Below are 288,358 nucleotides of genomic sequence, written 5' to 3'. Positions count from 1 at the left end.
GATCAAGCCATCTGCTCCCTGGTGACGTGCAGACGAGAGGACAGGACTGCCAAGCCGAAGGGCAGGTGGGCTGATGGGCAATCATTCGTTCAGACGTTCATTCTGTCATTCGGCAGATGTCCATCCAGCCCTGCCACTTCCCCAAGCCCAGCCCCGGACCTGGAGGGGCACAGACCCAGACTATGACTTCCTGAGCTGAAAGGGGTCCTCTCAGCCTGCTGAGCATTTTCCTACCCCGGCTCCTCCTCCTGGAGTTCCCTTGACTGGTACGAGTCCATGCTCCACACATGGAGCACTTGATTTGCAGGATCTGAGCATTCATTTCGGGAGCTAGGTGTGTTCCTGTTTAACAGGTGAGTGATGAGTGTAGACACCTAAAGGCACACGGCCAGTTCCGAGTTCTTCATGGAGAGCTCTTACTGCTCACGGCACTGCTTCCGCAACCCAATGTCAGAGACTTTTCAAACCCCATCCCCATGTCCTTCCTCTGTAAAAATTGGCCCCCACTCCTGCCCTGCCCTTCAACAGACAATGAGCTGAGGCCCTGGCCATGCTGCCCAGCCCTCTGGCACTTGCTCTGTGATTGCCACGTCTGAGCAACTTCCCCTCCTCCTCTGATCCCCAGCCTGGCTTGCTCGCAGGACCTGGCACCCTGAAGCTGCCCATGACCCAAGGTAAACGGCAGCAGAGGGCCAGGGAGGTCAAGGATGGTTCCCAGGAGGCAACATTCCTCTGGAAGGGCAGGGACAAGCCAGCATGGCCCAGAGCCTGGCCCCTGAAAGCCCTACCCCTACCTCCCCCCAGTTCCTGCCTTGAGCTCAAACCCAGCCTTGCCTCGTGGGTCTGCATGACCCAGCCTGGTTCTTTCAGCTCTCTGAGTGGGGCTGCCCTTGACCGTGAATGAGAGCAAGGCCAAACTGCCCTCGGAGGTTCAGGAGACTCTGTGCAGCTCACGTGCACAGCCCAGGTGTAGCCAAGGTACCCACTGGAAGATGGAGAAGGGGAGGCAGGTGCAGCTGGTGGCATATGGAAGCCCCCTGGGCCTAAAGCCAACTTGGTGGGCCATGGCTTTGCACTAGGGAAGAGGACAGGGACTGGTCTGAGTCACCAGGAAACTGGGATGTCAGGGATAGCCCAAGCAGTAGGTTGCAACATGACCTTGAGGCTACCATCCCTGGAAGGTCCCTTTGGCCTGGTGGGAGCCTGCCACAGGAAGCAGCCTGATCACAAGGTGGACAGCCTGCTCCTTGGCTACAGACCAAGGCTGAGGTCTGGAGGGGAGTTGGTGTCTCAGTGGACACCCACACCTCCCTCAGCACAAACATGCGGGGTCTGGCTGTGTTAAGTAGCCCCACCCACGTGATTTTTGCTGGATTTACTCAGGGACTCTTTCTGCCCCCACCTTTGAAAATTATCCGCCTGGGCAGCAAGGTTAGAAGCCACAGGGGATGCAGGGGGAGCTGCCTATCCATCAGGCGAGCGCCAACATGCTGTGCAGCAGTCACCAGGAGCTGGGCTTCCCACCAGCCCCTCAGCAGGCTCCAGCCCAACTTCCCTCAGAGTGGGGGGCGAGGGAAGGTGGTCTTAATGTAGAATCTGCCGGCCTGGGCTGGTGCAGCCTGGCCACTGAGTGAACACCAGAGGGGTGAGCTGCTGTGGTTCCTGCTCTCAATCAGTACATTGCAGCTTTAATTATTATTAATTCATATTCCTCAGGGAGGGGGGGGATTCTCATGCTAATAGGAAACTCCCAAGAGATACAGGGAGGCACTGCCAAGCACCTCTCATGTATTACATCACTTCATTCTCGCCAGTACCTGGGTGGTGGTACTGCCTTCCTCACTTCGTAATGGGGAAACCAAGGCCCCAGGAGATTAAGGGAAGTGACTAAGTTCCCAGGCAGCAAGGAGGTGGTAGATGCAGGAGTCCCAGGTTTGCCTGCCTCCAAATTCTGGGTCTTTTCCCCCACTCCTCTGCTCCACCGAAGACCTGAGGGAGATCAAAGCACTCAGCTCCAGTGGCAGGGAGTCAGGCCAGGGGACAGGTGGACAAGGAGGACCTGGGGGAGGGCTTATCTGGGGCTTTTTACCCTCAGCCCCAGGTCCTAGTGGGCACCCAGCTGGCCCCTAGAGACTGGGAAACAAGCAGCTGTGATCCATCCTGGTTCCTCTGAAGGTTATGGATGCTGCTGGGGGTCCCCTCAAGAGCCATGCCAGAGAAGTCCTGGGGCCCAGGCCTGGCCCCTCTCCCTGAGCCTCCTCTCCCCAGGCCCTGAGACAGGGCTGTGATTAATCAGTGACAAAAGCAGAAACAAATAGAAAAATGTAATCAGCTTGGGAAAGGAAGGGCCGGGCAGGGCAACGGCAATCAGCTTTCCTGCTGGGGCCATCGGCTGATTGGTCCAAAAGGGGCAAGGAGGTGATTCCAATGGGGCTCCAGAGACATGGCAAGGCCTATGGTGAGACTGGGGGTCAACCACTGCCCCATAAATATGTATGCACATCTGTGCACACATGCTCACGTCAGTCCCAGCCAGAAGGCCTGTGTACGACCCCCCCATCCACCCACAGGCTCCTGCCCACCAGCCCCTGCCCTCCCCTTCCTTACCAACTCACAACCTTGGCTTACACAGGTATCCACACACTCCCAACACATGTCCACCTCCATGTGGACTCATAAACACACATACATGCTCTGGTGGATAACAGATATATGCATACACAGATATATGCATCCCACCAACACCTGCCCCTTCACTCCTCACACACATGCCCCAGGGCCTGGGCACGCCTTGCACATGCATTAGGTCTAACCTGCAGCCATCTGAACCAACAGACCCTCACACCAGTCCCTGTAGACACCCGGCCACTTCTTTGGCCCTCATTGCCCCCAGGGGCCATGAGATAGACCCTGGCTTCCCTTCTGTAGGCTGAGTGGTGGGGGCTTAGGAAGGAGCCAGCACTGGGCTCCAATGCTGGGGGTAAGGTCAGCTGCGAAGTCTCAGCCACGGCGAGGGGGAGCTGCCCCAGGCCTGTCCCCCGCGGCCCCTGCAACATGACCTTGGTCAATGCCCTTCTTTCTCTGCCTCAGTTTCCCCACCCTGGAGCCTCTCCTGGCGCCAGCACCGTGTGATTCCCCTTGAGGACCCACGTGCCCCGGAGCCAACCTCACCTCGCCTTCACGTCTCTGTGCCTCTGCTCCCTGCTCTCTGCCGGCGGGAGGTGGGGGCGGGCCAAGGGGCAGGCGGGAAGGGCCCCACCCCCACCGTGGTCCTGGCGGCTGCGGCTGGAGGCAGGGGCGGGGTGGTCCTCCGCAGGGGACAGGGGAGGCCGGGGCGAAGGGAGAAAGAGCCCCGGGAGGCTGAGGGCGGCCGCGCAGGGGACGGCGGCGGGAAGGGGGCGGGGTGGGGGGGGCGCGGAGGGGGCGGGCGGGCGGCGGGCGGGGGGGGGCGGGGAGCGCAGCCGGCGCGGCACAGAGCGAGCGGGCGGGCGGGCGAACCGGAGAGGCGGCCAGAGCCGGAGCGGCGGGCCGAGCGGCCGCGCCGGCGAGCGGACTAGCGGGCAGCGAGCAGCGCGGAGCGCGCGGGGCACCGAGGAGCGGGCGCGGTGGGCACAGCGCGCGGCGGCCCGAGCGGTGCCGCTCCCGCCGTTCCTGCGGGGCCCCGGCCGGGGCGGCATGGCCCGGTGGCCCGGGACGTGGGGGCGCTAGGCCCCCGGAGGGGCGCCCCCCGCCTCACCGCTGCTGCCGCCGCCGGGCCGCCCTCCGCAGTCGCGCGCCCCGCCCGCTCCAGCCGCCCCCGGGGCCACCACCGGCCCATGAGCCCCGACCTCAAAGTTTGCGGCGGGCGGGCGGGCGCGGAGCCTCCAAGATGCCGTTCCACCCGGTGACGGCGGCGTTGATGTACCGGGGCATCTACACCGTGCCCAACCTGCTGTCGGAGCAGCGCCCGGTGGACATCCCCGAGGACGAGCTGGAGGGTGAGTGCACGCCGGGACCCCAGCCCGCTCGCCCTCCTACCTGTGCGCCCAGGTGAAGCGCGGGCCGGGGACGCGGGGGGCGGGGGGCTGTCCGTGGGTGCCGGCGGCCAGGGGGGCGCTCCAGCGAGCAGCTGCGCGGGGAGACAGGACCCGCTCGAGCCCCTGGGCGCAGCGGTGGGGGTCGCCAAGGCGCAGGGGCAGCTCAGCCCATGCCCGCGTGGTCCCCCGCGCTGCGGAAACTTGCCGGGCCCCGCAGCGGGGTCACGGGGCCGCGCAGTCCGCGGTGACGGTGCGGCAACGCGGCGGGTTGGGGTGGGGGTCCGAGCTGCGCCCTCCGCGCCGGCCGGACAGGAGCACCCACCTCCGTAACCCCTCCGCGGCGCCCGCCCGCAGCTCAGCTCTGGGATTGACATTCCGCTCGTGTCGCTTTTCAAATCCAACCCGCTCCGGCAGCCGGAGAAGGGGAGAGGGCGACTGCCCTGCTCCTGCCGGCTGCCGGGCTGCCCCCAGCCCCTCCCGCGCTCGGAGACCCTTCCCCACAGCCCTGCGGGGACCCCCGGCCCGGAGTGCCGGGAAGGCGGCCCAGGAGGCGGTGGCGACAACAAGTGGCCAGACTGGGCAGCTTGGTCACGACAACCAAGCCTGGAAAGGAGAGACGGGGAGGCCGGGACCCAAATCTGTACCCAACAGAGTCTCTCCGCCTCTGGACATGAATGGGGACTTCAGGCAGCTGGGCTGAGCAGATCTAAGCATAAGGCAGGGGTTTGGGGTCTCTGGATGGAAGATTCTGGGGAGCAGTGAGCCCCCTGGGGCCTGTGGGCGCTTTCCTGCTGGGCTGGGGGCAGGTGTTCCCATTTCCCCTCCTCCAGGCCTCCTAAGGCCCCACAGGGAGTGGAGTGGGGCTCCAGGCTGAGGGGAGTCTCGGCCCTGTGGGATCTGCTCTCTGCTGTTGGGAGCAGGGTTGAGGTTGCCCGGAGGCTGGGCCTCTCTTCTGCTATCTTGGGTCCTGAGTCTCTGAGATCTGGGGCTCATCAGAGTGGGGTGGCGGGGGGGTGCCGCTGGGATCCCAGGGAGGTCAGGGATGCCAGCGGGAGCACAAGGGGAGGCACGGGGAGAGATCCCCCCTCGTTCCTAAGCCCTGGAAGGGGCAGATCTTGGGCGAGTCAGACTGGGTTGGGGGAAGATCAGAAGGGAGCCGGCAGTTCCTTCCTGCCGCTGCACCACAGAACATGAGCCACCTACTCCTCCCCAAGTCTCCCAAAAGCCGGAGGCAAGGAGAGCCATGGAGATGGGTCTGGCGTCTGATGTGGGCAGTACAGATGGACGGGTGGCACTGCTGGATCTTTGGCCTTGAACCCCACAAGCCCAAATCCCTGCGCAGTCTGGGCCGAAGCCCAGGAGCCAGAGTCTCACCCAGGACCTGGGAAGAGGAGGGGGTATGAGGAGGGGCAGGAGGGAAGCGGATGGAGCACAGGCTGTCTCTTCCTCGCCGCTGCCTCCTCCTGCCCTGGGCTGCCCAGCCCCACACCTCCTGCCACTGTGCCCTCCTTGGGCCCACATCCATCCCTTCCTCTTGGCCACTTGTGCAGGGGGTCGGCATCGTCCTCCCGCACCCTGGGCAGCTTCCGCCTTATCCCCTCCCCTTGTGCTTAGCACCCCACCACGGGCCTAGCAGCACCGCCATGGACCTCACTGGGTCCCTTCTCTCTGGATCTTGCAGGCCTGGGGTGCAGACTGAAGAAGGGGAGAAGCTGAAAAGGAGCTGGGATGCAGGGGCAGGCAGGGCATGGGGCAGGCAGTGCGGGGGCAAGGAGGTGGCAGGCTCCCATGGGCCGTGAGGCGGACACGCTGGCAGAAGCCCAGAAGTGTTAGTCACCAGCCACACAAAACGCACTGCCCGCTTCCCTCCTGTCCCCTTCTCCTGGGCCCTGAGGATGAGCGGGCCCCTGGCCCAGGGGGCATCTGAAGGGCAGGGCCATCCAGGGATGGGCAGGTGGGAGTTGTGGAGCAAGCAGATGCCTGGGCAGCCCTGCCCATCTCACAGCCCACAAGCAACTACGGATGAGGGCAAGAAGCCTCCATGACTGACCCCCTTCCTGGCTGTGCGCACCCTGAAAGCCCTCCTCCTGGGAGACCAAACTCCTGCAGGCCCCACTAGTCCTTGAATCCCAGGGCTGGGTGAAAGGGTGACCATCCCTGGCACAGATCCCCTGCTTTGCCCCTCTTTCCGCCTCCCCAGTGCCCTACATTAGTATTCCTGCCCCTGGGCAGTCTGGGTAAGACCCAGACCCTTTGCTGGGAGGACACCCACCCACTGGGGGGGAGCCACATGTGCCAAGAAGAGGGAGCCTGGCAGCTTGGGATGAAATGCTGCCGACAGTACATGCCGCAGAAATCCAGGGGGCAGTTAGTCCTGGGGGGAGGAGGACCAGAAGGGGAGGTGGAGAGTGCAGGGTTTCCCAGCCACGTAGCACTGGGTTCGGGTCTGTGCACCCTCAACTCATGGAGTGACCTTGGGCAACCACTTGTCCCTCTTGCCTTGCTTTCTCCATCTGTACAAGGGGGTTGGCATTGCCCTTCCCCAACGGCTGCTGGTGACAGAGATGCAGTGGAAGGGCTCAGCGTGGGCCTGGCCTGCAGTGGGGGCCTGGGACGGACGCAGCAGCCTTTGCTGGGAGACAGCTGGGCCAAGTGGGGGTAGAAGCCCGGAGAGCGGAGGCATCGGTGAAGGCTCCTGAGGCAGGGACGCGGGGTGTGCAGGGGCCCAGCCAGAAAGGCAGGGAGGGGAGGGGCTGTGTGGAAGAGGCCACTGGATGTGTGGCAAAGGCCCCTGGGGACCTGTGGCCCTGGGGAGCCCTGGATGTCAGTTGGCAGGGTAGCCATGGCTGGGCAGAGCTGGCCTGGAGCCCGCCTGGCCTCTGTGAGGGGGAGGCCCAGGCTTTCCCAGTTTCTCCCTGTGCCCCTACCCAACAGACACACACAGCCAGGACCCCCGGCCCACAGCAGCACTGAGGCTGGCCTTCCTGCGGGGACGGGGAGCGTCTCTGGCTAGAGAGCGGAGGGAGGAGACAGACAGGCAGGCAGGCAGCAACCATGGCAGGGTTCTGGGGTCAGCGCTTGGCCTGCTCAGTCGGACAGTGGAACTTGCATTGAGAGTGGCCAGATGGGGGCAGGGGAGCCCCTTTTACTGCCCCTCTTCCCTGCAAGCCGAGCAGCCACCTTGAGCAGGCCAGACACTCAGGTAGGCCAAAGTGGTGGGGCGCAGGGCCAATGCCACGGAGGGCAGCTGCGCTGCAGAGGACAGACGGTCCCCACCACCTGAGTGGACTCCAGCCTCTGCGCCCCCTCTCTGGACTCCAACCTCCTGATGGAGCGCTGGAGGCCCCTGGGGCCTGCGGGGGACTCAGGTCCTGACACAGCTGCATGGGCTGGGAGGGGACTGGGGTGTCAGGCGGGATGCGGCAGGTAGGAGAGTGTCGGCCTGGAAACCCAGCGCCCTGCCAACCCTTTCCTAGGCCAGGCGTCCCGTGCCAAGACGAGGTACGGCAGAGCAGGCTGCCCAAGGAGGGCCAAGGGGCAGGGATGGAGCAAGGCTTTCGGAGCGAGGCTGTCACCCGGCTGGGATGTGCCGATGGTGGCAGCAGTGACAGGGAAGTCGTGATGCCCACCCCTCTCAGGGAGCCCTGCTGAGGGAGTCACGTTCTCATCTCACAGCTGAGGCTCTTAGGGCTCAGAGAGGGAAGGCCTTGCCCAGGTCACTCAGCTGCTAAGCAGCAGAGCCCGACTCCACTCCCAGTCCCCTTCCCAGCACCAGCCAACAGGAAGCCAGCCTGGTTTCCCCGGGCACGCTCCGTCCCTTCTTCCTCCCACTCTGCCGTCTGGGGCCCTCAGGTTTACAGCATCGCGCTCTGAGCCAGGCCCAGCTCAGTGAGTACTTACACACTTGATTTTCCTACTTAGTCACCCCCACAGCCCTCTTGAACAGGTGAGCAAACACCAGGTCACCCAGCCAGGATGTGGGGGGGCTGAGATTTGAACCTGGGCCTGTGTGACTTATCTGGCTGAGCAGGTGATCCTTGAACTTGGCCTCAGGAGTCGCCGCAGCTGTGGCAGGGCTCCCAACACGCGCAAAGGCACAGAAGCAAGACCGGGGTGTGAGCTGGGTGTGTGGGAAGGGGTGGCTGAAGGGACATGTGGGCCTGGAGGTGGCAGTCTTCTGGTTTATCTAGTGGTCTTGGAAGGTTAGTTCTGCCTGACAAATGGCCATGGGGCCCATGGGCTGCCTCCATGTTTGTTGCCTGACACATACCCTGCCCTCCACTTGTCCGGTGTGGCCCAGTGTCTCCTCAGGGCTTCCGGAAGGGGGTCAGGGGCTCCAACGGAAGCAGCCCTGGGCTCTGAAAGCCATACCCAGGCCTGCCAGAGTGGGGAAACAGTTTGGACCTCAGCTCATTGTAGGGGAGGGTGGGGGCCAGTGCCCACTGCTGCCCTACTATGTGTTCAGGGTTTTGCCATCCAACCATGAGACTTCCCAAATGGGCCTCTACAGAGGCAGAAACTAAGGACCCAGAAGGATGGGGTGCCTGAGCCTGGGTCCCTCCTTCCAAACCAGCCCCTGACCCAAAGGTCTGAGGATGGTCCCCCCAACCCTGCCCTTGATTCCCCTCTTCTGTGCTTACCTACAGGGTGGGTGGTAGTGGGGTCCTTGGGGGCTAGGCAAGGGGACAAGTGGTGTCCTCAGCTTCTTTTCATGCTTCTTGCCTGCTTGGAGGGTGGAAAGCAAATGCTTACCCTTACTTGGGTTGTTTGTAAACCAAGAGTAAATGGCTCTATGATTTTTCTTATTTGTGGAATCTAAAAAAAACAAAGAAAAACAGAATGATCAAAACAGCAGTAGACTCATACACACTGAGAAATGACTAGTGGTTACTAAGTGGGAGGGGTTGGGGTGGGTCTGGGGGAAGGCAAGGGAGATAAAGGGGAACAAAAATTCTCAATCATAATGTAAGTTGGTCATGGGGATAGCAGTGCAGCATGGAGAATATAGCCAATGATTCTGTAACATTTTTCTATATTGATTGATAGTAACCGCACTAGAGGGGGCGAGGATTTAATAATATGGGTAATTGTTGAACCACTGTTGAGCAATATAAGATTGTTTGAAAACCAATATAAGATTGTATATCAACTATACTTCAGTTAAAAAAATAGCTTTGAGGAAAAACAAACAAACAGAGTAAATGGGCTGAACGATGGCCTCACATCAGGTGTCCATGAACTTTTGCTGAGCTCCTTTCTCAGTATGTTCCAGATGGGTAGGTCCCCAAATCAGTCATTCATTCATTTCATCGTTTATTCAGCAAATGGTTATGCTTGAAAGACAGGCGTTGTTCTAAGTAAAGGGGACTTAGCCCCGAGCAGGACCAACCTGGTCTCTGCTCTCGCGGAACTCCTAGTTCACAGGCCCATGCGGTCAGTGCAAGGATGGGGCAAGAGCTGTGGGAGCCCGAGGAGGGCCACGGGCAGCTGGTGGGCAGGGCGGGCCTCAGGGAGGCGGTGCTGTCCCTGCTCGGATGCATTCGAGCTCGCCATGGTGAGGGGAAGAGCATTCCAGACAAACGTGCATGTTCACAGGCCTGGCTGCTGCCCACCAGGACTGAAAGGGCTCCTAGGGCTGGAATTCAGACCATCTGAGGTGGACAGAGCCTTCGGATGGGTCAGGAGGGCAACAGTGCTGCCCAGAGACCTAAGTGTGTGTGTGGTGGGGGGAGAGGGCAGAGGATGTTCCTGCTTGCATGACCCTGTGCCTTCATCTCAACCCAGAGACTCCCAAGCAACTGGAACTTTCTCAGCAGCCTCCGTGACCCCTGGGCTTCTGCTTACATTCTTCTGGTGATGGGGAGCTCATCACCTTATCAGCAGCCTAGGAAAACTTTACATGGGAGTTGGCTTGGAGTTTCCAGAATCCAGTGTTTACAGAAACCTCTGGGTTTGGCCCAGGTCTCCCATCCCACTGCTCTCCTGACCATGGGACCACTGCGTAGGAGACTATCTGCTCAGGCCCTACCCGGGAGGGTTGGGAGTAGCCCAGTGTCAGGGGTCTAGGGGTGCAGGCAGCTCAGCTACGGCCCACTGTTTCTGTCTTGGCCTGCATGTCAACTGGTCTCACCTCCAGGCCTTGGGTAAAGACACCAGGTAGGAAGAGCCTGATGCAGGTTGGGGCCTCAGCCCAAGCCACCTTGCTGTGTGGCCTGGGATACCCAGCCATCCTCTCTGGGCCACAGCCTCTGTCTGTGTTGGCACCAGTGGGATCAGGGAGTGACCCCATGGTGCAGGATCTCACAATCAGTTTCAGAGATACATAGACCCCTAAGGCCAGGTCCCGACCAGAAAGAGCCCGGACCCCGCACTGATCCCGGGCTGGCTATCTCGCCTCTCTGCCTCGGTTTCTAGGTCTGCAGCATGGAGCATCTCTCCTCTCTCTTCCAAATACACATGCGCACACAGAGGTAGGATTCTCTCTCACTACTGGAGTCCCACCCAGGGGAATAGCTTCGGGAAACGCCAGGAGGCTGGCAGGTAAACTGGAAAAGGAGACCCCCAGTGGCTGGAGCAGAGGGTATGAGTGGATGGAGGTTCCCTCCTCACCAAAGGAAATGTTCTTGGGGGTTCGTCTTGGGCTGAGTAACAATGAAGGGACAGCACGCAGAGAAACAGGTAGAGCAAAGGTGAGCAGGGAGAGAATAGGACCCCTTAGCAGTTCCTGGACATCATGGTTAAAACCCTTGAGTCCCCATAGCATTACTGCCCGCATTACAGGGGATAAAGCCGAAGCTGGCCCAAGGTCACTCACTGGACTGCTCATTCCCTGGCTTCCAGCCCAGGGCATTGCTCCCTGTCCAACTCACCCAGGTCCTCAGGCCTCCGTCTTCCTCTCTGATCCATTGGGGGGACCCCCATACCTGAGCTGACTGGGCTTGCTAGCACCCCTCCATCCAGCCTGTCTTCCTCCAAACCATGGGCTCTGGGAGGCAGTCTGTGCAGGGCTATCTGCCCACTGGCCTGGAGCTGCAGCTGCCACATGCGGCCACCATCAGTGAGTGTTGGCCGGTGTTACCGGGCTGAGCTCTTGGGGGGAATGTGTGATGGCATGGGGGGGTGGGAAGGAGTGGGGTGTGGGCAGGCAGGAAAGTCTTTGGCAGCTCGCAGAGGTGACCGTGGCCCTGGGGAGCCGGTCTCCCCCTCTGCACAGTGGGACTCATGGTGCCCACCACACACGGTCGTTGAGAGCATGCCATGCCCGGAGAGGCTCCGGGAGGTAGCACACCGAGACCAAGACCCTGAAGATGTTCTCATTGCTGCCTCGGCCTCGCTTTGCTGCCCAGTCAGTGGCCCTGGGCTCTGGGAACCTGCCAATGTCTCTGACCAGAGCTGGAGGCCCCCAAGTGGACTCTCAATGCTGTGCTCAGGCTGCAGGTTCAGGGATCCTGGAACCTGGGTGGTTAGGAAGGTGGGTGTTGGGAACAGGGGTGAGGTCCCAACCTCTTCTGCATCCTGCACAGAGATCCGTGAGGCCTTCAAAGTCTTTGACCGTGATGGCAATGGCTTCATCTCCAAGCAGGAGCTGGGCACGGCCATGCGCTCCTTGGGCTACATGCCCAACGAGGTGGAGCTGGAGGTTATCATCCAGCGGCTGGACATGGACGGTGAGCACCACCCCATCGCCTTGTCACCCCTCCCCTCGGGGGGCTCAGGCTGGGGCCTGAGCCCCTGAAAAGGAGCCTGCCCTGGGCCTCTCACTCCCAGCCACCCCCAGTCCATGACAGTTTGCAGCCACGTCTGGCCCCATTTCTCAGCCTGGAGAATTGAGGCCAGAGAGTATGACAACCCCAGCCACACCCAGAAGTCATGGACTCTTCCCCTCTTGCTCTGTATATTGAGAAAATTTTAAAGTACAATTAGAAAGGATATATACTGAATACCTCAGGTCCCATCACCCAAAATAAAAAAATCATTGGTTGAGTTGTATTCGCCACCTGGCATTTTATTAAGGAAAACCCCACAAGGCCCAGTAATGTCCAGTGCCATCCTCTCATCCTACTGGCCTCCTCCCCAGCCTCCTCTCGCCCAGAGAGCTGGTGGCAGCCTGGGCAGCTTGGCCCCACTCTTGAGCTCCGTTTCCTGTCCTTGTGGCGGGGAGAATGTCTGGCCCCCTACCCACCCATGGGTGCTGGGAAGCCTGGGGGATTCTGAGTGAAATGGGACGGTCCTCCACATGCTTGGGGGCCATCTGCTGCACCCCACCCCCACCACCACACCTGGCGGCTTCCGCATCGGCCAAGAGGCTGGCACATTCTGGTGACTCAAGGCTCAGAGAAGGAGGGGAGTGCCTGAGGCCCACAGTGGCCCAGGACCCAGCCCAGCTGCAGGCTGATCCTCTGATTAGACCTGTGCCTGCCCCAGGTGATGGCCAAGTGGACTTTGAGGAGTTTGTGACCCTCCTGGGACCCAAGCTTTCCACTTCAGGAATTCCAGAGAAGTTCCACGGCACTGACTTTGACACCGTCTTCTGGAAGGTATGCCCGGGCTGGTTTGGGACCTAGGGCTATGCACTGTGAAGGGCTGTATGATGCCAGTGAATGGCCAGGCCTACTCTGTAAAGGGGGATGCCCACTCTAGGCTTCTGTCTGCTGGACATCTTGCCTCCCAGAGGGCAGTGGGCTCTGTAGGGGAAGCTGGTGTTGGCTGACTTGAGGAATGGAATGAGTGGTTTCCAGCCCTGCAGAATCTGGAACCCTGTCACTGGGCTTGTGTGGTTGCAGGGTGCTGGGTGGGGATGGTGACAGTGGTGGTGGCCAGAGCATTGTGTCTCCCCCACCACTCAAGTGTGACATGCAGAAGCTGACTGTGGACGAGCTGAAACGGTTGCTCTACGACACCTTCTGCGAACACCTGTCCATGAAGGACATTGAAAACATCATCATGACGGAAGAGGAGAGCCACCTGGGCACGGCCGAGGAGTGCCCTGTGGACGTGGAGAGTGAGTTGCCCCCGGGATCCCTCAGGCGGGGCCAACTGCTTGAGGGGGAGGAGGCAGGGGCTTGCAGAGGGGGCTGGGGGCTTCCTTGCCTGCCCCGAGCTTGTGCACCCCTCGGGACGAGTCCACACGCGGAAGTGCAGGTGGCTCCTGATTCTGATGCTTTGCTGTCCCCTTCTGTCTCTCTCTGGTGCTCCCTCGCGGGCGGCCACAGCTTGCTCCAACCAGCAGATTCGCCAGACATGTGTGCGCAAGAGTCTGATCTGCGCCTTCGCCATCGCCTTCATCATTAGCGTCATGCTCATCGCGGCCAACCAGGTGCTGCGCAGCGGCATGAAATAGGTGCCGCCTGGTGCACGCGGGTGCACAGGGCCCACTCCATATCTACCACCGCCTGCAGTCCTCTCCCTTGGCTGCCTCCCCGGGCCACCACTGCGTGTACTTCAGGGTCTGGACACCCAGCAACTCCACCACACCTGCCCCCTAGGCCTAGCACGGAGCCGTGGCCTGGCTGTGGAGGGGCTGATGGAGGCCCCCAGCCCTGCCTGCACCCTGCCTGTGCCCCACTGGCCTGTATGTAGCACTAACTCTTCCTGCTGTTCAGAGGCCCTGGGAAACTGAGGATGAATTTGTACCGGGCCCAGTAGCTGCTGTGGTCTCTAAGGCAGGAGGGGCAACCTGTGCTCAAGGCCACACAGCCAGCCCGAGCCTGGTCCCTGAGGTTTCCCAGGCCATGACTGAATGTGGGACCTGGGGGCAGAAGACCTCCTCCTGGGTGGGTGAGGCTGGGATCTCCTGGGCCCTATGCCTGGCATGGCCTGAGGGCAACCCCTGGCTTTCTGCAGGGTCCCTTTCTCTAAACGTCCTTAGACTCAAACCCAGCCCTCCTCCATGTACCCACTGGGGGCAGAGAATTTGCCCATTTCACAGATGAGGAGCTTGAGGCTCAGAAGGCCCCCAGATTTGGCCTCAGCAACCCCTTCAACAGGGATTCTTGGTGAGGGCAGAAGTTCATGCGGGAGGGTGCATCTGAGGTGGTCCTGCAGTACCCCACCCACTGGGCCCTGCCACCAGAGGCCCATGGCCCAAGGGCCACCCTGCCCACCGCCAGCCCAGCACAGGATCTAGAACTGGAGTGTAGCTGAGGAAGGAAGCAGAGCTGGGGCCTGCACTGCCTGTGGGGTCTCCCCACTGCCAGGGGCCTCCTCAAGGGCAGAAACCTTGAGGGGTTCTCTGTGCCACCCTGAGCTGAGGGGCTGTCCCAGCCCAGAGCTGTGTGTGCCAGGAAGTGCAGCCAGGCCACCTCCCAAGTGCAAGGCCCATCCTTCTTGGCACCCCTACTTCCCTACACTGTTCAGGCTGCAGACCCAGCCCCGACCCCTGCCCCAGCTGTGCCCTCTCGCGTTCAGGAATCAGCTCAGCACGGCGGGTGCGGGAGCTGGGATGGCAGACCACGTCAGGCTCCTCTCGCCACATCTGGAGCCGCTTCTGGCTGGGGTGGCGGTCACAGCCATGCTGGTGTACCGTCTGCCTGGCCGTGCTTCTGCATCCCCTGGGAGAGGGGCAGCAAACACCATTCACCCTGCCGGGGCCTCATCTCATGCCAGCCCTGCCTGTCCTTGGACCAGGGGCAGAGCTCAGAGCCGAGGGTGCTGGGCACGGGGGAAGTACAGCCACACCACTGTGGTGACAGACTTTCTTTATAAACAACCGGAAGGAAGTTTTCTCACCCTCTTGTCGAGCTGCCCGGTGAGGGAGGGGGTGTGGAGGAAAGGGAGGCTGGAGCTGATCGGCACAGAGCCAGGCCCAGGGCTGGGGGGGACTCCTGGGCCTCTGTGTGCTGATGGCTTCAGAGGCTCTATGGGGTACCAGACATCCCCAGGGTGAGCCCTTACCGTTACTGTGACTAACGCAAAGAGCCGACCAGGTGGGGGTCAGCTGGGGACAAGGGGCTCAGCCCCATTGGACACTGGGCTGCAGGGGCCACCCCCCAGGCGGGGGTGCCCGCAGGGATGGAGGCAGCTCCTGGACTGGTGGCCAGCCCACAGGGTACTGGAAGACAGTGGTTCTGATGGGCTGGACCCTAGAGAGAATGAGAAGAGCAGAGAATTAGAGTGGGGCACAGCCCGGGCCGAAGCTGGGACACCCCAGCTCACCCTCCCTGCCACCCTGGGGAGGGTGAGTGGCCTGCACAGCCTTCTGGAAGGCAAAGGCTCAAAAACATGCAGACCCTCTGAGCCAGCAACCTCACCTCCAAGAATGAGCCCAAGGAGAGAGTGGGGTTGTAGGCAGAGGCTCAGCTACAAGAAATGGAAATAACCTAAGTCTCCACCCGTGGGGGACTGATGACCTATACATGCACGTCCACAGCAGAGAATGCTACGCAGCCTGAGTAAAAATTAAGGCAGACTTATATGCACTGGTGAGGAAAGGCGTCATGCTGTACTGTGTGAGTAGGGAGAAAAAGCTTATAAAATAATGTATATAGCATGATACTATTTTTGTTTAAAGATATATAACATATATAAATGCATAAAAAAAACCTGGAAGACACAGCAAAATGTTAACAGTGGTTCTATCTGAGTGGTGCAGTTATGGGTGATTTTTTTACTTCTTTATACTTTTCAAGAACTTTTACAAGCACGCAAGCCTTTGAAATCAGAAAAAAATATTGTCTAAAATGTTTTTAAAAGCCTCATTTCTCATGCTGCTCACTCTCCTTCCCCTCAAGGTCCACTATCCCCAGAGCCACCTCCTGGGAACCCACCTCCGGGGAACCCAGGGCCTCTTTGAAGCACCCACTTGGGTCCCCAGATGGGCCACCCTGTCCTAAGGGAGCCGACTGCGGTGCAGAGGTGGCCTCCGACCACCAGCTGCTCCTCATTCTGATCCTTCTGGACTTGACCCTCTCAGGCTGCAGAGGGCACTGATCTCACCCGAGAGCTCACGTCTCCCCTAGGGACCGAGCACTCAGAGGATGGAGACCAGGGGGTTGGGGTGCACTCCCGCTGTTTCCCTGGTGCCGAGCCAGGCCTGGCACAGGGAGGTGCCCGGTGAATCCTGACGACAAACAGCAACCCACACACTCTGACTGATTAGGCACTACTCCGGGCCAGACACCACAGCCTAGAGCAAGCTCAAGAAGCCTCCTGCAAGCCCATTTTATAGGTAGGGCAACCGAGGGGCACATTATGGGGCTAGGGGCTGGAACATGACCTATACCGGGGTCTTCACACATGGGTCCCTCCTGCGTCAGCTCCCCCAGCACTGGGCAGGCTCAGGGGCCCAGTGGCCAGCCCCCTGTGGGAAGGGAAAGTCCCGGGCCCTCGATGAGAGGCTTGGAGGGGTCTCAGGCCTCCCAGGTGGAAGTGCGGGCCTGGGCCAGGAGCCCCAGGAGTTCGCCTCGCTGCGCCTGCCCAGCCTGCCCCTGAGGCCGGACCCACTGCGAGGACCTGGGGCGGCCCCAGGTGCAGCCTCCGGGGCTTCCTGCTGCAGGAGGGCAGGGAATTCCCCTGTTCAGCAGCCTGCTGCCTGCTGCGAAGTGCAGAGAGCAGTTCCCAGCATGATTTACGGGGCTGGGGAGACTTCACAAACTCCATCAACCACAGAGAAGGGCGGGAGCGAGGGAGGCTCCACCATTGCTCGAAGGGAGAACCCAGCTGCTAGCCGAGACTGGGCACCCCCCAAGGGACTGGGGTGACCGCGGTTCTCTGCAAAGAGGGTGTGACCCTGGAGAGTCCCTTCCTGTGAGCCTGAGGCCCTTCCTCTAGGAAACGGGGCAGTCCTGGGCAGCTGAGACCAGGGCCCCTGCACACCCTGAGGCAGCGCCCCAGGGGAAGGGCACCCTCTGCGTGTGCTCAGACACTCACTGGTACATGCCCCGGGCCCCAGACACAGAGCACACAGGGACACTGAGGTGCCCCATGCACAAGGACAGGAGCAGCTCTCCTCTGCTTTCCCCAGCCAGTGTCCCAATCAGGAGAGAGACTCGGGGAGGCACATGAGCTGGAACAGGAGTGCCAGCCCAGAGAGGGGCACAGAGGGGCACAGAGGGGGAGATTAAGAGGGACAGAGTCACAGTCTGCAGAGCCACCAGCGGAGAGCGGGGCAGGCGCTGGCCTCACTGGGGGTTGGTTAGTCTGCCTGCCTGAGGTCCGCCCTCCCTCCGGCTGCAGGCTGCCCTCCGCAGGTCCCTCAGGGGCAGTCTGCTGCGGGGACCGCACAGTGTGCCCGCTGGGGCCTCACAGAGCCTTCGTTTCCCCCTTTTACAAGGAGGGTTGGCCTGGCTCACCTTGAGGGCTCTGCTCAGCCTGTGGGGCTGGAGCCCTCGGTCTGGGTGGCTCCAGGTGGGCCAGGCTGCCATCTGCACCCTGTGCCCTGGGGGAGGAAACAGACACCCTGAGGCCAGTGCCCACTAACGCCCAGGGCATAGGCCAGAGAGGGGCACAGAGGGGGAGATTAATAGGGACAGAGTCACAGTATGAGGAGCCACCAGCGGAGAGCGGGGACAAGCGCTGGCCTAGCAGGGGGCTTGGCTGCCCCTCTGAGGTTGCGCCTGCCACCAGACAGGTCCCCTAACACCCAGAGCCCTCCAGGCCAGGGACCTTGCTCTCCAAAATGCCCTCTCATGCAGTCAGCATGTCCTGTGCCCCTGCCAGGCAGACTGACCACAGTGTGAGTTCGGCCCTGAGGAGAGGCCCGGGGCAGGCGGGGGAGATGTCTTAGCTAAACCCTGAAGGATGGGTCTGCCTGTCTGGGCAGAGTCGGGAGGTAGTTCCAGGCGGAGGAAACAGTGTACGTACGCCAGGTGCCCTGGGAGCAGAAATGCCCACCTCTTCTAAGAAGCTGCCAAGCATCCTGTGGGGACTGGGAGGTGGCAGGGAAGTTCCCCTGGGTCCTGCGGGGGAAGAAGCCCGGGCGGGTTTAAGTGGAGGCCAGGGCCAGGGGGTGCTCTAGATGCCGGGCGGGGCTTTGTATGGGAGCAGAGGGGAGGTGGCCGTCTCGGAGGGCTGGGGCGGGATGAGGGGCATAGAGGGCACCGTTTCTGTGGCCTCGAGGATGGCAGGAGTAGAGCATGGCAGCCCTCAGGCTCGAACCCTGTGGACTGGGGCCTTGGGTGCTGAGGTAGAGCCCACAGCCCATGGGCCACAGGACAGGGGTATCAGTTCTCATCTGACCAGCCTGCTGGGGGGGGCCGCGGAAGAGCCAGGAAGCAAGGCAAAAGCAGTAATAAACAGTCACCTCTCTTCCAACAACCTTTTTTCCCAAGGCTGGACAGGCCTGTTCTGCCCAGGGAGGAACTCATTTTGGCCCAAGTGCCCAGGCAGCAGGTGAGCAGGCCCACGAGCACACCCAACAAGTGGCTCCCCAGGAAAGCAGGTCCCTGGAAGGCCTGGGCCGGGTGGCCATGAGGAGAGGAGCCCGGAAGCAGGGTGCAGACTCCCCGGGGCCTAGGGCGCAGCTGCCCGGCTGCAGGCCCTGTTCTGGGGGGTCACTGCCATCCCGGCAGTCAGCTACTGCCACTAGCACTTCAGACCTCTAGCCGCACAGGGCCCCGGGTCAGCCATGAACATGGTGACAGAGATGGCCCAGGCTCAGGGCCCCAAGCAGGGGCTGAAGCTCCCCCTCAAGGGACAGCCGGGTGCTGCTACGGGTAGCAGGTGTGCGGCCAGGACAGTGAGAGCCTCCTGGAGAGGCTGAGATTCCTTAGCTACAAACTGGGGGTGCCCGTCCCCCAAAGTGCTGAGGGTTGAGTGCTGGGCACACCACAGCACCACGCACACCTGATGACCGTGTGGTCGTCGCCTCTGCGACTCTGTGCCCGTCGCTCAGCCTATTTCTCCGTCTCATCCCCAAGGCCTCTGACTCTCCGGGTCACAGGTGCCCTGTGCCGGAGAGGGCTGGGACACGTCTGTCCCAAGGCAGGGCCTCGAGGGCACCCATCTCTGCCCACCCCTCCACTCACTCCGGCCCAGCCAGCTGCAGCTCAGCCCACCCGAGCCCTTCGCACAAGCCCAGGAGGTGCCCAGCTTCCGGTGCTCATTCCCAAACGAGGGGCAACCAAGCCAGAGCAGGGGGTGAGCAACCAGGGGAGGAGGGGGGCGCAGAGCACAGCAGAGGCGAGTAGGAAGCCCCCAGGGCCCCCTGACGCCCCGGCTGAAGGAGCCTGGAGTGCGGGACACGGACCCCTGGACTAGACCCAAGGCCAGCGTGCCCACGAAACCAAAATCACAGCCGCTTCACGGAGGGCCACAAGGGAGGGACGCCACACTCCAACATATGCGTCATGTCTGTATCGTGTATTTTCAAGTGGGGGGACAAAAACCAGGTGCAGACTTAAAACAAAGATACAGAATAATTCAAGTTAGTTTTAAAACAGCGCAACAAGCTCTCCTCCTTGGGGCGCAGGGAAAGCAAGGAGCTTGACTCTCAACACTCCCCTCCTGGGGGAGCCCCAAGGGAAGGCCTCACCCCTCAGGCCATTCCATCAGCCGCCTGGCCCAGGCCAGGCCGCGGTCCCAGGAGACCTCACCAGAGAGCTAATGGAGTCTGAAGCCCAACTGCAAGATGAGGAAGGTGAGGGCAGCCCAGGGTGGACGGCGTTATGGTCAGGAGCAGGTCACCAGCACATCCGGGAGCCCCTCCCTGCCCTCTCCTTCAGGACCTGCTAGAAGAGCCCAGAAGCCCTGGGTCTGGTCTGGCTGCGACCACGAAAAGGGCAGCCTGGGAATGCATGCTCCGCACCCCGAGGGCTCCTGCCCCGGGTGCTCCCCACACAAGAGGTGAAGGGCGCCCTATCACCTCAAAGCTCCTGGGTGTCAGGCCCTCCTCAGGGAGGCAGTGGGACAAAGACGAGCCTGTTGCATCTCCAGGCCACCCCAGCTCTGCCTATTCTTGGCTGCGTGTCCTTGGCCATGTCACACTCCTGTGAGCTTCACATGCCCATCTTGCAGGTGGGTGTAACCATGCCTACCTGGCAGGGCCCTAGAGGGGACGGAGCGGTGACTGGCACACTGAGGCCCCACTAACAATGATCAGGCTGCTCCCTCTGGCAGTGGGCCTGGTGATGTGGAGTCCAGCTGGCTTAGCCACCCGTTTCCCCTTCAGCCCGCACAGACGCCAGTAAGGAAGGAGCCGCTACGGCAGGGGGATGAGCCCAGGTGTGGGGACTTCCACACCTCGGCCTCTGGCCAGGGCCTGGGGACCCAAAAGCCCCGATGGGGCCCTCCCTCTGGGAGCTCTGCTGGGGGTGGTCTGTGTCTGGTTTCTGGGACTGGGCAGTTCACATATACGGCTCAGCTTCAGGTCACGGCAGGCTGGCTACGGTCTTGCTCTCAGAGGGCATGGGAGGAGGGGATCCCCAGGGCCTGTACCTGCTGCTTGGGGCTGAGCTCCGTCGCTTGGCTCTCTTTTCCAGCCAGTCCTCCAGATGGCCTTCAGGAAGCTCGGTGATGTCTAGTGGCCACTCCCTGGCACGCCTCTCCTCTGTGGGGATAGGGGGACAGAGCCAAATGAGGGGCACACTCACCCCACCCGACCCCTACCCTTCCACAAAGCAGCCGGAACCCCCCTGGGCTGGGGTTGGCAGGGCACAAGGTGGGAGGCCAGGAGCCTGCCGTCACCTCCCCAGGCCTGCCCCTCTGGGTTGTACCCAGTTTCCTTGTCAAATGGAAACAGAACACTGGCTGCCTCCAGAGCTTTTTGGAGTTGTACACAGGATAATGCGTGTAGAGACCCTGGTCCTCATTGGGGTCCAAACCTAGGATCGGGGTGGCAACGTGGACCACAGAACGGGGCAAGGCAGGGTTTGCACCTTGGCCCTGCCATGTGCCAGGTCTCTGACCCTGATTTTTCTTCTCATACAGTGTCCTATAAAAACCTTTGCAGAGAAAAACAATCACACTTGGGGGCCCCAGGCACATGTGCATGAATCCCACTCCATCTTCACAAGTGGTCATGTTCCATGAGTTGGACATGGCCTCCAAGAGGCTAAGCCATGTGCCAACCTCACAGGGGATGTGGCAGAGCCAGGACTGTCCAGGTTGCCAGCTGGGGACATGCCTCTGCTCCTAGTACCCTCGGGCCTCTCCCTTCCCTGTGTCCCCAGGCCCCCAGGCTATGCTCTCCCTGCCATGGACCAGCTGTTTCCAGAAGCCAACAACAGTGAAGAGCCAGAGATGCCACCATTGCCACTGGCTGGGCCCATGGGGCCTCATGTCCACCCTGTGGAAGGTCCTGGAAAAGCTGTGTTTGTGCCAGGGCTGTGGCCACACTGCCACAAGCTCCCTAGGGCAGGACACTCCCGGAAGTCTGGCTCATCAGAGGGGAGTGAGGCCCATCAGGGGGGCAGAGGCCACCCCAGAGGCCACCTGGACAGAGGGAAGAATGAGCAGCAGCGCCTTGAAGACAGGGACACAGGAGTCAACCTCTAACCTGCCAGGGCTCAGTGTGCTGCCCAAGTGCTGACCTCAGTTTCTCCATCTGTTCAGTGAGGGGCTAGGTGAGAAGACTGAGAAAGACCTTCTAAGTGGGAACTTCCTTTCCTCTAACTGGAGAAGTAAAACGTGAGCCTCCCAGAGGCAGACGCGCAGTTTCCAAGGGAAGCTGAACTTGCTCCTTGGAATCAGCAGGCCTGGGACTCCGGAGGGCAGGCAGGCCCTCTCTTCATCCCCTTGCCCCCAGGGCCTCAGGGGCTTGCCGGGTCCCAGAGGGGCGTGATACCTGCTGCCTGATGGCCGCAGGGCAGGCAAGCACGACTGGATGCTGGGCCGGCAGCAGGGCCCAGGGAGCGGGGGCACATCCTTGAGGCTCCTGGGCAGGAAGCCCCCCAGGTCCCTTCAAACCCAGCAGGGGACAAGGATGGGGGCTCCTCTGCTCCTGCCTCGTGCCCAGGGCAGCTTGGAGGCAGCTGCTGACACCCACCCCATCATCCGCGGCGGCCACAAAATAGGGGGAGGTGGGGAGGCAGCCTCTCCAGCCTCAGATCCCGCAGCCCCCCAGTAGCCTCCCTCTGCCCAGCGCGGGGCACCTGCCAACACGTACCCTCCACCTGGACACTCAGCTCCTGGAGGTCTCGCTCCGACATGTGGGAAAATCTGCAGTTGGAGCCAAAGTCACACTGGCCTGTAATGGGAAGGTTGTCACGCACACTCGGGATGGGGTCTCACGGCCGAGGGCGGGGCCCCCGGGGGAGGGGCTGCTGGGACTTTAGGGGCGGGGCTTCATAGCCTCAAGAGGAGCAGCCCCACCCCAGGGAAAGCCCGGACTCTTCTCTGGCCCCACCCCACCTGAGTGACCTGTCTGGTCCATCATGCCCTGCTCACAGCCCTTCCCAGGCTGGGATGAAATCCCACTGCAGCCTTCCGTGACTGGGCGGCACAAGCCTCTGCAGGCTTGTTCCCTGTCACCGGTCCCCCAGCCCATTCCCCAGCCTCGACAAGTAACAGGGGGGTCCCTGAAAAGGTCATGTTTCCCCTCTCCACTCCAGGCCACTGCACAGGCTGTGCCCTCCACTGGTACCTGCCTGGTACCTTGTGTCCATTGTCCCAAGCAGTGGACTGCTCCCCAGAAAGGCTTTAATGGCAGCTTTGTCAATGAGGTACCAAAGCCCAGGGTGGCTTTCTGAATCTCAACCAGGGAGACCAAAATGTTTCTCAAAATAATAGGCGACTGCAGGGCTGAAGCCAGCGTAACCTACCAGTGGCATGTTCACATAAAGGTGAGGTCTGTGGAGGGAGGCTCCTGATCTGCAGGCCTGGTGACCACTCTCAGGGAAGCCCTGTCTCCTGACAGGCCATTCACCCAGCTTCCCTAGGCCAAGAGCAGCGCCTCTCCCCAGTGCTGAGCTCCCTTTAAACCCAGCAGGGAACACCATGTTAATCATTGGGGTTTTCCTCTTTGCCTTGGCTGCTAAGAAACTCAGGGTCAAACCCTTAAAGAGTATATAGGACCTTATGGAGGAAACTACTCATTCCCCTGGCTTTGCCTTATTTTCCACCATTATTTTCACCTGTCTTTTTGGATCCTTCGCTTACTGAGGTTTTTATCTCTTTGACCTATATGTGTCTTTATTGGCTGGGTATTAAGCAGTCAAATCAATACCTAGAATCGTTGGTTCTAATTCTGAACCTTCTTGACACCGTCAGACCTGCTAGTGCTTCTAGCCCTGCCTGCTGGGAGGGAGGGCAGAGCAAGGCCGGGCTCCCAGGCTAATTTAATCAGCCAGTCTATTCCCCCATCAGCATCTCTCAGGTTTACCTGCAATCTGGTGCTTGCCTGTTCTGGGTGAGCTGCTAAAATCACATTCCAGGTCTGAAGAGCTAAGGATCAGTCCTGGGAGTCCTAGGGCACAAACCCTGGGAAGGCCCCAGCTGCCCAGCGGGCTGATGTGCCAAGGCCACAGAGCAGGCTCAGGATGGTGGCCAGGGCCAGGGAGGCTCTGCAGAGGGCCAAGCAGGTCACACTGGGCGTGCTGGTCTCTGGCAGGGACCTGAACTGCTCGGAGTACTTTACCTGTCAGCAGAAACTTCCTGCAGGGCCGCTTGTTCTGTTCATCCAGCAAGACGGCGGCTGCATCTGCAGGAGGAGAGGCTGGGTTCAGACTTTAACTGCACACATCTACCTGCCACTAAGATCAGAAAGGAAAGTTCCCCACCCATAGAGGAGTTGAAGAGGGGGCTGCCACGGGTAGGGGGCCTGGGTGGAGGGATCCAAGCTTCAAGTGACCTCACCCCCTCCCACCCCACCCAAACGGAGGCACAGGGAAGAACCAGGTTATAGGTCAGAGGTTCTTGGCTTTGACTGCACAGTGGAGGCAACTGGGAAGTTGTTTTTTCCTTATTTAATCCTGGGACCACAAGATTTCTCTGTACTTACTGCCTTTGCCACTTCCAGTGAATCTAGAATTATTTCAAAATAGAAAGCTAAAAAATTTCCTGGTGCCCAGCGGTAAGGCCCAGGGTGCAGGCATCACCACATAGGCCAAGGCGGTGGCCCACGGCTCTCCGTTCCCTCCTCACGCCGGCTGGGGGCTCTCAGGGCAGGGCCAGCCCTGGCCTGAGCAGGACTCCCTGCCATCTGTCTGGATACAAACCTTAACCCGGGTTTTCCCCACCTTTATTATCATCATATATTTCTGATTTAAATTTTGTGTGCTTCTCGATTGGCAAGGAATTGGTCAAAATTAGTAAGACATAAAAGGGAGGCGACCTGATGTCGCCCTGGAGGAGAGGCCAGGCCAGGCCTGGGCACTTTCCCCACTTGCCCACCAGGTTTTCTGGAGGCTGCTGGGGAGCTATAAGCGCCCCATGGGCTTTGGATTCCAGGTCAGATGGCCGCAGGCAAGCTGCTAATCTCTCCAAGTCTCGGTTTCCCCATATATAAAATGGGAGGAAAATTCTCACTTGGTAGGGCTGCTGTGAAAAGGAGTAAGATAACGAAGAGAGAGCACCTGGCTGAGGAGGCCAGCAGTTCCCAACCCTGATGGCACATTAGAATTGCTAGAAAAACGGGGTTAGGAGCAGCCTCCTCATCGAGTTCCCCAGGTGACACTAATGTGCAGCCAGGGCCGAGAAGCTCTGTAGCAGATGCTCAACAAATTATAACTGTTCTTCTTTTATTTCCTTCCTACAAATCCACATAAAATCCCCATTTGGCAGAATGGGAAACTGGGGTTCAGGGGATAAGACAGGGGGAAGGGCACACAGTCAGGAACTGGCAGGTTTGAACCCTCGTGTATGAATCTAAAGCCCCTGCTGATCTCCTGGTGGCTGGGTGAGTGGCTGACCCTGAAGGGGCTCCACCCTCCCCAGGGCAGGGAAACTGGTGGCTGGGGGCAGGGAAAGGCTGCTGGGGTCAGGAGGTGGTTGTGAGAGGACTCACTCTGAGTGGCCTGGTGGAGCGGGGGGTGGGGGGTGCCTGTCAGCACTGGGCGTGGCACACTCAGACCTTCCCAGGGGAGGTGGGCTAGTGGAGGGCATGTGGGCACTGTGCAGGGGCCCCCTGCGGGCAGGACAGCTGAACTGAAAGGGGGCTGAGCATGAGTCCTAGGCGAGGGGCCCTGGCTGGGTAACTCAGTGTGGGAGAAGAGTTGCAGTCTGCCTGGCACCTGGCTCGTGGTTCTCAACCCCAGCCACATGGCAAAATCACTGAGTGGCTTTTAAACTATGCAGAGGCAAGTGCATCCTTCTCGGGTTCCTCTTTAATTCATCTGCACGGGCATGAGAACTGTCAAAAGCTACTCAGTGACTCTGAGGTGCACCTAGGGTTGAGAACCCCTGGCCTAGGCCCATGCACAAAAAAGGTGTGCTCCACCCGGCGTTCAGGGCTTCTCAGGATCCGACCCCACAGGTCCTTCTCACTTCATCGCCCAGTATTAACAGCTGCCCTGGTGCCCTGTGCTTGTTTGCTCATTCATTTAGACATTCATCTAACAAACATTTACTGAGCACATCCTGTGTGCCAGGCACCACGCCAGGATGAGGATTTAGTGGAGAACAAGTCAGACCTGGTTCTTCCTTCCAGTCCAATAGTCACACTAAGCCATGTGGATTTAAATGGGGTAAACATGCAACCAAATGACCTGCCCTGGCTGAGGGGCTGGGCAGTGTAGCAGGAAGGGCATGCTCACCGACAGGACAGTACCTGCAGTGGTGATGTGGCCAGAGCTTGGAGGGAGGGGTTGGCAGGGCACGGAGGCCTGGGCAGGACAAGGCGTGCGCCCAGAACACACTGCTGTAACTGGGAGCAGGGTTGCTTAGGAGAGGGGCCCTGTTTTATTCACCTTTAAGACTTCGGAGCCTGTCTAACATCCAAAGACAAGCTAAGGGCTTACCAAGTGCTGACTGAATGAATGAACCCATGAGACAAATGACCTGAGGTCAAACCTTTTGTGGGCCTGTAGGCATAGTTACTACTTAGTGAAATCTTATGTGCCATATGGTCATTAGGAGGTTACTTGAGCCCATCACATCCCTGAGAGGTGGGTACCATTGTTACGGCTATTTTATACATGACAAAATTAGGGCCACACTGTGAGTGGTTGACCCAGGCAGCCTAGCTCCAGGGCCCAGGCTTGTCCTGCATGGCAGGTGCATGGTCAGCCCCTCTGAGGGCTTATCCAAGGGCATGAAGCTGGGAGCAAGTGGGTGCTGAGGCCCAGCCCAGGCTGGGATACCACGTGCTTCCCCAGAGTCTGTGCTGTGCAGTTGCTTGGGGAAGCTGGAGCCTTGGGGAAGCTTCTTGAGAAGTGGTAAGAGCTCTTATGCCAGTCTGAAGACACCAGGTGAATAATCCACCACTCTGGATTTTGAAGTCACCACCTGTAAGTGGGGACCCTGGCCTGCCCAGCCTCCCTCGAAGAGCTGTCCTAAGAACGGAATGTGGCTGCGGATGTGGGAGGGCACTAGGAATGCAGGAGCCCTATGGAGGGGCTCAGGGCACCTGCTGTTTGATCTTCTCTGGGAGTAACACAACAGCCTCTGCCAATCATCCTTGGACCCGAGGACCCAGATGTTCTCAGATGGAGGTGATTCCTTGAGGCTCAGCTCTGTGCCTGGTCACAATCCCCACTGGATCTGACAACAGGGCCAGAGGCCTCCCATGTACCTAGGAGACCCCTCTGCCACTTAATTCCCCTCTGCCCCGACTCCTAGCCCCTCACAAACACAGCCAGGCCTGGCCTGGCCACCCTCCCTCACCCAAGCCTCTGAGCCCTCAGCTCCCTCATCAAACAGGGAGAACCTGGGAAAGCTCTGAAAATACCACGCCTAGGTGCCACCCCAAACCTGCCTCTGGGGATGCGGTCAGGTGATCAGCATTTTTACTTCAAGGTCTCTAGATGATCCTAGCTCAAAGGGGTGAGATCTACTGCCTTAGAGATTTGCCGAGAAAAGCAAAGGACAAACTGGGGAAGACAATGGCATGCAGCAGGCACTCAATAAATGCTCACTCCCTTCTTCTGAATTCTGAGTCTCAGACCGGGGAACTCTGTCTTCCCTTCACCTGCCTTCTAGGCAGGTGGGACTCAGCTCCTTCCTTCCGCTCTGGGCCCTGTCCTGGAATCCTTCTCTTCAACTCGTGAGGCGCTGGCCCTGCCCAGGCTAACTCCAGGAGCTCCTGCCCACCCACCTTGTCCTGCCAAACTCCTCTCCTTTGGCCCCAGCTCCTGGCTGGCCTCCCCGGCACCTCCATCGCTATTCCTCAGTGTGTCTGTCTAATGATAGAGGTATGCTCCCCTGTAGTGAGTGCCCCCCAGGGGTCAGGCCCTGGGCTAGGTGCTTATGGCCTTAGCTCATTTGCTCCACTGGCACCTGCTCTAAAAAGTCTTTCCTCGAAGAGCCCTCCCTCGGGCATCTATTATTCACCTGGCCAGCCAGTCATTCAATAGCAATTTACTGCACCCCACGCTAATGCAGCAGGCAGTCATCGCTGTCAAATGTAGCTTCGGGCACATCGGCCGCTGCTTAAAGCCCTTCCAAGGCTGCCCTCTGTCCTCAGGACGGTGCACCCCCTTAACTGTGGACTCCACAGGCCTGCACGATCTGGCCCTGCCGTCGCCAGGTTCAGCCCCAAGCCTCCTCCCATCCCACTGTGTCCTGCTACACCCTCTCTCCTGCACAAAGAGCACCTGGAGATTTGCTCTGGGCTGCCTGCTTCTGCATGCTCTCTGCCCAAAATGTGTGGCTGGCTTTTCTCCATCTTTTAGCTGTTGTACAAACATCACCTCCTTGAAGAGGCCTTCTTTCTGGCCCCAGCATCCCAGAGCCTGAAAGAATAGAGCTCTCGGGTAAGACTGCTGGGGAAAGCAGCTCACATTCCAGCCTGCCCCCTGGAGGGCTATCTGCCCCTGGGCCAGTGGATCAGGCCTTCTTTCTTTTACTCAAGAGCCCGGACCAGGACAGCTGCTGGCCATGGTACTTCCTTGTCTGAAATAAGAAAGACCAGGGAAAAAAAAAAAGACCGGAGAGCAGGGCTCCATCAGTTCAGCCACGGAGCCAGCCAGCACCCACCTCGGAACATGTCATACCAGACCTTCTTGGCCTTGAGGTGCTGCAGCCCATTCAGGTGCTTCTTGCGGTTGTGGAGGTTGTCCTGGAAGGAGCGGTCACAGTAATCGCAGAAGTAGCGCTTCCCCATGGCCACCTCTGCCACATGCCACCACTGCCTGGGAAGCCACAAAGCACTCGGTCAGGGTGTGAAGGCCATGCCACATGCCACCACCGCACACAGCCCATACTGTGTGCTCCCCAGTGTAGGACGGCTCTGCACATGTGCACCACCTCATTTCAACCCCAGGGCTCCCCATGAGGAGCTACATGGGCCGATGATTATGGCCTGAGAGACCTCATTCCAGGGGGATCCTTGAACTGTGATGCCCATCTTCTACCCACGACAGTTAAAGCAGAACTGTAGAGGGTGAGACCTGGGCATCAGGTCTTTACAGCTCCCCCAGGAATTGTCACACATAGCCAGGCTGCAGAAGCACCACCTTCCCCCCAGCACCTCCCTGCTGTCCCCTCTGCCAGAACCCTGCCACGCCTGCTCACTTGACTCCTTCCATCTTTGCTCAGATACTACCTTTGCAATAATGTCTTGTGGCCACCTTATTTAAAACAAGAACCCTCCACTTACTTTCCCCATTTCCTGACTTAATTTTAATCACCTTTGAAGTATCAAGTTACTTGTTATGTTTATCATCTTTCTCCCCAACAGAAATATAGATCCAGGTGGGCTGGGATACTTTCGTTTTGTTTATTGTCGAAGCCCCAGCACCCAAAGTGGTGCGAGATGCAGAATAGGCAACCAAATATTTGTTGAATAAATGAATGAATTCTCCTTTTCCTTGTGGGACAAGGGAGGTTTGGAAGGACGTGATTTGCCCACGTGAGTTACACAGCTGGGAGGCAGAAGGCAAAGCCAGGTGTCCTAAAATCCCACTGCGTATGTCCTCTCTTCCACAGCCAGCTCAGTGCTTGGAGGGGCCAGAGGGCTCAGGCAGAAATGCAAACAGCTTCCCAAAGAGATTAGCTAAACTCTCAGGCGGCAGGTCCCCAGCCAATCACAGAGGGAAATGAGAATGTTTCAGGGTGTTAAAACCCTTAAAACCCCAGTGACCACAGCTGCCACCCCTGACCCAGGGGATCTGCAGCTATAGATGGGCAGATCTATGTCTCTCATGACCAGCCCTTGGGTCTCCCAGTTTGGTGACACAAGACCAGAGGACGAATGGGTCCATTTAGGGCCATCAAATAGGATCTGCAAAGGCCGAGCCCAGACCAACCCCTCACCCTTTATGTTCTATAGTTTGACCCTTTGATTCCCAGATCAGGTGCATAAGGCCTGGAAGAGGAAGGAAAGTGACTTCCCCAAGGTCACAAGGTAGGAGCCTGGGATAGCAGCAAAAGCCCCAGGCTCCCAGGATCTAGCAAATAAAGATAAATCTGGGACCTGACCACAGGGCGGACGGATGGAGGAATGCACCATGGGAGGATGAGAATGGGGAGACAGAGACAAACAAGGCCCCTGGACAGTCCAGACAGCCAGGCAGGACACTGGAGAGAGCCACTCCTGAGGCAGGACAACAGCCATTAAGCCAAGGGCTGCAGTGGGATCAGGAACAGATAGTCATTCAAAATGCAAACGTATAAAGCCTCTCTTCTCCCACTGTTGCTGAGAAATTGCGTCCCAAACACATGGACCCGATATATTAAATTTGGCAGCTCTAATATACCCCGTCTTGCCAATAGAGTTATAGGAATTGGATTGAAATTATAAGAGATGAACGTTTAATGGCTGAGCACTTAACCAAGCCATTCATGAAGCTTGAAGCTCTGAGGAGCTGCTGAATGTGGAGAGTAATGGGGAGAGGAGGGGTGGCTCTCTGGGAGACTTAGCTGGACAAAACCCCACAGGGCACTGAAAAGCCAGCGGTGTGACCCTGGAGGCCTCACCTTTCCCTGTAATGATGTGAGGCAGTGGGTCTGACCGGCGGGCTGACTGCTTGGGAAGCAGTACACAGACGTGCTAATGCAAATGAAACATTAATAAAGGAGTAATAGCAATTCAAACACTCTAGTAATGTCTGGCATTAAGCAAGTACTCAATCAACATTACCTATTATTTGATTCTTGAGCACCTACTATGTGCCAGAACTAGGCTAAAAGCTTTATAATGCATCATCTCATTTAGTCCTCGGGACAACCTGTCAGGTAGGACACATTACACCTGTTCTGGGGGTGGGGGCACTGAGGCTCCAAGAAGTGAAGTCACTTAGCCAAGATCGATGCTAGGAAGCAGAATTGGGCTTACAGTCCAGGCAGGATGGCTCTAGAGCCCACACTCCTAACCGCTTACAAAGTCTCCTTCCAACAAATCATACTGATGGCACCTTTCCTTTATTAATCACTCACTACACCCCCGGGACCATGTGGCCCCTTCAAATGCCGAGAGGCATGTTTTATAATCCCATTTGAGAATGAGGAAACTGAGGCTTAGCGAGGAGCTCTGAGGTGTCCCAGTTAACACATCCAGGAAGGGCAGAGCGGGTCTCAGGGGGCCTGGGCTCGGGGATGCTGGGAAAGCCTCCCACCAACCCACCAGTTAATGAAGACCACACACACCTGCCTCCCCGGCCCAGCAACACTGACTTAAATGACGGGCCCCTCCGGGCTGAGCTGTGTGGGCTGGCGTGTGTTTGCTTTCTCTCTCTCACACGCACAAACCATGGGGGGAGCAGCCCTGGCTGCAAACCATAGCAGCAGTGCCACCCACCCATGCCTTCCTCTGCCCACCTGGCCACCCTCCATCTGGCACAGGGAGGCGCTCAGCTGTCCCTGGCAGGTCAAGGGACCCCGTGCTCTAGTCCCTGCTCTGCTGGGTGAGGCTGTGGCTCCATCACTTGCTCTCTCTGGGCCTCAGTTTCCCCATGTGTGAAGCAGGAAGCAGGCAGCTAGAGCAAGTGATCCTGAGGGCCTCCTCAAACCATTTGGGTTTAAATCCAAGCGCCAATGCTTTCTAACTCTGTGACCTTGGGCAACTGACTTCTGGCCCCAGTTCTGTCTGCGAAAACTGGGATGAGAACAGTACCCTCCTCAGGGGTCGCTGTGAGAAGCAAAACACACACACACACACAAACACACTTCACTTGGTACAGAGGCGTGGCCCACAGGAGGGCCTCAAGAAACACTGGCTGTCATCACCATCATTACTGGCCTCTGAAAAGCCTGTAGTTCAGAAAACCAACACTCAGAGTGAGGAACAGATGTCAGTCACTGCCCAAATGACCGCTGAGGTCGGCTGATCCACATAAAGATGAGGAAAGTGAGGCCAAGAGAGGGAAGTGAGTTGCCCAAAGTACTCAGCACAAGGCAGAGGTGAGCCCAGACCCCTGCCCCATGCAGCAGCTCTGCAGAGATGCCACTGCTCTGGGGGTGTCAGGGGCCAGACCGGCTCCAGGGGGTCAGCGCTTCCCGCCTCTCACAGGCCTGTCCCCCTGGAGGCAGAGGTCCTCTCCATGGGCAGGAGCTGGCCTTCAGCAAGGTGACCTAATTGCCCAACTGTGAACTTCTAGAGCTCCCGATCAACGGCCTCCTGCTCCAGGGCCTTGGCACACATCAGGAAAAGGTGCGGCTGCAGAATCCTCTGGACAGATACAGTGCCCCGCCAGACACAACTTGGCAAGCAGAGCATATTTCACTCCGACTCAGTCCTCAGCCAGGCGTCCTTGCACAAGGCACAGCCTGTACCACTGTGCTTGGCAGCCCCGAGCGGGAGGTCAGGCAGGGGGGCGGGGATGGCTGGACATCTCTGACAGCACCCAGACACCAGCATGGGGTGCTGACTAAGCTGGCCCTTTCTGCCGTGATTCATCCTCATCCTCTGAGCTGGCGCGCTCGGCAGTGTGTGAGTGAGGCCCTGTCCGGAATACAGAACGATCCAGCCCCACTCCCTCGCTGGGAACACAGGAGGTGTCTCCAACCCACACACCAGGTCCACAATTGCAACAGCATCTGCTGGCTCCCTGGAGCTTCCCCAGGTGACAGGGTGGCTCCTCAGGGCCAAGGGACAGCAGGCAAGGCCAGTGGGACAACCCTCTGGGGTCACACAGGTGTGAGTTTGAATCCCAGCTCTGCCACTTATTAGCTGGGTGACCTCTGGAAAGTTATTTCATCTCCCTGAGTCTGTCCTTAGCCGTAGAACAGGGACCCTACTGCTGCTGTGGATGTACCCAGTAGTGTATTAAGATGCCTAGCATACTGCTAGTGCCCCCAGAATGAGGCTGTTACAGTTGACACTACGACCGTCCAGGTGGCTCCCTCCCCCCACCTCCCGGAGAGCACACCCCGACCCAATTTAAAATTGCAACTGAAGTCACGGGGAAGACAGTGTAGGACAGAGTAGACAAGTAGGGACTCTGTGGCATCTTACTACACTGATGGACAGGGGCTGCAATTGGGTATGGCGGTCGAGAGGGACTCGATAATAAGAGTGAATGTAGTAACCACATTGTTTTTCTTGTGAAACCTTCATAAGAGTGTATATCAATGATACCCTAATAAAAAAAATAGAAATATTTTTTAAAAATTGCAACCAAAGCTGCAGCTGTAGGCCCTTGCACCCCCCCCTTACAACCTGCTGCTTTCGACAGTTCGTCTCACCTTCTACATGCTGATTTACATCACACATGTCTGCCTTCCCACTAGAATACAGCTTGTCCTGCCGAACCCAGCACCCCAACAGGGCTTTGCATGCGTGCGTGCTTGGGGAACGAGCAAGGGAGCAGCTGCCTGCGGCATCTGAGGCCTCCCACCCTCTGCTCACGGACAACTCCTAGACCCTCCTCTCAAGCTTGAATCTGGAGACCAGGACGAGGATGGACAGAGAAGAGAGACATGTAAGGCCCTGAAGGCAGGTCTTTCAGTGCCACCACCACCTTCTCCCCTGGACTTCTGTCTCCGGCAGAGCCCAGCTCTACTCTCTTAAACCACCCCTGACCATTCTGTGGCACCTGACCTCAGTCCTTTGAGCTCAAGGAGAAGATTACCAATCAGTAGGGAAGAAAAGAGAATGGGGATGGGTGGGGTGGGGTGAGGAAAGACAGCTTCTTTGATTCTTCTGGCCGGGCATGTGGCGTTCATTCTCTTATATAATCCTCAGAGACCCTCTGAGTAGTTACCAAGGTGTCCATTTCTCAGGTGAGGACACAGGTTTGTAAATATTCACTACTAATGTGCTCAAAGCCAAGGCTAGGAGCGACACAGATAACAGTAATTTCTCATCAGCCTGAGTGCTGCCAGTGGGCCAGCAGCACTGAGGACCCCCACGCACCCTCTCGAGAGCCCTCACCACGACGTTGTGAAGCCATGTGCTCAGACCCCACAGCCAGGGCATGCCCGAGCCAGCACAGACACAGGGGCCTGGCTGACCACACATCCCTTTCTCTCCCCATCCCATGGCTCTGCTATGAGGCTGTTGCGGGGCAGACATTTGTGCCTCATTGATATTCCTGGTTCCATTCATTGTGTCATTGAGTGTGTCTCAGGTACAGAGCTGTCTTTGGCACAAGGCTAAAATAAGCCACCGGCTTGGCTGTGGCCAGGGCTGGGATGTTCACTGTAATTATCCAGGACATGTGCTCACCACAGGCTGCCCTCAAGCTCACCTGTCATTTCTTCTAATTATGGCACTGCCAGACCCTAGGTAAACAGCAGACTGCAGCCGGAGGATGGCTTTATTGCACACACACTAGGAGCATGGCAATGTCCCAGTGCCACATATGCCTGCCGCCTGGAGTTGATGGCATCAGAGATGTCCTGAGGGGGTGGCCTGCAGACTGCCCACTTGGGAACCAAGTCCAACAGAAGATCCAGATGTCTTCCCTGACAGGAGTCACCATTCAGGGCCTCCCTCAGATACGCCGGTGTTTTGTAGCAACCACACAGCTTTCTCATCCTGACCTCGCTCTCATGTCCCACCCCTTGGGGTGAGGCACCCCGTCTTACTCGCAGTATAAGGCAATGGTGGCTCCACCCACAGCAATTCATAACTCAGTAGGTCTGGGCCAGGGCCAGGATCTAAGGAAGCTCTGACGCAGAGTCCACAGACCACACTTGAAGAATTGCTGGTCTAAGGTAGCTGATGATGGACTCCAGAACAGAGAGGGCAAGAGCTTTCTCAAAGTCACACAGACCACCCAAGCCAATCTTTAATCACTCAACCCAGGACTGACTCTCATCCCTGCCACTTTTAGGCTGTGAAACCTCAGCCAACGACTTACCCTCTGAGCCTCCTCTGGAAGATGGGGAAAACAATACTATTTCATATGACTCTTATGAGGATTAAATCATACATGCTAGGTACTTAGCACTGTGCCAGGCATGCCGATGGTGCTCAATACACATTCGTGGAGGGGGCAGCCAGCTGTGGGGCCTCCAGTGGTCTCCCCTCCTGGGGCTGGCACTCTGTGTCCTCCCCTCCCTCACTGTGTCAGGGTTGGTCTGTGTGACTAAGAGAACAAAGTGGAAATCATGTCATGCTATGTTACTTCTAAGATCATGTTATAAGACAATGAGGCTTCCATCCTGGTGTCTCCCCTTCTCTGATCACTTGCTCTGAGGGAAGCAAGCTGCATATATGAGTTAGCCCCGTGGGGAAGCCCATGCAGCAAGGAATCAAGACCTCCTGCTAACAGCCATATACGTAAGCTTAGAAGCAGACCCTCCAAACCCAGTCAAGCCTTCAGATGAATGCAGCCCCAGATGACAGCAGTCATTTTGGGAGACTGAGCCAGAACCAGCTAAGCCATTTTCAGATTCCTGACGCTCAGAAACTGTATGTTAGTTGTGTTAAGTCACTAGGTTTTGGGGTAATCTGTTCTGCAGCAATAGCTAACTAACACAGTGGAATATATGAATGAAAAAACTAAATCACTTCACAATCTGTGACAGCTACAGGTATGAAGTGCCCTGAATCCCAAAAGAAGTCAAAGGAGCACTACCCCTGGCATGCAACCCCTGAGGTTCCAGTGTTCCCTTTCCAGTCATTTATTCCCCACTCAGCACTTCCTCTCTGCCAGAGCGGGGTTTACATCTCATTACACAGTCCCTGCTCCCCCAAGAAGGTGCACATGCAGTGGGTGGCCAACAGATGCCCCCCTCCAGTAACAATACTATGTAATAAGCTCTATGCGGAGGAGCACCAAAGAGGGGCAGCTGAATCTAACAGCGAATTCCTTTAAGGAAATCATCAGAGATGATCTCAGAGATCCAGGTACCAAGACAGTCACTGCAATGCAGCTCGTCCTAAAACTGCAGTCTCAATGTCCAACAGGAAGAGGAGCTGACAGTTATCCATTGCTCACCACATGCCGGGCAGGCTGCTCAGTGTCCCATGTGGGGTGGGAGTGGTGGTTCAATGATATGATGCACAAAGCCCATTATCTTCATCTTGCCTTAAAAAACTGTGGACACAGGGAGCCCACAGCTGGCAAGGAGCAGGAGTGGGGCATAAGCCACCATCTGTTCGTTCAATGGAGTCCACACAGCATTAAAAATCAAGTCACAGGAAACTCCCCTGGACAAATGTTCATTCCATATTGCTGAATGAAACGCGGCTTGTCATCACAACAGTATGTACAGTAGGACAACACTTTTTCAAGGACAAAACCCCCCCCTGCCCAACACACACACACATACACACACACACACACACGCACACAGCAGATACAGAACATTTACTGTGGTTATGTCTCTGGATAATACGATTATGTGCAGGATTTTTTTCATTTTGTGTTTGACTATTTTTCCCAGTTTCTATATATAGCATGTATTCCAGCTAGGCACCTGGCTTTCATTCTCTTATTTAATCCTCAAGAGACCCTCTGAGTAGATATCAAGGTGTCCATTTCTCAGATAAGAATGTTACATTTTTAAAATTTTTCCCCAAAAGTTCCCTTCAAAAAAGTGTTAAATTTGTCAGGCATGGATAAACACTATTCCCTTCCTCTTAGGAGGCTGCCACGGACGGTTCCAGTGACCTGGTTCGCCAGGATGAACCAGCTCGGGGTGGTGCTGATGTTTCTAAAGAGGTCTCTGGTAGACATTACCCCAGTCCCTGGCTGAAGGCTGGAAGGGCGCACCTGATTCCGAGCAGACCCGGCCCAGGGAAGGCTGGCTGAACCGGAACCTGAGCTCCAGGGAGCTGCAAGCTGGAGCCACGGTTCCTCCTCAGATAGTTACAGGTCCCAGGAGGCAGAGTTTCCAAATAGGAAAGGTAAAAATAGCCTGAAGGAGGCTTCTGAACCACATATCTGGACTCAGAACCCCCTCGGCCTCCCCTTCTGCCCCCAGTATGGGCTCCAAATACCATCTGTCCCTCTGTTACCATCGTCACTGCTGCCCAAGGCGGGTCTCATCTCCTTGCACCTGAACCAGCTTCCTCATTCACCCCACCCTGGGCAGCATCGGAACAAGCCTCTAAAACAACTCCTGCTCAAAATTTTCCATGGCTTCTGGTGGAGAGCTTATTAAAAATGAAGTCTCCTGGTCAGATTTAGGAATTCAGACTCAGCAGATCTGGAGGGCCAGAAATCTGCATTTTAAGCAGTGAGTCTAGTATCCCCTAGTAGGTACCCCTTAAGAAATGAAACCTGGGGTAACGACCGTCTCCTACTCACTGAACTCTCCACTCCCTGAATCCCAAAGGCAGCCTCTGCTGGGGACAGGCACTCTGGGTAGGTCCAGCCCCCAGATTTGTGTCTCAGTCAGAAGTTGGTTGATTATGAATAACCTCAGCTCACTGAAATGGTAACCCCAACTTGACTGAAATGCTAATTCATTAGAGTGGATGAAACTGTTTTATCCTGTCACTCCAGGAAAATTTAGGACTGAAAATAGAGGTCGTGAAATAAATCAAATTCATTCTGCATTAATGTTCCTGTCCTAAGTTTAGTAATAATCAGTGTATTTGAACTTGGTATTTATAAGTACCTATGACATTGAAAAGAATTTGACATGCTGAATATATGACAGATAAACATCATGATTCAAAGTTAAAATAGTTAGGTAATTGACAACCTATGTCAGTAATTGATATTAGCCTTATGACCAAGTGAGAGGTTAGTAAAATAGGTGGAAACACTGGCTGCATGTTAGAATCACCTGGGGTGCTGTAAGAGCTACAAAGGGTGACTCCCTACCTTAATTTCATGTCAGATATGGAGTATGTATTTTCTTTTAGCTCTCCAGACCAAGAACGAGTGAGATAAAGAGAATTTGATTGTCTATTAAAAATATTAAACTGTTTATAAGAACTTGAAATTCATTATGTTTGTTAAGTTTCATTTATTACATTTCCTGGTAACTGTTTAAGTATTCTAGGTAAACTATGCTGGCTAGGTTCTATATCTGAAATACTTAAAATCAAATACATTACATTTACAAGTGGAATTAAATATGTAAGAGAATGTAATTAAGAGGTAAATAGGGCTGAATGTTTAAAGGAATTTAGTTTGTTCAATTTGCGTTCAAACATTAATCAGAGGAAAAGTTAACGGTCATTGTTCTTATGTTTCTAGGTTTATGTACAGAATAATTTCTAAATTGAAATCAAAGGCTTAGAGAAAACTGTTTTTAAAAATTGTTTGCCTCTACAGAGAAGACAAGTAGTGATTCTACAACATCTTACTACGTTGATGGGCAGTGACTGTAATGGGGTTTGTGGGGGGGACTTGGTGAAGGGGGGACCCTAGTAAACATAATGTTCTTCATGAAATTGCAGATTAATGATAACAAACAAACAACAAAAAAAATTGTTTGCCTCTGACATCTCCACCTGAAGTCTAAGGGGCAGCTCAAACTTTACACGGCTAAACAGAATTTAAGACTATACCTGTCAATGTCAGTTGTTGAAGTCAAAACTCAGATGTCATCCTTGATTCCTCTTTGCTACACACCCTAAATCTATGCCAGCTTATTCTCTGTCCTACCTCCCAAGAAACATCCCAAATCTGATCACTACTCGAATCCACACCTTAAATTACCATCCTGCCTCAACTGACCCACCACAACTTCCTCTCTTTGGGCTATTCTCCAGAGGGCAGCCAGAATGATGACATTAAAATGTAAATTGGATCATGTCACATCCCAGTTCAAAACACTTCAGCGGCTTCCAGGAGCAATTAGAAAAAAATCACTCCTTACCATGAGTACAAGGCTCAATAGGAACTGACCTGAGCCCACCTCTTCACAATCCACTCCACCTTCCATTCAACATCCCAGCACTGCAGCAATCTCAAGACTGCACCAAAGTTTTCCTGTTTGACCCACTCCTATTTATTTAGGTCTCTGGTTAAGTGTCGCCCTTGGTACCCTGGCAAAAATTGCACCACTACCCCCTCCCTAACATGTGTTCTGCTCTTCACAAACATCCCTTGTCTTCACTGCATCTCCCCATCTTGCCCAACAGTAGATGAGCGCTCCCTGAGAGCAGGGACTTGTTCACCGCTGGGTCCCCGGAGTATGACCCAGATGAAGAGTTCAGAAAATACATGAACGGCCCTAGTACTCCAAAGCCCTCGCTGGTTCTATTCCCAAGAAGAAATGCGTGGTCCCAGGTCTCTCGCCTTCCAGGCCAGGGTTCTCGGCTGCGACGTACATGGATGAGTAAACAGGTGGCACGGACAAAACTGCCTTCCCCAGAAGTCGGGCACAGGAGGCTGGGCCCCCGGGATCCGACTTCTCCACAAGCTCCAACTCTAGGCCTGTAATTGGGGCTGACAGAAAAGAGAGGCGGCGAGACGAGCCGGGAACCCGGGCGCCTAGTCCCCTACACCCCACTAACTACTCCCCAGCCCGCTGAATGTTGCGACCCGCCGCCGGGAGCTATCCTCCGGTGGGAAGAAAGACACTAGGATTAGCTCCTCGATGTCCGCCAAAGTAGGTACCTGGCTCCGCAGGGCCCGACGGCTCCTCCTCCTCCTCCTGCGCCCTCGCGTAGCGAACTGCTTGCTGGGATTCGTAGTCCTTCCTTGGGTATCAGTACACCTTTCCCAGAAGCCTTTGGGAATCAGAGCGGAGATAGCGCGAAGGTGGGAGGGAGGGAAGGAGGGGGAATGGAGGGAGCGCGAGCGCTTGTTGTACTTCAAAATATTCAATCAGCAAGAAATGATTGAGAAAAGTTGAGTAATCTTACCCAACCATTTCGGCTGCTCTGAAGAGAACCTTATGAGACTTTTTCTCCCACGAATCAGTTACTTCCGTGGGTCAAAACCACAAGCGCTGAGATTTAAAAGAACTACAAATCCCATAAAGGCGAAGGCCTTTGGAGAGCAAGGTCAGCAGAGGCGCAGGCGCGGTGGCGTAAATCCGGCAGAGGAGCAACATGGCGGCTTCGTCGCTTGCTGCGAGGTTGTACTCCCTGCTGTTCCGCAGGACCTCCACCTTCGCCCTCACCATCGCTGTGGGCGCCCTGTTTTTCGAGCGCGCCTTCGATCAAGGCGCGGACGCGATCTACGAACACATCAACCAGGGGGTGAGGGCCTGGGCCACCCTGACCTTGGGCCCGCCTGCGGGGTGACAGTGGGAGTGGACGTGGGGCGGGACTCAGTTCTACCCTTATGAGGGGTGTGTTGGGGGGTTAAATCCTGGGCGTCTTCTGTCTGTAGACTGCTGTCTGCCCTTCCCCAGTGTGAATCCTAGTAAGTGAAACGAGGGCAGTAGATCCCACCTTTAAGGGGTTTATAAATATTGCTGTCTCCCACCCCTCAGACCCACTTGTCCATTTGCAGAAGCGAAAACTGAAGCCTAGTGAGAGCAAAGGGCTTGCTTAGGGCCACGCCACCAGGAAGTCAGCGGCAAGTCAGGGTAGGAAACCGGACTGCCCGTACCCAAGGGTTTCCTGGGCAGATTTGAGCGGGCGACGCCCGTGAAAAGGACAACTTAGACACTGTAGCCTTTTTCAGGTAGCACTTCTTCGTGTCTTAGGCTTCCCATGCAGGCAGCGTGGTAATAATTGGTAAAGGTGTGGGGTATGAAATAAGCCCTGGATGGGAATCGTGGGCCTTGCCACACTAATGGTGGTATTAAGTTGGGCGAGTTTCTGAACCTCTCAGCTTCACTTTTATCTGGGAAATGGAGATGATAATAACAATAGCTACCTCGGAGTTCTTGTGAGGATTAAATGAGATACAGACAAGGTGCCTCAGTATTGGGTGTGCCACTTAGCAAGTAACGTGTTACATTCCTTAGGAGAATGTGGGAACATAAGATAGGGAATAACAATGCCTTTTAGACTCCTTGTGTACCAGGCACTGTGCTGAATAGCTGTGTATACTTTGATCATTCAATTGTGGCTCATATTGGGGAAGGTCTTGTACAGAAAGCCCTGTTCCAGTATTCAACTCAAAAATTGAGTTTTTAATTTCAAGCTGTGACTGTACAGCCAGGCAGCTCTGTCCACTAATGATGTATTGTCTGTGATCACGGCAACTTACTGCCCCTGTGAAAATGCTCTGTTGTTCCATCACCAGCAAGCAGTTCACATACCCAATGCAAGTGTGTTGTCATGACCCACCTGTCTTCTGTGCTTTTAGGGGTGAGAATTCAGCTAATTCCTAACCCAAGGATCATAGGTTCTTGGAAATAAAAAATGGCTCAGTGTGAAGTATTTGGAGACTATGCATTTAGGACCTGTTTAATCTGGGAATTAAAGAAATGAGATTATCTAAGCTCTGTTCCTTAATAATTTTGTGCTTTTGGGCAGTTCCCTGAATCTCTGTCTCCATTTCCTATTAAAAAATCATCCCTTTCTACTTACTTCACATGATGCTTAAGAGCATCAAAGCATTTTATGAATGTGCATCAAGCCTAGTGTGGCTTAGTTTGTGCACCACAAACAGGATGTGGTATGTGTTTGTCAAGCTTGTTTAAGAGACTGGGTCAGTGGGCATCATTGTAAAATCAAAAAGGTGAAACCAAAGTTTGTGGCTCTTGTCTTTAAAATGCAGAAGCTGTGGAAACATATCAAGCACAAGTATGAGAACCAGTAGTTCCTTGGAGGCCCCCATCGAGGCCAGAAGGACGAGGCCCACCAACCAGCTGTTTACCCAGAGCCAGGGCCTCTACTTGAAGATGATGCTCAAGTTACTCTTCATCTACCACCTTTAACATTTGGCAAGAAATGGCTTCACCTGACAGACTCTAACTTCTGCTGTGTTTGAAGTATGTTTGGTCAGAGTCATCAACAAATAAATGTAAATTGCCCTTGAGACCTGCTTCTGTATCCAGTGCTTTGTTAACTCAATCTTTACTTGTCAGTTATTTGACACCACTGCATAGTCCTTTGCAAATATCTGAAGGGCGGATTTCATTATTTTGGGTTTTCCTTTGACTTCCAAAGAATTCTGGTTTTCAAAACATGAGCTAGAGTTGGAGATATAACCTTCAACTTTTGCTTCTAAACCAGTAATTCCATTCTTACATCATGCAGAGGGAAGCTGACTGGCTTGGCCATAGGGAAGCACTGTGAATTCAGCTGGGGAGAAAACCCCGGCCTGGGGGTCTTGGGCTACTCCCTGCTCCAGGCCTCCATTCTGCCTTTAACTTGCTGAGTGTCGTTGGGTAAGGTGGCATACCTCTCTGGCCACAGCCCATCTTCTGGTGATGATTAAATTGTACCAGGACTCTGAGCCTCCTGTCAGAGTTTCTCTCCAATGAGTGTGGTTCATCATGGTGTTTACTTGGCAGGTTTGAATCCTCACTCCACCAGTAATAGCTGTGTGAACCAAGGCAAGGTCATTGACCTTGCTGAACTTTGGTTTCCTGGTCTGTAAAATGGGGATGATAAAAGTACCATCTGCGTGGGGTTTTGTGAGTATTAAAGGAGTTTTAAATGCAGTTAACATTATCTAGGTACATGGAGGTACGTGCTGGCAAAAAGACATGAGAGGATGGTTAAGGACCCAGAGAACCAAATGATTCTGTGGAAGGGTGTGGAGCAGTAGGAATGGGACAGTGTGGTTATTCATTCAACAAACATTTGGGTGGTCACTGTGTTGGAGCACTATGCTGGGTGCTAGGCATCTGGTGGTAAACAGAACATGGGACTTGAACTGCAGGAGATCTATAAATGCCCTCCTATATCACATATATGGCATTCATGCACTATTGAGAAGTGGAACCATCTTTTTTGAGGATATTCTATACATAAATATTAAGATCCTTAATGGGATACCTTTGATTCAATAAATCCCACTTCTGGCAAATTTTCCTTAAAGAAATGTGCATGTCCACAGGAGATGTTCATCATGATGATTATAATAGGGAAAAAAATGAAAACAAAATATCCAAACTATTGAGGTAAATATGCAGTCATTTAAAACCATGTTTTAACTGGGAGAAAATATCCAACAAACGGCAAAGCACTAATCTCACTAATATATGAAATAATCTTCTAAATCAAAAACAAGGTAAAAAAAAAAAATAGAAGTTAGGGCAAATGACATGAAGAGGCAATTAAGAAATACAAATGGCCACAAACACTGAAAGATGTCCAGTTTCACTAATAAAATGAATTACTGTTTTTATGCCCACCAGAAAATGAAGATAAGCAACATGACTTTTGATGAAGGAGCAGGCACTGCCCATGGGTATTGGAACAATGGTTTTGCAGGCACTTCGTTAATATCTATTTTAAATATTCATTTTTTTGAAAAAAAATTGTGCATTACAATATACATAACAAAAGTGGCCATCTTAACCACTGTTAAAATTTTATGAAGTATATTCCCATTGTGCAGGCATCACTGCCATCCATTCCCATAGCACTGAAACTGCTGTTAAACAGCTCCCCTCCCCTGCCAGTCCCTGGCAACAGTATTTGTCTTTTTGTGACTGGCTTATTTCACTTCACATAATGTCCTCAAGGTTCATCTGTGTTGTAGCATATTGCAGAATTTCCTTTCTTTTTAAGGCTGAGTAGTAAGCCATTATATGAATATACCCGTGTGCTTATCCATTCAGCCATCAGTGGACTTGGCTCGCTTCCACATTTTAGGTATCCTGTGAACATGGGTGTACAAACATAGCTTTGATATACCCAGAAATGGAATGGCTGGGTCATATGTTAATTCTATTTTTAATTTTTTGAGGAACTTGCATACTGTTTTCCAGTTTCCACAGGAGCGGCACCATTTCACATTCCTACCAATTCTCTGCCTCCTCACTGACACTTGTTATTTTCTAGGGTTTTTTGATAGTAGCCGTCCTACTGGGTGTGAGGTGGTATCTCACTGTAGTTTTGATTTGCATTTCCCTGATGATTAGCGATGTTGAGGATCTCTGCATGTGCTATTGGCCATTCTTATATCTTTGGAGAAATGTCTGTTCAAGTCCTTCACCGAGTTTTAAATCAGGTTGTCTTTTTGTTGTTGAGTTTTAAGAGTTCTTTATATACTCTGGATATTAATTCCTCATCACCTCTGTGATTTGCAAATATGTTCTCCCATTTTGGGTTGCCTTTTTTACTCTGTGGATAATGTCTTTTGATGTACAAAATGTTTAAATTTCAGGAAGCCTAGTTTGGTTTTCTTAAATGTTCATTCCTCTTGACCCTGACATTCTACTTCTGGAGAAATATTTCCAGAATTACATGTGCAGACACACCTCCACACACACACACGCAAAGTCAGGGAGCATGTTTGGAATTAGAAGAAGAAAAATGTCCTTCATTAGGGGAGTGGTTAACTAAAAAGGTAGATTCATACCATAGATCTACGTAGACATTAAAAAGACTGAGGTAACTCTGAGCAGTGGTGAAGAAAGATTAAGTGAAACAAAAATCAAGCTGCAAAATGGGATGTTTAGTTACTTAGCCTCATTCCATTTGTGAGAATATATACACTGATACATGTACACACGAAACACTGAAGGTTGTGCACAAGACTTTTTCATGGTGGTTATCTCTAAGGGGTGGGAATTCAAAGAACTTTAACTTTGTGCAAGACGTATTTACTTTTTCTTACAAGAAGATATATTCTCGTAAAAAATGTTTTATAAAAAAGCAATGAAAGAGTTGTTCAGGATCAGATTAAAGATGGCGGCGTGAGAGGAGAGGCAGAGGCTTCCTCCTAAAACTGGATACAATTAGAAAATTTTTGGTGCAAGTAATCCTGAGAGAGCAACAGGAAAGAGGACGTGTCAGACTGCACACACCTGGAGAAAAGAGCAGACCTCAGCGAACAGGGTAACGTACCAGAGCTGTGGCTCTGTGGGACCTGAGCCACCCCCCCTCCAGCTCACCGGCGGGAGGAAGAGAAACGGAGCACAGAGGGAGTGGAAGGCCTGGGACTGCTGAATACCTAGCTCCGGAGATCTGCTCTGGGAGCACAAACGTACATTTCAAGGTGCTTTCATGAGACTCACCTGACTACTGGGTTGGAAAGTTAATACAGGCAGAGTTCCCGGGGAGACTGGGATCCCGGCTGCTTGTGGAAAGCAGGGATCCATATCTGGCTGCTCTGGGACAAAAACTTATACCTGTGTGCCCAGCCCACTGGCTCAGGCAGTGGAGACAGGCACAGCAAGCAGGAGGCGGGGAACAGCTCTTTCCTACCCCGAGGCACCAGTACCACTCCCCTGCGACCCCCAACATTGCTTCAGGGGCTCAGCAGCTCCAGAATAGAGCTTCTGGACACTAGAGGGCACCATATACAAACATGAAACGCCAAAGGAACCTTGTCCAGAGTAAAATTGTTAATACAACTCCTGAGAGAGATTTAAATGATATGGACCTCGTGACTCTTCCTGAAAGGGGGTTCAAAATAAAAATCATCAACATCCTAATGGAGGTATGGAGAGACATCCAAGAACTCAAGAATGAATTCAGTTCAGAGATCCAATCGTTAAAGAACACGATGGAGGGTATTAAAAGCAGGTTGGATACGGTGGAGGAGATAAATGAAATAGAAACTAGAGAAGAGGAATACAAAGAAGCTGAGGCACAGAGAGAAAAAAGAATCTCTAAGAATGAAAGAATATTGAGAGAACTGTGTGACCAATCCAAGCGGAACAATATTCACATTATAGGGATACCAGAAGATGAAGAGAGAGAGAAAGGGATAGAAAGTGTCTTTGAGGATGTAGTTGCTGAAAACTTCCCCAATCTGGGGAAGGAGATAGTCTCCCAGGCCATGGAGATCCACAGGTCCCCCAACACATGGGGCCCAAGGAAGACAACACCAAGACACATAGTAATTAAAATGGGAAAGATCAAGGATAAGGACAGACTGTTAAAAGCAGCTAGAGGCAGAAATAAGATCACATACAAGGGAGGCCCATCAGGCTAACATCAGAATTCTCAGCAGAAACCTTACAGGCCAGAAGGGAGTGGCATGATGTATTTAATGCCATGAAGCAGAAGGGCCTGGAACCAAGGTTACTTTATCCGGCAAGATTATAATTTAACTTTGAAGGAGGGATTAAACAATTTCCAGATAAGCAAAAGCTGAGAGTGTTTACCTCCCACAAACCATCTCTGCAGTCTATTTTGGAGGGACTGCTATAGATGGAAGTGTTCCTAGGGGTGGATAGCTGTTACCAGAGGTAGTAAAATCAAGGTAGGGAGGGTGGAGGAGCTGATTGCAAGGCAAATGCAAAATTAAATTGACTATCCCCAAAGTCAATCAAGGGATAGACAAAAAGTACAGAATTTGATACCTAATATATAAAGAATGAAGGAGGAAGAAAAAGGAGGAGAAATAGAAAAGAACCATTAGATTGTGTTTGTTACAGCATACTAAGTGAGTTAAGTTAGACTCTTAGATAGTAAGGAAAGTAACCTGGAACCTTTGGTAACCATGAAACTAAAGCCTGAAATGGCAATAAGTACATACCTATCGATAATCACCCTAATTGGGAATGGACTGAATGCACCAATCAAAAGACATAGAGTCACTGAATGGATAAAATAACAAGACCCATCTATATGCTGCTTACAAGAGACCCACCTCAAACCCAAACACATGCACAGACTAAAAGTCAAGGGATAGAAAAAGATATTTCATGCAAACAATAGGGAGAAAAAAGCAGGTGTTGCAGTACTAATATCAGACAAAATAGACTTCAAAACAAAGAAAGTAACAAGAGATAAAGAAGGACATTACATAATGATAAAGGGCTCAGTCCAACAAGAGGATATAACCATTATAAATATATATGCACCCAACACAGGAGCACCAGCATATGTGAAACAAATACTAACAGAATTAAAGGAGGAAATAGATTGCAATGCATTCATTTTAGGAGACTTCAACACACCATTCACTCCAAAGGACAGATCCACCAGACAGAAAATAAGTAAGGACACAGAGGCACTGAACAGCACACTAGAACAATGGACCTAACAGACACCTACAGAACTCTACACCAAAAAGCAGCAGGATACACATTCTCCTCAAGTGCACATGGAACATTCTCCAGAATAGATCCCATACTAGGCGACAAAAAGAGCCTCAGTAAATTCAAAAAGATTGAAATCCTACCAACCAACTTTTCAGACCACAAAGGTATAAAACTAGAAATAAATTGTACCAAGAAAGCAAAAAGGCTCACAAACACATGGAGGCTTAACAACACACTTCTAAATAGTCAATGGATCAAAGACCAAATTAAAATGGAGATCCACCAATATATGGAAATAAATGACAACAACAACACAAAGCCCCAACTTCTGTGAGACGCAGCAAAAGCAGTCTTAAGAGGAAAGTATATAGCAATCCAGGCATATTTAAAGAAGGAAGAACAAAGCCAAATGAATAGTCCAATGTCACAATTATCAAAATTGGAAAAAGAAGAACAAATGAGGCCTAAAGTCAGCAGAAGGAGGGACATAATAAAGATCAGAGAAGAAATAAACAAAATTGAGAAGAATAAAACAATAGAAAAAAATCAATGAAACCAAGAGCTGGTTCTTTGAGAAACTAAACAAAATAGATAAGCCTCTAGCCAGACTTATTAAGAGAAAAAGAGAATCAACACACATCAACAGAATCAGAAATGAGAAAGGAAACATCACGATGGACCCCACAGAAATACGAAGAATTATTAGAGAATACTATGAAAACCTATATGCTAACAAGCTGGGAAACCTAGGAGAAATGGACAACTTCCTAGAAAAATACAACCTTCCAAAACTGACCAAGGAAGAAACACAAAATCTAAACAAACCAATTACCAGCAAAGAAATTGAAGCGGTAATCAAAAAACTACCCAAGAAAAAACCCCTGGGCCAAATGGATTTACCTTGGAATTTTATCAGACATACAGAGAAGATATAATACCCATTCTCCTTAAAGTTTTCCAAAAAATAGAAGAGGAGGGAATACTCCCAAACTCATTCTATGAAGCCAACATCACCCTAATACCAAAACCAGGCAAAGACCCCACCAAAAAAGAAAATTACAGACCAATATCCCTGATGAACATAGATGAAAAAATACTCAATAAAATATTAGCAAACCGAATTCAAAAATATATCAAAAGGATCATACACCATGACCAAGTGGGATTCATCCCAGGGATGCAAGGATGGTACAACATTCGAAAAATCCATCAACATCATCCACCACATAAACAAAAAGAAAGACAAAAAACACATGATCATCTCCACAGATGCTGAAAAAGCATTTGACAAAGTTTAACATCCATTCATGGTAAAAACTCTCAGCAAAATGGAAATAGAGGGCAAGTACCTCAACATAATAAAGGCCATATACGATAAACCCACAGCCAACATCATACTGAACAGTGAGAAGCTGAAAGCTTTTCCTCTGAGATCGGGAACAAGACAGGGATGCCCACTCTCCCTGTTATTTAACATAGTACTGGAGGTCCTAGCCATGGCAATTAGACAAAACAAAGAAATACAAGGAATCCAGATTGGTAAAGAAGAAGTTAAAATCACTATTTGCAGATTACATGATATTGTACATAAAAAACCCTAAAGACTCCACTCCAAAACTACTAGAACTAATATCGGAATACAGCAAAGTTGCAGGATGCAAAATTAACACACAGAAATCTGTGGCTTTCCTATACACTAACAATGAACCAATAGAAAGAGAAGTCAGGAAACAATTCCATTCACAATTGCATCAAAAAGAATAAAATACCTAGGAATAAACCTAACCAAAGAAGTGAAAGACCTATACCCTGAAAACTGTAAGACACTCTTAAGAGAAATTAAAGAGGACACTAACAAATGGAAACTCATCCCATGCTCTTGGCTAGGAAGAATTAATATTGTCAAAATGGCCATCCTGCCCAAAGCAATATACAGATTTGATGCAATCCCTATCAAATTACCAACAACATTCTTCAACAAACTGGAACAAATAGTTCAAAAATTCATATGGAAGCACCAAAGACCCTGAATAGCCAAAGCAATCCTGAGAAAGAAGAATAAAGTGGCGGGGATCTCACTCCCCAACTTCAAGCTCTACTACAAAGCCATAGTAATCAAGACAATTTGGTACTGGCACAAGAACAGAGCCACAGACCAGTGGAACAGATTAGAGACTCCAGACATTAACCCAAACATATATGGTCAATTAATATTCGGTAAAGGAGCCATGGACATACAATGGGGAAATGACAGTCTCTTCAACAGATGGTGCTGGCAAAACTGGACAGCTACATGTAAGAGAATGAAACTGGATCACTGTCTAACCCCATACACAAAAGTAAATTCAAAATGGATCAAATACCTGAATGTAAGTCATGAAACCATAAAACTCCTAGAAAAAAACATACGCAAAAATCTCTTGGACATAAACATTAGTGACGTCTTCATGAACATGTCTCCCCGGGCAAGGAAAACAAAAGCAAAAGTGAACAGGTGGGACTATATCAAGCTGAAAAGCTTCTATACAGCAAAGGACACCATCAATAGAACAAAAAGGTACCCTACAGTATGGGAGAATATATTCATAAATGACAGATCCGATAAAGGCTTGACATCCAAAATATATAAAGAGCTCATGCACCTCAACAAACAAAAAGCAAATAATCCAATTAAAAAATAGGTAGAGGAGCTGAACAGACAGTTCTCCAAAGAAGAAATTCAGATGGCCAACAGACACATGAAAAGATGCTCCACATCGCTAGTTATCAGAGAAATGCAAATTAAAACCACAATGAGATATCACCTTACACCAGTAAGGATGGCTACCATCCAAAAGACAAACAACAACAAATGTTGGCGAGGCTGTGGAGAAAGGGGAACCCTCCTACACTGCTGGTGGGAATGTAAATTAGTTCAACCATTCTGGAAAGCAATATGGAAGTTCCTCAAAATGCTCAAAATAGACTTACCATTTGACCCAGGAATTCCACTCCTAGGAATTTACCCTAAGAATGCAGCACTCCAGTTTGAAAAAGACAGATGCACCCCTATGTTTATCGCAGCACTATTTACAATAGCCAAGAAATGGAAGCAACCTAAGTGTCCATCAGTAGATGAATGGATGAAGAAGAGGTGGTACATATACACAATGGAATATTATTCAGCCATAAGAAGAAAACAAATCCTACAATTTGCAACAACATGAATGGAGCTAGAGGGTATTATGCTCAGTGAAATAAGCCAAGTGGAGAAAGACAAATACCAAATGATTTCACTCATCTGTGGAGTATAAGAACAAAAGAAAAACTGAAGGAACAAAACAGCAGCAGAATCACAGAACCCAAGAATGGACTAACAGTTACCAAAGGGAAAGAGACTGGGGAGAATGGGAGGGTAGGGAGGGATAAGGGCAGGGAAGAAGAAAGGGGGTATTATGATTAGCATGTATAATGTGGGGGATGGGGGAAGGGGAGGGCTTTGCAACACAGAGAAGACAAGTAGTGATTCTACAACATCTTACTATGCTGATGGACAGTGACTGTAATGAGGTTTGTGGGGGGGCTTGTGGTAGGGGAGAGCCTAGTAAACAATGTTCTTCATGTAATTGTAGATTAATGATAACAAACAAAAAAAAAGCAATGAAGTAAAAATGGTTAAGGTGCCCACTCACATAAAACAGTCAACATATAAGCTAAGTAAAAAAAGCAGATCACAAATTCATATAAAGCATGCTGTATTTATTTTTGTCAACATATATAAGAAACAAATGGAAATATTCACACCAATTGTTAACACTGGTTAACTTGGGCTGAGTCATTTTCTTTCCTGTTGTATTTTCCTTTGATTTCTAAGTTTTCTGCATGAAGCAAGTATTATTTTTATAATGAGTGGGGAGTATAATTTAAAAGGGGGTTGCCCAGACAGCTTGAACACAGAGAAGTGCAGAAAGTAAGCCCCTAGCCAGCTCCAGGCCTGGAACCTGGCTGCTTGGTGGCTCAGGGCTCCCTTTCCAAGTCCCATTGAAGACTTGTCCTTGCTGCCAACTGAGAGCTGGGCCTCCCAGAGCTCCCTGGGTGGGTCAGCGTTGCAGGTTGGGGAAACGGATTAGCACCCTTCTCAGACTGGCACTGAGAAGCTGTTAATACTGGAAAAAGTTCTCTTCTCTCCCAAGCTCAGCCTGAGGCATTTCCTGGAGTCAAGAGATGAGACAGTCTTTACAGTTAGAAAGCCCCAAGGACTCCCCACCTGCTCCCCTTCCACAAGTGTCAGGAAAAGCTAAATGCTTTAGTATTTCCTACACCAAATTCCAGAAGGTGTCTGAAATCCTCTTTTGAGAAGCTGGCACCCAGTATGCTTATCCGAGCAAGCAAGACTGCTCTCTTAACTATGAGTATTTGAGATGATGTCAAATTGCCCTAGCCTTTCTTTTGTGTTCAAAAGTCTCTCTCCAAACTGGTAGAGACCATCCATTACATTCATTCATTCATTCATTCAACCAATACATCTTTATTGAGTGCCTACTCTGCCTGGCACTATTGTAGACCCTGGGCATACAGTGGAGAACAAGAAAGATCCCTACCCTCTTTGAACTTACAATCTAGTAAGAGAGACAATGAATAAATAAGTAAATAAGAATTTCAGCTCATGTTAAGGGCTATGAATAAAATAAAACTGTGTTACCTATAGGGAGTGACTCAGGTTTGAATAGCAATGTGAAATGCTCAGGCTGGTGGTCAGGGAAGACTTCTCTATGGAAGTGACATTTGAGCTGAGATTTGAACAGAAATCTCAGCCAGGTGAAGATCAAGAGTAAGGGTGTTCTAGGAAAAGAGAACACCAGGTGCAAAGGTCCTGAGGTGGGCATGAGCTTGGTTTATTCCTGAACTGAAGGAAGTAAGGGAGTGGTAGGCAGGGTCAGGTGCTGTGTGGTCTTGGAGACCATGTTAAAAGAGCTTGGATTTCATTCTAAGAAAGGGAAGGCCCTGGTGTGTTTCTGATCAATAGGTTACATTTATCAGCTACTTACTGTGAGCTAGGCATTGTAGAGAGTGCTTTGCAGTTTATGTATCCCTTAAGCTGAACAATAATCCAAAAGGGTATATTATTATGCACCTAAAATGGCTCTAGTGAAGTGTAAAGAGCACTTATTTTAGAATGCACAGTCCTGGGTTAGAATTCAAACCTCACTGCTCACTGGCTGTGTGAACTTAGGCAAATTATACTCTTCTCCAAGCCAGTTTCCTCATCTGTAAAATACCCACTGTGATATTGCACAATGGCAGCCATGATTCTTATTGTTTCTGGAGATGTTGTCATCTTGGAGGGGTGTCAAGGGGAGTAAGGATGTCTGTGCAGTAAACCCTCACCCAGCTGACTGGTTAATTAATCCAGCCAGGGACTACCCTAGAAGCTTCTAGCACTGTAGAGCTTCTTGCCAAGGTTCAAAACTTTCCAGCTCCAGGTGGAGTCCAAGTTGTCCTGGCAGCTCAAAGAAAAGAAGAAAGGCCTAGTCCTTAGAACATTCTAGGCTTGTCCACAGTGGACATAAGGATGCTACCTAGCATAGGTTGGGTTCCCTGGGACTCTGGGCTGGGGGTTAGGATGCAGGAGGTTTATTTCTCAGGCCCATTTTATACCTGCATCTGCTCCTTGAGGCTCAGCAAGAAAGGATTTGCAAAAGAAAAATAACTAGCTATGCTTTTACTGAGTAAGCTTGTGGAGATTTTTAAAAAGTTATTATAATACCCAGTGTGAGCAAGATGTGAGAAATAATCATCCTCAAATCCTGCTGGTGGGAAGGACCATCCAGACAGTTGAAAAACTAGACCCAACAATTCTATTTCTAAGAATCTACCCTGAGAAAATAACAATAGATGTGGACAAATATTTAGCCTGGAAGTTGTTTATTTAGTTTAATAATAATGAGAAACAACCTAAGTGTACAACTATAGGGAAGTGGTTGACTAAAGCACGGTACAATTGAATAGTATTAAGCTATTAAAAAGGATGTAGGTGAGAAATGGAAAAATGTTCACAATGTCTTACTAACTGGAAAAATAATAGCATGTGTAGTATGAGCCCATTTTTGCAGAGAGCTAATGTGCATATTCCTTTTTGTAAAATAATGCTGGAAGGATAACTAAAATCCTAACCATGATTATTTCCGGATGTTGGGATTATCGGTGGTTTTACTTTCTCTTTGCTTATTTGTGTGAACCACACCGAGCATGTTCCTGCTTTTGTAATAAGGAGGGGGGAAGCAATGTAAGTTATTAAAAAGAAATAGATTCCATCCCAATAACTCAGCCAGCCCTTCCAATAACAAGGAACAAGGACTGTCCTGCAAATGAGTTTGAAGTCTTCTGAGGAAAGGACAAAAATCAATGAATTTAGAATGTCTGAGCGAGGTGCAGAGTTGGAGGGAATACAAATTCCCTGGGTGAAATGGAGGTTATGGCAGCTGCCTGAGTGTTAGCAAAGGACAAACACTGTGTACAAGGGGCATGTAGACAATCACACACACACACACACACACACACACACACACACACACACACACACACACAGCTGCCTTCTCCGGGCACCCCTCCAGGGCCAGGCCTGGGCCAGGTGCCATTAACATGCCCCGTGTCACTGGACCTCAGTGCAAGGTGGGTGGGCACTGCTCTTCACCCCATGTTATAGTAGCAAATGAGGCTCGGAGAGGTTAAGTGTTTTGCCCAGAGTAACACAGCTAGTGAGAGTAGATAAAAGGTTAAATAGAGAACAGTTGGTTCCAGAGACTACACTCATATCCACAGCTCCATGCCATGTTAAAATCATTTTCTCTTTTCACTGGGGCGTTGGCCTGACACGCTTGCATGTATACACAGACTGAATGCCAGGGGCAGACTCCAGCCAGCCTCAAGGACAAGATGATGGAATGCGGAAGAAGTGTCAGCTGGGAGCCACTCAGCCCACAGGCTGTGAGTACAGGGGTGCTGACCGCCTTCCTGCTGCTCCTGGCCTACTCTCCCTTCCAAACTCCTGCACAGAATCTCCCTCAATTGCTCTGGACCCTTGCTTTCCCACTGCACCCTTGTGAGGCGGCCAGGTCAACTGCCCTGCTCACACACCTTCAACGGGTCTCCACTGCCTGCAGATCAAGTTCACATTCCCTAGGTTGACATTTAAGATCCCAACTACCTCAAACCTCGCTTCACAAACTATCCAAATTGGGTCCCCACTGTGGGGCCCCTTTGCTCTTCCATCTTGTGCCTACGCATGCGTTATGGAAACAGTACATGCCTGAGTTTGGATTCTAGCTCTGCTACCCTCCAGCCTGATGTCCTTGGCAGATTGCTTCCCCTCCGTGAGCCTCGGTTTCCTTGTGTGGGAAATGAGATAATGATAATATTGCTTCACAGGGTGCTTGGGAAGATACGTGAGAGAATGCTTGTGATGTGCTTAGCACGTGCCTATTAGGGGTGGTTTTGTTATGTTGCTACAGCATGTAAATGAATGGAGGCGCCCTGCACAGTCTCAGGGACCAGCGCCTAATTAGCATATTCAATCCACAAAATGCTGAAAGCTTTGGGGATGACTGCAGCTGAGTCATCCAAGTGCCCCTACCCCTTGTCCCTGCTGCTTTAAAACCATGTTTCCAACATCCTTTCCATCCCTCTAAGGCCTGATCACTTTCTTGCGTTCCCCTTTGTGTCCCTTGACACTCTTGTTTTCAGTAGCCTTAACACTGCTTTAAGCCCCAGCAGACTGGTGTCTTCCGCAGGCAGCCCTTATCTCTTCCCCACACCTTTCACCACGTAACGGAGTCCTCTCCTTTCTGTCAGTCCTCCTCCCTTCCTGACGTCTGAGCAGACTTGTCTCCCTCCTGTACAGGCCTCCAACACAGAGGCCACTTCCTGCCCTGGGGCTGGAATTGCACGTGATGTTTTACCTCCTCAGCTCACTAAGCTTTCCTAGAGAAACGTCTTCAAATTGGAGCCTCTAAGGCAGACAGGAGAGACTATGGCAAAGTGGAGATTTGAAAAATAAGTTCTGCCCAGCTTCCTGCTCTCCTCTCCTTTCTCCTGCCCCTCTGTCAATGGAATGACTTAACTATAGGTTTTATCAACAGAAATATGGTGTTTAGAATGCAGGAGGTGATAGGCCCTCTTTTTCCATACTGAGCCAACCACATGTGGAATATCTGGCTCCTAATTCAAGTGCCAAGCTCTAAGAAGGTAGGAAAGCCAAGGGGCTGCAAATAAGAACTTTGGAGGCTGGCAAACTTGGGTTTGAACCCTGACTCAGCCACTGCTCAGCCATGAGCAAGTGACTGAACCTCTAAATGAGGCTTAGAACCACAGCTCTCACCAGGCTTTGTTTCAAGGCTTCAGTGAGGACATTACCAGTCCCACAAAGCTGGGCAGGGTACCTCCTCTGGGCTCCCAGGGTACTCATCACACCCTTACCAGGCTAGATTTTGCCTGTCTTCTCTTCTTTGCTCCTGTGTGTCCAGGCCATCCTGAGCCCAGAGGTTTCTGGGAGGACTAACCTGGAGGTGGCAGGGCAGCTATGCTGAGAAAGTGAGAGATGGGGTGCACAGAAAGTTAACTGGAGCACTGTTAGGAGGCACCTGCCACCCCTCTCCTGGGTCCCTGTAAGCAGGGCCCTGTGAGTTCACTAGCCTGCCTCACAGAGGACTGGGACTGTACACACTTCATCCCAGACACCCTGCCAACGTCTGCAATTTATAGACAAGACAACTATGGCTCACCTACAAGGTGAGGCCACCTTGCTCAGAGTCACAGATCCAAGGCGTGGCTGAGGCCAGCTGAGTTCTGACCCCAGAGCCTATCCCCTACTCTGAATGGCAAAAGCAAAACAGGCCCCTGGCCATTCAGAGGGCCCTGATCCCCAGGAAAACATTCTGGCCCAGCCATTGCATGTTACTCTGAGCTAATCCTCTTGGGGAGGGACCAGTGACTTTCTGTTCAGACCCTTCCTGAGTGGGGGAATCTGGTTTTGCGGGTGTGACAGACTGCATGCATCCCTTTTGGCAGGTCAGAGGCCTGGTCCTTATCTGGTGCCCCTCTCCTGTTACAGAGGCTGGCTGGACCTGGGGACTGAGCCCTGCCCACTGGATCTGTCATGTGGCACCTGGTGAGCCCGCAAGAAGGCTGGGGCATCAGCCTCACTCTCTTCCAAACAAGCTTCCTTCCAGGGGGTCTCGGTGCCACAGTTTCCAAGCCCCGCCCGAGGCTGGGGCCTGGGGGAAGGCTGTTTCACGACAGCACTTGACCATGGAGGCAAAGCCTTGGAGTTCAAACCATCCCCTGATTCTGTCCTGATGAGAACTATCAGCAAAAATCCAGCTAGAGGCAGCTCTAAACCTGCGACCCCAGAATTCCACGTTTAAAAATGTACCCCTTGGGGGCTCTCTTGTCCCCTCCTGGTGTGAGCCAGGAGCTCTTCCCTCTCACTTTATTTCTAAATAAAAGCCTGTACCTTGCTCTCCTAGAAAAAAAAAAAATGTACCCTTTGGAAATAGCAGGTCATTTGTGCAGAGAGGTTCCTGGCAGAGTGATTAAAAGAAAGGAGAAGTGGAAACTGCCCCGGGTGCAGAGTAGACAGGGCTGCCCATCAGTTTCTTCTCTTCCATTTGAATGGGGTTCCCTGCTTTCAGAGTATCCCCAGAGTCATGATCTCATCTGACCCTCAGAATTACCTGCGCCCATGAGGTAAGAGGGCTGGAAGAATGATTACCCCCCACTTCTCACACAAAGGAAATCAAGGCCCAGAGAAGCCAAGTGACTGACCCAAAGTCACAGAGCTTGTTGAAATCTAGGGCCTGGACCCTGACTTCCTGACCCTTAATCCAGTGCTCCTTTCCCCATCCCAAGACATCTTTATGAACAAATTAATAGTAATAAGGACAGACTTGTGTGGCCTAGGAATGTGCATGTGAAAGAATGCTGAGTAGATCAGACCCTGAGATGGGAGATGAGGTGGGAGCCTATGTGCAAGCACCATAAATAATATTCCTAAATGTGCAGGAACGATTGGTCCTCATCCCACTGGGGGCTCCCTTTCTGCCAGGCTCTTCTGTGAAAACCACTTTAAGGAGAAAACCATAATTACTCTCTTGGGGATGGCAGAGCACTTAAGGGAATGTCAGGGAATGTCAGGGTGCTCACCATCCTCCCCACTCAGCACTTTTCTGGCTCATGCAGCCAGAAAAGCATATTCAGTGTCATAATTTCATAGTTGGAAAAGTAGAAGAATCAGTTACTCTTGTAATTCAGACCACAGCGAGTAAAGTACATAAAAATAGAACCTCTGTGGTTGGGAGAGACCCACTGAAGCTCAGTGAATTCTTAAGCGGGGCAAACCTCCCCACCCCCAGGGAAGGTGGGGGTATCTGAAAAACCAGGGCCTGAGGTTGGGGCATTTAAATAGGTTTAAATAGGTTGAGAAATTCTGGACTAAATGCCCTTTTCAGGCTCTCTGCGGTCTGCCAATGTGTAAAATTCTCTTGATGATTATCGATTGTTGGAAGAGAATTTCCAGTATGATGTCAAGTTGGAATTTCATGCTCATTTTAAGACGTGGCCTGCTGCCCACCCTAACACACTCGGGGCTGGAGGGAGTAACCTTCAGACTGAAATTTTTACCTTGGTTCGGGCTGCAGAATTGCAACAACAGCCTCTGGCCACAGTCAGGGCCCCTCCCTGCTGTCCCAGTGCCCAGAGAGCTGGACGAGGCCTGATGCTGGCCTGATGTGCGGAGCTCCACGCGGCCCCCGGCCCGTCTTCCCCTTACTGGGGACTAGCCTCCCGCAGGTGGGCCCTTAGGGCTCTGGTGTCCCCTTGGCTCCTAGGCTCCCATCAGGGTGATCTGGGTTCAGACGTTCCTTCTCAACTCTCAACTCCTCTTCAATGCCAAGTTCCTTCCCAGAGAGGCCCAATTTTTTTCCTTCTCTTCCTCATCTTCCCTTCTTTCCACCGGCTGCCTCCCCATCGTGTCCTAGCAAAGCTGCGGCAAAGCCTCCGCCCCGTTGCCTTGGCCTGGTTGACCTTTCAGCTGCTGCCCCACACTGCAAACACCACCCACCGCTGCTGTAAAGTTTCTTTACTCTCAGCTTCTTTCTGTTGACCTTGCCTACTCGTATCTTCATTAACTTATTCATTAGGAGTTAGCATTTTTCCAAGATGTGTTATTTGACAGCCACAACTCTCTTGGACTGCAAACTCCATGAGCATGAGGGCCTGGTCTTTCTCACACAAGCCTGATGCTGTACCTGGCACCTAGCAGACCTTGGTGAACATGTGCTGAGCAGACAAACTTGTCCCCCAGGCTTTGGTCCTCCCAGCTGGGTGGACTGTCCATGTCCTAAACCTTGAGGGCAGGCTGCTGCTCTGGACAAACGTGTAGGCCATCGCTTGGCCTGTGGCCCCAACCCTAGGACTCACTTGCCCTCTTCCTCACTCACCCTGGATCCTTTGACCCCAGCCTCTCGGCCCCCTCCCAGGCCGCAGCAACCCCCAGGCTCTGCTGTCTGCATCTCAGCTGAGAATGCGCTGGGCCAGCCTTTTCTCTCCTTTCCCTGGAGGGATTGGACTCAAAAATGAAAAGCTAATTAATGGGCTTAATGGCAGACTAGACACAAAGAGGAAAGGATAAATGAATTTGAAAACACTAAGTGAAAGAAATAGAACAGAGCATCTGAGCTCTGTGGGCCAGTAACAAATGGTTCAACATACATGTAACTGGAGTCCCGTTGGCTTGGCCTGATGAAATGGAATTTCCCATTCTCTTGTTCTGCAGCTATTTTTCTTGTATTTTCTTTCTTTGTAAGAACAGTAGTAACAAGGATGAGGGTATGGGGAAAAGAGGATGGCAGGTGGCTGAGGGGTTAAGAGCATGGGCTTTAGGAGGCAATCCCAGGGTTGTATCCCTCCTTGGTCACCTGCTAATTGTGTGACCTTAGGCAAGTCCACTACTCTCCCTGACCTTGGACTTCTCATCGGTACCTGCCTGGTGAGGATTAAACAGTATAATGCCATGAAAGAGCCCAGCAGAAGCTCTGGCGGTGGTAAGTGCTCAGTGAGTGCTTTTATTCTCATTACAAGTCATCGTCTCACCATCATTTTCATTTATGCACATTTCCTTCCAGACTTGGTCTGTATGCAAAAATAATTTTTTAAAACATTTTCACAATCATGGTACATTGCCATCATGTATTTAGCTTTCAAATATATTTATCTTTTTAAATCTTATTCTTGAATATTTAGTTTCTCATGATGCTACCAGGTTTTCAATTGACATCATTTTCAAGGGGTGGTTCTACAACACCCCCATGCATTTTTGGTCGGTTTACTTTTGTTTTTTTGTTTGTTTCCCTCCCTGTTGTATTTAACGCAGGCTCCTGGTGTGGCAGGGACAGGTAGGTTCTTGCCAGTCATTTCCTCTTCCAGATGGCACCTGGATGTCAGAGAGGGTCACTCAGGAAGGATCTGCATCCAGGCTCTGCCGCTAACTTGGCACTGGCTTTGGGCAAGTTACCTGCCCTCTCTGGGTTCCCAGGTCCCTTTTATAAACAATGACAAGCTCTGCTCCCCACACTTCACAGAGGCGCAGAACCACTGCTCAAATAGCACATCTGCCATTATTGCCACTCATGGACTAGAAAGATACTCAAGTCCTAACTCCTCTTGAAGGTACAAGCTCCTAAAAGCTTCCTGGGAAATGCCTGTGATAGTCATGCCCTCTGCCAGGGTACAGAGAAGACACTTGAAAATTCCTGCTCAGGAGCCATAATAGGGGTGGTGGGGCCTGGTGACCAAGCGGGCAGGGTTCAGGGCCACCATCCCACTTCACTTATAACACCTCTGCCATTGCCCATCTTAAACCTTGGGGCTTCCTCAGAGGATTTAATTGGCACCAAGTGGAAACCATTGATCTAGTCCAAAATACCCAACATTACAGATGGGAAAACTGAGGCCCTGAGAGGTGGAGGGGTGTGCCTCCCAGCATCATTCTGGATGACCCCTGAGCTGTTTGCAAAACCTCCTTGAAAGGGTGCCTTCAAGATCTGAAATGAGAAAGTACGTAGTTCCTCAAGGGACATTTTGAAAAACTGCCTGTCTTCCCAAATCCTCTAAATCAGGATGCGCATGTGAGGCTTGAACACTGCTCCAGGTGGTCAGGATGCAGCCGACAGGGAAGGTGAGAAGGGCTGTATGAACAGCAACAGGTAAGGCAGGCAAGGCCCAGGAGCTTCGCCTGGTGCCAGGGCCAACAGTTGAGTCCGAGGAGCTCAGTGAGAGAGAACAGGAATGATCCTGCCATTGAGCTCGGTCCCTGGCAAATGCCCCAAGAGAAAAGTCTTCCTGCTGCCTGTCAGGATGGTTGACCCTGAGCCTGACCTCAGCTAATTTGGCACTGTGAGGGGAGGACACCGCCCCATATCTGCTCTGCATCTTAACCAAGAGACTCAGAGGAATTGCTATTGATTTCCACTCGTGCAGCTGGACCTAAGGAGACCAATTTGTCGAGTGCCTGTCTGCCTCACTGCTTCAGATGCTCCTCCTAACCACGTGCAAATAAAGCGTACTAGCCTTTAGGGTGATTTGCCAGGGCCCAGCTGGGTGGGGGTGCTGGCTTCTCCTGACGGACTACAGGCCAGGCTGTGTTTGGATCGGCCCAGCAAAGGACCCACTATTGATCTGCTGCTGATCAGCAGCATTCTGGGGGCCCAGGATCGGGATCTCTGGAAGCTGCTGCCACACCAGGAGCCAGTCGGCCATGCCTGGGTGGGGGCTGAGTCCCACTCACTTCAACAGGGCTTGGCAATTGTTCCTTCCAGTCTCCTACTCTTCGATTTTGGAGGATTTAATGGTGTGTACACACAACCAGGCACTGAGTTCTGGCACTGCCTCTCCTCCTAGCCAGATACCCCCAGGCCAGCTATGAGATGGGAATGACACCACCAACGAGGGCCTAGGACCCTATAAAGACCAGGGGTCAGACTGAGTGTCCTATTCCTGGTCTCCCACTATTTAGCTGTGGCCTGGGCAGGCACTCCTGCTCTCTGTGCCTCACCTTCCTCATCTGCCCTGTGGGGCTGAAAATGGTACCTGCCTCCCAGGGTGGAGGTTGTGGAGACCAAATGAGATCATGGAAAGGTCTGCAGGGCCTCACACCCTCAGCCCTTCCTTCCACAGGCAGAGAGTGGAGGCTCAGAGAGGGGAATGATATGCTTAGGGCCACACAGCAAGGCAGAGCAACATCAGGAGGGGTTAAAATGACAGGCAAGCACGAAAGGCCTATGAAAAGAGCACGGTGTCCATCTTGCTCTCTTCCTCTGCAGATAGCGGCTGTCACTGAAGAACAGGACCCAGGGGGAGCATGTCACGGGCACATCATGGATCATTGCTTGAAAGGGTCAAAACCTTTATTCACAGGCCTTTTTTGTTTTTGAATATACAGGTTTCCAGCCATCCAGGGCAAAAGGGAAGCGGTGTCTTGCTGCACGAGGTTTGGGGGGCCTGTCTCGGAGCTCCGTCCCTGTCCCTTTCACCTGCTTGCTGTCCCCGTGGGTTCCTCTGCTGCAGGATAAGGCACTGTGTGGTCCACAAGAAGGTGCTCGCGCTGGCTGGTGGACAACGTGGCGGCCTTCTCAGGGGCTGCAAAGCTGAGGCTGTTGAGGGGTGATGTTGAACTTGCAGCGGACCAACTAGTAGGGGGGCCCAAGGCTGTGGGAACTCAGTCTGGCGGGTCGGGCGCTGCTGCCTCCCGCTGGCCGAGTGCGGCGGCCTCAGGATGGAATCATGCCTTTGCTTCTCTTGCGGTCGGCCATCGTTCTCCGGCTGTGGTTGGCCCGCGTTGCCTTGCTGGCTTCCTTCTTCCTGCGTTCCTGGGTTGTCTCCCGGCTCTGCCCGTGGCCCCGGGGGCCGCCTGCCACAGCTGTCGAGCTGTCATGCCGGTGTCTGAGGGAGGAAAACACACCCCCAGGAGGACCCATCAGCTGGAAGGGGCTCTAGTGGGAAGAGGTCCCTGGGAAAGGACACCAACGGTCCAACCTCCAGAGGAAGGAGGAAAGGAGCCTGGCAGGGGCAGAGCTGTGGGGACTCTGGCCAGCCCGGGGTGATTTCTCCTTGAGCCCTGCCTCCAGGTGGGCCCCTGGCTAACCTGTGGGGAGGACCAGCTAGTGGCCTGAGCACAGCACACAGCAAGGGGGGGAGGAGGGCCTGGGAATGGGGATGGGCTTCAGTTTCCTCATCTGTAAAATGAGGATAATAATAATAGCAGCTACTTCATGGGGCTACAGTAAGAGCTGAATTAATACACATAAAGCACTTGGAGTTCATGCATGCGCTTCTGAGGTGGCTGGCTGGGCCTTCCCCAGACGGGTGCCCCCCAACCAGAGGCAGGTCCTTCAAATGCTTACCCCTTCCTGGCAAGGAAGGCCATGCGCCTGGCTTCTGCTTTCTCCCTCAGCACCGCAGGGTCCTGCACAAAATGGTCAGGCTGGGGAGGGGAGGGAGAGGAAATCTAGAATCAGGAGCTGTCCCATTTCCCCCAGCTGTGGTGAGGCTGTGCCTGACTGAATCTCACTGATGCCACCATGCAAGGAGATGGGGACAGCCACGGTGGGGCAGGGGGAGGCCCTGGAACGGAGCTGGGCTTGCTCTGGTCCAAGTTTTCCACTAGAAGCCTCTCTTCTCTGCCCCTGCCCCCTCCTCCCCAAGGGGAAGGCAGCTGAAGGGCCTGAGGCTTCCTGGACAGGCATGGCAGCGGGTGGGCCACAGCCGGACTGCGGACTGTTACTGGAGTGTGCTGGTGACACATGGGAGCAATGGGAGGTGGTCGGGCCAGGGCAGCTCCCGTGAGAGGCCACACAGGACCCGGAAAGCCAAGAGCGCTGTGCCTGGAGGCTGACTCATCCTCGCGTAGTGCCACCACTTGCTGTGGGAGTGTCCACTCTTAAAAACCATTTTCTGTGCCACAGGGGCAAGGAGCCTAGGTGAGTGGGGGAAAGAGCTATGACCTGGGGACCACAGGCAGGCCACGGTGGCCCATGCTGTTCAAAATGCACAGCCAGACAAGTGAAAACTGGAAGATTTCACATAAAAATCTGGGCTGACCCCGTGCCTGGGAAGAAGGGAAAGCCCCGGAAGTCTGGGGCCTATACTTGCTCTGAGGAGCCCTCAGACAGGGCGTGCATGCGCGTCCCCACCTGTAGGCGCTGTCTGCAGCGGGCCCGCTGCTTTGGTTGCCTGGTTCCAGACTCATCTGATTTTGTCACCCTGGTGGGAGGGCATGAGGGGATCTGGGGTCCCCAGATGCCACTCCATTCAACCTGAGCAATGCCGCTTTTTTTCTGTTTTATATGCTGAGATTCTCATTTGAAGAAAAAGTTTAGCTGCTAAAAAATAAAATTTTCAAACCCACCAGTTCAGATGACCTCCAAGGGCCCTGGGTTCCAAAGCCTCTCTGACTTTGGGAATTGCCATCCTGGGCACAGTGGCAGACAGCTGCCCCTTTCTTGGTACCCTGGCTCCTGGGCCTAATGAACGCAGTGGCTCAAAGACCTGCCTCTAACCCATCCCTGGGCCCTCACTGGGCAGTGGAGGCAAGTTCTAAGCTAGTAGTTCTCCAAGCAGACCCCTGGGCTCATAGGAGCCCCTCTTCTCTGAGGCAGGGAGGGGTGGTTTGCCCTTCAGGCCTGTACCCTCCCTGTCCCCTGCCACCTGTGAGGGAGGTACCTTGGGGGCCTCATCCTCCACTGCCGCCGCCTCCTCCTCATCCTCCTCCTGCCCTTCTCTGGGCACTCTGTCTCTCAGCACCTGAGGGATGGTGAAGGGCCTGAGGGGTTAGAAAGAAAGTGAGATCAAAGACGGGATTAAACTTGGAAAGAGAGCCTCAGGGAGAAGGGAATTGGGCTGAGTAAGGGGGGGCCACCAGGACGTGAGGGGCTCAGGAGGCCAGGAAAAGCCACAGTGCTTTTCAGAGCAGCTTTGCTCCGGCCCCCAGACTCCTTGAGAGCCCCAGTGTTTGCCGTGGGGGACTCAGGGAGGCTGAGCTGGAGGGCCCCAGGCCTCTCTGGTTAGGAGCTCTGCTTTCATCTGTACTGGGGATTCTCCCTAACATTGCACTGGGAGCAATCAAGTAGCAAACAGTAAGAGTCCTGCATGAAACCCAACAGGCCGCCCCACTCAGGGTGGCCGGACCACCTGGATGGCAGGGGTGGCTGGCGGGGGAGGGAGCTCTGGACAAGGGGTCAGGAGGCCCGGGCTTGGACCCTGGTTCTCCCACTGCCTTTGCTCGCGTGATCGGGGCCTTGGCTTCCCCATCTGTGTACCCCAGAGGCCACAGAAGGGCCACTCTGCCCCAGTGCTCACCCTCGGCCCTGCTGCGGCCTCACCTGCGGCTGATGAGCTCGTCATCCGAGTCGGCGTCGTTGGCGCCCACCTGGTTGCCATCGTATGTGTCATCGTACTCGTCCTCATAGTCGCCACCCAGGGAAGGCAGGCTCTCACCTGGCTGCAGCGGCACCTGAACGGCACAAGCGTGGGTTGGAGGGGCCCAGGGGCTGGCAGTGTCCCCCGCCCAGTACTGGCCCAGGGGCCTTGGGATACCCACCTCCTCCACCACCACGCTGTACTGTTCGTAGCGCTGCCGCTGTGCTGCCACCTCCCGCTTGTCGTTGAGCAGGCTCCGCGTGTTCTCCTCCTTCCTGGCAGCCAGAGGCAACATCGAGAAGAGAGGAAAGAAAACCATCAGGCTTTGAAGGCTGTGGGGTGGGAGGGTCCAGAGAGACCACGGCTCCCTTCTCCCCGACTCAGGCCTGCATGGAGACAACCGATATCAAGCATGGGCTGGGGTGGGGAGGGCGGGACTCACCACTGCTGGGGCCCGAGTGACCAGGCCAGCCACTCTGGAGGGCATCAGGAGCAGCTGTTAAAATGTAAAACATGCCCACCCTTCAGCCAGGAAATTCCCCCTCTAGGCACCCACCCTAGAGAAACGCGGCCATGCACACAAAGATCTGATTGGGGATTTTCTTCTCAGCATTGTTTGTAACAGTGAAAAATGGAAAGCAACTAATGTCCATCAGGATTAAAATGGCCAAATGATGTGCCACATCTGTATTACAGAGAGACATTGATTTATTTGTGCTGACAGAGAAGAATTCCAAGACTTATTCCAGAGGCAAAAAGCAAGCTACAGAAAAATGCCGACAGCATGATCCCATGGGAAGAGAGAGCAGGAAGCAAACCACACCACCTTTCTGCTCCTGTGGGCGCATGCAGATCTAGGTATGTACATGCACGGAGAGGGGGCTAGTGAGCCCCCCACCAAATGGCAATGGTTACTCCTAGGAGGGGCCCGGGCTTATGTGAATCTTTTAAAACAAACACGGATTTAAGAAAGAGTCCTTGGGCTTTCTTACTGAGCCCAGGTGACCTCTAGGGAACCTCTTGGGTATGTAGGGCAAGGAGGGGTCCTGGCTGTTTCCTCTCACCTCTGCTTCACCACAGTGGCCTTCTATCTGTTCTACAACCATCCATGTCAGACTGCATGGGAAAAAAGTCTGAACGGTCAAGGCCCGTCATGACTTGGGTACAGTGGAGGGAAGGGGAGGATGGGCTTAGGATCGCAGTGAGCCGTAGTCCAGCCGCAGTGGGGACTCGGGCCCCTTGACTTATGGCTTTGCAAATCTGTTAGAAAAACGTGACTTGTCAGACACACAGATGACTGTGGAATGTAGTTTCTAGCCCTACAGGGGAAAATCAATATGAGATGCCAGGCAAGAAAATCCAGCTTAACTGTGAAATCAGGTTTCTGGAATGCATCAAGGGTAGGGGAGCAAAAAAAGAAAGATACACAAAGTCATACCCAGCTTCCATAAAAACCTATTAACTGACTTCTGATACAGGGAGGGGCAGGCGCCTGGGTCTGTCAGGCTGTCTGCCTGAGAGCCTGGGGCAGGGCAGGACTGCAGCCCCCAGTGGGGTGGGTTATAGGATTTGGCTTCCTTCAACAGTCTTTACTAAGGGGCTACTATGTGCCGGTAGGGTACTAGGCTGAGGTGGGAAACGATTCAGAAAAGAGTAAGATGGCTCTGTCCTCATGGAACGCACAGTCCAGTAAGGGTGACAGATAGGCAAATGGCAGCCACCATGAAATGTGCTCCCTGGAAACACGGAGAGAGGAGAAATGAACTCTGGCTCAGGGGCTCTAGGATGGGGTCTGGAGAAACGGTAATGCAGGCTCGCGGGTGGGGAAGGAAGGTGGATGTCTGATGTAGACCAGGGAGACTTCTCGGTCCACAGGAATCTTTTATATCATGCCAGGAAAGGAGGCCTGTGCCTGTGGCTTCAGCCCTTACCTGGCTCTCTTCAACAAGTTGGGGGCTAGAGAGGAAAAGAGGCAGAGAGCGAGTGAAAAGGGCCCAAGCTTGTGCAGGTGGCTGGTGCCACTGGAAGGACCACATCCATTCATTCAACATGTTCCCTGAGGGCCTGTCCAGGTGCCAGGGCCTGTGCTGGGCCAAGGGACCAAGGATGAATGAGAGGTGTCCCTGTCCTTTCTGGCCCATCCCACGGCTCCTGGTCCATGCAGCCCTCAGTTCTGGTTGGCAGGGCAGTTCCTTCCCACCGTGTGGCCTTTTGTTATGGGGCTCTCTGGCAGGGCCAGGCAGAGAAGCCTTCAGATGCTGCCCACCCACGCCAGGTAAAGGAGGGGTGGAGAGGACACAGGGACAGTGAGCCTGGCCCCCTGGGCACCCCATCCAAGGAGGTGGGGCTTTGGCTTCTGACATCATTTGGAGCCAGAGAGGAAAAGAAAAACCAGAGGTAAAACCAGCCAGGAGAAGATCCACCTGAAGGCCAGAACATCAGCCATGTCTGGAAATACAGGCAACAGGGGCTTCAGAGACTTCTTTGGAGCAGGCTGTTTCCTCGGCCTCCCATGAGACAAGCAAGCCTGGCACTTCCCTGAAGCCCAGCCACCCTTCCCCTTGCTCTTCCTCTAACCTATGCTTCAAGGCCCAGCTCAAATTGGCCCTTAGGGGGATGACTCCTACCTTCGAACTTCTAAAGGGCTTTCAGAGGCAATAAACCCCTTCTTTTCCAGGTGAGGAATCAGGGAATCCATAGAGGCAGAGCAACCTTCTCACGGTCTGCCAGCTACTTCTTCAATGGTGTGACTACTGGCAAGTCCCTTATCGTTGTCAAGTCTTAGTTCTGCCTCCCAGGGATGATGCGAGGACGAAAGATAATGACTAGAAGTGAACAGGGCACCAGCTGGGCTCAGCGAAGTGAATCCTATTTCTTTTACTGCAGGACTTGTCAGAGCCTTTAGTGCACTAATGTACTCTGTGACATTAGCAGAGGCACAGGCATTTTTGGCCATAGAAACTTTTTTGAGGACAAATACTTATTTTACAGGGTACCACTATTCAGTCCAAAGGAGTTAGAACCTGACCTTCTCCTAGACATCACCTCCATGTAGACAGGCTACACCTCCACACATGAGCCTAGGGTCTGCCCAACAGCCACCCGCCACCTCACCCCCACTCTCACAGATTTTCATTTTGTTCAGGGCTTTCACACTCCCTGCCTTCTCCTGGAGCCCTGGACCTCACCTCTGTGCCTCAGGTCCCCATTAAGATGGGAGGGGAATCTGAAGACTTTTGGGAAAGGTTTCTTGGTCTCTAAGAGAAACACAGGAAGACCCGGTCCAGACTTCCTCTTGGCACTGTCATTTCTGGAGGTCATAGCTGAAACAGCTGCAGCCACCCAGTGGCCTTGAGGGACCCAGCTCCAAGAAATGGAAAAAGGTACCTTGATGATGTGGCCTCAGTACTGGCGAACCAAGCCCAGACCACCTACCCAGCAGCTCCAACATGCGATGGAACACATCACCCTATTACTTGAGCCACTGAGTGTACCCCATCTGATTAAATAACACACACATTTTAACTCAAATGTGACCAGCCTGTGTAATTTTCTATGTGCTCTCTGAGGGAACAGCCCCTCTGTCCTGCCCAGGTTAGGACAGGTGTCCCCGTGGAGGTCCTGTTTGCCCCATCCTAGTACCTCTCATACTGTGTTGCTGCTTGTTTAATGGTCTAAGGCCTTACCATGGGCTCTGTACCATTTGAGGGTGAGGCCTGGGCATCCTGTTTACCTTGTCTCCCTAGTGTCTAGCACAGGATCTGGCACTAGTAAAAAGCTTAATAAATATTTGCTGAATAAATAAATAAATAGTGAACACATGAATGGAGGCTTTGCCTCTTTGCAATCCCCAGTCCCTGGGCTACCCAGCACAATGAGTTCAGTAAACATTTCCCAGCCAGTCTCTGCCTAGCAGCCTGGAGCAGGGCACAGCCCTCCTCATCGGCCCCTCTCCCCACAATAGGAACTGCAGAGGGTCATTCTGGCCTGAAAGAGTGGCTACTGATGCAGGGTAACATCCCTGGCCTGGGACCCGGGGATGTCGCAATGTGTGTGACTAAGCAGTTTACAGTTGCTTCCTGTCCAGCCAGCTACATGGGCTTTATAGCTGCCTTGTGCTCACTCCCCAAGCCCTCAGTCAGCCAAGCTCCCAGCACTGGACAGCCCTGGGGAGCAGCACAAGGCCCTCCCCGAGCAGCAACTGTGCCACTGGGCTGCTTATAAGAACGAGGCAGGCCTGCCTACCTCTGAACCTCACCATCTCCAGCTATATGATGGGGAAAAAAGGCAGGCTGTACTTACCTGGCTGTTCACAGATTTCTGGATTCATGAACCAATACCAACTGGGAGAACTTTGGGGGATGAGCATAATGTTGTCAACGTCGTATTTTGGCATTCTCCAATATGCCGTTCTCTCTACCATTGTTACTGACCCCTGCTCCCTCCAATGCATCTCCATCCTAGAGCCCACTGATCTTTCCAAAACACAAGATGGGTTGGCTCATGGGACCCTCACCATGCTCCCTGCAGCCTCAGGGCCACTGCTGTCCACTCCATTTGGAAAGCTTCCCCTTCCCCTCTTTGCAGAATTGACCCTTCCATTCTTGGTTCCATGTAATTTCCTCAGAGGAGCCTTCCTGCCTGGACTGAAGCCCCTACCGGAGGCTCAGAAGTCCACACACCTTCACCTTATGATGCTTGCTCTATCTGCAACTTGACATTGCTTGTCTGATGAACTGATCAGCACAAACTCCACATGGGCAGGGGCCATGCATGCTTTACTCCCCATTACATCCCCAGCACCTCATAAACCCAGGCCTAGAATGCCATAAGCACTGAGAAATACTTATTGAATGAATGAATTATGAATGGACTTTTCGATGCCATGAAAGTAGGAAGGACATAAACAAGAAATAAGCAAAAAGGCCTTAAAATGCAATGTGTTCGCCTTCTGAAAAGCTCACTCGGTACAATCCTTAATTTTCCCATTTTGTCCTAGAATGGAGAAAATCAGGTCAAGATTCTGGGAAGCACTGCCTAGCTCTACCACCCAGAGACTTGATGACCAAAACATCCAAAGACATGAAAGGAAAGAGGGAGATAGTTTGGACCCCTCTGACCTTTTGCTGTCAACAAGGAGGATTCACTAAAAACCATGCTATGCAGTTAGAACCGAAACAATAGTCATTAAAGAACCTACCCTTGCCTGCTAAGGGCACACAGGCCCTTGGCTGCTTGGGAGAGCCCTGGGCCAAAACTCAGGCCAGTCTCATACAGACAGAGCCCTTCATTTTTCTTGACTTACTTGCTGCACTTGCAGTCAGGGTGCCTGGCACGCCGCAGCCGACTGCACTCACCTCTTGCCCTTGAGCACGCGGCTCATGTCCACTGAGTCTCTGCTGAACACGTCAAACTCATCGTTCTGGAAGATGTTGTGACGAGATGTCAGCAGGGGCGTTGGGTCTGGCTTTATCTGTCTGGGGGCAGCAGAGAAATCAGTGTAAGGGAGACTTGCCAGCTGATGCCTGCCTGAGCCGTTTCCCCCTACCATGTTACATCTATCAGATTCTCCGCTCCCCTTCAACCACCACACCTCAGACACCATCTAATCACCTGCCCTACTGGGCGCCTACCTAGCTGTGCAGCCACACCACACACCAAGCTCCCCCTCAGTCCCATGTGCCATTCATACAGATTTTCTTAAAAGTTCCCTCCCTCATTTAATGCTCACAATAGCCCTATAAGATAGGTCCCCACAGGTCACTCAACCTCTTTGTGCCTCAGACCCCACACCTGTAAAATGGGCTCAAAGAGGCAGAAGAATTTGGCCAAAGGCAGAGCTAACTTTTCATTCATTCATTCGATAGACATCTGTTCGTGGAAGAAACACCCAATCATGCACTCATTCCTGCTGCCCAACAGGCCTGCAGGGAAGCAGGGCCAAACTCAGAAAGGGTAGGTGTGAAGGAAGTGAGCAGCTTTGGCCATCTTCCCTTGGCATCTCCTGGGAAGGTGGCAGTGACGGGGCAAGCCAGCAACCCCTTTGCCACAGCCCACATCTCTAGTCAACCTTCCCACAAGGTGCAGCAGGGATGTGCACAGTCTCTGCCCTGGAGGGGGCATGTGAGAACCTCTTGGGGGCCTAAAGGACATCAATTTAAATGGTTGGGAAACGCTGCTGTGGGGAAGGGAGAGCAAGCTGAGTCCTGGTACACGAGGGAAGGAAGAGTGAGAGTCAGGGGAGCTAAGAAAAGGCCCAGAAAGGGCCCCGAGAGGCAGTGGGGGTGCCATGAGCCCCCTCCCACCTGTCCAGGGTGCGGTCCAGCTGGCTGAGGGTGGGGGCCAGCCGCTCCTCCAGGATGTTGTTGATCACCTGCTCCGGGTCGTAGCTGTAGTGCTCCAGGCAGGCCAGGATGAAGCCCTCACCAAGGTCTGGCAGCAGGTCCTTCACTTGGGAGATGAGCGAGTCCAGCTCCACACCACCCACGGGGGGCCCCAGGGCCGCGGCTGCACCCATGCACTGTGGAGAGAGCTGGTGTAACCGAGGGGAAGGCTAGGCCAGGTGGGTGATAAGGCAACAGGCCCCAAACAGCACGAGGTATTCAGAGGACCTGGTCTGAGTCCTGGCTCTGCTCTCCTGGCTGCAGGACCTCAGCCACGTGACTCAAGTCTGCCCTGTGAAAAGGGAGCTCGACGACTTACTGGATGAGCTCTCTTGGCTATGTGACTAGGCAGGTCGCCTCCCTTCTCTGAACCTCAGGTTTTCCTTACAAAACGGGCATGTTACCACCTACCTTATGGGGTTGTTTTAAATAGTTCAAAGAGCTAATGGATATAAAGCACTGAGCACTGTGCTCGGCATGGACTCGGCACCCTATAAACGGCCATGGCTTCTACGAACCAAGGTCCTTTCCTGGCTCTACCAAGCTGACGGCTGACGTTGGAGGAGAACGACAACCGCCGGGCCTGGACTGTGGAGACGCTCTCCTGTAATTACATTCTTTTCACCAAAGGGGATTCAGTTTATATCCTGCTTGATGTGGCTTAATTTTGTTAGGCTTTTCATTTCAGGAGATTCTCAAATCAAAAAAACAATACAAACCCTCCATGTCTCAGATAAGAAGCCAAATGGGGAACAGGGTGGGACAAGGCAGAGGGGGCTGTAATTCTCCAAGGCCCTGCGACAGTCATGGGGCCTGAGGTCCAACAGGAAGAAGAAAAGTGTCTGTTAAAAGAGCAGGAGGGCTCAGGCTCAGAGCACTCCCCACCGCTGCTCTGGGAATCCCAGCGTCACGGGAGCCGGGACAGGGACCACCCCTCTTACCGATGAGGAACCAAGGCCTGGTGTGAGTGACACGCCTAGGCCACACAGTTGGTGAGTGGCAGAACCAAGACGCATCCCTGAGCTGCCTGACCCCTGAGACTATGTGGTCTTAATCCCCATGTCATGCTGTCTCCAACAGAGCAGGGAAGAGTGCTGGGCGCACTGGCCAGCCAGTACAGGCACAGCCTTGGCGGGTTCTGGGAAAGCCTGCGGAGAGAGCCCCAGATCAGAGGCTTGCCCCCTTGCTTAGCAGAGCCCTGCAGTCCCCTGGAGGGGCTTCCGGAAGGCCCAGCAGTGAGACCAGGCATTGCTCCCGGCTGGAACCAAAGCAGCTGCACGGTGATCTGTGCAGAGGAGAGCTCCAGCAAGGGCTGCACAGGGAACAAGCTCCACGGCCTCAATTCCTAGAGGGCAAACAAGCCTGACAGCTTAAGTGACGTGCTCTTGCCTGGCGCCCAGGCCAGCATGCCCTTCCTAGAGGCAGCAAGGAGCTGACCAGCAGCTCAAGACTGTCAGTTCCAAAAGGAACTTTTTGCTCTGAGAGCAGAAACAAAGAAGGGAGGTTCCCCACTGCCCTGGCCTCTCAGATGGGGGGCAGGGGAAGCAGGGGGAAAGCGCTGTTCCAGACACACACCTCCTCTTGCTCCAAGTTCTCTGGATGTGGTGACAATCCGCTGACTGGCTCTGCCACTGCCAAGACCCCATTTGGATCCTCGGCCACTGATGGGTCTTTTGCATCTGTGGCTTTCTGTCGGCCCACCCCTTCCCATGCACTTTCGACTGCTTGGAGGATGTAGGCTGTCCGTGTCTCGTCCCTGTAAGGACGTGTTAAGGTATCTCTCTCTCAGATGCCACAGCCTTTTCTGCCTCCTCAGCTCTGAAGCAGCCTAATTTCTTGATCCCTCCTCAACATCTGACCATGTGGCTCCTGCCAGGGGCTGTCTGGACTACACCCAGTGGGCATCGTGGGCACCTGGGCTGTAAGCAGAAACAGGTCAGACCACTGCCACACTGGCCTCAAAACCCAGTACCTGCTGGAAATACAGCAGGAAGCAGCTCTGGGTAAAGACAGGGCCAGGGGCTGGCATCAGAGCATCCTGGGACGTAGCATTAGGATGAGCTGGCCGCTGCTAACCTCAGCACTGACCCCTAGGAGGAGGGCCTGACGGGGGCACTGACCCGGGTATCCTCTCCAGCCAGCTGAGGGCTTTCCGCAAAGGCTGGGGGGGCCACAGGGTGTTTCTGAGGCAGGACCAAGCAACCTACCCCAGCCACCAAAATGGTCCACAGGACCTTCTTCCCTGTCCTTCCTCCCTCCATCACCCCGGGCACTGCAAAGCCACACATCCAGAAGTTGCCCTAGATCCCCTCATCCACTTCCAATCCAGACCCTGACAGGCCATGCCCGCATGCCAGTAATGCATTCTCACCAGCCCGTGGCCTCAGGGAGGTCCCAGGCCAGTCCGTTCTCCTTGTGCCAGGTGGGGCTTCTCCAAAGTATAAAACTAACCCCGTTACTCTTCACACTCTTCCATGACACCCCAGTATTTGCAGGACTTTTCAGTTTTGGTCAACCCAGAGCCATGCAGGTCCTCTGGGTCCCGGCTCAGCTGGGAGCCCCTCCACTAGACCCCTTTCCTTCGGCCCCACCCTGCCATCTACATGACCGTGGGCTCCTCAGATGGGCTGTTCTCTGTCCTCTGTCCACTGGGAACACTTAGCTCTGGGCTTGGCCATATCCTGGTCCTTCTGCCCTCAGCTTGGACATCACCTTTCTCTGATAGCTCTGCCCCGAGCTCTGGTGGATCAGGTGCCTCCCTTGGTTTCCCTGCCCTCGGAATCTCTCCCATATGACACTCCAACTGCCTCTTGGCCTGTCCGTTTCCCCTCCCACAGTGTGATCCGTGAGGGCGGGGCTGAGTCCATCGTGGTCACACAGGCCTAGACACTCAGTAAACATCTAGAAAAAGCAGGACTGTACCTAGCTCCTCTAAAAACAGGGGCTGCGGCCTTGGCTGACCAGTGTTTGGGGGCTCACCCTCCTCCCGCCTCTCTGGGCTCTAGCAGCCCATCTCCGGCCTGACCGGGCCGGGCCCCATCCCACTGGCTGCGGTGGAAGGATACAAGACTGATGAGGCCTGCTGCAGCAAGCTGACGTCATCGGCCACAGGGGAGAGTGCGTCATAGTCCCGGAGGAACCTGCTGGGCAGGGAGCAGACAGGAGGCACAAGGCTGGGGCCACAGGGACACCGGTCTGCTGCAGCCCAGTCCCCGTGCCTGCTGCCCAACCAAAATCCCAGAACTGTAGGCCGTGGTGAGCATATGGCAGCAGCTCTGGTACAGAAGGCCTCTGCTGGAGGACAGGCCACCGCTGGTCCCAGCCCAGCCGTACTCACCTCTTCTCCTGCAGCAAGGAACTGAAGATCTGAAGGAACTCTTCGATGAAGCCATGAATGTTGTCACAGCTAGAACAGGACACCAGGGAAGATGACTCACGTGATGCAAATTATTTGCAGCTCCCTTCCCTGCCTGCCTGTCCTGATCCCGTCAGGCCTCCGGCCAGTTGGAGGAGAGAGGCATTGTTCTTGGTTTCTCATCTCTTCTCAGCAACCCCAGAGCAGGGGAGACAGCAGAGGAAGTGAAGGAAATGCCACTGCTGGGATTGGGAAGGTGGCCTCCCACCTGGGCAGGGGCTCCCAGGGCTTACCTGCTTTCTAGGACAGGGAGAAGGCAGATTTGGTTCATGAGGATGTGAAAAATCTCCAGTAGCTTCTTCCTGGAATGGGACAGCCTCTGCCACAGGTCACCTAGCAGCCTTTGAAGGCCCAGAGAGAGAAGAGAAATAGAGATCTGGGAGACAAAAAGACACCAGGGAGCTTATTCCCAGTATTTGCAGGTGTGTCCCCCGGCCCCACGGCCCTCCCCCACAAAAAAGCTTAGAGGGACAGCTGAGAGGAAAAGGCTTAAATGCAGGGGCCAGGAGGCTACTGGGTAGGGACACACAAGCTAAAGCTGCACGGGCCTCGGTCCCACTCCTTGTCTTAGAGATGGGGATGCTGAAGGCCAGGGAAGGCAGGGTCCATGCTCGGGGCCCCTCTCTCCCACAGTAACACCAAGTTTTGTCCTGTCTCACTTGCTGTCTTCAAGCCTCCTCTTCTTAATTGCAGACTCCAGTTCGGGAATTGCTATTTCATAAAAGGAAGCTAGCCTGTGGAGGCACACATGGGTAAAAGGCTGGATTAGTTCATAAATACACACTTCAGCAGAAAAAGCAAAGCAACCCCATGGGAGTGGGAAGGTCCATTTCTTGCTCCTAAATCACCACCACAACAGTTTTCTCCTAGGACCACCCTGGCTCTTCTCCAAGCTCACCCCAGATTGGCCCGTTGCGGCTGGTCCCACAAAGAGCATCACGGGACGTAACCTGTAGCTATGTCCCCCTTTCAGACGGGAAGCCAAGGCCAGACAGGCTCATTCTAACAGAGCAACAAGAGGGCCACCCAGGACTTTCTGAGGTTTGAGAAACAAACACAAGGTCTCCCTTTTTTCTTGCTCCCTACCTCCTGTGACATGAAACCCTAACTGCAGGGACAGCCACCCCTGGCACAGAGCAGCTGACTTGTTTCTCACCTTGGCAACCTCACACCTCACACTCACCCCTTCCCAGCTCAGACTCAGACTCTGCAGCCCGGCCAGCGGCTTCCTGATCATGTCCACCCACGTGATCACTCCTTCCCAGAACTAGACGCACAGCTCTCAGAACATGTTGTCCGTACACCTTGAAATGCAGCTGCCTCTCCTCTGTGGTGGTTCTTCCTCCGGATGTCTTAAGCTTCCTAAAGCCGAACTGTGGCCTAAGTGTTTAGGATGGTGCTGAATTTGTAGCAGGTACTCTGTAAGCACTTGTCTGTCAACTGATGGGCAAATTCTATGCTAGTATAGTGTCATATGTAGCAGAGGTAATTAGGCCAAAAGAGGCAGGCCTTATTAGTCCCATGGCATGGTACCTACAAGGAGTCAGAGAGGGCAGTTTCACCCAGATTCAGGGGTCGCCAGGATGTATTGCTGGTGGAAGAGTAAATTAGAGCAACCCCTATTTGTCCCAATAGGAGGGTGACTTGGTGAGATCTATGAAAACTAAAAATGCACAAGCCATCCATTCTTGCAATTTCGCTTCTAGGAATTTATTCCTCAGATATACTTGCAAAGGTGCAAAATGATGTGTGTGCAAAGTTATTCTTTATAGCATTTTTTTCTGTAATAGCAAATAACTGAAAAAAAAACCTAAAGGTCCATCTATGGGGTCTGGGATCTGTACAATACAATGGAATTCTATCCAGCCATGCCAAAGATTGAGAGTGCTTTATGCACTGCTAATGTATACATTAAGTTTAAAAATAAAATGCAAACAGTACACACAGCACTGAAAATATGCCAGCATTAAACTTAAAAGGGGAAGGGGTGATATGTACATTTTGCTTGTATTGTATTTATTTGTATACACATTTATATGCATCTCTCTGGAAAGTTCCACAAGAACCTAACAAAAATGGTTGTGTGAGGAATAAAACCAGGGGAGTGGGAGAGGGAGAGTTTTCATCATATATTTTAAGCCTTGTAAATGCTGAACCATATGAATGTATTACTCATTCATAAAATTAAAGGACAGGGAGAGAGATACTCAAATATACTTGAGTGTATCTGAGAGGAAGGAGAGGTTATTAAGAGAGGGATTTGTTAAAGAGCTGCTTGGCGACTATAACTCCTTCCAGAGGGTTCTGAAGAAAAACCGAAGTTGCTGCATTTGCTCAGTGGGTGTTCCTGGCCTCTAGCACAGTTTGAACAGGCTGGGCCAGTCCCAGGCTGTTCTTGGGTCAAAGGTAGTGTCACTTAACAGTCAAGTGTTTTCCTTTCTTCCTCCTCACCCTATGATGGGTGGAGCTGTTCCCTGCATCCACTGTCCCTTGTAAGAGAGTCAGTTCTCCCAAAACTTAACTCCTATCTCCAAAGCCCCTTTCAAAAGCAATCTGCCACATTTGGGAAGATGCTTTAGCAAAATGGGACAATGCCTATGATAAGTGAAAATAAGCAGGGTACAAACATCTAAGAGTATTATCTATCATAGTGACTTTAACATCCTACCTTTTGGCATTTTTCCAAGTTTCCTACATGCATTCACATTTACCGTGAGAGAAGATACCTTTTTAAAAAGCAGACAGCTACGGTCCCATCCTGACCCCTTTCTTCTGGGGAATGGTGTTGATCAGCACTTTATTCTAACATCTTCTGGGAGGCTGATCAGTTCTAATGTCGGATTTTCATGAGCTGAGGAGATCCAGAGCACCAGTTGCCATCTCTGGCACATGGCAGCACTAGATAAATGTTTTGTTGAATGGGCAAGTAAGTGACTGAGTGGACGGCTGGCTGGCTGGCTGGACTTGGCAGCTCCCAGAAACTCCTTTGAACAGTGGGGAGAGATGCCTGGCAAGAGCAATGGCCAGAGACCACTGAGAACAGGCACCCCCCACTGTTGCCAGGCAACATGCAAGTTACCAGCCCAGGCCATGTACCACTTTCTCACTGCACAAGGAACAGATAGATACTCATGGTGGTAAGTGGACAGAGGGTCTCCCTCCCTGCCACGTATCCTCCTCCACATCTTCTTCATCCCAACAGGATCTTTCTATGACTTCTTTGGATAAAAGCTTCCAGAGGCCCCTGCCTCCAGAATAAGGACCCCACTCCCTGCCAGTGCATTCAAAGCTCCTCAGCATCTGACTTCTACCACCATCCCCGGAGCTGTCTCTTTCTGTTACCTGTTCCATTTCCTGCTGTCCCGGTCTCCCCCCACCCCCATCTCATGTCCCCCTCCACTTCCTGGCTTTCCCCAGAACACACTGTAGGCCCTCAAACTTTCCCTGTGCCTGCTGCCTGGAATGCCCTTCCCACCACTGCAATCTTTCTGTCTGGAAGGTTCTTGCTCATCCTTCCAGATCTCATTTAAGTGTTACCATGAAACCCTCTCTTATTTTACCAGACAGAAATCTGCCTCCCTCCTGTTCCCAGGGCACTTCATAATGTGTGGCCACAACAGCCAGCCCCGCATGTGAGCACATCTCATCGTTTCTCTGCGTGTGCTCTCCCCTGGGCTGGGTGCTACAGTCCCCAGACCGCTTCTTATGGTCTGTTACTCCCTTGTGCCTGACAGGGGATTTGAAACAAAACAGAACTGAATTGGAACTGCCTTATTCTTGGCTGGTGTTTTTTTCTTCCCTACCCTGTTTTTAGTCAAAGATGAGAATGCTTTTAAAATGCAGGAACCACACAAGCGGAGCCTTATCTGTCTTCTTCATGCTGTAACCCCAGGCTAGAAGAGGGCCTGGCACGTTCTAAGAACCCAGTAAGTATTTGTTGAATGAGGATGTGAACTAGAACTTCTATTTCAACAGCCAGAACTACCACTGTACCTGTAACAGAAGTCATGCTTCTGGAAGGTTTGGCAAGCCAAAGGGAAGATATCCAGAAAGGCCCAGAGCGTTGTGCTGGTATCACAAAGGTAGAGAACAATGTCCTTTAATTCCTGTTGCCAAAAGAAAGCACTGCATTATTCTCCCCCTTCCCCATACACAGCTCTGCAAAGGGTCTGACACAAAGCTGACAAAGCCTGGGGTTCCCCAAAAGGCAGATGCCTCATTGAAAGAAGAGAAAACTGGAGTTTGGGCAACACCTGGTGGTCCATCTCTAGGAGCATAATCTGGGCAAGACACTCAACCTCCCTAAGACTCAGGTCTAGCTACTGTAGTCCAATGGGTGCACACCCAGTAACCTTTAGGGTTACTTCTAGCCCTAGGATAACAAGATTCTCTTCTAAACTAAAGGAGAACCAAGCCCTGAATCTGAAGATGATGCCTATGGTCCCACACAGAAAATACATCCCATTGAGGACGAGAATATCAAGCCCACACTTTTCTTACATTTTGAAGAGGGTGTATATATAACATGGAATGTTATCTGATACACTGTTTCTGATTCTCATGACAACTTTAAAAAGTAGGCTGAGCAGCTGTCAGGATCTCCATCTTGCAGATAAGGAAACTGAGGTTCAGAGGATTAAAATGACTTGTTCCCACAGCTCTTGGGGGGGCCTCTTTCTGAAACATTTGTTTAGTATCTCGAGATCCTCAGCTCCCACGAGATGGCAAGCTCCAGGAAGGCAGCTCACAGCTGCCTCCTTCCTGCTCTGTCTCTGGGGCTTAGCACAAGGCCTGACACACGCCCAGTCCCCTTAAATATTTACCTTCTGCCTGTCATCCCCGTCAGACTCTAAGCACCATGATAGCAGGCATCATGTCTGTTGTGCTTGCTGCCTTACCTCCAAGGCCCAGCATATGCAGGGGCTCCTCACTGCAAACTCATGGAACGAGTGAATGGCTCAATGAATAACACACAGATGATCTTGTAGAGCTGAACCAAGATTAAGCCCCCATCCTCTGAATTCCAGCTCCCTGTTCCTTCTACAACTCCTTAAATGAAGCTCCCAGAGAAAAATGGAAGCCTGCTGAAATGCTGGAAGCTTGTATGGTGGGAACAGCTGCTTACTGAGGTAGGGAATGGGGTTGTGAGCAGGGGAAGAAGCTGCCGGGTCCTCTATTAGCCAGAAAGAGGCGGGGCTAAAGGGCAACCTCACCAGGAGAGGCATGTCGCTGGGGGTCAATCGACCCCTCTCCTCGAGCTTCTGGGGTGTGGTGCTGGCCCCGTCCCCTTGCAAACCACAGTGCTGGAGTATATTGCTGAAAACCTGTGAAACATAAGAGGTGACTCCTACAGTGAGGATGGCTGTCTTGCGACCAGGGATGGGTGATCTGAAAACTGCCCTGGAATCTTTGGAATATACACCAGTGTTCCCAAGATACCAGCTGAGACAATGACCTCAGAGGGTGGGGGTCAGAGTGGAAACTCTCTAAAATGGGGGTGACAGGGTGTTCTTACAGGATCCTGGTGAGGATTAAAAAGACAAAACATATGTAAAGCTCCCAGAATCAACCCTGCAGATATTATCTGACTGGATAGGCTGGGCATGTGTGTGGTAATGTATATTTAAGATACACATTCAGCAATATATAATGTGGTTTTGGATCCCCTGGAGAGAGCAATTATTTTATTTAACTATACAGAATAAAAGACAAATCAGCAGTGGGGGAAAAAAAGAGGCCATCGTAATATCACGTAAATCTTTAACTAATTGTGCCTTCTTTAAGCACGTTAGCTTGTGACTATCCTAAAAGGTACTGTGAATAGTTGAATCTCTTGGTGGTGGAGTTATGGGGGAATATTGATCTTCCTCTTTCTGTTTTTTTATATGTTCTAATTTTTTTTACAATGAACATTATTATTTTGTAAAATCATTTCATCAGATTATAAAGCCCTTATATGAGAAACAGTTCTCATAGAGGGGTATCCTTAGGAGCACATGGCTGCTGGCAAACAGCACAAAATGCAAACTAGGTTCTTTCTGTGTGAGTGCTGACCAGCCCTTAGATTTTAGTTCTCAAGAGGGGAAAGGGGCGAAACTGAAAGGGTATGGTATGGGGTGGAACACAAGAAACATCTGCAGATGGGGCTAGAAATGGGTGGGGAGTGAACATTTCTCCTGGGCTCTTCCAGGAGGTGATGAATGCCATTAGGTTGGGGAAGGGGTCTTCCTCCCAATTTTGCCCTCCCCTGAGCAGGGTGGGGAGCTGGTACCTGAAGGATGGTGGGCATGGTTTCATCAAGGTCATTATAGTAACTTGGCTGCTGGATAAAGATGTTTCCTGAAAAGAGAAGAGAAAGGTAGAATTGAGAAGAGGGTGGGAGTGGAGAGGACACATTACAAATGGTTACCAGAATGTTCTGTGACCTTTTTCCCCTTTTCTAAGCTCATCTGCACTTAGAGCAGTCCTGGCCCCAGGCCCAGCTGGCACAAAGCTTTGGCCCAGCCTAGAAACTTCCCCGGGGTTGGGGAGGGACCTTGTTCAGTAAAATTTAACCTTTTAAGTACCTCTGCCTAACAAATTACATAAAAGACCTGTCCTGGTCAAACGAGCTAGCCCTGACGTCCCCAGGGAGTGATGACACTTGGGCACGGTGCCTTGTATGACAGCATTGGCTTTGGAAGTGGGAGGTACTCATTCAGGAAAATTGGGAGACACGATCTCTTTGCTCAAGAAACCTGATGCTACAGTCCAGGATTCTTGCCAGGAGGCTCTAGGGAAAAATTTCTCTGGAAATTCTCTTACCCTCTGCTTTTGAATATGCTAGCCATACTAATCCATCCTCTTCCAATGTGAGAGGCCTGGGAGACTTGGAGCAGATTTACCATGTACTTGCAGTTGTTCCTAAAAACAAAGCTCCTGAGTGTTTACTACCCTTCAGGCGCCGCTGCTGGCAGTGCATAGGTCCCAGCATACGGTAAATGAACAGAAACCGAGGGTTCCGGCTGCCCCAATGGTGAGGGAGGGAGGGTCACAGCTAGCTGGGCTATGTGACAATGCAAAATGCCAACACCCTTCAGAAGAGGCCAGCGTTCTTCATCCCACGACACTCCTAGCATCTACAGTTGGCTGACTGTCAGGATGATCTGAATTCTAGGTGTCCTTTGTTTGGGGGCAGGTCTGTCCTTGGTTTGATGAAAACCCTGCCATGCTCGCCCTCCCAGATGATCTGAAAATGAATGAAAGCAAAGGCCAGGTGGGGCTAGGTGAGAAGAAAGTCACTCGGTGGCTGGGCTTTCTGAAAACACTTTCCTGGATACAACTTCCTTCCCTGATTCCAGAAAGCTGAGTTTTATCAGCACAAGTTTGCTCAGCGCCTCCCACCTCCAGGTGGGTGCTGATCCTTCAACCTGTGAAGGTGCTCCCTGACCATCTGTGCCCATATTCTTCTTCTCCTTCTCCTGACAGGCAAGGAGTGATGAGCTGCCTCCCCACCAACCTCTGCCCTTCTTCATAAAACCCTCCTACTGGTATCCTCAAGGTCAAATCTGAACTCTTGACAATGGCGCAAAGGGCCCTGTGGGGTCTGGCCCCTGCCAGCACCTCCAGCCACCCTCTCGCCATACCCCATACTGCATTCCTCCCTCACACCATCCTCAGCCTCAGAGAACAAGCCCTGCCTCCTCCCTCTAATTTTGTCAAGTCGGGCCTGGAGTGACCTCCCAGAGCTGAGTCCACCATAAGGCAGGTACCACCTGCTCCAGGCACCTGACCCAGGCACCAGGAACAGGTCTCCTGCCGTCATTCCCAGGGCCATACGGTGTCCCTGCCACACCCCAGCCACCTGGCACAGAGTAAGGGCCTCTCTCGTAAATCTTTCCAGTGCTTAAGCCTAAGTAACAGAGATGCTTTCTGAGCATTAAAATAGATCACATTTCACAATCTACCCTTGGGATCCTTGGAGTCTCTTTCCTTTATCTGATTCCCATGATGGTGAAGATCTGCCTCTTGATCTCTTAAGGAAATAATTTAAAAGTAAGAGACAGCAATGACATCCTTTGAAATATCCCTTCTCGGACTACAGCAGTTCAGAAACCCAGGGTGAGTGGACGTTTTTGCCGGAGACCAGTGCGGTCCTTGAGAAGGCCGAGGCCTGATGCACTCCTGCTTTGGCAAACTGGCTCTAAGAGTCTAACTGAAAGGCCCCGCTTTCACAAGTGCACTTGCCAGTTCACAATACCAGCCTTGAAGTTTAAAAAAAAAGTAGGACAGGGATGTGGAGGCTGGGGCAGCGTAAAGCCTGGGCCTCTGCCACAGGACAACCGGCCAGTCCCCGTGCTCCCTCCTTCTCTTCCTGTTGACCCCCTTACAGCTGACATGCTTTGCTCAAGGGCTTCAGCGGTACAGAAAGTGGAGGCTGCCTCTTGCTGTGCCTTCTAGAACACCTCAGAATCTATAAGGTGGCATGTTTTTCTTGAGACAAGCTTTCATCTGATTTTTAAAGGAGTCAGTGACAGAAGATGAGGAACTCCAGCAGAGGCACAGCTGTGTTGCTCCACCCGCATCCTCCTGGACCCGAGACCAGACATCATCTCCCTCTGGATCTGCACGGCCATCTCCCACCTGGCAGATCTAATGCTGACCTTGCCTCCACTTATATACAACTCATTCCCTCCACCTCCCAAAGGCCCTTTTCTGCAATGACACCACTTTTCTGTCAATGACACCAGATCATTAAGTCTTCTCTGTCCTGCTGACCTCACTAAACCCTGCTTTATTCTGCCTCTGGGATGTCCTTTTCAGCTCCGCAGCCCCACCAGGCTCTTGCCTTCCCACCCACAAGGAAGCACTAGCTTTCTTTGCAGCCTCCTGTTACCACTCCCCCCACCCACGTGCTACCAGATTAACCTTGTTACAGATGGCTCCTTGCCCTGCTCCAAGCTTCCAGAGGCTCCCACAGTCTTATCACAATAAGAGGTCACACTTACCACCTCAGGTGTGATCCCCACAGCCAGCCTGCCAGCTAGGTAGATCACGTCTTCCTATCCTTCAGATGAGAAAACTGAGGCTTACAGTGGCTGACTTGGTCAAAGTGACCGAGCCTAGAACAGAGCTGGGGTGTGAATAGTTGAGCCTGTCTTCTTAGCCACCAAGCAACACCACTTGCCAAGCGCTGACGCCTGGGATGGAGCCCTCCCTGCCCGGGCCCCAGCTTCCCCTCCCCGTCTCCTGCTGCTGCCCTCCTGGAATGCTCCACTCGAGCCAAACCAGCCTATTAATTGTTTCTCTAACAAGAATCATGTCTGCTTTTGCTTACTCACCCCTTCCTCTCAACCTACCATAAAATTATTTCGGGTCTTTCCCTGGGAAAATAAAAGAAATGAACTGATGGCCAGGCAATAATTAGATTTGAATTAGAAACCAGAAGTTGTTCCAATGAAAAGGTTGAATGCAAAATTATACATTATGCTCTAATTTGTTTTTAAAAAATACAGAGAAAAGGCTGGAAGGAAATAATCACCAAATGATTGTCTCTGGCTGCAGGAATTTGATAGCTGCTTCCCAGCTTCTTTATACTTCATATTCTCCTGAAATTTTCTATATTAACATTTTTTACCTTTACTATTAGTGGAAAAAAAGAAAGAAGGTAGGAAACCATTTCAAGGGATAAGTCAGCTCTTTAACTGGGTGACTGGAGACTGTGTCCTACAATCAGGGTGAGGAGGACTGACGGGGGGAAGTACAGGGTGAGCGCCTGTGTGCCGGGCCCAATGCCATGAGCTATGATTCAAAGAGGAACCCGCTGGGGCACTGTTCCCTCCGCAGCACCCTAACAAAGCTTCCGTGTCTGACTGAATCCTCAGCCCACTGCCCCGATGGGATCCAATTGCTGACGTAGGTCCTTTCACAACCGAAGTCCTTTCTGAACTCTGCCCCCATCTGCTCTCAGCAGCGATGCAAATCATGACATTTTTGAGGCCAGCACCATCATCCCTGAGGCAGGGAGGTGCGAAGAGCAAGAGCCTGAGAGTCGGGCCTAAGTGATGTAAATCTCAGCTTGGTCGCCTATTAGTCATGGCCTCTTAGGTAAGTCCCTCATGTGGTAACCTCAGTTTCCTCATCTGTACATGGGGATGATCACAGCACTGTCACAAGGCTGCTGTGAGGATCAATTGAGAAGAAAACATATGAGGAATGTTCACCAGAGTGACAGGCCCCCCAGCGAGCACTCAAACAAAGGCTATCCCTGCCTTTCCTACTCTCATCGCTGAAGCAAGCTTCCCTACTCATTCAGCTGTTTGAGACGTGGCCTAATACTAAGACTCCAAGACATCTGAGGACCTGTGCAGCACACATCCTTGTCTGAATTCCCCCACTGCCCACAAGGCACTTTTTGCAGTTACACACATCTGTTACATCACTTCCAGGGACCAGTCGCTCTGCTGCTCTGAATCCTCCTGAACTCACCTAGGTGGTGTCTTTGGAACCTCTAATTTGGCATGTGAGGGCTGCCTCTGTGCATCTCTCCAGGCCCACACCCTACACACCTATCATCTTCTGGAGCAATGGCGAGTTGCCTTTTCCAAAGAGCACGCAGAGGTCCAGGATCTTCGGGATGTCAAACAGGAAGTTGTCGTAGAGGATTTCTCCAAATGCAGAGGGGGAGATGAAGTGATCCTAAGGAACCATGCAGAAAGAAAGGAGGAGAGGATCTTTAACTTTACAAAGCACCTGCATTGTAAAATAATAGCAAACTCACAAGACACCACCTTCAGGTCCATCCACAGGGGATTGGCTAATGAATGAAGGTCCATCTACACTAGGGACATGGCTGAGCCTCATGCAGAGCAATAACCATTCCTCATTTTAATGTAAAAGGAAGCAAAAGTATACTATCAAACAGTTAATTGGGGATTCATTTAAAAATATTTACAGGTAAATGACTATGATGTTTGGGAATGTTCTAAAATACCCCAAGAGAAAAGAAAACTCAGGAGGGGAGAGAAAATAAGATCAACAAAATAGTGGTAATTGTTGAAGCTGGATGATGAGTACATGCATTCATTATACTTGTGTATATTTGAAAATTTCCATTCAACAGAAGTTAAAAAAAGTTTAAAGTTTAAAAATAAAAACAAAAAAAGCAAGACCCTATTGTAAAAATACACACACACAAACACACGCTGAAAGGAAAATCATTCCCTGAAGATATGCATCACAACGGTGGTTATTCAGGAGGGGATTTTGTGGGTGGTTTTCACTAGCTACAAAACGCTTCTGTAATGTTTGAGCTGTTTAGAGATGTTATTTTTCAAATCGGGGGTGGGGGAATAAAGGTTTTTAGAAGCACATACAAGTTCCTTTTAAAAATCAGAATCAATGTTTTCACCCTCTGACGCACGAGAAAAGGCACAGTCACGCGTCAGCTGGCAAAGGGCCCTCGGCTCCCATTGATGAAAACCCTGGGTGTAATGCAGCCGACCCGGGTGAGTTAAGGGAGAAGGGAGGCAGCAGAGATTTCTTCCCAGCCAGGGGAATAAAGGCCGAGGGGAGACAAAGAAGAAACTTAATACTTCCAGAGCCTTTCTTCCCAGGGGCGGAGAGTCCAGCACAGAGGTGCTGGGTGTCAGGTGGCGACCTGTCATGGGATCAGGGGCTTACTTTGGATTCCTTGTGAGTGGACATGCGGAGGAAGGTGAGAAAAACACTTCGATGGAGGCATCTCTCCATGTCAACAACCTCAGGGGCTGGGGCCACCCACTCATCGAACTTTCGGGGGACATAGCGCAGGTAGGAGTCCAGGCACTTCTGCAGGGTCTCGTCGAAGATAACCTAAGTCAGGCGACAGAGGAGAATAACGTTACCCAGGCGCCAGGGCTTGGGCGTGGACTGCACAGAGGCTCATGGCCCTTCAGCCCTGGTCTATGGCAAACACTCCAACCCCACAGGACGGAGGAGGTATGAATGAGCCGGAGGCTACACACAAGTTTCTAAAACTGACACACTGGAAGTGATGTTGTGTAAACATCACTACGATTGTGACACAAGACAGAGCAATCCAAACCACAATTTGCTGTTAAGGATCCAGTGTAAGAAGTAGAGAGAAAAGCATCTCCAAGGGGGAGAAAAACAACAAAGCAACCAACCAGGGGCATGTCATGTGCTTGTCTTAGCATTAATTTTGACAGAATGTTACCTGGCACCAGAATTTCTCATGAGGCAAGGCCAGGAGCCAGTCGAGGTCATTGGCTACGAAGGTGGCACGTTCCAGGTACTCCTCCACTAGGGCGGGAATGTTGTCTTTAGGGGGCGGTTTGTATAACACAAAATACCGGTCTGCCTTCTGCTCGGGATGCTACGGATCCAAAAACCACGTGTTACCATGGCAGAGGTTAGTCAGCAAGGGCCCATTTGCCAACCCACAGCAATGACAACACTTGGCTGTTCCAACCAGTGACCCTCCAAGGAGCTTTTAAGCATAAAGAACCAAGTGTCTCTAACAAAAGAGTCTTGGTTGCATTCAAGAACAGTAGGCGGGTGTTAAAAACCATGTTTTGGTGGGAATATTTAATGACATGGGGAAAGGTTAAGGAAAGAGAAAGCAGGATACAAATCTCTCTATTTAATATGATCAGCTTTTGGGTTTTTAAAAAACTATATATATTTACCACAGTCACACACTAGTACAGGTTTTAAAAAAAGTGGGGTGGGGAGACATCACCCCAAAGCTAACAGTGGTCTTCTCTGGTGGGGGGATTATGACTTGTTCTCTAATTTTAAAAAATGAACAAGTTTTGCTTTCAAAATTAATTGTTAATCATACAAGTGAGACATGATTATCATTTCTTTCAAAAACTTACAACACAACAGAGAAGGTGAGTCGCCCGGGACCACATTCCCGGTCCCCATGTCCTTCCAGAGGTGACCATTCACCATCGAGTGGGTGTCCTCCAAGACCTTTTCTAAGCATTTATGTTAAAATATACCCCTATAAGGTATTTTAGATCTGATTTCATCTTTCCTACAGACAGCATCATACTGTATGTATTCTGCTATATCCTTTTTTACAATTGAAAAAAAGCCCAGTAATTTTTTTTTAAAGAAAAGATGCTAATCAAGTAACTGCAGGTCTTGGCTTAGCAACACACGTTCTCTCTTCCAGCTCTTACTTTGCCACGAACAAACCTTACTTTGTTCACCATAAAGAAGAGATGATGAGCTCAGTTTTCTCCTCTGACTACATAAGGGCTGCTTTCTCCAGGGTAAGTGGTAATAGAAGGAAGGCCGGGCAACATCTCAGCTGTTATCAACCACAGTCCACCCACTTCCAGGTCTGCTGTCCAGGGGGACAGGAAAATGATGGCTGACTGGTCAGTCGCCTTGAGCACCACCCATGCCTCCCTATTGCCTAATGCGTTTTCAAACTGGAGTCTTTGAGTCCCGCAAGGATTCCACAGGGGGCCTCCTATCAGGTGGGTGTCTTCAGGAACCCTCCCATTTACATCAGAATTTATACAGTGGTGTTCCAGTTCCTAATCTTTTGAAAAAGGAATCTTGCTGACTGAAACAGATCAAAACTACTGTCTGGGGCCTCAATTCATCTTGGTTTCTAAGCTCGACCCCATCCCTTTATTTGTTGACATCTCACCTCTTAGGTCACTTCTTGGGCCAGGCTACTCACTGCTCCCCACTTCCCCAACACCACCCCTTGCCCCAAGATTCTACCTTCCTTGCAATCCTATAAGCATGTACTGGCACCCTACCATGCCAGGTGTGGTGGGGCACATGAAGAACAGCATGTGCTCAGAGTCCATGCTCCAAAGGGAAAAATGCACATCTAAGTCATCAAAAAAAGAGGAAGTGAAGCTCAAACCTGGCAGAGGGACCGTGTCAGTGCAAAAGGTGATTAACTGTGCTGGGAGGACAGACACAGCTTCTCAGAGCAGGCAGCATCTGAGCTGGGTCTTAGAGGATGAGAAGAAACAGTATTTTCATGGAGGCATAAAAAGGGGCCATTAAAAAGAGAAACAGATGGTACTGGGTGGTGGGAAATAGATTTAGAAAGAGCAAAACTGTATGTGGGGGGACTTGGTGATGGGGGGAGTCTAGTAAACATAATGTTCCTCATGTAATTATAGATTAATGATACCAAAATAAAAAAAGAAAGAGCAAAACTAGAATGATAATAAAAGTCACCACTGAATGAGGACCTGCCCTGTGCTGGCTGCTGAGTAGGTGCATCCCACAGCCTGCTGTTCTTTTTTTTTAACCTACAACAGCTATTAAAGGGAGTATTCTCCCCATTTTACAGAGGAGGAAACAAAGACTCAGTAAGGTTCAGGAAGTCTGCCAAGGTCGCAGGACTAAGAGGCAACAGAGGCAGGATCTGAACCAAAGCTTACACGTCTTACAGACCTAGTAAATGGCCTCTAGTCTGCACAGGCCATCCGTCTCACTGACTGTGCTTCTGACCTCATTTTCTCCAGGAGGTCTCCCCAGCTCTCATGCCTGATTAGATTAGAGGGTCACCTGGGCTCCCCCTGCACTCTGCTTCTCCAACTGTAGCACTTGGTGAACTCTAGATCAGTGGTTGCTGTGGATGGAGAGAGAGGAAAGGATGGATTACAGAAGGCATAAGGAAATGTTTGGGAGTGGTGATGTTATCCTGATTGTGGTGATGGTTTCATGGATGTATACAGATGTCAACACCAATCAAACTGAATACCTTAAATATGTGCAGTTTATTGTCCTTCAGTGATACCCCAATAAAGTTATATAAAAAGAGAGACCTGTGTTCTCTGTCTCTCCCACCAGCCTGGAGGTCTCCGGAGGCCGACTGAGCCTTGCTCACCACTGCATTCCCAGTCCCTAGAACAGTGCCTGGTAGCAAGCAGATGCTCCATGCACATTTGCTGGCTGGACAAAGGAATGAATGGAGGTAATCAAGGACCAGATCCTGCCAAGGTCTTTGAAGAACCTTGAGTGCCAAGCTCAGGAGTGGAGATGTTATTTTGTAGGTCATGGGGGCCATGGGAGATTTGGCAGGGAGCAGCAGACCCCAGCTCTATCTTCCACCCTTAAAACCTGGCTTAGATCCCACTTGTTCTGTGATGCTTTCTGAACATTTTCTGCCCATCAAACTTCTGTTGCATTTATCTTCAGAAGAAAACATTTTGCACTATTCTCCAGATGCTCCACTTATAAGAGTTGTCTTCCTCAAGAGCTCACTCACCCATTCTGGCCCAAGACTTTTTTATTTCTCTTGGATTTCTAAGAGCGCTAAGTATGTGCTGTGCGCAGCAGCTACCTAATACATTAGCCTCACCTTCCACTCTGCAAAGGCAGCCTGATGGCTACCCCTTGGCTAGAGATCTTTTTGCCCCATGTTGGCACTAAAAAGACAATTATATGGTGGGTACAGATCTCAGGACGACCTTTCAGGAGCTTCCAGTGGCCTGCGTCTCTTACAGCATGACCAACAAGACTGCTCCTTGATCAGGCAGCTGTCTCCCTCAGCTTGTCCCTCCTCCCACCCTATCCCCGTTCAACTCTGTCACTGTCACTGTTGTCATCACCATCACTATGGAAGGCCTGCTATGCTCTAGGATAGTGCTAACTCACGGATGTCTTATTTAATCCTCAAAACCACCTTACAGAGCTGGTTCTGTTATTATCCTTTTTTGATTGTGAGGCTTAGGGAGGTTAAGGAACTTGTTCAAAGTCATACCACCAAGTACATGTGAGACTTAACACAAAACCCATGCTCTTTTAACTCTTCAACAGTGCTTCCACCCTAAGTGACTAGTGGTTGGTGTAGAAGTCAGGCTCTCTCAATACTCCAGGACAATACATTTGGGTCCTTCTACTAGGTCCACCCCGCTATTGCTCTGCCTGGCTAGAGCTTATTCACTCCTTCAATACCAGTTCAGGATCCCCGTCCTTCAGGAACCCTCCCTGGCTGCATGTGTCTTTCCAATACACTATCCATAAGATCTCCAAGTCCCACAACCTCTTCGTTTATCTGGATCAGCGACCCAGGCTCTGTGCTTACGCAGCAGCCTGGACTTCTATCACAGTTCTGATCACATGGTAGAGAAGCTACTGGTCTGCTTTTCTCTCAGACTGTGGGCCCCTCGAGGGCAGGAACTACATTTTTTTCCTTTGTGGCTTCAGCACCTGGCACAAGCTGGGGTCCTTGACTAATTTACTCAAAGTTTCCTGAAAGAAATGCACCTGGCACTGGGAAGCCAGAGTGGAAAGAAGGGGCCAGGTCCCTGCCGCCATGGAGCCCACAGTCCAGCAACATGGGTGTTAGTACACGGGGAAAGGCGGACAGGGAAATCACTCAGCCTTTCAGGGAGCCAGGCCCCGCCAGCACTCTCCAGCAGAACGTCCTGCAGTCATGGAACTCTTCTGTATCTCACTGGCCAACATAGTAGGACCCACCGCATGGGATATTTTCACTTAAATTAACGAAAATAAAATAAAAAACCCAGCTCCTCAAACTATCCACATTTCAAGTGCACAATTCCTACATGTAGTGAATGGCTACTGTATTGGGCAAAACAGTTCTAGATCTTCTGATAAATATCCTCCTTACATAAAAAAGGTTATGAAAAAGAAGTGGGAGACTCTGTAGCAGAAAGGTTAGGGGCACAGGCTCTAGGGTCAGCCTGCGTAGATTCCCATCCTGGCTCCCCTAATTTCCTAGAATGCTCAGTTTCCTCATCTGTAAAATGGGGACAACCAAAATACCTACTCACAGGGCTGTGGTGTGGCCTAAATGAGCTAATCCTGGCGAAGTATTTAGAAAGGTTTGGCCCCGAGTGAGGGCTCTATAAATGTTAAGTACTATTATTAGAGAAGTTTGGAAGTAACAGGAAGCCATCCAGAAAGCAGAATATAAAACACCAAGTTCTTGTTTCCCATGACTTTACTCAAGCCCCCAGAAAATACTTCCATCTTGTCCAAGTAAACTCATATTCTTGGGAAATGAAGTGCGTCTGGGGACTCCAGTCCCCGCATCTGTCTCCTTCCAGCAGCCTGGCAGGTCTCTGCAGCTCTATTCTCACTGCGCAGCTGGTAATCGGTATGCTCACGGCCTCCTTACTTTTCATTCTCACAAGACCTGCTGAGTCTGTACGTGGCACTTTTTAGCCCATTGAGATAAAAGACAGCCCAACCTCTAAAATCAGTGTTCCCCTGAAAATGTGGATAGCAGCTGAGATAGCTCTGAACAAGGCCTATCTGTAACATAAACACCTTCCACAGGGTCAAACTCGCAACCCGGCTTCAGGCCGGATCCATTTCTAGGCCAGCTCTGGCTGAGTCAGCACTGCCATCAGACTCGGATTCAAAATTAAATGCTTTGGGGGTAGGGTGTGGGGTGGTGACATGAAAATACTACTCAAATTCAAGCTGCTGCTCAGAAAGGAAACTTCTACACTGGGCCTGGAATGTACCCAGTAGTGTCCCAGTTACTGAATTACTGACCGTGGCTCTCGGGTCATTCTTGGAACAGATAAAAAAGGAATTTACTTTTTGCTTCTGAAATTGTAAGAATGATAGAATCAGGCTGAATGGCCTTAAGGCACCGGCTCACCAGCGCTGGTGAAGTCCTCAGCTTTCCTGTCTTCGGGTCCTTGTGGGTGACCTGGAGTTGGTCCAAGGGCAGAGCTGGCATTGTGCTGCGTGACCCTCCTGAAAGGAATATGGATGGGAAGAAGAGGGCAGACACACAGGCTCACGGTGGCAGGGGCCTGCTCTGGGGCTGACTGCAGAGCTGGGAGACAAGCTTCAACCTCTGGCCTCTGAGGGCCTGGTTCCTACACCTACTAGACTAGATTGAATTGACTTTTCTGCTCAAAGCAGGAGTTCTCATCTGAAGAGGAAAAACACTCCCCAGGTGAGGCCTAATATATTCCCACTCCCTTTGAGGAGTACTGGCTAAAAGTACCTAGATTATCTTCACTATGGCTCCAGCTCCATGCCCTCCGTGGCCTGTGCGCCTGGGAAGACAGTGCCCGGGCTCTTCTCTTGCTGCCTTTCCGATGACCAGCACAGGCCTGGTGCAGAGTTGATCACGTCAACTGTTTGATGACTGACTGAATATGAGGACACTCTCCTTATAATTCTACCCAGATTTTTAGTCTTTGGAGGGTTGGAGCTGTGGGCCTTTCTTCACTTGAAGGAGCTGTTAGGATTTTACAATTTTTCTCAGCTTCAGGGAAGAAGGACACAGATGAACAGAAGGACCAGGAACGATGGCAAAATTCACGAAATCTGCCGGTGTGAGTTCCTTTCAACAGATGCCCAAACCAGCCTCGGAATCAGTGAGTGGCAGTCTCACCTTCCAATGCTCTTTTCACAATCACAGTTGGTCTGACCCACAGGAGGAATATGCATATTGGCTGAGTCATGGAACGGAGTGAAACAGGACTCTTAAAAGATATGCCATAAAAGGCCAGAAGCCTCAAAGACAACATGAATACATATCAAGGCTGGGATGAAGAAATGGTCCCCTCCTGAGACCTCAGACCGACTGTGGGACATGATCAGTCATGGGTTATGGGTGTCCCACATCTCAGGTAAAAGGCCCAGTCCTGGTACTGAGAAGACGGATTGGTAAGACAGGGTCTCCACCCCAGGTGAGCTTACAGTCCAGTAATGACGACAATCACAGCAACACACTCACTGTGTGCTGGCGCTCTCCTCAGTGCGTTATACATACTAATGCTCCTAACAACTCTAAGGCTGGTTCTGTTACTATCTTCATGTTATCAGTGAAGAAACAGAGGCTCAGGGAAGACAGGGAACTTACCCAAGATCTCAGCTAGTAGTTGGTGAAGCAGGCGGGCTTTTAACCATTTGCTGTACTGAGTCTAGTATAATTGAACTTGTGGGGGTGTGGCTGTCAGGAAAGCATTTCTAGAAGACAGTCTAAAGGATTAGGAGAGCCTGAGCTGACTCTTGATAGTAGTGATTGGCCAGGGAAGGGTGCCCCAGGCAGAGGAAATAGAAGGAGCAAAGGTGCAGAAGTGGGAAGTAGCTGGTACACAAGGAACCTTGGTTGGTGGGCTCTGGAGAGAACCAGTCTGTCCCATTCTCAATCCTAGTTCTAGGAGCTCAGTGATCAGACAGACACATGGTCCCTGCACACATGAGGTGGCCTGAAAAAATTCATAAGGCAAAGTAATGAAAGGGGCTTGGGTGGGTTTTTATCTTACAGCTTTGCAAAATGTAGATAATACATGTGTTGCATGTACATTATTTCTAATCAAGTTACTATCTGGCCTGTCACCACAACCCAATTAAGGACAACGAGGATTATTATGCTCAGATGGCCAAAGCCGGGCCCTGCCTTCCTCAAGACAAATACATTAGTGGCCAACCTGAAACTGAAGCCCAGTTTATCTGCCTCGGCGCCTGGTCTCTTATACTGAACATGCTAAAAATACTTCTTTCCTAACCCCCGAGTGATGCTGGGAGGGCAGCTGGAAACGTCAGTGGTCTGCTCACCAGTGCAGAAGTCTAAATGACTCACAGGCCCAGTTCTTTCCATGCTCACCTTCCAAAGATGGTAGTGAGAGTGTCCAGTGTGGGGACCTAAGGTGAGGAAAGAGTCATGAGGAGGAGTCGGCTCTCCACCATTTAAATTCTAGGCCCCAGAGTCTAGACCTAGACAGGTAGAGAAAGGACCTGTTTTCAGAAGAAATCTACATCAACAAGCCAGTGCCTGTAAGGACAGTTCAGACCTAGGCCAGTGTGGTGATTGAAAAGAGAGCTTTCTAATTCTGCAGCCTGGATTCAAATCCTAACTCCACCTTTTCCTACCCATGTTGAGACCTTGAGACAGTTCCTTAACCTAAGTCTTGACTTCCTCATCTGTAACATCGGGATGGCAATAGTATGTAATCTCTTAGGGTTGATGTGAGAAATAATTAATGCTAAGTGTTCAACACAGTACTCAGCATGACAAGCATTCAATAAAGTTTACTGTCGTTATTATTCAAGTCCCAGTCATAGGCAGAGCTCTTTGGACTTGCCCATTGACTCAGCAAACACAGACCAAATACACGCTGGGTCCTGGGCACATAAATGACTATTATTCGGTTTTGTTAGAGCTATAACAGGGAAGTTCCAAAACGAGCACAGCAGAGAAAGGGAGGATGCCACAGAGAAGGTGACCTATAACCTGGTTACTGAATGATAGGAAGAAAAGATGGGAAGGAAGGGCATTCCAAGCAAAAAACAAGCATGAACAAAAGCGTGGTCAGGGAGGGAATGACAGAAGTAGAGAGAAGAGGCTGGATAGGAAAGATGGGGTCATTTTTAAAAAAGCCTCAAATGCTATGCTGCAGATTCTAGCCTGTCATCTGAAGGCAGTGAGGAGTCATGTAAATAGGAGACAGACATGACCAGAGAGAGAAGACAATAACCCAGTGGTAGGAGAGACCTCCTGTGAACCATTGGAGGGCAAAACTAAGTTAATCATCTCACTCATCCAAAGATTTTTTTTGAGCATGTGCCAGGCACTGGGGCCCAGAGAATGCTAAGGTGGGCAAATAGTAGACCTGGTCCTGCTCTTCATAGAGTTTACGGTCTTTATGGGAAAGACACACTGGATCAATTAACTATATAAACAAGTAAAACTCAACACTGTGATGTATGCTATGCAGGAAAGGCCTATGGGGCTATGAGAGCATTTAATAGAGAGAACTGACTTAAGGGAGGATGTCAAGGAAGATTTAAATATTTTCATCTAAAGTATGGGTAGAAGTTAACCAGGCAAAGACGACTCTATGCTCCAAATGGATAAGAACAATGACCATGACGTCTGTGCCCACCACTGCATCCTCAGCCTTGCATCTCCAAGAAAGGCAGCAGAAGCCAAAAATTAGGAAAGGGCTTTCCTTAGAAGGTGAGCTCGGTGCAAGCACCAATTACAGTAAGATCTGGGAGCATCCCCAGAGGCTACTGCTGCCTCAGTTTCTCTGTCAACACCCTTCTGGTCTCAATTCAATTACTTTCCTCAGAGACCTTCCCGGACTGCCCTATCTAAAATATTCAATCCCTCAATTACTATCACATCTTTAAATATCTTTTGCGTTTATTTGTGGTCGACTGTCTCCTCACACTAGACTGTATGCTCCAGGAGGGCCGGAGCCTTGTCTGTCTTGCTGTTTCTATCCCCAGTGCCTAGATCTGTGCCTAGTACGTAGGAGGGGCTAAACATACATCTGTTGAAAGAATGAATGAAGTTTAAGAAACTGGAGACCGGGGGTTGGATGGGAGGACCGTGACTCGTCCATGGTCACTCTGGGGCCGAGCCTCGAACCCGAGACTCCCGGCTCCCGCGGCCTGGCCTCAAGGGACGACTCAAGTCTCCTTGGGCAGCTAAGCCTCTGCTGCCCCGTGGAGGCGGGGAAGCCCAAGGCCGCCTGAGCACAGCCGAGGCTCCTCCCAGGCCCGGTGCCCGCCATCCGGCAGGGCCCAGCCACGCACTCACCTCGGCGGCTCCACTACCGGCGCCGAGCCGCCGCCGCAGCCGTCCACGGCAACAGTTCCCAGCGAACCGCACTTCCGGGGCCAAACGGCTATTCCGTAGGCGCAGACAGGAAGCCTAGACCCAGCCCCGCCCATGGCACCAACTGCCGCCTGGAAGCAGGTCTTGGGGCCACGCCCCCATACTTAGGACTCCGCCCCCACGTTGAAAAGCCTGGCTTTTCGCCTCCTTTTAGCCACGCCCCCTGCCCCCAAGGAAGGATGGAAGGTGTTCGGAGGACCGGTTGCGGTTACACCTCTTGGAAAATCCAAGTTTGGTACCCAGCTTCTCAGGCTTCCAGGCTCCTACGTCCGACCTTTTTAACTTCAGTCATCGTTTTTCAAATTTAAACCAGAAGAACAATTTTAACAAAAGCATAAACATGATGTTGAGCCAAGGAAAGCAGATGAAGTAGCACAGACCGCAATTTTGTTTCTAGGAAGCTCTATGACAGGCAAAACTGACGAGTGGTGATGGGGTTAGGGCAGTGGGTACCTCGGGGCTAGTGACTAGGAGGGGCCACATAGGAGGCTGGGGACATTCTCCATCTTCATCTTGGGGTAGTTACATAAATGTGTTCACTTTGGAAAAGTCATCAAATTGTACACCTATGAGCTGTGCACTTTTCTGTATGTATGCAATACAAAAGTTTTGTTTTTGTGGTTTAAAACAGGAAGGCTATGTGTAGCTATCTTAAGAGAAGATGCAATTTTTGCACAGAATGTCTGAGATGGTGTAGGGTTAGTGTTCCCAAGCCTGCCTCTGTATCAGAATCGTCACAGAAAGCTAGTTTAAAATACACAACCCTGGTTTAATCTCAGTGCCTGACACATAGTAAGGATTCAAAGACCACCACCATCATTGTCATGAGGGTGTTATAGAGGCCCCTAATGGAACACACGATACAGACCTGGGGGCCATGGGATATTATCCAGCACCCTCCTAGTGGCAGGCCCTGCTGCCTGCACAGGAGCCACAAGGAATGACAAGCACAGCGCTTGTCCTCAAGAAGCTTACAACATAGGGGCAGCAAGAAAATCAATAGCTGTGAGGCAATGTGATAAATACAGAAGGCTTAGGTGGTAGGGAGATGAGCTCTGACCCAGAAATGGATTGGAAGGGGTTAGGTATAATATTAGTTATGTGTTGCTGCCTAAAAAATTACCCCAAAACTTAGTGGCTTGCAATGATACATTATTTTCCATGATTTTGTGAACTGACCAGGCTCAGTTCTTCTGTTCCATGTGATGTCAGCTAGGGTTGTCATTTGGTTACATTCAGCTGGGGGTCCCATTGAGGGTGAAACATCTAAGACAGCTTCACTCATATGTCTGGCTTCTTAGCTGGAGTGGCTGGAATAGCTTGCAGCTGGCTGGGCCTCTTTCATCACATGGTTTGCTGCGCCTCAGTAGTCTACTCCAGTGGTTCTCAAGCAGGGGTGATATTCCACCACAGGGGACACATGGCAAAGCCTGGAGACATTTTTAGTTGTCACAACTGGAACATCGAGTGAGTAGAGGTAAAGGATGCCCCCCAAAACCCTATAATGTGCCAGATAGTTCACCACCCCAAGTAATTATTTGGTCCAAAATGTCAATAGTGCTCAGTTTTAAAAACCCTAGTTTTAGCCCAGGCTTCTTTATATGGTGGCTGGGTCCCAAGAGGGTAAAAGTGGGAGCTGCCAGAACTTTCCAAACCTAGGCATTGGAACTTATACATCATTTCCTCCACATTCTATTGGCCAAAGCAAGTTACAAGGCAAGCTCTGAACAAACTCTCCTCCCCGATCCATGGGCAACCACTGATCTACTTTCCACCTCGGTAGATTTTTGGTGGCCACTTTTACGGGCCATCTGCTGCAGCTAGGGAGACTACACAATGAGAGAGATTCATGTGGGAGATGATAGTAGTCCGAGCTCAGATGGTAGCAAAATATCCTCATGAGAAAATGAAATAATGGCTGTGAAATCTTTTTTCAGAGTGTTACATAAAAATACTAATTTGATAATCCACACTATCCCTGGCTAGGAACTCCTGTCCCTAGCAGCTTTCTGTGAAGCTGGACTTTCTCTCAATAGCCCTCCACTCTATGGCTGTCCAATTCCCCTGCCCTCTGTTAAGTTCATCAAAGCTTCTGCTGAATTAAGAATCTAGAGAATGATCACTTCAGTGACATCTCAAATCATCCTCCAGGGCCCCTAATAACAAAACATCTGCTTGTCATTCTTCCCTACCCCTCTGGGTTTCTGTGAGAAAATACTGTTAAATGATGGTAATGATAAATAACTTCAAAACTAAGCCTCTTGACTTCCAAGAAGAATGGCATAATTTGAAGGCAGCTAATTATCCACTCATTATAATTTACTAATAGTGGTTGTCTTGCCTTCTGTCTCTAGTCTGGGAACAATAGTTAGAAAGATGGAATAGTTTCCCAGTTAACACATCTTAAAAAGAAGAGGGAAGAGAAAGAATCTTATCAAACATGTAGTCCAAATCTCTCATTTCATGGATGAGAACGCTGAGGCCCAGAGAGGGAATGAGACTTGCCCAGAGTTGCCCAGCAACTGGTAGGTGGCAGAATAGGCACTGGAATTTGGCCTATTCAAGCCCCACCCAGGGAAATGAAAGGGTAGCTCTGTCTGCTGCATGCAGCCTGAAGACTCTGCTCTCAGACTACCCATCAAAGTGGCAATTGGCATGTCCAGGCCTTTCTTTAGTCATCAGTGTGAGACAATGGAGCCACAGAACCAGGCGGTAGAAATAATTCCTCAAAGGCTGGGATGTGGTTTAAATTGGAGAGAGGGCTAGGACAGGAAGAGCTTTGCTTTCCCTCAAGACTAAATGTTTTTTGTTTGGTAGCATCTCTTACATTTAATTTAGGATCTGTGAGGATGGGACTTTCAAAAGACACCTCCAGCAACTCCAGGACTAGGAAAGGTTGGTTTTTAACCATTAAATCTGAAGTTTCAGTGTAATGGAATATTGTCAGCTCTTTCCTTGGGAGGGCATGAAAACAAAGCTACTAGAATATACATGCCTTGACTATCATGAAAAAAGGGGAACCCTAGCCTTTCATGTTCCTGGGATGTACCATCCCCAGAGGACTCCAGAATGCAGCCGCTGGGCCCCCTCACACTTCAGGGCACCATCCCATGCTGCTTCCTCTGGAATGTCCCCCATGCTCCCCTTACTAAGGTGAAGCATCCTCTGCATTTTTTCTTTCCTCAGGTTATAATTGTTCCCCTGATACTCACATTCCTATCTAGCTCCCTGCACTTACCCTGTGTGATCACAGCTCATCCTGTATTTCTTGGGTGATTATTTAGTCGGTGACGCCTCCCTCATTGGATTATGCATTCTAACAAGTTGGGGACCTCATCTATTTTGTACCCCAACCTCATTCCAAGTTCTTAGCTTGGTACCTGGCACCTAATAGGGTGCAAAGAATATTTGCTGAATGAATGATTGAATTAGAGCACTGAGATAATCTAGACCAACTATTCTAATTCCAAGTAAAGAAAATGCAGCCCAGAGATGGCCAATGACTTGCCCAGGGTCACACAGAGGGTATCTGATAGTTCCTTGCTGACTATTCACTTACTTGGTGAGTGACGCCTGGGACAAGGCCATTTCAAGGACGTGCAAGGCTGAGGGGCTGAGCTGTTTTCCATGCCCTGGACAATTGCAGTCCTTCTCTTTACGAGAAGACTCATGACAGGGAAGGAATTCTAAAGACAAGTTCATGCAGGGGCTCTCAGGATCTATGTATCTCCTGAATTTTATGAAGATTTATTGAGGAAATTTTTTCAGTAGTGAGACTACAAGATTTTCATCTGGTCCTCAAAGGAGCAAGATCCCCAAAATACTAAAAACCACTCACTTCAGCTCTCTGATAAACCTTTTCTTCCCTTCTAGCTAGAAAAGCCACCCCACAGCCCAAGAATCCATGGGGACAGACACACAGGTGAATGTGAGGCTGTGGGGCTGGCAGTGGTCAGGGCCAAGTGGCTAACTCATGGATCCAGAGAGAAATGCATTTTCAGCTTCAGTTTAGGGAGATCAGGGAAAGCTTCCTGGAGTAAGTGGCAGTTAACCTGGCTATAATAAATGGTGACGGTTTAAGAGACTAGAAGTGTTGTGGGGAGGGGGAACAGGGTCCCAGATTCCCTCTGGCAGCCCCAATGTCCTCATTAATTTCCCATGCCTAAAAGGAGGGCTTGTTTAAGCTGTCTAGTATTAGAGTCATTTTCATTCAGGTACCAGCCTGCAGAGTCTATTTTACCCTCTCCGTTTAGAGGGCAACATGGGCTATTTTTGTGATGCCAACCATCATTGGCAGCCCTCTGTCCCCTCTGTTGAATTATTCATCCTGCAGGATGAATTATTAATTTCCAATTTTGTACAGCAAATGCCAGGCAAACAGATAGAAATGGAGTTGGGACCCTGGGCGTGGAGCCACAGACGTCCCCAGGTTCCCTGAAGCAGTAGCCATCAGGGCCAAGACTTTATGCAGGAATCTGCAAGGGGCTTGCTCTGGAATGCACTTGACTGAGGGTGAAATTGGCTCAAGTTCATGGTGCTCCTGAAGTGGTTGGGCTCCCCTCTCCTCCAGCTCTCAGGCTGCTTGCCTTCCTGGGTCTTGGCTGTGGCACTCCTAACTGGCTGCGCTGCGTCGCATGTCCAGAGTGGGCTCCGCTACATTGAGTGGAGTGTCTTGGGTTTGATTCTGAGCCTAGAATCCAAGTGTCCCTGGGTTAGTCAGGCAGAATGTCTCAACCTCAGCACTATTGACATTCTGGCCCAGATAATTCTTTGTTGGGGACCGTCCTGTGCACTGTAGGCTGTTGGGCGGCGCTCTGAGCCTCCACCCACTCAATGCCAGTAGCGCACCTCCCCTTTCCCCCAGTGGTGGCAACTAAATATGTCTCTAGACATTGTCAAGTGTCCCCTGAGGACAAAATTGCTCCCACTTGAGAACCAGTATGTTAGTGCTTTCACTGTTTTGAGATTTTTTTTTTTCTTATCTGTTAAGTGGGGATCAGAAGAGAGGCTACCAGGATGTGATGATCAAATGAGATCACAGATGTGAAGTCTCAGCTTGTTTGGAATGTCTCCACCCCAGGACTTTTCTGTTGTGTGAATTGATGGTTCTCTTCTATGTCTGCGTCCAGGTCTTGGTTGTGTTCAGCTGCAGGTAACAGAACATCCACCTTAAACTGATTTATTTAAGCAGCAAAAGAGGGTGATTGGTTCAGATAACAGGAGACCCAGAGGTGTGCTGAGCTTCTGGTTTGGTTGATTTAAAAATTCGATCAGTTCTTTCTGTCTTTTTGCTCCACCATGTACAGTGAGGGCTGCTACTGAAACTGGTTCTCCTCATGATCCTAAGATGATCTCCAGCAGCAATTGGCACTATGGGCCTCCTTATCCGCTTCAGTATCATAAAAAACACACATCTGTTCCTACATTTCAGGCCAGAGTCCTGACAGGTAGCCTAGCTGGGCCACTTAGATTACCCATTCTGAAAACAGGTTCTACATCCAGTGGAATGGGTGTGCTGGTTGGTTTAAGCCCTTCAAGTCCACCCTGGAACTTGGAATGAAATCACCTTCCCTAGTATATGGCAATGTAGATACCCAAACAAAGACCTAAGTACTGAGCCAGTTATTCTAGCTGGAGGTGGGGTGCAGACTATGTAGATCGGCTGGACCCGGGACTTGACAAACCATTGGAGTTGAGGAGGTGGGAAGGTAAGCCTCGCCTAATTGCAGGGACTGAAATTTCAGGAGGCTTGGTTTCCCAGGACCAGGGATGCTGCTCCCAAAAAAGGGGAATGGATGCTGGGCAGGCAAGAATGAAAGGCGTCCATTGCATGAGGTCAGGAGAGGGCTGGGGCATGTTAATGTATCTGTAGAGCAGATCAGACTTCCCTGAGTACCGCCTCAGGCGTTCTTGAGCTCACCTTTCACCTTTTATTCCAACCAGTGACGGGTGCTCTCAGGTGCAACTTGACAGTACCTCATCTCTCTAATTTCATGCCAGGGTGGGAGGGAGGATACTTGTCAGGCTCTGAACATCCTATGTGCAACCTGGAAGTGTGAGACATTAATGCCCCATGAGGCAACCCTTGATCAACAGGAATGGGAGCTGATGCCTAAATGTTTCCCACTTTATTCCTTACAGTGGACACTTCCAAGATATATCTCCTAAGGCATCTCAGCAGATCCTAAGGGACTGAGCCACCTGTCACCCATATTAGGGCCACTCATGGCTCCTCCTTGTTCTGGCTCTTGCTTCTTGCTTGTCTTTCACTCCTGCTCCCTAGGGCTACTTCCAAAATAAACTGTCCATACAGAAGTCTTCATCTCAGACTCTACTTTTGGGGGAACCCAAGATAACTCAAAGATTTTAGTTTGTCTAAGATTTAGATGTAAGCCTTTATACTTTTCTAGACAGCATATGAAAAATAGATAGAAGTAAGTTTTGTGTCTTTAAATTGGACTCCTGCCTGCTGACTGGGGCTGTGCTCAGAGGACACTGCATTCAGAGGATGAAAGTCAAGCGGCTTGAAACACAGCACATCCCAGGCCTTTCCTGGCAGGAGGCAGCGGCCTGCCAGCTGCTGTGCCCTGGGCGGGCAGGCAGGCAGCAGGAGCGTCCCAAGATGAACTGCTACCCAGAGAAGCTGTGAGAGATTGCAGGCCTTGAGAACTTTATCAAGATGTTACCAGCCAAACCGGGAAGGCTGCCCTGCCTCCAGTTGAGCCCCTGTTATTCCGACTGACGTGTCAGGACGCTGACTTGCGCCCAACTCTGCTCAAGCATCAAGTGCTCCCTTGGGGTGGTCTGCTGGCCACATGGCACAAAGCAGCCTTTGCGGAGATGGCGGGAGGGGCCCGGGAAAGGGGTGTCTCTCTTTCCCCCTCACTGGCTATAGACATATGTCACAATACGTCTGCTTTCTGCTCCCCTGGGCTTGCTTTTCTCCACTGACAATCTCTGACACTGTTAGGATGAATGCCTTGTTCTCTCAACCTTCTGGCCCCTGCTCATACACCTACTGTGCACCCTCCTGGTAGGGCTCTTGGCCACCTCTCCTGGGTTCAAACCTTGCTCTTTGCTGCCAATAAAGCCAGCAGGCCCAATTTCTTGCCTTTTGACAATCCCCTAGTTCCCTAACAGAACACCACAGCAGTGTCAGCAGGGCACAAAGGCAGCCCAGTTTATACCTATTTACAATGTCTCCATTTATTGTTAAGCACAGCAGGGCAATTTGGGGCAGAACTGAATAGTTACTGATTAGCCCTGATCTGACTGTATCTCTCTGATGCTTCATATTTTTCAGAGACTCCTTATGGCAGTTCAAGGACCATGTAGGGTATTCAAGCCTCTTTAACCTCACCTCTTCTTGTCCCACAACCTCCCACCACTGAGCCTACTGTCATTCCATGGCAGTCCTGTACTCCCTCTATCTCCCATGCCTATGCCCCAGCTGGTCCCACCGGCATAGGATGTACTCCCCACTCTTGCTCCCCTATTATCTGGCTTACTTTGAATCATTTTTCAGGTCTCAGCTGACTGCCACCTCCTCCAGGAAGCATTCCTTAACTTCCAAACTGAGTGAGGTTCCTCTTGTAAGTCCCCAAGTTGCCTAAGTAATCCTTAGCTCATTGCCTGGTACCTGCCTTTTTTTGTGTTTGTCTCCTGCAGCAGGCAATAAATTCCTAGATAATTCAGGCACATCCCTACTTCACCCATCACTCTCTCAGGGCCAAGCCCTGTGCCTCACACAGAGAAGGCTCTCAGCAAGTGTTTGTTGAATAAATATTAGGATGATGGAGCTAGAAGGTATTATGCTCAGTGAAATAAACCAGGCGGAGAAAGACAAGTACCAAAAGATTTCCCTCATTTGTGGAGTATAACAACAAAGCAAAACTGAAGGAACAAAACAGCAGCTGACTCACAGACCCCAAGAAGGGACTAGTGGTTACCAAAGGGGAGGGGTGAGGGAGGGTGGGGGGGAGAGGGGACTTGGGGGTATTATGATTAATACACATGGTGTGTGTGGGGTCACAGGGAAGACAGTGTAGCACAGAGAAGGCAAGTAGTGACTCTGTGGACCTTACTACACTGATGGACAGTGACTGCAGTGGGGTATGGGGGTGACTTGATATTATGGGTGAATGTAGGAACCACAATGTTTTTCACATAAACCTTCATAAGAGTGTATATCAATGATACCTTAATAAAAAAAAAGAATAAATATTAGGAGACTTCATTCAAAGTGTCTAATAATTTGAGTTAAGGTTTTTTTCGGAGGAAATGGAATCTCAGGTTTTATATAATATGGAAAAGTAGAAAAATTCATTCATGTATTAATGTGAGGTATCACTAATATTATCGTTATGTTCTTATCTCAAATATATTTGACATACCAAAAATATTTGTATAGACAAATATTTCAAAACTCACATAGCCACAAATTTAAGAAAATACTGCTAAAAACAGAATGAAAATAAATATGCAGCAGCCTAACAACATAAGCATTGTGTATTTTCCTCCAGCCCCTGCCTTTGGGCAAGCCCGTTTTCTCCCATTACAGAGAGTGCTATTTCTACCCTCTCACTTAACATTACAGCATCAACAATTTTTCATCTTGGAATCACTGCATTTGGAGTTAAAAGGAACTTTAGAAATAGTCCCATCCATCTGCTTCATTTTCAGGGAGAGAACTGAGGCCCAGAGCAGCGTCTGGCTTAAAGTCACCCAACAAAATGACTCTAGTTTCTAAACTTCCTGACACATAATGTCACCTTCCTGCCCCACAGCCTTTGAGATTTTCTTAGACACTTTCTCCACTTTTGGGTCTGTACAGGAAAATACTTTGAAACATGGATTCTGAAGCACAGATGGATCATAGTTAGACTTGTATGCAATTGCTTTTTTAGAGTTTAACGACATGAAATGTTTTACTTCTGTTGGAACTCCTATAGGTTGCTGGGTGGAGAGGGTAAATTAAATTGGTACAATGACTTTGGAAAACTGGATGGGAGAATTTCCTGAAAGGTCAACATCCACTTACCTTATGACCAGAAATTCTCTCCTATATACTTCCAACAGAAATGAGCCTTTGGGTCTACCACCCAACATGTACAAGGAGGTTCATGACAGCCTTATTCACAATAGCCAAAAATTGGACTCAACCTGAGTGTCTGTCCACCATGGAATGGAGAAATAGTTGCAGTATATTCATACAATAAAACAATACACATTGAAATGAAAAACAATGGATCTCTACTACTTGTCAAATCATGCATGAATCTCATGGACTTAATGTTAAGTGAAAGAAGCCAAACATAAAAGAGAATATGTTGTATGATTATGATTCTGTTTATATGAAGTTCAAAATAGGACAGCTTAATTTATAGTGACAAGAAAATGGTTATGTGGTCATGGTAGTGCGGGGGAATGAGGGAGCTTGGGGGCTGATAATATTCTATATCTTGTAGAGGTGTTAGTTACATGGATGTTTACATACATAAAATTTTAGGCTGGATGCTTGAGATTTGTGGATTTTGTGTGTGAAATAAAATTTTAAACATATATTACGTTCCCCACAGTGGTGTGATCTGAGTAAGGTCTGTACTCTTGTTAATTTCCTGGTTTTGAAAATGCACTACAGTTATACGAGGTGTTACCATTGGGAAAGCTGGGTAATGGGTACACAGAAACTCCCTGTAGTATTTTTGCAACTTCTTGTAAGTCTATCATTATTTCAAAATGTGAAGTTAAGAAAATCATATGCTCTCTACTCTTCACTACAAAATCAGAGAGTTTAAATGTATTACTTTTTCAAGCACACTCCACCCCACCTTCAGCCACATTTATGGATCAAATAAATCTGTTTCCTTTTCTAAGTGCTCTTAGCTCTTCCCTATCTTTCTTCCTTTACTTTCTTCTCTTGAGTATCTTCGAATCTGGCCTGTTCTTCTGCCTCCCATTTGATCACCCGACCTCAGTGAATGCCTGCTAAGAGAGTATCTCCACGAGATCTTACTCCCCACATCTTGGTGAATCCAAGAGCTAGGAAGCCTAGAATTCTGCATTTCCCTCTCCTCCCTGCTCTGGCTCCTGGTGACCTATGGCCAGGCCTCTAATTTGTAAGTCTGGGTTTACCTGTTTGAAAAATGGGTTGAATAATAGATGCCTCCCTCACTGGGGTGTTGAACTTTAATTACTGTTTACAACATTCTTGAGATGTCAAGATGAAAGGCAGTTTTAAAAGTCAGTGTTATTGGCATTAGTAATAAAGTTGAGGAGTTTGTTTGTGAGTTTGTAAGGTTGTCATAACTGGGAAAGAGGGGGGAAAAGGTTGATTTTATATGGAAAAACCTTGCCTAAAAGACAGCCACAGATCCTGGGTGGTATAAATAGCATGAACATGTTGTACTTCAAAGGATTTTGCAAATTTCCCACTCTTCCATAGCCCCTGAAAAGATAGAACCCACACTCCAAAATTGAAAACAAGGGGTTACCTGGGGTTATAGGATAGGAAATCCAAGGGCCAGTTTTTGGCTGAGACCATTGTCAGTTCTCTTCACAATTTACAAGAAAAATAGCAGTTAAAACACAGGGTTTTCTACTTGTACCATCAATACTTTGCTTTTTCTTTTTGCATTCTGATCACATTTCTACCAATACAGCGGTTAACAAGGACTTTTAGAAACCTACCATTTTTGTGAGCACTTTATAAGGGGAGGTTAGGATAAAATAAAAGGCTAAAACTCAGCCCACAGGCCCTCAGAGCACTTACTATCAAGCCAGAAGATGAATAAGAACAAGTGGCCTATATTTAGAATTTATTTCATGATGTCTTGTTATTAATAATAACTGCCCCCTCTGGCGTATCCAGAGCCCTCTAAAATGCATTACATTATTTGATCTTCCAACAATGCTGGGATTACAAGCTTTGATTTGAGGATGAGGAAGCTCAGACAGAAGTGACTTTTCTAAGGCCACACAGTCTGCAAAAGGTGGTGTTGGGACTTAAACTTAGTCTTGGGAATTGGAATGGTCTAGAGGAATCTAGTGGAAGGATCTAGTGTTCTTTCTAATGAGCTGCCACTCCTGAGAGGCTACACAAAAGAGAGCCCTGACCTTTTGTCCCAGGTTCAAGGCCAGCCTGGGCCTAAGACCAATGCCATCAATACCAGTGACATCTAATCAGAGAAGAAGAGCAGCGCTTAAAAGTGTGAGTCGTGGACTCAGAGGCTCTGGTTTTTACCCTGGCTCCTAATCACTAGTATGTGGATTGAGACAAATGACTACTTTGCTGGACCTTAGCTTCCTCATCTAGAAAATGGAGGCAAAATAACAGTGTTTCCTTCTTTCTTAATAACATTCTGTTAAAAGAGATAATCTATAGAGAGCACTTAACCCAGTGCCTGACATAGATAGGCCTTGCCAAAGGTTATCAGGCAAGAGCTTAGGAGGCAAATGAATGGTAAATGCATCTTTACCACTAAAAGGAACCATTTGGGCCAAAATTCAAAGGAATTAAAATAACTTATTTTTGAGATAATTGTAGGTTTACATGCATAAGAAATAATGCCAACAGAGCCCCTATGTCCTTCACCCTTTTTCCCAGTGGCAACATCTTGTGTAAACATAGTACAATACACAATACAAGAAACTGACATTGATAAAATCTACCGAACCTATTCGGATTTCACCACTTTCACATGCACTCATTTGTATGTGTATGTGTGTTCTTAGTTCTAGGCAATGTTATCACATGTGATTTCTTTGACCACAGCCTCCACAGTCAAGGTACAGAACAGTTCCATCTCAAGGGTCCCTCTTATAAACCTTGTATTGTCATAGCCTTTTCCTCCTCTTTCCCATCCCTAACCCCTGGCAGCCACTATTGTATCCTCCATCTCTATAATTTTATTTAAAGAATGGTATACATTTAATCATACTATATGTAGTAGCCTTTTGAGGTCAGCTTTTTTCATTCAGCATAATTCCCTTGAGAACCTGTGAAGCTGTTGCAGGCATCAAAAATCCCTTCCCCTTTCCTGCTAAATAGTATTCCATGGTATGGATGTACGATAGTTCATTTCACATTTACCCACTGAAGGATATTTGGGTTGTTTCTAGTTTGAAGCTATTATGAATAAAGCTATGAACAATCATGCACAGGACTTTATGTGGTCGTAAACTTTCATTTCTCCAGAATAAACGTCCAAGAGTGCAGTTGAGAGGCAATGATAAATGTGTGATCAGTTTTGTAAGAAACTGCCTTTTTTCTAGAGTGACCCCACCAGCAATGTAAAAATGATCTGGTTTCTCTGCATCCTCACCAGCAATTGGTGTTATCACTATTTTTTAATTTTATCTATTAGGTGTGCAGTTATCTCTCATTATGGTTTCAATTTGCATTTCTTTAATGACTAATGATGTGGAACATCTTTTCATGTACTGATTTGCCATCTGCATACCCTCCAGTGAAATGTCTGTTCCTGTCTCTGGCCCCTTTTCTAATTGGATTGTTTGTGGTTTTTATGGTGGGGTCTGAGTTCCTTGTCAGATACATAGTTTACAAATGTTTCCTCCCAATTTGTAGCTTTTCATCTTCTTCACAGGGCCTTTCAAAGAGCCTAAGCTTTTAGTTTTGATGTGGCCCACCTTATCAACTTTTCCTTTCATGGGTTATGTATTTAGCATTAAGGTTAAAAAAATTTTTTTTGCCCAGACCTAGATCTCAAAGATTTTCTCACTTTTTTTTTTTTAAGTTTTATAGTTTTACACTTTAGTCCTTGATCCATTTTGTATGTGCTGTGTGATTTAGGTCAATGTTCTTTTTTTTTTTGCCTGTGGATATCCAATTACTCTAGCACCATTTGTTTAAAAAGCTATATTTCTTCTATTGAATTGCATTTGTACCTTTGTCAAAAATCAGCTGGACATATTTGTGCAGTCCTGTTTGAGGGCCAAGGACCCAAAACAATTTTGACTCAAATATTGAACTTGAGTGAAGAAAACACAAGAAATCAATCCCATACAATGCCTGAATGAACACTAACATGTGAAGCATTTATCAAGCAATCTAATCCTCTATGTAATTAAGTGTGACACTGTAAGAAATTGACTGTGTTGTACCCTGATCATTCAAACACTTAGGGAAACAGTCCAAAGCAGCAGGGTGTATTGAAATAGGCCCTGACTTTGGGGCTAGGAAGACCTGCATTTAGATTGTGATTCCATCACTTACCTGAAAGACATCAGCAGGTAAATGAGTTACTAGCCTCCTGGAGCCTCACCTTCTTCATCTTTCAGTGGCTATCATATTACCTGCCTCATAGGATTAGTTTGTGGATTAATGAGACGGGGACCTGAAAAATAGCTAACAATGAACTTGGTCCACAGTAGTTACAGCAGGACAGATCGTTTGGGGCTTTACTCTCTATTCTGTCAGCCCCCTCCAAAGCATTCAAAGCAAACATATACTCTAAGTAAAAATTGTGCATGTTAGCAAATATATGTGCCTTACAAGTACAGCTTTGAGTGTTTTCTAATCCCTCCCTTCAGCTGAGCCACGGCTCTTTAACCCTTCTCTTACACAAATTGCAGAGATGCTACAGATCCTTCATATAGGTTGGGCTTTTTTTCCCCTAAGCATTAGAACTTCGTGGGTTTGTCCTCACAACCAACATTTCAACCTCATCTGGCCACTGACCCAGCCTGCAAATGAGGTTCACCTTTCTCTGGACATTAGCTTTTCCCTTGAAAGGGGAAGAAATTTGATGCCCACCTTCTAAAGTGACTCAGGAGAACCAACAAATAACAAAATGCAGAATCCCTAGGGATTTCCTCATACCTTCCGTGTGTTAAGCACTGTTGAGCAGGGGTCAGTAAATAAAGCTCAGGTCCAAATCCTCCCCTCTTTCTCCCCACAGTCTGTTTTTGTCTGGCCTGAGAGCTGAGAATGGTTTTTACATTTTAAAAGGTTGTTGAAAGGAAGAAAGAAAGAGAGGCAGGAAGGATGGAAGGAAGGAAGGAAGGAAGAAAGGAAAGAGAAGAATATGTTACAAAGATGTATGTGGCTTGCAAAGCCTAAAGTAGTTACTATCTGGCCCTTTACAAAAGTTTGCTGGCCCCTGCAGTAAAGGATAAAGCTGAGGCTCAAAGAAGGGGAGGATGCCATACACCTGGATCATACATCAAGGAAATAGTTGAGTTATGTTTCCATCCATCTATCCGAAATAGGTAGAAATAAAGGAAATTCATATGCTGGGACCCACAGAATGGAGGCTGCCGCTGTGGCCCAGCCCATGTCACAAATCTAAACCTAAGTTAGCTCACACTTACAGGAAATGCTTCGTTGTCAGGAAACTTAAGACATCAATCACAATACCCCAGCTCAGTTTTAGCTAGCTCACCTTATCCTAGGAAATAGGACTTGCTAGCCTTCCCAGGAAATCCCTGACTTCCAAGGCAATTATGCCCTGTTTCCACGTTGCTGCTTTAATGCTCTACAAAACTCGCTTTTGCCCAAAATCCCTCAGGAAGATTGCACCAATGCTGTGAGGCATTGTGCTCCCCCATCCATGGATTGTTTTCCCTTGAATAAAGGATATCAGACTCATTACCAGATTGTATTATTTTAGTCATTTGACAACCAGTTGGACTCCCTTTATATGTAAGGATAACATGTTACAGAATCCGTCGGATAGTTAGTGTGGAATTTCCCAAAGTGGGTTCCAAGGAGCCCAGATTTCAGGAGTTGCCCAGAAATCACATGTTGTCAGCTCAAATGAGTTCTGGAAACTCTGAAAAACTGTAACCACAACTAAGAAGGTCTTATAAGCGTATCCACATAATAAGGCTCTGAGAGGTCCTGCAGCAAAAAAAATTAACTGGTTATCTTTGTTGAATTCAGCATGCCCCAAATTTATTCAGTTGGGAAAATCTTATTTTGTTCTGTTTATTTTGATGATAGCTATGAAATATTCTCCAGAAACATCTGGGAAATTCTGAAGCTATAGGCCAATCCCTTGGGTTTGAAAGTTGACCAGGCCACTTCTTTGCTGTAGGACCCTGGGAAAGTCACCCAGCTTCTCTGGGTCTCATTGGTGGAAATGAGCTGGAAGATGCATTTCCAGCTACATCTCTGATCCTGTTTCCTGACTTTAGAGCTGCATTTCCCACAGAGACATTTGTTGGCAATCTTCCATGCTGTTAGGCTGGGGGTAGAGGATGTTAGGGCTTTATTATTTTTTTTCTCTGATTGGATATAATTCTGTAATTTCCCAAAAAGACTGAGGCCTTCAGATCACACCAGCTGCCCTTTTATGCCATGTACGTCCTGTTGCAGGAGGATGGAGTGGGTCAAGTTCTAGGAGGCTCAACCTTAAAAAGTCAAGAATGTGGGACTCAGGGAGACAGATGGAATAGGTCCAATAAAGGGATCTGTCAACATCCAGAGACTTGTTGGAACAGGGTTGATTATTTCCTAGAGGTGCTGATGAAGGAATTCGTAATATTAAAAGAATGCAGCCATTATGGAATCCAGCCTGCACTCCATGATTAATACAGCACTAAATCATAGAATTTCAGCAAGATTCCAGTCTTAGAATGGTAAGCCTGTCTCACAGAAAGATGCCCAAATAACCCTATATGTGCTTCAGTTGGTTGATTTAGTGAATAGGTAGGCTCTTTTGGACTCTGGGTTTTTGCATGTGCTCTTCCTGCTCCCTGAGTCATCTTTCTCTTGACTTTTGCTTGATTAACTCCTGTCTTTCCTTCCAGTCTCTGCATCAATGTTACCTAGTGTCCCCTAAGAGTGGGGTCAGTTCCCTATATAACTGCTGCTGTAAATCCTGTCTCTTCTCCATCAGAGCATTTACCTGGCCTTCTGTTGATATTGTCTTGCCAAGTAGACTGTAGGTCCCAGGAGGGCAAGGCCTGGTTTTGTCTTGTTCACTGTTGCATCTGCTGAGCTTGGCATGTTGTTTGACCAAGAGAGTACTCGACAATATTTGCAATAAACAAAGAGATTGACTAAGTGAGTGTTTACGCTCTTTGCACTCCTTGGTTCTGATACATTGGAGAAACCAAGGCAGTTTAGCAGACTCTGTAGAAGAGTGTACAGGGCTGGGAATAGCACTGAGATCCTATGACATCAAGTGCGGCAATCTATTTTATACCCCTTGACCACTTCTTAAAAAACTTAATTCCTCCCTAACAGAGCCTTTTTCTAGTCTTTCTTGTCATCACCAAAAAGGTTGAGACTGTTTCAGAGAATTATTTTATAGCAAATGAGAACTTGGGGTAGAGGGAAATTTATCTAGCTCTCAGGAGCAAGAGAAATGTGAGCCTTTGGACCTTGGATTTAAATGAGCCAGCAAATCCCTGCTAATTCTCTTCCCTTGCTGGGTCCCGTCTGCTTCATATTCAGCAAAGGAGAAAGCCAGTCTGTGTCACCCATGATTTATGGCCTGCTGTTTGCTCTCTTCCCTTAGAACATTAAACACCCTGAGCAGAGGGGGAAGAAGAGGTAATCTCAGGATGCCTGGCTGCCAGATGAGTGTCTGGGGCAGGCTCTCTGCTCTGGTGGGAAACAGGGGGAGGTTGAAATGAGGAAAAAGAAAAAGAAGAAAGAAAAAGACCCATGGGGCTTCCAAATAAAAGGAACAAGGGAGTCTCTGTCTGCATCAACTTCTGCAAAATCCATCGGCCTCTGTGCTGTGAGACTTGGGTGCTTGATTTACCTGCTTACTGAGTGCCTTTGGAAAAGACTTCCCCCTTTCTGGGTCTTAGTTTCCCCAGCTGTCAAAGGAGGGTCTGGATGGCTTGAGCTCTGCACAGCCTTAGGGATCTGCAGCCAGTTGGTGCAGTGGCCTTGCGCGGAGAGAGTAGAGTGCCATGGTTGGCTATGTGGGCTCCAGTTCCACCCTCCACTGGCTGTGTGGCTCAGGGCAAGCTCCTCACCTCTCAGAGCTGCATGGTGGTGTAAATCGCCTGGACCTTCCTCACTGGGTGCTGGAAACTAAAATTCCCAGTGGTGCTAGCACAGAGCTAGTACTTAAGAAGTGTCAACTATTACTGGGGCTGTTGTTCCTGAGATGGTCCCCAACCGTGGCCTTGGTGTCCCCGGACCTGAGTTTTCCACTTGGGGCCTGTCTGATGGGGGCAGGGTGTCCTTGCCTGGATTTGGAAACTCTGGGCAGAAGGCAGGAGGAGCTATTTTCAGTGGATTCTGGTTCTATTTGTGGCTATGAGTTGGCTCGGGCTGCAGGGAAGCTTTGGGTAGAGCAAGCTGGGCGCTGAGAGGGGTGTGTTGTCTTACCAGGGAGGGCGCAGAGAGTGGAGAGGGAGGGAAATAGAGAGAAGAACCCCCTCCTCTACCATAGTCCCTCCCCCATCCTTTTCTTGCCACTTTCTCTGCCTTCCCTGGGGGAATTTAGAGGGGGTGACTGACCTTTCGAAGGTGGATTCAGTTAGCAACATGAAGATCCATCAATGTGGTCAATATTGTTCCCAACCAACAGCATTGATTTTCTCAAGCTGAAGTAGAATTTGTGTCCCCAGTGGAACTGCGGGCTATTTGTTAAGGCACGAGTGGTGTCTAAACCACAAAACACCTAAATCACCTATCAAAGTAGAGAGGAAACACTCTCATTTCCCCACTGGATCCAGGGGGAGCTGTACCTGTCAACACCCCCCTATCCCCCTGCCCCAACCACCACCACCACATGGCTAAGCAGGTTGCTTACTTCTTAACCTCTCTGGGGCTCAGTTTCTCCATTTATAAAATTGGTGGGTGGTATGCAGGGAGAGATATTTGGAGCTCTAGAGTCCTTTCTAGCTGCAATTGTGTGATTCTCTGATGCAGTAATCCAGCAAGGTGAGGCTGGATCCTTTAATCAGAGGATGGTTGGTAGGACTGGGAGGCTCCCAAGAAAGGATGACATCCTACCCTGTCATTTTCTGGAAAAGAAAACTGAGGCCCTGAGGTTGGGATCAGGTCAGGCAGTGAGTCAGTGGCTTAGCTGGGTCAGGAATCCAGGTCTCCTACCTTCCATTGCAATAGGTCTTTCCTGACACTGGACTGTCAGAAACCTCTCCCTGGGAGGAGACTGGGAAGCACATCTCTTGAGCACTACTGTGCACCCATTAACTCGTGTAACTCCCACAATAACTCATTTTCCAGATGAAGTCACCCACTTCATCTGGAGTAAGGTAGGGTGGCAGTCTGCCTAATTCAAAAACACAATCACTATTTGAGTGTTTCACAAAGTCCAGTCATTTGGGTACTATCCTCATGAATTTTTGACATAATCAGCTTTGTACTAATATTTTACTTCATATTTTTCTTCAAATTGTGTCATTTTATATAAATAAATTTAGCCTCATCCTAAGCAAAGATGCTGAATTTAATCTGTTATATTTTTCCAAATATATATTAAACAAAACAAAAATCCATGTTCCAACTAAAAGTGCATTTGTGGTTGAGAAATTCCAACCTGTGGTTCTCAAATTTGTTGGCTTCTTTAAAATTACTGAGGACACTAAATAGCTTTTTTTTTGAGGTAGGTATGTCAATTGCTATTTACCTTGCTAGGAAATAAAACTAGGACAGTATTAAGTTATTTATTAATATATAAAAATAGCATGATTTAAAAAATAATATTGTAAAACCCAATGGGTTAACATGAATAGCATTTTTATTAAAAATAACTGTATTTTCCAAAACAAAATAATTTAGTGAGAAGAATGGCATTGGTTTACACATTTGCAGGTCTCAAAGTTTGACTTACAGAATTCTGCATTCTCACTACTGCTTCTGCATTCAGTCTGTGGCAATTTGTTTCAGTTGATACACATGAAAACAATCCAGCCTCATATAATTCAGATAATTGTGGATGTTCTTTTTAGATACCACACTCAAAGTTGACAAGTGGTAGTTTCTTAAAGTTCAGTTGCATAAATTCATATGAATGAATTTTTTGTACTCAGTTATACTAAAATCCATCTTGCAGTTTGAATGACTCTTTATTCATGCATGCTTTGGTAAGCTCATACACTGGTCATTTGGAAAATATTGATTCACTGGGTTATGCAGATCTTCCAAATGTTGGCCTATTTCATTATACACTATCAAAAAATTCACTTTCGTCACTATTACTACTCAGCTAAGCAGAAAAGAGATTAGGAATTGGGAAGCTGTCAAGTTCATGGTAGGACATTCAAGTTTTTCAAAATTCTAATTAAGCTCAAATTTTATCATTGGCAATAAATAACTATCAGCTATTTTACTTGATGTGTCAGGCTCATTACACACATTTTTGAGAAATGTCTGAATAACTGTAGTATGCATGTTGACCGTTTCTTTAAGTAAAGTAAAAGTAGCTTTTTTAAAGTCCCCTTTCCCCTTAAAAAGGGGGCTAACTCAGCTTGCAATTCAAACAATCACTCAAGTGCTTTTCCTTGAAACAACCACAGCGCTTCTGCACACAGCAGAAGTGCTTTATGTGTGGGGAGTAACTGATGGGCATGGGATTTTATTTTAGACTGATGAAAGTGTTTTGGAACTGGATAGAGGTGGTAGTTGCACAACATAATGAATGTACTAACTGCCACCAAATTATGCACTTTAAAATGTTTACTTTTGTACTTACATGAATTTTACCTCAATAAAAAAAGTGAAAAAAGGCATTTTATACATAAATTTCCATTTCATCATAGAGAATATTAAAAAGACTTGTATTCAAAGTCTAAAAGTAATAAAATCAGATTTTTTACTGCTTTGTCAAGAACATTCTTAAGTCAAGTTGGCATTTTGTTACTACCAAAGCACATTAGTGAAGAACATAATGGCTACTAATACAGATGGTACGTCTACCTTGATTTGCAGCAGCAATTTTACCACCACTGCTTTTGCACCATCCATGCAAATATCAATATGGTAAAAAAAAAGATAAATAATTCCTTAGTAGTATTATTAAAATAATTTTGACCCATATGGACCCCTTAAAAAGTTTCCAGGCTCCCTAGGGACTCATGGACTACACTTTGAGGACAACTGTTGTAGGCTGAACTGAAGTTGAGCTGACCTACCCCAGCAGTAGTGGGGCAGTGTGATGCCTGGAAAAAAAATCCCTGGAGATGTTTAATCACATAAATGAGGGTCGAATTCTACTTTCTATCTGACCCTGGGCAAGTGGTCCTCAAAAATCTGAGAGCCCCAGTTACCCTTGTCTGCCAGCTGGGGTGGGAGGCCAAGGAGGTGCCAAAGGCTGTGAGAGTTTGGGAATAATCCATACAAAGCATTCACTGAAGGGGAAGTGACCTTTTATCATTCAGCAGCAGGCCCCAGTGTTGGGAAGGCCATATCTTGGGGGCTTGGAGGGCTTCTGCCTCCCAGGGTCGCTGTGTGACCTTGGGAAGCCTCCATCAATCAACCTATCCATCTGTCTTAGGCGACTTCAAAGAATCCCTAAGCAGCTTGAAGAACATTTTCAGCTTTGAAGATAGCAGCAGGGAAGGAGGCTGAAAGGGTAACAAGGGAAGGGGAAGGTTAGACGGGTAGATGGGGCCCCTCACGTGAGAAATGGGTCAGTGAGAAGCCCTCACGGAGCCTGGATTGATTTTCCCTCTCCGGACGCACTGCCCAGTTTAGGGTTTTATCTTCAGTCAAAGCCCATGAGGAATGCTATCCATTGATTTGATCTCTCAAAAGGTACGAAACGTTTTCAGACTCATTACTTTAACTCTTATGCACCTCTGTGAGGTGAGCAGAGTAGTGATTTGGACCTTACCGGGCCAATGAAAAAATCGAGACATTAAAAAGGGAAATAAGGAACAACTGTGTGGAAGCACCAAGCTTCAAAGTTAAGTCCTGAGACAGACCAGCTGTCCTTCCATTTGCTTCTTCTTAGGCCCTTCTCCTTGAAGCGAGTTTTCACGGCCACGCAGCAGTTTCTCTTTCTTATTTAGAGACAATTTACTAAAGTCTGCCTGAATAGTGAGCAGGTGAGCAGCAGTGGGGTTGAGGTGTAGTATGAAGTTTAAATGCTTGCTCTTCGAATCGAATCGTCTCGGTTCAAATCCTGACCTTAATCCCTCCTCAAATGTAAAAGGGGGAGAGTAACAATATCTGCTCATAGGGTTATTAAGATCACATTTAGACATACAGGTAAAGCACTCATGCAGCATTAGCTGTTAGGAGAATGAGGAGGTGCCAATAGTGATTTCATGGGCCCAGATTCCTCCCACGTCTTATACAGTAGTTCAGGATTCAGTTAAAAATTCCGTAGCCCAGGTCAAAAGAGAAACGCAGCAATACTCTCCCTACCAGGAGGTCAAATTGAAACGCGCTCACTTTCTCCCATCGGATTCTGGGGCAGCTGTGGGATTGGTTGACCAGATGCTGACAGTCTATTGGTGAATCTTTTCCCAAAGCCATCTCATTGGGAGCTAGCCAGCCTATGGGTGGGCTATTCTGGAGTCAGGTGCTAGCTTCATCCAATCAGAGGCCACCCAGCTATAGAAACCCATCCTTCGGGCTTTGGCTGAGCAGAGATCTGTTCAGGAGAACTTGTACCCTGAGGGTATTGGGAGGCCGATGGGAAGCTTATTTTGTGAGACACTAGGAGGAACAGGTGGAAAAGCCTGTTTTTTGTTTGTCATTCATCTATTCTGTGTAACCTACGATTTCCTCTTTAATTCTATAAAGACTATAATCATATAACATAAAGGGGAAATCAGACAGCAAAATGTAAATAAAGGTCCAGAGTTGAGGCGGGAGGGAAAATCACCGTTAAGGATTTGAAGTGCTAACAGTAGGGCACCACTGGGTTTCAAATTTAGTCCTGGGCTTCTCTGGAAGCCAAAGTGAAAAGACACACAATCATCTGCTTAGTACTAATTATCAGAAAGGAAGCGCACCTGTTTCTGTGAGAGTAGAGCAAAGCCTTTCCTAACTTTGAACTCTAATGTAATTTCTTGGGATTTTATTTCAGGCGATGATGCATAGTTTGTGTTGTCAGTTGGGTTTGTGTTTGAATTTTGTTATAGTGCATCTTATTCTGGGCTGTAGTTTTTTCATCTGTAAAATGGAGATATTAACAGTGTCTACCTATTAAACCTGTGAAAATTCAGTTAGTGACTTGAATAAACATAAGCTGTTTAGTCAGTAAGTCTAGAAATTTGCCCTCTACTTCTCATGCGCCGTTCTAGGCGCTGGGAGTAAAGTGATGAACAAAACGAACAGGATCCTTATCTTCGAATGGTTTTTACACTGGAATGGGATAGAAAGACAATAAACATGAAAAATGGATAGATAAATGCGGAGAATGCTGTGGGGGGAAAAATACAACAAATGCAAGGATAGATTTCGTTCGACTGGTTCTCCTAGCCATTTTCCAGAAAAGTCAAGGGTATATTGTTAAAACACAACTCTGAGGAGGTGACTGTTAGGGTCTAAAGTAATGAGTCCTGGCTTGTAGAGTTCTTCTGCAGGCTAGTGTGGATGGGTTATAGCTTTGTTTGAAAACCCACTTCGTCCAGCTGAGCTTTAGTTGAAGCAGTTTGAAATTGTATTCTGAGTAGCACCTTGCGCATACTATAGTTACATGTTTTCTATTAAGTGAGTTTCATCCTCATCACAGCTACAGGGGAAAGACTACCATGGCTGTATTTCCCCGATTAAGTAGAGTGAGGCGTTGTCTTGCCCAGGGCTTTAGGACTAAGATAAGATACCTCTCCAAAATATGTAGGACCACCTTTGGTTCTCCGCTTCGCCCATTGCCCACCTGTCTCTCCCTCCTCCAGCTGGCCGTCTGCACCAGTCTTTCCCTAGCCCCGAGCACTCCGCGGGTCTGCAACCCCGCCCATCCCCTGGGGCGTGGCCCTCGGCACGGGCCCCACCTCCGTCCGACCGCGACGGCCCACCCCCTTTTCCCCGGCCGCGGACTGAGGGCCCGAGCGTGCGCGCTCCCGCTCGCGGCCTGGCGTCGGTAGCGCGCTCTGTGTGGCCGCTGCCGCCATGTTGTTGTGGTTGTGAGAAGGCGGTGGGAGCGGCGGCGGCGGCGGCGGAGGAGGAGCCCCCAGACCAGACGCTCCAGCGGCCCCGGCGCTGCTCCCCGCCGGCCCTGGCCGGGATCCTCGTGCGAGAGCAGAGGAGGCCGTGCCGTGGCGGGCCTCACCATGTCCTGCCGCCCGGTAAGAAGCCCATCTCCTCCTCCACCAACCCTGCTCCCCCAGGGATGAGGAGGAGCTGGAGGAGGGACCGGCTGCGGCCCCGGCGCTGCGGCTGTCACGCTCTGAGGGGGCGGCGGCCCGGCGGGGGCCTGGGGATAGCGTGCGTGGCCTGGGGAGGGGTGGCCTGGGCGGCCGCCGCCGCCGCCAGGGGGAAGCATGGGGAGTGGGAGCGCAGCGGCCAGGCTCGGCCCGACCCTGGGCGCGGGGGAGGCGGGGTCCCGGGCGGCCTTCCCGGACCTGGCGGGGACAGGCTCGTGGGGATAGGGGTGTGAGCCCGGAGCGTCCGGGGAAATGCTCGCCGACGCCGGAGGTGAGTGTGCGCCCCTTGCCCGCAGCTGGGTCTGTGCGGGTCCGCAGTGGCGAGAGGCGGGAGGTCGGGAACCTGCAGAGCCCCGGGGGTGAGTTGTGCGGGCCCGGGACTTGTGGGAAGGAGGAGTGGCCGCCTGACTCTCCATCGGGGCATCCCCCTGACCTGGTAGGAGTTGGTTCAGAGGCGGTGGAGAGAGCTCAGGGAACCCTGGTCAAACAGCTCCGCAAAAGATCAGTGTTATTTCTCAGATAGAAATCGTGCTCCTTGATATATTATTGTGCTGTTTAGGACTCCTAAGATTATGTTGGTTGTACTGTGGACAAATATTTACCTCAAAGTCATGGGGTGCATTATGGTCATTTTAATAAACTCTTTTGGGGTCTGATAAATCTCACCTGTGAATTTTGCACATGAACTACTCTTGGTGTGGATGTTCAGGTGTCATCTCCAAACCTAAATTCTTGACTGTTAGTATCTTGACTTCCAGTTTATCTATTTTTTTACAAGTAACATGCACATACTCTTGTTGAGATTCAGCTTAGTTTCTCAGAACGTAGACAAAATGCCATCAGAGGCCTGGGTTGAATTACATGAGATGATTTTTATGTAAAATGTTCGTGATTTGTACAGGGAGGGGTGATAGGGACCCTCCCCTTTCAGATTGAAGGCTGTTTCTGTAGGTCAAGGGACATGATGCCTGTTGTTTTTGCTCTGAGACCAAGTGAGGTGTGTTGGTAGCACGCAGATAGTCTCCCCATCCAGAGTCTGTGACTTTGATGGGAAGAAGAGCTTACAGAATGACACTGTTTTGAATAATCCTAGTACAGTATGTGATACTAAAATAAATCTGGATGGTTCTAGAATTTTAGATTGGCTGCTTATGAAGGCCCCTTTTATCTCTAATTACCTTTCTCATTTTCAGGTGACCCAGAGCAGTTAAAGTGACCAGCACAATGGTGCGGCCACACCTGTAGCTAGTTAATGGCAAGCCATAGGAGATCACAAGTATCTGAGCTTGTAGGCCAGGTTCTTTGGTTTAGTGGTTTCCCAGTTAAATACTGGTCATCAAATGGACTACCTGAAATGCTGATTTCTTGACTGCACACAGGACCTACTGAATTAAAATCTCTGAAGCTGGGGTCTGGAAATCCATCCTTACAAAGTGCTCTGATGCTGTTCAGCCAGGCTTGTGAACTTTGGTCACCTGTTGAAGTCCAAAAGATTCCCATTATGACTTCTGAGAGTGCTTTTAATTGTTTATAGATTTTGAAGACTTTCAGAGGTAGGGAAGAAGGGGAAGACTGAGAAACTTAAAACTGACAATTGAGTATCTTTTAAAATTTCAAGGATTTATATAGGGGCATCATTTGTTGCCAAAAGTTACTTGTCCCAAGTCTTCAGGAGCACACTTGATAAAATTGTCTGCTGCTTGATTGGAGGCATATCCAGAGGAGAGAAGCAGAGAGGAGGAGGCAGTCAGTCTACCAAAGGTGCTTCCCAACATCAAGTTGCTCCTAACCCCACTGACTCCGGCAGGTTCTGGTAGTGAGGGTAGGGTGGGTGAGTTAGCAGTCATTTTAGATAAGGGTTGTGAACCAGAAGATTGACTGGTTTGTAAAAGTTCTTGAAACTTGCCTCAGGCCTTGAGGAGGGGTAAAGTTAGCGTTTAAATCTGTTGTAGCTTTGGTTAACACCTTCTGTGGTGAACTGGAGTGTTGAGTTACCCAAGGAAGTATTCATATTGAAGAGGGGGTGTGGTGAGGTTTGTTTATTATAAGTTTGGAAGAGTGGCAGAAATGTTTCAGTTCTGTAGGTTAGTTAGGAAGTGTGGCAAATATCCTGTCAAATCATGGAGTAATGAGTATTTTTAGAGAAGTGCACCCAGTTGTCCACTACAGGAGCCTGAGGTCATGTCTGTTTTGTTCTTTGGAGTCTCTGGTACCTAGCATAGTTCCCAGCGTGTACTGTGCTCCCAGAACTTGTTAAGTAAATGAGTCCTACTGAGATGGGAAAAAGAACAGTTAGGGTGGTTGATTACAATGTTAGTTAAAGCTGCTTGATACCAGGGTTAAAGAGCCAGTTTTTTGGCCATATTGTTTGGAACTTTGAGATTTCTTCAAGAGATTGTTTCTAAAGACTGATACTGTACATTATCCTGTCTCCTAGTTTTTGGGTCTTAAATGTGTTTTAATTTTTTTTTAGGTATTAGTGACTCTTTTAGGCACACAGAAGCATTTAGAATAGTGGAAAGCTGAAGACTGGCCGAGAATTTGTTGTTAATTGACTACGTGACTACTGTTGGGAATGTCACTTCTCTGGGCCTCAGTTTTCTCGTCTGTATAGATAAAGGCCTATACTTGTGGGTCTCAAGTAGTTTCTCCAGCCTGATTCTGCAACTCTTTAAAAATTTGTAGTTATGTTCTTTGGTATTCATCTCATATAGGTAGATGAACCTTAACAAAAAACAAACAACAAACCCAGAGAAACCCCCAAACCAGAAAAGAGCATTCTGTGCTGCCTTGTGCTTTTAGCTTGGATTTTAGGCCTTGTTCGAGAGTGCTCTGGAAATGGAGTGCATGTTGCAAGTATGCAGAAACAACATGCTTATGCTGTTGTAATTCGCTTAGTTTTGAAATAAAAACGGATTTCACATAGGCAACTTCATAATTTAGTGTGAAGCCACAAGATAAGAATGGTTTGAGGGAAGTTTGTGCAGTTTATGTGGCCAGTTGTTTCTTACATACCACCCAATTCTATGGTATAGAATTCCATTTTCCATAGAAAATTCCATTTTCTATGACAAACTTATATGTAGTTTTATAGTCAAAGAAACCTTGATTCCCAGTAATTTTAGAGGCTACCAAAATTGTTAACATCCATTGCTATTCTTAATCCTTATTTCATGATACCAGTATTGGTATCATGTTTTAATCTTCACATTTGTATCTAAAAACTTAACATACTTAAGTTCATGTTTGTATCAGATGTTCAGTGAGAATGTTGTAGCATGAGATTGGATACACCAGTTAAGCTCTGGTGTTGTGCTCAGCGGTATTGTTCTAGTAAGCAATGTAATTCGACATGACTATCAAAGACAGGCATAAAACAAATGAAAAAACAAGGAAATTGTGAAAGGTTAAATTAAAGCTATTCTGTTAAGGGTAAAATACCTCATTGGCCTGTTATAAATTGTTAGGTCTGTTAGTGAAGAGTTAAGACATAAGTTTAGCTAATGTCTTAAGTACTCTTTCCCTTAAATGGAGTACCCCATAACGACAGAAGGATCGTATTGGTGCTACTACAGAACATCATCTGGTATGTCCAGGCTTAGGTCTACTATGTGCCTCTCTGTGTCTTCACATATGTTTATAATGATGTTATAATGAGAGACAGTAAGCTTTCCTGATTTAATTTCTCTGGGCTCTAAATTTAATTTCTTTAGTAGCTAATGCTTTTGTAACTTGCAGAAGAAAAATAGAAAGTCATTTAATTCTCTGAATTATTCATAGATTGATAATCTGGCAAAATATGGTAGCTCCTATTTTCTTGTTCCATGCCTATTTTTCTGTAAGAAAACAAATCTGTAATTGTAAAGTATTTAGATTGATTCTGTAAAACGACGTGGAGCAAAGCAGAATGTTTGTACAAAGTTTTTAGAAGTGCTACAGGGCAAAAATGAGTTTTAACTTAGTCTCACTTTTAAATTCAAAATGAAATTATTTCTGGTTTTGAAAGCTGCAGTACATATTCAGTGTCTGTGGGGGAGCCCGACAAAAAACAAGAATTGAGATAATTTAGGAGAACAAAATAGAGGTGATCCATAATCCCACTTAGATGTTTTTCTTACACATTATCTGTTGAAATATTTAAAAACAACTTCTCATGTCAATTCGATGTTCCCTTAATGGACAGTGTTTTGTGATACAGATCCATCATAGTTTACAGCAATTCCCTGTTAAGGGACATTTAAAGTTTTTCTCAAGACAACACTATGACAAACTTGTTTGGACTTTTTTTTATACAATTGTGCTATTACTTCCTTAGGCTAAATTCCTAAAAGTGGGCTTATCTGGTCAAAAGATATGTGTGTTTTAAATATAAATATACTCAAGGTGACCTATAGATAGGATGTCTATGTTCTTGCTAGTGATTTATTATCTTTTAGTTTGTTGGTGGGAGTTTAAAATAGTTTGGGAATAGTTTTCCTTTTTTTTTCTCTGTATCATGTCTTCTACAGCTTAAATCTGTGAAGTACAGGTAAAAATGAAAATGGAGTAACAGGGAGTACTTCTCTAAACTTTTTGATTGCTCATTACAACAGTAAAAAAATTCTGAGCAGTAATCCTCAATCTGTAAGTATTCAGTTTACAAACAATATGTATAATAACTTGTTATTAAATATATAAACTTTTAAATATTTATATGTAACATGTAAATATTTAAACTTATAAATTATAACCCCCTCCCCTGCAAAAAATTAACAGGGATGATAATTAAAAATAAAGTTAAAATATCTATCTTTTTTACGCCATTAGAGCATCTTGGGTACTCCTTGAGGTGTATTATACTCAGCTTTAGGTATCACAGCTTTAGATTCTTAAGATTTAATGTTGGGCTTTTATGGATGATTATTTCTGGACATTTCCACTAGTTCTGCAGATGGTCCAGCTTAGCTGGATTATGATAGGCTTTGAAGGGTCCCATGCTGTTGAGAGCCATATTTTCAATAAGGGCAAACATAAAACTTGTTCATAAAGCAATTGGATAATCAGTTTGATACTTTTTGTTATTGTTGAGGTGAGTGTATTTGAAAAGGGCAAGTCATAGGGTAAGAAACAGTCTGAATAATAGTCTACTTCTCTTAGATTTGAAGAACTGATATTGTGTAAAGTATACTTTAAAAAGTCTATGCCTTATGGAAAGCAGTTTGGTGATAACATACCCCTATTTTCTAAGAGCTTAGGTCCTAGAGACCCAATGAAGGGATGGTAATTGCTACTTGGTTTCCTTTGCTTGCAAAGTGCCACAATTAACCTGTCACTCTAATTCCATTGGGAAGAGGCTGAGTGTTTAACTTTTAATAATGCTTTCTTGGGCTGAAACTTTCCATGGTGAATTTTAGATTAAAAGGTAGCTTTTTTCCTTTTCTTTGTTTCTTTTTTTTCTTTTGGTATCATTAATGTACAATTACATGAGCAACATTGTGGTTACTAGATTCCCCCTATTATCAAGTCCCCACCACATACCCCATTACAGTCACTGTCCATCAGAGTAGTAAGATGTTATAGAGTCACTACTTGTCTTCTCTGTGCTATACTACCTTCCCCGTACCCTCCCCCACATTATGTGTATTATGTATGCTAATCGTAATGCCCCTTATTCCCCTTATCCCCCCCCAACCCCCTGCCCAGCCCCTTTCCCTTTGGCAACTGTTAGTCCATTCTTGGGTCCTGTCGGTCTACTGCTGTTTTGTTCCTTCAGTTTTTGTTTTGTTTTTATGCTCCACAGAAGAGTGAAATCATTTGGTACTTGTCTTTTTCTGCTTGCCTTATTTGACAGCATGATACCCTCTAGCTCCATCCCTGTTGTTGCAAATGGTAGGATTTGTTCTTATGGCTGAATAATATTCCATTGTGTATGTGTACTACCTCTTCTTTATCCATTCATCTACTGATGGATGCTTAGGTTGCTTCCATTTCTTGGCTACTGTAAATAGTGAAGGTAGCTTTTTTCTTAAGTTTGAATAGGTTGTTTTTGATTTGCAGTTCTCCTTGCTGTAGGTTATGAAATCAGGAAGTGGTGCTTTTGTATTGGAAAAATGAGTCTTCCTTTCTTCTCCCATCATGGGGAACTTGATTTCAGTTATTTCATATGGGTCATTGTCAGAGAAAGGTAAAGATAATATAGAAATTTTAGAGATTGCAAAAAGAGCAATTTGAGTGATTATTTCTTGTTAAAAGAAATGACATAATTTTTATTGCTGATGATTGCTATGTACAGTTCTTTAGAAAAAAGGACAGGTAATCCTTTTTACCTTAGGTAGCATGATTTATAAAATACTTTGACGTACATCCCTGACTTCAGGCTCTACTACAAAGACACAGTAATCAAGACAATTTGGTACTGGCACAAGAACAGACCCATAGACGAATGAAACAGAACAGAGAGCCCAGATATAAACCCAAGGTCAATTAATGTACCATAAAGGAGCCATGGATATACAGTGGGGAAATGACAGCCTCTTCAACAACTGGTGTTGGCAAAATTGGACAGCTACATACAAGAGAGTGAAACTGAGTTATTATCTAACCCCATACACAAAAGTAAACTCAAAATGGGTGAAAGATCTGAATGTAAGTCATGAAACCATAAAACTATTAGAAGAAAACATAGGCAAAAATCTCTTGAATATAAACGTGAGCAACTTCTTCATGAATGCATTCCCTCGAGCAAGGGAAACAAAAGCAAAAGTGAACAAGTGGGACTATGTCAAGCTAAAAAGCTTCTATACGGCAAAGGATACCATCAGCAGAACAAAAAGGCATCCTACAGTATGGGAGAATGTATTTGTAAACAACTTATCTGACAAGGGGTTAATATCCAAAATATATAAAGATCTCACACCCCTCAACACCCAAAAATTAAATAACCTGATGAAAAAATGGGCAAGAGAATATGAACAGACACTTCTCCAAAGAAGAAATTCACATGGCCAACAGGCACATGAAAAGATGCTCCACATCTCTAATTATCAGGGAAATGCAAATTAAAACCATAGTGAGATACCACCTCTCACCAGTTAGGATGGCCAACATTGAAAAGATTAGGAACAACAAATGTTGGTGAGGATATGGAGAAAGGGGAACCCTCCTACACTGCTGGTGGGAATGTAAACTAGTTCAACCATTGTGGAAAACAATATGGAGGTTCCTCAAAAAACTAAAAATAGAAATACCATTTGACCTGGGAATTGCACTAGTAGAAATTTACCCAAAGAATACAAGTTCTCAGATTCAAAAAGACATATGCACCCCTATGTTTATTGCAGCACTGTTTACAATAGCAAAGATATGGAAGCAACCTAAGTGTTCATCAGTAGATGATGAATGGATAAAGAAGAGGTGGTACATATACACAATGGAAAACTATTCAGCCATAAGAAAGAAACAGATCGTACCGTTTGCAACAACATGGATGGAGGTAGAGGGTATTATGCTCAGTGAAATAAATCAGGCAGAGAAAGACAAATACTAAATGATTTCCCTCATTTGTGGAGTATAACAACAAAGCAAAACTGAAGGAACAAAATAGCAGACTCAGAGACTCCAAGAAGGGACTAGCGGTTGCCAAAGGAGATAGGGAGGGGAGGGAGGGTGGGGAGAGAGGGAGAAGGGGATTGAGGGGTATTATGATTAGTTCACATGGTGTGTAGGGGGTCGTGGGGAAGACAGTGTAGCACAGAGAAGACAAGTGGGGGCTCTGTGGCATCTTACTACACTGATGGACAGTGACTGCAGTAGTGTGTGTGGGGGACCTGACAATATGGGTGAATGTAGCAACCACATTGTTTTTCTTGTGAAACCTTCATAAGAGTGTATGTCAATGATACCTTGATAAAAAAAATACTTTGTCATACATCTTTTTACACCCTCATAAGGTTTTGAGACCATCAGTTAATCAGGGGTGTTGTGACTCCTTTGAGGCCATATGCCTCTTGTGTTTGACATCTTATTTAGAGAAGTAGACTGTAAGCCCTGCAGAAATAAGTATTGATGGCTGTTCTTCACTCCCCAGCACTTAATATGCTGCCTGGTGCATATCTGCTTTTGTTCTAGCTCCTCACTACTTTGAAATATGTCTAGGGGTTGAGCATCTTCTGATTTTGTAGATGAGGCTGATGAGGTGTTTATTGTAGTTCTTAAGCTTGAGTAAGAGCCCTGGATTGACCCTGCTCTGAAGCTGGAAGGTGGTGCAGGTGGCTCTTCATTGAAGCTCTTGGCTTGAATGATGGCTGTGGCTGTACCCTGCTCTAGGTGTTGAACTTGATTGAGTAGGCTGACTTGAGTCTGCTCTTGTTCTTAAATTAATGATGGTGTCGGTGCTTGTTCTAGTTTTAGAACTTGAACGAGGGCTCTGACTTTAAAGTGCTTTGTCTGAAGCTGGAAATTGACCCGGTGGTTGTTGTAGCTTGTGAGCTTGATTGAGGGCTGTTGCTTGAGCATGTTCTAGCTCTGGAATTAAAGCTGGCATATATGCTCTTGAACTTGAATAAGATTTGTAGCTTGAACCTGCACTGGCTCTGAATCTGAGGCTGGTGGAATTGTTTGTTCTAGCTGTTGAGTATGAATGAGAGCTGAGGCTTGTGCGCACTGTGACTCTGAAATTGGAGCTGATGTATATACTTGTTCTATGAATTGAGCTTTATAGAGACCTGTGGCTCTGAAGCTCATATAGGTTCTTGTGTAGCACATGATCTGGCTCTGAATGTGAAGCTTCTTTAGTTGCTTGTTCTAGCTCCTGAGCTTGAGTGAAAACTGTGGCTTAAACATGCTCTGGCCGTGAATATGAAGCTGGTGCAGAGGCTTGCATTGCCTTATGGGACCTCCTGGCAAATGGCCACAGGCCTTGGGGGTGAGCGTTGAGGTACCTTGTGTAGCAACTGAAAAGGCTCTCACCCTGGGGTTTCCTGCAGCTAGAGCCCTGGTAAGAGGGCAAGCAGCAGGAGAGTATTTTTCACTATTGAGTGTCTCCAGCCAAGTGAGCTGGGTACGGGGCTGTCACTAGAATGTGGGAGCCTGGTTCCAGGTTCTCTTGGGCTTTTTTCAAGGAAGTGACCTCACTTGGGATCCTCTTACCTGAGTCTCCTCCTGGGATAATCCCTACCAGCAGTCCTCTGGGCTGTTAGCTGCTCACCGCTTCTCCACACAATACACTATCTGTCCACAGTGACACCAGTGCACCCCTCTGCTTCATATTCTTTAGTTTCCCAATTTTCTATAATGAGCATGTGTTATAATTAGGAAAAAAACTGCCATTTTAAAATGCATTTTAATGTCTTCAGTTTTTGTTTCAATGTCTTGTGAAGGTTTAAGTTGTCACCAGTGAGAAAGTGGGTAGTTAACTGGCTTTAATTCTTAAGCAGAGTGGAAGTTGTAGGAATTGGTATGGGAGGAGTGGGGCAGGCAAGTTGATTTGAACTCTCTGATTGTAAACTCTGCTATAACTGAGACTGTGGGCTGTGAGCACAAACACAGGAGGACCACCATCTAATTTTTCTCTTCCTGGGGAACTGTTTGAGAATTATGAATGATGCCTTGAAAAATCAGATTCTGTGAACTCTAAATACAGGACTCAGCCTGGGTTCCCAATTCTGCTGACTTGCGTGTGGATTTGAGCAAGTTCTGTAATCTTGTGTGTGTGTGTTTTAAAAATCTAGAGAGATTATAGCAACTCAGATGTGATAGGGATTTTGTACATGTAATTTGAACTGGAAGACACTTAGATAAATGACTTTTATTATGACACATAGTCTCATTGGAGTTTTGGTGTTAACATACACAGCTGGGAGTTGTGCCACTGTAAGTTGATATACTCATCTGGTGATATTTTAGGAAGATGTATGTAATACAGCTTTTAGAGTTTAAGTGATTAGATAGAGCCTGTCAGCTTTTACTATTAATTTTCTGCACATTATAGTTGTTTAAATGGTTATGTAAATAGCTGATAAATCATTCAGAAAGTTAGATTTCTGGAGCAGGACATTTGTAATTATCTGCCCATTATTCTTTTAAATAATAAAGTTGAAGAACTGTCAAGGTAATAAAGGTAGATACCTGTTTAAGTTTATGGGGTTTTTTAGTTCAAAATTTTATAGTAAGGAATAACAGGCTTGTAAAAAAATAAAATACCCTATAGAAGTCTACAAAGACCATCCTTCTCTGTCCCCAGATTCCACAAGTTCCTTTTTAAAAGTAAAATTTAAATATTAAAAAGAATTTGAAAAGCAATGGAGAATAATTTAACAAACGCTATGTACCTAATTTAATAGATGTTGATTTAGATTTAGTAGATGTTGAAGTCTTGTCAGATTTTCCTCAAAGATATATGTTTTTAAAAATTAAAGCATACTGTTGGAGTCCTTTTTTGCACTTCTCTTTATCCAGAGGTTATCTTTTGTTAGTCAGAGGTTATCTTTCTTAGCCCATGCTCTTATATTCTTCCTACAAATGTCTGTATTTAACATGTAGCATTATGTGTTTAAAGTACATGGTACCTTACTATAAATATTCTGCAATTTGAAAAGCTTGAAATTTATCTGTTGATATGTATGTATTTACTTCATCAGTTTTAATAGTTATATTGTATTCAGTTGTATAAATAGAACATAATTTTAGTCCCCTACTGGTAGTTGTCTTCACTTAATATGTAGATTTTAAAATTTTCCTCTAGTAGGATCAAACTAAACGTGAATATCTACAATTTCCTTTTCTTCTCCCAGTAATAGTACTGTATTTGCAGACATCTTACCCCATGACAGAATGTAGATTTACCTCATTTGTAAGGATTATATAGGTTTTTTTCTTTTAACCTTTTATATACTCTACTATTATTTATCTAGTCATTTAGTGATGGACATCTAGGGATTTTATTTTTCTTGGCATTTTCTTTCCTATCACAAAAGTGCTGTGATAGATATTCCTTAATTTTATACTTTTGAACAACTGTAGGATTATTTCTGCAGAAATCTGCAGAATAAATTCTTAGGGAGTAGAATTGCATGCAATAAATGTTGATGCTTCCTACCACGCTTTTAGAGCTAAACAATATGTATATTTATAACCTATTCCCTGAGATACAGCTTCATAATATAAAGCAACTAATATATTAAAATTGCATAGTGGAGACTAGGAGGAGTGTTAGGGCAATAGTTTCAGTTTTGCTAGCAGAGAATAGAAGAGAATCCAGAGGTAAGTGTGTAAAGTGTGTTTGCTACAGGTTGTTGAAAGCAAATCATGTAAGTATTTGAATTTTCATTTGCTTTCTCTACTGAACCTTTTTAGGCTTTTGAGATCAAAGGCAATTTGGGGGAAGATGTTTCCAGTGGCAGTGTGCATAATTGGTAGGCAAGGAGTGGAAAAGCAGTGAGGAATCCATACTGTACTCAGAATTCAATAGTAAGAACCCGAATTAAGGTGGTGGCAAGGTGGTAATTCAGTTGACTAGGTTAAGGTAGAGAAGATTGTTAGTTGACATGCTAAAGGAAATAACAAACATTGGTGAACCAGTTGAATGGGAGGTAAGCAACAGTGATCAAAACTGATGGGGTTTTGGTCCTTGCAGAGTAGTGATAGAATAGAAATGTGCAATTGGGAGGAGGATCTAGTTTTGGAATAGAACTAAATTGAAATCTTTCACACATTTAACATTGAGACCAGGGGATATACACATAAAAATATCCTGCAGGAGCATGGAGATAGAGAATTTGAGTTGGGAAGAAAGGTAGGCCTCATCTGGATGAGATCTTGAACCTAGAAGAGCCAAGATTGAAGATCACATTTGGGGTGGGTGGGAGAAGAATTTTAAACTGTTAAAATTAGATTAATGAGGTACAGTGGGAGCTGAGGAGAAAGTGAGAATTTCCAGAATAGTTACCAATAATTAAGTTTGAGTGGATTAAGGAAGATGAGGGCTAAGGAAATCATTGGATTTGGTGAGCCATAGTAATCACTGGTTATCATTTTCTTAGGTTAATTTTAGCATAATAAGGGACTAGAGACCAGCGTCTATAGAACCAGTGATGTACAGTAGAACTTCCTCTGATGATTCCTTCTGACTTCTGTTCTCTGTGCTGTCCAGTACATACTGAGCATTTGAAATTTGGCTAGTTCTACCAAGGAACTAAAGTTTAAAATTGTATTTAAATAGCTGCATGTGGCTAATGGCTACCATGTTGGAGAGCAAAGACTATGAAATAGTCATGTAGATTAGCAGTAGGCGGACATCTTAGGATAAAATAGAAGTATTTAGTTATTTAAAAGTTTTGTGGCATTGCTATCAAAATGGTGTTGGAATTATGTTTTCTAGTGCAAACCAGATTTTTACATTTTTATTTTTTGTTTTCAGTGTTGATTGTAATTAATTGACAGTTCTTTTCTATATATAAGAGCTGAATTAAAGCATATAATTTTAAGAGAATCTTCAATTAAGAGAAATCTCTTCATTACTTCCCTACCCTTTTTTCTTGCCTTAAAAAAAAAAGTTACAATTCAAAATTTACTGATGAAAGTATAATAAGATATTGAGATATTTTGTGTCTATTTTCTCCAACTGACAGTAACTGGAAATTTCTTAGTTTCATTGGGAAAAGAGAGAATACCAGCTATACTTTAAATAAATCAGTATTTTAGATATTTTATTGCTTGACAAATGGTTTGCTTTGAGAATGATTTGTGGTTTAAATTTGAATATTTGATAGCATTGAGAGAACCTTTCTTACTCTTTTGCTTAACTGAATGCATTTTATGTGCAAGAAGAAAAATTAAAAGCGTACCTTATGGAGAAAGAATTGTGATTACAGAGGTAAAATGATTTGTCCATGGACACAGCTGGTGCTTATTATCATGCATTTATATTAGCTTAAAATTTTCTGAGATTTACTTCAGTATGCTAGGCACTAATTCTAAGTGATTTACATGTGTTAACTCATTTACTTGTCTAGAATTATTTGTAGAAGTAGGTATTCCAATTTTACAATAAGGAAATTGAGGCAAAATGAGGCTAAATAACTTGCCTAGATAGTCGAATTCTTGAGCCTGAGCTCTTAGCCATTTTGCTACATTGCCTAGTTAAATGAAAGCACTTACAGATTTTAGGCAAATGTTAAGATCTTATAGTTATCTCTTGGAGGTTTGCTGAAGTAACATTTTGGGTTTTTTTTTAATACCAAAATTAGTAGAGGACCCTTTTTTGTTGTGACATGGTTCTGGAAAAGATTGACTGTTAAATATTTATTGGTGAGGGAACTCCTTGACAAAGTTCATTCTCTTCCAGAACAACTAGGATGTAAACACTAGGCAGTCTTCTTTTAAAAATATATTTTTTAGTCCTAAGGGAATTTATGACTACTTTACAAATATTGCTTAGATTTCTAGGCAAAATGTTAAAGAGAGTTTTCAAACTTGGGGCAGATCTAACAATAACAAGGTTTAGTGTTCCTGCTTTGGTTGTTTAAGCAATATCTAGTCCTTGATTTCAGAACAGTAAGAATCTATCACAGCAGAAATTAAATTATAAAGGTATAATTTACATACAGTGAATCTTACCCTTTTTGAGTTCTGTAAGTTTTGAAAACACATATGATCAAGATACAGAATGGTTGTATCACCTCCAAAAATTTCCTTCTGGCCCTTTGTAGTCTTCCACCTCCAGCCTCTGGCAACTACTGTTGTGTCACTATGTTTGTCTTTTCTAGAATTCCATATAAATGGAAGCATGCAGTATGTAGCCTTTTGAGACTGGCTTCTTTTATTTGATATAATGTGCTTGAGACATCCATATTTTTTGTATCAGTAATTACTTTTTATTGTAGCATTCCCTTGTCTGAATGTACCACAGTGTTCATTTTCCAAACTCTTTTGAGTTGTTTCCAGTTTTTGGTAACTACAAATCAGCTGCTATGAAAGCATTCATTCACACGTATGTGTATGTTTTTATGGTTGGAAAAAAATGATACCTAGAACTTTGGTAACATTACTAGGGATCCTGAAAAGCTTATGATTTTCACATAACATTATACATTGCTTAGTAAATCTCACCTCCAAAATCCACTCTGGAATGAGAGTAATTTATCTAAATAATCTTGTAGTAGAAACTGTAGATTAAGGAAGTAGGCACACATACTTATTCAATGGATAAATTTACTTATAAAACTCTTAAGTGCATAATATCATATTTTGTTTTTTTAATAGCCCTTGAATTGTGAATCCTAATCTTTTGTTACTCCAAGTAGCAGACTGGTTATGTAATTGGTTATGAAAAGTCTGTAAGTAAAATATGTTTAGCACTAGAGAGTTTACTTTCTCCTACCATTCCCCAAGATGGCTGGAAGAATTAATATTAATTCTCAGTTTCACAAGATATAAAAATTAATGTTTTGTGGTTTATGGTTGATTAGCTACTTGAATTTATCATGTTCTTATGTAGTGAGCTGCTTTTTCCTCTAGCAGTATAAGGCCAAGAGAAAGAGATGGGGTCTTTTTTACCTTGGAAGGAGATTTTAGGCAGTATTTGCAGGTTAATGTTTTGAGGTTCCAATTCTCACCCTGCAGTCAGAGGGTCAGACTCTGTAGAAGACTACAGACCTAACCACATTGGTTTGACATTTTTGAGAGTAGTGTGTGTTTGTGTTTCTTTTAGTCTAGAATCTTAAGACCTTCAGGTTTAAATGTATCCTTGATTGAAGTACTTGGTATACAGCCACAGAGCTTCCTTCAGCAATGCACATTTTTTTCTGAGCTAAAATATTCAGAAAAAAAAAAAGCTGAATATTGTGTTTAGAACCAAGTGATAATACATGTCAAATATGATAATTTGGTAAGTGGATATCTCATTTGTAGGCCATCAAGTTTCTAGCTATTTCGCATGGAAATACCTACCTGGAGATGCCCACTCTTGGCAGTAATGGGGGTTGAAAATTAACCGTTGGAAAGTGTGGTTGCTTGGTACTGACAAGACTTAGGCTCCTTACTTGTCCTGAGACTACAGCGTTGGTGATCCAAGCCTCAAATTTCAGGATAGGGTCATCGCCAATATTAAAACCATGGGGTTACAGAGGTAACAATTATGGGACCATATTACAGATACAATTTTAGCTGTTTTAGTTGCACACTTAATTTCTACTGCTATCTTGTGAAGTAGGCAGGGCAGACCATATTACTTTCACTTTACAGGTGAATAAATTGTTTCATAGCTGTGAGGACTTACTTATGGTTAAGCTGCTAATGACTAGCTGAACAAGAACTTGAACCCAGGTTGTCATCTCTTATGTTGGTTTCAAATACATAACACAGTGGTTCAACATTTACCCATATTATCAGGTCCTTAACCCCTCCAGTGCAGTCACTGTCCATCAACATAGTAAAATGTTACAGAATCATTAACTGTATTCTCCATGCTGTACTACCATCCCTGTGACTAACCTACATTGTGATTGCGAATTATTGTGCCCCTTAATCCCCCCTCCCAGCCCCTCTACCTTGGTAACCACTAGTCCCTTCTCAGTGTCTGAGTCTATCCCTATTTTGTTCCTTCTGTTTTGCTTTGTTTTTTACTTCACAAATAAGTGAAATCGTTCACTGAGCATAATACCCTCTAGCTTTCTCCATGTTGTTGCAAATAGGATTTCTTTTCTTTTTATGGCTGAATAATATTCCATTGTGTATATGTGCTACATCATCTTTACCCATTCATTATTGGTGGAGACTTAGGTTGCTTCCATATCTTGGCTATTGCAAATAGTGCTGCAGTAAACAGGGGTGCACATGTCTTTCTGAATCAGGGATCTTGTTTTCTTTGGAACCCAGATCTTCTGATAATCAAGCTGGATACTCTTCCCACTGTTGCACTTTAGTGTAGTGAGTTAGAGCTCAGACTTGGATTTGAATCATGGCTCCACCACTAGTACCTCTCTGTAATCTTAGGCAAATTCCTGACCACCTCTATGCCTCAGATTTCTCAGTTTTAAAATGGGGATAATGACATTTAACCTCTTGGGGCATTTGTGAGCATTTAGTAAGTTCTTAACAACAGTAGCCAGCCAATAGCAAGCACTCCATGATGCTTGTTGCATTTGTTGCTACAGTTACTACAGTGATACAACAGCACTGCCTTCTTTCCACGGGAACAAATGCAAGAATATTCAAAGATGACAGGTTTAGAGTCCAGGAGAATAACTAGCAAGGGGAGTCTCTTTTGGTAGAAAGGTGGGGAGTGTTGGGGTCTTTGTGTGTCTGTATCTTTCTTCATACATGGAGACAGTTGGACATCTAAGTACAAATATATTAGGCATTTGGAGCTTCAGGACAGGGTTAAGAAGGAGGAACAGTGCTGGAGGTAAACTTTTTAATCATTATAGATGGTGTGTGGGGAATTGACTTTGTACCAAAATTTTATCACTCCAAGTTGTGCTCTATTATATACCGTTCTGAGAGTTATTTGTTACATAAGCAGTTAAGAAGCTCACCGTACATTTTCCATTTTCATTGGCTACATGGTGAATAATACAGGAACTCAGCACAAATTCTAGTATAAATAACAGGGAAATCCATCTCCTTAAAATTTCATGAATTAGTTAATACTTTTTGAGCCCTTTTCCCATATGTATAGCTCTTAAGGGCTAGGACATTCCAAAGTAGAAGTAGAGAATTGTGTCATTTGATGCTTGGGTCCTTGTGTATGGATAAGGTACTTCCTCTGTATAAGATAATGTTCTTTCAACAAATTAAATGCAGGTTGTTTGAATCTATTTTTCATATAAAATAGGAAATTTCACTTTTCAATAAAATATCAAATATTTTATATGTTAGTGTCTTAGAATTTGAAATTATTATTGTATACTTAAACCTTTCCCCTTTGAATATTGAATAAACTTTTATGGGTTTTTGGTGCATGTTCTAAATTTATACACGAAAAGCCTGCATAAACATATTTTAAGTGATAAATTTCTTAAACCTATTAGTTTTTTTCAGTCATTGTGTTTACTGAAGAACCTGAAACAAGGTTTCAGCATCTCAAAGTCCAGATTTATGCTGAACATTTGATTTGCTTTTTGTCAGTTTTGAGTTTATAGGAGAGAACAATACCATATGTGAATTTTTATTTTTGTATAGGTTGAAAATATTACTGTCTATTCTTGCATCCAGAGCTGGGAGTTTTTCTATTCCTGCTCTGTGGAACTACTCCAATTGCACTACATACACCCCTTTCCCCACTTCCAAAAACATTTTGCCCTCTCAAAACTAAGAATCAAAAAATGTTTATTAATGGGCTCCTTTAAAAAGGTGCGATAGAATAACTTTTTAGCTTCAGAAATATTCGGACCGCAGAGAATTCTCGGGTATTTCAAGGTTTCATTAACTTCAAAATTCTTCAGCTCATTTAACTGATACAGAAGAGATAAGATGACTTTTCCTTCCTCAAGCATAAAAACTTTTAAAAGTTCCTGTTTGCATAAAATCTACTTAATTATCAGGAGATTGTACTTTTGGATACTTGCATCTAAGAGAATTTTTTTAATGTGATACTATTTAACCCTCCCCTCCCCCTGCCTTGGTATTATTCATCCCTTCTCTTACTAAAACATGTGAGTGACTTGCTTGGATCTGTATCTATATCCTTTCTTTGATAAACACTTTGAGGGAGTCTTTTGAAATGCAGTATTCTGGCCACCGTTTCAACTCTGCAGAAATATAGTTTCTTGATAAACTCAACAAAAAAAAGCGCATTGGCAACAGCCCAGAAGCTGACTCACCAAGGAGTAATGATAGACACTTTGAAGGGAATGGCCTATCACGGGGTCCTATTTCAAAGCTTCATGCTATGATTACATCAGTGAAAGGCAGCCAAGAAATCAAGATGAGATCTTGCTTGTTACCTCTTGGGAATAATGGTAGGAAGGACTTCCATAGTAGGATGCAAGTAGGATATTTTTCCTAACAGTCTTGTAAAACTTGGGGAAGGGAAACAAGGTGATGGTTCAAACTGGTGGTGACCTTTGTGTGACTGCAGTGCCATTTCCTTCTTGGGCTTGGATGAGAAGTCTTATAGTGACTAAGGGTTAACTCATGAAGCTCTATGCCATATCAGTTTTCTAGAGCTCAGGGAATATACTTAGCTCTGTAGTAAGCACAAGTATCATGTTCCTGTCAGACACTATAGCTACTGTTTCCTACTTGAACAGGCCCGAAGAAACCAAAGCAAGACCAGAATCATTTCAGTTTTGAGGAACAGACCCTTTGCCTACCAGCTTTGCTCATTTTAAGAGTAAAAAAAGTATGAAAGTGGCCTTAATTCAGAACTGTGAAGTAAATATAACTCTGTTTTTGTGGATTAGAGTGATAGCAGCTCCATATCTAAGTCATTTTCATAGCCTTAAGTTTTTGTAGGTGGCAAATTATTCTATAATCACTACCAAAGATCACATACCTTGACTCTGTGGAAATAGCTATGCCCTTTTCATGTTGTTGGAGGTTGTCTCAGACATAAGAAAACATGTGAATAATCTGAAAATATTTTTCAGAGATAAAGCTAAGTAAATACGGCACAGTGATATAGATTGACCCATTTTTGATTATTATAGTACTTTCTATTTCTCAGTAAAAATTTGGTGAAAAAGATAGTTCTTCCCTATGTAATATTACAGAAGATTTTAGCAATTTGCTATATTCTTTCAAGCAATAAAGAATGAAAAGTTAGCTTTCAGAGGGCTGTCATTTAATTTGAGCTTTCTCCAGAATGTGCCTCCCAGAAGTTAAAGGTGCTTTCTTTAAGAAATATGTTATTTTGTTAGATTTTTATGTAATTTGAGATACAGATTTTTTTTTTTCCCTAGTGAGGTGGGCCTGGTTTCATTGCACTGAGAGGAAAAAAAATTAAGGTTCTCTTAATTTGTGCTGTTCTCCCTTTTTGAAATGGAATGCTTTGACATTGGCCTTCTTGTTTTTGAATTGGCCTTTTGTGCTAGTCATACTTAATTTCTTATATGGTTTGAACTTGGATCTGTAAATTATCTATTAGCTAGCTTTATGACTTGGACAAGTTACCTTATCTCTTTGTGCCTTAGTTTTTTCCCCCTTTGTGAAAGGACTTAATACCATGCAGGGTTATTTTAAAATTTAATAACTATTAAATGGTGACGCACTTAAAAAGTACTCTGTTGCCTATTCCAGTTTAAGCAAGGCCCTTTGCACTCCCTGTACTATTTGAAGCTCATCTTTGTGATTTTTTCACAGGCAGCATGACTCTCAGAATCTAACCAGAACTATGTTAAGAAACAATAAACATTACCTTATATTTGTTATCATGAATAACTATAAATTTGCTAATTGCTAAAAAGTATTTTATTCCATCCGATTGAGTTTGAAGGATAAGAAATTAATAGAAAGTGAACCTTTTTCTGTGTCTTAAGGCACCTAGATGCTACTAAATATAGGTCACTGACTTGAATCCCGAGTGTGCATGCAATTATGTAGAACAAAAATAATTTGCATGGGATTGGGAGTATTAGAAAGGTAAAAACTATAGTTGATAGCAAACTGCTTCAGTTAAACAGTGATGGATCAGCAGAGAATTTGGGCTGGTTAGGTTTTATTTATAACACTCAGTTGTTTTGAAATGATTAGCCCTGAAACAAAGTAATATAAAACTCAGATATGCTAGGAAATTTCACATTCCTTTCCATTTAAAAAATGTCTTTTAAAGAAGGAAGCACTTTTCTAGAAATGTTTGGTTCCCTGAGTGTGCTGTATGAATCTTAGTCATTGCTGTGGTGATTATGTGATCACTAGCAATATGGGTCTCATGTTATACTTTAGTTTCAGCTTTGTGCCATCACTGAGTGGATTTTTAAAATAAGATTGCTGTGTATCTTGTTAAATTATCACACACACACACAAGCCCATTAAATTGATCTTTTCCTTTTTTCTCCGCATAATAGGACTTCTCTGTAATTTTAGGTCAGTGGTTCAGTGCCAGGGGTTAGATTTCCTTATTTTTATATTTTGGATTATATCTGGAAGGTGATTGCCAGCTCCTAAATATTGTCCTCCAGCCAGAATTTTTGAACACTAGGGACTTCTCCATCATTTAACTATACTGGTTAAAAATCCAGTGAATACCCTATTCTTTTGTTTTTGAGATCCTTGCATTTAATTCATGGAATCAAAATAAATTACAGGTATTGGCAGGTCATTGCTCTTAGTTCATTTAGCAAGATTTCTCGTTCCTCTTTTTCTGGTGGTTCAAGGGTTGAACATGTGTAGCAGGCCTGGCCAATTTTGTACCTAACCCACTTGTAGTGCTCATTGGCAAAGGGCCAGTAGGTGTTCTTCACTGGTATTGATACACAGAGGACAGGAGCAAGCTGTCAGTTTTCTTAAGGGCTTGTAAAGCTGGAACAGCCTTTTAGCAGGAGGCAGGAGGTCTGTCTGCAGTGGGAGAGAATGAGGCCAAATGAGTAAAAGGGAGTGTGAGATAAAGAGATCTGGTGGCACTGAGCCTTTGAGGCGCTACTGCCTGAAGTTCATTCTTTGTTTCTCTGCGTCTCATATCCTTCTGTGAGCCAGTCAGTTCTTTTAAGTTAGCTTGTGTTTCTTTCACTTACAATTGAGAGTTCTAATATATCTAATAGTCTAATACTATTTCTGTAGTGACTTTTTAAGTATTTAAAGATAGTTTGGACTTTAATCTCGGCAAACATTTAATATACGTAGGTAAACTCATATATGAATACATATTCAGAATCAGTGGAGTGAAGATAATAAATTATCTTCTATTTTCAGTGACCTTTCCTTAGAGGGAAATGTGTTTTTGATGGATATGCAAGGATCAGTGTTCTTTTCCAACCATTTATACCTGTACATAGAAGTTTCCTTTGAAGAGAATATCATCATAATAAATCGAAAAGCAAAGATAAAAACTCAGATTGTACTGATAACTTCACTGACTAGGCATAAACACCCTCTGCTGTTTTCTCACAAAAAAGCTGTAGTAATCATATAAAAAGGGCAAAAAAGAGGGAGGAGAAAAACTGAGTGAAATGTAGCACAGAGAAGCGGTAAGTTTGCAGGCATTAGTGCACCACTGGTAGTTGCTGCAGGTTCTTTGGATTGCATACTTGTGGATTGGATGCTAGACACCTGTGAAATGAATTGGTGATAGAAATGAAGAAAAGTCTTAATTTTTTCTTTAGGCTGAGGTGAAGGTTGATGTGGTTAATGGGGTATCAAAGCAGCTTTCTTGTCTTGCTTTTTTAATAAGGTGTTGGCATTATGATATCTTGCAAAATCTGGTTCTTTTATTACTTGACTCCTAATTGCTTTAGCGTAACACATTAGATGAGAATGAAAGATAAGTACACAGAACTTGCTTTCAGAATTGTATTTTTGGAAGCTTTCATTAATGGGATTAATGTGGAGGAGCTGCGTTGGACGTGAAGCACTTCAACCAGTCCCAAAATAAACTTGACCATTAGCAAGAGTGTGGCAAGCCAAGTATTTGAGATGTCTGCTGCACTCTCCAACTTTTAGCCTGACCTGTTTTAGCTGACTTGCCCTAGGTAAATTAAAACTATGGGTTAAATGAAGTTCATACAGCTCCGTGGAAAGGGCTTTAGTTACACAGATGCAATAGTCATCTCTGAGGCATATATTCTGTTTAGTTCTATAGTAAAATAGTCTGCATCCTAAACATGGTTCCACCAGTTACTAATGGTATGATTTGGGGCAAGTCATTAACTTCTTAGAGCCCTACTCTGAGATGTAGGAAAGACTTGCCTTACCTGGAGTACATGTGTAAAACTCTGACACTTTTGCTGCCAAAGGGGGAAAAAATCAGCTTTATTGAGGTATAATTTGCACAAAATAAAATTCATTTATTTTTAACTACGTATAAAGTTATACAAACACCCCTATTTCTGTCACCCCAGTGAGTTTCCTTGTGTCTCTTTGTGATATTTCCCTTTTCCCCATCCCTCCTGTGGCCGTTACTGATCCTGTTATTATAGCTGTAGTTTTGCCTTTTTTTGGCGAATGTCATGCTATTTTGTATCTGCTCTCTTTCACTTAGCATAATGCCTTGAGATTCATCCCTCTTATTCAGAATGATAAGTTTGATTAATTACTAAGCGTTCCACTTTATGGATATCTCACAGTGTCTTTATTCACTATTTGATGGATATTTGGGTGTCTAGTTTTTGGCTGTTATGAATAAAGCTGCTGTGAACATATGCACACAGATTTTTGGGCATGTTTTCATTTCTCTTGTTAGATACCAAGGAACAGAAATTGCAGGGTTCTACAGTTCAGTATATGTTTATGATTTTATAAAAAACTGCCGAACTGTTTTCTAAAGTGGATATATTGCTTTGCATTCCCACCAACTATGTATGAGAATTTCAGGAACTCGGCATCTTTGTTAACAGTTGGGATTGTCAATCTTTATTAACTTTAGCCATTTTCGTGGGTCTATAATGATACAGTACTGGGTTTTAGTTTGTGATTTCCATGTGATCATCTTTTCATATGCTTATTTGCCATTCATTTTTCTTCTTTGGTGAAGTCTTCTTTCAAATCTTTCACCTATTTTTAAAAAATTAGTTCATTTTTGTTTACTATTAAGCTGTAAGAGTTCTTTATATATTCTGGATATGAGGTTTCACAAATCACACATTTTGCAGATGCTCTTGTAGTTTGTGGTTTGCCTTTTCATTTTCTCTTTTCCAATTGTCTTATGATTGTGCTAATATATGTATTTTTAAAGTATCATTGATATACAATCTTATGAAGGTTTCACATGAACAACATTGGTTTCAACATTCACCTGTATTATCAAGTCCCCCCCACCCCATTGCAGTCACTGTCCATCAGTGTAGTGAGATGCTGTAGAGTCACTACTTGTCTCTCTCTGCTGCACTGCCTTCCCCATGATTTACCTATATTGTGATTGCAAATTATAGTGCCCCATAATCCTCTTCACCGTCCTCAGCTCCTCCCCTTTGGTAACTACTATTCTCATCTTGGAGTCTGTGGGTCTGCTGCTATTTTGTTCATTCAGTTTTGTTTTGTTTTTATACACCACAGATTGGTATTTGTCTTTCTCTGCCTGGCTTATTTCACTGAACATAATACCCTCTAGCTCCATCCATGTTGTTGCAAGTGATAGGCTTTCTTTTTATAGCTGAATAGTATTCCATTTTGTATATGTACCACATTTTCTTTACCCATCCATTCATCTATTGATGGACACATAGGTTGCATCCATATCTTGATTATTGTAAACAGTGCTGCAATAAACATAGGGGTACATACATCTTTTTGAAACTGAGAAATTATATTCTTTGGGTAAATTCCTAGGAGTGGAATTCCTGGGTCAAATGGTATTTCTGTTTTTAGTGTTTTGAGGAACCTCCATATTGCTTTCCACATTGTTGAACTAGTTTACATTCCCACCAGCAGTGTAGAAGGGTTCCCCTTTCTCCACATCCTCGCCAGCATTTGTTGTTCCTAGTCTTTTCGATGTTGGCCATCCTAACTGGTGTGAGGTGGTATTTCATTGTGGTTTTAATTTGCATTTCCCTGATAATTAGCGATATGGACTATCTTGAAAAACCAAATTTTTATGCAATCCAAGTTACTGATCTATATTTTCCTTTATGGTTAATGCTCTTTTATATCTGTCTAAGGAATCTTTTCTAAACCTTAGTTCCCTAATACCTTCTAAAAACTTCTGGAAGTTTTGTAGTTTTATGTTTTATATTTACTTTTGTAGAACACTTTAAGTTGAAGTCTGTTTGATGAGTGAGGTAAGGGTTGAGGTTCATCTTTTTGTATATTGATATCTAAATTTTCCTCTAAGCAATACTTCAGCTGCATCCCACAATTGACATATAACGTACTACCATTGAGTTTGAAATACTCTAATTTCCCTTGTAATATCTTGTTTAGCTATTGATTACTTAGAATTGTGTTCAATCAACAAATATTCAGGGTTTCAGATATCTTATTGTTACTGATTTCTAATTTAATACCATAGTGATCAGAGAACATACTCTATAGGATTTCAGTATTTTGAATTTGAGATTTGTTTTGTGGTAGAACTTATCATGTGTCCTTTAAAAGAATGGGTGTCTTGCAAGTAAATATCAATTATTGGTTGATAGTATTGTCCTTGAAAGAGTATCCTGCAGGTAGATATCAATTATTAGTTGTAGTATTAGTCTTTTACATCCTTAAAAATTTTTTGTCTGCTTATTCTGTTACTGAAAGAGGAGTGCTAAAATCTCAAACTGTAATTGTGTATTCAGTTTTGTCTTTGCCTTATATATTTTGAAGTTCATATTTTAGGATTACATACATATTTTAGGATTATGTCTTTTCAGTAAATTCACCCTTTTATCATAATGACTTGTCCCACTTTATCTTGGTAATATATGCTGTCCCCAAGAACACTGTCTGACATGAATATAGCTCTTGTAGCTTTTGTATGACTAGTATTTGCATGGTGTATCTTTTTCCATCCTTTTACTTTCAACCTGTGTCTTTATTTTTATGATGTGTATCTTGTAGTTAGCATACAGTTAGATCTTGATTTTTAAATTTAGTCTGACAGTATCTGACTGTTAATTGGTGACTGTTAATTGGTGTCTTTAAAAAGGTACATTAATTAACATTTAAGTATTGATATGGTTAGGTTTAAGTCTACCATCTTGCTATTTTCTGATGTGGGGATCCACTTGCACCTCCAGAACTGACAAAAGATTATTTTAAACTAAAGGTATTTGATGTTCAACAGATGGAGAAAGAAGCCTTTTTGGAGCCTTGTCTTTCTGAAAGTAGTAACTTTTGGAGTGCGGGGTCCCATGAATTCCCCTCTCAGGAAATTTTATGGCCATAAAGACAAAAACTGGACAAGACTACACACACCTACAGAAACAAACATACATTATCATAAACTTCTGTTTATTTCTGTAGGAACCTATTCTTCCAATAAAGCTTTTAAGCTCTTCCTTTTTTTTATTCAATAAGCATATAAGCCCCATCTTTTAGCTGTTTAGAGAATTTTTGTGGAGGCATTAAATTTTTGTATTTTTTACTTAAAAAACTGTGTGGCCAAAGTTATCTCTTATGGTGGGGTTATTTTTTTAGCACTGCAAGCTTCAGTGTTGTTTTCTTTTTCTCCACTCCTTGTCACCCAAGAAAAGATCCTTCATACAGGATTTAAGAAATTGTACTGGGATTTGCATTAAAGTTGCAACACCTACCTAGAACTTTATCGTCATGTGTGGTTTTCATCTTAGTTTCATCTACCAAATTGGGCTGTCTTTGTTCACCTGAACCTTTATTTCACTGGAACAAATCTTTGTGCCAAATTTGACTGTTTAAGGAATAGTATTTAAGTATTGACAAAATACTTAAATTAACTAGCATTTAAGTATTGACAAAAGATGTCAAATAATTTCCCCTCATTTTGTCATCATTACTACTAGGTAAATGGTAGAAGTTTATAAAAATATTGTGTATTTAATACCTGTTTTTTGCTTTTATAGCTTTTATGGCTTTGTAAAAAGTCATTTGTGGGTAAATTGTCCATGATGTGTATGGGTAAGATCTTTGTGTAGTTTGAAGATCTTGTGAGTTAACAGAATATTTGCTAACAGTTAGATGGGATTTAAATACTGGCAAAGGATCATTTGATACAGGGAAGTTGCTTATTTTCTTGAAATTGTAAAATAACTTCTTCCCATGTGAAATCATCACATCTTATGTTGCTAATGCAGAATGTTTAAGTGATTAATTTAGAAAAGATTAGTTGCTGTTGATCATCTTGCATGAAATGAACCTAGAAGGAAAGCGTGATCTGTATTTGTGCTATTTAAAACTGTCTTTAGATATGTATATAGTTCTTTCTTAAACTAATCTCCCAGTGTAGGCCAGAATAAGTTTTACTTCTTGATGTACTGAAAAATAAGTCCTTGATGTTAAGCACCTTTAAATTGGTCATATAACTTAAAATAACTTCCATGTATCCTAATTAATTTTGAACTTCAAAGTTTTTCATTTTGATAGCAGGTACGAGATCTCTGAAGCATTTCCTCTTCCTTGAAACATCTTCCTCTTTAATATCTTTCCCTATTTCCTCCGCAGGATTTGGCTTAGGTCTGTTAATACAGTAAATATTTACCAAGTGCCACCTATTTATTAGGCACTGTTAACAGCACTAGGCTTTGTGGATGCAGTGGTGAACAAGATTGCATGGTCTCTGCCCTCATTAGGTTTGTAGTCTGTAAAGGAAAAGGAATAATCATAAGAGCTGGACATTACTCAGGTATAAGTTGCTTTTTTGAATCAAGTGGATAAAATATGCTGAATGATTAAGATAGTCATCTGCTTTCTTTTGGTACACTGGGGGTTTTACCAGAATCTGTCTGGAAATTCTCAGTCAAGAGTAAAGGGAATTTTTTTTTTTTTTTTGAGAGGGCATCTCTCATATTTATTGATCAAATGGTTGTTAACAACAATAGAATTCTGTATAGGGGAGTCAATGCTCAATGCACAATCATTAATCCACTCCAAGCCTAATTCTGGTCAGTCTCCAATCTTCTGAAGCATAACGAACAAGTTCTTACATGGTGAACAAATTCTTACATAGTGAATAAGTTCTTACATGGTGAACAGTACAAGGGCAGTCATCACAGAAACTTTTGGTTTTGATCACGCATTATGAACTATAAACAATCAGGTCAAATATGAATATTCGTTTGATTTTTATACTTGATTTATATGTGGATCCCACATTTCTCCCTTTATTATTATTATTATTATTATTTTTATTTTTAATAAAATGCTGAAGTGGTAGGTAGATGTAAGATAAAGGTAGAAAACTTAGTTTAGTGTTGTAAGAGAGCAAATGTAGATGATCAGGTGTGTGCCTGTAGACTATATGTTAATCCAAGCTAGACCAGGGCAATAAAACATCCACGTATGCAGAAGATTTCTCTCAGAACGGGGGGGTGAGGTTCTAAGCCTCACCTCTGTTGATCCCCAATTTCTCACCTGATGACCCCCCTGCGACTGTGCCTGTCTTAGGTTGTTCCTCCCTTGAGGAATCTTACCCGTCTCTGGCTAACCAGTCATCTTCCGGGGCAAGAGTAAAGGGAATTTTAGCTAAAGAAAATGATGTTGCTAGTTGTGGATTCTAAAGGGTATCATTTGCCTTAAAGAATACAAAGAAAGGATTGTCTGTCAATTGAATTGTCTTATTTCCTCCCTACAAGAGACAGGTTAAAATCTAAAATTATAGCCCTTAATGTTTTTGGGGAAAATATCATATGACAACATAGTTTTCCTAGTAATCACTAGGTCATTTTTCTTTTTTTATGGGGAGAAAAAAAATTATCTCGAGGCCCCATCTACTCTTAATTCTTCAGCACATCACATTTTTATTCTTAATACCAAATGTGTATCTACTTAAAAGTAAATGACATTCTGTTGTGCCATGGATTTCTCACTGACACAGTTGGTGAAGTGGTTTAAACTGTCCAATTTATATTTTGAAAGCAAAAGCTAGCCAAGGAAGGAGAAAAGGAGTTTTCTTATCAAGAGGTTAATAAATTTTTTGTTGTAAAACAATGATATATGTCCATTAAGATGTTTGGCTCTTGAAATTTAAGCACTTCTGGACTACTAATTTATATTCACCTTTGCCTATGTTCCCATCCTGGTTTTAATCTATAGGAAATATTTTTCTAGGTTAAAAACCCATTATAATTATGTTCACAATGTATTTCAGGTATCTAACTTGATTAGGATTCTGGATGATGACTTTATATGTGCATTTTATGTTACCTATGCATTTTTCATTCTGAAAATTTAGGTAATTTGCTTTGAAAATCAGGTAGCTCAGGAACTCATTAGTTATTCCTTATTAGCTAATAAGGAAGTTAGGAAATGGTTGATATTTAAACTTTTTGAATGGTAGGAGGAAGAATCTTAGAGGCGAAGGAAATCATGTCAAGACCAGTGTTATATACCTATTATGAATAAAGCTTTTTTAACCCTATATATAAGTAATTCCTGAGTAGAAATTGTTCAAGCTTTGCTGTATAGATATAATTTGCATTTGGCCTGAAGACTGACGAAATGTTAAAGCTAAACCTTTTTCTTTTACTAAATTTTATTTTAAAGATAAAACTTACAAATTTAATAGGTCAGAGTTGGGATAACTGCAGGGTTTGTTGTGTTTTGGAGGTAGGTGTGTCCTTCTGTAATACTACAGTATCTTAATGAACGTGCTGTTACAATTTTGGGGAATTTCTTTTCGAGGAGCTTAGGATTTTTTTTTTCTATTTTTTTAATGCACTCATTTTGTGAAACTGATTTCAGTTTACTACTCATTATACATATGCATACATATATAATCCTCTGATAAAATACACACAACATGAAATTTACCATTTTAACCATTTCTAAGTGTACAGTTCTGTGCCATTAAGTACATTCACATTATTGTGCAACTATCACCACCATCCATCTCCAGAACTTTCATCTTCCCAGCTGAACCTCTACCCATTAAACACTAACTCCCTATTGATCCCTCTCCCCAGCCTTAGCAGCTACATTTTCTTTCCTGTCTTTGAATTTGACTACTCTAAATACCTTAGATAACTGGAATCATACAGTATTTGTCCTTTTGTAACTTGCTTATTTCAGTTAGCATAATGTTATTGGTTCATCCATTTTGGAACATGTGTAAGAATTTATTTTCTTTTTAAGATTGAATAATATTTCATTGTATGTATATACCACATTTTGTTTTATCCATTCATCCATTGATGGAAATTTGGGTTGCTTCCATCTTTTGACTATTGCAAATAATGCTGTGAACATGGGTGTAGAAATACCTGTTCAAGTCCTTTCAGTTCTTTTGGGTATGTACCCAGAAGTGGAATTGCTGGATCATATGGTAATTTTATATCTTAATATTTTGAGGAATTGCCATACCATTTCCACAGTGACTGTACCATCTTACATTCCCACCAGCAGTGCACAAGAATGACAGTTTCTCCACATTGTAGCCAACACATTATTATTTTCAACAACAGCCATCCTAGTGGGTGTGAAAGTGTCTCGTGAATTTGATTTGTATTTCCCTAATGACTAGAGATGTTGAGTGTCTTCATGTGCTCACTGGCCCTTTGTATGTCTTCTTTGGAACAATGTCTATTTAATTTAAGTCTGTGTTGGTCTGCTCAGGCTGCCATAAGATACCACAGGCTGGGTAAAGAACAGAAATGTACCTTTTCACAGTTGTGGAGGCTGAAAAGTCCCAAGATCAATCTAGCAGGGTTCAGTTTTTGGTGAGGGCACTTTTTTTTTTTACTTGCAGAAGGCCACTTTGTTCTTACATGGCCTTTTCTCTTTGCAGGGATGGAAAGAACTCTTTACTGTCTCTCCTTGTAAGGATATTAATCATACTGGATCAGAGCACCTCCCTTATGACCTCTTTTTTTTTTTTTAAATAATAATATATATAGTTGACTCTTGAGCAACATGGGTTTGAACTGCACAGGTCCACTTATACATGGATTTTTTTTCAATATATTGGAAAATTTTTGGATAGTTGTGACAATTTGAGATTTTTTCTTTAGCCTCATTTTTTTTTTTTTTTATCATTAATCTACAGTTACATGCAGAATCTTATGACCTCTTTTAACCTTAAATACTTCTCTAAAGATCCTTTCTGTAAATACAGTCACATTGGGGATTAGGCTTCAACATTTTGAATTTTGAGGGACGCAAACATTCAGTTCATGAAGAAGTATTTTACCTATTTTTGAATTGTTTTTGGTTGTTGAATTGTAGGAGTTGTAAAAAAATATATATTGCAGATATTAATCCCTTACCAGATAGGTGATTTGCAAATATTTCTTTCCATTCTGTGGGTTGCCTTAGTACTCTGTTGAGTTTCCACTGATGCACAAAAGATTCTCATTTTGATCAAGTACAGATTTTTTTTTCTTTTGTTGCTTGTACTGTTGGTGTTATTATCTAAGAAATCATTCCTGAATGTAATGTCATAAAGCTTTTCCTCTGTTTTCTTTTAAAAGTTTTATAGTTTTTAGTTCTTTGGTTCATTTGGAGTTAAATTTTGTATGTGGTATAGGGTCCAACTTCATTCTTTTCCATATGAACTTCCAGTTTTACCAGAACCATTTGTTGAGAAGACTTGTCTTTTTCCTACTGAATGGTGTTGGTATCCTTGTAGAAAATGATTTGCCCATATGTGTGAAGTTTTTATTTCTGGGCTCTCTATTTTAGTCTATTGGTTTTTATGCCAATACCACACTATTTTAATTACTGTAGCTTTGTAATAAATTTTGAAGTCAGAAAGTATGAGTCCACCAACATTGTGTTTTTCAAGATTGGGCTGTTCAGAGTTCTTTGAAATTCCATATGAATTTTAGAATGCAAAAAACATTACATCGTTGAGATTTTGATGGAGATTGAATTGGATCTGTATATCACTTGGGTAATATTGACATCTTCACAATATTAAGCATTGCAATCCATGAACATTTATCTTACATTTGTGTTGTCTTTAATTTCTTTTCAATGATGTTTTTGCAGTTTTCAACATACAAGTCTTTTGCTTCCTTGGTTAAGCTTATTCCCAAGTATTTTATTCTATTTGATGCTGTTGTAAATATAATTGTTTTCTTAAATTCCTTTTTGGGTTGTTCATTGTTAGTGTATTTTATTTTTCTTTCTTGGACCAAGAATACAAATTGCTAGCTTTTCTAGGTTGTAAGTAACTTAGTAAGCCATATTGATGTTTATAATTGGTTTGGTAGTTTAAATAACAGTTTTTAAAATGTTTGGTGTGAAATAATTTGGAAAGCATTTTTCTTAATTTTCTGGACACTAGTAGTAATTTGTGTGTCCTGTGTTTTGTCTGGATATTGGGGTAGAAGCCTTGGAGTGGCATGTTTTGGAGGTAAATGAAAATCAAGAATATTTGCAAATACAATTTAAAGGGTTAAACCCTGTGATGGTTAATTTTATATGTCAATTTGACTTGGCCCAGATTTAAACATTTTTCTGGGTTTATGTGTGAAGGTGTTTCTGGATGTGGTTAGCATTTGAACAGGTGGATTGAGTAAAATAGACTGCCCTCCCCAATGTGGGTGGGCATCATCCTCACTTGTGAGGGCCTGAATACAACAAAAAGATGGAGGATGAAGGAATTTGTCTCTATTTACCTGCCTGCTTGCGATGGGACATTGGTCTTCTCCTGCCCTTCCTGGGACTTACCATTATTTTCTCTGGCTCTCAGGCCTTTGGACTTGGACTGGAATTATACCACTGGCTTTCTTATTTTTCATCCACTACAGTTCCTTATTATAAATCTCTTTATGTATAGCCTATTAGTTTTGTATCTGGAAAATTCTAAGTAGTACAAATCCCATTAAAAAAAAAACAAGGAATAAGAAAGAATTATTTTCCTTTTTGTTTTTCTTAAAAAGCTTTGTTTATATAAAATTCACATACCATAAAATTTACTCTTTTCAAGTGTACAGTTCAGTAAATTTTAGTGTATTCATGGAGTTGGGCAGTCATTACCACTAATTTCAGAACATTTTCATTACTCCTAAGAGATACCTATACCCTTTAGCAGTAACTCCCCTTTCCTGCCTCACTTCAGTCTCTGGCAACCACTGATTTACTTTCTGTTTCTATGGATTTGCTTAGTCTGGGTATTTTTTTTTTTTTTTTTTTTTATTATTGAAGGGTAGTTGACAACAGTATTGCATTACATTAGTTTCAGGTGTACAACACAGTGATTCAACATTTATATACATGATAATTCTAGGTACCAGGTATCACCATACCAGGTTGTTACAATATTTTGACTATATTCCTTATGCTATACATTACATCCCGGTTACTTATTTATTTTACAATTGGAAGTGTGTTTATATATATATATATGTATATATATATTTTGTGAGGGCATCTCTCATATTTATTGATCAAATAGTTGTTAACCACAATAAATTTCTGTATAGGGGGGTCAATACTCAATGCACAATCATTAATCCACCCCAAGCCTAATTTTCGTCAGTCTCCAATCTTCTGATGCATAACGAACAAATTCTTACATGGAGCACAAATTCTTACATAGTGAATAAGTTACATGGTGAACAGTGCAAGGGCAGTCATCACAGAAGCTTTCGGTTTTGTTCATGCATTATGAACTATACACAGTCAGTTCAAATATGAATATTCATTTGATTTTTATAATTGATTTATATGTGGATACCACATTTCTCTATTATTATTATTTTTGATAAAATGCTGAAGTAGGTAGATACGAGATAAAGGTAGAAAACAGAGTTTAGTGTTGTAAGAGAGCAAATGTAGATGATCAGGTGTGTGCCTGTAGACTATGTGTTAATCCGAGCTAGACGAGGGCAATAAACATCCATGTATGCAGAAGATTTCTCTCAGAACATGAGGGGGGAGGTTCTAAGCCTCGCCTCTGCTGCTCCCCATTTTCTCACCACATGGCCCCCTGCGACTGTGCCTGTCTTAGGTTGTTCCTCCCTTGAGGAATCTTACCCGTCTCTTCCGGGTAGTCATCTTCCGGGGCCATACAGTCATCTTCCGGGGCCATACAGGGAAATGTGAAGTTGGTAGGTGAGAGAGAAACCTTATTGTTTGAAAAGGTTAGCTTTTTACTTCTTTGCATATTTATGCCCTGTGGCATCTATGCCCTAGTCTGGGTATTTTTTATAAAAGGAGTTGTACAACATGTGGCCTTTCTGTTGGACTTCTTTTGCTTAGCATAGTGTTTTTAATGTTCATGTTGTAGCATGTGTCAGTACTTCATTCCTTTTTATGTCTGAGTAATACTCCATTGTATGGATAATACTACTTTTTGTTCATCCATAAATGGACATTGGTTTCTTTGCGCTTACTTGCTATTACGAATATTGCTATTACGAACATTTATATATAAGGTTTTTGTATGGATACATATCTTTAGTTCTTAAAGGTATATATCTAGGAGTGAAATTGCTGAGTCATATGGTAACTATGTGTTTAAGGAAGCACTGCCAGACTGTTTTCAACAGTGATTGTACCATTTCACATTCCCACCAGCAGTATATTAGGGTTCCAACTTCTCTACATTCTTAACAACACTTGTCTTTTTGGTGTCTAGCTATCCTTAGTGTGTTTGAAGTAGTATATCACTGTGATCATTTCCCTGATGACTAATGGTATTGAGCATCTTTTCATGTGCTTATTGGCCATTTGTGTATCTTCTTTGGAGAAATGTCTGTTTAGTCCCATTTTTAAAGTTATTTTTTAAATTATTGAATTGTAGTGTTCTTCATATATTCTGGATAAAAATCCCTTATCAGATATATAACTTGAAAAATTTCTCCCCATTTCATGGATTGTGTTTCTCCTTCTTGATGGTGTCCTCAAAGCACAAAGCTTAATTTTGATGAAATTCCATTTATTTTGGGGGCATTTATGGTTTGTTATTTAACCTAAAAAACCATTCCATAATCCACATGATGGAGGTTTACTCTTGAGTTTTCTTATAAAACAATTTTAGCTCTTTCCTTTTAGTGATCAATTTTGAGTTATTCTTACATAAGTAAGGTAGGATAACAGCTTAGTTCTTTTGTATGTGGGTACTTAGTTGTCCTACCACTGTTTGTTGAAAAAAATCTTTCCCCATTACCCTGGCATCCTTGTCAAAAATCAGTTGACCTTTTATGTCAGTTTATTTGTGGACTCTTACTTCTATTCCGTTGATCGGTATGTTTATCCTAATGTTAGTATCACTTTGTCTTGATTACTGTAGCTTTGCAATAAGTTTTGAAATTAAGAAGTGTGAGTCCTTCCACTTTGTACTTCTTTTTTTTTTTTTTTTTTAGATAATTATTTTTTATTGAAGGGTAGTTGACGCACAGTATTACATTACATTAGTTTCAAGTGTACAACACAGTGATAAAACATTTATATACATAATTCTAGGTTCCAGCTATCACCCTAACAAGCTGTTACAATATCTTGACTATACTCCTTATGCTATACATTACATCCCGGTTACTTATTTATTTTACCATTGGAAGTCTGTCCTTTTTTTTTTTTCTTTGTGAGGGCATCTCTCATATTTATTGATCAAATGGTTGTTAACGACAATAAAATTCTGTATAGGGGAGTCAATGCTCAATGCACAATCATTAATCCACCCCAAGCCTAATTTTCGTCAGTCTCCAATCTGCTGAGGCATAACAAACAAGTTCTTACATGGAGAACAAATTCTTACATAGTGAATAAGTTACATGGTGAACAGCACAAGGGCAGTCATCACAGAAACTTTCGGTTTTGCTCATGCATTATGAACTATAAACAGTTCAAATATGAATACTCATTTGATTTTTATAGTTGATTTATATGTGGATACCACATTTCTCTCTTTATTATTATTATTTTTAATAAAATGCTGAAGTGGTAGGTAGATACAAGATAAAGGTAGAAAACATAGTTTAGTGTTGTAAGAGAGCAAATGTAGATGATCAGGTGTGTGCCTGTAGACTGTGTGTTAATCCGAGCTAGACAAGGGCAATAAAACATCCACGTATGCAGAAGATTTCTCTCAGAACAGGGGGGGTGAGGTTCTAAGCCTCACCTCTGTTGATCCCCAATTTCTCACCTGATGGCCCCCCTGCGACTGTGCCTGTCTTAGGTTGTTCCTCCCTTGAGGAATCTTACCCGTCTCTGGCTAACCAGTCATCTTCCGGGACCATACAGGGAAATGTAAAGTTGGTAAGTGAGAGAGAAGCCTTATTGTTTGAAATGGTTAGCTTTTTATTTCTTTGCATATTTATGCCCTGTAGCTTCTATGCCCAGCATTTGTCTTGAGGTATCTTTACCACTTGGAAGAATTATGATACTCGGTAAATTTGATATGAGGCACGAATTCTATTTAAGGGTTGTAATTAGGAAGGAAGAAGAAAAGCTATAGAAGTAGCAGGCGGCAGAAAACATGGGAAGATTGATTATTTCTTTGACATATCTTCTTGTAGACTAACTTCAGCATGTATAGGTTTTAAGCTACTACTTAAATTGCGCACACACATTAACATAATAGGAGTATAGTTACATAACCAACGCATATCTGTAATTACCAGCCATCTCCAGTGAAACCAAGAAAACCAGCTAGGCACCTTAGGCATTTGTGAAAACTTATCTATGATATGGTGGATATTGTCCAACTGAACTTGAACAGTCTGAGAGAAATCAGGCAAATTAAAACAACCCATTCCTGGGGAATGTTCACATCCCTTATGTTCTTTTAACAGTAAATAGTCTGTAGTTGTAAGATTTTGGAGCGCTACAATTTGCACTTCTCCTAATTCTTGATTGAGTTCCAACAGTCTAGATCCAGTCAAATTTGTTGTTTTACTGTATGCACAGGCCAGCTTAGATATCTCCTTCATTCCCATGGCAAGTCCAGGAGCTGGTGGGATGAGTGCATCTACAGCTGTAGCAGTGCGTGGATCTTTGCTGGGGTTTTTTGATGATCATCTTCTGGCTTGAGTCTTCCAGAGAGTGCTGATGTTGGAAGTTCTCTTTCATATCGTATCTTAGTTCATTTTCGGGGTAGCCCAATTAGGCTTTGATCTTCTGTATAAATGCAAACAGACCCTTTGCCTATACTTTTATATGCCCTTTATACCCTTGTGTAGAACTCATTGGAGGTTACCACACAGGAACTGCCCTTTTTTTGTTTTGTTTTGTTTTGTTTTGTTTTTGGTATCACTAATCTACATTTACATGACGAATATTATGTTTACTAGGCTCTCCCCTATACCAGGTCTCCCCCATAAACCCCTTTACAGTCACTGTCCATCAGCATAGCAAAATGTTGTAGAATCACTACTTGCCTTCTCTGTGTTGTACAGCCCTCCCTTTTCTCCCACCCCCCCATGCATGTTAATCTTAATACCCCCCCGCTTCTCCCCCCCCTTATCCCTCCCCACCCACCCATCCTCCCCAGTCCCTTTCCCTTTGGTACCTGTTAGTCCATTCTTGAGTTCTGTGATTCTGCTGCTGTTTTGTTCCTTCAGTTTTTCCTTTGTTCTTATACTCCACAGATAAGTGAAATCATTTGGTATTTCTCTTTCTCCGCTTGGCTTGTTTCACTGAGCATAATACCCTCCAGCTCCATCCATGTTGCTGCAAATGGTTGGATTTGCCCTTTTCTTATGGCTGAATAGTATTCCATTGTGTATATGTATCACATCTTCTTTATCCATTCATCTATCGGTGGACATTTAGGTTGCTTCCAATTCTTGGCTATTGTAAATAGTGCTGCGATAAACACAGGGGTGCACTGATCTTTCTCATACTTGATTGCTGCATTCTTAGGGTAAATTCCTAGGAGTGCAATTCCTGGGTCAAATGGTAAGTCTGTTTTGAGCATTTTGATGTACCTCCATACTGCTTTCCACAATGGTTGAACTAACTTACATTCCCACCAGCAGTGTAGGAGGGTTCCCCTTTCTCCACAGCCTCGCCAACATTTGTTGTTGTTTGTCTTTTGGATGGCAGCCATCCTTACTGGTGTGAGGTGATACCTCATTGTAGTTTTAATTTGCATTTCTCTGATAATTAGCGATGTGGAGCATCTTTTCATGTGTCTGTTGGCCATCTGTATTTCTTTTTTGGAGAACTGTCTGTTCAGTTCCTCTGCCCATTTTTTAATTGGGTTATTTGTTTTTTGTTTGTTGAGGCGTGTGAGCTCTTTATATATTCTGGACGTCAAGCCTTTATCGGATGTGTCATTTTCAAATATATTCTCCCATACTGTAGGGATCCTTTTTGTTCTATTGATGGTGTCTTTTGCTGTACGGAAGCTTTTCAGCTTAATATAGTCCCACTTGTTCATTTTTGCTGTTGTTTTCCTTGCCCGGGGAGATATGTTCAAGAAGAGGTCACTCATGTTTATGTCTAAGAGGTTTTTGCCTATGTTTTCTTCCAAGAGTTTAATGGTTTCATGACTTACATTCAGGTCTTTGATCCATTTTGAGTTTACTTTTGTATATGGGGTTAGACAATGGTCCAGTTTCATTCTCCTACATGTAGCTGTCCAGTTTTGCCAGCACCACCTGTTGAAGAGACTGTCATTTCGCCATTGTATGTCCATGGCTCCTTTATCAAATATTAATTGACCATATATGTCTGGGTTAATGTCTGGATTCTCTAGTCTGTTCCATTGGTCTGTGGCTCTGCTCTTGTGCCAGTACCAAATTGTCTTGATTACTATGGCTTTATAGTAGAGCTTGAAGTTGGGGAGTGAGATCCCCCCTACTTTATTCTTCTTTCTCAGGATTGCTTTGGCTATTCGGGGTCTTTGGTGTTTCCATATGAATTTTTGAATTATTTGTTCCAGTTCATTGAAGAATGTTGCTGGTAGTTTCATAGGGATTGCATCAAATCTGTATATTGCTTTGGGCAGGATGGCCATTTTGACGATATTAATTCTTCCTAGCCACGAGCATGGGATGAGTTTCCGTCTGTTAGTGTCCCCTTTAATTTCTCTTAAGAGTGACTTGTAGTTTTCAGAGTATAAGTCTTTCACTTCTTTGGTTAGGTTTATTCCTAGGTATTTTATTTTTTTTGATGTAATTGTGAATGGAGTTGTTTTCCTGATTTCTCTTTCTGTTGGTTCATTGCTAGTGTATAGGAAAGCCACAGATTTCTGTGTGTTGATTTTGTATCCTGCAACTTTGCTGTATTCCGATATCAGTTCTAGTAGTTTTGAGGTGGAGTCTTTAGGGTTTTTTATGTACAGCATCATGTCATCTGCAAATAGTGACAGTTTAACTTCTTCTTTACCAATCTGGATTCCTTGTATTTCTTTGTTTTGTCTGATTGCCGTGGCTAGGACCTCCAGTACTATGTTAAATAACAATGGAGAGAGTGGGCATCCCTGTCTAGTTCCCGATCTCACAGGAAATTCTTTCAGCTTCTCGCTGTTCAATATAATGTTGGCTGTGGGTTTATCCTAGATGGCCTTTATTATGTTGAGGTACTTGCCCTCTATTCCCATTTTGTTGAGAGTTTTTATCATGAATGGATGTTGAACTTTGTCAAATGCTTTTTCAGCATCTATGGAGATGATCATGTGGTTTTTGTCTTTCTTTTTGTTGATGTGGTGGATGATGTTGATGGACTTTCGAATGTTGTATTTGTACTTCTTTTAACAAGATTATTTCAGTTATTCTAGGTCCTTGCATTTTCTTAGGAATGTTAGAATCAGCTTTTAATACATGCATAAAAAAGTCAACTGATACTCTCAGGGATTGCACTTAATGTGTAGATCAGTTTGTGGGTAGTACTGCCATGTAAACAAATAAAATATCTTGATCTGTGTACATGGGATGTCTTCCCATATGTTTAGGTTTTTAATGTTTTTCAACAGAGTGTTATAGTTTTGAAGTTCTTTGTTTTAAACTTTTTCACTTTCTCTTCTTGCTTAAGGTGTGTCCAAGGATAATGTTATTATTCCTTAATGGTAGTAATTAGAAGAGGAAATTTGAGTATTGATGGGCTTTCCAAAGCAGCATGCAGTATGGTGTATGCAATAGAATGTACAGCAACATTTGTGTGGAATGAGTAATATTTCTCAGGTGATACTGTTTAAGGGAGTAAAGTGTAATATGTCAACTTCTTGTTTGCACCAGCACCTTCCAAAATAAAATTTCAATACACAAGTAAGTGAATGAAATCTTGTGAAATATTAAAGCATTAAAGATAAGGCTAAAACTCCTTCAACCATTACTTTCAATCCTGATCTCACTATGTCTGCAGGTAATCACCATAATTAGTTTTGTTTTTTTCCTTGCACGCTTTTTTCCTTATGCCTTGGTGTATATATGTACCCCTAAATAATATATGGCATTCCTTTTTCTTCTTAGTATACTGTACATTTTATTTTTCTTAGTATATGTCTTATAGACATTTGTTTATATATTATGTAACATTCCATAATATGAACATATTCTTTATTCATTTAGCTGTTCCTCTATTGATGAATATTTAGGTTGTTTCCAGTATTTTGTTCTTACTACTTGTACTGAAGATCTTTTTTTACACATACCTCTAATGTACACGTGTGACTACTTCTATATCAAGAGAAATAGAGTTGCTGTCATAGAGCGCATAGCTGTAATTTTAATACATTGCCAAAACTCTCTTCAGAGTAGCTGTAACAACTTTACTTCTACTGAAAGTGTATTCAGGTAGTTGTTTTCCACACTCATTCCAGTATTTGAAATGAATATCTTTCTGTCAATTTAATAGACAGAAAATAGTTGTCTTCATTGTTTTTGTTTTTGTTTTTTAGTTTGTATTTTTCTCGTTATTAGGTTGAGCATATTTTCATATTTATGTTGAACATTTGTGTTTCTTCTGTGATTTCCCATTATCTTTTTGTCTAATTTTCTTTGGGTTTTTTCTCTCTCATGGATTATAGGTGGTTTTTAAAAGAATATGCTCAGTTCCTTTTAGATTATTGTAATACAGCTTTAGGAAAATGTATTTGTTCTGTCATCTGTTTACTCAGATTTGTTATTTTTAAAGGTATTCTTTTAAAGGGAGGGTTTGTATTTTGACTGCAATGCTTATAGCACTGAGAAAGTGGTTGGGGAGTAGGGGGTGCTGTGTGGAGAGCAGGGCAGCTGAGAACTAAGTGACTCTGGGAGGCACCTTGATTGGCTTCTGTACAGACAGCCTTTTAATTCCTTTCAGTTAAATCAGTTACAGTGAATTTTTCTCTTGGCATTTGATTTCCTAATCATTTTTCAAAGCCTAAATTGTGTGGATTTACTTTTTAAGTCAACTTTATTAAGATATATTTGCATAAACAATTCATCTGCTGTACTTTGACAGATGTGTGCACTTAAAATTACCACTCCATTCAAGACAGAGAATATTTCCATTACTGCAAAAGAGGTTCCTAATGCCCTTTTGTATCAGTTTTCCCTCTAGCCCCCGCACAACACTGATCTGAACTTTGTCACTATGTTTTTGAGTGTTACAGAATTTAACAGTCATTTTCAGACCTTTTATTTGGACTTCTGAGCTTATGATTATATTCAGTTTGTTACTAAGAAAATGAACTTTAAGAATGATTAACTTTTAATGGTTGTTGGCTAAAAAATCTTGAATTTCCTTAGAATGGAGAGTGGTTTCTGAATGGTGACTTGGCAACTTCACTGTTTAATTAGAAAAAAATTTGTTTTAAATTCTGCAGTGGAAATACTGACACAATAAGGTTAACAGTACTTGAATCTCTGAAATGAGATACAGCCCAATGGAAGGAAGATAGCAGTAGCTGATCTACCCCTATCTATTTACATACTTGCTTCTTAAATGTTAGTTTTGTGGTACTATTTATCATTAGATACATTGATTTTTGGTTTATATTGTCCTGTACATGCAGACATTATTTTGAATAAAGGACAGCAGCCAAAGTGATAGTGTTTAGTTTTTGCCAAAGCTATTTTTCATAAAACAATTTTCTATTCCCATAGTCTCCTCAAAGTGGAGAAAAGAACTCCATGTTCTTTAACTTTTCAAGCAGTCTAAGACAGTTGAGGGAAATATATTTAACGTGATTTCTAGCCCTTTTGTAAAACAGTTCATACTACAGATTCATTAAGATTTCATGTTATTTGATGAGAACTCCTGACAGCCAGCTCTTCTTTCTTCCTTGCCTGTGCCTTGATCTTTTGCTCACCTTCAGAGTTCTGCAGTGGTTATTATTTAAAAAAAAAAAGAACAAACAAATAAATCCCATCTCGGAGGTATATTCATGTAAACCAGGATTACAGGCTCTGGTGCCAGAGTAGTCAGTCTACTGCATTGTAGTTTTTTGGATTTGAACTGAGAACCTCTCTGTTCTTAACTTTTTTAAAAATTGAAGATACAGTATACATATAACCAAGTGTTGTAACCTTAAACCTTGATAACTTTGTACATATGTATAGATCTATGTGACTGTACCCAGATTAAGATAGAACATTTACAGCTCACCTCCACTAAGACTCCCTCCTACCCTTCCCTTCCCAGTCACTACAAACCCTGAAGAGATAACCACTATTTTGACTTCTTGTTACTATAGTCCCTTTTTGATTTTTAGTTTCATAGTAAAAGTACTTTTTAAATCATTTCTTTTTTTGGTTGTAAATTTAATAGAGCACTGGAGTGGCATACCTGTTAGTTACAAGCAGATTGCTTGGAAGGCATGGAAGTGAGGAAGGTGCATTATGTGAATCAGGTGATTAATAACACTCAAGTGTAGTCTTATGCAGCCTTCCTCATGGTCAGAATATACTTTATCTGGAACTATAGTACAGTCTTCTTTTTAACTTGGATTGTTTTCATTGTAAGGAAAATACAGGATAATAATGTGATGAATCTCTGTGTACCCACAGACTAACAGTATTAATCTTCTATGATTTGTGTCAGATTAAAACAAGATTTTTGTATTGCTATAACTTCAAATTTAATAAAAGCTACAGAAATAATACAAGGAACTTACCAATTTCCTTTACCACTTGTGCACATTTTATTTCATGTTTTATCCTTCTCTCCATTTTTTTTTCTGAGCCTTTTGAGAATAATTTGGAGGTACTGTGTCCCTCCAGAATTTCTTTTGAGTTTATTTCCTAAGAATAAAGTAAAGATATAACCACAGAGCAATCCTTTATGGTTTTTATGGTTTAATTTTGAGAATAATCTTATATTGAAGTTCTTGGATACACCTTGCAATTGACAATATTATGTATTATCTCAGGTTCCTGTATCAACAAGTTTTTAGTATGTTTTTAAGCTTCTTAACTCAATGCAAATATAGCTTGTGTTACTACTGGTCATGACATGTTGAAATTTGAGAATTAAAATACTTCATGCCAACTTCTTGTATTTCATTGGGTTGTTGTTACCAGTATACTATATTCTAGTATCTTCACATAATTTTGAACTGAAAAGTACGCATCAGACTCAATCAGACTTTACTGATGGCAGAGCGTCTTTAGTTGTTCCTTATTATAGGGATGATACTTGTGTGCTTGTTCAAATCATGTTTATTCTCCTACCTGTTCTCCCTTTAAAATAGTACACATTTTTAGGGCAGTTGATTTATAGATAAAGACATTTATATTTATAATATCTATGGAAGGGAGTAAATTTGCTTGTGAAAATTAAATTCAGACACTAAAGGTCTTAGCACACATCTAACCTATCCATATTGGAGTACTTGAAGAAGGTCGTGGTTTTCCTTGTGCCCTGTTTAAATATTCTGGAGTCTAGTTTTTCTCTTGTACATGTACTTCTGGAATTTTTCTCTAGTTATTTTTGCATTTTAATAGAATATTTATAACCTCTTTTCCTTAGTATCTTATTAGTTCCAGTACTTTATTTATAGAACCTGGAAAGTTCTTATCATTGTTATAGGGGAAAACTTCATTTGGGTGATCATGTCACATCATGGTGAGGTGTCCAATACTCTGGTATTTTAGAATCTAGAAATGTACTAGCTCTTTGACCTTGGGCATGTTACTTAATCCTTCGACTTGCAGTCCTCACTGTGAAGTGGGATAAGTAGTACCTACCTCAACAACTATATGAAGATCAAATGAGATGTGTGAAAAGGACACAGCTTAGTGATGGGCACATAGTTCAGTAAATACCATTATCTTCATATTTAAAAGCTAGTATTCAGAGTGTGATTTTGTTTAACAAAATAATATTTAAATATCCCTTTAGACTAGTTTCACTGAGCTTATTTTGTTTTGTGTAGTATTCAAACAGAGCTGTGTGTGCAGTATTTTACCTATAGTTCTCTTGTGAACTGAGTCATGGACACTTACATAGTGAAGACTTTGTAAGAGCTGTTCATAAATGTATATTGGTTTATTTTCCATAATTTTGTGAGGTTGTTTGGTCAGCAGAGATAATTATATTTCGAGAGCTCAAGAAACAGCGTGGTACAACTAGTTACTGATACATAACAGGGCATTGTATGTATGGCTAACATACAAGTATGTGATAATGAAGTGCCAGGTACACTTCTAATTGCATCTGTGTATTAGATCATACAGTTGTTACAGTAGCACTAAGGTATTGCCATCATAACCATCTTAATGAAAAATAACCTTGGTATTATAGAACGAATAAATGCCTGAATTAGTTTTTGAAGCAAGGTCAGGTTGCCTCTAAAGCTGCAAGAACGTCTTAAAAATAACACTTTAAAATGCTACTGCAAGTACATTTTTAATTCTTTTTTTTTTTTTTTTTTGTAGATAATTATTTTTTATTGAAGGGTAGTTGACACACAGTATTATATTATGTTAGTTTCAGGTGTACAACATAGTGATTCAACATTTATATACATGACAATTCTAGGTACCAGCTATCACCATACCAAGCTGTTACAATATCTTGACTATATTCATTACATCCCGGTTACTTATTATTTTACCATTGGAAGTGTGTACTTTTTTTTTCTTCTTTTTTTTCTATATATATATATTTTTCTTTCCTTAGATAATTATTTTTTATTGAAGGGTAGTTGACGCACAGTATTACATTACATTAGTTTCAAGTGTACAACACAGTGATAAAACATTTATATACATAATTCTAGGTTCCAGCTATCACCCTAACAAGCTGCTACAATATCTTGACTATATTCCTTATGCTATACATTACATCCCGGTTACTTATTTATTTTACCATTGGAAGTCTGTCCTTTTTTTTTTTTTTTTGTGAGGGCATCTCTCATATTTATTGATCAAATGGTTGTTAACGACAATAAAATTCTGTATAGGGGAGTCAATGCTCAATGCACAATCATTAATCCACCCCAAGCCTAATTTTCGTCACTCTCCAATCTTCTGAGGCATAACAAACAAGTTCTTACATGGAGAACAAATTCTTACATAGTGAATAAGTTACATAGTGAACAGTACCAGGGCAGTCATCACAGAAGCTTTCGGTTTTGTTCATGCATTATGAACTATAAACAGTCAGTTCAAATATGAATACTCATTTGATTTTTATAGTTGATTTATATGTGGATACCACATTTCTCTCTTTATTATTATTATTTTTAATAAAATGCTGAAGTGGTAGGTAGATACAAGATAAGGTAGAAAACATAGTTTAGTGTTGTAAGAGAGCAAATGTAGATGATCAGGTGTGTGCCTGTAGACTGTGTGTTAATCTGAGCTAGACAAGGGCAATAAAACATCCACGTATGCAGAAGATTTCTCTCAGAACAGGGGGGGTGAGGTTCTAAGCCTCACCTCTGTTGATCCCCAATTTCTCACCTGATGGCCCCCCTGCGACTGTGCCTGTCTTAGGTTGTTCCTCCCTTGAGGAATCTTACCCGTCTCTGGCTAACCAGTCATCTTCCAGGGCCATACAGGGAAATGTAAAGTTGGTAAGTGAGAGAGAAGCCTTATTGTTTGAAATGGTTAGCTTTTTATTTCTTTGCATATTTATGCCCTGTAGCTTCTATGCCCAGCATTTGTCTTGAGGTATCTTTACCACTTGGAAGAATTATGATACTCGGTAAATTTGATATGAGGCACGAATTCTATTTAAGGGTTGTAATTAGGAAGGAAGAAGAAAAGCTATAGAAGTAGCAGGCGGTAGAAAACATGGGAAGATTGATTATTTCTTTGACATATCTTCTTGTAGACTAACTTCAGCATGTATAGGTTTTAAGCTACTACTTAAATTGCGCACACACATTAACATAATAGGAGTATAGTTACATAACCAACGCATATCTGTAATTACCAGCCATCTCCAGTGAAACCAAGAAAACCAGCTAGGCACCTTAGGCATTTGTGAAAACTTATCTATGATATGGTGGATATTGTCCAACTGAACTTGAACAGTCTGAGAGAAATCAGGCAAATTAAAACAACCCATTCCTGGGGAATGTTCACATCCCTTATGTTCTTTTAACAGTAAATAGTCTGTAGTTGTAAGATTTTGGAGCGCTACAATTTGCACTTCTCCTAATTCTTGATTGAGTTCCAACAGTCTAGATCCAGTCAAATTTGTTGTTTTACTGTATGCACAGGCCAGCTTAGATATCTCCTTCATTCCCATGGCAAGTCCAGGAGCTGGTGGGATGAGTGCATCTACAGCTGTAGTAGTGCGTGGATCTTTGTTGGGGTTTTTTGATGATCATCTTCTGGCTTGAGTCTTCCAGAGAGTGCTGATGTTGGAAGTTCTCTTTCATATCGTATCTTAGTTCATTTTCGGGGTAGCCCAATTAGGCTTTGATCTTCTGTATAAATGCAAACAGACCCTTTGCCTATACTTTTATATGCCCTTTATACCCTTGTGTAGAACTCATTGGAGGTTACCACACAGGAACTGCCCTTTTTTGTTTTGTTTTGTTTTGTTTTGTTTTGTTTTGTTTTTGGTATCACTAATCTACATTTACATGACGAATATTATGTTTACTAGGCTCTCCCCTATACCAGGTCTCCCCCATAAACCCCTTTACAGTCACTGTCCATCAGCATAGCAAAATGTTGTAGAATCACTACTTGCCTTCTCTGTGTTGTACAGCCCTCCCTTTTCTCCCACCCCCCCATGCATGTTAATCTTAATACCCCCCCGCTTCTCCCCCCCCTTATCCCTCCCCACCCACCCATCCTCCCCAGTCCCTTTCCCTTTGGTACCTGTTAGTCCATTTTTGGGATCTGTGATTCTGCTGCTGTTTTGTTCCTTCAGTTTTTCCTTTGTTCTTATATTCCACAGATAAGTGAAATCATTTGGTATTTCTCTTTCTCCGCTTGGCTTGTTTCACTGAGCAAAATACCCTCCAGCTCCATCCATGTTGCTGCAAATGATTGGATTTGCCCTTTTCTTATAGCTGAGTAGTATTCCATTGTGTATATGTACCACATCTTCTTTATCCATTCATCTATCGATGGAAATTTAGGTTGCTTCCAATTCTTGGCTATTGTAAATAGTGCTGCGATAAACATAGGGGTGCACTGATCTTTCTCATACTTGATTGCTGCATTCTTAGGGTAAATTCCTAGGAGTGCAATTCCTGGGTCAAATGGTAAGTCTGTTTTGAGCATTTTGATGTACCTCCATACTGCTTTCCACAATGGTTGAACTAACTTACATTCCCACCAGCAGTGTAGGAGGGTTCCCCTTTCTCCACAGCCTCGCCAACATTTGTTGTTGTTTGTCTTTTGGATGGCAGCCATCCTTACTGGTGTGAGGTGATACCTCATTGTAGTTTTAATTTGCATTTCTCTGATAATTAGCGATGTGGAGCATCTTTTCATGTGTCTGTTGGCCATCTGTATTTCTTTTTTGGAGAACTGTCTGTTCAGTTCCTCTGCCCATTTTTTAATTGGGTTATTTGTTTTTTGTTTGTTGAGGCGTGTGAGCTCTTTATATATTCTGGACGTCAAGCCTTTATCGGATGTGTCATTTTCAAATATATTCTCCCATACTGTAGGGATCCTTTTTGTTCTATTGATGGTGTCTTTTGCTGTACGGAAGCTTTTCAGCTTAATATAGTCCCACTTGTTCATTTTTGCTGTTGTTTTCCTTGCCCGGGGAGATATGTTCAAGAAGAGGTCACTCATGTTTATGTCTAAGAGGTTTTTGCCTATGTTTTCTTCCAAGAGTTTAATGGTTTCATGACTTACATTCAGGTCTTTGATCCATTTTGAGTTTACTTTTGTATATGGGGTTAGACAATGGTCCAGTTTCATTCTCCTACATGTAGCTGTCCAGTTTTGCCAGCACCACCTGTTGAAGAGACTGTCATTTCGCCATTGTATGTCCATGGCTCCTTTATCAAATATTAATTGACCATATATGTCTGGGTTAATGTCTGGATTCTCTAGTCTGTTCCATTGGTCTGTGGCTCTGCTCTTGTGCCAGTACCAAATTGTCTTGATTACTATGGCTTTATAGTAGAGCTTGAAGTTGGGGAGTGAGATCCCCCCTACTTTATTCTTCTTTCTCAGGATTGCTTTGGCTATTCGGGGTCTTTGGTGTTTCCATATGAATTTTTGAATTATTTGTTCCAGTTCATTGAAGAATGTTGCTGGTAGTTTCATAGGGATTGCATCAAATCTGTATATTGCTTTGGGCAGGATGGCCATTTTGACGATATTAATTCTTCCTAGCCACGAGCATGGGATGAGTTTCCGTCTGTTAGTGTCCCCTTTAATTTCTCTTAAGAGTGACTTGTAGTTTTCAGAGTATAAGTCTTTCACTTCTTTGGTTAGGTTTATTCCTAGGTATTTTATTTTTTTTGATGTAATTGTGAATGGAGTTGTTTTCCTGATTTCTCTTTCTGTTGGTTCATTGCTAGTGTATAGGAAAGCCACAGATTTCTGTGTGTTGATTTTGTATCCTGCAACTTTGCTGTATTCCGATATCAGTTCTAGTAGTTTTGAGGTGGAGTCTTTAGGGTTTTTTATGTACAGTATCATGTCATCTGCAAATAGTGACAGTTTAACTTCTTCTTTACCAATCTGGATTCCTTGTATTTTTTTGTTTTGTCTGATTGCCGTGGCTAGGACCTCCAGTACTATGTTAAAAAACAGTGGGGAGAGTGGGCATCCCTGTCTAGTTCCCGATCTCACAGGAAATTCTTTCAGCTTCTCGCTGTTCAATATAATGTTGGCTGTGGGTTTATCCTAGATGGCCTTTATTATGTTGAGGTACTTGCCCTCTATTCCCATTTTGCTGAGAGTTTTTATCATGAATGGATGTTGAACTTTGTCAAATGCTTTTTCAGCATCTATGGAGATGATCATGTGGTTTTTGTCTTTCTTTTTGTTGATGTGGTGGATGATGTTGATGGACTTTCGAATGTTGTACCATCCTTGCATCCCTGGGATGAATCCCACTTGGTCATGGTGTATGATCCTTTTGATGTATTTTTGAATTCGGTTTGCTAATATTTTGTTGAGTATTTTTGCATCTACGTTCATCAGGGATATTGGTCTGTAGTTTTCTTCTTTGGTGGGGTCTTTGCCTGGTTTTGGTATTAGGGTGATGTTAGCTTCATAGAATGAGTTTGGGAGTATCCCTTCTTCCTCTATTTTTTGGAAAACTCTAAGGAGAATGGGTATTATGTCTTCCCTGTATGTCTGATAAAATTCCGAGGTAAATCCATCTGGCCCGGGGGTTTTGTTCTTTGGTAGTTTTTTGATTACAGCTTCAATTTCATTGCTGGTAATTGGTCTGTTTAGATTTTCTGTTTCTTTCTGGGTCAGTCTTGGAAGGTTGTATTTTTCTAGGAAGTTGTCCATTTCTAGGTTTCCCAGCTTGTTAGCATATAGGTTTTCATAGTATTCTCTAATAATTATTTGTATTTCTGTGGGGTCCGTCGTGATTTTTTCCTTTCTCGTTTCTGATTCTGTTGATTTGTGTTGACTCTCTTTTCTTCTTAATAAGTCTGGCTAGAGGCTTATCTATTTTGTTTATTTTCTTGAAGAACCAGCTCTTGGTTTCATTGATTTTTGCTATTGTTTTATTCTTCTCAATTTTATTTATTTCTTCTCTGATCTTTATTATGTTCCTCCTTCTTCTGACCTTAGGCCTCATTTGTTCTTCTTTTTCCAATTTCGATAATTGTGACATTAGATCATTCATTTGGGATTGTTCTTCCTTTTTTAAATATGCTTGGATTGCTATATACTTTCCTCTTAAGATTGCTTTTGCTGTGTCCCACAGAAGTTGGGGCTTAGTGTTGTTGTTGTCATTTGTTTCCATATTGCTGGATCTCCATTTTGATTTGGTCATTGATCCATTGATTATTTAGGAGCGTGTTGTTAAGCCTCCATGTGTTTGTGAGCCTCTTTGCTTTCTTTGTACAGTTTATTTCTAGTTTTATGCCTTTGTGGTCTGAAAAGTTGGTTGGTAGGATTTCAATCTTTTGGAATTTACTGAGGCTCTTTTTGTGGCCTAGTATGTTGTCTATTCTGGAGAATGTTCCATGTGCACTTGAGAAGAATGTATAGCCTGTTGCTTTTGGATGTAGAGTTCTATAGATGTCTATTAGGTCCATCTGCTCTACTGTGTTGTTCAGTGCTTCCGTGTCCTTGTTTTCTGCCCAGTGGATCTGTCCTTTGGAGTGAGTGGTGTGTTGAAGTCTCCTAGAATGAATACATTGCAGTCTATTTCCCCCTTCAGTTCTCTTAGTATTTGTTTCACATATGCTGGTGCTCCTGTGTTGGGGGCATATATATTTAGAATGGTTATATCCTCTTGTTTGACTGAGCCCTTTATCATTATGTAGTGTCCTTCTTTATCTCTTGTTACTTTCTTTGTTTTGAAGTCTATTTTGTCTGATATTTGTACTGCAACCTCTGCTTTCTTCTCACTGTTGTTTGCTTGAAATATGTTTTTCCATCCCTTGACTTTTAGTCTGTACATGTCTTTGGGTTTGAGGTGAGTTTCTTGTAAGCAGCGTATAGATAGATGGGTCTTGCTTTTTTATCCATTCTATTACTCTGTGTCTTTTGATTGGTGCATTCAGCCCATTAACATTTAGGGTGACTATTGAAAGATATGTACTTATTGCTATTGCAGGCTTTAAATTCGTGGTTACCAAAGGTTCAAGGTTAGCCTCTTTAGTATCTTACTGCCTAACTTAGCTCGCTTATTGAGCTGTTATATACACTGTCTGGAGATTCTTTTCTTCTCTCCCTTCTTATTCCTCCTCCTTGATTCTTTATATGTTGGGTGTTTTGTGCTGTGCTCTTTCTAGGAGTGCTCCCATCTAGAGCAGTCCCTGTAAGATGTCCTGTAGAGGTGGTTTGTGGGAAGCAAATTCCCTCAGCTTTTGTTTGTCTGGGAATTGTTTAATCCCACCGTCATATTTGAATGATAGTCGTGCTGGATACAGTATCCTTGGTTCAAGGCCCTTCTGTTTCATTGTATTAAATATATCATGCCATTCTCTTCTGGCCTGTAGGGTTTCTGTCGAGAAGTCTGATGTTAGCCTGATGGGTTTTCCTTTATAGGTGACCTTTTTCTCTCTAGCTGCCTTTAAAACTCTTTCCTTGTCCTTGATCTTTGCCATTTTAATTATTATGTGTCTTGGTGTTGTCCTCCTTGGATCCTTTCTGTTGGGGGTTCTGTGTATTTCCGTGGTCTGTTCGATTATATCCTCCCCCAGTTTGGGGAAGTTTTCAGCAATTATTTCTTTTAAGATACTTTCCATCTCTTTTCCTCTCTCTTCTTCTGGAACCCCTATAATACGGATATTGTTCCTTTTGGATTGGTCACACAGTTCTCTTAATATTGTTTCGTTCCTGGAGATCCTTTTGTCTCTATGTCAGCTTCTGTGCGTTCCTGTTCTCTGATTTCAATTCCATCAATGGCCTTTTGCATCCTATCCATTCTGCTTATAAACCCTTCCAGAGTTTGTTTCATTTCTGCGATCTCCTTTCTGGCATCTGTGATCTCCCTCCGGACTTCATCCCATTTCTCTTGCATATTTCTCTGCATCTCTGTCAGCATGTTTATGATTCTTATTTTGAATTCTTTGTCAGGAAGACTGGTTAGGTCTGTCTCCTTCTCTGGTGTTGTCTCTGTGATCTTTGTCTGCCTGTAGGTTTGCCTTTTCATGGTGATAGGAATAGTTTGCAGAGCTGGGACGAGTGACGGCTGGAAGAACTTCCCTTCTTATTGGTTTGTGGCCCTCCTCTTCTGGGAGAACAGCGACCTCTAGTGGCTTCTGCTGGGCAGCTGCACGCAGACATGGTTTCTGCTTCCTGCCCGGCTTCTATGGAGTTAAATCTCCACTGTTGCTGTGGGCGTGGCCTGGCTCGGGCAGCTACTCCAAAATGGTGGAGTCGCGTTGGAGCAGGAGCTGCTGGGAGGCTATTTATCTCCGTAAGGGGCCTCCCTGCTCCCTGCAGCCCAGGGGTTAGGGTGCCCAGAGATTCCCGGATTCCCTACCTCTGGATTAAGTGTCCTGCCCTGCCCCTTTAAGACTTCCAAAAAGCACCCAGCAAAACAAAGCAACGACCACACACACAAAAAAATTTTAAATTAAAAAAAAAAATTTTTTTTATTAAAAAAAAAAAAAAAGTGGTCGCTCGTTTTTCTTTATTCTCTGGCACCAGCCTCAGGCATCTGCTCACCGGTCTTGCTGCCCTGTTTCCATAGTATTGGGGGCCCTATCCCTTTAAGACTTCCAAAAAGTGCTCGCCAAAACAAAACAGCAAAAAAAAAAAAAATTGGTCGCGCGCTTTTCTTATGTCCTCTGGCGCCCAGCCTCCGGTGCCCGCTCACTGTTCTTGCTGCCCTGTTTTCCTAGTATCCAGGGCCCTGCACTGTGGCCCGGATGGCTGGGGCTGGGTGTTTGGCAGTCCTGGGCTCCGTCTCCCTCCCGCTCTGCCTATTCTCCCGCCGGGAGTTGGGGGAATGGGCGCTCATCTCCCGCCGGGCCGGGGCTTGTATCTTACCCCCTTCGTGAGGTGCTGGGTTCTCTCAGGTGCGGATGTGGTCTGGATATTGTCCTGTGTCCTCTGGTCTTTATTCTAGGAAGGGTTGTCTTTGTTATATTTTCATAGATATATGTGGTTTTGGGAGGAGATTTCCGCTGCTCTACTCACGCCGCCATCTTCCGCCCATCCTTGGAAAGAAGCCATTTTTAATTCTTAAGCACTGATATTGCCCTTGAAGTCATTAAAGCAGCAGAAAGTGAAGTGATACTGCAAAGTGAATCGGAAATTGTATTCTTTAATTCTGCAACAGTTGTAGGTTGTAGAATAAGGAAGAAAAGCAGGAGATCTAGTTTTAAGCCCTGACTTTTGCAAAATAATTTTCCTTTCTCATTAGGTTTACTGTGGTTGAAAAAATCTCCTTCCCTTGTACCCTTTCCAGGGAAAAGTTTAGGAGCTGGAGACATAATCAGCCATCTATTCTGAAATCCCTTAGATGAATTTGCATCTCTTCCTGTTCTATAGTCTACAGTTGTAATTTGGAACAGGATTAGATTTAAAAAGAGTAAGATTCTTTGACTTAACACAGTTTTGTTAAAAGTCATAATAAATTATTGAAAAACTTAGATTATTTGGATATGCTTGGGAACTTTTAGGTAGTATAGTCTCATTAATATACTGATCACATGGACCAGATTGTCTTATCCCCAGTCGGTTTTTTACTTCCTTGCCCTTACATTTGCTCTATTGTGCTGGTGGCCATAACAACACAAACTTACAGCCCAGTAATGCAGGACAAGTAGACATCCTTCCCACCCTGGAGCTTTTTCCTGTACTAGATGCCAGCCAGCTCTGAGGATTGTGAGCTGGGAGTTAAATTGAAAACCTGATTTTCTGACTTTCTTCCATTAAATTAGATTGCTTCAGTGTTGAAATAGAGAGACTTTAAGAAAGTTGGAGGAAAGCATTGCCCAGCTGGAAATTTAATAAGTGTTCATCTTTAGAGTGAGTGGATTTGTTTTGTTAACATCTCAGAAAATGTTGGTAGCTTTGCTATTAATAATAATCTGTAGTAGAACATTATTTAGTGACACCAAGTTTTTGATTTAATGGCCATTTTCCCATATCCCCTAGTTGTTTTTCTTAAGTTTTCTGTATTAATTTCTTTGAATAGAATATACAATTGTAATACAAAAATACACAGTCCCCCTCATCCTTTCCACTTGAGTTTTAAGAGGCTCATGTTTTTGATGTTACTGATGTGACTGAGAGACATCTGGAGAATTTGATTGATTTTTTTTGGATTTAAAGCTTATATTTTACTCCTTTTCCAAAACCTTTTGTCAGGCACCCACTTCTATATTGCTGACAAAACTAAGAACTTCTGATAATGGATTTCATTATTATATACCATCTTATTTTCTGTTATCTTTCTGGCTATTTCTACTAATGTTTTAGCTTCCATGTAATTCGTCTTGTAGCTCATTTGGATTTGATGATTTTTAATATCCTTTTCTACAGTGCTGAATCTTTTCTCCTCAGGAGAATGCTGACACCTTAAAAGCTATCAAAATCAGTTGTTTGAGTGCCTGCTGAGTGCCAGGACCTCCTTTTCTTTCTTTACCAGACACTGTTTACCTTTGATCGCAGCGATCTTAGGCTCAGGAGCTGCTTGTTCTCCCCTCTTTTTGAGCTTGTTTACTTCTTTTTCCCATAAAACATTGAAGATTTTTCTAAAGTACTAGTTTATAGAACAAAAAAATTTGGTGAATAATAGCACTACATATAAATCTTGGGTCTCAGTGAAGTAAACATCAAAATGAATTTCATAAATGTTTGTAAAAGAATCTAAAGTCAGTGAATGATGGTATGAATTCCCAAAAGCCTATTTTTGTTTTTTGTTCTTTTTTTAAATTTTATTTTGATATCGTTAATGTATAATTACTTGAACAACATTATGGTTACTAGACTCCCCCTATTATCAAGTCCCCCCCAACACACCCCATTACAGTCACTGTCCATCAGCATAGTAAGATGCTGTAGAATCATTATTTGTCTTCTCTGTGCTATACTGCCTTTCCCGTGTCCCCCCGCCCTCCATTATGTGTGCTAATCGTAATGCCTTGTTTTCCCCCTTATCCCTCCCTTCCCACCCATCCTCTCCAGTCCCTTTCCCTTTGGTAAATGTTAGATCATTCTTGGGTTCTGTGAGTCTGCTGCTGTTTTGTTCCTTCAGTTTTTTCTTTGTTGTTATACTCCACAGATGAGTGAAATAATTTGATACTTGTCTTTATCTGCCTGGCTTATTTCACTGAGCATAATACCGTCTAGTTCCATCCATGTTGTTGCAAATGGTAGAATGTTTTCTTCTTATGGCTGAATAATATTCCATTGTGTCTATGTACCACCTCTTCTTTACCCATTCATCTACTGATGGACACTTAGGTTCCTTCCATTTCTTGGCTGTTGTAAATAGAGTGCATATGTCTTTTTCAAACTGGGCTGCTGCATTCTTAGGGTAAATTCCTAGGAATGGAACTCCTGGGTCAAATGGTATTTCTATTTTGAGTTTTTTGAGGAACCTCCAATACTGCTTTCCACAATGGTTGAGCTAGTTTACATTCCCACCAGCAGTGTAGGAGGGTTCCCCTTTCTCCACATCCTCGCCAGCATTTGTTGTTTGTCTTTTGGATGTTGGTCATCCTAACTGGTGTGAGGTAATCTCAATGTGGTCTTGATTTGCATTTTTCTGATGATTAGCAATGTGGAACATCTTTTCATGTGCCTGTTGGCCATGTGAATTTCTTCTTTGGAGAAGTGTCTGTTCAGTTCCTCTGCCCATATTTTAATTGGATTATTTGCTTTTTTGTTGAGGTGCATGAGCTCTTTATATAATTTGGATGTCAACCCCTTATCAGGTATGTCATTTATGAATATATTCTCCCATACTGTGGGATGCCTTTTTGTTCTACTGATGGTATCCTTTGCTGTACAGAAGCTTTTCAGCTTAATATAGTCCCACTTGTTCATTATTGCTTTTGTTTCCCTTGCCCAGGGAGATATGTTCATGAAGAATTCGTTCATGTTTATGTCCAAGAGATTTTTGCTGATGTTTTTTTCTAAGAGTTTGATGGTTTCATGACTTACATTCAGGCCTTTGATCTATTTTGAGTTTACTTTTGTGTACAGGGTTAGACAATAATCCAGTTTCATTCTCTTGCATGTAGCTGTCCAATTTTGCCAACACCACCTGTTGAAGAGGCTGTCATTTCCCCATTGTATATCCATAGCTCCTTTATATTAATTGACCATATATGCTTGGGTTTATATCTGGACTCTATTCTGTTCCACTGGTCTATGGGTCTGTTCTTGTGCCAGTACCAAATTGTCTTGATTACTGTGGCTTTGTAGTAGAGCTGGAAGTCAGGTAGTGTAATTCCCCCTGCTTTATTCTTTCTTCTCAGGATTGCTTTGGCTATTCAGGGTCTTTTGTGGTTCCATATGAATTTTTTGCCTGTTTTTTTTTTTTAGTTGATAATGCTTCAATAGGTGCAGACCCTTCTGAAATCTGAGTCTTTGATTTGGAACCATGTGTAAACTTTGGTCATACTAAGGAGAAAAAAAAATTGTATTGATTTGTGAGCCCAGTAATAATTTATTTTATTTTTGGTCATTAAAGTAAATACTTTTAATATCTTACTATACTTATTCCCTCCATCCTTATCTACCTCAAGAATTTGTCATTGTTTTAGGTAAGAACTTAACTTGTACTCTTTCTGACTTGCATGTTAATTTTGTGATATTTTATTCTAGACCAAATATCCTCACTTGAAGTCATGTTTTTGATCGGTGATAGGGGAGCAAGTCTGACTTTGAGTTTACTGTCTTTTCTCCTTACTCTCCCACAGGACAGGAAGTGGATTGGGAGATATGGAGCTGAGTTGGACAAGGGTGGTATTTGTGGTCTTCCTAACAGATTCTTTTATTCCCAGGCCATCTTAGCTTCTGGCATGCAGAGGCAGTATGACATCTGGAAACTAGTGATCTTTTTGTTAGTCTCATGCATTTCTTTCTCCCAAGTGTCTTTTCTTGAACACTTTTTGTAGTGAAATACAACACACAAAGTGCATGAGATGGAAATGTACAGTGTAATGAATGTTTTTATATATAGTGAATACTCATGTCACCTCCACCCAGTTCAAGAAATAGAACATCACTGGCGCACCAGAAAGCTGCTCAGGTCTCTGTTCCTTCCTAGGCATACCCTTTCCCTCCCTCTAGTTGAGAAATAACTGATGTCCTGGTCTTTACAGTAATCACTATCTGACTTTTATTTGTACTGTTACCTATTTGTGCATCTATAAGTGATAGTTTAGTTTTGCCTGTTTTTGAATGGAATCATATTGTACATACTTTCTTTTGCACATTTCTCTGTATTGTGTTTTGATCTAGTTTGGAATTCTCTTTGGAATTATTTTGCTTTTTTTCCCCTAAGATCTGAATGGTGCTTAGGCTCAGTAATTTTCAGTCTTTCTTAGAAGTGCCTTGCTTAATTTTTACCAAACACTTGGGGACTCTGTAGTTACCTTTTTGCTATTGAGTGCACTATGGTCAAGACGTAAAGTGCATTTTAAATCCTTTGACATTCGTGAGACTTGTCTTACAGCTCAGTATATGGTCAATTTTGGTAAATGTTTTGTGGGCTCTGAAAAAGTTCTGCAGCATTGGATGTGGAGTTTTACGTATATATGTCCATTAGATGAAGTCTGTTAACCATATTGTTCAAATCTCTTTTCTAAAACCTGTTTTTTCTTGGTGGAGGGGGGTTATCCTATTACATTCAAGTACTGATAGAAAAGTGTTATTTTATGGCTCTTTGATCTTTTCTTTGCTTTATATATTTCAAAATCATGTTATTATGTTTATATATTATGCCTAACTGTAGAATCATTCATTTTCCTAATAATTTAAACCTTTTATCATTATGAGAGATTCCTCTTTATTTCTAATAATGCTGTAAAGCCTACGTTTATTCATATCAGTATAGACAAACCAGTTTCCTCTTTGTTAGTGTTTGCATATCTTTCTCCATTGTCTGTTTTCACATTTTATTTCCTTAAATTTTAGTTGTGTATTTCTAACAGTTTGTAGTTGTAGTTTAAAGAAATTTGGAGGCCAATGGGAAGTACAGCTCAGGGTCTCTTTAGTTTTAGTAAACACTCCCTGGGCAGAAAGTGTCCTAAGTATTGGACTCATCTTTCTGAATTTCGTCTTCTTTTATATAACTCAGGGAATTTGATTTTGATAATAGCTCACTGTACTTTTAGGTCCTTACTTTTAAGAGAACTTAAAATATTTTATTCAGCCTTTTAAGTTTTCTTCAGCAGGACTAGTGATTTGAATTTCTTGGTGTTGCTGGAAATGTTTTAATCTTTATTTGGGTTTTCTGCTTAAATTTCTACGATAAGATGTTGTGTGTTTGAATTCCTTCCAACTGAAAATTGGCCTTTGATTACATAGGTGGACTTTGAGGGAGTTACCTCAAGTTACAGAATAGACTGGGTCCAGAGTTACAATGTGAATTGAAGTATTACAGGTCAAAAGTATAACTTTTGTCAATTAAGTGCATTTTTGTGACCTGGTTTCATCTGGGATAGAAGTGGCTTTGATTTATCTAATATACTCCTGTTAGTTTTATAGTGAGTTTAAAGAAGGCTTGATCCTTCAGTTGCTAGATTGAGAAGCATTAGATTAAGAATGGGAGCCAGAGAAACATTGCAGCAATGCTGGAATGAAAATGGGATGAAGCATCCTGGACAAACATTGAACCAGCTTGGAACTGCCATTTCTCTCCAGTAAAAACTTGAAATACTTCATAAACATAAATCTTAGCTGTGTTCAGGGTTGGATGAATGTGCAAGATGAGAATTCTAAAAAGACCTGCAGTAGCTCTTGGATCTACCTATTGGGTCGCAAAAGGAATACATTTAAAAATAGGTTGTCAGACAGCCTCTTCAAGAGCTGGTGTTGGCAAAACTGGACAGCTACGTGCGAGAAAATGAAACTGGATTATTGTTTAACCTCATACACAAAAATAAATTCGAAATGGATTAAAGACTTGAATGTAAGTCATGAAACCATAAAACTCTTAGAAGACGACATAGGCAAACATCTGAATATAAGCATGAGCAACTCCCTGAATGCATCTCCTCGAGCAAGGGAAACAAAAGCAAAAATGAACTCATGGGACTACATCAAACTAAAAAGTCTCTGTACGGCAAAGGACACCATCAACAGAACAAAAAGGCATCCTAAGGTATGGGAGAATATATTTATAAATGACATATCCGACAAGGGGTTAACATCCAAAATATATAAAGAACTTACACACCTCAACACCCAAAAAGCAAATAACCCAATTAACAAATGGGCAGAAGATCTGAAGAGACAGCTCTCCAAAGAAGAAATTCACATGGCCAACAGACACATGAAAAGATGCTCCACCTCACTAATCATCAGGGAAATGCAAATTAAAAGCACAATGAGATATCACCTCATACCAGTAAGGATGGCCAGCATTGAAAAGACTAACAACAAATGCTGGCGAGAATGCGGAGAAAAGGGAACCCTCCTACACTGCTGGTGGGAATGTAAGCTAGTTCAACCATTGTGGAAAGCAATATGGAGGTTTCTCAAAAAACTAAAAATAGAAATACCATTTGACTCAGGAATCCCACTCCTTGGAATTTACCCAAAGAATACAACTTCTCAGATTGAAAAAGACATATGCACCCCTTGTTTGCAGCACTTTTTACAATAGCCAAGATATGGAAGCAACCTAAGTGTCCATCAGTAGATGAATGGATAAAGAAGAGGTGGTACATATACACAATGGAATACTATTTGACCATAAGAAAGAAGCAAATTCTACCATTTGCAACATGGATGGAGCTGGAGGACATTATGCTCAGTGAAAGAAGCCAGGTGGAGAAAGACAAATGCCAAATGATTTCCCTCATTTGTGGAGTATAACAATGAAGCAAAACTAAAGGAACAAAATAGCAGCAGACTCAGACTCCAAGAATGAACTAGTGGTTACCAAAGGGGAGGGGTGTGAGAGGGTCTGAGAAGGGGATTGAAGGGTATTATGTTTAGTACACATGGTGTGGGGGATCACGGGGAAAACAGTGTAGCACAGAGAAGGCACATAGTGGATCTGTGGCTTCTTGCTGCACTGGACAGTGACTGCATTGGGGTGTGGGTGGGGACTTGATAATATGGGTAAATGTAGTAACATTATTTTTTCATGTGAAACCTTCATATCAATCATACCTTAATAAAAAAAAGTAGGTTGTCAGAACATTAAGGTCAAAAAATTTAGAAAGTAGTTAAGTAGAAACAGATTTGAATGAATGGGAAAGATTTAAACCAGAGATGTATTAGATAACTGGGAGCTAACCTATTTTGCATTTGATGGGAGACATGTTTAACCGCTAGTGCACAGGCACAATGGTATAAAGATCACTTGATTCTTCCTTTAATACACGTCAGTCCCAGGAGCCATATTTTCCTTCTTTTATCCTATTTTCATTCCTCCCCTTTCTGCTTGTTTGACTGATACAGGCACCAATGGACTGTTGCAAACCTCAGTTGCTTTTACATTAAATGTATCCTTATTATTGAGTTCTATCTCTGTCCTCTTTTCTTTCTAAGTAAATATTTAATCTGTATATTTCTCTCCTCTCACTTTAGGCCTCCAGGAATTTATACAACTAAGTACACTTCATGGTTCAGATTATTTCTTCATGGGTTGGGGGGAGGTTTAATTCAGTTGCATGTTAATGATGGTCTTCACAGAGTCTCATTTAAGCTTATAAATACTTCAGACCCTTATATTTTTTGCCCTGGACATTTTAGGCAGTCTCATCAGATCAAGAGTTGCACTGGGGAAAGAGGCACTTTAAATATTGCTTAAACATTTAAATAACATTAAGTAGATAATTATTAATTAATAAACAGTGGTACATGGAAGTAAACATTTGTCTAGGGAAAATATACACAGAGCCAAAAGGAAGTAATCTGGGAAAAAAATTGCACTTCATATAGAGTAGGGCTAAATGCTTGTGCATACAAACACACACACACACATATAAAAGATTAATAAAACAAATACAACATTTTTATATGGACAGAAGATAGGAACACACAGGATGAAAATGAATGCGGATACTTGGGAAAACAAGATGGTAGATTTAGATGGTGCTAAAGTGGCATGCATGGAGGAGCAAGTTCTGTGTTTTTAGCTAGTGTGATCAAGGCAGAATACTCGATTAGAAGTAAAACTTGAATGTTAGCTAGCTGATTACTTTTACTTCTGTTAAAGCTTTATTTGCAGTAGGTCTATACAACCTTTATTACAGAACATAAAAATTAGCTCTAATTGCTATTTTCAATTGTATTTCTGATATAAGCTTTTCTCATTCTTGGAAATGTCTACTTTTATCTTTATTAAATTATTTCAGTTAATCATACAATGAGTGATATAAATTGTGCTCATTGCTGAGGTCATTGCTATCTTGATTTATAATAAAAGCAGGCTTCTGCACAACTTAAATGTCCATCAGTAGATGAATGGATAAAGAAGATGTGGTACATATACACAATGGAATATTACTCAGCTATAAGAAAAAAACAGGTCCTACCATTTGCCACAACATGGATGGAGCTAGAGGGTATTATGCTCAGTGAAATAAGCCAGGCAGAGAAAGACAAGTACCAAATGATTTCACTCATATGTGGAGTATAAGAACAAAGGAAAACTGAAGGAACAAAACAGCAGCAGAATCACAGAACCCAAGAATGGACTAACAGTTACCAAAGGGAAAGGGACTGGGGAGGATGGGTGGGAAGGGAGGGATAAGGGCAGGGAAAAAGAAAGGGGGCAGTACGATTAGCATGTATAATGTAGGAGGAGAGCATATGGAGGGCTGTGCAAGACAGGGAAGACAAGTAGTGATTCTACAGTGTGTTACTACACTGATGGACAGTGACTGTATTGGGGTCTGTGGGGGGGACTTGGTGAAGGGGGGAGCCTAGTAAACATAATGTCTTTCATGTAATTGTAGATTAATGATAGCAAAAAAAAAAATACCTTTACCCTTAAAAAAAAAAAAGCAGGCTTCTGCATAAATCAAAGTCAATACAAGATCCATGTTAATTTTTTTCTGGAAATGAATTATTTCAGTGTTTAAGAAAATACATGATTTCTTAAAGTCATAAAATAGAATTTTATTTTTCTTTGAAGCTGTACTTTTTAGCTTATTAAACGTTACTACTTAGAAATTGTCTAATTTCTAATGGTAGCATGAAAGAAAAAATACGGTATAGTTTGTATTACCATGCTATGAAAAATTAAATGAGTGTTTCTGTCAAGAAATCTATAAAACTTTAAAATTAAATTTTGTGTAAGTATGCAGTTTCTAATAGGAATCCTGTGTGCATTGATACAGGAAATAGTAAATGGGATGATTTGTATTTGACTTCAGTAATGCCTTAATTCTGTGTCTTCATTTGTTTAAAAAAATCAGATAGACATTATTCAATTGTGATTTTATTAAGGACACCAGACTGAATGCGTAAATCATCTGATTTTGTTATTCACTCTTGGCTTTTGGTGACAAACTGAATTACAGCTTAAACAAATAAAAAGGTCAGTATACCAGAACAGCTGACATAACTAAGAAGTGTGCAGGCAGCTTGGGGACCTTGAAGACTGGAAGTGGGGGTACATAGTGTCTCAGGTATTCTAGTTTTGTATCTCTGTGCATTGTGATTTTCTCCCAGGCTGCTCCTGTCTCATGACTGCATAGCCTAAAGTCTCTTCTTCCTTAGTTCTGACTAAGATTTTCCACTGCACCCCTGGGCCAAAAGAAATAGCTAACAGTTCCATTCATTAAGTGGTTAGGGCCAAACAACTTAAGTATTTATTTCCTAACAACTTAGCTGTTTGAAAAATTGATACATACAATTTGAAGGAAAATGTTTTAATTAGAATAGGTGTGCTTGTGGGATGTTGTATAAATTCTCAGACTTTGGAATCAGACCAGACATTCCAGTTCTCTTTGCTGTCCCACATTGATTTTTTACATGGTACTTACTTTTTATCATAGCAACCACTAAAACCCCTGCTTCTTAAAGAAACAATGTCATTGAAAGGAATGTTTTGTGAGTAAATGTTGAAATTATGAATACCTCAGGAAGTTGTTGGTATCTACTGGATGTCAGTTATTGCTGTGTTTTCCTGAAAAACTAAAACAGTTCTGTAGTGTCTCTGTGAAATTACTGTGATACAAGTTACCCACTGTGTGCCTCACTGTACAGCTAGAAAACCGCTGCACAGCTAGAATACCATGATTCTAGTAAAAGAAAAGGATTCTGATTGGTTTCCACCTTGATTATGTGAAGGAATAGGCTATGAATAAGTCAACCTGGGTTATTCGCCCACTCCTGTTCTTAGAAAGGTATGATATTCCATTGTATGGATATATTTGTTTACCTGTTTGCCAGTTGTTTAAAAACTATAAACAGCACATAAATTAACATCTTATGTATCTGTGTTTCTATAGCAGAGGTTCTATTAAGTTTCACCTAACAGTTAAACTCAAAAAAGTTTGTGGATTTGAAAGTATGATTGTTTGTGCTCTTATCTAATTGAAGATCAAAGACCTAAACCCCAGAGTTAAACCTATAAAACTGTTTGAAGAAAACCTAGCAGATGAGTTTCATGACATTCCATTTGGCAATGATTTCTTGGATGTGATATCAGAAGCACAGGCAACAGAAGAAAATAGATAAACTGAACTTTATTAAAATTAAACTTTTGTGCATCAGAGTACACTGTCAAGAGAGTGAAGAGGCAACCCAAAGAATGGGAGAAAATATTTGTAAATCGCATATCTGATAAAGGATTACTATCCAGAACATATAAAGAATCATAAGACATATAAAGAATCATAACACCAAAAAAAAACCCAACTAAAAAATAGACAAAAGGAGTTGAATAAATGTTTCTTCAAAAAAAGTTAATACAAATGGCCAGTAAGCACATAAAAAGATGCTCCACATCTCTAGTCATTAGGGAAATGCAAATCAAAGCCATGAGATACCACTTCACACCCATTAAGATGATTATTATCAAAAAAGTGGCAAAGTGTTGAGGGTGTGGAGGAACTATAACCCTGGTGCATTGCTGGTGGACATGTAAAGTGGTAGGGCTGCTATAGAAAACAATGTGGTGGTTTCTCAAAAAATTAAGCAGAATTACCATATGACTCAGCAATCCCATTTCTAGATACTTACCCTAAAGAAGTGAAATCAGGGACTAAGGTAGTACACCAGTGTTCATAGCAACACTGTTCACAGTAGCTGAAACGTAGAAACTAAATGTCCATCAGTGTATGAATGAATGAACAAAATGTGGTGTATACATACAATGGAGTATTATTCAACATTAAAAAGGAAGTTTGAGATGATGGGAAAAGTTCTGGAAATGGATAGTAGACGGTTGCACAACAATATGGTTGTACTTAAGGCCATTGACTTGTACACTTAAAATGGTTAAAATTGTAAGTATGTGTATTTTACCTACAATAGGAAAAAAAACAACTGGGAAAAAACGCATACACTTTAAGTATGTGCAGTTTGTTGTACTTCAGTTGTACCTTAATAAAATAAAAAAAAATCTTGGGGTAATCCAAAAAATAATTTATGAAGACCTTAAAAGATGAAGAAATAATAAACTGCATAGCTTTGAAAGACAATTTGTCCTACAAAGTAATTATGGTGGGGACATGTCGGTGGAATAGAGGCAAGCAATGGATATGTTTTAATTCTAGGAAAGCTTTTAATTATCTCTGGCAGCACCTTCATCCATAAGGGATGAAAATGTCTTATTGCTAAATGGTGCAAAACAGATTAGAGGGTCATTTTCATTATTACTAGTGGTTTGCTGTCAGAAGAGAGAAATGGTTTTATAAAGAGGTTAGGATTTGGGCTCTTTATAATGTTCTCAACAGTGATGTATATACATGGTGAAATAGGGAGTAGGCTCATTAAATTCACTCATGACTTGTCAGCCCCTTGGAGGGTAGAATTAGAGTTCAGAACTAACTGGACAAGTGAGAAGAAGTTTTAAAGAATAGGAATTTTTAGGAACAAATGCCACATAGTATACCTGAGACAATGAATTATAAAACACCAATGAAAATCTCTAGTGTTGTGGGATGAACTGAATTAAAGCACATACTGTTCTTTGAAAAGTAAAGAAGTTATGTAGTATATAAGAAATATGTCCTCAGTGTACAAGGGCTCCTTACATGGACTCTTTATGAATAGTACAGTTAGCATCAAATCTTACTATGTTAGCAAAACTTATTTAATGGAGAGGCAGTATGTTACAGATGTTTACAGTATAAACTGTGGAGCCATAATGCCTGCTTTAAATCCTGGTTTCTCCACTTAGCTAATATAAATAATCCTGGAAAAGTTACTTCTCTGTGTACCTGTTTTTTTTCCCAACTATAAATGGGAAAAGTAGTCACTACCTTATTGTGGGGTTAACTGAGTTAATATATATAATAATACTAAAGGAGTTCCTGGCATATAGGAAGTGCTCAGTAAAAGTTGACTGCTAATAAAACAAGCTTAATAGCTGGTCGCAGTTGACTCATTTATAGGGGGTTACATCTGTGTTGATTTAGGGTATTTCTGTCCCTGTTCTTGCTGTCACTTTTTTAAAAAGTTATTTTTAAAAAATGGCCTTATTCTTTCTAGGTTAGTGTGCCACATATTACCACATTTCCTGATGCTGTAGAGTCAGCTATTCATGGGGATTCACAATTATTTGGGTTTTTTGCCAGTTATCAGAAAGCATTAAATGTATATGACTGAAACATATCCTTAGATTCAAGTTGGAAGAAACTACTTTATAGTCTCTTCTATTTGTGAACCTCTATCTGCTCTTCCTGTGTCATTTCAGGAAATGTTCAGAAAAGGACAGAGGGAAATCAGTTTTCTGGGTATAAGTAAAATTATCACATAAAGAATGGAATGCAAAAAGGATGTCTTAGGAACAGCTTGATCATAAAGGACTCCTACTTTTATATGGAATCAAAGAGGATTAAGACCTCCTTCTTGCTGTCACTTTTATATTCCATATCCTTGTTTTGAAGCAATATTTATCATTACAAAAACCGCTCTCAATTTATACAAAAATGGTGTTATATATTAATACAGTACAGGGCTGATGTTATAGCTGTTACCAAGTTCCTATATACCTCAAGAAGTTTTGTAGTTTACTTTTGACTACAACGTCGAAGTAGAAAGCACTCCAATTTTTCCATGATTATAATGAAAGAATTGTCAACTATAGTTATTTTTAATTGCTTATGAGAACATTTTTTAAACCTATCCTAATACTAGTAAGGTGACCTAAATGTTATTTCATTGATCAGTCAAAACATTTTGGGTAGTTCTTGAGGGAACTTGTGCCTTTTTGTGTTTGAGTGAGGGAAAAGGAAAGTGAAGGAAGGAGTTGAGGGAGAGAGGAAGACTGACAAAAGAGAAGTAATGCTAAATCACGTGTACTTGCAAAAATGCAGTGAAAGTTCAGTGGCTTGGAATACTAGAGCAGCTCTGGCGATCTGGTTGGTGTAGAAAATGCCAGATCAGGTATAGGAAGTAACATAAACAATGGCAAGGAATTTGGAATGCACATAGAATGTCCTAGAGGGGAAGAGCAAGATCCTTATTTGGGAGACCTTGTTGAGAGGGAATGTCCTTGTTTTGGGGAGACCTTATTGAGAGATGCACTAGATCTTGACAGGTAATATGATAGTACTCAGAATTAACTGAAAATGTGTAGAGAGTAATAGTTAATGTTGCTTGGTTTACTCAGTTAAGTGATTTCTTCTTAAACTCAAATGACAAAAATTTCTGCTTCAGCAAAGTCATGTATTTTTTATTTGGGACTTTATTTTGAAAGTTTATAATGAATAATGGAAACAAACTCTTTCAATCCTAAGTGTTTATTCTAGTGAAGAAAGGCAAGTAGAAGTGTTGCATTTATGAAGAATATAGAGGTTTTAAATGGACATAGGCATGCTTTGAAACCTTTCTCAGTGGATAAGTAATAGAAGGCCTTGGTTAATTTCTTGCATTCAGCTAATTTTTTTTTAAATTCAAAAAGTAGCTAATCATCTTACTACACTGTCGGGGGGACTTGATAATAGGGGGAATCTAGTAACCATAATGTTCAAGTAACTGTACATTAATGATATCAGAAAAAGAAAAAGTAGCTATTGAGCATGTTCCTTGTCAGATTTAGTATTTGTTGAACATTGGTTTGAAGACACTAGTGCAATAACTCTGTGTTCTAGTATTACCCATTTTACCGATGAGGAAACTGAGTGAACTTCCCAAAGTGATACAAGTAAGTTGGGATCCAAAATGGTCTGATTCCAGAACCTAAGCCCTTTTCTAATAAGCTATATGGTACTATCTCTCATTAACAAATAGTGTAAGGCCCTTGGGTTCAAATGTTGAGTAAGAAAATGACCTGTTTAGGTGCAGTGCTTTTTTTCCTGTTAAATAGAACAATAGTATATTACACTGCAGTAATAGTATACAGAAGTATAACCGTAGTATAACTCCTTTCAGGTGTCTGCCCATTCCAGTGTGTTTGTGTGGGTGTGTGTGGGGTCTTCCCCCTGCCACAACACCAAGCAATTTTCGAATACCAGCAGGGTGTCCAAAAACACTGTTCTAGGGCTATCCGCCTGTAGGCAGCACCAGATTCCCCAGGTTAAGGCTCAGTCCTGTAAGACTGCCCTCCACCCCCCACTCCAGATGCCAGTCTCAGGCCCCAGGTGTACTTTTAACCTACTGGCTATAGATTGGAGGTTCCCACCACCTCTCTCTCCTTAGTTCTATTAATCTGCTAGAGTGGCTCACAGAACTGAGAAAATGCTTACCTTTGCCATTTTAATAAAGCATACCGTAAAGGATACAGGTGAACAGCCAGATGAAGAGATACACAGGGCAAGGTCCACATAAAGGCCTATCCTCTTGGAGCTTGGGTCCTGGCTCCGTGATGTGTGGAAGTGTTCTGGGCTCCGAAACGTGGAATTTCTCTTCGACAAAGAAGCTGGATCCAAGAGAGCGATAAGCTCTTCTCAGGGGTACAAAGCCCTCACAAAGAGGGCTTCTTTGTGTAGTCATGATTGACTAAATTATTGGCCACTGGCTGATTCAACCTCCAGACCCTGCCCTTGGGGGTGGGGTCCAAAAGCCTCTCATTAACATGACAAAACACCCATTTCACCTTTAAGACTGCAGTGTTTTCAGAACTGTGGATGAAGAACAAATATACCTGGGAAATACACATTTGGTCATATGAACGACCAAATATGTATTTCTTATAACTCATATCTCCTTAGGAAATTAGAATTCTCTTATAGGACAGACAAATGTAAATGGTTTTAATGACATGTAGTAAGTATTATAAAACAGAGCTATGTTGAAAGTGCAGTGAACTCTGCAGGGAAGCTTTGACAGTGAAAGTAATCTTTTAAGCCACGAGAAGGATGTGTAGGATTTATCCAAACAGATACGGTGATATGAGTAAATCAGGCCACGGTAATAGCAGGGACAAAAGCTAATGTTGATTCTGGATATGAATGTCATAGGGCATATTTGTTTTGAGCAATGATGTTTTAAGTGAAATTTCTTGATTAGATGGGATATGCCAGATATTACAAGATGAATTAACCAGAATTTCTATTTTAAGTTCACTTGTAATTGGTTATTTGGTTTATTAGATAATTAAGGTCTAAATAAATTTAATCCAATAAATGTTTGAGAACTAGTTTTGCTAGACCAAATGGTGCAGACACTGGTGGTATGGAATGGAAGAATGAGAATTGAGCATTTTTCAAAGAAAGTGAGAATTAGTGCCAGATTTTGTTACTGGAAATGAGCCAAATGGTTTCTAGCTTTGAAGACCTATGCTGACTGAGACTCCCAGTGGAGTATTAAGAAAGAGTTTATGGTGGGGGGAAGGGAGGGAGCCGATGATGGATTCTGTTTAGGATATGTAGAGTTGGAAGTGCTATAGTGACAGTCCAGAGGAGAGCTGGCATTCTGTGGTACAGTGCTAGCAACAGCAGTCAGGGTTGGGAAGATGGGGGAGCTCTCTGATGGCAGCAGAAACCTTGAGAAAGCCTTATTTGTATGTGGGAAGGACTGGATACTTGCATACGGCCCTGCTTATGAATGGTTTCAGACTCTTAATGGATTGGAAAATAGGTCTTTACGAAGAAAAACGAGAGAATAAAGTAGCCTGAGTAAAGACAGTTATTTAGCAGTTTTTATATAAGAAGGATTTGTATTGACATATGTTAGTATATTATTTATATAATCTTTTGTAGTATGTTTGTAATACCAAATGGGAATGCATCTTAAATCACTGGCATTTTATAGTTGAATTGGGAAGCTTTTCTTTGTGGTGTGTAAATTTAATGGTGTGCCTTGAATTTAATGGCGTGCCTTGAATTTAATGGCATCTCACAGTCAATAAAAATGCAGATTTTTCCAGTGTGCACTAGCATAAGTAGTTTTTGATTTTTTTAATGTAATGTTTTTCTGTGTTCCATTTAAGTCCTTAGGTATCACCAGTGGTATGTATACCACACCACGGAAATGCTGGTAATTGAAAAAATAACTATATGATATATATAGTGTTTTTTAGGTTAGATGTTGAGGGTGTAAACCAATAGAAAGAAACAAGTGTAAGTTCTTTCCAGGGTCTTTGTATTTCTTTGCATTTTGGGATATATAAGTGTCCTGACTAGAAACAAGTAGTACAGAATGTGTCCAGTCATAGGCTTGATGTTTACCACGGAGCTTGGATAAACTCATTAGTATTCCTTCCTCCTCTTTCAGACATTAGTTCCTTTGACAAACTTTTTTCATACTGAAAAGTGCAAGAAACATGAGTGGCTGAGATTGACCTTAGAGGTGTGATATTATTCTTTATAGTTATGTTCACATGACCATTAGAAATTTGAGAATGCTAATTACTTGTCTGTGTGGATTGTTTTTTTTTTTTTCTTCATGCTGAATTGAATAGCACATAAGCTGGTGATATAGAAACAATACACTTGGAATACTCCTTAGTTTGTTTAGCTTTATATAGGCTGTATGGTAAGTTGTTCATCTTATTTTAGAGAATATTTTACCAATATTTTAATGTTTAGTATGATTATAAGTTTAGCTGGTATGATTTTTTAAAAAGCCCCCCCCTTTTTCCAATTAATGGGTTAAACAAAATGATAGCTTAAGAATTTTTTATATTCAAACTTTGATTTCATTTGTGTGAACCTATGACTCGAGTTTTTCTGAGTTAATTTAAGTGGAGTTATATAAAAACAAAAAAGGAGAAATCTTTTTACTTAATAGCTTATTTCTTACTATCCCTGATTAGTACTTTTGCCCTCCTTTTGTTAAGTAAAGTATGTTGATGAATTCTGCTTTTGATGTGAGCTGAAATAGTTCCTTTTCTTCCTGTATATATATATATATATATTTGGATGGCAGTCACATGTTTCCCTCTGTTTACATGAGATAAATATTACTAGCTTAAAAGGGTGGGCCTTTTTCTGGGAATCTGTTGAATTGTATAGTCTTAAAAGGATTCTTTAAGAAGCTGGTGTTCTGGTCAAGAATTTCTGGTCCTTTGGCTACTCAGTAGTTGAGGAGAACTGCTTTGAAAGAGTAGGTATTTGAGCTCACCATTTTAAACAGAGCCCACCTTGTAATGTGTGGTTGTTAGAGGTTGTTTGGGTTTTTATTGACTTGTTTGAAAAAAATAGGAGTAGCCTCCTACCTAATTGCCAGAATCTACATTTTAACTAGGCCAGTAGAATAGTAGATTCTTTTCATTGCGCATGGCCTTCACTGTTTGAGTTTTGTCTCTCTTCCCTATTATGTACCTATTGGCTAGCTGAAGTTGGGCACTTTTTAATTGTGATGACAGTAGTTAAAATTTCAAGTCTATGTTTTTCCTCTTGTTTAAATTGTGTGCTACTTAAAGTAGGATTTGCATTTTCATTCAGATGTCTGGTTCTTGTCCATTTTGATACCTATTACTCTGCATAAAGGTGAGTGGAGGAGGATGCAGCTAGAGGGTATTATGCTCAGTGAAATAAACCAAGCGGAGAAAGACAAATACCAAATGATTTCACTCATATGTGGAGTATAAGAACAAAGAAAAACTGAAGGAACAAAACAGCAGAGTCACAGAACCCAAGGGACTAACAATTACCAAAGGGAAAGGGACTGGGGAGAATGGGAGGGTAGGGAGGGATAAGGGCGGGGAAGAAGAAAGGGGGTATTAAGATTAGCATGTATAATGTGGGGGATGGGGGAAAGGGAAGGGCTGTGCAACAGAGAAGACAAATAGTGATTCTGCAACATCTTACTACGCTGATGGACAGTGACTGTAATGGGGTTTGTGGGGGGGACTTGGTGAAGGGGAGAGCCTAGTAAACATAATGTTCTTCATGTAATTGTAGATTAATGATAAAAAAAAAGTGAATGGAGGAAACTAGAACTTTGGAGAATCTGTTTACTGATGGGGAGAGGAATATTAATATTCTTAATGTAATATTAATATACTAATAAGAATATACAGATTAGCTGGGTTTGGGATACTGCTGTTTTTTTAAAGTGTAGTTCCTAGTTTTTCCTAGAATTGGTGTTGAACATCCCTAATGATGCCAGGGTTCTTGTTGCGGAGTTGAAGAACGAATTTAGCAAACACCCAAGGTAGGAGAGTCAGGGAGAGGACAGAGCTCCTGGCGGGGACAAGAGAGCCCATGGTGGTGCGTTGTCTAGGGGTTTTATAGGTAGTTGAGGATTTTTGGGAATGTGAAAAAAAGCTTAGGAGTGTGGACTTGTTAAGTGGTCCCTGAATATTTAGAATGAACACAAGCAACTTCCTGCTCTGATGATTTCTCCCTGAGATACCAGCTTCTTGGTCTGGGAGCATATCAAACAAGGCTGCTTGCCCAGCCCCCAAAGTGAGCTGAGGTATTGTTTGCTAAAGAGTAAGAAACTTACTTCTTAACTTCTTGGGTATTAAAATACAATCTTATCTTTAAGGTGGAATCCTTCCTGCCTTTTACTGTGTTGGTTATGGCTGGGCCTGCATGCTAGATTAGTTGCCCAGTTTGCAAATCACCTCTATCAGGTCTGAAGGAGGAAAGGCAGCACATAGGCCTGGGCCTTTAAGCATGCTAAAGTGAATCTTACACATGATTACAAATGATTAGCATAATAAAAACGTGCTACTCTTTTTTTATTTGGGGAATATTAACTGATCTTACTAAAGAATGGCTCTAGAGCTTAATGTTTAACACAGAGTTTTGGTAGGGGGTTTCCTTGCATGTAGTTACATTGCTCTTGAGACAGGGACCGTGGGGTGTAGTCAGAGTAGGGTGAGGGCCTCCGGAAAAAGCAAGGCAAGATATTTACAGTCAGAGCAGCGTAAGTACATGCAAGGAAATGCCCCCACCAAAACTCTTGTGTTAAACATTAAGCTCTAGAATCATTCTTCAGTGAGATCAATTAATATTCCCCAGATAAAGAAGAGCAGCACAAGTTTTGTTTTGTTTTGGTTTTTTTTGTTATCATTAATATACACTTACATGAACAATATTGTGGTTACTAGATTCCCCCCATTATCAAGTCCCCACAATGGGATAAATATACATACCCCATTACAGTCACTGTCCATCAGTATAGTAAGATGCTGTAGAATCACTACTTGTCTTCTCTGGTAGCACAAGTTTTTATTATGCTAATCATTTGTAATCATGTAAGATTCACTTTAGCATGCTTAAAGGCCCAGGCCTACGTGCTGTCTTTCCTCCTTCAGACCTGATGAGGTAATTTGCAAACTGGGCAACTAATCTAGCATGCAGGCTCAGCCATAAACAAACATAGTTAAAAGCAGGGAGGATTCCACCTTAAAGATAAGATTGCATTTTAATACCCAGGAAGTTTAAGAAGTAAGATTCTTAATTTACTCTTTAGCAAACAATACCTCAGCCCACCTTAGGGGCTGGGCAGGAGGCCTTGTTTGATATGCTCCCAGACCAAGAAGCTGGTATCTCAGGGAGAAATCATCAGAGCAGGAAGTTTCTTGTGTTAAGTTAATTCTAAATATTTAGGGGCCATTTAACAAGTCCACACCCCTAAGCCTTTATCTGGTTTGCAAAAATCCTCAACTACCTATAAAACCCCTAGACAACGCACCACTAGGGACTCTCTTGTCCCCTCCAGGTGTGAGCCAGGAACTCTATTCTCTCACTGTATCTCTAAATAAAAGCTTCTCCCTGGCTCTCCTACCTTGGGTGTTTGTGAAATTCATTCTTCAACTCTGCAAACAGGAACTCCAGCATCACTCTGACTGTGAATATCCTGCCTTGCCTTTTCTGGAGGCCCTCACCCTGCTCTGACTACACCCCATGGTCCCTGTCTCACTAGTACCTGAGCAAAATAGGAAAATCATGCTCATTTATGCACGGCCATACTCTTGAGTTCTTATGGTAAAGTGACCTTCAGATTAAGTTGTCTTTCTAGAAAAACCTCTTATGCAGCTGTGAGGTGGGCGAGTTAGGGGGAGCTGGTATAAAAATGGTGGAGTTTGGAGATTCTGTATCCTTTTACGGTAGGGTCCAGAAGCAAAGCAAATCAGAGTAAGTGCACATTTACAGGTGTCAAAATGACATTGGAATGTTTAATTTTGCCTAGTCCTTTAGTTGTTTTTATTAAAAAACATACTTTTTTGGTTTCGCTGTCTCATTGGCTAGTTTTCTTTTTATATTATGTACATAAATAAGAGCATAATTTAAACCTTAAAAACTTTCTGAGAACATATTGTAAAACTGCTCATCTTCATAGGGATTGGACATTTAGGTGTTTTTTTTGGCCAAGAAAATGTAGCAAAAATTTTATTCTTTGAACAGTAGGAGTCAGGGACAGAGTCTGCAATCTGAGAGATTGCAGTGTTGAGAGAGAGTGGTATGATGTGTTAAGAGGGCAGAAGTCATTACAAGATTATCATTAGGAAAAATGAAGTTTCCTAATGACATTTCTGGAGTAAGAATTAAAAAAAATTGTTTTTGACTTATGCATTGCCAATGAAAACCCTGATTTGGGGCAGGGCAGGAGAGAAAACAGGTATGGGGGAAACAGAATTACTTTTTTCTTTACCAGAGGTTAACTGAGAGCAGGTAGCAGGACATGAGTGTGCAGGAATTCACTGTTAATTTCCCAAAGGTAGACATTGGAACTAGTCAAAGAAACAAAAGTCAGGAAGCATTTTTCCAACACTGGAGCTAGTCTTTCTGATCTTTCCATAGCAATTATAAATATTGAACTACCTCTGGCACTTAGATAAAATCTTGCTTGGCTTTTAATTCAATTAATTTTTACTGATTTGAATGACTGAACTTTCTATCTTCTTTTTTAATAACCAAAACTTAAGTTATTTCTTTTGTTTTCTGTTAAATTATAGGAGTTTAATCTTTCTTGGGCAATAGGGAACATTTCCTCATTTAAGATGGTGAACTTAAATGCTGCCATATAAAATTAAATTTAAAGTTCTTAATTTCAGGTGATTTTTCATGAAGAACATGGAGTCAGAAAATAACATAACAAATGATTCCTGGAAATTCCTTACAATCCCATTGACTTAATACATCTGAATGTGTAAATAAATATATATATAGAAGTGATTATAAAGAGCAAGTCAGAATATAAAATATTTATTAAAGTTATTTAATTTTTAACTCTTTTTAAGCAGATTTTGTATGATCTTGGGTTTTTAATCTTTTCTGGTCACCATCAGAAAATTTCTTCACCAAGACATCATGTATGATTTATACTTTTCCTCCTTCATATGCCTTGTACAAGGATTATTTAAAAGGAAAATACTTCTAAAATAAGTGATTTTTAAAAGGTACAAACCTAAGTTGCCAAAGGTGGTTTGATCAGTTAATCTTTCTGAGAACATGATCAGGGCTTTCTTTGCCTTCTTGAGTATGACAAGCAGTAATGTATATCTGCAGTGCAACCAGATCTTCATACCTAAAAGTGTTAGAGCACAATTACTTTGTTTTTGACTCCATACATTTTTGGGTCCACATTTGGAAAAGCAGTTGTCAGTATTTCAGCCATTTAAGTGAAGGCAGATGATCCTAAGTACTGACCTCTAACTAGCTGTTTGAAATTGTCTGTTGTCTATTGCAGAGCCTCTTTTGAGGAATGTATTCAGAATTTCTATAGTTAACCACCGCTGCCCTCTCCAATAAAAAATGAAGCACCCTCTGTATCACTAATGAAGTCGCAGAATTATACAAGGTTGATCTTTGGTCATTATCTGTTGAGTCTTTTCTTGTTACAGTGAACATTATCCACAGTGTTGCTGGTTCAAGAGACTCATTACCATTTAATTTAAACGCTTTTTGATACAGAAATGTGATTATAACATAGAGTTCAGTTTATAGTTTCCGACAACTTGCTTGATTTTTGTTTTTCAAGGAGAGGATGGTTGTTTTTTGCTGAGGAAATGATAATACTTAGGCTGCTTATCTGTGCCCTACAGCTGGCAGAGGAATGCAGTATGCTGATCACAAATGTGCATTGGATCCCTGAAAACTCACAGACAGCACTTAGTGTTTCCAAAAGAGGTATTAGAAATGACACGAAGGGGCTTTATTTGGAGAACTCACTGAGCCAGGACACTGACTGTTTTGTATTTGCTGTGTCTTTCTATCTTTTTCAAAGCATGGTCCTCATAACTAGGGGGAAAAGTCACAGTGAGGGCAATTCAGCCATCTGGGAATATGACAGTTGACATAGTATTGCAGCTTCTTATGAGTGGGAATTTTGTATTAACTGCTGCATCCCCAGGGCCCAGAATAGTGCCTGTTACCTCAAAATATTTGTCAAATAAATCTACACCACAGTGAACTTGTCATGATAGGTGAAGGCAGCCATGCTTTTTGACCTCTCCCTTGTTTCTGTTTTCATTTATAATTGACTTCAGCAGCAAAAGTTCTTAGAAAACCTGAAATTTGGGCTCCTGTTCAGGGAGTAAGACTGACCCGTGATAGTTTTACTCAGCAGATAAATGCTTGGATTTTGGTTAATGCTAACGATTAAGTCATCTCCCCAACATGGAATAATCTTACCCAACATGCCACAGAACTCTAGTTTGGGAAGGTCATATCCATCCATCAAATACCTGAAAAACTATCAGGCATAAATAAGGAAACACTAAGAAGCTGAAAAACTTCCCCCAAGTAGTCGCAGTTGTAAAGCCACTTCTTAAAATTTAACACCTCTGAATTATTTTATAATGCCTCCACATTGAAGTTTTGCTATGAATATATTTCTTAATATGCAATGCATATGCAAGAAAAGCCATTTCTTTCACATATGGTGAAAATAAGATTCCTTTAAAATTAGTCTCTTCATTCTTCCTAATGAATTTGGTTCAGTCTGATTAGATTAGTTTTTGTGGCTTGGATGCTTTTATTACATAGATGGTCCAAATTGGTGTGCTTCGACCATACTCTATTCCATGTAAGTGTCCCCTCCTCAGGGCCTCCATACCCTTCCTCTTAGTCATTACCTCATTATCTTCCAGAAAGAGACTTTTAATGTATTGTGTGAGGTTTCCCTCTTCAGGGTAGCTGCACAGTGATATCCAGTATTATAGTATTTAATATTCAGGCATACAGATTTTTTTAAAAACTCTATTTAGGGTTTTCTCTTAAAATTGATAAAATCCTATCCATAGTATAATGTGTGATTATAAAAACTCTACCTCTTATTTCAGTCACTTAGAAAGATTTATTTTTAACCCCCCTTGGATGGCTCTTATGGGTGATCATAGTTAACCCCTGTGCTGGCTGTCTCTTCATTAGTACAGAAAATGCTTAAGAATCTCTTGTAATTAGACACCTGAGGTAACTGCTTAGATTCAGTATGACCACATTACATTCTGCCTTCTCAAATACATGAATGTTCAAGGTCGGTGAAACTTAACTGCTCTTAGTGTCTGAGGTGTACATGACTGGTATCATGTGATACTTGTTGGTATCATAGGAAGGTAGCTTGTGGTACCAGAGAGCTGCTTTCAGACTTACCTTCTACATGGCCTTTATCTGGCAAATAGTCCTAGGAAGCATGGGCAGTTTATTTTGTTGGTAATGTTTCACAATGACATACTTGTGTCCAACCAAGTAGATGTTTCATTGTGGTTATTGGGAAGAAGAGATGTTGCCAGCATTGAAGTGGACCTCCCTGAATGTTTTTGTTGAATCTACCTGTTGTTTGGTCCATCTGGAAACTTTACATAAACATTTCTGTATTGATGGACTTCTCATATCTTTGACAGAATAAATTATCAAGAAATTTCTAAAACATGTCAGATTCTTACATAGTATAGTGGTTTCCTTGAATTAAATCTAGCACCATCAATTCATTCTTACCCCTAGACTTGGCCTGTCTCTTGAATTTACACCCTTGGGATCCCTCCTCCCCCCACTGATTGTTGCCTAGTTGTGTCAGGAATTTTTTATGTTTAGACTATGCTCCCTACCTCCCCACCCCCATTTTTTTCTTACACATAAATGATCCCTTGGTAGAAGCCAGTTATTTGTACAAAACACCTTAAACTACCAAGTCCAAGCCTCCTGTGGTCTTAGGTTTTTAAAGTACTGGGTCTTGTAGTGGCAAAGGTTTACCTGAGAAGCCATAAAAAATGATGCTTGTGCAAAAACCCTTAATTAGGAATATCTCTGGGATCCTGAAAAGTTCTGTCTGTACAGTTCTGCAGTTTCTAAAGACATGCTGAAGTCCAACTGGGCTGATTTTGTGCAATTAAACATCCTGAAATCTATGGTTGACTAAATAGTCCACATTGTGAAAAATATATTTAAGAAATAATGTATTGTCATGGCATTCTAACTTGTAGAGGGAAGTCTTGTGGGGAGATATAAGTGGCTTGATTCTTAGGACATTTGTCATTGTAAAACTACTGGTTTTTCTTTTGCAGATTTTCTTGTGAAACCTTCTAGTAGAAAAAGTTCTTGGGACAAACTTCTTTTGGTAAGTTTGTCCCTCCCTTACCCCCACCTACCCCTAGCAACTCTTTCTTTTTTTTTCCACCAGGACTCAAGCCACATTACTTTGTCCACAAATACTTGAGACATAATACAATACACTGTGCCTGGAAACTTGTATTTAAGTTGAGATTAAATGGATTGTAGCCTTAATTTTTTGTTTAAAATAGACAATCCTTAACAATGTGGAGTTCTTTTAAAATTGAAACTGGATTCTTATTTTGAGTTTTCTTAAATATATCTATATAACACAGACAAGCTCCTTCATCATGGCATTTTAGGCTCTTCACAGCTATGCTTAAAACTCATGTCCTGCAACTAGTCGTTTCCCCATCCACCTAGAACACTTTCTTCTATAGCCACCCTGACCTACTTAGCCTCAAATACTCTGATAGGCTTTTTCTGAGTTGCATTCTTTGCTTGTGCCTCTCCTCTTCCTCCTTTGTCTCAATAGCTTAGAATCTGGCGGGTTAAACTATTGAAAAGCTCGAGTGTTCCACAGAGCCTTCCTTGAATGCCCAGGTCAGAATCCATTTGTGTCCTTTGCATCTCCATGGAGTTACATTTCTACATCAGTTATCATACTATGCCTTGTTAGTTATGTTTATCACCCCCACAGGATCTTGAACACCTTGAAGGTGAAAGCTATCCTCATATTTGAATTTTCAATTCACAAAAACATTCACTGGGTCCAGGGATACCATTGTCTTCTCACTGTAATTTCATTTTAATTAGGATTTTATTTATTTATTTTATTCTTGGTAAGAATAAGGGAGGATAGATTCTGTGGTTTTAGTAGGAGTTGGTTATAATCTTGTTGATTCAGAGTATTATTTTTTCCTTGCTGTACAGTGAAGGATTTATATAGTATATATAATCTATGTCCTTGTTGCTCAGAATCTCACTTATTTTTTGCAAGTATAAGTTTTAGTTACTGAGTAAGAAATTAAGTAGTTTCTCCTTCACAGGTGCCTGAAAGGTGAGCTAAAATGTTCAGTAGGAAGATTAAATTATATTTTACTTCTATAAAGATATCTCAAATGTCACATCAGTGGTGTTATGCTGATGATGGAGCCCAGAGAAGCCTGCAGATCCCAACTGCCAAATTCTACAGATATTAAGAAAAGGGAAATCATTTTGAAAATCTCTTTTCAAGATGAAAGAATGAGACCAATGAAGTCAGTGACCAATGCTTGGAAGAAGAATCTTATCTTTCATCTGGCCCAGTGGGTCATATATTAGACCCTTAGAGAAGGAAATGTCCTAATGTGTTACCTGGCTGTGCAGTGCTTAATTTTTACATTGCCATAGTAATATTATATTTAGTAAATGTTATTTTTTAACTTTAGATAAAGCACCTGCAACTTATATTTGTAAAATAGAATGAAAATATGCTACATTCTTATATACTTGGTCTAGGTTTGTAGGGAAAGATGTGACATTATTAAACTAATTTTGATACCAGGAAGCATTATTTGAATTTATGTGATAAGAGCCCCAGATTAAAAGAGATATGACAGGTTAAATATGTGATACTAGACTGGATCTATTAAAATGGAAAATGCTGTAAAGTATATAGATGTAATTGTCAAATTGGAATATGGAAGGTAGGTGGAAGTACTCTATCAGTGTTAAATGTCCTGTGGCTGTGTAAGAGATTACTTTTGTTCTTCAGAAGTAGTAAAGAGCCATTTGTATACAGTCTTTTTTAAGTGGTTCAGAAAAAATAAGTAACTGTATGTGTGCACACATGCATGTGTACACATCTGTATATATATTAAAAGGACATTTATGGAAATTGTCCTCTCTACATTCTTTGTGTGTAATGGAACATCTTCCTTAATGATTTAATGAGTGTTATTTCTAAATGTCAATAACTATACCAAGTGTTAGCTATGTCGTTATCTCTTAATCCTCACAATTCTCTGATGTAGCTGTTTGAAGAAACAGAAACTCAGAGAGATAGTATGACTTGCCCTCCAGGTCATAGTTTATGGCAGACTCAGGACTCAAATCTCATCTGTCCTCAAAGCACTTGGTCTACATCCTTGATTGTCTTTTTTTTTGATTGGGGTCATGATCATCACACTGTGTCTTATGTTAAGTGGAAACCTTTTATGCAGTATTTTCTTTTTAGTTTCTTTTTAAGAAACTTCTTTGTAGAAAAGTTTGTCTAATTATAATGTAAAGTAATAATATAAATTTAAAAACAAAGTCCCTACCCCTACTCCCACTTTTCTTCCTTAGAGGGGTGCCCGGTGTTAACAGTGGTTGTATCATTTTTACGTATATGTACAGGCATGATTCAGAATTAATACAAATAATGCTTATGTGTATTTTTATTTTAACTTTCTAAATTACAGAACATCAAAACTATCAAATTGAAGTGGGATTTAGAATTAGTCTTTAGAGACAATGATCTAGATGCTTAGAAAACTCATTGTCTCTGGATTGTTCCCATAACTTTTTTTCAGTAAAATTATTTTCAGTGTTCTATGAAGCCTTTGATTCTAGTCATACTCTTCTACATTAAAAAATTTTTTTCTTACTGAGTTCTAATTCACATCACATAAAACTGATACTTTTAAAGTACATGTAACTTTTTTTCAGTAGAATTATTTTCAGTGTTCTATGAAGCCTTTGATTCTAGTCATACTTTTCTACATCAAAAAAATTTTTTTCTTACTGAGCTCTAATTCACATCACATAAAACTGATACTTTTAAAGTACACAGTCTTTTTACATATATGTACAGGCATGATTCAGATGCATACTAATGTGCTAAACACCATTATCCAATTGCAGAACATTTCCATCACCCCTCAAAGATACCCTGTGTCTATGAGCAGTTACTCCCTATTGCTTCCTCAACCTGTCCCCAGACAATCACTAATCTACTTTCTGTCTCTATGGATTTACCTATTCTAGACATTTCATATAAATGGAATCATACTGTATGTGGTCTTTTGTGTCTGGCTTTTTTCACTTAGGATAATGTTTCCAGAGTTCATCCATATTGTATCATCTATTAGTATTTGTCTTTTTTTTAATGTGAGTTTTCAGATGAGCATAGAATATTGTGGCAGTAAAGTATTGTTTTCGTATTTTGTTTACTAAGCCAGTTTAATTCCCATAGATAGATCCATTTTGAATTTTGAAGTAACTACGAAAACATTGTGTAACAGAAATTGTTTTTATATTTGCAGGTTGCTTTTAATCATTATTATTGCTTTATTTTCATCCAAGGTTTATAACCTTTTTTTGTGTCACTATCAACATTGGAATGTGGGCCTTTGCTACTTTTTTGCCCAAAGAGGTTAAGACCAGGAGGATTTTCACAAAGGCATTGTGGAGTTTGGATTTCACTAGTGGGGATTGGGTGGGGGGCATTCAGCTTTTTTTTTTTTGGCTGACTCTTATCAGGTCTTTAGATATATGTAGATATGGTTAATTTAATTAGGGTATGGCCAAGTGTGGGGGGAAATGCCAATTATATCTCTTCTTTCTTTTTCCTTCTTAAAGATCAAACAAAAAGGAAAGAAAAGCCTTGCCAGACGTTGAAGAAGGGACGAGGATCTCTCCTCCTAATCTGGGCCTCCTGTCATGGTAAGTACAAGGAATTAACAAGAAAAATGGAATTGAATTACATTCTGACAATTAAATGAACACTACTAAGTCCATAATTAAACATTGTTTTTGGAAGAGATCATTTCATTTTTCCTTTCCCAGAACTCTCTTCTTTTATTGTTTACTTAGTAGTAATAGTGATTGAGTATTCTAGTGTATTAGAACCGTTTAATTTCTGTTAACTTTAATTCCATGACTTAGGCATTGTCTTCTACTTTACAGTCATGTAGTAAGTGGATTGAAGATTAAACCCATAGTTCTTGGACGCCAGGTTCCTTAATCCTTTTCTAGGTAGCAAGATGTAGTGAAAACGTGTATGTGAGTGTTAGTGTGTGGAGAATTATGATATGGTCATACACATAACTCCTTATGAATTTACCTTTCTGGATAGAAACTCTTCCCTACCTCTCCATTCTGTCTCTTTAAGGCAGTATTTTTATCCCAAAGAAGGTGAAGCAGCTCTGGATGCCCCCACCTACATCTTGGACTAAAAAGAGCATTTAAGGGACATTTCAGTGACTTGTGGGCCATTTAGGGCCCAGTAGAGGAAGAGTAGATGGAGCAATGAGCCAGCTACATTTCTATCAATCGTAAGAATATGTAAACAGTGCTTCAAGGCTTAAAAAAAGAAGTGGTTCTTTGTAATATTGCCCTGCTTCTACCTTGTGATGTTTCCTAGATCCAAACTGTTCATGCTGGGCACAAAGAAGCTATTGAAAACTCCATGTTAATTTCAAGCTTCATTAAGGACATGGTCGTAGAAAATGCTTTTCAAAATTAAAAACAAACTAAAACAAAACAGAAAAGCTAGTTGTGCAGTAATGCCATATTGAAAGGAGAAAAAGGTAACTGCTCTCATTTAAAGCTGGGCCCATTTTTTCTTGGTTTGTGGGCGTAACAACTTTCTGATGCATCCTATACCCGAACATTGATGAACTTTGAGTATTATTTCTCTAGACTATATTTTATCTTACTGGTTTCCCACAAAGTTTTTAATGAATTAAGTATTTGCCTAATATTTATGTGATATGTAAACCAATGCTAATTAATAGCAAATGACAGACTTATGAAAGTATCTCTGTTCTTGTTCTGTACTGAGGGGTTATCCTTCATCATATAGCACATGGCTCACCCAGTATGGTCCTCATCCTGGTGCTGCGGGGTGTTCATGGTGCCCTGCAGGCAGTCTCCCTGGCACACTATGAAGATGCTTCTGTGTGAGATAGTTACGGAGCAGTATGGCCATGTCTCTCTTTTTAAAAATTTCTCATAAACCATTATAGGAAGTTTTTACAAATGTTCATTTACAATTCTACCATCAAAACCCATGGTTGTATTCTTTTTTGATTAGTCCATGTCCATATGTATATTTTACGTAGTCGGAACTAAAACATAATTTTCTCTTTTACTAATTTCACCAAATTAGGCATATTCCCATGTTGATTCATTAGATTCTTGGTGTTTATTTTACTAAGCTATATAATGTTTTGCAAGTTGTTGAACCATTGATTTGATTAATATTAATTAATATACCCTGCTATTTTAGCATTTAGGTTATATGTCCTTAATCCTTATTTTCTGTATAGAGAATTCAGGAGCACTGAATTCTGTTTTTATTGGTTTCCTTTATTCAATGTACTCCTCTGTACTATCTCTTACACTACTAAAGGCTCTTAAATGAGATTGGAGTTTGTCTTTTTTGGGGAGGTTAAAAGCATTAGTAAAATGTTTTATTTTAATATGGACAATCTCAAGCCTATATGAAGAATAGTATTATGAACCCTTATATATACATCAATCAGCTGCAGTAATCATCAGATTATGGCCATACTTATTTCTTCTGACTCCTCTCCCACTTCTTTGGATTATTTGGAAACAGATCCCAAGCATTGTATCAAAGGAAATTGTATTTTTTATGGCTTTCGATACCAGTCTCAAGAATAGTGACTGAAATTAACAAATGGCAAAATGTAAAGTGAAACTAATTATCAGTCCCAAGTATTTTTATACATCAATCAGCTGCAGTAATCATCAGATTATGGCCATACTTATTTCTTCTGACTCCTCTCCCACTTCTTTGGATTATTTGGAAACAGATCCCAAGCATTGTATCAAAGGAAATTGTATTTTTTATGGCTTTCGATACCAGTCTCAAGAATAGTGACTGAAATTAACAAATGGCAAAATGTAAAGTGAAACTAATTATCAGTCCCAAGTATTTTTATACAGATTCCACTCTTAAGAGTAAACAGTTTTGACGGTTCTCCAAAAAAGAAATACAGATGGCCAACAGACACATGAAAAGATGCTCCACATCGCTAATTATCAGAGAAATGCAAATTAAAACTACAATGAGGTATCACCTCACACCAGTAAGGATGGCTGCCATCCAAAAGACAAACAACAACAAATGTTGGCGAGGCTGTGGAGAAAGGGGAACCCTCCTACACTGCTGGTGGGAATGTAAACTTGTTCAACCATTGTGGAAAGCAGTATGGAGGTACATCAAAATGCTCAAAACAGACTTACCATTTGACCCAGGAATTGCACTCCTAGGAATTTACCCTAAGAATGCAGCAATCAAGTATGAGAAAGATCAGTGCACCCCTGTGTTTATCGCAGCACTATTTACAATAGCCAAGAATTGGAAGCAACCTAAATGTCCATCGATAGATGAATGGATAAAGAAGATGTGGTACATATACACAATGGAATACTACTCAGCCATAAGAAAAGGGCAAATCCAACCATTTGCAGCAACATGGATGGAGCTGGAGGGTATTTTGCTCAGTGAAACAAGCCAAGCAGAGAAAGAGAAATACCAAATGATTTCACTCATCTGTGGAATATAAGAACAAAGGAAAAACTGAAGGAACAAAACAGCAGCAGAATCACAGAACTCAAGAATGGACTAACAGGTACCAAAGGGAAAGGGACTGGGGAGGATGGGTGGGTAGGGAGGGATAAGGGGGGGAGAAGTAGGGGGGTATTAAGATTAGCATCCATAGCGGGGTGGGAGAAAGGGGAGGGCTGTACAACACAGAGAAGACAAGTAGTGATTCTACAACAGGTTGCTACGCTGATGGACAGTGACTGTAAAGGAGTATATAGGGGGGACCTGGTATAGGGGAGAGCCTAGTAAACAAAGTATTCGTAAGTATTCGTCATGTAAGTGTAGATTAATGATTAAAAAAAAAAAATGCAGTTCCTATGTGGTGACCTCTAATGAGTTCTACACAATGATATAAAGGACATATAAAAGTGTAGGCAAAGGGTCTGTTTGTGTTTATACAGAGGATCAAAGCCTAATTTGGCTACCCCGAAAATGAACTAAGAAACGATATGAAAGAGAACTTCCAACATCAGCACTCTCGGGAAGACTCATGCCAGAAGATGATCATCAAAAAACCCCAACAAAGATCCACGCACTGCTACAGCTGTAGATGCACTCATCCCACCAGCTCCTGGACTTGCCATGGGAATGAAGGAGATATCTAAGCTGGCCTGTGCATACAGTAAAACAACAAATTTGACTGGATCTATACTGTTGGAACTCAACCAAGAATTAGGAGAAGTGCAAATTGTAGCGCTCCAAAATCTTACAACTACAGACTATTTACTGTTAAAAGAACATATGGGATGTGAACAGTGCCCAGGAATGGGTTGTTTTAATTTGTCTGATTTTTCTCAAACTATTCAAATTCAGTTAGATAATAACCATCATATCATTGATAAGTTTTCACAAATGCCTAGGGTGCCTAACTGGTTTTCTTGGTTTCACTGGAGATGGCTGGTAATTACAGGTATGCTTTGGTTATGTAACTATACTCCTATTATGTTAATGTGTGTGTGCAATTTAAGTAGTAGCTTAAAATCTATACATGCTGAAGTTACTCTACAAGAAGATATGTCAAAGAAATAATCAATCTTCCCATGTTTTCTCCCGCCTGCTACTTCTATAGCTTTTCTTCTTCCTTCCTAATTACAACGAATTCTTAAATAGAATTCGTGCCTCATATCAAATTTACCGAGTATCATAACTCCTCCAAGTGGTAAAGATACCTCAAGACAAATGCTGGGCATAGAAGCCACAGGGCATAAATATGCAAAGAAATAAAAAGCTAACCATTTCAAACAATAAGGCTTCTCTCTCACTTACCAACTTAACATTTCCCTGTATGGCCCCGGAAGATGACTGGTTAGCCAGAGACGGGTAAGATTCCTCAAGGGAGGAACAACCTAAGACAGGCACAGTCGCAGGGGGGTCATCAGGTGAGAAATTGGGGATCAACAGAGGTGAGGCTTAGAACCTCACCCTCCCTGTTCTGAGAGAAATCTTCTGCATACGTGGATGTTTTATTGCCCTTGTCTAGCTTGGATTAACACATAGTCTACGGGCACACACCTGATCATCTACATTTGCTCTCTTACAACACTAAACTATGTTTTCTACCTTTATGTTGTATCTACCTACCACTTCAGCATTTTATTAAAAATAATAAAGAGAGAAATGTGGTATCCACATATAAATCAAGTATAAAAATCAAATGTGTATTCATATTTGAACTGACTGTTTATAGTTCATAATGCATGAGCAAAACTAAAAGTTTCTGTGATGACTGCCCTTGTACTGTTCACCATGTAACTTAGTCACTATGTAAGAATTTGTTCTCCATGTAAGAACTTGTTCGTTATGCTTCAGAAGATTGGAGACTGATGAAAATTAGGCTTGGGGTGGATTAATGATTGTGCATTGAGCATTGACTCCCCTATACAGAATTTTATTGTTGTTAACAACCATTTGATCAATAAATATGAGAGATGCCCTAACAACAACAACCAAGAAAAAGTACACACTTCCAATTGTAAAATAAATAAGCAACCGGGATGTAATGTATAGCATAAGGAATATAGTCAAAATATTGTAACAACTTGGTATGGTGATAGCTGGTACTTAGAATTATCATGTATATAAATGTTGAATCACTGTGTTGTACACCTGAAACTAATGTAATGTAATACTGTGTGTCAACTACCCTTCAATAAAAAATAATTATCTAAAAAAAAAAAAAAAATCAATTGACTGTAAAAAAAAAAAAAAAGAGTAAACAGTTTTTAGTCCTGGAACACTGAATATGAAAATATTTAGGCTTTTTGACTTGTCAGCAGTCTCTGCGTCCCAACTTCTTTAGATATTTATATCTAATGTTGAATTCTCTGATGTCATCTCTCTTACCTACATAGTTTAGCTAATAGCAGAAACTAGTCCAGAACTGTAGTGAGTGGTCCCTTTTCGAGGTTTTGTAGGTGACCACACTGACCTTATGAGCTGGTGGAGACTGAGAAGTGCCAGACTCCATAATGCCATGTGTTCCTTCGAAAGACCAGGAAATTTACCATACATTCTCTCTAATTCTAATTAAGAGAAATTTGTTTCCAAATCTCTTATTAGGCCAACACTTGTCAGGTTATTTTCTTCCTTTCTTTTTGCTTCCTTCCACCTCCTTACTCTGTAGACAGTCTCAACTTTGGCCTCCTTTTTTACCAATGAAAATCAGAAACTGCAATAAATTAGGCACTTAACTCAATTTATTAGCCAAGTAATGTTTTTTAAATCACCATTATTCCAGAAAGTCAATGAGTAGTTTGTCCTAAGTTCTTGGGGATTAAGTGCATTTTTATGTACAAGAGAGAGAAATTAATTATGAAGCCTTACTAGGCAAGGTAAACTGAGGCAGTATTTAAAAAGAACATTTCTTTTGACTATAAAAAAATTCTACTTCATGATCTTGTCTTGCTAGCCTAATTCACAGTTCTTACGTTGAAAATCATTCATTCCATTTTCAGAAGCTACTTCGGTTCGTTGAAAATCATTCATTCCATTTTCAGAAGCTACTTCAGTTATATACACTGGCCTGCATTAGTGCTCAAGTGACTATGCCAGCCAGATAAATTGGCAATGGCTTCTCTAGTTTTGGTTTGTTTTTAGCCTGCTACATTATTTCAATGCTGTGCTCTTTAAAGCTCAGTAAAAAACTAGGTCAGGGAATCAATTTAAAGAAATAATGGATACCTTTATAAAATGCTTCTGAAGAGAATAAATATTTGGGCCTTAAATATTTATGTGATTTTAAAAGTTAATATGGCACTCAGAAGATGTTTTTACAGTGTATTTTTTATGTAATTTCTTTTTAACATAAAAAGCTTTCCCCCTTATGTTTCGTAGCATTTCTTAACTATCCCCTATTGATTTATGTAAGAAATCTTCCTAAATTCAAGATTTCTTCATATCTCTTCTCTTTAGTTCTAAGTATAACTAGTCAGTGTTGAGTCAAGAGCTGCCTCTTAAGAATGGAAAATAGAATGGGTTAAAAAGAAAAAACTAACATTTATAGAAAAATGAGTTCCTTTCAAATGTGACTGTGTCCCTTATTACTCTCTTACCCAATCATTGACCTCAGAGGAAATGAGTGGAAAGCGATAAAATGGAACAGATTGACACAAAACTCTTCATCTGACAAATTATTTTCCTGTTTATAGGAATGGAGCCATTTTACAAACCTTGTATACTCTAGGTCATTATATTTTCAGAGGCTCCATGTCATATCAACCTTCTAAAGTACTCCAACTCTCTTTTTTTTTTTTCTGTAAGAAAGTAAATAGATTTTTAGACTATGCTTGTAAAATTGCTTGATTATCAGCCATAATTTCTTGACAGTCATGGTGAATACCTAGCAATCCTAGTAAAGTGACATTATTAACGTGTGTTTTCAAACATAGTAAGTGTGTTTAATGATGGAAGTTTTAGACATTTTTGTAGCATTTCATGAATCACTTATAAAGTTGTTAAAAGTTTGATTTTTAGAATTTGAAGCCACTAATTTCTTTCTAAATTTTCAATATCAAACTCTTTAATAAAAAGCTCCTGCCCTACATCCATTCATGATAAAAACTCTCAAGAAAATGGTTATAGAGGGCAAGTACCTCAACATAATAAAGGCCATATATGACAAACCCACAGCCAACATCATACTTAATAACAAGAAGCAGAAAACTTTTCCTCTAAAATCAGGAAAAAGACAAGGATGCCCACTCTCCCCACTTTTATTCAACATAGTACTGGAGGTCCTAACCACGGCAATCTGACAACACAAAGAAATAAAAGTCACCCAGATTGGTAAGGAAAAAGTCAAACTGTCCCTGTTTGCAGATGACATGATATTGTACTTAAAAAACCGTAAAGACTCCACTCCAAAACTACTAGAACTAATATCTGAATTCAGCAAAGTTACAGGATACAAAATTAATACACAGAAATCTGTTGCATTCCTATATACTAACGATGAACTAGCAGAAAGAGAAATCAGGAAAACAATTCCATTCACAATTGTATCAAAAATAATAAAATACCTAGGAATAAACCTAACCAAGGAAGTGAAAGACCTATACCCTGAAAACTACAAGACACTCATGAGAGAAATTAAAGGGGACACTGATAAATGGAAATTCATCCCATGCTCTTGGCTAGGAAGAATTAATATTGTCAAAATGGCCATCCTGCCTAAAGCAATCTACAGATTCAGTGCAATCCCTATCAAAACACTGACAGCATTCTTCAATGAACTGGGACAAATAGTTCTAAAATTCATATGGTACCACAAAAGACCCCGAATAGCCAAAGCAATCCTGAGAAGGAAGAATAAAGCCGGGGGGATTTCGCTTCTCAACTTCAAGCTCTACTAAAATGCCACAGTAATTAAGACAATTTGGTACTGACACAAGAACAGACCCATAGACCAGTGGAACAGAATAGAGAGTCCAGTTATTAACCCAAGCATATATGGTCAATTAATATATGATAAAGGAGCCATGGATATACAGTGGGGAAATGACAGCCTCTTCAACAGCTGGTGTTGCTAAAGCTGAACAGCTACATGTAAGAGAATGAAACTGGATTACTGTCTAACCCCATACACAAAAGTAAACTCAAAGTGGATCAAAGACCTGAATGTAACTCATGAAACCATAAAACTCTTAGAAAAAAACATAGGCAAAAATCCCTTGGACATAAACATGAGCAACTTCTTCATGAACATATCTCCCTGGGCAAGGGAAACAAAAGCAAAAATGAACAAGTGGGACTATATCAAGCTGAAAAGCATCTGTACAGCAAAGGACACCATCAGTAGAACAAAAAGGCATCCTACAATATGGGAGAATATATTCATAAATGACATATCTGATAAGGGATTGACATCTAAAATATATAAAGAGCTCATGTACCTCAACAAACAAAAAGCAAATAATCCAATTAAAAAATGGGCAGAGTAGCTGAACAGACACTTCTGCAGAGAAGAAATTCAGATGGCCAACAGACACATGAAAAGATGCTTCACATTGCTAATCATCAGAGAAATGCAAATTAAAATCTCAATGAGATATCACCTCACACTAGTAAGGATGGCCACCATCCAAAAGACAAACAACAACAAATGTTGGCAAGGATGTGGAGAAAGGGGAACCCTCCCTCACTGCTGGTGGGAATGTAAATTAGTTCAGCCATTGTGGCAAGCAATATGGAGGTTCCTCAAAATACTCAAAATAGAAATACCATTTGACCCAGGAATTCCACTCCTAGAAATTTATGCTAAGAATTTCAGGAGCCCAGTTTGAAAAAGACATATGCACCCCTATGTTTATCGCAGCACTGTTTACAATAGCCAAGAAATGGAAGCAACCTAAGTGTCCATCAGTAGATGAATGGGTAAAGAAGAGGTGGTACATATACACAATGGGATATTATTCAGCCATAAGAAGAAAACAAATCCTACCATTTGCAACAACATGGATGGAGCTAGAGGGTATTATGCTCAGTGAAATAAGCCAGGCGGAGAAAGACAAATACGAAATGATTTCACTCATCTGTGGAGTATAAGAACAGAGCAAAAACTGAAGGAACAAAAAGAGCAGCAGACTCACAGAACCCAAGAATGGACTAACAGTTAACAAAGGAAAAGGGACTGGGGAGGACGGGTGGGAAGGGTGGGATAAGGAGAATAAGGGGCATTACAATTAGCACACATAATGTAGGGGGTGCACGGGGAAGGCAGTATAGTACAGAGAAGACAAGTAGTGACTCTATAGCATCTTACTACACTGATGGACAGTGACTGTAATGGGGTATGTGGTGGGGACTTGGTAATGAGGGGAATCTGGTAACCACAATGTTCCTCATGTAATTGTTTATTAATGATACCAAAAAGAAAAAATATATATACTCACATGGGCAATAAGAGGAGATATCAGCATGAATATGTCAAGGAGGATAACAGGATACCCTGTCAGCTGGCTCATCATTAAACACAACTTGAGTGAAAAAAAAAAAAAGTCTTCTGCCCCTTAAGAGGGGATAGAATGGGTCCAGCCTTGCTAGTAGCAGAAATGCTTGTTTTATGGGGTCGGAGATGGGTGAATGTTATTCAAGTCTCCATATGGCTGTTAGTGTTGTAGATCAGCACCAGGAGAGTGGTTTTAGAGAAGGCCTGCTTTCAGATGAAAGTTTTAATCTGTATTTAGTTTTGGAATATAGTAGAGCAGCAGTTCTCAAATTCTTTGGTTTGTGGACCTGTTTTTATATTCTTAACTTACTGAGGACCCCAAAGAGCTTTTGTTTATGTTGGATATGTCTATATTTACTATGTTAGAAATTAAAGCTGAGAAATCTTTAAAATGTTCATAAATTCATTTAAAGGTAACAATAACAACCCAAATAAATGTTAATGTAAGTAACAATTTTGATGAAAAGTAACTTTCCTCATCCCAAAATAAAGTGACCTTATTTTACATCTTTACAGATCTGTAATGTTTGACTTAATAGATAATAGCTGGATAATCTTATATCTATTGCTTTCAATTTGTTAAAATGTGTTGTTTGAAATATCTGGAGTAAATCCAGCTTCACACAGTATGTAATTAGAAAAGGAAAGAGTATTTTGATAGTTTTTCCTGTTAATTATGTGTATTCTTGTTACCCTACACCAAAACTTGACAGGGAAGTTCTTTAAAGGTTAGTTCCAGTGTGTGGAATCTGAATCCATATCAGTGAACTTCATGTATTCTGTTAAAGCAATTGGATCTGTCTTGCTCTTTAAATGGTTCTTATCCGTACATGATTTTTGTAACATCATGCATTGGTCGTTTTGAAAATAAATTGTTCATTGAGTAATGCAGATCTTCTGAATGTAGGCATATTTCACTATACAATTTCTTTTAAAAATCACATTTGGTAGTATGACCAGTGCTCTCATCAGAAAAGCCTTTAAGTATTGGGCAGCTGTGAAATTTATGGTAGCAGATGATAGCTTTTCCAAAATTCTGATTTTCACAAAAAGCATTATGATTGGCAACTAATAATGTCATTTGGAGAAAAAATCTGCCAAATGCTTAAGTCTGAATTATCATGGTTTGCATGTTCTTTGTTCTTTCAATTAAAATAGATATTTAATGAAAAAAGTAGCTAATTTGTCTTGTAACTGAAACAGTTGCATAGTGCTTTATCTTGAGACAACCATAATATTTCAGTATGCAGCAGAAGTGTTTCACATGTATTCCTATATAAAAAATTTACTTAAGGGTTAAGATTTAATAAGATTTACTTAGTTTTTCTTGCTTTTTTCAAGGGCAGTCTAAGTGAAATTGGTGCCACCACTTTGATTGTGCTATGGTGACAACAGTTTTACCTACCAGTTCTTTTTGCACTGTTGGTACAAATGCCAGTACAGTGAGAAAAGGCAAATAATGTAGTATTATTCCAAAGTTGGTTTTGACCTCATAGAGCCCCTTAAAAGGTCTCAGAGTCTGCAGATCTCACTTTGAGAACCACAGTAGTATAATATTACTGTTTTTGGTTTAAGATTGCTAGTGGGTAAAGCCTCAAGTGTTTTTTCCCCTCTTTTTTGAGGGGATTTAAAGAATTGTTGAAATTGTGGTTAGTAGCATATGCAGAAATGTCTGCTAAGTGGTTATAATTCTTGTATCAGTTGAACATGATATGACTTCTGCTCTTATAAAGTTGCTGTGTAAACAGATTACATCATAATTTATAGTTAGACTTTCCAATAAGTTGCTTTTTCTCTTGTCTTCCTATGCCATGAAAATTCATAACGTAAAATACTTTTTTTTGTACAAATTATAGTTAAGTTCAATCCAAGTGCCATTTAGATTAACATTTACTGCTGCTTCTTTTGAAATTGTCTTAATAGAAAACATCTGTTTTGTAATGTAAGAGAGATTAGGGATAGTGGTGTACACATTTTCAGTTTGAGAAATTCAGTTTTTGAGCTTACATTTAAAAATAAACCTATTATGGGAATTTCATATAAAACCAAAGTAGATAATAGTACAGTGAACCTCCATTTAAATTGTTTTGTCAGTTATTCCTCCTGGTCAATTCTGTTTAATTTATGCCCCACTCACTTCCTCCTTCTCCCCCTCCCAATTATTTTGAACCAAATGCCAGACATCACATCATTTCATTCTTAAATAGTTTCAAATGTATCTTTGAAAACAAGGTTATAACTTAGAGAAGAAAAACCCACTGTTATCTTGGTTTCTCTTAGAAGTAGTGTAATAACTTACTAGTGCTCCATAACAACACTGTTAACCTCTTTGACTTTTTTTATTTGCATCAGTGTGTTCTCTTTCTTAGAAGCACCTAATATTGGATTGGATGTAAAATTGGATGTAATATTTTTGGAGATATATATTTTTTCCTTGAACTTTCTGTCTACCTTGGTCCCTAGACTCTCATTGTGATTATACTACTGGCAATGGCAGGAAAACCAAATATGGATGAATGGGAGTTTTTTAAATAATTATTTAAAGGTTTTGGGTTTTTCCAGGATGAAGAGACTCAGCACAGCCTTGAGTGCATCCAGGCCAATCAGATCTTTCCCAGGAAGCAGCTGATTCGGGAGGATGAGAATCTTCAGGTAATTACAGGTCACTTTTTAGAGTGAAATAAGTATTTAGCATCATATTAACTGTGTAGCAGAGCTAGTAGATTGAAGTAATGCACTGTATAATTTTCTTTCCTAAACCAAATAGTACAAATGTTAGCTGGAAAATATCTCTCCTTTTAGAAAAACTTACTTCCTGAGATTTCACTGTTTGAGTGATCCTCTCTGTCTTTCCTTCAGTAGTCTTGATTTTGAATAACTAGGCATATTTGAATTATGTGGGTATAAGCTCATCTTCTTTAGGTCTCTTAACCATTTTTGTACTGTGTTTTAAGTTTAACAGAGGATTTATTGTCCATTCATCTGACCTGTGTTTGAAGACTTTGCTTTACTGCTTCAGAACTCTGAAAGGTTTCTTCTTCCATTTTCAAGGTTCCTTTCTTTGAACTTCATGGAGAAAGCACAGAGTATGTGGGTCGTGCCGAGGATGCCATCATCGCACTTTCTAATTATAGACTTCACATCAAGTTCAAGGAGTCTCTTGTTAATGTAAGTGGTGAACAACTAGTCTCCCACTAAAGTAAATGGAGAAAAGAAGTAGAAAAAACACTTGTTAATGTTTTCAAAGAAGAATGGTTTACAGAGTTGGGTGTGAAAATATTGTGTCCTATGCTTTTCTCTCAGTTTAGTACTCAGAGGACACTAGGTTAGCAAGCAGCTCTTGTGCTTGATTTAAGATGATAGTATGGTTGTCAGCTAAGGTGTCCATTGTGTTTAGTTACACTGCATGGTTTGCACTAGGTAATGCTGTATCATAAAGCTTTATAAGGACGCAAAGGCTGTCTAGGCTTTTATTCCTCAATCTTTAGTAGTTACCAACTGTCTCTGTTGAGATAATTTCCTGGACCTTAATGTCAAATGATGAAATGTACTTTGAGCTCAATACCTACTCATTATAGGATGAAGTTAGTTACTCTAATGGTTACTTAGTGGTATAAGTATAGATGGTATAAATACAATGTTTATTTGCATATTGGACTATATATTTCTGAAGAAAAGGAAGGCTTTCAATTCTTAAAAGTACATTTATCCTTATCAGTTGTGAGGGTACTTTCAGTGAACTGTGCTGCCATCATTAATAGTTTTCAATAATTTGTGGCCTTTCACCACAAAAATGTGAATGTTTATGTGCTACCACTGAATGAATGCCTCCTTCCTCCTTCACTTGCTGGGATTGTGGCTTGCTTTCTGCACTTCAATTCCAGCACAGAGAAGTATATTATGATGTCTTATAAAAGCTCAGGACTATACTTTGGTTCAGAGTTTGTGTTTTGGGGTTTATTTTGGGATTCTTTGAAATCTGTCACCTAAGTTCATATTAGTTAGTGGTCTAAAAGTTACCCAAATCCTTCTATACATTCTTTCCTTTATCAAAAGACTCAAATGGCTGCCATTTTCTTTGTAGCTGGCATTTATTAACATGGTACTTATTCTTTGTAGTAAGCATTTATGTCCAGGAACCACTGTGGCCTGAATTCCTTCTGATTTCTAGATTTGGGCTGTGATCATAGATACTGCAATAGTTTTATGTGCATCACTAAAAATGCACACTGGATTCATCAAGGAAATAGACATGCTGTGCTTCCCTATCATACAGTACTGTGTTCAGAGGAGGTCCATTTGGAATTTGGTGGTGGTTGTAGGAAGGGACAGGATAGAAATACCTATAAAATCCCACCAGCCAGAAATTACCCATCAGCTACTGTGGAAATAATGACAGTTTTAATTAGTAGACTTACTCAATTTAACTTTGTGTTTAAATTATGTTTAAATGACTGGAATCAATGAGATTGTAATTAAGTTTAAGTTGCTTCTGGGGATGATATAGTTTCATATCATTGCATTTTTCCAGGCAGTCTCCTGTTTGTCAGCTTACTAGTTTTTTTTTTGACCATATTTTCTTTTTCTTTTTTTTTTTTTTTTATTATTGAAGGGTAGTTGACAACAGTATTGCATTACATTAGTTTCAGGTGTACAACACAGTGATTCAACATTTATATACATGATAATTCTAGGTACCAGGTATCACCATACCAGGTTGTTACAATATTTTGACTATATTCCTTATGCTATATATTACATCCCGGTTACTTATTTATTTTACAATTGGAAGTGTGTTTATATATATATATATGTATATATATATTTTGTGAGGGCATCTCTCATATTTATTGATCAAATAGTTGTTAACCACAATAAATTTCTGTATAGGGGGGTCAATACTCAATGCACAATCATTAATCCACCTGTCAGCTTACTAGTTTTATGGCCAGGTATTTCAGAGGCTATTTTTTAGATGTATTTGGAAGTAAGGTCTTTTGGAGGGAAAACATGGATTTGATCAGGTTATTCACTAGCCTACAGTCTTCCAGCATCTCTTTACTACTTCTAACATTTAATTACTTAGCATGGTGTCAGGCTAAGTGGTGTGATCCTTGGTCCCTGCCATCTTTTCTGTATTTCCCTCTTTTATCCCCTTTCCTTTTTGTATTAGTAAAACCACACCTCTGAGTTCATTGTCTTTATCTGTTAAAACCCAGTTCAGTTGTTAACAACTTCTGTAAGGCCTTTCTCAGTCCTAGTTCCCTCTTTGACAGTTTATTATACTCTCCTCTGGTTTCTGTATCTTGAACATGCCTTCATAACATTTACCAGATATATTAACAGTTTTTTTGGTTATTCATCTTTGTATCTTCAGAATCCAGCATGTCTCCTGGGGCCATCGTATTTAGTAATCATTAAGTGAACTGAAGTAATTATGGGTCTGAAATGAATATTAGACCATTTTTAAGCCCCTTTTGGACTTAAAACTCATCTTAAAACAACGTATTTCTGACTGAATAGGCCTACGTCGTCATTGTCTCTAAGGGTAGCTTTATGAACAGGTTGTTGACTGGAATTACCGATCCTGCTTTGTAATTGAGATACAGTATTTAAGAAAACATACTGGTTTGTCATTTTGTTCTGTTTTGTTTTTTGATGTTTCCTCACCTAAAATTGTTGTCTGAGTAACCATTATAAACCCTCCCAAGCACAGAGCCTGCCTGTCACTTAAAAAGCCCAAGATAATGGCTTTGCACAGACAGTAATTATGCAAAAGTGTTTTGGCACTGCAGTGACTTTAAACATTTCAGATTGAGAGAGACTAGGATTTCTCCGTACAAATAAATTGATTTCATCACAGTTAGTGTTAGGTTTCCTGAATCCTGTGGTTATTCCAGGAAACAGTGGTTTCCTGCACTGCTAGGTCCTGATGGAGACCAGAGACTTGGTGGTGCTATTCCTCCCTTTCTCTCCTTCTATCCTCTCTCCACAGGTAAGTATTTTAGTACAATATGTAAGATCAAGAGACCCATCTTATAGGTTATTACATCTAAATCAAACACATTTCAACCATCAAAACCCAAATGTGCCAGTATATTTTGTGGCATGCCCCAGTTGCATCATTTTATAAGCTTTTAAATCAACACATTTAGCACTTTAGAAAATTATTTGCCATCAGGTTTCAAATAGCTACCTGATGTCATATGTTTTTTATTTCACAGTACATTGAATAAAACATGTCTGTATATTTAGACACCATGACATCATTACTTTAATCTACACACATTCACTTTGGATATCAAGTTCTAATTCTTAGGGTAAAGAACCTTGGTAGTAGAGTTCAGTTGTAGTATTTAAAATATGAATTATTCACATTCTTTGCTTTTCCCAGTGATATTTTTACATATGTACAGGTATATTTCTTTGCTCAGATAATTTATAAATAAGTGTTGAAGTCAAGTTCATGAAAGCTTAAAACAGTTTTTGTTGTATAATTCAACAGACTGCCTCTCAGTCTGCTGCTTCTGAAATCCCAGTAAGTAGCACGAGAATCCTGGGTGGTTTTTGTACCTTTGCTTGGAACAAATGGGTGTTAAGTGTGAGATGCTTACCTTGCAAACCAGCACACTGTGTCCTGTCTGCATGAGTTCCTTTCCTCTTACTAGACAAGGTTCTGGTGGTACCCTATAGTAAGAACAGTTTGTGGAGTGAGGATGTAAAGCCCCACGGTTCACACATAAGCAGATGAAATTGTGACCTTCAAAATGTAAACTGAATTTCAACCAAGAATAATTTATAAAAGCAGCGTGAGTATTTAAAAGGACCTTAAAATTTCTGTTTCCAGGCTGGTCTGTTAATGCTTCTGAGGAAAAGGGTAGAAGTGTAGCAGCGGGAAACACCTTCCTTAGCATTTTTCCATTGTCCAGCCACACTACAGCAAAAACCTTTATTCCCTAAACATCAGGAGAAGGTTATTGTTAACACTTAATGTACTTAGGAAGAGTAACTTGTAAATATCAAAGGTGAGCCATAAAAAGTTTGGGTCTTTAACCTGTGACAGTCTTCTTCTGACTAGTTTTTAAATGATAAGATTTAGTTTCTGTATATTCCACAGTTTATTACAGTCTTAGGTTTAGACTCATAACTTTGTTTTCACTCTGTTATTGCCACTTTTACTTCAGATGAATATGTAAGATTAATATGCCCATTCGGGCTACAAAAAGGGCATTCATTTTTAAAAGGTAGACATTATCCCACTTTTAAATTCTGTTACCTAAAAATAACGCACACAGACCATATGTACACGCATACACACTGACTCACATACCCAGCATGAATCAAGCTAAATATAGTGCAGTATGAGATTCCTTCTGGAATGAGACCGTATTGTGGATGTCTGATACCTATGCATGTCTATTGTTTAGCTACTTCTCCTCTGCTTCTTTTAATTGATGTTCTTACGAGTTTTTGTGTCCATGATGTAACTTTTGGCTTTTTGAGGAATTGATTAACAGCACTGAATGTGTTTGCATTGTTTTGAGCATGAGTTAGATGGAATTTATAAGAAAAGCACGGTAAAGGGAGATAGAATTACCTGACAGGTAAAGGAGAAAGGAGCAAAGAGAAAATGAGTTGCTAAGAGCATTGAATCACTGGGCTACAGAGGATTTGAATGTGACTTTAGATTTTTTACTATTCTTCCATGGCTAGAATTGCCTGTAAGGAATCTTGGTTTGAAACAAAACAAAATAAATGAATACTGTTTTCCTCTTGAAGATCCCTGGTGGAGAGGCCATTTAATTATGGAAGAAAAAACAAAGTAGAGCTCATACAGAAGGGAAGAATCATCTTAGAGGTAGAAAAATGCACCATACATAATGGAAGGAGTGTGGGCTAGAGGACAGACATGGATCCTGATCCTAACTTTCCCTCTAGCTTATAGTGTAGTGCCTTAACCTTCTGGGTTATAAAACGGTCTGGCTCTTGAATCTGTTGTTCTTTGCTTATGAAGTTGAATGTTGGGTATGTCTATTTACAGAAATAGCAAGAGGTTCTCTTCTTATGTGAGGAAGTGGAGAAACCTAAAGCAGTGGAGTGGGACTTAAAGTATAGAAACTTAATATGTTTTGGTTGGATGTATGAAGGGGAAAAGAAGGCCAGTTCTGTCTCTTCAGAAGAGGAACATTAACATAGAAAGAAGAAAAAAGGGGGATGTTCATTTGATAGAAAATCAGGTGTTTCTCTCTTATGTGTTCCTGTGCTTGTTGCATATTAAACTTCCCTGCATGTGACAATCTGTATGAGTATTAAAATATGTCTTCCATCTCTGTGACTTGAATACAGATGGTTGTTTTGGTGACTTTATAGTATCTGTATACGAGCAATCAACATTTTTATCCTTTAAATTTGCAATGTTAAAATATGTGAAAATTTGTATATTGAATGCATTTTAGGTAGCAGATGTTTTGCGTGTTCTGAGGTATTTCATTATTCTTACCCTAGAAATCTGGGTCTAGGTGCTTGGGCTCTGGTCCAGTGAGAGGGATATAAAGCTTATCTGTTGTTTGTAGCAAAGTAGCACAGGCTGGTACACTCTTTGCAGCAGCTGTGAATAGCATCAGTTTGTTTTCAAGTTTTCTAGCTATAAGGGAAGGTGATCAGAGGGAACGTGGGATGCAGGTGACTCACTGTCACTCCACCTCAGCCGTCTTCCCATTCCCTGCGTCTGCCTAAGTTGTGACCATCCAAGGTTCAGAAATCAGAAGGTCATGGCATATTGGGAGGTTGGAAGTTTTTCTAAGTCAGGAAACAGACAAAAGTTTGGTTGGTAAAATTTTAGAAAATTGAGATTAGGCTTCTTACTAATTGCCAGTCTGGCCCCACTTGTTTTTGGTGGGGGTTGGGGGTTGAGAGGAGGGGCTACATAAAAAAACAAACAAATTTTAAGAGATTGGACACCCAAAGGACTGGCCGAAGAACAAATCAGTATCATCTTCTAATCTCTATCTTCTTAATTTCCTGTTCCTCCTTTACAGTTTATCCCTACTGATAGATTATTGTTGGGGTTTTTTTTCCCTCATAGATGTACAGGTCTTGAAATAATTTTTAGTCACATCATTTGCAGTTTCTCACAGCACCCCAGGGTTAAGGACTTTAAAAAAGAGGGCCAAAGATCCTTTTTTCTGGGAACACAGGCAAGATTTCTTACTCTTTCTCCTACTTTGAGTCCTATCACAAGTAAGGGAGTTTTGTAGATTAAAGACTTAGAACTAAGTAAGAAGGCTCTCTAGTCCTGAGGTAAAAACTCCCAAGGAAGATCTGAGTAATTTTATTTTGCTTTCTTCTCTTCTTTAATCCCTGCCTCAGTTTCCTGTTGTTTTTTTCTCTCAGACATTGAGCCCTGGGCTGCTGCTTGCTCGCACATCCTTGTTCTTAGAGTTCTGTACTGACTCTGACAATTGCATGGCGGAGCAGGGTTTGTTGGAAGCCTTTTTCTGAAACTGGCTCAGTTAACATGAGGCCACCCAGTACAGGCAGCACTCTTCTTGTTCTGTGTTGCAGGCTGCCAACCTTTTCTTATGCTAAGCACAAATTATTGGAATGCTTCTTGCAACTCCCAGAACCACATTTTGGCTGGGCATGATGCATTTAAGAGGCAGTGGTCTACCCATTTCCAAGGAGTGAGAGTATCTATTATTTTACCAGGCTTTCTTTAGAAGTTCTGGAAATAGCTTTTTGAGGCCAGGGGTTGAAAGTCGGGATGAGTTGAGGAACAAGGAGAGTATTCTGATGTCAACCTGAGGATTTGTCATCCTGTCCAGATGCTTTCCCCACATCTGTCTCACTCTGATCGTGCTCCACTGTTTTATGTACTCCTATGTTCAGTAATCTACTGACCAGACTGGCAGGGAGAGAACCATTCCAGATTGCTCATGCCTAAGCCCCACTTGGAAAATAGGGCTCCTAGTATTTTGAAGCAAATTAGACCTCGCTAGTTTTAGAACCTTTGACCACTGTATGATCTGCTCCCTGCAATATCTGTGGGTCTGTTCTGCTGAGTAGACAGCCTGACAAGGAACTTTTTCAGGCTACTGTCTCATGATCATTTCTGTGTAACCTGCGGGCAGTTGAGATTTCCAGTCTCTTTTAGGATGCTCTTTTGCTGACACAGAGCCACAAACCCACTTTGTCATTGGGGGCAAACAAGTATAGTCCTTGTTGCACCTTGATCTGCAATTCTTTTCTTTAAACAAGGTAGGATTAGCATTCTGGTTTCCTTTGGCTTCTGTGTCACTGCAAATCACAGCTAGCTATAGCATCTAATGTAGGACTTTGAGAGATGAGGAGGGGAGTTTGATAACTGAGAGATGGTGTGTTGCTTGCTCTTCCGGACGTAGTGCCTTTTCTGTTTGTTGGCTTTGTGCTGTGTAGAGATAAAGGGAAACCCTCATTCACTCAGCAGTAACTCACTTGAGTACTATTGATCCAGATAAATTTGCAGTTCTGTTTGCTTCTTTCCCCATAGAGCTTTTTAATCATTTTTGTTGGACACATTGAAGAACTGCAGGGTCAATGCCTTTTTGACTAATGGGACTTCATCTTTTTTACTTGCAGGTTCCATTACAGCTCATAGAAAGTGTTGAATGCCGTGATATATTTCAACTTCATTTGACTTGCAAAGACTGCAAAGTTATCAGGTATGTGGCATGCTTATGCTGCTGTTTAGCTTAAGTATTTAGGAAAATATTTTTTAAAGAATGGGTCCACAGTTTGGTAACAGAAAACAGCCTTGTTATGAATATTTTATGAATACTTAGTGCCTGAAATACTTGATCTTTAGGCTACTTTCCTATTTGAAAGGTGTTTTTAAATTTTTTATTTGGAAATAATTTCAAATGTACAAAAGTAAAATTAGTACAAAGAACACCTGTATTGTTAATATTTTACCCCATTTGCTTTATCATTTGGCGGGATCTATTGTGTGCATGTATCTGTGATTTTTTTTTTCTGAATGATTTGAAAGTAACATAATCATGGTTCCTCTCTCTGAAATACTTTAGTGTACTTTCATAAGACTATGGATATTTTCTTCCATATCCACAGTATCATTAACAATTACACAATTTTACATTCAATAATACTTTTTTAAGTTCTTTTTTTATTTTGGTATCATTAATGCACAATTACATGAGCAACATTATGGTTACTAGACTCCCCCCATTATCAAGGCCCCACCGCATACCCCATTACAGTCACTGTCCATCAGCGTAGTAAGATGCTATAGAGTCACTACTTGTCTTCTCTGTGTTGTACTTCCTTCCCTGTGTCCCCCCCACCCCAAACTATGTGTGCTAATCGTAATGCCCCCTTTTACCCTTTATCCCTCCCTTCCTACCCATCCTCCCTAGTCACTTTCCCTTTGGTAACTGTTAGTCCATTCTTGGGTTCTGTGAGTCTGCTGCTCTTTTTGTTCCTTCAGTTTTTGCTTTGTTCTTGTACTCCACAGATGAGTGAAATCGTTTGATACTTGTCTTTCTCCGCCTGGCTTATTTCACTGAGCATAATACCCTCTAGCTCCATCCATGTTGTTGCAAATGGTAGGATTTGTTTTCTTCTTATGGTGAATAATATCCCATTGTGTATATGTACCACATCTTCTTTATCCATTTATCTACTGATGGACACTTAGGTTCCTTCCATTTCTTGGCTATTGTAAACAGTGCTGCGATAAACATAGGGGTGCATATATCTTTTTCAAACTGGGCTCCTGAAATTCTTAGCGTAAATTTCTAGGAGTGGAATTCCTGGGTCAAATGGTATTTCTATTTTGAGTTTTTTGAGAAACCCTCCATACTGCTTTCCACAATGGCTGAACTAATTTACATTCCCACCAGCAGTGAGGGAGGGTTCCCCTTTCTCCACAACCTCGCCAACATTATTTGTTGTTGGTCTTTTGGATGATGGCCATCCTAACTGGTGTGAGGTGATAATCTCATTTTGGTTTTAATTTGCATTTCTCTGATGATTAGCGATGTGGAGCATCTTTTCATGTGTCTGTTGGCCATCTGAATTTCTTCTCTGCAGAAGTGTCTGTTCAGCTACTCTGCCCATTTTTTAATTGGATTATTTGCTTTTTGTTTGTTGAGGTACGTGAGCTCTTTATACATTTTGGATGTCAATCCCTTATCAGATATGTCATTTATGAATATATTCTCCCATACTGTAGGATGCCTTTTTGTTCTACTGATGGTGTCCTTTGCTGTACAGAAGCTTTTCAGCTTGATATAGTCCCACTTGTTCATTTTTGCTTTTGTTTCCCTTGCCCAGGGAGATATGTTCATGAAGAAGTTGCTCATGTTTATGTCCAAGGGATTTTTGCCTATGTTTTTTTCTAAGAGTTTTATGGTTTCATGAGTTACATTCAGGTCTTTGATCCACTTTGAGTTTACTTTTGTGTATGGGGTTAGACAGTAATCCAGTTTCATTCTCTTACATGTAGCTGTCCAGCTTTAGCAACACCAGCTGTTGAAGAGGCTGTCATTTCCCCACTGTATATCCATGGCTCCTTTATCATATATTAATTGACCATATATGCTTGGGTTAATAACTGGACTCTCTATTCTGTTCCACTGGTCTATGGGTCTGTTCTTGTGTCAGTACCAAATTGTCTTAATTACTGTGGCATTTTAGTAGAGCTTGAAGTTGAGAAGCGAAATCCCCCCGGCTTTATTCTTCCTTCTCAGGATTGCTTTGGCTATTCGGGGTCTTTTGTGGTATCATATGAATTTTAGAACTATTTGTCCCAGTTCATTGAAGAATGCTGTCAGTATTTTGATAGGGATTGCACTGAATCTGTAGATTGCTTTAGGCAGGATGGCCATTTTGACAATATTAATTCTTCCTAGCCAAGAGCATGGGATGAATTTCCATTTATCAGTGTCCCCTTTAATTTCTCTCATGAGTGTCCTGTAGTTTTCAGGGTATAGGTCTTTCACTTCCTTGGTTAGGTTTATTCCTAGGTATTTTATTATTTTTGATACAATTGTGAATGGAATTGTTTTCCTGATTTCTCTTTCTGCTAGTTCATCATTAGTATATAGGAATGCAACAGATTTCTGTGTATTAATTTTGTATCCTGTAACTTTGCTGAATTCAGATATTAGTTCTAGTAGTTTTAGAGTAGATTCCTTAGGGTTTTTTAAGTACAATATTATGTCTTCTGCAAAGAGACAGTTTGACTTCTTCCTTACCAATCTGGATGCCTTTTATTTCTTTGTGTGGTCTGATTGCTGTGCCTAGGACCTCCAGTACTATGTTGAATAAAAGTGGGGAGAGTGGGCATCCTTGTCTTGTTCTGGATCTTAGGGGAAAAGCTTTCAGCTTCTCGCTGTTCAGTATGATGTTGGCTGTGGGTTTAACATATATGGCCTTTATTATGTTGAGGTACTTGTCCTCTATACCCATTGTGTTGAGAGTTTTTATCATGAATGGATGTTGAATTTTGTTGAATGCTTTTTCAGCATCTGTGGAGATGATCATGTGGTTTTTGTCCTTTTTGTTTATATGGTGGAAGATGTTGATGGATTTTTTAATGTTTTACCATCCTTGCATCCCTGGGATGAATCCCACTTGGTCATGGTGTATGATCCTTTTGATGTATTTTTGAATTTGGTTAGCTAATATTTTGTTGAGTATTTTTGCATCTATGTTCATCAGGGATACTGGTCTGTAGTTTTCTTTTTTGGTGGGTTCTTTGCCTGGTTTTGGTATTAGAGTGATGCTGGCTTCATAGAATGAGTTTGTAAGTATTCCCTCCTCTTCTGTTTTTTGGAAAACCTTAAGGAGAATGGGTATTATGTCTTCTCTAAATGTCTGATAGAATTCAGCAGTGAATCCATCTTGTCCGAGCGTTTTGTTCTTGGGTAGGTTTTTGATTACTGATTCAATTTTGTTGCTGGTGATTGGTCTGTTTAGATTTTGTGTTTCTTCCTGGGTCAGTCTTGGAAGGTTGTATTTTTTTAGAAAGTTGTCAATTTCTTCTAGTTATCAATTTGTTAGCATATAGATTTTCATAGTATTCTCTAATAATTCTTTGTATTTCTGTGGTGTCTATCGTGATTTTTTCCTCTCTCATTTCTGATTCTGTTTATGTGTGTAGATTTTTTTTCTCTTAGTAAGTCTGGCTAGGGGTTTATCTCTTTTGTTTATTTTCTCAAAGAGCCAGCTCTTGGTTTCATTAATTTTTTCTATTGTTTTTTTTCTTCTCAATTTTATTTATTTCTTCTCTGATCTTTATTATGTCCCTCCTTCTGCTGACTTTGGGCTTCATTTGTTCTTCTTTTTCCAGTTTCAATAATTGTGACTTTAGCCTATTCATTTGGGATTGTTCTTCCTTCTTTAAATAGGCCTGGATTGCTATATACTTTCCTCTTAAGACTGCTTTCGCTGTGTCCCACAGAAGTTGGGGCTTTGTGTTGTTGTTGTCATTTGTCTCCATATATTGCTTGATCTCTGTTTTAATTTGGTTATTGATCCATTGATTATTTAGGAGCATGTTAAGCTTTCATGTGTTTGTGAGCCTTTTTGTTTTCGTTGTACAATTTACTTCTAGTTTTATACCTTTGTGATCTGAGAGGTTGGTTGGTATAATTTCAATGTTTTTGAATTTACTGGGGCTCTTCTTGTGGACTGTGTGGTCTATTCTGGAAAATGTTCCATGTGCACTTGAGAAGAATGTGTATCCTGCTGCTTTTGGGTGTAGAGTTCTGTAGATATCTGCTAGGTCCATCTGTTCTAGTGTGTTGTTTAGTGCCTCTGTGTCCTTACTTATTTCTGTCTGGTTGATGTATCCTTTAGAGTGAGTGGTGTGTTGAAGTCTCCTAAAATGAATGCATTGCATTCTGTTTCCTCCTTTAATTGTGTTAGTATTTGTTTTACATATGTTGGTGCTCCTGTGTTGGGTGCATAGGTATTTATAGTGGTTATATCCTCTTGTTGGTTTGACCCCTTTATCATTATGTAATGTCCTTCTTTGTCTCTTGTTACTTTCTTAGTTTTGAACTCGTAATTTGTCTGATACAAGTACTGTAACTCCTGCTTTTTTTCCCTATTGTTTGCATGAAATATCTTTTTCCATCCCTTCATTTCTAGTCTGTGTATGTCTTTGCATTTGAGGTGAGTGTCTTATAAGCCACATATAGATGGGTCTTGCTTTTTTTAATCCATTCTATTACTCTGTGTCTTTTGATTGGTGCATTCAGTCCATTTACATTTAGGGTGAATATCAATAGATATGTACTTACTGCCATTGAAGGCTTCACTCAACAGTACTTTTATCCAGTCTATTATGTTCCAATTTTGTCACTTAATTCAGTAATACCCCCTATAGCATTCCTTGTTCAGAATAGGATTCATTAAGGTCAGATATTGCATTTAGTTGCCATGATTCCATGGCCTTCTTTCATCTGGATCAGTTTTCACCATCTTACCTTGTCTTGTATGATATTTGAGTTTTGAAGAATACAATATTTTGTTTTAATAAAATGTTTCTCATTCTGTCCATTGTTTCGTTATGAGTAAGGTGAGGTGCCTTCTCAGTTGAAATTCTCTGTGTATACGAGTTTGTGCCCTTCTCAGGGTATTATGTTCCCTTCAGAGGCAAACAGTGTCCATTTGTCCCTTATTGGTGGTGTTTTGATCATTCTTACCAAGGTGTCACCTGCTTTCTGTATAATTTCTCTATTTTCTCCGTTACAACTAATGGATAGTCTATTGGAGTTGCTTTTAAGACGGACAGTGTCCTGCTTCTCATCAAATTTCTCCATAGATGTAGCATCTGTTTATCGTTATCTGATCTAGTTTTTAGTGTAACAGAAAAAAAAAAATACCTGAAATGTGTTTTTGTAATTAATAGCTCTTTAAGTTCCCCAAGTTTTACTTTATCTCTTTCTGGTGTGCCAGTAATCATTGTGTGTTGGCATATAGGTGAGCTACATTGACTGGGATAAGGGAGAGGTTTAAGTGACCTCTTGATTTTAAGGTACATATTTAAGTTGCTTTTTAGCCATTGAGGTTTGGCTTGCTTTTGATAAATACTGACTACAACTCACAGTTTTAAAAAACATGCTTATTAGTTACTCAGTTTTAAACACTGCATTTGAAAAGGTAAAGTACTTTTTGCACTAATTACTTTAACCTCCTTATTACACATGCTGAAAATTAAATTTCATAATAAAATAATTTTCTCCATGTGGTCACAGCTGAAAGTTTCATGTAATATATCTTATTAGAGCCAAAAGTAGTGATGTGATTGATTTTGAGCCTGGCCTAATATGCTGTAACAAAACAAAAGGAACTTTCGTAAACATACTTCTTGACAGCATTAATCTTTTTATGAAGTACAGTGAAACCCCATCATGGAAGAGAATGACTGCCATTTTACTTTAATAATTATCATTAATCTCAGAAGAGATGTTATTAGTCTAAAAAAATAAGTTTTCCACATATCTAGCTTCTTTTTGACGTTTTGCACCATTGGCTAGAATTTGTTGGTTCTATTTTTATTACAAATGATACATGTGTGAGTGAACACGTAATGTTTTTTCAATGTACTTGTCACTTCACTGTAAGTAGGCGCCCTTGAAATGGTGACTTCTCTTAGGTTTCATTGTCAGCTGTCTTCTGATTACATCCATACTTGTTTGGCTTTACAAAGGTGTCAGTTCTCAACCTTTGAGCAGTGTCAAGAGTGGCTTAAGAGACTGAATAATGCAATCCGACCACCTACTAAAATAGAAGATCTTTTCTCGTTTGCATACCACGCTTGGTGTATGGAGGTCTACGCCAGTGAAAAGGAGCAACATGGAGACCTGTGCAGACCAGGTAGGGCTTTCTAAAATGTGCAAATGGTGGCTTTATTGAACTACTGCTTGAAGTACCCTTGACATGAAATGGGACTCCTAATCAATCAGTGTATATTTTATAGAACATCAGGCATGTGCCCGTCACTTTCTAATCTCATTAGAACATGTTTCCTGCCTTTCAGGGGAAGGAAGGAGCACTAGATTTGTGAGCATAATCTCCTGGACCTGAACGCAATTACAGGAAGGTTTAATTGGTATTATAGAGGCCTAATGGGAGGGAACCATGGGTGTTGTATACACATTTGGGAAGATTTCACATAGAATTGGCTTTTGAGTAGGCTTTATAGATGGAGTAAGAGTTTCTTGGTTAGAAAATGGGGAAAAGAACTTTTGAACAGGTAGCATGAACAAAGGTACAGCAGTGTGAGGTTAGGCCACAAAACAGTGGGATACAAAACGGCCTTTCTCTGCCTTTGAGTTTTCAAGTCATAGATTACCTGTTATTACCCCTTTTATCCCATAGATGATGAAACAGTCCAAAGAGGCCTGGTGGCTTCCCTCAGGATATATAGAGAAGCTGAGCCTGTACTGGAATCCAGGTTTCCTCATAAAATTATCTTTCTCCCTCAGAAATAGCTTTGACCAAGTTCATGTTATTTCTAAGCATGTAGTTGTATACTTTATGTTGCCATAAATAGAACTTTGCTGGTCTAATACTGAATCTTGTAGTGTGTCCATCTCGGAAGCAGACTTGAATTCTTAAGCAGTGAAAAGTTGTGAGCTTCTTTCCAACAAAGTTTGTTCTTTGGACTTTTTTTTTTAAACCTCAGTTTTTAATCATGAATCTTCAATCTTAAAGTCATTTTAAATACCAGCTAATGTTGTTATTGTATCACTGCTCCCTGGTTCGTTCACTGAAGCTCTTGAAGTTTCTGGTTCATACTCTTGTTTAAATACAACAAACATAAGCATCTTATTTTTAAAGAAGCTTTGATATGTACTTTTGTTTGACCCTAATGACCTTGTCAAGCAGGCAGGGTAGGCTAGTGTCTCTGTTCTGAGAGACTCAGAGATATAAAGCCTGTTGTCAAGTTCCACTGCCAGGAGGTGACAGAGCTAGGTATTTAAGAGCTATTTATGACAGCTATTGAGAGCTGACTTTGTGGGGTGCTATGGATTCAGAGATGAAAAACAGAGGCACCTGCTCTCATGAAGCCTCAGGAATCCACGCTTCCCATGAGCTTGGTCAGGCCAGTGGAACCCATAGTTGTTCATAAGAGTTCACACCATCCTTGGAAGGTTATGAGAATGTGCTTAAACTGTCTCTCACTTCACTCCCTTATCCATTGCATCTCTTTCTTTTTCCTCCTTTGTTGAGATGCCATTGTGTTAATTTTGTTTATGGCTTTTTTCAAGTTTTTTTTTTAAGGTAAATTAACATACAATGAAATGCACAAATCTTATGTGAACATTTGCTGAGTTTTAACCATTACATCTTATTAAATGTTCAGTCTCTGTCATCTCCTAGGATAATGAAATTACTGAAGGTATCTTGCTGCTACATTATGTTATATAAGAAGCCTGGTTTGTTTAAATAAGACTTCAAATTCCAAAAGGCATTTCTGTAGTTTTGGGTTGTCAGTATTTAGTTAACAAGGCTTGCTTTCTCCTAACCTTTACTCTCACAACCACAGACTGAAAATGCCTCATCTTTTTAAATGATTCCTTATTCCCTTGATAATTTTAGTTTCTTTTGATTTGAGTCAACTCTAAGGATATTCATAAGATGGGCCAGGTAAAAACTTCACTGTTATCTTCTAATTATGGATGCCTTTGCCTTTCCTGATGGTATCTGGTATTCTTTGGCCACCAGGACATACAGATGTCCAGTGTCCTTTGTCTTTTCCCGGGCTTGTGAGGGATGAAGGCATTGGAGGGAGAGGGGTGGGTAAAGTACTGATTTACAAACTAGAAAATCTGAATTCAAACTCATACTCTATCATTTTATTCAAAAAGTAATACTGGGCAAACCATTTATCCTCTCCGTATTTTAGTTTCTTTTGATCTTCAAACTGGGACATTCTTGTTCTTCCTGTCCAAGCTGATCTGGGTGTCCTGAAGATCAAATCTATTCATGCTGGAGAGTAATTTGATAATTGATTGCCTCCTATGTGCCATGCTTGTGAAAAACATTTTGGAAACTATGAGTATACAAGGTGATGCCATTGCAATTGATCAGTTAGAATGTGACTCTACATGTAAAGGTTGTATTTTTTATTTCAGTCCATGCTGAAGTAACCCCACTTCCAATCACATGGAATCTCTTGTACTTCAGTGACTTGGTTTGAGTATGTATCTGTATGGCCTTTTCCTTTTGTGTATTTTCACTGTGGAGTACAAAGGAAAAACTTGCTCTTAAATACCACGGTGACATTTTTAGAGCCAGTCAATCTAGTTCTTTCTCCACCCATTATTGCTGAGTGTTAGTGGTGGCTACAGCATTACTCACCAAATACAAGCATACCAGACAACCACATTCTTACAAGTCATCTTTAGAGTGAGACAGCACTTGAGATAGTTTAAAGTGATGCCTTTGTATAATCTGCCCAACACATGAGGTCACAAGCATAGACTCTGAAGGGTAGAAGTTAGTCTTTCAGCAGTTAAAAAAGCCTTTTATGGATGCTTCTCTTCCTAGCCTGTTAATGGTAGATTGTGTCTTTGGGAAACTTGCATCATTACCTTGTACTCATACAAATCTTTGTTTCTGGCTGTTGAGGCTGAAGTTAGCCAGCCATACTGTGGCCCCAGCTCTAGGTTTTAATCTGCTTTGAAAGAAGTCTTAACATTGCTGTTGGAGTTGACCTGGGAAACTTGGAAAAGCCCTAACAAAACCTTGAGCTCTGTTCTTAGCCCCATTTCAAACTGAAAGAGAATGGACTACAAGCTTAAAGGTTTTCTCCCATATGGTCAACTTCCTTCTCATTGTAGCTGCCTTCTTAGTAATTATTCTGTACTTGAGCATTACTGTGGAGTCCTGACAGATGACTGGGCAATTCATCTGCTAGTTTAGTAGTGTCAGGCCCACCCCTCTGACCTCTGGCAAACCATTCATCCTCTCTGTATTCTAGTTTCTTTTGTTCTTTTCACGGATTTGTGAGGGATAAAGGCATTGGAGGGAGAGGGGGGTAAAGTACTGATTTACAAACTAGAAAATCTGAATTCAAATTCTGGGTATTACATTGTTGTGCAGCTGCCTGTTCAGTGTAAAGTAAAAAAGCCTTTGCCAACAGAGTCTGAAGGCAGTCCAGTAAGGGTACGTCTAGACAACTGTACTGGGACCTTGTTCATAGAGAGACTGATTGCTCCCTCCATATTTGAAAATCTGGGAGGGCTAGTCTTCACTTCTGAGTCTGCTGCTGTTCTTCAGAGGGCCTGTCTCTTCTGTCCCCATTAAGCTGTGTATAATTGTGGGTTTGAATACACAGAATCATGGAGGAAGCTGGACTCCTTTGGGGAAAAATTCTTTAGACTGCTAATTGACATTGTACTTATAGAGGTTCTCATGCTTTGAAACTGTTTCCATTCCACTAAAATAAGTATTGTTGGATGTTTTGTAGTACAAGAAGTACTAAATGTTAGAAAGGAACAAATCCTTGTTTGGGGATGGGGGAGGCAAACAGGAAGGGTTGAAATGAAAAACAAAGCCAAACAAAAACATTATGACCCTAATATTTAAAGTAAATTGGGATATTTCAACATATATAATGTTAAATCAGTGGAGAAATGAGAATTCTGAGAACGAAATTCTTAAAATCCAGCAGTCGATTGTTTGGTATTCACTTTTCTGGCTGAAGAAATGTAAGTGAACTTCTGACACAATTTGGCAAAAGCCAGTTGAATTACTCACGTATATAAGATCTCTTGCTAGGGTTCTTTTTTTTTTTTTTTTCCCAAGCAGTTGTCTCCAGACTTTAGGTTGTGATCCACTAGTAGGTCATGAGATCATTTTAAGAAATGAAATATGAAACATTAAGATAGAAAATACCAATGTATCATACACATAGTGAGGGTGGGTATTATTTTGTGAAACCCTTTTTAAAATGTTGAATTTTTAAATTAAATGTAATTCTTATTGTGGGTTGTGATGGCTAGTTTCAAAGTTTATGAAGTCACTGCTTTAGAGGGTACAAGGTAACTAAAATCTCATTCCTGGTTCTCAACTTGATATAGATATTTTTATGCTCACTACTCAGTATGTATTTCCTTGTACCTCAAAATTTCATACTCCTGATGGTGGTTCTAAGCCCTTCTCTGGGCAGTGGTTCTACGTAATAAGTTGATGGTGATTTTTGTAATTATTTTGCCAGTGGTTATTTAAATATTTTAGGGTCCTTCGAGGGTATTAGTGTTTTACTCTTAAGATGTACTAATGTAAAGGCCCATTAATTAAAGTACTTTTTACCTTTTGCAAAAACTTGGATGAGGAAAATCTCATTAATTAATGAATGTGGAAGCTTCCATAGTTTCACAGCTTTTACATTGGGGTTTAAAGGGAAAGATTCCCTATCTAGTATTGGTGGTCACTATTCCTTGTAACTTGTAGTGTGTAGACAGATGGCACCCCAATTCAGGTAGCACTTTTCCTATTTGGAAGCCTACATTATTTCTAAAACTTTTCCAAAATGTGATACATTCAGCTGATTATTTTCTTCCTGTATCTCTGAACCTCATCTTTTTATAGCTCTCCTTCAGGAAATATATAATATCTAGTTTAAGCTCAAGAAAAGCAGTTTAAATGGGAAGTAGTTTTATAGAATTGTCCTTCATTCAAGTAATTGCTGTTTCCTGTTCTGAAGTGCCTCTCCCAGGGAAAGCAAAGGTTTATACTTGGATCACCAAAGCAGTCTATTTTCTGCTTTTCTTACTGTAATTTTTCCCAGCCCCTGCCAGCCTTTATATTATAATCTTTGACACTGCATATTAGAGGTACTGCTAGATGGTTTTTTTGTTACTTTGGTATCATTAATCTACACTTACATGAAGAACATTATGTTTACTAGGCTCCCCCCTTCACCAAGTCCCAGCCAGAAACCCCATTACAGTCACTGTCCATCAGCGTAGTAAGATGCTGCAGAATCCCTACTCATCTTCTCTCTGTTGTACAGCCTTCCCCGTGCTGCCCACCCCCACTACACATGCTAATCGTAATGTCCCCTTTCTTTTTCCCCGCCCTTATCCCTCCCTTCCCACCCATCATCTTCAGTCCCTATCCCTTTGGTAACTATTAGTCCATTCTTGGGTTCTGTGATTGTACTACTGTTTTGTTCCTTCAATTTTTCTTTGTTCTTATACTCCACATATGAGTGAAATCATTTGGTAGTTGTCTCTGTCTGCCTGGCTTATTTCACTGAGCATAATACCCTCTAGCTCCATCCATGTTGTTGCAAATGGTAGGATTTGTCATCTTCTTATGGCTGAATAATATTCCATTGTGTATATGTACCACCTCTTCTTTATCCATTCATCTACTGATGGACACTTAGGTTGCTTCCATTTCTTGGCTGTTGTAAATAGTGCTGTGATAAACATAGGGGTGCATCTGTCTTTTTCAAACTGGGCTGCTGCATTCTTAGGGTAAATTCCTAGAGGTGGAATTCCTGGGTCAAATGGTATTTCTATTTTGAGCATTTTGAGGAACCTTCATACTGCTTTCCACAATGGCTGAACTAATTTACATTCCCACCAGCAGTGTAGGAGGGTTCCCCTTTCTCCACAACCTCGCCAACATTTGTCGTTGTTTGTCTTTTGCATGGTGGCGATCCTTACTGGTGTGAGGTGATATCTCATTGTGGTTTTAATTTGCATTTCTCTGATGACAAGCGATGTGGAGCATTTTTTCATGTGTCTGTTGGCCATCTGAATTTCTTCTTTGGAGAAACTGTCTATTCAGCTCCTCTGCCCATTTTTTAATTGGATTATTTGCTTTTTTTTTGTTGAGGTGCGTGAGCTCTTTATATATTTTGGATGTCAGCCCTTTATTGGATCTGTCATTTATAAATATATTCTCCCATACTGTAGGATACCTTTTTGTTCTATTGATGGTGTCCTTTGCTGTACAAAAGCTTTTCAGCTTGATATAGTCCCACCTGTTCATTTTTGCTTTTGTTTCCCTTGCCCGGGGAGATATGTTCATGAAGAAGTCACTCATGTTTATGTCTAAGAGATTTTTGCCTATGTTTTTTCTAAGAGTTTTATAGTTTCATGACTTATATTCAGGCCTTTGATCCATTTCGAATTTACTTTTGTGTATGGGGTTAGACAGTGATCCAGTTTCATTCTCTTACATGTAGCTGTCCAATTTTGCCAGCACCATCTGTAGAAGAGACTGTCATTTCCCCACTGTATGTCCATGGCTCCTTTATCGAATATTAATTGGCCATATATGTTTGGGTTAATGTTTGGAGTCTCTATTCTGTTCCACTGGTCTGTGGCTCTGTTCTTGTGCCAGTACCAAATTGTTTTGATTACTGTGGCTTGGTAGTAGAGCTTGAAGTTGGGGAACGAGATCCCCCACCACTTTATTCTTCCTTCTCAGGATTGCTTTGGCTATTCGGGGTCTTTGATGGTTCCATATGAATTTTTGAACTATTTGTTCCAGTTCATTCAAGAATGCTGTTGGTAATTGGATAGGGATTGCATTGAATCTGTATATTGCTTTGGGCTGGATGGCCATTTTGACGATATTAGTTCTTCCTAGCCAGGAGCATGGGATGAGTTTCCATTTGCTAGTGTCCTCTTTAATTTCTCTTAAAAGTGTCTTATAGTTTTCAGGGTATAGGCCTTTCACTTCCTTGGTTAGGTTTATTCCTAGGTATTTTATTCTTTTTGATGTTATTGTGAATGGAATTGTTTTCCTGATTTCTCTTTCTATTAGTTCATTGTTAGTGTATAGGAAAGCCACAGATTTCTGTGTGTTAATGTTGTATCCTGCAACTTTGCTGAATTCTGGTATTTGTTCTAGTAGTTTTGGAGTGGAGTCTTTAGGGTTTTTTATGTACAATATCATGTCATCTGCAAATAGTGACAGTTTAACTTCTTCTTTACCAATCTGGAGTCCTTGTATTTCTTTGTTTTGTCTAATTGCCGTGGCTAGGACCTCCAGTAGTACTATGTTGAAAACAGTGGGGAGAGTGGGCATCCCTGTCTTATTCCCGATCTCAGAGGAAAAGTTTTCAGCTTCTCGCTGTTCAGTATGATGTTGGCTGTGGGTTTAACATATATGGTCTTTATTATGTTGAGGTACTTGTCCTCTGTACCCATTGTGTTGAGAGTTTTTATCATGAATGGATGTTGAATTTTGTTGAATGCTTTTTCAGCATCTATGGAGATGATCATGTGGTTTTTGTCCTTTTTGTTTATATGGTGGAAGATGTTGATGGATTTTTTAATGTTTTACCATCCTTGCATCCCTGGGATGAATCCCACTTGGTCATGGTGTATGATCCTTTTGATGTATTTTTGAATTTGGTTTGCTAATATTTTGTTGAGTATTTTTGCATCTATGTTCATCAGGGATATTGGTCTGTAGTTTTCTTTTTTGGTGGGGTCTTTGCCTGGTTTTGGTAGGGTGATGTTGGCTTCATAGAATGAGTTTGGGAGTATTCCCTCCTCTTCTATTTTTTGGAAAACTTTAAGGAGAATGGATATTATGTCTTTATGTCTGATAAAATTCCGAGGTAAATCCATCTGGACCTGGGATTTTTTTTCTTGGGTAGTTTTTTGATTATCACTTCAATTTCGTTGCTCGTAATTGGTTTGTTTAGATTATTTTTTGTTTCTTCCTTGGTCAGTCTTGGAAGGTTGTATTTTTCTAGGAAGTTGTCCATTTCTTCCAGGTTTTCCAGCTTGTTAGCGTATAGGTTTTCATAGTATTCTCTAATAATTCTTTGTATTTCTGTGGGGTCCGTCGTGATTTTTCCTTTCTCGTTTCTGATTCTGTTGATGTGTGTTGATTCTCTTTTCCTCTTAATAAGTCTGGCTAGAGGCTTATCTTTTTGTTTATTTTCTCAAAGAACCAGCTCTTGGTTTCATAGATTTTTTCTATTGTTTTATTCTTCTCAATTTTATTTATTTCTTCTCTTATCTTTATTATGTCCCTTCTTCTGCTGACTTTAGGCCTCATTTGTTCTTCTTTTTCCAATTTCGATAATTGTGACATTAGACTATTCACTTGGGATTGTTCTTCCTTCTTTAAATATGCCTGGATTGCTATATACTTTCCTCTTAAGACTGCTTTTGCTGCGTCCCATAGAAGTTGGGGCTTTGTGTTGTTGTTGTCATTTGTTTCCATATATTGCTTGATCTCTATTTTAATTTGGTTGTTGATCCGTTGATTATTTAGGAGCATGTTGTTAAGGCTCCATGTGTTTGTGAGCCTTTTTGCTTTCTTTGTACAATTTATTTCTAGTTTTATACCTTTATGGTCTGAAAAGTTGGTTGGTAGGATTTCAATCTTTTTAAATTTACTGGGGCTCTTTTTGTGGCCTAGTATGTGGTCTCTTCTGGAGACTGTTCCATGTGCACTTGAGAAGAATGTGTATCCTGTTGCTTTTGGATGTAGAGTTCTTTAGATGTCTATTAGGTCCATCTGTTCTAGTGTGTTGTTCAGTGCCTCTGTGTCCTTACTTATTTTCTGTTTTGTGGATCTATCCTTTGGAGTGAGTGGTGTGTTGAAGTCTCCTAAAATGAATGCATTGTATTCTATTTCCTCCTTTAATTCTGTTAGTATTTGTTTCACATATGCTGGTGCTCCTGTGTTGGGTGCATATATATTTATAATGGTTATATCCTCTTCTTGGACTGATTCCTTTATCATTATGTCCTTCTTTATCTCTTGTTACTTTCTTTGTTTTGAAGTCTATTTTTGTCTGATACTAGTACTGCAACACCTGCTTTTTTCTCCCTGTTCTTTGAATAAAGTGTCTTTTTTCATTCCTTGACTTTTAGTCTGTGCATGTCTTTGGGTTTGAGGTGAGTGTCTTGTAAGCCGCGTATAGATGGGTCTTGCTTTTTTATCCATTCAGTGACTCTATGTCTTTTGATTGGTGCATTCAGTCCATTAACATTTAGGGTGATTATTGAAAGATATGTACTTATTGCCATTGCAGACTTTAAGTTTGTGGTTACCAAAGGTTCAAGGTTAGCTTCTTTACTATCTTACTGTCTCACTTAACTTGCTTATTGAGCTATTATAAACACTGTCTGGTGATTCTTTATTTCTCTCCCTTCTTATTCCTCCTCCTCCATTCTTCATTTGTTGGGTGTTTTGTTCTGTGCTCTTTCGTGTTTCCTTTGTCTGCTTTTATGGGTAGTTGATTTTATTTTTTGCCTTTAGTTAGTCTTTGGTTGGTCTTCTTTCTTTGCTGTGATTTTATTTTCTCTGGTGACATCTATTTAGCCTTAAGAGTGCTCCCATCTAGAGCAGTCCCTCTAAAATACCCTGTAGAGGTGGTTTGTGGGAGGCAAATTCCATCAACTTTTGCTTGTCTGGGCATTGTTTAATCCCTCCTTCATATTTAAATGATAATCGTGCTGGATACAGTATTCTTGGTTCAAGGCCCTTCTGTTTCATTGCATTAAATATATCATGCCATTCTCTTCTGGCCTGTAAGGTTTCTGTTGAGAAGTCTGATAATAGCCTGATGGTTTTTCCTTTGTAGGTGACCTTTTTTCCTCTCACTAGCTGCCTTTAATACTCTGTCCTTGTCCTTGATCTTTGCCATTTTAATTATTATGTGTCTTGGTGTTGTCCTCTTTGGGTCCCTTCTTTTGGGAGTTCTGTGTTCTTCTGTGGTCTGAGCAACTATTTCCTCCCCCAGTTTTGGGAAGTTTCAGCAATTATTTCTTCAAAGACACTTTCTATCCCTTTTTCTTTCTCTTCTTCTTCTGCTACCCCTATAATGCAAATATTGTTCTGTTTGGATTGGTCACACAGTTCTCTTAATATTCTTTCATTCCTGGAGATCCTTTTATCTCTGTCTGCGTCAGCTTCTCTGTGTTCCTGTTCTCTGATTTCTATTCCATTAATGGCCTCTTGCACCTCATCCAGTCTGCTCCTAAGTCCTTCCAGAGATTGTTTCATTTCTGTAATCTCCCTCTGGACTTCATCCCTTAGCTCTTGCATATTTCTCTGAAGATCCATCAGCGTGATTATGACCTCTATTTTGAATTCTTTTTTGGGGAGATTGGCTAGGTCTATCTCCCCTGGCCCTCTCTCAGGGGTTGTCTGGACTATTTTGGACTGGACTAAATTCTTCTGCCTTTTCAGAGTGATAGAGGTGGCTGTAGGCCAGTAGCGCTTGTGTCAGCTGGGAGAACCAAGTCCTTTCCTGCTTGCTGATCGCCTTTCCCTTCTCCGCTGCCTGTGTCAGTTACCTGCGCTCCTGGAGCAGCTTCTGGGTTAATCCTCCAAGCTGCTGTGGGTGGGGTCTCCGTCAGAGTAGCGAAGAGCTCTGTGGGGAGTGGCAGGTGCGCCAAGTGCGCTTACTGCAAAAGTGGCGCCCCTGCTGGGCAGATGTGTGCCACAGCGGCCTTTGGGTCTGGCCCGGGCGGCTGTGCACCAGGCTGAGCGGCTGCCGGGGGCACGGCTGCTCCTGGGCTGCTCCTCCACTGCCACCGCTGGCTCCCACAGGCTGCTCCCAGGCCCCTCTGGTGCCGCCGCGGGCTTGCGCGGGCGTCTCCTAGGCCCCTCCGGCCCTGCTGCCACCAGCGCATGCGGGCTCGTGCGGGCTGCTACCGGTCCCCTGTGGCACTGCCGCAATGGGCTCGCACAGGCCGCTTCTAGCCCCCTCCAGCGCCACTGCCGCGGGCTCGTGCGGGCTGCTGTGTCACCGCGGCTGCAAGTCCACGTGGGCCGGTTCCGGGCCGTTTAGCTGCTGCTACCGCCACTGGCCCACGTGGCCTGGCCCTGGGCTGCTTGGCTGCTGCCGCTGCGGGCTTGCGCAGGCTCCTCCTGGGCCCCTTTGGCACCACCTCCTCTGGTGTACGCTGCCGCTCTCCCACTACTGGGCCAGGGTGTCGGGGTCCATGTCGGTTGGGGGAATGATTGGCAGGCTGCTTATTGCTGTCAGGGGCTTCAGAGGTGCACTGCTGCCGCAGTGGTTAGGTCACCTAGAGTTCCCCGGATTCCCAGGTGCTCGGGTGCGTGTGTTGGGACGACTTTGTCCAGCTGTGAGGTCCCTGTCCTTTTAAGACTTCTAAAAAGCACTCACTTTTCTTTTGTCTCAGGGGCACCAGTTGTGGGGACCTGCTCACAGGTTTTGTTTTTCCGTTTCTCTAATATCCAGCACCCCATGCACCGTGTGTCTGTGCTCCTGGTGCACATTTCTAGAGCTGGTTGTTTAGCTGTCCTGGGCTTTCACTCCCTCCCCGCTCTGACTCCTTTCTTCCTGCTGGGGTCTGGTATAGGGGGCGTTCGGGTCCCACTGGGCCAAGGCTTGTATCTTACCCCCTTCTTGTGAAGCTGAGTTCTTGCAGATGTAGATGTAGCCTGGCTGTTGTACTGTATCTACTAGTGTCTCTTTTAGGAATAGTTGTATTTGTCGTATTTTCAAAAATATAAATGTTTTTGGGAGAAGATTTCCGCTGAACTACTCACTCCGCCATCTTGGCTCCTCCTCCTTACTTAATGGTTTTTTGTTTGCTTTTTATAAAATTACTGTCCTAGGACTGTGTATTTTTACGGAAGAAAATTACTTCAGATTTAATGACATATGTTAGGTTCATTTCTGCCTTTATCACTTGCTGTCTTAAGGAAGAGGAAACCAGATTCATTAGGGCAAATGTAGTCAGGTTAGGCTTGTTTGGATGGATGTTCTTAAAAGTGCTCAGTGCTTTACTTAGTAGTATGGTGTCCTGAGATTGCTGGGTACTGGCAGTTTTGGGTCCATGGTCCCTTATCTGCAATTCTGTAATCTCTAAGGCTCTGAAAATTGAAGAATTTTTCTTATTTGGTAACTTGACCTAATGTGAGCACACTGTAGAAATATTAACATTTGATTAAGTAGACCCTGTTGAGAGTGTTAGTCTAAAAATATAATACATGCATTGTCTTTAAAATCCAGAAAACTCTCTGATTCTGAAATCTGACCCAAAGGGTTTCTGATGAGGAGTTTGAGATCTATTACTATTCTTGGTGAACTTGGTTTTATTTCTTATGTATACTGTTGATCTGAGTGTGGGAATAGGCAAATAGGCAGTACAGTGACAAAAACATGGATTTGGGGACCAGACATACCTGCTGTAGTAACCTCTGTCAGTCTCAGTTCTGTGTGCTATAAAATGAGCTCATTGATACTGCTGTCAGAGTTGGTCATAATTCTTCATCAAAATTAATTTTTTCATTCCTTTTTATAGTCTTACCCTGACAGGGAATTTTTAAAACTAAATCTACATATGTGTTGTTTTATTTATATAATATGTGGTGTCCTCCCCTTTTTTAAAAATAATTGAGCAGGATAGGTAAATTTTTATTCCACCTGTTTTGCAAAATGGTATTTATTTCTTCCTTTCTGCTGTCTTTGGCCTTTGTAGGGGAACATGTAACATCAAGGTTTAAAAATGAAGTGGAGCGGATGGGTTTTGATATGAACAATGCCTGGAGGATTTCCAACATCAATGAGAAGTACAAGTGAGTTGTGTATGTCCCTGTGAACTGTTCTACAGCCACTGCCCTTGCAGAAATCCCAGTTCTCATGTGTCAGAACGTTTGAACTTAGACTTTTCCTTTGAAATGGGGGTTCTGCTTATTAAATCTAAATGCATGATCTTCAGGGTACTTCTTGAGTTTTGTGTTCCCATTGCTATCACTGGAGTGGAAAAGTGATCCTTACTTAATAGGACCCTGGAACCTTCCTTTGTGCCCGCTCCAGGCTTCTGTTCTTCCTGGCACATGCATATCTAGATAAAATTGTTTTTGCGCAAGCCGTTGCTATTATTCTCATCACCACTCGACATCACATTAGAGAGATTCAGTGATCTCATAAGCAGTGATGAGACACTTAAGAACCAGTTTTTATGATGAACTATACTCCAGATCCTGTGAAATAGGCATAAGTATTCTGTTCTTTATATATTGATCTAAAACTACATAGCTGTGATCATTTAAGCATTAAGTATTAATGTAACCATTATTAAATATTTTTCATTACCTGTTTCCTTAAAAAGTGCTGGTACTTCGGTTGAGGAGGGCAGTTAACTACTATGATTTTGGTGACTGGAGTTTCTATAAAACAAAAAGAAAACTGTGCAGGAGACTTAAATTAGTATCTTTCTCCTCTTAAGTTTCCATGCAGCAATTGGTGACATTAATCATTCTGCTGCCCTTTGAACCGCCTCCAAATTATGATAGCTGTTTTCCTGGTCTACTTGTGGGTAGCCATCAGCATTTTTCATCAGAAAAACTGTAGCTGATTACCATACACAGCTCAACATGGACCTTGGCTAAGAAGTTAAGAACCTGGGGTATTGTGAAGAATCAGGATTTACGGACCTGTCACACCGTTGCCTGTTCTCAGTGACAAGTCAAAGCAAAAAATGGAGATGGAGACTGGAGGAGGGGCCTTACAGGGCCTGCAGAGGCTTTGCTCATGTATAACCCAGCTTTCCTCTGGAAGCTGCTTTTCTATAAATGAGCATCTAGTGTTTGCTGAAGAGCTGATTACTAGGTGGTATAATGATTAGGAAATAAGGTGAAGTAAAAACACTGAATTAAGTTGAGCTTTTTGAAAAAATACTTAAGTTCAAAGCCATTGATCTTCAAAATCGTTATTTAACACGGGTTTTAAAAATTAACTTGTTTTGAGTATACTATTTCCCTCTCAAAACCAGTCTTCAGGACATTGAAAAGTTCTTCCTACTACAAAGGAGGAGCAGAGCCAAATTTACTCCTAAGTTTAAAACAAGATAAAAGGAGCAAAACTTATGGTTAGAGTATTAACTGTCATTACTGTGTCTCAGGTTATTTCTAGGAGTTTGTGGGTAGGTGTTAAGTTTTGTAGCATTCTCTTGGTCATAGCCATTCTCCTGGTTCAGTGGCTTTTAAATTCCTGGTACTTAATCTTCTGGAAATTGAAAACAGAAGAGATATTTAGTAGAATGATCAAAGCCCCCAATTCTTAAGCCACTTTGTGTTTTTCTGCCTCTTCCCCTAATGCGTAGGATAGGCTAGGGCAGGGTGGTCGGGGAGCAGGAGGAGGAGAACTTTGTATATTTCACGATTTAGCTTTAAGTTCTAGAGTTCTAAAGCTGTTGCCTTCACTATGGAAGAGGAAAGTAGCATTACCGTAGAGAGACACTGTCCCGTAAGTAAAAAACCTATCACAAATACTGCTTTCTAGGGCACCAGCTTGTCTAGTATGCAGCTACTAGCATTTTCCCTAATGAAAGTAGTTTTTTTTCCTCTGAGTGTAGTTTGTTCTCAAGTATGTTTTATAGGAATTATGATTAATAGCTTATTCACATTTCTAACTTGGCTCAGTGGGGCTCTGATTATGTATGCCTGTGGCTGACTTGTGGTACTATTTCTACACACCCATGGCTACTCCTGTTACTATAATTAGGAGACCCTGTTTTGTTACATCAGAGACTATGATAGTAATCGTATGAGGTCTCCAGAAACTTGAAATTGTGCTCTTACTCTCCTTCATGCTTCCCTTTGACAAAAGCCTGAAAGATTGAGGGTCTGGTAGAGGTGACATAGACTTTCACTTCTGTAGTTGGACTGGGCACTTGAGTAATTAGAAATTACTGTTTATTTGTTACAACAAGAGTTACATTGGAGTAACTGCTTCTCAACTCCCCTTTTTTAATTGATAGTTAACATTGCCAGATTCCCAAAAGGCAGCATCAAGTGGAACAATCCAAGCTATAGTATCACTTGAAATGTGCATAAGTAAACATTGAAGGCAACCCACTCTGCTAAGCAGGCCAAGACTCAAGTAATGCTCCTTGTTGCCTTTTAACTGGCATTGGGATAGCTTGGTCCACATCCTTACAGCTGGCTCACCTACTGTTTCTCCCTTCCTCTCTGCCTGTTTTTCACCTTCCATGTTAGGCTCTGTGGTAGCTATCCCCAGGAGCTCATAGTGCCTGCCTGGATCACTGACAAAGAACTAGAAAGTGTAGCAAGCTTCCGGTCCTGGAAGCGCATCCCTGCCGTCGTCTACAGGTAAGCAAGCCTGGCCGGCCTGGCTCAGGTTGGTACTGTGCATGTGATCTGCCACTTCTGCTGACCTGGGAAGGGAGGGAAGGCTTCTGAGAACATCCCAGCCAGTTCTGTTTTTGCTTATTGCTAAAGCTGCTCTTCCGGTCCACGCACTAGTACTTATGCATCCAGAACACTACTGATGGTTCATTTGACACTGATAAGAAAATATTCATGGAGAAATGGCTGGTCTTGCTATTTTAAGATCCTTCTGACATTCTATGGGAAGATAACATGCTTACTGCATTTAGTCTCAAATGTTGGCTTTTGGACTGACAGAGGTGAGTCCTCAAAAGTGAGAATTGGGAATAGAGTTGTGTCATTTATGGTTGTCTTTGTGGTTGAAACTTCAACACATGGAAGAGCTCTGTTTTGAGAAGGAGCATTTAGAGAAGAAGGCTGGAGCTTGCCTGGGTAGAAGATCTCAGATCAAAGGCAGGAGAGCCAAGGGGAGGCTGTTCTGGAAGGGACGGTGGTGTGGTGATGAGCACGGGTTTTGGAGTTCAGTCATCTTTTCTCTGACATTCCTTGCTGCGGCACCTTGGGTAAGTTCCCTACTTGACCCCAGCCTGTACCTCATTAGTAAAATGGGAATGATGTTCGTAGTTTGTAAGTATGCTATGGCATTTGAATGAATTTATAAATACTGGGCTTCACTAGGCAATATCTGGAGTAGGTTGTATTCCTCAGGGCTGCTTTTATTACTTCACTGAATAGCTCAGTTCTCACAGAATCATGTGTTAAAATTTTAAAAAATTCCCTCTAATTTTGGAGTTTCAGATGTCATCTCCTTGCAATATTCATAATCTCCATTTCATTTTCCCAGTTTTCAGACTTTTTGGACTCTTCTTGATTTGGGGCCAAACTAGCAGGGTGTAGTTAGAAACTCTCGGGCCAGGAGGCATGTCATTAAAGTACTAAGGTTCTTATCTCCTTGTGGAATGCCCACTAAGGTAATCAGCTTGTTCATTTAGTTTACTGAAGGAAAATTCTGATGGCCACCCTGAATAGAAAGAGAGGGAAAAGTGTTTGTTTCTGGCCCAGTAGAACCCATTAAGTTTCCTATCTCAGTTTTCATTACAGTTGTTTTCAGACACCTCTAGAAAAGTAGGTCACCAAATTTACCTACCACTCAAGTGGTAAGGATGATACAGGACTTAGGGAGCAGTGAAAGCTGAAAGGATTTTTGAGTCTTACTAGTGATTGGCCCAGCTCAGATAGGGAAAGCAGCCAGCTGCTGCTCTGTGGAGAGCAGCTGCGTTAGGTCAGCAGCTCTGGCACGTGGGCCTTGTGACTTTGAGCATAAGAAGGGACTGATTTTCAAAGTAAGGAGCTTATAAGGTAAATTTTCTGCTTAGTAGAGAAGTGCAGGAATGCTTAAAAGTACAGGTTGAAGAAAATTTTCTTAAACATGAGTAGCCTTTTCATCCTTCTGAAATTTATTCTAGAGGGCATGAGTCACAGGTTTTTCCCCAACCCTTTCTAGAAACCATAGAGTGAGTATAAATGAAAATTGTTATTTGCGATTTCTCAGAAAAAACCTCTCAAAAGATTACAAATGAGAGTTCTTGATGCAGTCCACATAAAATCAAGACAGGCTTCCTGAAACTGGTCTGTGTTTCTGAACATGTGTGTTATATCTCAGAGCTCCAGATTCGGTTGTTAGATTATCTGGGAGCTTTGTGTAAGGAATGTGTTGAAGAATGTTTGGGATACGCTACCACTTTCTGCTCTGCCAGCCCAGGTGGGAGGATGTTTCTGAGTCCAACATACACTTACTGAGCTTGGTTGTTTGTAGAACACAGTAATGATCCTGAGGTGACTAGTAGTGTTACTTGACAGCACCATGCTGAACCAGCACCTGATTGGTGCTTTTTCCTACTGTGATGAGAGAGTGTGTAATTGGATTTACTATTGAAAATAGTGATTACTCTTACACAGCAAGATGTTGAGAAGGGTGCCCATCTGTAGTGCAGTTCACAGCTCCCCTAAGTTTGTGCATTGAGTGATTATTGGAAACTTCTAGTCATTTAAGGAGCTTTCTTAACACTAACTGAGGGATAGTTTAAACATTTATGTTTATAAAATTGAAGCGTTCAGTGTTTTGTAGGGGGACTCATCCATTTGGACTTCTTAACTTTTATACTTTTACCTGGTTCTTTTTTTTTTTCTTTTAATGATAGAAATGTTATTTAGTGATTTAACTGTAGTGTTTTTAGTTCTCTTCATTCAGTCTAAAGCATTTTAGAAGAAAATTGATGATTGCTTGGGTGCAAGCTAGCTCTTAAAATGCTGTGGCCCTTAAGACCCAAGACCCAGGCTGAAGAGTGCCATCTTCTATTGCTCTTGGGCACTGCTGAGAAGCATTATCGAGGAAGAGGATGCTCAGGAGAGGCCCTCGCCAGCCTCTTCTGTAAAGGTTTGGCAGTTACCTCAGAGGTTATTGTTATATGCGAGTAGGCTTTTTAATAATCACTGAGGTTTTATTTCCAGATGGGCTTTTTTGGGAGGTGAGCCAATTAAGCATGTTAGTAGTGATACATAAGTATATTCTCCGTGTGTCTCTTGCAGTGAGGAAAAATTTAAAAACTTTGCCTACTGGTGGCTCCAGTGGAATTTGGTTATTGCCAAATGTAATTTATTGCTCGTGAGTTTTAGGATTAGAAACAAAAGTTTCTCACATTGTTCTTTGAAGATGACAAATAGAATCAATAGTGTTTCTTATTCAAATCCATTCATGCCCTACATATGTGTTATATGTGTAAATGCATGTTTATATTTAGAAACAGTTTTAAAGAGGGAAGGAAGACATTGGTTCCCTTTGGGATAAAGAATTGGAGGACATTTGAATCTTTGGCTTACTATCTTTTTATTTGACAAATTTATTTTTACAGTGAACCAATTACTTTTATAACTTTAAAAAAACTATTTGATGTCACATTCAGCCTTTTAATGTGTACAGTTCACTGATTTAAAATATTCACAGTAACCCTCATTGCAGTCAATTTAGCACATTTTCACCACCCCAAAAAGAAACCCTAGACCTATAGGTAGTAGCTCCCCATTCCCTCCTCAAAACCTCTAGCCCCAGGTTAACAGTAATTTACTTTGTCTCCATAGTGCCTGTTCTGGACACTTCATATAAATGGAGTCATACAATATGTGACCTTTGTGACTGGCTTCTTTCATTTAACATAACAGATTCAAGGTTCATCCATTGTTGTAGCGTGTGTTGGAACTTTATTCCTTTTGATTCTCATATGATACTTCTTTTATAACACTAATTGTTAAAATTACCTAAAATTCCTAATTAGGCAAAGACTGGGTTTTTAAAGTATCTTAAAGTAGACTAAGATTTCTGGTCTACTTCTTGAAGTAGGATCTATCAGAGTATGGTTTATTGAGGTTCTTTCCTTCTAAGAGCTTAAGGAAGGGTAGCTGGCTCATTGAACTAGCTGCCTAAAATAGCAGTTTGTGACTGAAGAAGTCTCAGGAGGTTTGTAAAGCAGTCCATTGTGGGCCAGCTAAGTTTTTCAGTCTCAAAGGTGGGATCTTGTTTTGAAAAGAATCCCTACAAGTGCACAGTTTGCTGTATGTAGTTCGCTCAGAAGTCAGTGAGGAAACAGATTTTTCTGTTTCACCATCTGTTAATACCACAATAATCAGGTGCAGTTTTAAAAAGGAGAGATTAATGTTGCATTATTGAGTATCAAAATTAGTGTTGTATTTGTAGATTACTTTTACCTGATTTAACAAAAAGTAAATTCAAAGATTTGAGCATTTACATTATGAATATTAGTTTGTTTTCTGTCAGCGTACACGTTTATCATTTGTTGGTTACTCTACAGAGATCTCTAAGATGGTATGGTAATTGAGAAAGAGCCAGATAAGATTTCTGCCTTGAGAGACCTTGAAGCTAACCCACACTGTAGTCCGGCTGTTCGTTAAGGCATTTGAAATCCACTACGTCACTTTCCATATGAGCACAGAGGAGCCACAGGGGGCCATGGGGATGGGTACAATTGTGCCTCGTCCCCTGCACAGGCACCAGAGCAATGGAGCTGTCATCGCCCGCTGTGGACAGCCGGAGGTTAGCTGGTGGGGCTGGCGCAACGCTGATGACGAGCATCTGGTGCAGTCAGTAGCCAAAGCCTGTGCTTCCGACACCCGATCGGCTGGCAGCAAACCGTCCACCAGGAACAATTCCCGAGACTTGACCAGCACAGGGGACCTTTCTGACGTGGAGTTTGGTAAGGCGCTCCCTGGACCCTTGGTGGCAACTTTCATAGCAATCTGTGAGAACCTTTTCTTGAAATGACCTTTTCCTTTGAAGACACAGAATTTCTTTCGTAGAAGCTAGGGTGCAGAGCTTCCGTTGATGGAATTGTTTGAGGAGGCGTGAGTCCTGCAAAGAACCAGAAGACCCTTTGTTTAAAACATGGTTTAAGAGGACTCTAGTGCTTGTCTTTCTTGCCATCATGACAGGGATGGAGTATATATGTGATAGGGGACCTTTAATGTCTCCAGACCATGAGCGGTAACACCAGGCTTCATTAAAGGGCTACAGATATAGAAACAAGTTATAGGAGATTGTAAGCCAAGTAGGAAGTGAACTAAAGAGAGAAGTCCTATGTATCAGGGATTCTGGATAGGTGGATTTGGTACTGTACTGTGTGCCTGTGGTTCTTACTTTGCACAGTTCTGGGAGAGACGGGTTCATTTAGTTTTTCCTGCCTCCTCCTGATGTCCCTAGATTCTTCTCTGTCAAATGCTTCAGGAGCAGAGAGTTTAGCCATCCAACCACAGAAGCTTTTGATCTTGGATGCACGCTCCTATGCAGCAGCTGTGGCGAACCGAGCCAAAGGTGGAGGCTGTGAATGCCCAGGTGAGGTGTACTGTGCTTTGTCCCCCGACACTTGGTCCTTGTGAGCCCAGCCCAAGCCCAACTGGGTCTTCTCGATTTGAAATGAGTAGTAAACCATGTTCCTCCCCTATCTAGAGAGCCAGAGCTCTTTGGATTCTTAAACTGTATGTTCTTTTCAGGGGAGAAGTGGAGGAGGAGGTATAGTGAGAACTACTCATCTTCCTTCCCTGTGCCAACCTTTAAGTGATAAAGGAAGTAAATCCTCTCTCATTATAAGGCCTGTTCATGTTTGGAAGCTACTTCATCAGTGACTCAGTTTCTCAGCCTTCTGAAAGCTTTTTGTTGCTTTGGACAGTGGGTGTGCTCATCACTGGCCTCACAGAAAACTCCTCACATAGCTTCTACTTAGAAAACGTGGGGTGGAAATTGAAGCAGTAAATACAGAACTCTAGCAAAGCTCCTGGTTGTGACCTATAACACCCCTACTGTTTGAATGCTGGCTTTTTCTAAGGAGAGACCCCTTCATTGCCAGCTGTGTGCTGATCGAGCAGGTGGAAGCATCAAGCTCCTTTTTCAGATGTGATCTAAGCTGGAAATTGGAAGCAGTTACACCAAGGTGAAATGTGAATGGGTATGAAATGCATCGTTCTGCCAAGTTCTTTACAAAGAGATTCCAGCACTACAAGTTAGATGTGGCCCAAGAAGTAGACCTGGTGAGATGGAAAAATACAGGTCTTTTTTTTTTTTTTTTAATGTAACAGCTTCTATTTTATGTCAGTATCTTCAAAATGTAATCTTCCTAAAATTTAAGCACGGTTTCCCTCTAAATAAAGGACTGGGCTAATAATTAGGCATCAAAACATTGCAGTTTCATTAGTCAGCAGCTGCAATGGCTTTGTTTTATAGTCAGCCTGCTTCTTTTAAATTTGGCCTTGTGGGCTTTAAATTCAATGTATTTGTGTTCTCTTTATTGTTGTTCTTTCCAGAGTATTACCCGAATTGTGAAGTTGTATTTATGGGGATGGCAAATATTCATTCAATTCGGAGAAGTTTTCAGTCACTGCGGTTGCTGTGCACACAGATGCCAGATCCGGGAAAGTAAGACCTTTGCCTTTAACTTTGCATTGCCTTTTCTAGAAAAATGAGTGTGGAGGTATCTTTTCTTCTTTTTCTTGGTCAACTTTAGCTTTACCATGGGTATTATTCTTGTGTTAGGAGCATGGTGGCACAGAAGAGATGCTGGGAGAAAAACCTAGCCCTTCAAAAGTTTTAAAAATGTCTAGCACAGAACAAATCTCAGCCCTCAGAACAGAAGCATTGTCTTCTTGTTTTTACTGGGACTTCTTCCTTCTCCTCTTCATTGGTTTTGGCCCAAAGTAATTTCTTTGGTTTCTGATGTCCTGCAGGGACACTTAACTGCTGTGAACTGAAATGTTTTACCATAAAGAGTCAAAATGTATTCTTCATGTCCTAAAAAGGGTTAAATGTTATTTAAACTTGCCATTAGGTCAGTTCCTTTTACATTTACTTCTGATTTCTAAACTACCCTCTCTTATTTACTAAGAAAATCACCATAATTTTTATTGCTTATTAAAAACGAATGGCTGGCATTTGCAGTGAGGAAAGTAAAATAATACTCCCTTCAACCAAGGGAAGTGCTTGAATACAAGATAAATTAGGAGGAATGCTCTGTAGAACAAATAAATACGCACAAATAAATATTTTTTTTAAAGCCCCTGTTTTACTATTTCTGGCAGCCAGAGATGGTGCTAGGGAAGGCATAAGTTTCTCTTTTCTGGTGTTTGTGCTGGAACCCAAAGCTGTTTCCCCACGTTCTGTTCAGTAGATCTCATGATCATGTCAAGTTTTGCAGCATTCCTTATTTATTAAATCAAATGGCTGCCTGAACCACTGGTACAAACGATTAAACTCACTGCAGTTGTAATCAGCCCAGAGGATGAAGCAGTTGGGGAAACTCCAGAAGAAAAGCTTGCTGCTTTGGTTTAGGGATTAGCAACCTACATCTGCCACACATTCCCAGAACCCAGTTAGTAGCACTCTTCCCAAAAGGTGGGGCATAGAAAGAGCCTGGCTGAGGATGTAGAAGGTGCCACTAATTGACTGGTGTGACTTTGGCCAAATAGCTTAATTACTGTGGGTATCTGTTCTTCTTTCTGTAAAATGAAAGGGATAAAATCGATAACTGCTTGATCTCTAATATCTTCTGTATATTAAAATTCCTTCTTAAAAAGCTATTTTTTAAACTCAGAATAAAAAAAACATGTAATTAGCCTTTGCTTGGCCAAATCATAATGTAGTACTTAAGCTTCCGTGGGAGATAAAAAAGCTTCAGCCATGGGGGCATCAGCTATAAGCAAGTCTCCCCATGCTGTTGTGTGGCTTTGGAGGGCTAGGCCATGGTGTGTTTCTACTCCAGTTTGGGACCAGGACAAGGGACAGTGAAGCCTCACAGCACCTCCTCGATCAGCAGATTTTGGAATGCAGCTTCTCTGTTAGGCATGGACAGCAGCACCAACTGTTACACAAGACTAGTTCAGCCAGGTTCCAGAAAACCTTACACTGGTTCTCGTTTACCATTTCTCCAGGGGCCGGAAGATAAATCTTAGAGGGCAAATACTTAATTACCTCGTAGTTTCTTTCAGGACTCTGAGGAATGAGAATAAATGATCCACCAGCAAAAAAAAAAAATGTTTCTCAGGTACTTATTAGGAGATAGAAAGTCTTGGGATTGAATTTTCCCCCATGATTTAACCAATAGGAATCTTCACGGTGTGCTAGGCGCTGCTCAGGGTGTGTACAGCTGTGCTTAAGACAGTGTGTGCCTCTGGGGGGCAGAGTCTGGTTGGTAGACCCTGCTAATCCATGTGAAACCAGTGCCTATGCCCTACATTCGGTTTGTTTGCCGGGAAAGACCCTCTTCTTGGACTGTTCCAAAAATTCATACTCATTTTCCAAGGTTTAATAGTCTTGGGAAAAGCCTTCTTAGAGTCTCCTGACAGAAGTTTTTATTCTCCTCTCTGACTCAGTGTTTGGATTAACAATAAATCTGGTAGAATTTTGGAGAAATCAGAGCTTTTTGGGGGGCTAGGGGAGTGGGATTCATGAGAGGGCACAAGAAACATAATATGAACCCAGTTAAAAAACAACTGTTGATCAGTTTGTGATGACTCCCAAGGGGCAATTCTTGGCATCTGATACTTCCTGAAGGCCTTTTGAAGAAAGGTTCTACTAAATCCCTGCTGAATCCAGTCCTTTTTAAGCCCAGTAATACTGTGTAGCCATTGGTTTACTAATGTGCATGAGTCTAAATCATTACTTGGGGCCCGTTGAGTTTTAGTCAATAGACATTTAAGACTTGAGCAGTGGTAGGTGTTAGAGTGTGATAGCAGGCGGTGTTGTCTGCACTGTTCTTGAAGGTGGTTTCTAGCTTACATCTCGTTATAGACATATTTATGAGTTTTCTTTACTTTTTTTTTTTTTGAGAACTTATTGGGCAGATGTACTGATCTTTAAGTATAAAATACCTCTGTTTTATATCTCAGAAGTGTTTACATTTCCTTCAGGAGACAATTCTAGAAGGAACTACTTATACTGGTTGTATACCTACCATGGACTGAAAAATTTTGAAATTATTCATAAGATTTTTGGAATGCAAAATCTATTCATTACTGTCTATTGCTAAGGCTTTCCTCTATTACATAGTAGGGCCTGGGTCTCATCTTTGTACATGGTTTATGAAGGCATGGAGATTTTGTTTGTTTTGGCCCTGAGTTATGGGAGGAAAAATCTTTGGGAATTGTTTTTTAATTTGACAGGTATTTGGCGTGATACAATAAATCATAAAAGCTAGTACTTCCTTATTCCCTTCTGTTTTTGTTTTTATAGTTGGCTCTCAGCTCTTGAAAGCACAAAATGGCTCCATCACCTGTCTGTGCTTCTGAAGTCAGCTCTTCTGGTAGTGCATGCTGTGGATCGTGACCAGCGGCCAGTGCTGGCGCACTGCTCAGATGGCTGGGACCGCACCCCCCAGATTGTGGCATTGGCTAAACTCTTGCTGGACCCTTATTACAGAACCATAGAGGTGGGTGCATCCAAAGAGTAGGATTTGGTACTTCAGGATGAGCTTGGGGACACCTCACAGGGTTTTATGACCAGTTTTGGTCAGGTGGTTAGGTCTAATAAAAGTGCAACTTATTTTTAAATCATTGCTCCTTTACCTTAAGCAAAATTGTGGTGATGCCTGCCACAGTTCTTGTGCCTTTTAAAATGGAGTACATTGTGGATAACAAGGTATTGAGAATATAGACATGTTTTCCTTTGTAGTCTGTCTACTTGGAAAAGTTGTGGCTACCATAGGAAAATAGGGTTTTATAGAAGATCTTGGCATGCTTATTGTGGTAATGAGTCTAGATATCACTACAGAGTGTTCTGTGGAGAATGAGTTATACCTGAAATAACCATCTGTTGGGTTAAAGATGTAAAAAACCATAAAGGTACCCTAGAATATATGTAAATCCAGGGTGAAGAAAGATTCTATAAACATCATTTTGTAAAAATAGCACAAAAGACGAATTTAAAAACAAAACCAGTTTTAAAAATATGGCATTTATATAGTGAATGAAAAGAGGCTAAAAATGTAAGTAGACTCAAGAAAGGCTTAGATGAATGCTTAGTACCCTTTTGATGATTATGGAATGTGGTTGAGGGAATTGGAAAATTGCACTAAGCCTGTGTCCCATCAGGGAATGAACCCTTTGGCTGGGGGCCGGGTGGGGCCTCCGGCTTAGTGGGAGGCTGCTAAAAGGGATCCCGCTGGTGACACCAGGCGCAAGATTGTCATAGTCTGGATAGATGAACCCAAATGCTGTCTCCCGGGTGCTTCCCTGCAGGGTTTCCAGGTCCTTGTGGAGATGGAGTGGCTGGATTTTGGCCACAAGTTTGCTGACCGGTGTGGTCATGGGGAGAACTCGGACGATCTGAATGAGCGTTGCCCCGTGTTTCTACAGTGGCTTGACTGTGTTCATCAGCTTCAGAGGCAATTCCCTTGTTCTTTTGAGTTCAATGAAGCATTTCTTGTGAGTTTGGGTTTGTGATTCTGTGTTTTGGGTACCTTCTAAATTTGGAGGGGTGTCAAGGCAAATGTTAGTGGGCTAGTTTTCATATGAAACTGCAACCTTTTTGGAACTTAATAGAGAGGCCATTCTTTCTACACTTTTAAAAATAAATAAAAACAAGTGTTTATTCTGTGAATCCAGGTGTACTATAAAAGTTGAGTTTTTTAAACTTAGTTTTTAAAGTGGATGATAAAAGCCCTAAATAGCAGTTAGAGAAAGAAATAGAATGTCTGTTCCCTCAAATCCATCTATCGAAGCCCCTACATCTGTCCCACACTCAGCCCCCTCTCCTCTGCTCAGCTGCATGGCTGAAGCATTTCTCTTCTAGGCCTTTTGCATTGGCCGGTTTCCTTCTCTGCCGGGTCACTGCCGTTGGCATGCAAGCATGGTGTAGCATCTCTCTTCTCATCCAGACCCATTCTCGGTCCTGCTCACCCTCTGACTAATAGCTCGTTTCTCCACAGCAGAGCTCCTCAGGTCTTCTTCATTTACTCTCTCAAATTCCTCTCTTCTCATTGTCTTAAACTCATTCCAATGAGGTATTCCCTGTATCATTTACTAGAATTGGTGTTATGGTGACCAGTGACCTTCATGTTGCTTAATCCAACGATCAGCTGTCAGTCTTCATCTTTTCTAAAAAACAAAAAAACAAAAAACAAACCTGTTGAGGTATAATTGACATGTAACATTATATTAGTTTCAGGTGTACAACATGATTAAATATTTGTATATAATGCAAAGTGATCACAAGTCAAGTTAGCATTCATCACCATGCATAGTTGCAGATTTTTTCCTTGTGAGAATTTTTAAGATCTACTCTCTTAGCAGCTTTGAAATGTGCAGCCCAGTAGTATTACCTGTTGTCAACATGCTGTACGTTACTACATCTCTAGGACTAGTCACCGTAAGTTAGTATCTTTTGAGTATCTTCATTTTCTTTGATCCATTGTTAATATTTGGCCAGTTTAATTACTCCTTTTGAAACACTAACTTGAGTTGACTTCCAGCATTCACTCTTTGTTCTCCTCTACCTCCTTAGCTGGTCCTTTCTGTCTCCATTGCTGGCTCCTCCTTAACCTCCCCGGGTCTGAATGTTGGAATGCCTGAGAACTCAGCCTCCAGTCTGTTTTTCTATCTATATTTCCTCTTTAGGGATTTCATCTGGTCCTATGGCTTTAATTGCTGTCCATGATTCCCACATTTGCACATCTTCAGCTAAGATCTCTCCACTTAACTCCAGACTCACATGTTCATCTACTCAGTATCTCCACTTGGATGTCTTAATGGTATTTCAAATCTAACATAGTCAAAACTTAGTTCTTGATAGCCACATCTCCCCACTCAAAACCTGGTTTTCTAAAAGTCTTCTGTGTCACCAAATGACAACTTGGTCCTTCCACTTAGAGCAAAAATTTTCGTGTGATCCTCAGCTCTCCTTCACACTGCACATTCAGTCTGTCAGTAGATTCTGCAGCTCTGCTTTCAAAATACACCTACAATGTAACTGCTACCCCTGCTGTTCCCACACTAGTCCAAGCCACCATCTTCTGCCTCAATTCCAGAGAGTCAACCCATCAGTCAGAGGGAGCCTCCTAAAACAACACTGACCATGTCATTGCTTGCTCAAAAACCTCTAATGACTCCATTTTACACAGAATAAAAGTCAGAGTCCCTAAAAATGGCCTCTGGGGCTCTCCTGGAGGCTTCCTGTCTAGCCTCCTTTCCTCCCATTCTCCTCCTTCTGCAGTGGCCTTTGGTCACGCTGGCTTCCTTCAGTTCCTTAGAAACTGCAAGCATGTGCTCACCTCAAGAGCTAATATTGTTCTTGCTGTTGCCTCTGCCTGGAACATTGTCCCCCAGGCACCCCCATGACCTGCTTTCTTACTCCATTAGGTCTGTCTGTGAAGGCCTTCCCATGCTATCCTGCCTGTGCCCTCTCTCTCTTACCCTTACTGTCCATAGTACTGGTCAGCCCTCCTGCACAGTCAGAACAAGTCCTCTCAGGCAGGATTGCTCTCTGATTATTGTTGCATATCCAGCATCCATCGAAATGCAGTGGGTATATGAGATGCTCAGTAATGATTTGTTCAATGAAAAATTGTTTAGAAGTGCCCTCAGAGATGTCGAGGAAGGGTGGCTCAGTTGGGCTGACCTTTCTGCAGAGAATATGTATCCCACTGCTTGATTTTGCCTCCTTGGACTCCCACAGGTGAAACTGGTACAACATACCTATTCCTGCCTCTTTGGAACATTCCTGTGCAACAACGCCAAGGAGAGGGGGGAAAAGCACACACAGGAACGGACGTGTTCCGTGTGGTCACTGCTTCGGGCAGGCAACAAGGCTTTCAAAAACCTACTGTATTCCTCTCAATCAGAAGCCGTATGTATCCTTCAGCCTTTCTTCTGATCAGCAGAAGGAATTTGGGGGTGGAGATATAGGGGAGCCTTTTGAGTAGTGGCTGTTTTCTCCTGAGCATCTCTGTTGTCTCTGGATGGGTCGACTCCAGTGTTTTCCTACCACTCTGTCCTGAGAAAGCCCAGTTTCCTGGTGGGGCTCTGACCTGCGTCTGGCCACTTTTGTTCAGAGTGGTTTGATTTAATACATGTCTCTACTTTGCCACCCGAGACATGAATCTGTTCTGGCTTCTCCACCAGAGCTTAACTTATCCTTAGCATGTTCTGTCTTAGGAGTGGAAGAGGCACTTAAGTTGTTCCTGGATGCCCCTAATGGCTCGGAATCCTTCCAGTGTCAACAGGCGATGATATCCCCTATAGCTTCTGTCTTAGCAGAAAACTGTGTATGACATTAGCCTGTGTGTCTGTGTGATCCTCTGCTTGCATGGAGACCTGGCCAGTCCTGTAAGACTTTGTTCTTCAAAGGAACACCTTCTGTTAAAAAGAGGAAAGGGGGCACTTAGATCTGTGTGCGGTACATGGGAATGTTCCTTTTGTCAGAATGCATCTTAAATTTTAAAGAAGTCAAAAAGGCTAATCAGACATTGTATTGCTTTGCTGGACTATTAATATGCATCTCACTCCATTTGAGTAGTCAGAGGAAAGATTTATGCTAACTGCTCTCCTTCATTGTGCATGCTGGGGAAGAATACAGGAAGAGAATTCCCTCCTTTTTCATAAGATTAATTTAAATGGTCCTATAAAACAGTTTTGGCAGTGTCTCCTAAAGCCAAGATTTTGTACCAGGGAACAGTCAGTCACTAATGGAATGACTCACTTTTTCTATGCAGTAAAGGCAGCGAACTAAGCTGATAAAAGTCAGTCATTCAATAAGGTGACCTAAGACATAATGAGAAATGGATTTTTTTAAAGTCCTTCAGATTTTCATGTCCACAAGAGGCTATCAAGTGAACAGTGTTGCCAGAAGAAAGTCTATAGTTCTGTTTGGCCTTCTTGGGAGCTAGCCCTGAATCCACTGATGGTAACTCTTGTTGGAGATTGTGCACAGCCTGCTGGATGTTCCAGCTTGGTTCTCACTGGCCTTCATTTCTAGACATTCCCAAAAACTTGTTGGGATTTGTTTAAACTTCTGTCCTCCACTCTCTTCTCAGGTGCTGTACCCTGTGTGTCATGTGCGTAACCTGATGCTGTGGAGTGCAGTATACCTGCCCTGTCCATCGCCGTCCACCCCAGTGGATGACAGCTGTGCGCTATATCCAGCCCCTGGCACCAGCCCTGATGATCCACCCCTGAGCCGGTGAGCCCAGGGTTGATGCCAAGGCCTCAGGTCCTGTCTGAGTGTATTCCAGTATTGAGATAGCTCTCAGAAATAGTCAGAGATCATGACATTGTCTGGCCCCACACATCTTTCTTAAATCTTTGAGGTTTTCTCAGGGAAGGGAAAGCATTCTGGGTTACAGGCCTGTAATTTTGGAAGGTATTGGGCCTTGTCACTACTTCACTGTGCTGCATGTCCAGGCAGTTTCTCAGCGATGGAGCAAGTCCTCTGGGTTCTTTGTGACGCTGTGGCTTGAGTTTCAGCCATTGCTTGTGCTTCTGCCTCTCTGCCGTCATTTGTTTTCTTAAGCTTGAAAGACAGATGCTATTAGATGATAGAAAATTTGGCTTTGCCACTTGTGAGTTAGCTTTATTCAGACTGAGACATAATAAAATTTAAATATTGTAAGACCAGAAAATCAGCAATGCTACTTTCATTTGCCACTAGTTGAGCAGTATCATGAAGAACATGTTTTTAAAATAGCATTTGCTATTACTAACTTTTTATACGTATTGGGTATGGAGTAGGGGTGGTGCAAGAAGAATTTGCAGACTAGGACGACTCATCCTGGAGCTTTGCCTTTCCAGTAGTCAGAGCCCAGCTCAAGAGATGCCATAGCTCCTGAAGTAGCTGTAAGGGACCCAGTTATGAAACAACTGCCAGTTAAAACTTGTTATCACCTACTTCCTCTGAGCAGCCTCATATTCTCATTTCCCCCAAACTCCTTTCTTGTAGGCTACCAAAGACTAGATCATTTGACAATCTGACCACAGCCTGCGACAACACGGTGTCTCTAGCCAGCCGGCGCAGCAGTGACCCAAGCCTAAACGAGAAGTGGCAGGAACACCGGCGCTCGCTGGAACTGAGCAGCCTGGCTGGTCCAGGAGAGGAACCCCTTGATCCTGACAGCCTGGGGAGGCCAGCCAGAGCGCTGGGTGGCGCTGAGCTGTCTGTTGCCGCTGGAGTGGCTGAGGGGCAGATGGAGAACATTTTGCAAGAGGCCACCAAAGAGGAGGGTGGGGTAGAGGAGCCTGCCCATAGCGGAAGCATTGAGGTGCAGGAGGTCAAAGAGGAGGTGCTCGTAGAAAAGGAGAGCAGGGTCAAGGCCCCTGAGAGCTCAGCCATTGTACTTCATCAGGACCCAGAACTGGGTGCTGCTGCTCGCAGGAGCCAGCCAGGCACCAGCCCCCCTCTGTTCTCACAGCGCCTCTCTCTTCCTCAGCAGCAGGGTGGGCACAGTGTTCTCCCCAGTTCCCCCCAGGGGCCTCTCCGAGGAGGCGATGCCCAGGAGGTCCCTGTGGAACAGCCTTGGATGGGAGCTATCACAGAGGACAGGAAGGAAGCAGTTCCTCCAGTTCCAGTAGATGCAGAAGTTGGCTACGGTACCTCCCAGGCGAGTTCTCTGCTGTCCTCCCGAGTCCCCGTTGAGGCCAGAGGACCAAACACAGACAGTTCCACGGGCATGTTAATGGAAGCTCAAGTGAAGTCAGAAAGTGGGCCCCAAGGCCATCCCAGACCTTGCCTGACCAACAGTGGCAGGCACAGTGGCAAGGACATGCTTCCTCAAGCCATGGAGCCCAGACCTTTGGAAAGGGGCCTGGCTGAGCGGCCCCAAGTGGGACTGGTGGTACGTAGGACTTCTCCTGGGAGCACCCACCACCCAGTGCATTCTCCTTGTGCCTTGCTTTTAACAGAACGTAAAGAGGGGCTCATGTACAATGGTGCCCCAGAGACTGAAAATAAGGCCTCAGAGCAGCCCCCAGGGCTCGGCACCCTCCAGAAGCACCCCACTCCAAACGGGCACTGTGCCAATGGGGAGGCTGGCAGGAGCAAGGACTCACTGAGCCACCAGCTGTCTGCCACAAGCTGCAGCTCTGCCCACTCACACTCAAGGAACTTGCACCACAAGTGGCTGCACAGCCACTCAGGGAGGCCGTCTGCATCTGGCAGCCCTGACCAGCCTTCCCGCAGCCACCTGGACGACGATGGCATGCCTGTGTACACGGACATGATCCAACAGCGCCTGCGTCAGATTGAGTCAGGCCACCAGCAGGAAGTGGAGACCCTGAAGAAGCAAGTCCAGGAGCTGCGGAGTCGCCTGGAGAGCCAGTACCTGACCAGCTCCCTCCGCTTCAATGGGGACTTCGGGGACGAAGTGGTGAGTGCCCTAGGGTGCTTCCATAGCTGCCCCAGGAGACAGGGTACATGGAGCCTGGGCCTTGTATGCCCATGCATGGTGACACAGATTTCTAACAGAATTGGAAGGCTCCAGAGTAGTCCTGAAGGAAGTTGGAGATCAGCCTCAGCCATGTGACTGGCAGTGTGCCTTGCTTACCTTCCATGGGTGTCCCATCCAGGCAGTTACAATAAGGAAGAGAGCGCTATGTGGCTTGTCAAATCTCTCTGCAGAGAAGATCATGTGTATGCAGGCATGAACTCCTGGGCAGAATGACATTTGTAAGGCAGTGTCATGTATTCTGTCAAATTGTAGTACCTGTCCTACCCCAGTAACTGGTAAACTGTTAGCCTTCCAAACATGGGCTGAAGCTGTGAAGGTTTAGGTTTTTTTTTAACAGATATTTGTGCCCACCCTGTGGCAGGTGGTGGCAGTAGAAATGGGGATAAGGGATTGGTTGTAGCACTGCCAGGGAGTTGGCAGTTATGGGGCCTGGTGACTGGAGGTGTGGGGGTGCCTGAGGAGAGCTCCCCAGGAGGCGCTGTCCTCACCGGCTGGGTCTCACTCCACGTGTTTGAACAGAAATGTGAGCCTGGCTCTGAAGCAGTCAGCGTACATTAAAGGCGGGCTCATCCAATGACTTCCAATTCAAACTGACTTCTCAGTTCCTTCATCCTAATGATGGTTTCTCATTTTCCTGAAGATTCCTTCAGAGAAAGGAGGGCATGCCCAAAGCACTCAGTTTCAACACACAGATGTAAGTGGCAGGGCCACTGGAGCAGCTGACACTCCATCCTGGTCACTTCTACCCCGCTCACTTCCTGGACCAAGGCCAGTCTTTTCACTCAGAGGCATTTTTTACTCCCGAGTCCCTGCTCACAGCCTTAGACCTGGGTATCTCTCTTCCAGCTGAGCTCAGCCCCATCTGCACCTGCTCAACCCCGTTCCTGACGGCTGATGCACCTACAGATTCGGCAGCCGTAAACCCAGCTCTCCCAGAGTCCCCTGTCCTCCCTTCTTCACCAAGCCTTTTCTTCTGGGAGGAGACCAGGTTCATTCTGTTCAGCTATGTTTGTTTGCCAACAGACTTCAGTCCCTGACTCGGAAAGCAATCTGGATCAGAACTGTTTGTCTCGCTGCAGCACAGAGATTTTCTCTGAAGCCAGCTGGGAGCAGGTGGATAAACAGGACACGGAGGTACAGGTTCAGCCCCTGTTCTGAGTGCCATCCATGCAACTGTTTTGCAGTTCTTCTCCACTCCCATCCCTACTTCATGCCCCTGGGCAAGGAATGACCTCCTAACACACCTAGCCTTGATCCTCTGTGAGTGTCAGTCGGTGCCTGTGAATCCCTAGCAAGCCTGTATTTTCTGAGCCAGGGAGCCTCAGCAAGCTGGCCTCTCTGCATTGCCTCTCTGAGAGTTGGAGCCTTGCCAGCTCCCGTAGTGACCCAGGGTGCTGCTGCCTGCCACTTTATCTCAGGGGAGTTTGGAGTCCCCTCCAGGGAAACGATTTGGACGCCTTTTTTGTACTGCTGACATCTGACCTTCTGGGCTGGTGCCACTAGAGCCACTGTGGTTCTTGTGACTTTTACTGCCCCCAGCGTGGCTCTGCTGGCTTCAGCTAGATGTTCCATCTCCTGTTACTAACCTGGCCCCATCTATTTTACAGATGACCCGTTGGCTCCCTGACCACCTAGCCGCCCACTGCTATGCGTGCGACAGTGCCTTCTGGCTTGCCAGCAGGAAGCACCATTGCAGGTGCCGTTGGGGGGTGTGGTGGGTGGGCGGGTGTGGAGGCTGAGATCTGGCCAAGGAGACTGCAGATTGGAAAGGTGCAGGCATATGGCTTGTAGTTCTCTTTCTGAGGCAAGCGTTGGGGTCTGTTGGACCCCAGCTCATCTTCTGTGCCTCTGAAATGGGTGTTTGCAAAACTGCATTTGTTGTCTTTCTTGCAGTTCACAGTGATCATGATTAGTAAGTTTTGAAATGTACAAATGAACCTTCTTTTTGTTGTGCTTTATGGATTGTGGGAATAACTACCACCACCCAAACGACCGTTTCTTACTTTTAGAATAAAATTTCTTCCCATTCAACGTGGCTGCTATGAGCAAAAATGGTTTTCCAGCTGTGGGCAGGGGACTTCATTCTCCTATTCCATACCTGCTCCCTAACACCAGACCTGTTTCCCTTGTACCAGTAGTGAGGAGATACAGCCAAGGGTACTAGAAGGGACAACTGCGGATACTGTCTTCGGGCCATAGGCTCCTAACTTCTTTTATCCTTTCTGGTTGGGGCAATGAGGTGCCAGGGACTCTTTGCCCCAGCTGGGGTGGTGACTGTCTGGAGGTGTTCAGTGTTCTTGGGATAGGAAGTTTATCCAAATCTGACAGAGCTCACCCATGAGAGTGAACCCCCACTGAAGGTGGAACTACCTCTTTGTCTGATAATGGTGTTTCTAGGACTGTCTGTCTTCCCACCCTGCACCCCAAGCCCAGATGTCTTTGGTTGGCTTCTCCTCTGAGCTCTTTCTCCCCTCCTTGCAGGGACACTGACCGTGTCGATCAAACGTGGTGAGCATTGCAACAACCTCTCTGTGATGTCTGCACACCTTCAGTAACTTCTCCCCACTAACGCTGCCATTTCCCCCTTTCTGCACTCACTGGGCTGAAGTCTGGGGCAGGGAGCACCGGCAGGCAGATGGGCCTGGGGGAGACCGAAGCAGCCAGCTGCAGAGACCCATCAGGGCTGAGCTGGGCTGCAGTGCTGTCCTCCCCAGCTGCCCAGGCCAGCTGAGCCACCTTGCTAGTGAGGAGAAGTGGTGCTTCAGCACAGGCTGGCCTTGTGGATTAGCCAGTTGGGTTTTTAGAGCTATTTCTTTGGGGAGAATCATTCATTGAGATACCAGAATGAAGCTAGTGACTTCTAAGTCAAACAGCATCACTGCTCCTTTAAAAAAAAATTTTTTTAAAGACCAGGACTGAGCAGAGGTGGTCTTACAGAAAACTCTTAGCATGGAAAACTTTAAAGGAAGATTCCACTTACAGTCTGTCAGGTTTCCTAAAAGAGTCAGGTAGAAAGCTTGGTGGATCAAATTCATGTCAGGCTTTGAGCTGGACTCCAACAGGTATGTTAAATAAAAGTCTCCAACAGGTATGTTAAATAAAAGTGGACATTCAGAAATAGATTTAGGTGTTTTTTCTGGGCAACCACAGGTTCTTGCTAACATGCATTTTCAGAAACAGAATTATGAAGTGCTTACTTACTAGAAGATGAAATTGTGTGTGTCAGTCCTCTGTCCTTCCATTGCCCCATGTCTAGCCTTTCCTCTTGTGTATTCTTTTGTCCCCAAAGGGCATTCAATATTCTCTCCCCTGAGTGTACCTGTCCTTAATCCAACAGTGGGTTTGCATTCTGAGGAGCTGAAATAAAAAGGTAGTGAGTGATGCTGGCTGAGGAGGAGGATTTCCCTTTAGCTGTTTTCCTCAGGTCTTTGGCAGGTTTGCTCGAGCTCCTAAGAGTCCCCCATTCTTGGGCTCATTGGGATTGATGTGCACATAAGGGCTCTGCAAAAGTAGGGTTGCAATGTGGGCAGAAACTCATGCTCTGCCAGCTCCCTTCTCTGTTGGCTGTGAAGGGCATCTCTTACACTGTGTGGACCTGTGTTGCACAGACAAGTCAGAGCTGGGCTTTCAGGTGGAGGAGAGAGGGAGGCCTGGGTACAGGCGAGCCTTCAGGACAAACTCAGATATTCCCTGGAGATGCATGGGGGCAGGGGGTGAGCTGTAATTGACTGACATCTGTCTAATAATGGAGGGTGGTGTGCACGTGTGTTTATTTGTGCACTTGTCCTTCACCCTGAGCATGTGCACTGTCACTGGTTGCTTGTTTTGTGGCTTTGCATGCTGGCAGCAGAACAGCCCTAGATGGCAGCAGTCTGTTCTCCATGTTGCTGCCTCCGAGCCTCTGGGGAGTGGCCTTTTGGGCAAGGCTCCTCACTCCCTAGCTGGGCTGGGTGGTTGCTCTCATCTGAGGGGCTTGGACGCAGCTCCACTGGCCTCTGGCCTCTCTGACCACAAGCTTCAGAGTTCTCCTGGGCCAGGGCTTAACCCATTGAGCTAGCAGCTGCTTCTGCTCTGGGCCCAGTTGTTATCTCTCTTCAGCATCCTCCTCCTGTACACCTAGTAACCTTGAGCCATAGTGGTGAGTCAGCCAGGGGCCCTTGGCTCTGAAGTGAAAGTGCTGTGTGACTATGCTAGGTCAGGGTCCCCTCCCTGCCTGGCTTGTTCCTGGGCTAGACAAACGACAGTGTTTGGTCTTAGTGGAGCCTCCAGTACATCCAAATTAGGTGCAGTAAAGTTCTGTCTTCTGAAGTTGGTTTCCCTACCCCATATCTGTTACTGAAACTAAGTGTTTTGTTTTCTTCTCATCTTAAGGAATTGTGGGAACGTATTCTGCTCCAGTTGTTGTAACCAGAAGGTTCCAGTTCCTAGCCAGCAGCTCTTTGAACCCAGTCGAGTGTGCAAGTCTTGCTATAGCAGCCTACATCCTGCAGGCTCCAGCATTGACCTTGAACTGGATAAGCCCATCGCTGCCACGTCAAACTGAAGCTCAGCGACCTGGGGCAGGCAGAGGCCGAGCTGCTGTTCCTCCGACGGGCCCACACAGCCTGGGCAGAGCAGGAGGCCTGTGCACTTTGGAATGGGGGCGTGGAACCACCTTTGGAGAGGGACAGAAATTTGGGGTGTACCACTGGATTGTAGATTGATTTTTCTTTCCTGTTTTTTTCCTTTCCACCCTCCCTCTGCCTCCAAAAAAGAAAATCCCCTGGTTGTCTTAATTTTTTTCTTTGGATGGAAGACCAGAGGTCGCCAAGGCCCCCTGTAACTATCGAGCTGCCTGCTGTCAGGTGATGCTGAGGGTTGGCTTGGTTCCTTAGGATGGGAGGAGGCTGGTCAGAGGCAGGAGTGGAGGTCTGAGCTAGTGAGGCGGGGAAGAAAGCCAGTGCTGGTGTTTGTGACCATTCCTCGTGCCATTACAGCATCAGAGCTGGTGGAAAAACCTTTGCTGCTGCGGGGGGTGGGAACATGTCCCCTAGGAGTACTGCCCCCGCTGCGCTCTCCGTCACGCCCCCACCCCGGAGGGGCTGGGCCAGGCCCATCTGTCTCACTGGCAGATAAACAGGCTTAGCCTTGGGAGGGAGGGACATACGGTAAGTGGAGCCTGTCAGGCCCCTCTCTGGGGAAGGAAGGTAATGTTCCTTTGAGGCAAGTGAGAGGCCTGCGAATGGGTGGCTAGCGTGTCCCCCCCATGGGATTTTTAACAAGACCCAGATTGCCCAGGGCTCCCTTCATGGGCATGAGTCGGCCTCCCTCGCCAGGCTGTGTGGCACCTCCCACCCTCGGGTGCAGGGGTGCCGACGGGCCAGAGTGCAGTGTCCTACTGCTGAGCCCAGGCACACCTGGAAGCCTTTCTGGGACCTGGTCCCCCAAAACAATCTTCCGCAGCCAGCATGGAAATCCAGACTCAGGGTTCCAAAAATTCCCCATTCCCAAACCAAACCAATCATGGATCTCCTTCTTAAGGGGTAGAATCAGCCTTTTAGGGTGCAAGCCTCTGGAAAAGGGAGCCTGTTCTATACAATCAGCCTTCTTCCTACTCCTCCCCTTGGGGAGTCGGGAAGGACCTAGTGGTGAGGGGCATTTGGTGGCTCGGGGCTCCATAGAGAAGTAGCACAGCCCATCGGAGATTCAGGGCACCTTTCCTCAGTAAGCTTTGATGTGGTCCAAGAAGAGCCTTAAATGAAGAGGATTTGTGGTAGAGGTGGGTGTGGGGCAAGAGTGGAGAGTCTGTGCTTTGTAATCTTGGCATCCGTGTTTTGTGCCTGCCCCCCCCCCCCCCCCCCCCACTGGGGGAAGGACCGTGCTTGGCTCTGCTAAACGCTGCTAACTGGTGATAGGACAGATTGTGGCGAGTGGCTTGGGGGAGGCCAGGGAACTCTTCTGACCCTTTGGAAGTAGTTCTGGCCAAGGGCAAGTTGTGTCTCAGGAAGGTGTCTCCTTTGTGTGCCTGGGTGCTGTTAAGCTGTGGCCCAGCCGCCTTCCCTGGAGCTGTTGTCCAGGCAAAGCTCAGAGCATCTGAGTGCGTCTCTGACTTCCCTGTGGCAGCAGGTTGCTCGGAGTGTGAATTCAGTGAAACAGGGTGTAGTTCTCCACAGTCTGTGTGGTCTGGTCACGCGGGCAAGGAGAAGTCAGTCTAATTAGAGATTGTGCAGTTCCTAGTGACAGGTGCCAAGAGGTGTGATACGGGTTTCTTGGATCTGATGTACAGTGTGAATAAATGCTTGCAGCTCTTAGCCCTTTTTTGATCAATGAAGCACTTTTTTATTAATATTTTTCTTTGTAAAGGAGGAACTGTAACTGTAGCTGTACATACAACCCTTTTCTCCTAAAGAGGAGTCAGTCAGTGCTCCTATATTTTTCATTTTTTTGTCAAAGCAAGAAGTAAATACTTTAGACCTGTTAAATATATAAATAAAGTGAATAAAGTTTAGTGTTCCGCATGGTAGCATTTGCTAACATGTTCTAGTTCTTTTCCCTGTGGTTTATTCTCTCTTCATTTTCCCTGTTACACAGAAGCAGCTGGAGGCACTGCTGGGAAACTGAACTTTGGCAGAGGAAAACTACAGATTTCTTTTCAACTCTGGACCTTGGCAAGGAGCTGTCTCATGATGCCCAGACACTTGAGACTATTTCCTTGATGGTTTTTCCCCTAACATCTCCAAAGCTAAAAAGGCAAATCAGTCAGGCCTCTTAACAATCAGCGGTTCTTCCCTAGCTGAATAACTAAGCGTCAGTAGTCATTAGAACTACCTCTTGGCTTCCAGGCCCTCTTTCCTGCTGCTCTGGTTCCAGGGTAGCCAGTGCTCTGGCTCCTAACCTGACTGCACCCTGGGAGTGTCAGCTGCGCCTGAAGCAGCAATTAAGCACAGAGCTCTGCTTGCTGTGTAGAGTGGGAGGGGATGTTGGGAGGAAGGGGGATGTCTAGAAGGTGCTTCTGCCTGTCATTCTTGGATGAGATAACATGGGTGGGGAGAGAGACCTTGGGGGCAGAAACTGGATTGGGTGTGATTGGTATGTGCCTAACTAGAGGTCTCCCTCCCTCCATGCACAGGGAGGACCCTCTGCTCTTAAGATCTGCACCCAGTGAGCAAGGCCATAACTTGGAGTCACACCGTGATTAGTGCCTGCTCTTCACAGAGGAGGATTTTCTTTCCTTAGGCATCCTTCCCATCCCACAGGTCTGTTGGAGAACTTACACAGTTCCTTCCCAGAGAAGGCTGGTATTGAGTGGCACACAGCCCTGGGGTTACCACCCCATCATCTCTGTGTTAAGTTGGTTGGGTTCCAAGAGTGACCTGCTCAGAGCACCCCCTGAGGGCCTTAACTCTTTGGGGCAGGATTTCTATGGTCACTTTTTGGATGTACTCCCAGCTCAGCTGGTTCCAGTCTGAAAGCTGAGGTGCCACCCAGCAGGCGTCTGGAAATCCTCCTCTGGGAGGAGAAGGTTCCACTTCAGTTGCCTTCAGTCCATCGGGGAGCCCAGTGTGCAGACCAATTTGTGAAAAAAACCTGAGCGTGTGTCTGCACCTAGCTGCTCTTGCTCCTGAGGACTAACCGCCTAGCCCTCAGTGCGGAGGCTAGCAAGGTTGTCCGGGAGCTGCCGTGGGGAGGGAGAGGAGAGCCAGGAGCTGGTGAGACCTGCTCAGTGTGGGTCAAAGGCAAGGAGCTGCCCTGTGGGAGACAGCAGGACAGGGAGAGAAGGGGCTCCCTGAGGGGGAGGCCGGCTCCGGGCTGCCACGTGGAGGAATCTGGTCTGAGGCAGTGCAGCACTGACAGTGATGAGCTAGCAGGAGGCCGTCTCACTCCCAACTTTGCTATCCCGGCACTCTGCATATTTCCCTTCTTTCTACACTTTGGCCTCCTTAATCCCAGTCCAGGAAAATGATAGGGCTGCCTTAATCCACTAGGATTTTTCTAGTGAGGACATACAGAAATTTTTTTCTTTAGTAATTTTGCTAATATTTTCAGTGTTCATTTCTGTTAGCAAAGAATATTCTAAGAACTTAAAAGGTACTGTGGCAGATTTAAAGGGAGAATAACAGAATGATGCCAGAGGATCTGATCAACACTTTAGATACCAAAAAAAAGGAATTGAGGTTATATCCTAGAATAAGATCACAGGCTGTTGTCCTTGAGACAGCCAATCTGTGGCCATCACACACACAGATTAGGCAAGCCCATACCTGTTGATGTCAACTCTAGCCAGGACCTCTGTTAAGAATGAAGTTGGATTTGAAGGTACCATTGCAGGATTTCATGTAGCTGGTGCCTAGTGAAGTGACCTGTCCCTAGGGCTGCAGCACACCCACCTGATTGCATTATCCGGGATAGAGGTAACAGTTAACAATGGACCCTGAGCTGTGCAGCAAAATGACTGACTCCATTTGGGGTTTCAGATAACATGACAGGAGTCCCAGCTGTCTAATTTCTAGCCATGTTAAAAGATCTTTTGATCTAGGCTGAGGTTAAGGACAAGATGATCCCGAGTCAGGACTAGAATGTGTGAGAAGCTTCTGGCCGGAGTAGGAGGCAACACTCCTAAACCAGTCCTGCTGTCCCTGCACATAACCACCCTGGTGTTTTGTTCTCTCCCCTGTGTGTAGACTTCAGCTGCTGTGCATCCTGCCCCAGTCTAACAGGCCTCTTACAGGCTGGGCAGCTGCTGAGAGGCATACTGGGAAGAGGAACGGGCACCCTCTGAAATGCGAATTGCAAAGTTTTAAATGCTGCTGTTGTATTACTTTATTTACCACTTGCTGTCATTTCTACCACACTAACTTCTTAGTCAACTTTTCTTACAGTGCTCAGAGCAGTTGCATTTCAATTGTATTTTCAGTGAAATTAGTTTTACATTGGCTTTTAAAATTGGCCTTTTAACTGCTTCCCACTTGTTTTATATAAGACTTTTTTAAAATTGCAAACAACCCATGAGGCTCAGATGCTGTTTTAAGAAATAGACTGTGTTGCTGCTTACAGTAGTGTTTGCCTATTGTAACAGCACTGATTCTGCTGTAGCCATAGTGACTATGTAAACGAAATAAATGTGTCATTTTCACCACAAACAGTTGTTCAGCCCCTGGATTCAGGTTGTCACTGTGGTTCCCAGTCAGTACTGTGACTAGTATATTAGGGGCAAGGAATAAATCAGCTCAGGCCTTTAATAGGTCCTGGAGAGAGGGAGGGGCCTGGCCAGGAAGGGATGGCAGAGGTCAGCATTTGTGTTCCAGAGGCAGGGGACACAAACTCCTGACACTTAGAGGTGGGAGGGACCTTAGCTCATCTACTTCTGTGATTTTCATGCTGTTCTGTGGGGCCTTTGTGGGCATGGAGCCCCCATACCCATTCAGTATTAGGCTTCCCAGGAAGATACAATTTAAAGAAAGTATTTGATGCTTAAAGGTCTGAAAATCATTGATTTGATCCAATCCTGCCCTTACCTGCCCTGTCCCTGCACGCAAACGTTTTTTTGGAGAAAGCTGGCTCAGAGGGTGGCAAAGGGTCATCCAGGGTTATCAATGAATTAACAGAATTTGAATGAGAAATACACTCTCCTGACCCCAACCCCCAATGCTCTTAGGCTTCCAGAAGACAGCCTTAGATAAAGAGCTTTTTAAACACTGGGTCTCTGAGTTCTAGCCAAGCCAGAAATATTGGAGAAAAGCTTAGTTACTATAATAAGGCTTCAGCTATGAGGCCTCCTCTCCCTCCTAACCGAATAAAAGGTTTGATAATATAATTGTTTCTATTTTCCTTTTAACCATTCAAATTTATAAAACCAAACATCATTAGCACAGATCATCTAAGGATAGGTCAAAACATTGTTTTAAATTGATGAGGTGGTGGCAATAGAGCGTTTTTGACTAGTACCAATGTGCACTGTCTCAGCATCCACTTTATTTCTGAATTTGTGCATGGGGTGGAGAAAAAGTGCAAATTGTATACAGATAAGTGGTCATAAATGGTAATAGTCGCAACTTGCCTGCAATATCCAGTTGTTACAAAACCGAAGTCGATCTTGGAAAAAGGATTAACAGAAGACTATCCAATACCTGCTTTCAGTCCTTGTCCTCCATGTATCAGGTAAGAAACATCCAGTTTATTTACAATCACAAACCATTCTGTAGAGAGGGCCAGTAGCATTTAGTTGAGGCTGGGCTTGGCAATCAAGGCACCAGGCTTCCTACCCTCAGTGAACAACCCAGAGAAGCCCACCAGCACTGCAATGGAGGCCTTACTGTGAGGGCTCAGGCAACCTGAGCTAGTATGTTTTACACAGGAGTGTACATATTGAAAAATTGTGATATATAAGATGATAATTGAAGCAAATGTTTTAGAGAACCCCTGAAGCCTTGCCTCAAAAGCCAGTATCAAAACCATTAATTTAGCAGAAAGAACATGGCTTTCCAAGCCCACAGTCCCCGGTTGGAATCCCAGCCCTGCAGTGCCAGCTGAGTCACCACTCCAGGGCGGGTGAGGAACTGAGCATTTTCGCATCTAGAGCAGAGCCCTTGCCCAGAAGAGGGTTGAAGGTGGGTGCTTAGTAAATGCTCCCCTCCCCACTGTCCATGAGATAAGATGGCATTTTCTGTCTCAGGCTGCTGGCAGAGACAGACTACTTCCCTTCTGCCATCTATGAAAAGAAGACAATTGGCCCTGCCCTGGGTCCTCAGTCTTACAGAGGTAAAGTTTTGACCTTGAAGCAATCTGTTTTATAAGTTGTAAATGTAGCACTACTCAAAGACTTTATAAAGTTCACAAATGTATTTTATTAAAGAACTACAGTTTTTGGAGAACATCCAAGATGGGGCATACAAAGAGCCTGAACTCCCATGTGTGCACCAAATCTATACCTGCATGCAGAGCAGTCCCTCCTGAGGAGGAGCTGGGGCTGAGTGAGCACCCTTCTGCACAAAGGATAGAAAGACCACGTTACAAAAAATGGCAGGAGAGACAGTGGCCAACAAGGTGTGAGCCACATGCCCAACACAGCAACCTGCAGTAGGAAGGGCTATCACTGGGGTTCCACACACACATTTATCTGCTCTGGGGCACAGAAAAGAGCCTGAAGTTTAAAGGACAATTAGACTATAAGCAAAGGGAGCTGATTGTCAAAGCTGGAGCACCTGCCCAACGGCAGGGGAACTGCTGGGGAACACCACTGTTTATATTCCCCCTCCATATTGATAGTGCAGACAAGAACAGGGTTCAGAGGTCCACACCAAATCAGGTACCTTGAGGCACACCCTGTCCCCAAAAGTGCCCATCCAAGATCCAGTAGTCCCACCATGGAAGCACCAGCACGATGCCCATCCAGACTCCCCTCTGCTTATGCCTCTTCAGCCCCCAGCTTCCCTGCTGGCACACCTGGCTCTGCACTCACTGGGACTTCCCCAGACCGCACCCACTGATCCACAGCCACCCCAGTGGTGCACCCCAGACACAGACACACCCTGGGCCATCTCCTCAGCACCTGACCACCCCTACTGTGCATCTGTGTTGGTGTGCTTAATTCCTTTCAGGTTCCTGGGCCAGTTCCAGTGTGTGTGTTGGGAGAGGGGGTCTTCCCACCCACACACACCACCAACCAATTCTCGAACCCCAACAGGGTGTCAGAGAACTCAATTCTGATGCTATCTGCCTGGAGAGAGCACCAGATTCCCCACGTTAAGGACTTCGTCCTGTAACACTGCCCTCCACCCCTGACTCCAAATGCCGGTCACAAGCTGCAGGCTGTTGCCTGGGCTCTGACCTACTGGTTACAGATTGGAGGTTCCCACAACCTCACCCTTAAGTTTGATTAATTTGCTAGAGCAGCTCACAGAACTCAGGAAAACAAGTTTACCAGTTTAATAAAGGATACAAGTTAACAGCCAGATGAAGAGATACATAGGGCAAATCCCAAATAAAGGGCTGTCTTCATGGAGCTTGGGGCCTGGGGCAGTGGCACATGGAGGTGTTCTGGTTCCCCAAGCATAGAAGCTCTCTCCAACCAAGAAGTAGGATCCAAGAGACTGATAGCTCTTCTTGGGTTTCTGTGAGGGCGTCATTGTCTAGTCATGACTGACTAAATTATTGACCACTGGCTGATTCAGCCTCCAGCCCCTATCTTTCGATGGGGTCCAGAAGTCTCTCATTAACACAGTGACACCCATTTCACCTTTAAGGCTGCAGTATTTTCAGAAACTGGATGAAGACCAAATATACCTGGGAAATATGTATTTCTTATGACTCATTATATTGCAGTGCTCCTGGCCCAGCAGTCACCTGGCCACCAGCCATCTAGCCAAAATGCCAGGCTTCCCCAGTCTACTGAAGGGGTGTTCCTACACGGCTGTTTTTTCAAGAATGAGGTAGCCATTTTGTCTCATTCATAGATAGACAAAAAAGTCAAAATGAGATTGTGGAATATGCTCCAAATGAAAAAACATGGCAAAATTTCAAAAAAAAGAACTGAATGGAGTTAAGTAATCTACCTGATTTAAGAGATAAAATTAATGATTATAAGATACTCACCAGACTTGATAGGAGTGCATGAATTCAGGGAAGACTTCAACAAAGAGAAAATTAAAAAGAAAAAACAATCACAGTGGAAGAATACAAAAATAAAATGAAAAATACACTAGAGAATGACAGATTAGAGGGTGCAGAAGGACAGATCAACTAGCAGGAAGGCAAGGCAATAGAAAACATTCAAGATGAACAGAAAATTTTTGAAAATGAAAAGGTTAAGGACGTAGATAGAGAACCTTAAAAGGAGCAAGAAAAATGCAGTTAATCACATAAAAGGGAAACCCCATAAGGCGATCAGCTGATATTTCAGCAGAAACGACCAGAAAAATTATATGCCAACAAACTGGACTACAGAAGAAATGAATAATTCCTAGAAACAATCTTCCAAGACTGAACCAGGAAAAAATAGAAAATCTGAACAGAGTGATTACTGGTATGGAAAATGAATTGTTATCAAAACATTCCCAACAAACATAAGTCCAGGAAAAGATGGCTTCACAGGTGAATTCTCCCAAATGTTTAAAGAAGAGTTAATACCTATCCTTCTCAAACTATTCCAAAAAATTGAAAAGGAAGGAAAGCTTCCCAATTCTGAGGCCAGCATCACTCTGATGCCAAAACCAGACAAAGAAACTACCAAAAAAAAAAAAATATATATATATATAGACCAATATTCCTGATGGACATAGATGCAAAAATCCTCAATAAACTATCAGTGAACTGAATTCAAAAATATATTTAAAAGATCATTCACCATAACCAAGTGGAATTTATTCCAGACATGCAAAGATGGTTCAGTATCTGCCAATCATTGTGAGCCACCACATTAACAAAGGAAGGATAAAAACCATATGATCATCTCTAGATGCAGAAAAGGCATTTGATAAAATTCAATATCCATTCATGATAAAAAAATTCTTAAAGTGGCAAGAGAGGGAACATACCTCAACATAGTAAAGGCCATATATGACAAACCCACAGCCAACATCATACTCACTGGTGAAAAGCTGCTTTTCCTCTAAGATCAGGAACAAGACAAGGTCTCAACACTTTTATTCAACCGGTACTGGAAGTCCTAGCCACAGCAACCAGAAAAAGAAAGGGGATGCAAATTGGTAAGGAAGAAGTAAAATTGTTGCTATTTGCAGGTGAAATGATACTATATATGGAAAACCCTAAAGACTCCACCAAAAAATAAAACTAATTTAGTAAAGTTGCAGGATACAAAATCAATATACAGAAATCTGTTGCGTATCTATATATTAACACTGAACTTGCAGAAAGAGAAATCAAGAAAACAATCCCATTTACAATTGCATCAAAAAGAATAAAATACATATGAATAAATTTAACCAAGAAGGTGAAAGACCTGCACACTGAAAACTGTAACCCACTGATGAAAAAAACAACACAAATAAAAGAAATTCCATGCCCATAGATAGGAAGAATTAACATTGTTAAAATGGCCATATTCACCAAAGCAATCTACTGATTCAATGCAAATCCTACCAAAATACCAATGGCATTTTTCACAGAACTAGAGCAAATAATCCTGAAATTTCTGTGGAACCACAGAAGACCCTGAATACCCAAAGCAATCTTCAGAAAGAAGAACAAAGCTGAATGTATCACACTCTCTGATTTCAAACTATAGTACAAAGCTATAGTAAACAAAACAGTGTGGTACTGACCCAAAAAAATGAACAGAATTGAGGGCCCCAAAATAAATCCACACTTAACATGGTCAATTAAGATATAACAAAGGAGGCAAGAATATGCAATGGGGGAGAAGCAGTCTCTTCAATAAATGGTGTTGGGAAAAACTGGAACTGTCTTACACCATATGTAAAAATGCACTCAGAATGGATTAAAGACCTAAATATATGACCTGAAACCATAAACATTCTAGAAGAAGACAGACAGTAAACTCTTGAACATTAACAGAAATTTTTTCCTAGATGTGTCTCCCAAGTCAAGGGACATAAATGCAAAAATAAGTGGAACTACATCAAACTAAAAAACTTGTAAATAGCAAAGGAAACCATCAACAAAATGAAAATAATTTGCAAATGATATACCGAATAAGGAGCTGATGTCCAAAAGTTGCAAGGAACTCATACAACTCAACACCAAAAAAACCCTAAATAATCCAATAAAAATAGAGGACCTGAATAGACATTTTCCAAAGAAGAAATATATAGGGCCAACAGACACATGAAAAGATGCTCCACATCACTAATCATCAGGCAAATGCATATCAAAACCACAATGAGATAGCACCACACACCAGTCAGAATGCCTAGCATCAAAAAGACAAGATACAAGTATTGGCAAGGATGTGGAGAAAAGAGAACCCTTGTGCACCATTGGTTAGAATGTAGAATGGTGTGGCCACTGTGGAAAACAGTGTAGAGCTTCCTCGAAAAGTTAAATATAGAGATAACATATGACCCAGTAATTCCACTACTCAAAAATTTGCCTGAAAAAAAACAAAATCACTAATTCAAAAAGATATATACAACGCCTGTGTTTATATTGCAGCATTATTTACAATAGCCAGGGTATGAGAGCAACCTAAGTGTACATTGATAAATGAATGGATAAGAAATGTGGTACATACATACAATGGAATATACCTAGCCATAAAAAAGAATGAAACCTTGCCATTTGCAACAACATCACTGGAACTAGAGGGTATTATGCTTAGTAAAATAAGCCAGGCGGAGAAAAACAGATACCATATGATTTCACTTACATGTGGAGTCTAAAAAAGCAAATGAACAAACAAAAGAGGAATAGACTCATAAACCTGGAAAACAAACTGGTGGCTGCCATAGGGAAGGAAGGTGAGGGAATGGGTGAAATGGATGAAGAGGATAAAAAAGTAAGAACTTCTAATTATAAGTCACAGGGATGAAAAAGTACAGCGTAGGGAATATAGTCAATAATACTGTAATATCTTTGTGTGGTGGTAATTGGTAACACCAATACATTTTGTATTATATATAATTGTTGAATCACTGTTGTACACCTGAAATCAATTTAATATTGTATACCAACTAAATTTCAATAACAACAAAAACTAGAACATTTTAACAAATGGAGGTCTGCAGGTGCACTGATGCTTTAAAACTGAATAAAAGCAATGGCAGTGGAGCCAAGCGAAAGAGACTTGGGATCGAGGGGGCATCTGAGAACTCCTAGGCTCTGTGGAGAACGACAAGGCTTCCCTCTGCAGAGAGCCGATGAGTTCTGGCTTCCGGACCAAACCTGGAGCCGGAGGAGGTGGCCTAGCACCCCAGGCTGGGGAGCGAGGGAGGCAGAGCAAGGTGAGGCTCACAGATGCGAAGGCAAGTGTCTGAAGCACAGGCTCGGGCCAAGGTTGTGTGCCCTGTGTATCTAGCAGGAGAGCCCCCATGAGGACCCCGGAGCCCAAGGCTGGACAAGAAAGCGAAGACCTTTCATTCAGATGGTCCTCCCTGCCATCTCCAATGACAGTGAGGCCTGAGGTGGCTGAACATGTTTAAGGCTTTGTCATCCAAGTGAGCTAGTTGTAAATGGTACCCCTACTGTATGTCAGTTGGAAGATCCATCCCTGGAATTGGAGGTTCTTTTAAGTCACCCAGAAGGTGCTGGTACCAGTGGGCAGACACGCGTTAGTGGGGCTGCTCCCACTTTCACAGTCTCTGTCAGCCCTTGGGACGTCCCCAGCATCCCCTAGCCCCTCCGGGGCAGGAGGACACTTTGCTCTTTCACATGACTTCATGAATCAGCCTGCTGCTCTCTCAAAGACTTCTGACCCCTGACACTGTCCTCAGATGTCCTCAAGGACTATCAGTGCACCCCAGCCCCTGTCCTCAAAGCATTCCTTCTCAAAGCACTCTACCACAGAGCAACCTTGATAAACCTCCTGGTGGCTTTTCTGCCCCTGCAATTGGTGTTTGGGAGCTTTGCCAGGCAATCCTTTCCCTGCTGGTGTTCCTGAGGTTCACTTCCTTCCTTCCAAACGTGTTCCTTGGAGACTTATAAATCAAGGTATTTAAAGTGAAACATTTTATTAGCCACAGTTCCGTAAGAGTTTCTGACAGGCATGCAGCACAGGCCCCCTTCCCTGGGGGCTTGGGGAAACTGCTAGAGCGTGAGGTGTTCCCACCTGAGCCATCTGGGTGCACACCCCTCCACCCCAGCCCCGTGCAGCCCTGAGGTGTCACTTCAGGGACAAGTCCTCCTGGGCCTGTGGACTCTGCTGGGCCAGTCTAGCTAGTAAAAGGAGGGCTGAGCCAAAAGGCCTGCAGCATTAGTCTTGCTTTTTGTCTGCTGGATAAAGTGCTAGGTTCCCTCCCGTGCAGTCAAGGCCTGGAGCAGGGGTAAAACTTGTGCCAATTTGCCCTCCTCTCCACCACACCAGAATAGGAAGTTAAATTCCTCTTTCCAGATCATAGCTGAATTCCTCCCAAACCCTGCCCGCCCTTCCCTGGAACTAGGAAAAGCTCCATCATTCAGTCTGTTTATGAAGCTCAATCATAGGGAGTTCTGAACCATACCAGGCAGGAATGAACCAGAGGCCTAATGCCACTGCACACGGCTTCTGTGTGCTGCCTGAGGAGAGGGTAGGGGCCGGGTGGGGATCGCCCTTGCCACTCTCACGTCCTCCAGGTAACACCCCCTCCAAAGCACTGCAGACCTTCGGAGATCACCGCCAGTGCCTGAAAAGCCCAGACTGACTGAGGACAAGAGCCTGGTGTCTGAGGTTACCAGTCCCCTCTCGTTGCTGGGATTCCTAACTGAGGCCTCAGCCATGGGGTCTTTGCTTCCAACAGCTCTGAATACACCAGGCAACCCATTCATTTAACAAGTGAAGGCCATGGGTCTGCACAGGCTTTGTTAGTGACTGAGACACATCTCCACCCCACAGTCCCATGAGGTCCCATGAGGCTGACACTGCTTGCCCTCAAGACTGTGCCATCTGTTAGAAAAGATTGAGCAGACACATAAATTAAAGACTCTCATCTAAAAAGTACTGGGGCTTGAAAAACACCTCTTAGAGTCATCCCACTTGAAATGGAGACCAGAGTTTCATACAGTAAATAGTGGAAGAGGTTTGATCAGAACTTTACCTTGGAAAATGAAATTATTAATAAAACAACTACCTGTAAACAAACTGTAATTGCAGCAATGGGCTAATAACAAAGAATATTTTATGTATTTTCCTCTTAAAACCTAGGATTGCACAATCTTGCCTCACTTCATGTTTGATTCCCGCAGTGCAATCACTCACAGGGTCATTTTTGCAAACCATGGTCAAGGGCTTTCCTCAGTTTTCCTGGGGCCCTCGCTTAATCCTTTGGCCCTTGTCACTCAAATCACCCCTAGGAAGCACCTGACTGACTATGTGCGGCTCTTTTCATTTACTAGTGGCCCTAACCAGACCCGATGACTACAGTTCCTTGAGCAGTTTCCCAGCAGTGCTTTCATGACTTATGAAGTCCTACATGTTCCCAAAACTGAAATTGTACTTTGGCACCTATTTTATTGTATTTTTCAATGTCAAAAGTTTACAGCATTTCACAATCTTAAATAAGAGATGGGAGAGGTGGGCTATGATGGTTAGAGGGTGTTAAGCAGGGAGATGTTAGAAGAGAGACAACAGGCCCAAAATAGAGTCACCTGTGCTAAACCCCACATCAGCAAACCAAGACTTACATCGGGTCCTAACTGCAGTTTCAACGTCCCAGGAATGTAACCTTTAACCAGGCAACATGGAATTACCTGGTCAGCACTAGTGAGATAATATGCCCAGTAGACCCATTCCCTTCAGGAGGGCAGCCTGGCCTGAAACCAAGCGTTTGCTAACAATTTCCTTTTCTGCTTGTAAAACAACCTTCCGTTTGGTACAGTACCTCAGAGTTCCTTTCTATTGCTGGATGGGATGCTGCCCAGTATGGATTGTTGGGAAGCCAATTTAATCTTTAAATTCAATTGAGTTTTACTTGTTTAACAATGTCTAAGTGGAAAGAAACCATAAATGGTCAGTTGTTTGAAGAATACCTTTCATGTCTGATGACTTCAGCTTTCCTCCACAGCCTGGTGGCTGGTTAGATACGGCTCAGAGAAGAAAGGGAGCCCACTGACACACCTGACCAGACAGCCTGCCCTTGAAGGACAGTGGTGATGTCCAGTGACGGTGACACTGGTTCAGCATGAGCCACGGCAGGATCATTTTTGCAAAAAAAAGAAGGCAGGTGTGGAGAACTGAGCCAGGGTGCACAGGTTAGTCAGCGAATGAAGGCAGGCAGGAAGTACCTGTGAAAAGGCCAAAAAAGTCTACTTCAGGCCAAACACTGGTCTCAGTTCTATAGGTATTTGAGGTTTCTAAGCAGAGAATTGAACAAGACGGTAAGACTTATTAGGGGACAGGGACTGGTTAAGTACTTTCCATGAATTAACACATTCAATTCTTCTACCAACCTAGGGAGGTTAGTACTCCTGTACCCTCTTCCGAAATAAAGGCAACTGGGCCAGCACTGCTGTTAAACCCCTGGCCCAGGGTCACAAAGCAAGTGACCAGCAGAGCCATCGTTTGAGTCCAAGCCCTCTGCCTCCAGAGGCCGTTTGGGCTGGCGGCGCTGGGAGGCAAGGGTGGATGAAGTGGGAGGCACAGTAAGGAGCCACGTGTAAGATAAAAGGTCTAAATCAGGGCAGAGAAGGGTTCAAGAGCAACTCCTACAGAGCCTTAATTTTAAAGTACCAGTGCTATTATATTAGATTTACACAGGACTATTTATTTCCAAAATTCAGAACTGTATTCAATTATGCACAAAGCAGTCCACATTGCAAGAGGAATTAGCTCCTCACTAAAATTTACTAAGTTTTTAGGAGGAGCTCCACCCCCTCACTCAACTGTAAGCCTTCCACATCTAGCAGAGGAAGGAATCCTCATTTGAAATCAGTTGGCAACAGGCCCTGACTCCATCAGGGGCTGGACCACCTCAGCCTGAAGAAGCTGGAGTCCCGTGTCTGCCTCAATAGGTGCCTATGTGTGCACAGCTCTGTGCTGCCCTGATGCAGGGGTTATGGGGCCTGTGTTCCAGCCCCCTCAACTGCTGTGAGGGGTGAGGGGTGGCCTCCTGCCAAAGCTTGCATTTGCATGTCTACACTGACTGACTCCGCACGGCTTACCTGCTGGCCAGTGTAGTCTGCAGTTGGAGGAGGCGGGAATCCTGCTTGTTTTCCACGCAGCCTGCCCTGCTCCAGCGCAGTGGCACCTCTGCTCCTACCCGTACCTGTACCTGCCAAACCAGAGAGAGGACGGAAATGTGTCAGGTTTCTCAGGGGGGTTAGGCTCCTGGCCATCTCTGGCCAGGACAGTCCACAGCGTAAAATACTGCAGATTTGGCTGGTAGGGCCGGAGTGCTGCCAGGGGCAGGTTTTCTGGCTAGGGTGAGGAGCTCTGCCCTGGGCTGCTGGAAGTCCCCAAGAAATGAGCTCCATGGGGCAGCCTCACTTCCAGCACAGGTTAGTGCTGGACAAGCAGTCAGCAGGGCTGCCCCCTTCCCTTCAGGGCCCTGGCCACCTTACCTCCATTCTGGCCAGAGCCTGGCAGTGTGGTGGGTGATCCCTGAACTCTCCAAACACTGACCTCTTGGTGTTTGGCCTTTCCGGGAAAGAAGAGACACCAGAGGTGACTCCCTGGCCACTCTGTGATGTTTCCTCGGCCCCCCAAGGCAGTATTTGCTGTCAGCTGCCTGACCTGGTCTTCTCTCTATGTATGCAGAGCTGGCCCTGCACCCCACAAGGAGCAGAGGAGTGGGGTCAGGCAGCACACTTGCCCTCAGAACAAAGTACACCCCTGTAGTCTCAGAGTAGGAACAAACGTCAAAGGAGCCATCTGGCAGCCTTTCCACCCTTAGCCCTGCCTGCACGTGCATAGCCCTAAGAGTCCCTCCTCCTCTGTACCCCAGGCCCAGAGTTGCTTCTGCTGCTCCTCCTTCCCTTCTGCTCCAAACCCCCATCACCTACGTGAACCACCCAGGACAGCCTCACACTAAGGCATGGAAAATACAAAAGCCAGAAACAGCACAAATGTCCATCAATGGGATAAGGGATAAGTAATTTGTGAAACAGTCATCCATAGAATATAACAGCAACAAATGAATATAGTTACACAAACAGCTATGTGGATGAATCTCACAAAATACTGAATGGAAAAAAGAACAATGCGATTGTATTCTTTAAAAGTTCAAAATGAGGCAAAACAAAACTGCTGATATGCAAAGACAGGGCAATTACAAAAGCCAGGGCGCTGATGGGCTCACGGAGATGGAGCCGCAGCTGGGGAGGATCTATGGGCTCCTTGGGTGCTAAAGATGCCCCAGGTCTGGGTCGGAGTAGTGGGTTTCACAGATACTCACCTTAGAATTCATCAACCTCTACAGATAGGTTTTATGTACTTTTCTACATGTATGTTATTTCACAAAGTTAAAAAAAAAAAGAAACCAGCCTTCCCCCCAGCCTCCCTGGGCTTCTCAGAGCGCTGGCCCCTTAGGGCACAGCCACTCAGGCCGCTGGCCTCGGTGGGGAGCACGCAGGGGGAGCAGCCAGGACATGAGGCAGCAGGGTTGGCTCCCTCCCCTGTCCGGCGGCCCTGGGCCCGTGAAGGGGGGCTCTACCTTCACCCCTTCCCCGAGGGTGGCCTCCTGCCCCGGTGCCTTCGCTTCCCGCCGCATTCTCAGGGCGGTTCCGCCGTGTTGCCCTGGAACATCTGATCGCGGCTGCTGCCAGGCTTGCCCGACTCGGTCTGTTTCTTATGGAAGGGACCTGCTACGATGCATAAACCCCAGTGCCCTAGATTTACCTTAAATCTGGTGGGATGCCCTTGGCCTCTGTTATTTGTTTATGCGAGGTGGTCATCTGCCCATGTACTTACTGAAAGGGTATCTCGCCGCGACCCTCCTTACCCAGAACGACTCAGGAGACACGGGCCCACGCAAGAGATTTTATTAACTAAAAGAGAGAGTGGCTGCTCCAGAGGGAGTGGGGGGGGGAGGGAGAGAGAGAGAGAGAGCGCGAGCAGCAGGACAGAGAGACAGAGACAAAGAGAGAGAGAGGGCAGCAGAGAGACAGAGACAGAGAGAGAAGGCAGCAGCGTGGTGCTTTTATTGTGGCGGATCCGCTCGGCCTGTGGCCTTGGGGGAGGGTCGGGATGTTTAGAGATAAGGCGGGGTAAGCCCAGGAAAGTGCCAGGTGTAATTCTCACCGACGTATGTGCTTGGGACCATGGGGCAAATGGAGGATAAATTACTATATTCTTACACTTGCAGTTAGGGAGAAACATTCCCGGGACCCATGCCCAGGCATCTTTGATCGTGTACAAGAAAATCCGTCGAAGAGCAAAATATGAGTTCCTCCTCCACGTCAGGCGCCTCATTAGGCAGAGAAAGCCAGGACCCTTGTCTTCATGGATCCGACTGCTGAGAGCAGACAGACAAATGGTGAGAGGAATGCTGCGGAGCAGTCAGATGTTCCTGCAGGCAGGAACCTCCGAGGCAGGTTGGGGAGGTGAGGCGTCCCCAAGGAGGAAACGCTTAAACTAAGGCCTGGGGGATGGGGAGGGGGTGAGAGGGAGGAAGCTGATTCATTGCGAAGACACGTGCATCATTCCGTTTAGTCCAGAACACGTTCAGGTAGGTATTATTATCCTCATTTTACAGATGACGTAGCTAAGGCTCAGAAAGATGGAAGGCCCTACCCAGGGTCACCGGGCTAACTATGTGGCAGAATGAGGACTTAAACTCTAGTCTGTATGTTTCAAAAGCCAGCCAGCGAGGAGGCTGTTGCCACAGTCATGGCCAGAAACGATGGTGGCATCAGTGGATGTGGAGAGATGACTATGTGGGCTTAAGAGGGACATCGAGATTATAATTGATGGGACCCAGCAGGTGGCATTGAGGTAAAGGTGGAGGAGGAATCAAAGACGACTCTGGGCTTCTGCCTTGACCCACTGGGACGGTCATCCACTCGGTTGGATCATTTGCCAAGATGAAAAAAGGGGGAGAAGTGAGGGAGGAAATAATTCATCTAAATTTGATACCTTTTACTTTCGTTAAATAACAATTGGTTGATTGGATGAAAACAAGTCAGAGGTAATTCCATGCTTAGAAAATCCCCCTCTTCACACCTCCTCAGTGCCACGTTCTCCACAAGCGCTCATCGCGCCTTCCTTCCAATGGCCTAAAGCACCCAATCCTCTTCTGAGCCTTGGATCCTCCGATGCTTGAACCCCAAGCAGACCAGGAACAGCAGGGCCACCAAAAGAATATGCTGCCTTTGGCCGCACCATTCCCTCCCGTAGAAGTGGCCCTGGGGCCGCCCCGGGCTTGCCCTGGGTCTCTCCCCATCTCCCTGCTCTGCGGAGGCTCTGCAAGGGGAGGAACTGCTTCCCGAGGAGTAGCCCCCGCAGCCTCCCAGCTCACGACCCCTCTGTGTGTGGGCAGCCTCTGCACTCAGCCCCTGGCAGCCCTGTGCTCAAAAGGCCCTGCTCTTAATGGTCTTCTGTTGCAGTCTTGAAGTTCCTACTATGTTTAGTAAGGGGCCCCACATTTTCGTTTTATACTGGGTCCTGCAAATTATGTTGCTGGTCCTATCATACATCTGCATCCTAATGATGTGAGACGGTGAGTGGCAGCCTCTCCCATCTGCAAGAATGAACCTCACTTCCAATTAGGATGACCCACGGCTTTAAATCAGAGAGACAGCGAAAGCTCACTTCTTTGTTTCTGTGAAATACCATTTTATGTGGAATTTTATGTTTCTTCCTGGGTAGTAATTTAGGAGGGAACCTTGGGATGTAGAATACAGAAATAACAAATGATGGTCCATTAACTGTGGTTAATTGTTTCTTTATAGTTTAGAGCAGAGGCCCACCCGGGCTGCTTTGGCCCCCGCAGGTATGGAGGGAAGTGGGTTGGCTTAAATACAGCCTCTCAGGAGGCAGAGAGAAGAGCATCCGAGTAACCCCGACCTGGCCTCTGAAGCCAAACCGCCACCAAGGCCTCACCTCCAGGGAGTGTGTTCTCTCACTCAGCCTGACCTCTGAGCGACTGGTGACCCCTTACCCAAGGCCCCTGAGCTCCGTGGGTGTGGACGTCTGCGTGTCCTGCTGCCAGGCCGTCGGGGTGGACTCACATCAGGCTCCAAACGGCTGCAAATCCTTGCTCACTTCAGTAAAGATGTGTTTAAAAAAAAAATTCGAACCAGAAAATAGATTCCTTGCTAAAAAAGATGCAGAAATTCTCCACTGACTATTACCATAGCTCTTTGCATCCTAATAAGCTAATGGACGGAAGCACCATGGCTACTGGCGGGAAAGTCCTCCAGTGTTGTTTATTTACAGTAGTAATATCAAAGACCCAATAAGCACAGTACACAGAAAATATAACCCACCCCAGAATTCCTTGTTCTCGGACACATAGCCAATATCAGTCCAAACTGCTTGTCGAAGGCTTTTAAGAATGTACTAGGGTCATCCCATTTATTGCCCATTGCATTGATCATATGTCTGTTCTGCTCTGCAGCTTGGCTGACCCCTCGACTCACAAAACACAGCCCAAATAACTTAGTCTGTCACCTGCAGGCTTCCCATTCTGATATCAATTTGTCTTTCCAGCTCCATCTCTCAGGACTAGTGTCCCAGCCATACAAGGTTGTTCTCTACCCCATGTACCTTTCTCTCCTTTATTCCCCCTCAGTTTCCACATTTCTGTTTATTGAGTGCCTATCCTTGAGCAAACCTGCATGGCAAACTGAGAGAAGGGCTATGAAGGAAAGGAGCGGAGGCTCTGAGCATCCACCTCAGGGCTTTGGTCTAATGTGAGCAGCAGGAAAGGTTTCCCTGACGAGTGTGGTTTCTGGGGAAAGAAATGGAAATGGTAACTAGGTACCAACCATGGGACAAGAACACACTCCAGGGCAGACAGGCAAGGGCAGGGCCCAGAAGCAAGGGCAGCTGAAGAGAGACACTGAAAAGCCAGAGGGGGCTGGAGGGCAGAGAGCAAGGGAAGATGCAAGCTCAGGTCAAATAAGCTGAATCTGAGCTTGAAGAATGTGGTCTTCATCCCTATATGTGAAGCCTTTGAAAGATTTTCAGTAGTAATATCAGAGTTGTGTATTTAAGAAGAGCCTTCTGGAAGAGGCACAGGGCGCTTGCCGGGGAATCAGGTACAGGGCCATCATGCCCACGGCGAGGAGGGAGGAGCAGATGTGCCCCGCGAGTTTGAATGGCGGCAGTACTCTGCAGCCTAGATATACCTGTATTAGTTACTATAGCTTATAATCAATTACCAAAAACTAAACAGCTTAAAATGGCACAGATTTGTTATCTCACAGTTTCCATACATCAGGAGCTTGGCAGCAGCATCACCGGGTCCCCTGCTCAGGGCCTCCTGTGGCTGGAACCAAGCTGCAGGCCAGGGCTGCTCTCTCTCATCTGAGGCTTGGGGTCCCCTCCCAAGCTCTTTCAGGTGGTGGGCAGAATCTACTTCCTTGCAGCATTTGGACCAAAGTCCTTGTTTCCTTGCTGGCTGTCAGCAAGGGCCACTCTCGGCTCCTAGAGGTTTCCTGCGTTCCTTACCATGTGGTCCGCTTATCTTGGGAGCCAGCAGCAGAGGATCTCCTGCACGGCAAATGCCCCTCACGCTTCACTCCCCTCTTGACGAAGAGCCCAGTCATTTCTGAGGTCTCATCTGCTCAGGTCAGGGCTACTCAGGATAGCCCCTCTTTCCCAGGGTGGGCCGTGTCATCTAACAACCTAATCATGAGAATGAAATCCTTCATAGTCACAAGTTTCACCCATACTCAAGGGTAGGGTCAATGGGGGTTCACCTTAGAATTTTACCTACCACAATACCATACAATCACCTTCCGACTTTTGGGCAGATAAATTGTTTTCCCTCCTTCTCTCCCTCCCTCCCTCCTTCCCTCCCTTCCTTTCTTCCTTCCTTTTTTCTTTTTTTTCTTTTGCTTTCTGCAAATAGCTACAGTTAGTATTTTTTGCATATATCATATATTCTTTGTAAATATTTTTGTTGGATTATAAAAAGTAACATTTCTGAGTTGAACATAATCACACTTCAATTTTTTTTTAATGTGCATAGATTTTTTTTTTATCAAGAACTAGGGTTTTGCTTACACTTTTTTTTTTTTTGAGAGGGCATCTCTCATATTTATTGATCAAATGGTTGTTAACAACAATAAAATTCTGTATAGGGGACTCAATGCACAATCATTAATTAACCCCAAGCTTAATTCTCAACAGTCTCCAATCTTCTGAAGCATAACGAACAAGTTCTTACATGGTGAACAAGTTCTTACATAGTGAATAAGTTCTTACATGGTGAACAGTACAAGGGCAGTCATCACAGAAACTTTCAGTTTTGATCACACATCATGAACTATAAACAATCAGGTCAAATATGATTATTCATTTGATTTTTATACTTGATTTATATGTGAATCCCACATTTCTCCCTTATTATTTTTTAATAAAATGCTGAAGTGGTAGGTAGATGCAAGATAAAGGTAGAAAACATAATTTAGTGCTGTAAGAGGGCAAATGTAGATGATCAGGTCTGTGCCTGTAGACTAAGTATTAATCCAAGCTAGACAAGGGCAACAAAACATCCACAGAATGTGCATAATTTTTATAAAAAGTCTCTGGGACTTAATGCGTAGCGGTCTTTCTAAAATAAACTTTTAATTTGGAATAATTTTCTATAGTCTTTCTTATCTGTGGTTTCTCATATGATTTTTAAAAATAATTTTGATTTTAGAAGTGTTAGATTTACAGAAAAATTGAAGAGATAGTACATAGCTCATATGTATTCTGCACCTAGTTTTCCCTATTAGTAACATCTTACATTGGTATGACTGAAAGTCCAAACATTCATCCAATTTCCTCAGTTTTTACCTAATGTCTTTTTTCCGTCCCAGGACCCAATCCAGGATACCACCTTACATTTCCTTTTTTTTTTAATGACGTTGATAGGCTTGAGCTACTGGCCAGGTATTTTGTAGAAGGCCCCCAATTAAGATTTGTCTGATATTTTTCTCCTGCTCAGGCTAGGGTTACGGGTTTTTAGGAGGAAGACAATGGACATAAAGTGCTGTTCTCATCACATCCTATCAACGGTATGCACGTCTGCATTACTTGTCACTATTGATGTTGACCTTGATCACCTGGAAGGTAGAATCTGTCAGGTTTCTCCACTGGAAAGTTACTCTTTTTCCCCGCTTTCCATACTTCGGGAGGAAGTACCTAGGTGTAGCCCATTCCTCTAGAGTGGCAGGAAGTTGTGTTCTACCTCTGAGAGCAAAGTATCTACATAAATTATGTGGGGTTCTTCTGCACAGGAGATTTATTTCTTCTCCCCTATGCATTTATTTATACAATCATTGATATCATTGTAGAGTCACGGATGTTTATTTTATATTTTGAACTATACCCAGAAACATATAAAAAACATTGTGCACCATAATCAAAAAGAATTTAACCCAGGATTGCAAGATTGGTTTAATATATGAAAATCAATCAGTTTAATACATCATTGATTAAAAAGAATAAAGGGAAAAAACCATGACTGTCTCAATAGAGGTATAAAAAGCATGTGACAAAATCCAACAAACTTTCATGGTAAAAATATTCAACTAACTGGGACTAGTAGGAAATTTCATCTACCTGATAAAACACATTTATGAAAAACCCCAGTGAACATCATATGTGATGGTGAAAGACTAAATGCTTCCCACTAAGATCAGGAACAAGGCGGAGATGTCTGTTCTTACCAGTTCTATGTGACATAGTACTGGAGAGTCTAACCAGGCAATTAGGCAAGAAAAAGAAATAAAAGGCACTCAGATTAGAAAGGAAGAAGTGAAACTATCTCTATTTGCATATGACATAATCTTATATATAGAAAATCCACAAAACAAATATGTAAGAATAAGCCAGTTCATCAAGGTTGTAGGATACAAGATCAATATATTTGGGATTCTTCCAACAACATATGTGCACTCAGTCAATGTGTATTTATTGAGCATGTCCTATATCTGGACATTCTTCAACAAATAAAGGAGGGTGGAATGTCCACAGGTTATTGATGAGGTCATATTTTGAATTCTCCCAATGCTTCTTTCTACAGTAAATCTTTCTGTGCTGGGCATTGATGTGACTGAGGTTATCACAGACCTTGGTGTGTTTGAGAATATGGCTTTGACAGAAATATGGCTTTCTGGGACAGTTTTCTTAGGTGTAAGTTACAGCAAACCTCTAGATAATACCTTCTTACAATTCTTTCTCCCTTCCATTTTTAAAGCTATGAAGGTAATTTTCCTGTAATGTCTTACTCACTTTCCAGTTTTTTAATATTTCTCTTGGCAGGAAGGAATTGTTTGCTTGTTTGTTTGTTTAATGAGGGAAGAGGTTAGAAAACCGTGCACCAATGTTTTGTATTGTTGTATTCAGTGCATGCTGAGATCCTAAGTATTATGAATCTTAACTTAGGGACCTTCTAAATCAGAGGTCATTAGAACTTACACATTTAATTTATCATTAATTTATCATTTCTACTAACTTCACAGTCAGGAGAAAACAGAAACCAAGTAGCCAAATAGAACAATTCTGTAATGTTTGAGACTATTTAGTTCATCGTATAAACTAAAGAAAAAAAGCCCCTCACGAGGCTGAGGCTACACGAGGGTCTGTCTCGTAAGAGTTCTATATCATTTTGTGGTAACTCACTTTCCAAGCATCAAAATGTGTAGAAAGTAAAGGCCCTCAAAATATGGGCTGTCAGTAGTGCAGTACATTTTGAATATGATCTCATCTCAGATGTCTGCACAGATGTATCAAGTAGCAATCATGGAGAGCCAGCTTAAAATCTATTTCATTTGAAACCTTTTCTATTAAATGTTGTACATTAAGAGGAATAACATCATTTTCCATGTCACCAAAACCTCAGTCAGTAGAAAATGGAATCAACCAGCCAAATAGAACAATTCTGTAATGTTTGAGAATTCAGTACCTTCCTTGATTTCATTTCTTAGTTGAGGTGCCCAAGCAGGCAGCAGCCTGTCACTTACAGCCTCTGTCATTTCCTGTTCCAATTCATTAAACCCCAGGCTTTCCTCAGAAACACACAACCCGCATGGAGATTCTTCTGCCAATCAAAAGAGATCAATTCAAAGGATGCAGAAACTGATATGCAACTCTGAGTGGGCATGAAGGCCATAATAATTTGCTACCTACACATGGACTTATATTTTGTAGGCTGACAGTGTGTGGGCAGAAGCAACAGGAGCTTACTTCAGATTGTCTGGCTTCTCTTTGGCTGCCAGAAGATGGATCAAGTTCAGAAACTAAGCCAAGCTGGCAACCCTTTATCTTTGCCTTGGTCTCTAAAAAAAATACCTTACGTTAAGCCATAGAGTATTCACATATAGAGGCTCGATTCACAACTTCAGTTCTCGAAATCACTTTGCCTCTTTTCCTCTCAGTGATATTTAAAATTCTAGGACTCTAAAGTCACATTCATAAGCACATTTATAAACACCACTGATTAAAAAAAAAATCACATGGCTACTGCATACCCCAGTGGAGACCAGGATAAAATAATACCCTAAGAGAGAAATGAGGGGACTTGAAATAACGTAGCTGGAGCTGTCCTCTTAACCATGAGTGAAGCACTTGGAATCGCTAAGGCAACATTTAGTTTTCAGAATCTTGTTGCTGCCAGGAATGGAAAGAAAGGATGTTACATCTTTTCTCTCCTAGCTCTGAAGTGGTGGGTAAAATGTCTGCTTTTACTGGTTTGAAGTAATGTAACCACTGCCAAAGAATGAGCAAAGGAAATTAAACACACATGCTCTCCTCCGGAAATGCCATCTCTTCTGTGAAGCTGTCTTGATTCCCTATTCAGAATGCATAGCTTCCTTCTCTACTCTCTATCATATAATTTATACCCCCATTAATATTATTTTCTATGAGAGTAATGTGTTTATAGGTCTCCTTCTTACTAAACTGTAAACTTCCAAGCTCAGGGACCAAGTCATTATCTCTCTGGTCCCCACAATGCCAAGCAGAGTGCTTTATAAATGGTAGGTACAAACTAAATGTTTGATGAATGAATAAAATATATTGGTGTCAGCTTTAGGGTGGCTGGAATTTAAAATGATTTTAAGAGTTCTAATAAAAACTGAAATCACATAGGATAAAGAAAACACTTTTCCTACCTAGTTACTCCCACCCCGTTGAGGAGGGAGATGCGTCTAGAGGTGTCATCCTGGGAATACATTTAATACCCAAGATGTCTATTTTGATAGCCTTCAAGTAAACCGCCTTTCGGAGCTTTTCAAGGTTAAACTGAACTTCACGGGGAAAGTGTGGATAAAATGAAGGTTCCTGTGGCCAGGATTCTCACATGGCCCTGGATGGCTGGCTCACTACATATGTGTGGGCAATATTTTGCTATTGACTCTCTATAAAGAGCCCTGCCCAGTGCTCTGGGCGACATGGTGGCACGGCTGCAGGAGAGCAGAGCAGAGGCTGGAGTGATGGTAGCACTGAGGACAGAGACTGGGACGGCTGTGGGGGCAGAGAGGCCTGGAGGCAGAGACACAAGTGCTTGACCTACCGCCAGGAGAACAAGTCAGGTAATAAACCTTTTCACCCCAAGAATGTTCTACCGTCACTTCTTTGGTCACATTGAATTCACAGCGAGCGTGCCCGGGGCTGATACCCATTGGCAAGACAGAAAGTTTCAATGAGCCAGACAATAGGTATCTTTATTTTTTGTGCTACAGCATGGGGTCAGCTGCCTCAGAAAAACACTCCCAAATCCCAAAAGCTGTGAGCATGATTCCACAGACTCTGTAACCAGGTGCTGCCTGTAAAAAACAACCAAGAGGAAGGAAGGAACCCTGAATTTCTTTTAACTGAGAAGGGAAAATGGTCTTTAGTTCTCAAAAAACAAGGGCCTAACTAGATTGATTAATGAGAGTGACAACTTTTTCAGATACACAGAATAAAAGGAAACACATGTCTAGAGAGAGACAGGGTAAGTTTAGGCAATGAAAGTCATCACAAGTAAGATTCCCCCCTCTATTTTCATCTATTTCATACGTTATTTTACTAGTGGATACAGGGTTTGGTAAAGCTTTTAACAATTCATTATTAGAAAGTTTTAAAACAATGATCAATTTTTCTCACAAATTGCATTTCTTTCCTTCCAAAACAAACAAGATACTTTGCCTTGACAGGGACAATTTCCCATCTCTTATCACTGAAAGGTGCAAAAGATGGGAAATTGTTTTAACACTTATGAGTTCCTTAAACCGTTATCCCCAGTGTCTGGATTTAATCAAAAGATGAAAAGTATAAACTCATAAGCTTTTAGTTGACAAGAAGTACGTCTTTGGCTTGGGATTTTTGTGTTTGAGTTGTAAGTCAGACCATGGAAAAGTAATAAAAAACCAGACTGGCTGGAGATAAGAAAAAGCCTTACTGATAGGTGTGAGGCGATAGGTTGTACTTGTGAGTTGGTGTCTTAACAAGCTTGGGGACCTCAAGCAAATTACTTAAACTCTCATCTGTAAAGTAAGGGAGGAGACTTTGATAATTTCTAAAGTAGCACTATCAGTTTTTAACTGTCTAATATTGTTCCTTAAGTCATTGATCAATTAATTTAATTACAATAACTTCAGTGAACATAGTAAAGGACAGTTCCTACTCTCAAGGAGTGGTACAAGTCAGTGGGAAAAGTGAAGGCTTTTCCCATAGTTCCTAGACACTCACTCATCCATTCAAGCTCTAAACAAAGGTCATAAGGAGCCCAGAAGGGAATGAGGATGGAAAGGAGTAGGAGAAACTCCATGGAAGCTCTTAGGAGGAAGAAAGGGTAATTTATTATTTCAGTCCATCAATGTCTTATGAATGATTACTGTTTGCCAGGCACTGTGCTGGGCACAGGGGATCCTAGGGTAACCCCCCCAGACCCAGCCTCTAATGAAGCTTACTTGCATTTCTGGGTGGTGAAAAAAGAAAGACAGGTTAACACATAAAGGAAACCCAGATTGTGATAAATTCTATTAAGGAAACAGAGTAATAACGAGTGAAAATAACTGTGGTTGGGGTGGGGGGTGTTGGGGAGGTTGGACTTCCACTAGCTTGAGGCAGAGGGCAAGGCACTTCCGGGCGATGGGGGCTGATGGAGCTGAGATCTGAGGGCAGATGAGAACGAGGTCGGCCAGCGGAGGGAAGCTAGTGGTCCCCGCAGAGGAAAGCCGGCAAATGCCGAGGTTGGAAAGGGCTGAAGCAGAGAGATCATCTG

General features: G+C 43.9%; 5 protein-coding genes and 2 long non-coding RNA genes across 24 annotated transcripts; 4 read left to right on the top strand and 3 right to left on the bottom strand.

The window, feature by feature from the left end:
• Positions 1-3,665: 3,665 nt before the first annotated feature.
• Positions 3,666-13,356, top strand: CABP7 (calcium binding protein 7). The gene is made up of 5 exons (XM_036908833.2): positions 3,666-3,977; positions 11,540-11,683; positions 12,441-12,553; positions 12,864-13,017; positions 13,229-13,356. The coding sequence occupies exons 1-5, from the start codon at positions 3,869-3,871 to the stop codon at positions 13,354-13,356; spliced, it is 648 nt and encodes a 215-aa protein (XP_036764728.1). The 5' UTR covers positions 3,666-3,868.
• A 1,340-nt stretch (positions 13,357-14,696) lies between these two features.
• ZMAT5 (zinc finger matrin-type 5) lies at positions 14,697-39,083 on the bottom strand. The gene is made up of 6 exons (XM_036908834.2): positions 38,954-39,083; positions 28,023-28,177; positions 23,527-23,589; positions 22,057-22,137; positions 20,388-20,499; positions 14,697-15,097 (listed from the first exon to the last, which is right to left on the bottom strand). The coding sequence occupies exons 2-6, from the start codon at positions 28,147-28,149 to the stop codon at positions 14,968-14,970; spliced, it is 513 nt and encodes a 170-aa protein (XP_036764729.1). The 5' UTR covers positions 28,150-28,177; positions 38,954-39,083; the 3' UTR covers positions 14,697-14,967.
• Positions 39,084-39,346: 263 nt separating this feature from the next.
• Positions 39,347-41,275, top strand: LOC118924253 (cytochrome b-c1 complex subunit 9). The gene is made up of 2 exons (XM_036908836.2): positions 39,347-39,540; positions 41,015-41,275. The coding sequence occupies exons 1-2, from the start codon at positions 39,391-39,393 to the stop codon at positions 41,054-41,056; spliced, it is 192 nt and encodes a 63-aa protein (XP_036764731.1). The 5' UTR covers positions 39,347-39,390; the 3' UTR covers positions 41,057-41,275.
• Positions 41,276-53,278: 12,003 nt separating this feature from the next.
• LOC130680816 (uncharacterized) lies at positions 53,279-67,133 on the top strand. 2 transcript variants are annotated; one of them, XR_008993862.1, is made up of 4 exons: positions 53,279-53,372; positions 55,495-58,483; positions 64,551-64,712; positions 67,000-67,133. It is a non-coding gene; the product is annotated as an uncharacterized LOC130680816 (long non-coding RNA). The 2 variants fall into 2 exon arrangements; XR_008993863.1 differs by lacking the exon at positions 67,000-67,133 and adding an exon at positions 66,532-66,664.
• Positions 58,596-95,286, bottom strand: ASCC2 (activating signal cointegrator 1 complex subunit 2). Of its 4 annotated transcripts, none has more exons than XM_057492282.1 (21): positions 95,161-95,275; positions 93,220-93,257; positions 91,255-91,352; positions 85,849-86,007; positions 85,314-85,484; positions 84,200-84,329; positions 79,924-79,991; positions 78,866-78,976; positions 77,646-77,758; positions 74,312-74,386; positions 73,886-73,993; positions 73,575-73,643; positions 73,303-73,377; positions 71,813-71,993; positions 70,160-70,374; positions 69,212-69,331; positions 64,036-64,129; positions 63,818-63,948; positions 63,159-63,258; positions 61,841-61,920; positions 58,596-61,379 (listed from the first exon to the last, which is right to left on the bottom strand). In XM_057492282.1, the coding sequence occupies exons 3-21, from the start codon at positions 91,333-91,335 to the stop codon at positions 61,208-61,210; spliced, it is 2,253 nt and encodes a 750-aa protein (XP_057348265.1). In that variant the 5' UTR covers positions 91,336-91,352; positions 93,220-93,257; positions 95,161-95,275; the 3' UTR covers positions 58,596-61,207. The 4 variants fall into 4 exon arrangements, with proteins under 4 accessions (XP_057348265.1, XP_057348266.1, XP_057348267.1 ...); XM_057492283.1 differs by having other exon boundaries at positions 70,160-70,376; positions 71,818-71,993; XM_057492284.1 differs by having other exon boundaries at positions 93,171-93,257; positions 95,161-95,188.
• Positions 95,287-118,205: 22,919 nt separating this feature from the next.
• MTMR3 (myotubularin related protein 3) lies at positions 118,206-262,914 on the top strand. Of its 14 annotated transcripts, XM_057492272.1 has the most exons (24): positions 118,207-118,425; positions 172,968-173,011; positions 191,830-191,924; positions 195,280-195,332; positions 198,869-198,952; positions 210,874-210,963; positions 211,363-211,479; positions 214,817-214,849; positions 218,929-219,011; positions 225,029-225,195; positions 237,771-237,867; positions 240,292-240,405; positions 244,486-244,691; positions 245,195-245,326; positions 246,292-246,403; positions 249,212-249,407; positions 250,216-250,401; positions 252,650-252,820; positions 254,007-254,152; positions 254,909-256,331; positions 257,436-257,546; positions 258,020-258,108; positions 258,894-258,920; positions 260,784-262,914. In XM_057492272.1, the coding sequence occupies exons 5-24, from the start codon at positions 198,950-198,952 to the stop codon at positions 260,953-260,955; spliced, it is 3,675 nt and encodes a 1,224-aa protein (XP_057348255.1). In that variant the 5' UTR covers positions 118,207-118,425; positions 172,968-173,011; positions 191,830-191,924; positions 195,280-195,332; positions 198,869-198,949; the 3' UTR covers positions 260,956-262,914. The 14 variants fall into 14 exon arrangements, with proteins under 14 accessions (XP_057348258.1, XP_057348255.1, XP_057348257.1 ...); XM_057492274.1 differs by lacking the exon at positions 172,968-173,011; XM_057492273.1 differs by lacking the exon at positions 191,830-191,924.
• An 11,575-nt stretch (positions 262,915-274,489) lies between these two features.
• Positions 274,490-276,822, bottom strand: LOC118924249 (uncharacterized). The gene is made up of 3 exons (XR_005029515.2): positions 276,558-276,822; positions 276,159-276,268; positions 274,490-275,282 (listed from the first exon to the last, which is right to left on the bottom strand). It is a non-coding gene; the product is annotated as an uncharacterized LOC118924249 (long non-coding RNA).
• Positions 276,823-288,358: the final 11,536 nt, after the last annotated feature.

The sequence above is a fragment of the Manis pentadactyla genome, chromosome 14 (genome assembly GCF_030020395.1).
Source record: "Manis pentadactyla isolate mManPen7 chromosome 14, mManPen7.hap1, whole genome shotgun sequence".
Lineage (NCBI taxonomy): Eukaryota > Metazoa > Chordata > Mammalia > Pholidota > Manidae > Manis > Manis pentadactyla.
This window is presented reverse-complemented; position numbering and strand designations above follow the sequence as displayed.

Coding starts and splice junctions, on each gene's coding strand:
- MTMR3 (XM_036908816.2), top strand. Junction 246,404..249,211: donor CAGATGCCAGATCCGGGAAA/GTAAGACCTTTG, acceptor TTGTTTTTATAG/TTGGCTCTCAGCTCTTGAAA. Junction 258,109..258,893: donor AGCAGGAAGCACCATTGCAG/GTGCCGTTGGGG, acceptor CCCTCCTTGCAG/GGACACTGACCGTGTCGATC.
- ZMAT5 (XM_036908834.2), bottom strand. CDS start 28,149: ATGGGGAAGCGCTACTTCTGCGATTACTGTGACCGCTCCTTCCAGGAC. Junction 20,500..22,056: donor GCTGAGTGTCCAGGTGGAGG/GTACGTGTTGGC, acceptor CTATCCCCACAG/AGGAGAGGCGTGCCAGGGAG. Junction 15,098..20,387: donor AGCTCAGCCCCAAGCAGCAG/GTACAGGCCCTG, acceptor CATTCTCTCTAG/GGTCCAGCCCATCAGAACCA.
- ASCC2 (XM_057492284.1), bottom strand. CDS start 93,213: ATGGAAAGAACTGGGCCTGTGAGTCATTTAGACTTCTGCACTG. Junction 63,259..63,817: donor GACGAGCTCATCAGCCGCAG/GTGAGGCCGCAG, acceptor CTAACCCCTCAG/GCCCTTCACCATCCCTCAGG. Junction 61,921..63,158: donor TGGAGGATGAGGCCCCCAAG/GTACCTCCCTCA, acceptor TCCCCTCCCCAG/CCTGACCATTTTGTGCAGGA.
- CABP7 (XM_036908833.2), top strand. CDS start 3,869: ATGCCGTTCCACCCGGTGACGGCGGCGTTGATGTACCGGGGCATCTAC. Junction 3,978..11,539: donor CCCCGAGGACGAGCTGGAGG/GTGAGTGCACGC, acceptor CATCCTGCACAG/AGATCCGTGAGGCCTTCAAA. Junction 13,018..13,228: donor GTGCCCTGTGGACGTGGAGA/GTGAGTTGCCCC, acceptor GGGCGGCCACAG/CTTGCTCCAACCAGCAGATT.
- LOC118924253 (XM_036908836.2), top strand. CDS start 39,391: ATGGCGGCTTCGTCGCTTGCTGCGAGGTTGTACTCCCTGCTGTTCCGC. Junction 39,541..41,014: donor ACGAACACATCAACCAGGGG/GTGAGGGCCTGG, acceptor TTTAAAATGCAG/AAGCTGTGGAAACATATCAA.